The following is a 288358-nucleotide window of genomic DNA, read 5'->3' on the forward strand; positions in this document are numbered from 1 at the left end:
AAACAACATTGATGCAAATAATGACTGATAAAGTGATTAAACTTATTCTAATATCTCCCTGTATATCACATTAAGAGTAAAAACACTTTCAGAGTGCTTGACTAATTTCCCTTGAGATAAAGTATTTACAACTTTAACTTTAATGTAACATGCTCTTTGAACTCAAGAGAAAGCAATAGCTGTAACTGGTTTGGCTCAGTGGATAGAGCGTCACCCTGTGGACTGAAAGGTCCCAGGATCGATTCTGGTCAAGGGCATGTACCTTGGTTGCAGGCACATCCCCAGTAGGAGGTGTTCAGGAGGCAGCTGATCGATGTTTCTCTCTCATCGATGTTTCTAACTCTCTATCCCTCTCCCTTCTTCTCTGTAAAAAATCAATAAAATATTCTTTAAAATACTTTAAAAAAAAAAGAGAGAGAGAGAAAGCAACATATAACTGACCATGTCCAAAAATGGGTTCAGGTAGGAATATTCCTACTCTGTCTAGAGTTTGTCCTTGTGATTTATTAATAGTCATCACAAATGCTGGCATAAGGGGAAACTATCTTCGAATTAATTTAAATGGGTGGCCAGTGTCAGATGGGGACAAATCAATTCTTGGAATCAGAACAATCTCTCCCTCTGTAGATTCTGTTAATATTTCAGCTTTGATAATGTTAGGTCGCAATCTTTTGATAATAAATCTGGTACCATTACAAAGACCCCATTTACTATTAAGATTTCTCAATAGCATGATGATTGCACCCACTTTCAATTTTAATTTATGACATGGCATTCCAGAAGGAGTAATACTATTAAGAAATTCAATAGGAAAATTTTCCTTTTCAGCATCATCTGATGAGTCAATGGAATCATCACTCAAATAGGTGTGAAAATCTCCATCAAATATATCCAAAATTTCTTCATTTAATTTTTGAACGTGCTCATTTTTTGAACAAAAAATTTCAGGTTTAGATATATTTTTAATATTATCTATAGATATACTATTTCCAAAGGTGGCTTTAATAATAGATCCATTAAAAATAATTTCTTTGGGAATTTCAATAATATCCATTCCTAAATGAAAACTGCTATCAAGTTTGCCATCTCCAAGTTTTACTAACCATTCACTATAAGCAGAATCCTCTGATCTCATATTTGTTTTAAGAGACAACTGTCTGAAACATCCCCAAACACTACAGTACTTTAAACTTATTTGTACTATGGCCAATCATATAGCATGGTGGCACAAAAATCCCCTCTGAAAAGAACTTTCCAACCAAATGCAACATTCAAATTAGCGCCAGCGAGAGCTTTATATGTATGGCACATGTGCGAGTCAAAGTTTATTTTTAAATTTCCAGTGTGTGTCATATGTACCGGTTGGTCAGATGGATGGACAAATGTCGGTCACTTAGCCTTTTATCTATACAGATTATGAGTCATGATTTTACCTTTTTAAAAAATTATCCTTTAATACCTCCAAAGCACAATGAGTAAGAATCTGAAGGTTTATGTGGCTTCTATTTGGTTTCTAGGACAAAGTTCTTTCCTTTACCCACCACTCACTTCTCTCCTTTTACTCTTGAATGTTAATTCCAACATAATTTTTGTAACACCTCTTGAAAAGGATCCCACCAAGTTTTTGATAGTCCACATTATAAATCTTACAGAAAAATACAGCATGAGACTTTCATTCTCTCACTAACTTCTTCATATAACTGTAATTCCTCAGTCTCTATAGAATGAAAAAGGAAAATAAAAGTGCCTTCTCTCATTCCAAGGCCTTTCTCAGTCAGGCAACCACAAAAAGAATGAGCCTACAATTCATGCCATGTAATCTCTATCAGGCATAATTCAAGTCAAATCCCATCAGGAAAAGTCTGGGATAATTAAAATGTATAAGAGAACAGTGGTGACCTGGGGGTCACCACTTATGAAACCTTGTCTCCTGCTTTTGCTGAATATTCTTTTTGTTATGCTAGACTCCAAGTCCCTATCGGGGACCTGGGCAGGTGGCTGCAGGCGCTAACCCACGCCGCCTGCCTTGGTCCCTTATCTGGGACCTGGTCAGGCAGCTGCGGCGCTAACACACGCCGCCAGCCCTGGTCTGTGATCCGTGATGACGGACCTGGGCAGGCGGCTGCGGGCGCTAACCCACACCGCCGGCCCTGGTCCGTGATCCGTGATGGCAGACCTGGTCAGGCAGTTGCCGGCACTAACCCACACCGCCTGCCCTGGTCCGTGATCTCTGATAAGGGCTTCGACTCAGCCGCCACTGGCAGCAGCTGACTCAAAGCCCCTATCTGGGACCTGGTCAGGCGGCTGTGGGCACTAACCCACGCTGCCTTCCCTGGTCCATGATCCCTGATAGTGGCTTCGAGTCAGCCGCCGCTGGCGGTAGCTGACTCAAAGCCCCTATCCGGGACCTGGTCAGCCGGCTGCCGGTGCTAACCGCCTGCCCCAGTCCACCATCATGGCTTGGATCCCACCGGCAGTGGGTGCTTCCCCCTCCCCCCACCATCTTTGCTGGTTTAATGTGTATATTTGCTCCATATTGTCTGGTGGGCATGGCTGGTGGGCATGGCTGGTGGGCATGGCTTATGGGTGTAGTGAAGGTACGGTCAATTTGTATATTACTGTTTTATTAGGTAGGAGTAAGTTTGAATAGGTTTTCATTTAAGTAAGACTTTAACTTCAACTATTTTCTTTGAATGGATTAAAATTTAGAAGATAAGAAATGCCATTGTTGGGCCTCCTATTAATGGTAAACTTCTCTGAAGCTAGAAATATGATGTAATCCAGTAATCCCTTTTCGGGGCATATATATGAAAGACATGAACTCAGGGCCTCAAAGAGATACCTGAATTACCATGTTTGTTGCAACATTATTCACAATGGCCAAGATATGGAAACAATCTAAGTGTCTGTCAATGGATGAATTTCTAAAGAAAATGTTACATTGGAATAGTATTTGATCATAAAAAAAGAAGGAAATCCTACCCTTTGTAACAATATGGATGAACCTGTAGGACATTATGCTAAGTGCAATCACTCAGACACAGAAAAATCTCCCTTATATGTGGAATCCCCCCAAAAACTGAAGGCATAGAAGTAAAGAATAGAATGGTGTTTATAGGGGTTAAGAGGTGAAGGAAAAGGGGAGCTCGAAGGGTACAAAGTTATAGTTATGTAAGATGAATAAGTCTACAGTTCATCAACAGCACAATGGCTTTAGTTAATAATACTGTGTTGAATACTGTAAATTTGCTAAGAGAATAGATTTTAGGTGTTATTATTGATAACTGTAAGGATATGATATGTAAATTAGATTGACTGTAGTAATATTTAACTATGTATATGTGTATCAAATCATATTGTATACCTTAAGCATGTAAAATTTTTATGAAAATAGGTTTTAATCTTTCTTCAATTAAATGTCCACGTAAATATACTACATCATAGTGAAATACATAAAAAGTAAATAAGTTAGGTAGAAGCTGTGTTGCCTTTAAGGACTTTTTATGGATATATAGGATGTATTTTCTAGGAATTTGTTAAGGAGTTACAAGATTATTGTGCATAGTATTTACTTTAAAAATAGCTTGAAACTATAGTTAAATTTAATAAATAATTTAGGGAGACAACCAAGATGGCAGCATAGGTAAACACCTGAACTTGCTGCTGCGCACAACCATATCAAAACTACAACTAAAAGACAAAACGAATATCATCCAGAACCATGGGAAGGCTGTCTGAGTGGAAATTCTACAACTGGAAGGAAAGAGAAAATCTCATTGAGTCTGGTAGGAGGTGCGGAGGTGTGGAAGTGTGGCAGTACAGAGGCACGAGTGAAAGGGCTGGAAACTGGGTATGCTGTTGTTTACTTCAATCAGGAGGGAGATACAAGCTCTTGAGTGTTCTGAACTCCAGTTCCAGGTGAGAATCTGGGGACCCAGAATCATATGGGGAGAAACTGGACTTTCTGGCATCGGGCTGGAACACGAGGGCAGCTTTCTCTCAGAGGTGTTTGCAGCGATCATTGTTCCTGCACCGTGCCGTGGGACACATAGACCCGGGGGCCTCTTTGGGGCAGGGCTGACAGGCAGCCATTGCTGTTTTCTCTGCCCTGGTGATTCCCTGAGACCCCACCACACCCAATTTACAACCCCATGCAAGTTGTGCACAGAGGCTTTTGCATATGAATGGACTGGCCTTTTGAAATCTAAAACTTAACAAACTGCAGCTCAGTCAGAGAGCCCAGAGCTTCCAAAAACATGCCCAAAGCTTTCATTGCTTCACAGCTGGGCGTCATCTGGGCACCTCCAAACCCCAAACAAAGAGGATGAATCTGCAGATCTCTCTGTAGCTCCTGCTGGGTAGCCTCAGGTAGTGGCTGACTTTTCACTTCCTTGCAGATTCAAGAGCCAGTGTACCCAGTGGTCAGAGTGAGATCATCCAGATTACAATTTTTCACATCCATAAGAGACGCACTCAGGGGGCAGACTCAGTAAGCGCCAAAGCCCCACTGAAGCAAGTCCTGCCCCATAAGGGTGTCTCGAGCACAGAAGTTCTCCCATTGTAGACACAACAGGTCCTCATAGCCAATTGGCCTGGAGGTCAATTCCTCCCAGTGATACCAACAACAATCAAGGCTTAACTACAACAAGACTGTGCACACAGCCCACAAAGGGGTGCACCAAGAGTGTCCACCTCAGGTAATTAGGGAGGCTGAGCCACTGAGCCCTCTAGGACATCTAGCACACAAAGCCACTCTATCAACACAGGGAAGCAGCCAAAATGCAGAGACAAAGAAACAGGTCACAAATGAAAGAAATGGATGAAAGCAAAATACTGGATAGAGAGTTCAAATCCACGGTTATAAGGTTACTCAAGAATCTTCTAGAAACCTCCGAGAAATATAGTGAGACCCTCAAGGATATGAAAAAAAAATTGGAAATTAAGCATACACTGACTGAAATAAAGAATAATATACAGAGATTCAACAGCAGACTAGAGGATCCCAAAAATCAAGTCAAAGATTTGAAATACAAAGAACCAAAAAACACCCAGCCAGAAAAGCAAAAAGAAAAAAGAATCCAAAAATATGAAGATAGTGCAAGGAGCCTCTGGGACAACTTAAGCGTACCAACATCCAAATTATGGGGGTACCAGAAGAAGACAGAGAGCAAGATATTTGAAACCTATTTGAAGAAATAATGACAGAAAACGTCCCCTACCTGGTGAAAAAAATAGACCTACAAGTCCAGGAAGTTCAGAGAACCCCAAACAAAAGTAATCCAAAGAGGACCACACCAAGACACATCATAATTAAAATTCCAAGGGCAAAATACAAAGAGAGAATATTAAAATCAACAAGAGAAAAACAGTTAGTTACCTACAAGGGTGTACCCATACGACTGTCAGCTGATTTCTCAAGAGAAACTATGCAGGCCAGAAGGGAGTGGCAAGAAATATTCAAAGTGATGAATAGCAAGAACCTACAACCAAGATTACTCTACCCAGCAAAGCTATCATTTAGAATTGAAGGTCAGATAAAGAGCTTCACAGATCAGAAAAAGCTAAAGGAGTTCATCACCGACAAACCAGTATTATATGAAATGCTGAAGGGTATTCTTTAAGAAGAGGAAGAAGAAGAAAAAGGTAAAGATAAAAATTATGAACAACAAAGTGACAACAATTACATATCTATCAACAAGTGAATCTAAAAGCAAGTGAATAAAAAATCTGACAAACAGAATAAACTGGTGAATATTATAGAATCAGCAGCATAGAAAAAGAGTGGACTGACAATTCTCGGGGGGAAGGGGTTGTGGGGGTGCGGGAAGAGATTGGACAAAAATCGTACACCTATGGATGAGGACAGCGGGGGGGGGGCGGGTAAGAACAGGGGATGGGGTGGGAACCTGGTGGAGAGGGGCTATGGGGGGATAAAAGAGGAACAATTGTAATAATCTGAACAATAAAGATTTAATTAAAAATAAAAATAAATAATTTAGTAACTAAACAAACTCTGAATCACTAAGTGCAGAAAATACAATAAAAATAAGTCTCAGTTTTAGGATAGAAAACAGATTATTGGTTTTAAAAGTCTTGTTTTGTCTAAATATGTCAGAATCCTTACATAGGCTTATTTAGGATTATGGATGTCTCTGTTGCTCTAAATTAGGTCAAAATATGTACCACTTTCAATCTGATAGGGTGTCCAAATATTCTTTGGAAAACTAAAATAATTCTTCACCCCCTAGTTCCCAGGTACACAATCTTACATAAATGTTTGGGCTCCTTTAACATTCAGAATTCTGACAAGGATTGGGGCTCTAAATAGAAAAAAATAAGGGTTTATTTAGGTAAGGCCTGGCTTAGATTCAAAGCAGCTACTTTTCCATGGAGCTATCCAAGGTACTACACCACATCATTATCCTGATCCACTGAACAAGAACCCTCTGCCCATACCCATGTCAATATCTACATATCTTCCTATTTTAACCTGCTTATCTCTGGTTTATTGACCACAACTAACCTAGAAGCTCTACCCCTGCCCCTATCCTTTTTTTTGAAATTTTCCCACTTTCCCAGTTGAATTTTTAAAAATGGGGCATGACAAAAAAGACAATTTTATTACATTCAACTATGTACACTAATAAGAAGTTATTATTATGCCAACTGTTTTTATACAATGAGGTCTTAAAGTGGCTCAGTAAAGTTTGCACCTTATATAAAATGTCCTTTATAAAAATTTTCTGCCTTAAATTTTCATTTACTTTCCAAGTTCCTATTAATTGTTGATATGAATTCAAAATATCTAAAGCTTGGATTAATCATCTAGACTTTTTGAACAAAATTACTTAAAAATATTTGTCTATTACTTTAGCTAAATGTGACTTAAGGAAGTGTTTCTCAAAGTGTGGTCACATACTAGCAACATTAGAATCACCTGAATACTGGGTAGAAATGAAAACACTCAGCCTCCAACCCAGATTTACTGAATCAGAAATACTGAAACTCTGTAATCTGTTTTGACAAACCCTGTAGTTGATGTACACTTATCAATGACTTAGTGTATGATGTTAATAAGACCATGATTATAAGTCTAAAATTATATCTTTCAGTTTAACATAAATTCTATTTGAGAACCTTAAATACCAGGGGGTGAGCAGATATGGATGGGTCCTTGGAAATCCTTTATCTTTACTTCAGTCATGGTATTTCTAATAAAATGTTTTATTGTAGGTGACAACAGTTTTGCAAATTATATGCAAAAGACAGTCTGAAACTAGGTAAACTGATAGCTGTGAAAAATCTGTAGTTTTATTGCTTTACAGAGTATGTTGCTATGTTATGTTGGAAGTTTGAATAGAGTAACACAGTTACTCCCATACCTTTAATCAAAGATTGGCCCAACCTTATCTCATAAGGAACTCTCCTCAATAAAGTTCCAAAATTGCAAAGGTCCTAAATGGAAAAGTGTAAGTTAGGGAAGAATAGCTAATTGAATTGGACTATTCAACCTTGGTGAACCTATGAAAGATGTGGACAGCCAGATTACCTTCATATCTTGCATTATTGCTTTGGTTTATAAAAGTGTATCCTTTTTATAAGGTATGGTTGATTATTACCATTATGTATGTCATCCTTAGAATTCATTTCCTGTTTAATAGATCCATCATTCTAACATTTCAGCAAACCCACTAGTAAGATCAACTGTGTTTCTCTCCCCACCCCCAGCCCCCCACAATAACATTATAATCAAATATGTTGACCTGATTTTATTTTTTTTTTATTTTTATTTTTTTCCAATTTTTTTATTAAGGTATTATATGTGTACATATCTTACCATTGCCCCCCTACCCCACTCCCATATATGCCCTCACCCCCCAGAGTTTTGCGTCCATTAGTTATGTTTATATGCATGCATACAAGTCTTTCGTTGATCTCTTATCTTCCCCACCTTTCCCTAACCTTCCTGCTGTAATTTGACAGACTGTTTGATGCTTTACTGCCTCTGTATATATCTTTTTGTTCACGTTTATAATGTTATTATCCATATATGAGTGAGATCATGTGGTATTTTTCTTTCATTGACTGGCTTATTTCACTCAGCATAATGTTCTCCAATTCCATCTAGGTTGCTGCAAATGGTAAGAATTCCTTCTTTTTTATGGCAGCATAATATTCCATTTTGTAGATGTACCATAGTTTTCTGATCCAGTCATCTGCTGATGGGCACCTAGGCTGTTTCCAGATCTTAGCTATTGTAAATTGTGCTGCTATGAACATAGGGGTGCATATATCCTTTCTTATTGGTGTTCCCAGTTTCTTAGGATATGTTCCTAGGAGTGGGGTTATTGGGTCAAATGGGAGTTCCATTTTCAGTTTTTTGAGGAAACTCCATACTGTTCTCCACAGTGGCTGCACCAGTCTGCATTCCCACCAGCAGTGCACGAGGGTTCCTTTTTCTCCGCATCCTCGCCAACACTTGTCGTTTGTTGATTTGTTGATGATAGCCATTCTGACAGGTGTGAGATGGTACCTCATTGTTGTTTTGATTTGCATCTCTCGGATAATTAGTGACTTTGAGCATGTTTTCATGTGTGTCTTGACCTTCCTTCTGTCTGCTTTTGAAAAGATTCTATTTAGGTCCATTGCCCATTTTTTTATTGGATCATTTATCTTCCTTTTATTAAGTTGTATAAGCTGCGTGTAGATGTTGGAGATTAAACCTTTATCAGTGGTTTACAAATATGTTCTCCCATGTAGTGGGCTTTCTTGTTGTTTTGTTGATAGTTTCTTTTGCTGTAAAAACGCTTTTTATTTTGATGTAGTCCCATTTGTTTATTTTCTCTTTAGCTTCCATTTCCCTAGGGGCAGTATCGGTGAAGAAATTATTTTGGCATATGTCTGAGATTTTGCTGCCTGTGGATTCCTCTAGTATTTTTATGGTTTCCCGTCTTATGTTTAAGTCCTGTATCCATTTTTAGTTTATTTTTGTGTATGGCATAAGTTGGTGATCTACCTTCATTTTTTTGCATGTATCTGTCCAATTTTCCCAACACCATTTATTGAAGAGACTGTCTTTATTCCATTGTATGTTCATGCCTCCTTTGTCAAATATTAATTGAGCATAGTGGTTTGAGTCAATATCTGGATTCTCTATTCTGTTCCATTGATCTATATGTTTGTTCTTGTGCCAGTACCAGGCTGTTTTGAGAACAGTGGCTTTGTAATACAGCTTGAAATCTGGTATTGAGATCCCTTCTACTTTATTCTTCTTTCTCAGGATTGCTGTGGCTATTTGGGGTCTTTTTTTATTCCAGATGAATTTTTGGAGAGTTCTTTCAAGGTCTGTGAAATATGCCGTTGGTATTTTAATGGGGAGTGCATTGAATCTATAGATTGCTTTGGGTAGTATGGACATTTTAATGATGTTGATTCTACCAATCCATGAACATGGAATGTTCTTCCATCTGTTTACGTCTTCCTCTATCTCTTTTTTCAGCGTCCTGTAGTTTTCCGTGTATAGGTCTTTTACATCCTTAGTTAAGTTTATTCCTAGGTATCTTAATTTTTTTGGTGCGATGGTAAATGGGATTGCCTGTTTAGTCTCTCTGTAAGTTCACTATTGGTGTATAGAAAGGCCATAGATTTCTTGGCGTTAATTTTGTATCCTACTACATTGCCGAATTCATTTATTAAGTCTATTAGTTTTTTGACGGAGTCTTTCGGATTTTTTATGTACAATATCATGTCGTCTGCAAATAAAGACAGCTTTACTTGTTCTTTTCCAATTTGGATGCCTTTTATTTCTTCTTCTTGTCTAATTGCAATGGCTAATACTTCCAGTACTATGTCAAACAGGAGTGGTGAGAGTGGGCATCCCTGTCTTGTTCCTGTTCTTAGGGGAAATGGTTTTAGTTTTTGTCCATTGAGTATGATGTTTGCTGTGGGTTTATCATATATAGCTTTTATTATGTTGAGGTATGAGCCTTCTATTCCCACCTTGTTGAGAGTTTTTATCAAGAAAGGGTGTTGGATTTTGTCAAATGCAATTTCTGCATCAATTGATATGACTATGTGATTTTTCTCTCTCAATTTGTTTATGTGATGTATCACGTTTATTGATTTGCGGATATTGTACCATCCTTGCATTCCTGGGATAAATCCTACTTGGTCATGGTGTATGATCTTTCTGATGTACTGCTGGAGCCGATTTGCTAGATTTTTGTTGAGGATTTTTGCATCTATGTTCATAAGGGATATTGGTCTGTAATTCTCTTTCATTGTGTTGACTTTATCTGGTTTTGGTATTAGGGTGATGCTGGCTTCATAGAAGGAGCTTGGAAGTGTTCCTTCCTCTTGAATTTTTTGGAATAGTCTGAGGAGGATAGGTTTTAGTTCTTCCTTGAATGTTTGGTAAAACTCTCTTGTGAGGCCGTCAGGTCCCGGGCTTTTGTTTGCCGGAAGCTTTGTGATGACTGCTTAAATTTCGTCCATAGTTACTGGCCTATTGAGCTGTTTAGATTCTTCCTGATTGATTTTTGGAAGGTTATATTTTTCTAGGAATATGTCCATTTCCTCCAGGTTGTCCAGTTTGTTGGAATAGAGTTGTTCGTAGTATTATGTAACAATCCTTTGTATCTCAGCGGGGTCTGTTGTTATTTCACCTCTTTCATTTCTGATTTTGTTTATTTGGGTCCTCTCTCTTTGCTTCTTGGTGAGCCTGGCTAGAGGTCCATCAATCTTGTTTATCCTTTCAAAGAACCAGCTCTTGGTTTTGGTGATCTTTTATATTGTTTCTTTGGTCTCTATGTCATTTATCTCCGCTCTGATTTTTATTATTTCCTTCCTTCTGGTTACACTGGGCTTTTCTTGCTGCTCTTTTTGTAGCTCTTTGAGTTGTAGGATTAGGTAATTTATTACCATTGTTTCTTGTTTTTTTGCAATAGGCTTGTAGAGCTATGAACTTCCCTCTCAAGACTGCTTTCGCTGTGTCCCATAGATTTTGGATTGTTGTGTTTTTATTGTCATTTGTTGGCATGATGTTTTTTATTTCTTCCTTGATCTCTCTGGTGACCCAGTCCTTGTTTAATAGCATGCTGTTTAGTCTCCATGTGTTTGATTTCTTTGGATTGTATTTATTTTAGTTGATTTCCAGTTTTATGCCACTGTGATCTGAGAAGATGCTTGATATAATTTCTATCTTCTTGAATTTGAAGAGACTTTGCCTGTGACCCAGCATATGGTCTATCTTTGAAAATGACCCATGTGCACTTGAGAAGAATGTATATTCTGTGCCTTTGGGGTGAAATGTTCTGAAGATGTCAATAAATTCCATCTGGTCTAGTGAGTCATTTAGGATTGATATTTCTTTGCTGATTTTTTGTTTAGAGGATTTGTCCAATGGTGATAGTGGGGTATTAAAGTCCCCTACTATGATTGTATTGCTATTAATCTCTCCCTTGATAACCTCCAGGAGTTTTTTTATGTATTTGGTTGCTCCTATATTGGGTGCGTATATGTTTACCAGAATAATTTCTTCTTGTTGGATTTCTCCCTTTAGTATTATGAAGTGGCCTTCCTTATCACTTGTTATGGCATTTACTTTGAGGTCTATTTTGTCAGATATAAGTATTGCTACCCCAGCTTTTTTTTCATTTCCATTTTCCTGAAAGATATTTTTCCATCCCTTCACTTTCAATCTGTGTGAGTCTCTTGTTCTGAGGTGGGTCTCTTGTAGACAGCATATATATGGGTCATGTTTTTTTATCCATTCAGCCACTCGATGTCTTTTGATTGGAGCATTTAGTCCATTTACATTTAAAGTTATTACTGAAAGGTATTTGTTTGTAGTCATATCTATTTTTGTGTCTGTATTCCTTCTTACCTGTTTATTTCTTCTTTTTACAGTATTCCCTTTAGCATTTCTTGCATTGCTGGTTTGGTGGTGATAAACTCCCTGAGCCTTTTTTTGTCTGCGAAGCTCCTGATTTCCCCTTCAATTTTGATTGATAGTCTTGCTGGATATAGTATTCTTGGATTCAGTCCTTTGTTTTGCAACACCTTGTATACCTCCTTCCATTCACTTCTAGCTTGTTGTGTTTCTGTTGAGTAATCATTTGACAATCTGATGGGTGTTCCTTTGTAGGTAACTCTCTGTCTCTCTCTTGCCGCCTTTAAGATTCTCTCTTTATCATTTATATTTGCCATTGAAATTATGACGTGTCTTGGTGTGGGTCTTTTTGGGTTGATCCTGCTTGGGACTCTCTGTACTTGCGTAACTTTTATCTTTCCCATATCCGGGAAGTTTTCTGTCATTATTTCTTCAAATAGATTTTCTAATCCCTGCTGCTCTTCTTGTCCTTCTGGCAGCCCTATTATACACATGTTACTTCGTTTCATGTTGTCCCGAAGCTCCCTTAGGCTTTCCTCCTGCTTTTTAATTTTTTTCTCCAATTGCTGTTCAGATTGAGCTTGTTTCTGTACCTGATCTTCTAACTCACTAATTCGGTCCTCTGCTTCTTGTAGTCTACTGTTGAAACTTTCCATGGTGTTTTTGATTGTAGCTATATCATTTTTAATTTCTTCCTCATTCTTGCATAAGTTGTTGATCTTCTCATCCATCCGATGTATAAATTCCACGACCATTACTCTGAACTCCTTTTCGGTCATGTTGCAAGCTTCAGTTTCACTAATTTCCTTTCTTGGTGACTCCATATTTTCTTTCCTCTGTGAGTTATTTCGTTTCCCCATTCTGGCTATCACCATAAAGCTCAAGCTTCCATTTGCGTGGACCTGGGCCGTGTGCTGTGGGGACTTAGCTCCACCCGAGTTTCACTGAAGTGCTCTGACACTAGGACGTGTGGCTGCCTTTGGTTGGTGGGAAACAGACTTGCCCAGGGTCAGTGTCCCCAGTGTTCTGTGTGGTCTCGTGTGCACACTTAGAATCAGGGGCCTTGTCTGCACCACACTGTTGGTATGTGTCGAAAATGAGATCCTTAGCATGCGCCAGGAGTCAGAGTTTCCCTGTGTCTGCACCAAGAATCAAGTGTCAGAGTCTCTGTTGCCTTGTGCGTTTTCTTGTTGAGAATCAGGGTCCCTGTGTGTGCATGCACCAACAATTCGGGTCACTGGCTCTTAGTGTGAATGTGCTGTGAGTCAGTGATCCCAGGCAGCTGTGTCCTGCGTGCCAAATTCCCTGAAGTGGAGCTGCGTCCTGTGTGTGCTCTCTCTACTGAGCCAAACCGGTTAGGGCTTCTCACACTCTCAAATTCCTGAAGGTGAGCTGCCTAGGTGCACTCTCCCAAATTCCCCAAAGGGGAGCCCCTCTGTGCGTGCTCTAAGATTCCCCGAAGGGGACCTGTGACCCTCAAGCCAAATTCCCCGAAATTCCCCGAAGGGGAGCCCTCTGTGCTCACTGTCAGATTTCCCTTAAGGGGAGCTGCTTCTGTCCCGCGCGCCAAATTCCCTAAAGGGGAGCGCGTCCCTGCGCAAAGCTCTGCAGCTTGGGCGAGGGGCGGGTCTATCAGTTACTATGGCGCTGTCCACGCACCTACGGGGAGGGGGATAGGCTCTTTGACTCACGGAAATCTGCCGGGAAGTCTGAATTCTTGTTGTTTGTTGGTCTGAAGCTGTGATAGCAATTCTCTGTCCCCAGTGGCTGCAGGGTCCTGGTTTGTGTCAGAAGCTAGGATCCGAGTCTCAGGCAGCTCTGTTTCTCAAGATGGTGTGGTCTCCATATCCGCACCAGCCGCAGAGAAGTGTCCGCTTTGTGTGCCGGGCTCAACCGTCTAGGACTGCCCGGTTAGGCAGCCCCTTGGAAGACCTGCAGAATCTAACTGACCCTAGCTCATACACACACAAACACCACACACGTCTACACTCTCCTCTATGGGTTCCTCACTCACACACTCTCTCTCTCCCTACCTTCCTGCCAGTCGCCATCTTTTTTCCTATGTTGACCTGATTTTAAAAGATTTAGAAACAAAAATAAAATTTTACTGATTGCTTATACATAATAGAGCAGAACTTCTTTGTAATAGGTGCCACTGTTGAAATTAAATGAATTGGATTTCTAGCTAAATCATGAATTGTGAGTATCTTTCATAAAAATCTTAGGAGTTATACTACAAATAATGATTATTACTCTTCCTGCTCTTTAATATTTTTAAGGGATTCGGCTCTCTAAGTACTATAAACTTTACTGTCCAAAGAGGAAAAATGATTACACTGTGATCTTATTTATTTGTTATTTAATCTCATTCATTTAAACAAAAAAGTAATACTGAGCTTACATTTACCAGTATGTGTCGATTGCTCCCCTTTTAGAAATTGATTTTTAGGGGACCCAATGTTACTTAGTATTTTAGAGAATAAAAGTTCTCTAACCCTCCTAAGGAGTGAAAAATAATAGGTACTTGTTAAAACTTAAACACTTAAAAGTTTAAGTTTGTACACAAATCTTATTTTTATATATTGTTAAATTGGAATACTAGGATCTTAAAAATAAATTTTTTGAATATTTAAAGAGTGTTTTTATGCTCTATGTTGAGTCACCATTTCCCAGCTATTTGGATTATAAACTTTGGCAAATAGGCAGAGATTACTGATAGACTATCTGTCTTTTTCTATCATTATATGCCTAACATGTGTTACTTTGGATATGTCACATTATAGAAATGAGAACCACAGTATAGGATCTGTGGGTAATATGTGAACTGCTGATCAAAAGCCCTTGGTTCATATTTCACACCCCTTTAGTGGGGCAAGGTGAGTTGGTTTTCATCTCCATATGGATCAGTTAACTTTTCTCAGTTAAAGTACATGGCTACCCACTTTCACTCTTAACCCTAGTCATCCAATGTGTCATTTGTCTGAGGTTAAATAAACCAGTGTGGAGATTTAAGTGTACCCTTCCCTAGTCCTAGAAATACTCAGAACTCATGTTCTAATAGTGGTGGAGCCCATCTTGTAATATTTTATTATGAACAATATGTATTATTTAGATATAGTATATTCTAGTCAAAGAACAACCAAAATATTGCCAAAGATTGTGTAATTTTTTAATACAATGCTACAATCATTGGAAATCCAGAGATATATAGGTATGAAAAATACTTTAGGTGAAAAATTTCCTGAAGCCTGAAAAGAACACAACAATCTCTGTTGTGCATACTTTGCAGAAGACTGAAAAACTCAAACATTCCCTAATACACACCTTTGTACTAAAAACAAAGTCATCATGTTTTCCACCAATAACCCAACAATGGCCTTCTCGGCTAGTAGAAATTAGATCCAATATGCCATAGTTACTAGTAACTTAAAATTAAAGCATATGTCTTTGACATCGGGAGTCAATACAGAATAAATACACATTAAACTCTGAAGAGTTAAGTACTGTCAGAAGTTTTTATATCAGCTTTAACATAGTGTCTGACTAGAGTAGAGAAGTGTTGTTTGTCCATCCAATATATTTATTGAGCACTAGCCATATGCTATGAATGCAGAGCTTAATAAGTTAATTCATTCACATAAAAAACCTCACAGTTTGCTGGTAAAGAAAGATAAAGAAATGCTGAAATAAGGATGTGGAAAAGATATTATGAAGTATAAAGGAATGGGTGACTAATTTTCCCCAAAGATGAGTGAAATGAGAATATGGAGTATGTATTTGTGTGTGTGGGGGGGAGGGGGGTAAGATCAGAGAGGCTTCACAGAGTTTCAGAGTTAGATAGGACATTTGACATCCAACCAGACCTACTTTTAATTCTAGATTTCTCATTTAGTATCTGGAGATCTTGGAAAATTACTGAAACTTTTTTAAGCCAAGGTTCCTCATCTGTAAAATGCAGGTAATATAATTTTTTACAAATTTTTGCAAGAGCTAAATGATTTCATGAAGAGCATATATGCCTGGAGCATAGCAGGTTTTCATAAATAATAGTTGTTAGTGTTGATTGCTATTAAGAATAAGTTGTCTAGGGAGACTAGGATAGGAAAGAGACAATAACATGTGCATATATTTGGCTGGAATATGACGTGGTAAGTGAAGCTAGAAAGACAGTCCGAGGCCAGACAGTGAAAGCATTTTCATTCAACGCCAAGGAGTTTGGATATTTTAGTGGAGATGATGGAAAATCATTAAAGAATTTTGATCACTAGGCTGCCAGTGAGGAGGATGGATTGGAAAGAGTGTGTATAAATTTAGGTCAGAATGACCAGTTAAGTGGTATTATTAGTATAATTAGTTCAAGGAAATGTATGAGGTGAACTGAAGCGTTGGCCATGGGGATGGAGCAGACATTTAAAACAAATATCTATCTGTACTAATAAAAGGGTAATCTGCTAGTTAGACCAGAAGTCTTTTGTCAGAAGTCTTCTGGCTTCCTGACAAAGCCAGGGGCATGGCTGGCCTACAAACTGCCCACGGCCCCTCACCCAGGCCAGTCCTGTCCCCCAGTGGAGACCCCCACCCTGATAGGGGCATGGCTGGCCTGGAAACTGCCTGTGGCCCCTCTCCCAGGCTGGCCCAACCTCCCAACGGGGACCCCCACCACATTGGGGGCATGACCTACCGTGCCCATCCCAGCGGGGACCCCCACCCTGATCAGGGGTGGGGCAAGCCTGCAAACCCCACCCCCAATGGGGACCCAACCCAACCCAATCCAGGACCCCCTTCAGGGCAGGCCAGCCAGCCCCCACCCATGCACCAGGCCTCTATCCTAGATAATAAAAAGGTAATATGCAAATTAACCCTAACATCAGAATGACCAGAACGACCACTGGACCAGTCACTATGAGGTACACTGACCATCTCTTGGTCCCTTTCCTTGGCTGGCAGGCTCCGATTGTCTGATGGCCACCTGCTGCTGGGGCAGGGCTGGTGCGTGGGCAGGAACAGCCAACCTCTCAGTCCCTTCCCCCGGCCATCAGGCACTGATCACCTGATGGTGAATGGGGAACTAGGGGTGGATGATGGTGGGGGGTGGAGCCAGCTGTGGGCAGCTGAGGAAGATGGCCCTGATTGCAGGCCAGACCTAGGGACTGTACCTGCTCACAAATTTTGTGTGCCGGGCCTCTAGTATATATATAAAAACCTAAGTGACTGTTACAACAGAATGACCAGAATGACCAGTTGCTATGATGCACACTGACCAGCAGGGGGCAGGCACTCAACACAGGAGCTGACCTCTGGTGGTAAGTACATTCCCACAGACAACCTCCTGTGGCCCTTCCCACCGTCCGGCTGGCCCCCATCGGCCCCTGGTGCTAAACCATTCATAGAGATCTGCTTCTGGATTGGGGTTTCGTATTTAGCAGAGCAGCTCCCTTGCTGCAGTCTATTGAAAGTCGGCCCTCAACACAAGGTTTTGTCTCACTCCCGTCCTCTCCATTCCCCAGGGGCCGCCCACCTGCTATGGTGGTGGCTTGGCAGTGAGGGAAGGAGGAGGGGGAGAGGTGGCAAACTGTGCCGGGCAACAGTTGCCTCCTTTCCCAACCCCACTGGGGCCCTGGGGCCCAGGTTGAGACGGGGAACCAGGGGTAAGTGGCAGCAGACATGGCCTCTTTCCCAGGGCGATTGAGGGATGGCTCCCTCCTTGTAGCCAGTGGCCAACCTCCTGTGGCCCCTCCCCTGGCTGGCTAACCTCTTGTGGTCCCTCCCTCCTGTCCCTCCCCCCTGCCAGCAGGCCCTGATCACTCAATCAGTCCCTCCCCCCGGCCAGCCAACCTCCCTCGGTCTCCCCCCACCCCATGCAGGAATCCATGCACCAGGCCTCTAGTTTGAGATAAAAGTAAAAAGACTTGTTAACTGATTGAAACATTTGAGAAACAGGAGTCTATTAAAACCATTGAATTGAGGAAGGGGTTTTAATGATTACTTTTTAAAAATATGTATTTTTGTTGATTTCAGAGAGGAAGGGAGATGGAGGGAGATATATAGAAACATCAATGATGAGAGAGAATCGTTGATTGGCTGCCTCCTGCATGCACCCTAATGGGGATTGAGCTTGCAACCCAGGCATGTGCCCTTGACTGGAATCAAACCCGGGACCTTTCAGTCCAAAGGCCGATGCTCTGTCCACTGAACCAAACCAGCTAGGGCAATGCTTACTTTTTTTAAATGAGAGAGATGTGTGAATGTTTATATGTTAAGGAGAATGTTGAATGAATGAATTTATACAGTGTATAAAGGTTAAATGTTATATAGAAGCAAAGTAATACATTCACCGTAAGTTTCTTAATACTAGTATAGGTATGTGGTGTATTTATTAAATGAATGTTCTGGGCTTTATGCAAGGTTCTGTGGGGAATAAAAATATATCACAACCACATGTTGATTGATGTTATGAAGAAAAAGCAGGATGAGGCTAGATACTTATGAGGATGGTGTTTTAGAAAGGATGGTTATAGAAGGACTTTGAAGTGAGATTTGGGCAGTAAACTAGGTGGATTGTAGAGGTCATTAATTTCCCTGTACAAGTCTTGGGAACAGGTTTGTTGGGGTCAAATGGAGAATTCAGTTTTGACTAGGTTAAGTTTGAGATACCTATTAATATCCAGGTAGTATAAGCAAGTTGCATGTATAAATATTGATTTCATGAGTTTATAGTTGAAGATAAAATTTGAGAGTCTTCAGCATACACATGGAATTTAAAGCAGTGGAACTGAATGGGATATGGAGAAATCCCTTACGGATGTTGGGGGAGATAGATGTGGAGTATAAAGCCCTGAAGTTAACAACTTTTAGAGATTGGGAAGATAAGGAGTGATCCAATAAAGGACACTAATAAGAAACAGCCAATGACGTAGGAGAAAAATGAACAAGAAAGAGCAATTCATGAACTGTATGAAATGCTAATGTGTGGACCAGCAAGTTGAAGTCAGTAACAGCATAGTTTTTGCTGATGGGAGAAGTCCAGCAGAGGGAGGAAAATAGTTGCTATCAAAGAGATGGGGGTGGAATTGCAGACAAAGCCTTTGAATAAGCAACAACGGATGCAATCCAGCGCTCAAAAAGGTTGGCCTTAGTTAAGAACACTGACTTTTTAGCTAAACACAACTTTATGCATGCGTGCATGGCATGCATGCACACTCACATATTTTCATTGTTTATAGCTTCATGCACCCACTATTTTCAAAGCTTTCACTTTTACAGAATCATATTCATAAAGCTCTCTCCCTGGGATTTTAAGGAGAGTAGTTGGGAGGGCAATATTAATGATCCTTGTTTGCAATTTAGTGAGCCAATCTTTGTGGTCCACTGGAAGCTCTATTATGAAATAAATGGAGGGCATAGTTTATTGTTTTTCTGTAGCACAACACAATAGCCTTAGGTGTAGTAGGGGGTAGGAGATTCTGTGTTGTACAACCAACATTAGAAACCTCTCCAAAGTACTGAGCTAGCTTAGTCACTGTTACAGTTGCTCTTTTAAGTCTCTTTGAAGTGTCAAAGGTAGAATAACTACTTAGGGTTTTGAAGCGTTGATGAGAAGGATCTTGATCATCTACCATGTATGAAAATCTCAGTTTTGTCTTAGTTTTGTCTCTAGCACTTAGTACAGTGTGGTGTGGAGTAGCAAAGCAGTAAAGCTGGGTGGGGGCAAGGTTATCTTTTATACAGGGGTGGTCAAAAGTAGGTTTTATAGTTGTTTATATGAAAAATAGTACAATAATTAATAAATAATAATACAAGAATAAACTCAGTGTTTCATGTACTCACAACCGGAATCCTTTTGCTCACCCCTATATATTCCACCTTCATTGCAACAAGTAGGGTCCAATAAGTGGGGTGTGTGTGTGTGTGTGTGTGTGTATACACTACAGTGTGTCATCAATAGTATGAATGCAACCAGCAGAAACAGCCTGAGAGGGACCAGCAGGAGACGAGGGTGCAGGGGGTAGGAGGGGAGGAGTTAGGGACCACAGATATACTAATTTATTTTAAAAGCATTTTCTTCCTACTTCCCGCTTCTTGGAGGCTAATATATAATGGACTAAAATCGTGGTTCGGTGTAGAGGACACCTATTTTTATGAGCCCTGCAAGTAGATATTCCTTGAGTCCTCCCTGACACTGACTCCTCCAATGTTCAGAAGGGTCACCACGTTTCTGCATCTTTTTGGGGAATTCTCCCAGAGCAAGGCTCCTTCATAGACTTGTGAGAGCCTGCTGAGCATGTGTGAACAGTGCCGCGCATGCTCCGTGAAGTGGGCAGGTTTACCCTGGCGCTAGCAGTGGCTTTTACTACTTCTCTCCGGCCTCCCCACGCCCAGCACGCCACCCTCCCCTCTTTCCCACCCCCCACCACGCGGTCCTCCGAACTCGCTCCCGCCCCTCTTTCCCACACCCCCATCACCCCAGGCTAGGGAATCTCCATTGACGTTCTGGTGACGCTATTGTGCCGCCGTGGGGTGCGGGGGAGGGGGGTTGTCTAGGCACCGCACAGGTAAAGCCGCTGCTGCCGCCATATTGACAGAGCTGGGAGCGGGGAGGGTGCTCAGGGAAGCAGGGTGGGGGCGGGGGTCACCGCCAAGCGACAGTCTAGGCGGAGGCAGTGGTGAGCGGAGCCCAGCGGCAGCTCCAGGAGAAACAGAACGGAGTTGTCTTCTCTATGGGGAGCAGCAGCTTGTGGCGGAGGTGACCTCTTGCTCCCAGCCTCGGAGGGACTCAGTGGCTAGAGTAGAGATCGCTGAAGGCGGGGCTGGAAGGTTTTGGCGGCGGCAGGAAAGCTCTACAGACAGGATGCACAGCGGTGCCCGTGGTCTGCAGCTCCTGTTCCCGTGCTCCTGAAGGGGTGATGCTTCCATTCGCTCCTCAGGAGGAGCCCTGGGATCAAGACATGGAGGTGTTTGGTGGCGGCGCGAACAGCTGCGAGGTTAGTGTGGTGGCCAAGGGGGGCTGGAGCCACCCCCATCCTTCCCTCGGGACCCTGGCGGGGACTCCAGAAAGAAGGGGCGTGGGGCTGGGCAGCAGGGTGCCCAAGTAAGCCCTCTGGAGGCTGCAGGATGGTTAAACAAGCACTGTCCCAAATGTACCTTCCCTCAGAGCAGGCAGGGACTAGCTGGCAGGCTCAGTTGTGGGGAGGGTGCCTGCCTCGCTGGCTACTCTGGAGTTGTGACTAAGTTTCTGCACTTTGAGATCTAGAGTGGGACTAGGGGATGCGCCAGGTGTCGCGTTGGGTTCGCAAGTCTCTCTCCATTCTCTGGGAACACTTTGAAGGACAGCTGCCAACTTCAGCTCTCTGTTGAATCGTGGGTGTTTTAGGAACCCAGGGCAACAAAAACACCAAGTTGACTAAGTAACTGGGGACATTTGCACTTAGGGATGAGTGCACCTTAGTTACCTGGCTTTCTCATTTCTGTGTGGCTTGTGTCTTTTTTGTAACAACCCCGGTGCCCATTAACTGGACGCCAGATTTCTTAATCTACATTCAGGTGATGTTCTACTGCATCCTCTGTGGTCCCTCTTTCTACCGCCCCCTTTCCTCCACCCTTTCTTTCTGCCTTTCACAACTGTTGTCTCTGCAGCCCCATTGTTCCATAAAAGACACATAGTAAACCCCAGCCCTAATATGATGTATCTTTGGTAAGACAGCGAGATTTAACCATAATTAGGTTTTCCTCTCTTCCTGCTCCTCTTCTGAAACTGTTGTGGTTGAACTTTGATCAGCTGTGTCAGTGAGAACTTAGTTGTGCACAGGTACTTCGCTTTATTGTTGTTTGTTGTTGCTATTAAAAGCAGGCAGCATTTAAGCACAATAACTGCACTTTCGGGATAGAAAGTCAGATCCTTTTCTGATAACTTAATCGATGGGCAGCCTAGTACTACAGTAGAGGCCACCATAGACCTTCTAAAAATACTTGAATGCCAAACTGACTACCAATAGTAGTATCTTTTGAGGAAGGGGTTGTCTAGGCATTGCACAGGTAAATCCTCAGTGTCTCAAGGTGCAAATTTGTCTTTAAGTATCACTCCATCCTTAAAAATACACTTTCGACTTTTGTCTGTTTAACTCGTTCTTTTTTCCTTTCAAATTTCCAATTGAACTGGGTTAAAATTACATGCCAGGATAACATTTAACAAGAATGTAGTGGAAACACATTCAGGAGTCTAAAGTTAAGTCCTCTCTACTTATAGGGAATACTAGAGGCTCGGTGCACAAAATTCATACACTGGGGGGGGGGAGGTTGTCCCTCAGCCCAGCCTGCACCCTCTCCAATCTGGGACCGCCTCGGGGGACATCCCTCTCACAATCCAAGACTGCTGGCTACCAAATGCTTGCCTGCCTGCCTGCCTGATTGCCCCTAACTGCTTCTGCCTGCCAGCCTGATTGTCCCCTAACCACTCCCCTGCAGGCCTGATCAATGACTAACTGCTCCCCTGCCAGCCTGATTGCCCCCAACTGCCCTCCCCTGCAGGCCTGATCCCCCCCAACTGCCCTCCCCTGTAGGCCAGGTCCCCTCCAACTGCTCTCCCCTGCAGGCCTGGTCGTCCCCAACTGCCCTCCCTTGTAGGCCAGGTCCCCTCCAACTGCCCTCCCCTGCAGGCATGGTTGCCTCCAACTTCCCTCCCCTGCAGACCTGGTCCCCCACAACTGCCCTCCCCTGCAGGCATGGTTGCCCCTAATTGCCCTCCCCTGCTGGCCCAGTCACCCCCAACTGCCCTCCCCTGCAGGCTTGGTCCCCCCCAAATGCCCTCCCCTATAGGCATGGTCCCCCCCAACTGTCCTCCCTTCCCTGCAGGCCTGGTTGCCCACAACTGCCCTCCCCTGCCAAACATCTTGTGGTGGCCATCTTGTGACCACATGGGGGAGGCCATCTTGTGTGAGGGCGTGATGGTCAATTTGCATATTACCTCTTTATTATATAGGATTTTACTACAGAATTAAGCAATTCCCAAATACATTTAATATTCTACATATATTAAGAAGAGGACAAATGAAGAGGGGTTCATTTCTTTTTGGAATGTAGGGATGCTTTATACTTCCAAGAATTTTCTGGCCAGACTTCAAAAGCAGAGGAATTACTGTTTTATTAATTTATGTAATCTACTGACATAGACTCAGGTGTCTTGTTTATAAAGCCAGTTGAATAGGATGGTGTGGGGGGTGGGTAGCCTTTCACATGCTTACTATTTTATTATTTTTGTTAACTTTTACTATATAAGTTTTTTCTTTATTTATTTTTATTTTAAGTGTTTTCTATTGTAATTACCACACATGGTTTTTTATTGTTTGCAATATGTTTTAGATATAGTAGAGATTTAACAATGGGTCTTTCTACCTCAGCAATTTGGAAAAATACTCCAGTGGAAATTGTTAATCCCTATGAAGTAAAATGAAAGGTAAAAGTAATGTGGTGAAGATAGTATTTCTGCATTCTTTGTTTAAAACAGTTATGATATTTAGATTTAACCCTGCAAGTGATTTAATTCAAATATTCTAGGTGAAGACTAAATGCTACATATAAACAGGCCTGATTAGTATTTAGTAGAAGTTTTTGTTGTTATTTGTTTATAATGGTATTCCTTTGAGAATTTATATTTATTCTAATTACATGTTTGTTGATGTTGACTTTAGACATGTTAACCTTTGAGCATGAGCTTTGCGGCCTTCAATTGTGATAGTTTTGGGGAGTAAGGGTGCTTTCATTGTAAATATATATTTTGAAAATATGTTGGCATTCTTAAATAAAACCTAAGAATCTATTAATTTTCATGTGAAAGGAAATAATTTCTGTGTGTGTTGAATCATGATAAAATTAAAGATTATATACATTATCATATACTATGGAGTCTTTTTCAATATCTTTTATCTGTCTTGTTTCATGGGTCATTGTTAACCTTTGAATTATCATTCAGAAGTGTGAAAATCGGTTGTTTGAGACTTAACATGTTTTCCCACAGGAAAAATTATTAAGGGTAGTTACACTTTCACACCAGTGCACAATAGAGAGGTATAAGGATGAAGAGCTTAAACACTGTAGAATTGCCTTATAGAAAAATGTGTTGGAGGTTTCAAACAAGAACTAACTTGGTTCCAGTGAGAAGTGGATAATGGCCTGAAAAGGAAATATGGCCTCTGTTGGCTACTGGAAAAAAGATTCATAGGTCGATGCTCAACCACTGAGGTACATTGGAACTGGCTGTACCACAGCTTTTTTTATCTACTCATCTACTGATGGACACTTGGGCTGTTTCCAGATCTTAGCTATTGTAAATTGCGTTGCTATGGACGTAGGGGTGCATACAATTTTTCTGATTGGTGTTTCGGATTTTTTAGTATATATTACCAGAAGTGGGATCACTGGGTCAAATGGCAATTCTATATTTAATTTTTTGAGGACACTCCATACTGTTTTCCATAATGGCTGCAGCAGTGTGCATTCCCACCAACAGTGTACTAGGGTTCCTTTTTCTATGCCCTAGGACAGTGGTCAGCAAACCGCGGCTCACGAGCCACATGCGGCTCTTTGGCCCCTTGAGTGTGGCTCAGCGTTAGAAAGACTTCCTCAAAATAGACTCGCCCAGGTCGAAAACCGACTTCTGCGCATGGGCCACGAAGTTTCAATTGCACTGTACGTGTGCGCCCACACGTGGTATTTTGTGGAAGAACCACACTCAAGGGGCCAAAGAGCCGCATGTGGCTTGCGAGCCACGGTTTGCCAACCACTGCCCTAGGAGATGTATTGGTAAACATATTGCTATGACAGATGTCTGAGATTTTGCTGATTATAGTTTCTTCTAAGATTTTTTATGATTTCACAACTTACATTTAAGACTTTTATCCACTTTGAGTTTATTCTTCTGTATGGTGTAAATTGGTGGTCTAGTTTCATTTTTTTTTTTGCATGTATCTGTCCAATTTTCCCAACACCATTTATTGAAGAGATTCTCTTGACTCCATTGTATGTTCTTGCCTTCATTGTCAAATATTAATTGAGCATTATGGCTTAAGTCGGTTTCTGGGGTGTCTGTTCTGTTCCATTGATCTATATGCCTGTTCTTGTGCCAGTACCAGGCTGTTTCGAATACAGTGGCTTTGTAGTATAACTTGATATCTGGTATTGTGATTTCTTGAACTTTGTTTTTCTTTTTCAAGATTGCTGTGGCTATTCAGGGTCTTTTGGGTTCCATAAAAATTTTTGTAGTGTTTGTTCTAGATCTGTGAACTATGTCATTAGTATTTTAATAGGGATTGCATTGAATCTATAGATTGCTTTGGGTAGTATGGACATTTTACTGATGTTGATTCTACCAATCCATGAACACGGTATATTCTTCCACTTTTTGTATCTTCCTCTATCTATTTTTTCAATAGCTTGTAGTTTTCTGAGTACAGGTCTTTTATATCCTTGGTTAAGTTTATTCCTAAGTATCTTATTTTTGTTGCTGTTGTTGTTGCACTGGTAAATGGGATTTTTTTTTTTAGTTTCTCTTTCTGACAGTTCATTATTGGTGTATAAAAATGCCATTGATTTCTGGGTGCTAATTTTGTATCCTGCTATGTTGCCAAATTTATTTGTTAAATCTAGTAGTTTTTTGATGGAGTACTTAGGGTTTTCTATGTACATTATTATGTCATCTGTGAATAATGCCAGTTTTACTTACTCCTTTCCAATTTGGAAGTCTTTTCTTTTTTATTTTTATCTGATCACTGTGGCTAGGACATACATTACTATCCTATCTAATAAAAGAGTAATATGCAAATTGACCGTACCTCTGCTACACCCACAAGCCACGCTCACCAGCCAATCAGGAGTGAGTATACAAATTAACCCAATCAAGATGGCTGCGGCCACAGAGAGAGCAGGAGGCTTGGGTTTCCCCGGCAATGGAGGAAGCCAAGCTTTCTGCCTGCCCTGGCCTGCCTTGGCCTCCACTTAAGGCTACAAAGTTTCAATTATAGAAGATAAATAAATCCCAACAAAAATGGCAGCAGCCACGGAGCTGGAGAGAGCAGGAGGCTTGAGTTGCCCCTGGCGATGGAGGAAGGCAAGTTTCCGCAGCCCTGGCCTGCCTTGGCCTCCACATAAGGCTACAAAGTTTCAATTATAGAAGATAAATAAATCCCAATAAAAATGGCTGTGGCCACAGAGCGAGCAGGAGGCTTGGCTCCGCTGAAGGCATACAAAGTTTCAATTATAGAAGATAAATAAATCCCAGATACCAGGGCCTCCACTTGGGTCGCCGGGAGGTGTGGCCAGCCTGCAAACCACCACAGGCCCCTCTCCCAGGCTGCCCCACGCCCCAAGGGAACCCCCACCCTGATCTGGGACACCCTTCAGGACAAACCAGCTGGCCCCCACCCATGCACCAGGCCTCTATCCTATCTAATAAAAGAATAATATGCAAATTCACCATCACACCAACACACAAGATGGCTGCCCCCATGTGGTCAAAGATGACTGCCCCCATGTGGAAACAAGATGGCTGCCACAAGATGGCCAGCAGGGGAGGGCAGTTGGGAGGGACCAGGTCTGCAAGGGAGGGCAGTTGTGGGCGATCAGGCCAGCAGGGGGGGGGGAGTTGGGAGGGACCAGGCCTGCAAGGGGGGGGGGCAGTTGAGGGTGATCAAGCCTGCAGGGGAGGGCAGTTAGGGGTGATTAGGCTGGCAGAGTAGGGCAGTTGGGGGGGACCCAGGCCTGCAGGGGAGAGCAGTTGGGGGGACCAGCCCTGCAGGGGATGGCAGTTAGGGGTGACCAGGTCTGCAGGGGAGGGCAGTTAGGTGTGACCAGGCCTGCAAGGGAGGATAGTTAGGGGCAAACAGGGTGGCAGGGGGCAGTTAGGCATTAATCAGGCTGGCAACGGAGTGGTTAGGGGGTGTTCAGGCTGGCAGGCAGAAGCAGTTAGGGGCAATCAGGAAGGCAGGCAGGCGATCAATTGGGAGCCAGCAGTCCTGGATTGTGAGAGGGATGTCCGACTGCCCGCTTAGGCCCTACCGGGATCGGGCCTAAACGGGCAGTCGGACATCCCTCGAGGGGTCCCAGATTGGAGAGGGTGCAGGCTGGGCTGAGTGACACACACCCCCATGCACGAATTTCGTGCACCGGGCCTCTAGTGTTAAATAATAGTGGTGAAAGCACACATGTCTGTCTTGTTTCTGTTGTTAAGCAAAATTGTTTTAGTTTTTGCACATTGAGTATGATGTTGGCTGTAGGTGTGTCATATATGACCTTTATTGTGTTGAGGTATGATCCTTCTATTCCCACTTTTTTGAGAGTTTTTATCAAAATGGGTGTTACATTTTGTCGGATACTTTTTCTGCATCAATTGATATGATCATATGATTTTGTCCTTCAATTTATTTATGTGATGTATCACATTTATTGATTTGTGAATATTGTACCAGCCTTGCATTCCCAGAATAAATCCCACTTGGTCATGGTGTATGATTTTTTTAATGCATTGCTGGATCTGATTTGCTAACATATTTTTGAGGATTTTACCATCTATGTTCATCATATGTAATTATCTTTCTATTTATCTGTTTTGGGGATTAAAGTAATGCTGGCTTCATAGAAGGAGCTTGGAAATATTCCTTCCTCTTGAATTTTTTGAAATAGTCTGAGGAGGATAGGTTTTAGTTCTTCTTTGAATGTTTGGTAAAGTTCCCCTGTGAAGTTGTCCAGACTAAGGCTTTTGTTTGCTGGAAGTTTTTTTTTTATTATTACTGCTTCAATTTCCTCATTAGTTATCAGCCTATTCAAGTTTTCAGATTCTTCCTGATTGCATCTTTGAAGATTGTATTTTTATACTAATATGTCCATTTCAGCATGGAGAATACCAGCTAGGAGGCTATTGTATTACTCAGTGGAAGCAGTAGTAGATATTTGAAATAGGGCAGAAGGGGTTGAAAGGAGAGAGCTGATGGTAGAGACCTCGCAAATATAAAAATAGAGCTTGGCAACTAACTAGATGTTGGTGCCTAAAAGTAAAGAATAAAAATCCACAGAGATTAGGAATGTTGTAGTAGTACTTAATCAATTTAACAGATATATAATGCCTTCTTGCCAATAGAAGTGTCTATGCTGACCACTGGAATAATACAAAAATAAATAGGGGATTATAGAAACTAAAATGACTCCCTCATTCATATTGTCTTGAATAAGAGGAAAACACTGAAAATTTCTGGTCATGCTTGGATGCTTAAAATCTTTACTACCAATGGTAGATGCACTTATTATAAGCTAAAACATTTTTCATGCTTTTAAAATGATCCTTGGGCTTGCAATTCTTGCTTTTTAAATTTTAGCAATATTCACCTTAAATAGCATCCTGTGGCAGAGGTTTGTTCTGAAATAATGATTGGTTCTTCTTTATGTAAAGTGGAAAAGAGAACAGGGACATCTTTGTTTCTTATATGCTTTCACCTGTGTTTTTTTTTTTCAATAGAAATGGTCCCTCCCCCTTACTGGTTCCTCCCCAGTTCCTCCAAGACTATCTTCTTTATGAACAAGTTTGGTCTGGAAATATTCAGGTCAGTTCCTTCAGGGCAGGGCCTCTATATTTCCCTACCTTGATTACTTCATCAAGAGAGCTAATCATTACCTCATTACATAATAAGGTCTGACTGGGTGCTGCTGCTTTCTTGGCCCATATTGTTTTAATACCACCCATCTCATAGTTTTTCTCATCTATAGTTTCGAGGAAGATATATAAGATTTTTTTCTCTTCCTATATTTCTATTTTGGTGGATGCTGTCATTTGTATTTAGCAACATTTCTTTTTATTTTTAATTGAATTTATTGGGATAACACTGCTTAACAATATTATATAGGTTTCAGGTGCACAATTCTACAACACATCATCTGTACACTGAATTGTGTGTTCACCACCACTCTGATAAAGGTATTTCATATTAGATACAAAAAGTAATATACAGGCTAACTTAAGGTAAAGATTGACCTTTGTCAAGGTTGTTACAGGCAGACATGACTACTTGCCATGACCCACTTTTAGAAATTTATATGTTCAGACCATCCTATGTAGTTACTTTCTGTCTCTGAGTTTATAAGACCTACCATGCAGGCCTCCCCTGAGCTTGTCATATTTAGTATATCGCCCCTTTTTTATCCATACTGAGTTTATGCCTGACTCATGGCTAAAATTTTAGATGAAAGGTGTTAAGATCTTTATTTGTGTCTATCTAAATGTGTATGTATGTATGTAGGTAGGTATGTAAAGTATATGTGATATTTCCTACCTCCAGAAGGTATTTTTAATAACTTTTTAAAAATACATTTTTATTGATTTCAGAGAAGAAGGGAGAGGGAAAGAGATAGAAACATCAATGATGAGAGAGAATCATTGATCAGCTGCCTCCTGCCCGCCCCATATTGGGGATCTAGAGCACAACATGAGCATGTGCCCTTGACCAGAATCAAATCCGGGACCCTTCAGTCCCCAGGCTGACGCTCTATCCACTGAGCCAAACCGGCTAGGGCTAGCAGCATTTCTGATGATCTGGTGGGTAGTTGGAATCTTGCGGTGAACCTTAGTAATTTAAAAAATGATATATATCAGAGAGGAAAGGAGATGGAGAGATAGTAACATAAATGATGAAAGAGAATCATTGATTGGCTGCCTCCTGCATGCCTCCCAGTGGGGATCAAACCCGTAACCTGGGCATATGCCCTGACTGGGAATCGAACCATGACCTCCTGGTTCATAGGTCAATGCTCAACCGCTGAGCCATGCTGGTTGGTCAGCCTTTTCGCACTTTATCAGAATTTCCTATACAATGTTTACACATTTATGGAATTTCCAAAGACTATCTAATGTTCTTGCTGATATTTTTGTTCTTTGTGTATTTTGTTTAGTTTTAGTTTGTTTGTAGATGTAGAGCTAAGCTTACTTTGGCTTTTGTAGATAATAGAGATGTTTTCTGAATTATGCTGGAGGCATTCTATATAAACTATTTTTCTGCTTGATTTTTATCTGTATGCTTGATGTCATGCTGTGTGACTGTGTGTGTGTGTGTGTGTGTGTGTGTGAGAGAGAGAGAGAGAGAGAGAGAGAGAGAGAGAGAGAGAGAGAGAGAAAGAGAGAACGTGTTTTACACATGATTTCATTTCAGAAAGTATTTGTGATGGTTTATAAGAAATACAATTAAATACAAGCATATCTTGGAGATCTTGCTAGTTTTGTTCCATACCACCATAATAAATATTGCAATAAAGTAAGTCATATGAATTTTTTATTTTTCTAGTGTATATAAGTTATGTTTATACTATACTGTAATCTGTTAAGTGTGTAATAGCATTATATCTAAAAATGTAAATAATCTAATTAAAAATACTTTATTACTAACAAATGCTTACCATCAGTGAATGATAATCTTTTTGCTGATGGAGGGTCTTGCCTGGTGGTTGCTGAATGTTTGAGTGACTGTGGCTATTTCTTAAAATAAGAGAACAATGAAGTTTGCCACATCAGTTGACACTTCCATTTACAAACAATTTATTTGTAGGATGCAATGCTCTTTGATAGCATTTTACACACAGTACAACTTTCAAAAATTGGAGTCAATACTCACAAATCCCGTCACTGCTTTTTCAATTAAGTTTATGTAATATTTTTTGTTATCATTTCAACAATCTTCAAAAAATCTTCAACAGGAGTATATTTCATCTTAAGAAACTACTTTCTTTGCTCATTCATAACAAGCAGCTCCTCATTCATTAAGGTGTTATGAGATTGCAATAATTCAGTCACGTTTTCAGGCTCTACTTATAATTCTGGTTCTCTTGCTATTTCCACCACATCCGTAGTTAGTGCCTCTACTGAAGTCTTGAAGCTCTGAAAGTCATACACGAGGGTTGGAACCAGCTTCTTCCAAACTCCTGTTCATGTTGATATTTTGACATCTTTCCCTGGAACACTAATGTTCTTAATGGATTCTAGAATGGTGAATTCTTTCCAGAAGGTTTTCAGTTTACTTTGCTCACATCCATCAGAGAAATCACTATGGCAGCTATCACATTATGAAATGTATTTCTTAAATTATACAACTTAAAAGTCAAAATTACCCCTTGTTGCATTGTTTGCAGAATGGATGTTGTGTTAGCAGGCATGAAAACAACATTAATCTTTTTTTAATTTTTAATTATTTTTTAAAAGAACATTAATCTTGTTATACATCTCTATCAGAGCTATATATATAGGGTGACCGAGTACATTGTCAATATTTTGAAAGGAATCTTTTTTTTTCCTGAGCTCAATAATGGGCTTAAATTATTCAGTAAACTATGTTGTAAACAGATGTGCTGTCATTCAGGCTTTGTTTCATTTATAAAGCACAGGCAGAGTTGATTTGCATAATTCTTAAAGGCCCTAGGATTTTCACAATGAGCATTGACTTCAAATTAAAGTTATCAGTAGTATTAGACCCTAACAAGAGAGTCAACTAGTTCTTTGAAGCTTTGAAGCCAGGCATGACTTTTTTCTATCTATGAAATTCCTAGATGGCATCTCCTTCCAATATAAAGCTATTTAAACTACATTGAAAATCTGTTGTTTACTGTACCCACCTTTATTAATTATCTTAGATCTTCTGGATAACTTGCTGCAACTTCTACAGTATATCAGCCCTTGCTGCTTCACCTTGTACTTTAATGTTGTAGAGACGGCTTCTTTCCTTAAATCTCATTTACAACTTGGATAACTGTAAGGAACAAGAGATTTAGTTTTTGACTTATCTAGGCTTTGACATACCTTATTCACAAAGATTAATCATTTCTAGGTTTTGATTTAAAGTGAGAGACATGTGACTCTTCTTTTCACTGGTACATTTAGATGACATTGTAGAGTAACTAATTGGCTTAATTTCAATATTGTTGTGTCTCAGGAACAGGAAGGCCTGAGGAGAGGGAGATAGGCTGGGGAATGGGTGGTGAGTGTAGGGGTCAGAAAATACACAGCATTTATCAATTAAGTGTACTATATTCATCTGGGCACAGTTTGTGGCTCCCCCAAATAATTGCAATGGTAACGTAAGAGATCACTGATCACAAATCACCATAACAAATCTATATATATAAAAGGCTAAGTGACTGACCATCTGTCCGACCGACTGGCTGGTACATATGAAGCACACTGGCAATCCTATATAATAAAGAGCTAACATGCAAATGCTCATCATGCCCTCACACCTACACGCTGTAATGGCTCAGACACTCAACACTGGGGAGAGAGGAATGTGGACCAGCCAAGCACAAATGAGCTCATGAGAGAGGAAAGGGGACCAGCCAGGCACAAATGAGCTCACAAGAGAGGAATGGGGACCAACCAGGCTGTGGCCCGGAAGAGGGACAAGCCCCCTGCCCCATGGTCCCAGGCACCCGCGGCTGCGGCCTGGACAAAGCCTCCCAACCACGGTCTCCTGCGGCTGTGGCTGGCCCGGGTGAAGCTGGCACATGTCCTGGGTGCTTGCAGCCTACCAGAGGGAGGGAAGCCTGGGTCCCGGGTGCCTGCGACCAACCGGAGGAGGGAATCCTGGGTCCCAGGTGCAGGTGAGGCAGAGGTGGTTAGGGACAATCAGGCCATCAGGGGAGCAGTTAGGGGTGATCAGACCAGTAGGGGAGCAGTTAGGGGCGATCAGGCAGGCAGGCAGAGGTGGTTAGAGGTGATCAGGCAGGTATAGGTGGTTAGGGGTGATCAGGCAGGCAGGCAGGCGAGTGGTTAGGAGCCAGCTGTCCCGGATTGGGAGAGGCAGTTGGGCATCCCCTGAGGGTTCCCGGATTGGAGAGGGTGCAGGCCGGGCTGAGAGACCCCACCCCCGTGCACAAATTTACTGCACCAGGCCTCTAGTTTAAAAATAAACATTGACTCGCACATGCACAATGCATATGAAGTTCTCACTGGTACCAATAGCATGCGTGTGTTTTGATCTGTCATTGTTGATCGTGAATTTTTGTTGCCATTCTGAAGCTGAAAGAAAGCAGCGTTGTCGACAGAATATGTCTGAAAACCAACTATTTGCACGTTAGAATAAGTTTAATCAATTCATTAGTCATTGTTTTTATCTATGTTGTGTTTATATCATGTTTTTGTTGTTTTTATATCATGTCTTTGTTTTGATATATCATATTGTTATTGTTTATTTATTAATCAATTTATATATTGTTTTTATATACATTTTACTAATTTTCTTTAATCTCTGACACTTCTATTATAGAGAAAGGGCGAATAGCAATATTAAAATATTTCTTCTAATTAATTTCCTGTCAATTTGCATGGTTGTGTGCACTGGGCCACTAGTATAACAATAATAAATATATTTGAAATATTGTGAGAATACCAAAACGTGGCACAGAGACAGAAAATGAGCAAATGCTTTTGGAAAATAGCCTGTGTAGACTTTCTTGATGCATTGTTGCCACAAACCTTCAATCTGTAAAAAAATACACAAAAAACAAACACATTATCTGCTAAGGACAATAAAGGAAAGGATAATAAAATGAGGTATGCCTATAATAAACTATTTTGATATGAAAAGAAGGAAAATATAAATTAGAAAGTGTATTGAAAAAATGGAGGATGGATTTTGAGGATGAAATAGAACACAGGTAAGCAGGCTCTAAGGGTATACTATACATTTGAAATGTATTTGGATTGCAATTTTGGCCTTAAATTTCCTCAGGCTGATTATTTCTCATCACTCTAACTGTATATTAAATATAGCTGCAAGTTAAAAAATTTCTGTGACAGTGCCTTACTCACTAAGGTTCATAATTAACTTATCTGTTGGGGGTCTGGGCATCATTCCCTAGATTATAATGTACAGCCAAGGATTCAGAATCACAGCTCGAGGCCAAAGTAAAAAGAGAAATAGTCATATAGTTCTTATTATCCAACAAGAAATAAAGCAGTATCAGTTCCAAAGCAATTAGCTTTAAAATAAATTTTCTGTGAATTATAATTTTTTCCAGTTTTATCTGTTGTTTTCAGACATGATTGAGGCAAAGGATGTATTTGAGCTATCTTGTATGTTCTTGCTGTGTAGTTTTGAAATTTTGCTTTTTCATAAGAATAAAAGTGAAATATTTGTGTCCTAGCTGATTTGTATATAAGTTAGCCTTATAATTAAGAGGTTATATAACCTGCATACCTTATTGCTAGCTAAGTAAGGAGATAGTGACTCCATTTTTATTAAAATATCTCATCATATATCTAACAAAAATTTTAAAGGTCATGGATAATTATTCTTACTATAAGACCTATCTGTCTCTCCTATAAAGTGGTTGGGGACAGACTTTAAGAGGAAATATAGAATTTTAACACTTCGTGTAAATTTTTTACCTGAAGACTCATTCCATCTTAAATGTGTCTGAACTTAAGGGAAAAAGATATGACATTATTATTGATTACATTATTATCCATTCAGTTTTATTCAGTCTTCAATAGAGCTTGGAAAGAAAATGTTGTTACACTTTAACAGATGATAAAGAGATATATAAATCAGTGGGAGGCACATATAGAATTTGAATCTCCTGTGTACATTGTTGTCTCCCCCAAAATGACAATATTGAGGATAAGGAAAGGATATAGACAATGTTAGAAACCATACCAGATCAGTAAATCGTATGTGTTGATTCAATAGCAATCCTATGTAATAAAAGAGTAATATGCAAATTGACCATCACTCCAACACACAAGATGACTGCCCCCATGTGGTCAAAGATGGCTGCCCCCATGTGGGCACAAGATGGCCGCCACAAGATTGCTAGCAGGAGAGGGCAGTTGTGGGCGATCAGGCCAGCAGGAGAGGGCAGGTGGGGGAGACCAGGCCTGCAGAGGAGGGTAGTTGGGGGGCACCAGGCCTGCAAGGGAGGGCAGTTGGGGGGGGACCAGGCCTGCAGGGGAGGGCAGTTGGGGGAGATCAGGCCTGCAGAAGAGAGCAGTTGGGGGGCACCAGGCCTGCAGGGGAGGGCAGTTGGGAGGGACCAGGCATGCCGGGGAGGGCATTTAGGGGGGACCAGGACTACAGGGGTGGGCAGTTGGGGGTGACTGGGCCTGCAGGGGAGGGAAGTTAGGGGTGACCAGGCCAGCAGGGGCGGGCAGTTGTGGGGGACCAGGCCTGTAGGGGAGGGCAGTTAGGGTGACCAGGCCAGCAGGGGAGGGCAGTTGGGGGGTGACCAGGCCTGCAAGGGAGGGCTATTGGGGGGGACCAGGCCTGCAGGGGAGGGCAGTTGCAGGGGACCGGGCCTGCAGGGGAGGGCAGTTGTGGGGGACCAGGCCTGTAGGGGAGAGAAGTTGGGGGGGACCAGGCCTGCAGGAGAAGGCTGTTGGGGTGGACCAGGCCTGCATGGAAGGGCAGTTGGCGGGGGACCAGGCCAGCAAGGGAGGCAGTTGTGGGTGACCAGGCCTGTAGGGGAGGGCAGTTAGGGGTGACCAGGCCAGCAGGGGAGGGCAGTTGGGGGGGGGGACCAGGCCTGCAAGGGAGGGCCATTGGGAGGGGGACCAGGCCTGCAGGGGAGGGCAGTTGCAGGGGACCGGGCCTGCAAGGGAGGGCAGTTGTGGGGGACCAGGCCTGCAGGGGAGGGCAGTTGGGGATGACCAGGCCTGCAAGGGAGGGCAATTAGGGGTGACCAGGCCTTAGGGGAGAGAAGTTGGGGCGGACCAGGCCTGCAGGAGAAGGCTGTTGGGGGGGACCAGGCCTGCATGAAAGGGCAGTTGGCGGGGGACCAGGCCAGCAGGGGAGGGCAATTAGAGGTGACCAGGCCAGCAGGGGAGGGCAGTTGGGGGGACCAGGCCAGCAGGGGAGGGCAGTTAGGGGCAATCAGGCTGGCCGGGGAGCAGTTTGGCGTCAATCAGACTGGCAGGGGAGTAGTTAGGGGGTGATCAGGCTGGCAGGCAGAAGCGGTTAGGGGCAATCAGGCAGGCAGGTGAGCGGTTGGTAGTCAGCAGTCCCAAATTATGAGAGGAATGTCCAACTGCCTGTTTAGGCCCTATCCCACTAGGATTGGATCTAAATGGGCAGTCGAACATCCCTCGAGGGGTCCCAGATTGGAGAGGGTGCAGGCTGGGCTGAGGGACACACACACCCCCGTGCACGAATTTCGTGCACTGGGCCTCTAGTCTTAAATAAAATTCAACAAGGTTTTTTGTAGGCATAGAAGATTTTGTTCTGAAATTCAAAACCTAGAATATCTGAAACCATTTTTGAAAAAGAAGACTAAAGTACTAGAAATCACTTTCTATACAGGACATTAATATTCACTGTGTTACTACAAGTAATTAAGACAGTATGGTGTTGATGGATCGATAGACACATAGATCAATGGAAGAAAATTGGGAATCCAGAAATATATCCATACAAATATGATCAATTGATTTCTGAGACAAGTGCAGAAGTAAAATAAAGTTCTTTAGTTTCTTCATATATAAAATAGAAATTACTGTGTTTATGATTACTTTGAGAAGTAAATAAGAAAATTTTGCTTTGTATATAATGTTTTAGAATAATAATACAATTTTACGAAATTATTGTCAAATGTAGGTGTCCTTGACTAAGTACTTATTCAATGGACAATTTAAACTTATTTTACATTCCCCAAGATAATATTTTAATGAAATTACATGGACCTGATATCTATAAAAGGCTATTACAGTGAAAAGAAATATATCTAGAGCAGTGGTTGGCAAACTCATTAGTCAACAGAGCCAAATATCAACAGTACAATGATTGAAATTTCTTTTGAGAGCCAAATTTTTTAAACTTAAACTTCTTCTAACGCCACTTCTTCAAAATAGACTCGCCCAGGCCATGGTATTTTGTGGAAGAGCCACACTCTAGGGGCCAAAGAGCCGCATGTGGCTCGTGAGCCAGTTTGCCGACCACGGATCTAGAGAATGCTATCTATGTATACCATATATATATATATGCATTCATCAGTACCATACATAATTCATGTATCCTTTACAAGTAATCTTTTCAAACCATATGTTCACTCATATGAGACTGACCAGATGGCCAGTGCCTTAGCCTTGGCAACACTTTGGGGCTATTGAAAACCAATAAATTCAGCCAAGTAGAGTTAACACATTTCTACCTGAATGATAATGAGAAGCTGATTTTCTGACATTGAATCAAAGTTTAAAAAACCCAAATATTCAATAAATACCGTCTAATCTATACTAATAAGAGTGTAATATGCTAATTCGACTGGATAGACCAGACATCTTCTGGAGGTCCTTCTGGACAAAGCCATGGTGGTAGGAGCTTAGGCAGAGGCGGTTATGGGCGATCAGGCCAGCAGGGGAGAGCGGTTAGGGGCGATCAGGCAGGCAGGCAGAGGTGGTTGGGGGCAATAAGGCAGGCAGGCAGGTGAGCAGTTAGGAGCCAGCAGTCCCGGATTGCAGGATCTGGCCTAAACCAGCAGTCGGATGTCCCCCGAGGGGTCCCGGGTTGGAGAGGATGCAGACCGGGCTGAGAGACCCCTCTTCCCCCCGCCACCCCACCGTGCATGAGTTTTGTGCACCGGACCTCTAGTGTGTATATAATATTGATATGCTTAGTTTATCTCGTGGTAACTGATCATCTATAAAACAAGTTAAGCATGATGATACTTAAATTGGTTTTGAGTCGTTCTAAATATTATTCTGCATGTATGTATCCAGCTAATATTATTAAATGCCTATATGTGGAAGGTATTGTGATAATTACTAGATAGGATTCATTTGCTTACTGTTCCAGGTTTTTGCCTTTTTACCTGAAAACTAACTGGCTGTATAACCATCCATTCTTCCATAATCACAAGGAAATATCTGAAAGGATAGTAGTATATTATGTCACACACACACACACACACACACACACACACACAATATATATATATATATATATATATATATATATATATATATATATACTTATAGAAAATTTATTTTTTAAAATCTTTATTGTTGAGAGTATTACAGATGTCCCTCTTTTTTCCTCCATTTTCCCCCTTCATCCAGTTCCCGCTCTGCCCTGCCCCAAGCCTTCGCCACCCTTATGTCTGTGTCCGTAGGTAAGATCTTTGGTTAATCGCTTCCCACACTCCCTACCCCCTTCCCTCTCAGATTCATCAGTCTGCTCCATGTTTCCATGCCTCTGATTCTATTTTATTCACCAGTTTATTTTGTTTATTAGATTTCTTGTTCATTTATTTTGATTTTTAGATTCAATTGTTGATAGATATGTATTTATTGCCATTTTATTCATATTTTTTTATATTTTTTCTCCTCCTCCTTCTAATTCTTCTTGTCCTTCTTGTTCTTATTTCTCCTCTTCTTAAAAAATACCCTTCAACATTTCACATAATACTGGTTTGGTGGTGATGACATCCTGTAGCTTTTTCTTTCTTTCTTTCTTTCTTTTTTTAAATTTCTTTATTGATTAAGGTATCACATATTTGTCCTCATCCCCCCATTCCCAGCCCACAACCCTCCCCACACATGCCCCCACCCCCCTGTTGTCCTTAACTGCTGGTTAGGCTCATAAGCTTGCACACAAGTCCTTTGGTTGATCTCTCCCCTTTACCCCCACCCTTCCCTACCCTCCCTCTGAGGCCCAACAGTCTGATCCATGCCTCCTTGTTTCTGGGTCTGTTCTTGTTTATCAGTCTATGTTGTTCATTATTTCCCCTAGATGAGTGAGATCATGTGCTATTAGAAATACACTTATAAGAACCGAAAATGAGACAAGCAATAATGGTTATGCTGACAGGCAAATGAATCAGTCTGTAGTGAGTTTCTTTCTGGGCCAACAGTTCTTTTGAGACCCAATTTCAATGTCAAGAAGTTCCTTATGTGTACATGTCAGCCATGACATTTCAGTTCTGGATGGTGGACAAATGGTTGTAATGCAGGTCTGACCCTCTCTGGTTTGGTCTTGGGCATCCTGTAGTGACGCACAGCTGTTAACTGCTAGTATGGCAAGGGGACGTCAGAGTCTTCCATCTGGACTGCTTCTCTTCTCTCTTGATGGCTGGAGTAGTCCTGTTGATTCCTCTCTGTTGCTGGAATCCACATGGTCTCGGAGTTGTTTTCTGAAAATATACAAACATATTCTCGACCAAAAGTTAATAAAGGAATATTTTCTATAAATTTGACTTGGGATCCTATTTCATTTTTTGCCCTCTGGCTTGTTTTGACACCTTGTGTGTTTTTCATGGGTGTCTTGCTTTTAGCCTTACAATTAATTTTCTAAAGTATTAATTTTCTAGATGTAATTACTTACAGGATATTTTTCCTTACATGATATTCTTCTACGACCCCCCCTTTTTGATTTAAATATTAGGATGCTTTTGAAAATTTTATAATGTAGTCTTGATGGCTTTTAAATTTTAATTTTTTGCACTATAATATTACTGTTTTAGGTTCATTACATGGTACGCATTTTTATCATGAGATGAACTACCAATAAAAATTTTAGTTAACACTTTAGGAACACCTTTTTGTCCAGTACAATTAATTTTTCTAGAATATTCACTTGTTTCAACTAGCCAATTTAAATTTGCCTGAAAACTTGACTACTATTTTGCTGTCAAATTTATTACTCTGACAACAATCTTATTTTACCCTGTAAATATTAGTGGAAAGGATTATTTGCCTTCTTGAGTAGTTCTTGAGCATTCCTGGTGGTAGGCTGGATTTAGATATCATAAACCCACTTCCCCACACCATGGGTACAAGACAACTCAAACAATTCTTGTTGGAGTGAGAGGGCATCTGCTGTCGACCGAGTCTCTGTCGGTCACCTGAGTCCTCATCTGCGCTGGGTATGGGAAGCACGAAGCAGCCATGGGGGCAGGAGACCTCCCTCAGAAGGGGCTAGGGTTCAGGCCCCTGCAATGTTGGGGGGGTGAGGGTCTGTGCCCCACCTCTGTTGATCCCCAAATTCTCTCCTGATGGCCCCTCTGCGACTGTGCCTGTCTTAGGTTGTTTCTCCCTTGAGGAATCTTACCCGTCTCTGGCTAACCAGCCATCCTCCGGGGTCAAACAGGGTGATGTGAAATTCAGTTTTGTCTCCTTGGTAACTTATGCCCCCATGGCCTCCATGCCCAGCACCTGCCTTGGGATCCCCTCGCCTGCTTGTGGGGCCCCAGCACTGATCACATATCTTGTGGAACCCGAGTTTCTTCTCCAGGGAGGGCTCAGTTCGCCCCACTGGGTGAGAGACAGATCCATGGCACCAGTCATCACGAGACTTCAACCTCGACATGGACAGAGAGCTCATGCAACAGCTGTGAGCAATTGAGTTGTGAGAAGAGGGTCTCTGTTGGCCTAGGAAGGCACCAATACAGAATGCTCAGGTGCCTTCCTAGGAGGCCCTCTACATAATGAAAAGGATTAAATCCTTACATGTCCTTTTTAAATTGCTGCCATTCAAAGAATTAGTTTGTAATTTTGCTTGAGATAATTGTACATTATGCTGTTGTAATTCTAAAATATCAAGAGATGTGTTAAGTTTGTCTCCAAGCACTAAACAGATGATTTTTTTTTATCCCCAAGGGTGCGAGGAACTATTATAAGTACTGGGGGTGACCCAAATCTGGGAAAAATTTTAATGATAGTGTAGAATAATATCATGTGAGGATATTCTTTGTTCTAGTCCATGGCAATTCCCTTTCAAACTGACTGTCCATTTCTTTTTATATAGACAAGGTCTTAGTTACATTTTCTGCACCTCTACCAGGGGCACGTAGTGATAGTAGTGACACCCTTTCTTTGGTGTCCACACAAGACAGAAAGAAACCTCTCTTTAATTGTACACAAAAAGGGGCATTGTTTTGATTTTGTGTCATACAAAAGGGAAGCTGGGTGGAGACCCCTGTGTATTTATACTTTCTTGCCCCACCCATGGACCTCCTGGATGACCAAGGTGTTTGGTATTATTGGTAACTACATTAGTCAGGGGATCAGCCCACTTAAGGGGTCTTCCCATGAAGGGTCAGAAGCATAAGTCCAAAATACTTACCCTCTTGTCCCAGGTAAAATTACCGTACTTCTGATGATTGCTAGCATGGCTAGAAAGGCGTTCTCAGGCATTCTTGGGTTTCTGGTTACCTCACAATTTCTTCCCTGAGGTTTGACGTTCTGACTGATGTTTCTCTGTTTCTGGATCTATTTTTTCCCCCCATCAGTTTATGTTGTTCATTATATTTCACAAATGAGATCATGTGATATTTATCTTTCTCTGCCTGGCTTATTTCACTAAGCATAATGTTCTCCATCTCCATCCATATTGTTGCAAATGGTGGGAGCTCCTTCTTTTTTACCACAGCGTAGTATTCCATTGTGTAGATGTACCACAGTTTTTTAATCCACTCATCTGCTGATGGGCACTTAGGTTGTTTCCAAGTCTTAGCTATGGTGAATTGTGCTGCTATGAACATAGGGGTGCATATATCCTTTCTGATTGATGTTTCCAGTTTCTTGGGATATATTCCTAGAAGTGGGATTACTGGGTCAAATGGGAGTTCTATTTTTAGTTTTTTAAGGAAACTCCAAACTGTTCTCCACAGTGGCTGCACCAGTCTGCATTCCCACCAGCAGTGCACGAGGGTTCCCTTTTCTCCACATCCTCGCCAGCATTTGTAATTTGTTGATAAAGGTCATTCTGACAGGTGTGAGATGGTACCGCATTGTTGTTTTGATTTGCATCTCTCTAATGATTAGAGATTTAGAGCAGGTTTTCATATGTCTCTTGGCCTTCCTTCTGTCTTCTTTCAAAAAGTGTCTATTTAGATCAGTTGCCCATTTTTTGATTGGGTTGTTTATATTCTTTTTGTTAAGCTGCATGAGTTCCCTGTAAATGTTGGAGATTAAACCCTTATTGTTGACATCATTGGCAAATATGTTCTCCCATGTAGTTGGCTTTCTTTTTGTTTTATTGATGGTTTCCTTTGTTGTGCAAAAGGTTTTTATTTTGATTTAGTCCCATTTGTTTATTTTCTCTTTAGCTTCCATTGCCCTAGGAGCAGTATCAGCGAAGAAGTTCTTTTGGCATATGTCAGATATTTTTCTGCCTGTAGATTCCTCTAGTATTTTTATGGTTTCCTGTCTCATGTTTAAGTCCTTGATCCATTTTGAGTTTATTTTTGTGTATGGTGTAAGTTGGTGGTCTAGTTTCATTTTTTTGCATGTATCTGTCCAATTTTCCCAACACCATTTATTGAAGAGACTGTCTTGACTCCATTGTATGTTCATGCCTCTTTGGCAAATATTAATTGAGCATAGTGATTTGGATTGCTTTCTGGGTTCTCTATTCTATTCCATTGATCTTTATGTCTGTTCTTGTGCCAATACAAGGCAGTTTTGAGAACAGTGGCTTTGTAATACAGCTTGAAATTTGGTATGGAGATCCCACCTACTTTGTTCTTCTTTCTCAGTATTGCTGTGGCTATTCGGGGTCTTTTTTTATTCCAGATGAATTTTTGAAAAGTTCGTTCTAGGTCTGTGAAGTATGCCATTGGTATTTTAATGGGAAGTGCATTGAAATCATAGATTGCTTTGGGTAGTATGGACATTTTGATGATATTGATTCTACCAATCCATGAATATGGTATGTTCTTCCATCTGTTTATGTCTTCCTCTATCTCTTTGTTCAGTGTTGTGTAGTTTTGCACGTATAGGTCTTTTACCTCCTTGGTTAAGTTTATTCCTAGGTATCTTAATTTTTGTGGTGTGATGGTAAATGGGATTGCTTTTTTAGTCTCTCTTTCTGTAAGTTCATTATTGGTATATAGAAATGCCATAGATTTCCTGGTGTTAATTTTGTATCCTGCTACTCTGCCGAATTCATTTATTAAGTCTAGTAATTGTTTGATGGAGTCTTTAGGGTTTTCTATGTTCAGTATTATGTCATCTGCAAATAAGGACAGTTTTACTTCTTCTTTTCCAATTTGGATGCCTCTTATTTCATCTTCTTGTCTGATTGCAATGGCTAGTATTTCCAACACTATGTTGAACAGGAGTGGTGAGAGTGGGCATCCCTGTCTTGTTCCTGTTCTTAGGGGAAATGATTTTAGTTTTTGCCCATTTTGTATGATGTTGGCTGTGGGTTTGTCATATATGGCTTTTATTATGTTGAGGTATGATCCTTCTATTCCCAGCTTGCTGAGAGTTATTATCAAGAAAGGGTGTTGGGAGGCCGCGGGCCCCTGGATCCGGGTGAGCCTGGCCTCGGGTCCGGGTGAGGCCGCGGGCCCCTGGATCCGGGTGAGCCTGGCCCCAGGTCCGGGTGAGGACGCGGGCCCCTGGATCCGGGTGAGCCTGGCCCCGGGTCCGGGTGAGGCCGTGGGCCCCTGGATCCGGGTGAAGCCGTGCCCCTGGGTCCGGCCGAGACCAAACCAGAGGGAGTCGGACCTGCATTACCACCATTTGTCCACCATCCAGAGCTGAGGGGTCAGTGCCGACATGTACTCATAAGGAACTGGTGGACATTGATATTGGGTCTCAAAAGAACTGTTGGTCCAGAAAGAAACTCACTACAGACTGATTCATTTGCCTGTCAGCATAACTATTATTGCTCGTCGCACATTCAATTCTTATAAGTATATCTCCAGTGACACATGATTTCGCTCATCTAGGGGAAATGATGAACAACATGGACTGATGAACAAGAACAGAACCAGAAACAAGGAGGCACCGATCGGACTATCGGGCCTCAGAGGGAGGATAGGGGAGGGTGGGGGGAGAAGGGAGAGATCAACCAAAGGTCTTGTGTGCATGCATAAGAGCCTAACCAATGGTTAAGTTCAACAGGGGGTTGGGGCATCCATGGGGAGGGGTGTGGGATGGGAATGGGGGGATGAGGACAAATATGTGACACCTTAATCAATAAAGAAATTTAAAAAAAAAAAAGAAAGGGTGTTGGATTTTGTCAAATGCTTTTTCTGCATCAATTGATATGACTATATGTTTTTTATCTCTCAATTGGTTTATGTGATGTATTACGTTTATTGATTTGCGAATATTGTACCATCCTTGCATCCCAGGGATGAATCCTACTTGGTCGTGGTGTATGATCTTTCTGATGTACTGCTGGATTCGATTTGCTAGGATTTTGTTGAGGATTTTGGCATCTATGTTCATGAGGGATATTGTCCTGTAATTCTCTTTCATTGTGTTATCTTTATCTGGTTTTGGTATTAGGGTGATGCTGGCTTCATAGAAGGAGTTTGGAAGTGTTCCTTCTTGAATTTTCTGGAATAATCTGAGGAGTATAGGTTTTAGCTCTTCCTTGAATGTTTTATAAAACTGCCCTGTGAAGCCATCTGTCCCCGGGCTTTTGTTTGCTGGAAGCTTTTTGATTACTGCTTCAATTTCTTCCATAGTTATCAGCCTATTGAGATTTTTATTCTCTTCCTGAGTAAGTTTTGGAAGGTTGTGTTTTTCTAGGAATGTCTCCATTTCCTCCAGGTTGTCTAGTTTGTTGGAGTAGAGTTGTCCATAGTATTTTTTGACAATCCATTGTATTTCTGTGGGGTCTGTTGTTATTTCACCTCTTTCATTTCTGATTTTGTTTATTTGGGTCTTCTCTCTTTGCTTCTTGGTGAGCCTGCCTAGAGGTTCATCAATATTGTTTATCTTTTCAAAGAACCAGCTCTTAGTTTTGTTGATCTTGTGTAATGTTTTTTTGGTCTCTATGTCATTCATTTCTGCTCTGATCTTTATTATTTCCTTTCTTCTGCTCACTCCGGGCTTTTCTTGTTGCTCCCTTTCTAATTCTTTGAGTTGTTGAGTTAGATGATCTATTACCATTTTTTCTTGTTTTTTTGAGGTAGGCCTGCAGAGCTATACATTTGCCTCTCAGGACTGCTTTCATTGTGTCCCATAGGATTTGCAATGTTGTGTTTTTATTGTCATTAGTCTGCAGGATGTTTTTAATTCCTTCTTTGATCTCATTGATAACCCAATCATTGTTTAGTAGCATGCTATTTGGTTTCCAAGTGTTTGGAATTTTTTGGAATGTTTTCATTGTATTTCATTTCTAATATTATGGCATTGTGGTCTGAGAAAATGCCTGATATGATTTAAATCTTTTTGAATTTTGGGAGACTTTGCTTGTTACCCAATATGTGGTCTATTTTTGAGAATGTCCCATGTGCACTTGAGAAGAACGTATATTCCATGGCTTTGGCATGAAATACTCTGAAGATGTCAATTAGGTCCATCTGATCTAGTGTGTCATTTAGAATTGCTGTTTCTTTGCTGATTTTTTGTCCAGACGATTTATCCATTGATGCCAGTGGTGTATTAAAGTCCCCTACTATCATTGTATTGATGTCGATCTCTCCCTTGATATCTTCCAGGAGATTTTTTATGTATTTTGGCGCTCCTGTGTTGGGTGCATATACGTTTACCAGAGTTATATCTTCTTGCTGGATTGCTCCCTTTAGTATTATGTAGTGGCCTTCCTTATCTCTTATTATGCCTTTAGTTTGAGGTCTATTTTATCTAATATAAGTATCGCAACCCCAGCTTTTTTCACATTTCCATCTGCCTGAAAAATGTTTTTCCATCCCTTCACTCTCACTCTGTGTGAATCTTTTGCTCTAAGGTGGGTCTCTTGTAGACAGCAAATATATGGGTCATGTTTTCTTATCCATTCAGCTACCCTATATCTTTTGATTGGTGCATTCAATCCATTTACGTTTACTGTTATTATTGATAAGTACCTGTTTGTTGACATATTTTTCCTTAGTGTTTGTGTTTTTTTCTTGCCTTTCTCTTTCTTCTTTTTATAGCAGCCCCTTTAGCATTTCTTGCATTGCTGACTTGGTAGAGATGAACTCTCTTAGCCCTTTTTTGTCTGTGAAGCTTCTGATTCCACCTTCAATTTTGAATGATAGCCTTGCTGGGTATAGTATTCTTGGATTCAGTCCCTTGTTTTGCATCGCTTTGTATATTTCATTCCATTCCGTTCTGGCCTGGTGTGTTTCTGTTGAGAAATCAGTTGATATTCTGATAGGAGATCCCTTGTAGGTAACTTTCTGTTTCTCTCTGGCAGCCTTTAAGATTCTTGCTTTGTCATTGGTGTTTGCCAATTTAATTATGATGTGTCTTGTTGTCGGTCTTTTGGGGTTCAACTTGTTTGGGACTCTGTGTACTTCTTGGACTTGGATAGTTTTTTTTTTTTCTTGACAATATCAGGGAAGTTTTCTGTCATTATTTCTTCTAACAGGTTTTCTATTCCTTGCTTCTCTTCCTCTCCTTCTTTTATCCCTATTATTTGAAGATTGTTTCGTTTTGTGTTGTCCCGGAGCTCCCTCAGGCTCTCCTCTTGCTTTTTAAGTCTTCTTTCCAGTTGTTGCTGTGTTTGTGTGTTTTTTCCTACCTTGTCTTATAATTCGCTGATGTGGTCCTCAGCCTCTTCTACTCTACTTTTTAAGCCTTCCATTGTGTTCTTTATTGCAGCTCTGTCGTTCTTCATCTCCTCTTGGTGTCTTTTCATGTTGATGACATTTTCATTCAGCTCCTTATAGTTCTCATTGAGTTGTGTGTATTTGTCATCCATCCATTTAAACATCCTTATAACGAATACTCTGAATTCTTTCTCTGTTAAGCTGCTAGCCTCAAGTTCATTTAACTCCCTTTCTGGTGATTCCTCTTTTTCCTCCCTTTAGGAATTTCCTTTTTGTCTTCCCATGTTTTCCTGTCATCTTTTAATTGTAGATCCGCTTGCTTTGCTACCCAGGTTATTTTGTGGATGGTGCTACTGGTGTAATCTCTCAGTTCTCCTCAGCTTGGTAATCTAGTGTAGCTCCCTACTTGAGCTACTTGGGTTCTCTTGATGTAGGCCTGCAAGCTTGAGAGGCACAACTGTGGTGTCTAGAAGTCAGCAGCTATGGAGGGGAGTGTCCCAGTTTTTGCTGTCTTGCACCCTTAGTTGAAATTGCGCGTGTCCAGTGGGAACTCACAGTGGCACCCAGGAACCGTCTTTTGGGAGAGCTCCCAGTGGCTCCCACTAGCACCCTGTGTGTAGATGGGCTCAGGGTGCCTTCCTGTTGTAAATTCCCTTCTGTGGAGGTGTGTTTGCAGGTGGACAGCTCTGACACACTTTGAGGGACTCTGGCACTGAAGTTAAACAGCTAGGGTGTATGTGGGAAGTTATTCAGGAGAAAGGAGTTCAGAGTTTCTGCTGTGGGACAGCGCGTCCTTGGCTGTACAGAATCACACCCAGCAGGGGCTCAAAGCAGCTCCACAGAGGACCCTATGGATATATGGGCTCAGGGCGCCTTCCCTTGCTGTGGCTGTGAGTTTTCCCGTTCTGGAGTGTGCGCGAACTGGTGGTGAGCCCACCGGCGCAAAGTTCTGACGCACTCTGAGGGACCCTGGCACTGAAGTTAAACAGATAGGGCAGTGATGGCGAACCTATGACACACATGTCAGCACTGACACGCGTAGCCATTTCTGATGACATGTGGCCGCTGAGGCAGCTGCATGCCGAGGATGAAACATTTGCTGCTCCTGAAAATGAAACATTTGCGAAATAATGTTTTTTCTTCAAAGTGACACACTACCCGAGGTATGCTGAGTTTTTTTGGCGAAGTTTTACACACCAAACTCAAAAGGTTGTCCATCACTGAGCTAGGGTGTATGTGGGAAGTTATTCAGGAGAAAGGAGTTCAGAGTTTCTGCTGTGGGGTAGCGCGCCCTTGGCTGTACAGAATCACACTCAGCAGGGGCTCAAAGCAGCTCCCCAGAGGACCTTGTGGATATATGGGCTCAGGGCGCCTTCCATTGCTGTGGCCATGAGTTTGCCCGCCCTTGAGTGTGTGCAAACTGGTGGCACACCCAGCGGCGCAAAGCTCTGCTGCACTCTGAGGGACCCTGGCACTGAAGTTGCCCCGCAGGGGTGTCCGTGTGCAGTTATTTAGGTAGAGGCAGTTCAGAGATTCTACTGCAGGCCCGCGCACCCTTGACTGTGCAGAATCACCCCCTCAGGGTCTCTCAGTGGTTCCCAAGCACTGCCTGGGTAGTGGAGTGCCTGGGTGCCTATGGTCTGGGGACGTGGCGAATCCTGAGTTCCAGCGCTGGGGAGGGGGAGGTTGTACTTACTGCTTTCAGTGGCGCACTTTTGGAGGTGGAGGTCTCAGGGTTCGCGCGTCTGTAGCTGGGGTGGCAGGTCTTCTACCAGAGTGGCTGTAGTGACCAGGTTTGCTTCCCAGACCAGACTGGGTGGTGGTGAGGTTAGGATTCTAGTCTCTAGCAGTTCTGTTCTTAAAGATGGCGGGGTCTCTGTGCCACTGGTGTCCTCCCCGGAGTGTTTGCAGCGTCCACGGGGTTTTGCCAACCAAGACTGCCTGGATTGGAAGCCCCCTGGAAGAACTGCAGGGTCTAACTGTCCCTATTTCACTTACACACACACCCACACACGTCCACACACACCTCTATCACTCCTTTACTTGATCACACACTCTCCCTCCCTACCTTCCTGCCAGTCGCCATCTTCTCTCCTCCCCATTTTAACTTCTTAGATCTTTGTTCACAGAGTCACAGGCTTCAGGGCACTGGTCGTGAGTACGAGGAGGCCTGGGAGGCAGCTGCCTGCAATGCAGGGTGTGTCTGAGGCTCCTGGAGCCCCAACAGACCGAGATTGGGGTCCCTGTGCCTCCTGGACGCCTCTCTGCTCAGTGTTCCCGCAGCCTGACCCCACTCCCTGTAGCTTTTTTTTTTGTCTGTGAAGCTCTTTATCTGACCCTCTATTCTAAATGAAAGCTTTGCTGGATAGAGTAAGCTTGGTTGTAGGTTCTTGCTCTTCATCACCTTGAATATTTCTTGCCACCCCCTTCTGGCCTGCAAAGTTTCTGTTGAGAAATCATCTGATAGTTGTATGGGTACGCCCTTGTAGGTAACTGCTTTTCTTCTTCTTTTTTTAAAAATATATTTTATTGATTTTTTACAGAGAGGAAGGGAGAGGGATAGAGAGCTAGAAACATCGATGAAAGAAAAACATCGATCAGCTGCCTCTTGCACACCTCCTACTGGGGATGTGCCCGCAACCAAGGTACATGCCCTTTACCAGAATCAAACCTGGGACCTTTCAGTCCCCAGGCCGACGCTCTATCCATTGAGCAAAATCAGTTAGGGAGTAACTGCTTTTCTCTTGTTGTCTTTAACCCTTGGCATTTTAAATATGATGTGTCTTGATGTGGGCCTCTTTGAGTTCCTCTTGTTGGGGATTCCTTGCACTTCCTGGACTTGTAAGTCTATTTTTTCACCAGGTAGGGGAAATTTTCTGTCATTATTTCTTTAAATAGGTTTTCAATATCTTGCTCTCTCTCTTCTCCTTCTGGCACACTCCCGTCCCCAGTGCAAATGTTGGTACATTGGAAGTTGTCCCAGAAGCTCCTTACACTCTCTATATATTTTTGGATTATTTTTCATTTTCTTCTCCTGATTGGGTGTTTTTTGCTTCCTCATATTCCAAATTGTTGATTTGATTCTTGGAATCCTCTACTCTACTGTTGATTCCTTGTAAATTATTCTTTATTTCAGTTAGTGTATGCTTAATTTCTGACTGGTCTTTTTTTAAATCTTTGACATTCTCACTAAGATCCTTGAAAGTCTCACTAAGTCCCTTGAAACTCTCTTTGAGTCCCTTGAAGCTCTAATTAAGATCCTTGAGTAACCTTATAACCATTCTTTTGAACTCTGTATCCAGTAGTTTTCCTGCTTCCATTTCTTTCATTTGTAACATGTTTCTTTGTCTTCACATTTTGGCTGCTTCCCTGTGTTTGTTTCTATGTATTAGGTAGAGCTGCAATGTCTCTTGATATTATTAGAGTGACTTTGTTTAGTAGGTGTCCTATAGGGCCCAGTGTTCCAGCCTCTCCTGTCACCTGAGTTGGGCACTGTAGGTATGTCCTTGTGTGGGCTGTGTGCATAGTCTTGTTGTAGTTGAGTCTTGATTGGTATTGGCATCACTGGGAGGAGTTGACCTCCAAGCCAATTGGCTGTAAGGACCAGCTGATACTATAGCGGAAGAGCTGCTGTGCAGGAGACACTCCTATGGAGCAGGACTTGTTTAAGTGGGGCTTTGGTACTTACTGAGTCTGCCCCTTGAGTATGTTGCTGTGGATGTGTAGCATGGTAATCTGGTATGATCTGAAGATGTACACTGGGTGCACTGGCTCTAGGGCCTCCAGTGAGGTGCAAAGTCAGCCACTGCCTGGGGCCACCCACTAGGAGCTACAGACAGATCTGTAAATGGCTGCTACTTGTGCTGAGCTAAGAAGTGCCCAGGTAAGGCCCAGCTGTGAAGCAAGGCAGGCTGGTGCTAGTGCAGTGTTTTGGGCCTCTTATTGATAGGTTTGGGTCATGCTTATGTGAGCTGCAGCCTATTTGAGAGATTTTAGCAAAGTCTGAAGCCTGAGGCAGGACATGCCATTCATATGCAAAAGCTGCTGCAAAAAGCTTGGGTGGGGCTGAAAATTGGATGGGGCAGGGTCTCAGGGAATCACCAGGGCTGAGTGAACAGTGTGAGTCATGCTGATGGAAACTCAGATATGGCTGCTAGACAGCTCTGCAATGGGGGAGGTCCCAGCAGAGTAACAATGACCCCTGTGAGCAACTCTCTGAGAGACAGCTACCCCTGAGTTCCTGCTCTGATGCCAGACAATGTGTGTCTGGGTCTCCAAAAGCTGCCTGACACTGATGCTTAGAGGGATCAAATAACTTCATGCACTGGCCCTTTAAAAGGATTGCTTGTGTCTCCAGCAGCGTCCCTGTCACACAGCCACAATCCCCATTGGTTTTTACTGCCCAAAGTTATGGGGACTATTCTTCCCAGCTCTGGAACCCTGGGCTGGGGGCTGGTGTGCAGCTGGGACCTGGTGTGCAGCTGGGACCCTCTGCTTCTTACTGGTGGCCTCCACAGAGACAATCTTCTTCCTGATTACAAAAAAAACAAAAACAAAAACAAAAAAAACACATGTGAGCATTGGACCAGCCTGTTCTGCTGCTTCTACCATTCTCAGTGTGCTTTCTTCTTTACTTCCCTAGTTGTAGGACTTCCATTCAGCTTTCAGGCTGTTCTGAATGATGGTTGTAGAAAGCTTTTTTAAAATTACATTTTCTGGGATATTAATGTTTAAATTCCACACTCCTGTGGCATTCATTACTTGCAGATTAAATGATAGCTCCTTTTCCAATCCTTTGCTTTTTAAACATTAACAGTTTTTAAAAATATGAATATGATTCCTCTTATTCAAATCGACATCAAGAGTGGAGCTTCACTGCCCTATCTGGTTTGGCTCAGTGGATAGAACATCAGCCTGCAGACAGAAGTGTCCCGTGTTTGATTCTGGTCAAGGGCACATGCCTGGGTTGCGGGCTTGAACCCCAGTAGGGGGCGTGCAGGAGGCAGCCGATCAATGATTCTCTCTCATCATTGATATTTCTATCTCTATCTCCTTCTCCCTTCTTCTCTGAAATCAATAAAAAATATATTTTTAAAAAAGAGTGGAACTTCAGTATGTACAGCAGTTCAATTTGTACTTCATTCTTGCTTTACATACCTCCCCTTATTCCTGGCATTCATTTATGACAGTCACAGAGGATTATGATGTTTGAGAATATGTTCCTCTTGCTTTTTAAAAAAATCTTCATTGTTAAGAATATTACAGATGTCCCACTCGTTTTACCCTGATTGTCCCCCTCCAAATGGTTTTGGTGGCACCCCCGGCCTTCACCACCCTATTGTTTCTGTCCATAGGTAATGCATCTATGCATATAAGATCTTTAGTTAACATTTCTCGACCCTCCCTCTCCCTTTCCCTCCAGATTTGTCAATCTGTTCCATGTTTTCATTTTATTGATCAGTTTATTTTGTTCATTGGATTCCTTATTAGTTTTATTATTTTAAGATTCAATTGTTGATATATATTCATTGCCATTTTTTATATATCTTAAAATCATTATTGTTGAAAGTATTACATATGTCTCCTTACCCCCCCCCCCCCCCATTGACTTCTTCCAGCCCCTCCGCCCCATATCCCAGACCTTCGGCACTCTATTGTCTGTGTCCCTGGGTTATGCATATATGCATACAAGTTCATTGGTTGATCTCTTCCCACCCACCCTCCCCCAGCCTTCCCTCTGAAGTTTGACAGACTGCTTGATGCTTCTATTATCTCTGGATCTATTTTTGTTCATTAGTTTGTGTTGTTCATTAGATTTCACATATGAGTGAGAACAAGTGATACTTATCTTTCTCTCACTGGCTGATTTTGTTTAACATAATGCTGTCCATGTCCATCAATGCTGTTGCAAATGGTAACATTTCTTTCTTTTTTAACAGCAGCATAGTATTCAATTGTGCAGATGTGCCACAGTGTTTTAATCCACTCATCTGTTGATGGGCACTTAGGTTGTTTCCAAATATTAGCTATTGCAAATGGTGCTGCTATGAACTTAGAGGTGCATATATTCTTTCTTATTGGTGCTTCTGATTTCTTAGGATATATTCCTAGAGATAGAATCACTGGGTCAAATGGGAGTTCCATTTTTAATTTTTTGAGGAAACTCCATACTGTTTTCCATAGTGGCTGCACCAGCCTGTATTCCCACCAGCAGTGCACTAGGGTTCCCTTTTCTACACACCCTCACCAACACTTGTCTTTTGTTGATTTGTTGATGATAGCCATTCTGAAAGGTGTGAGATGGTACCTCATTGTTATTTTGATTTGCATGTCTTGGACGATTAGTAACTTTGAGCATTTTTTCATATGCCCTTGGGCCTTCTGTATATCCACTTCCTATTTAAGTCCTTTGTGCATTTTTTGATTGGGTTATCTTCCTTTTGTTAAGATGTATGAGTTCCCTATAAATTTTGGAGATTAACCCCTTATGGGATGTTCATTGGCAGGTATGTTTTCCCATGCACTAGGCTTTCTTCTTGTTTTGTTGATGGTTTCTTTTGCTGTGCAGAAGCTTTTTATTTTTATTTAGTCCCATTTGTTTATTTTATTTTTTGTTTCCATTTTCCTATGAGATAAGTACATATATTGCTAGGAGAGATGTCTGAGATTTTGCTACCATATGGCTTCTTCTAAGATTATTATGGTTTCAAGTCTTACATTTAAGTCCTTTATCAATTTTGAGTTTATTTTTGTGTATGGTGTAAGTTGGATGTCTAGTTTCATTTTGTTGCATGTACCTGTCCAATTTTGCCAATGCCATTTATTGAAGAGACTGTCTTGGCCCCATTGTATTCTCTTGCTTCCTTTGTCAAATGTTAGTTGAACATAATGACTTGTGTCGATTTCTGCAGTATCTGTACTGTTCCCTTAGTGATGCCTGTGTTTGTTTGTTTTTGTTTTGTGTGTGTTTCTCCCCCCCCCACCCCCAACATCAGGCTGTTTTGAGTACAGTGGCTTTGTAGTATAAATTGATATCTGGTATTGTGATTCCTTGAACTTTGTTTTTCTTTCTCAAGATTGCTGAGGCTTTTTATTCCATATAAATTTTTGGAGAATTTGTGCTAGGTCTAAGAAATATGCCATTGGTATTTTAATAGCGATTGCATTGCATCTATAGATTGCTTTGGATAGTATGGACATTTTACTGATGTTGATTCTACCAATCCATAAACACAGTATATTCTTCCACTTGTTTATATCTTCCTCTATCTCTCTTTTCAATGTCCTATAGTTTTCTGAGTATAGGTCTTTTATCTCCTTGGTTAAGTTTATTCCTAAGTATCTTATTTTGTTGTTGTTGTTGCAGTGGTAAATGGGATTTTTTCCTGTTTTTTTTTTTTTTTTTTTTAGTTTCTTTTTCTGACAGTTCATTATTGGTGTATAAAAATGCCACAGATTTCTGGGTGATAATTTCATATCCTGCTATGTTGCCAAATTCATTTATTACATCTAGTACTTTTTAAATTTTTTTATTTTATTGTTTAATGTATTACAAATAGTAGTACATATGTCTTCTTTTTTTCTCAATTGACCTTCCCCCGGCCTCCCCTACCCCCTGGCACATGCCCTTAGCCCCCCTCCCAGTATCTTGCATCCATTGTTTATGCTTATATGCATGCATACGAGTCCTTTGGTTGATCTCTTACCTCCCTCCAGCCCTCCCCATCCTTCCTGCTGTAGTTTGACAGTCTGTTCGATGCTTCTTTGCCTCTGTATCTATTTTTGTTCATCAGTTTATAATGTTCTTTTTACTCCACAAATGAGTGAGATCATGTGTTATTTTTCTTTCACTGACTGGCTTATTTCACTTAGCATAATGCTTTCCAGTTCCATCCATGCTGTTAGTATAAAAGCTTTTTTTTCCCCAAAATAAAAGAGTAAATTTTTCATGTTAAAAAAATTAAATCTAGTACTTTTTTTATGGAGTCTTTAAGCTTTTCAATGTACAATATTATGCCATCTGTGAACAATGACAATTTTACTTCCTCCTTTCTAATTTGAATGTCTATTATTTCTTCATCTTGTCTGATCGCTATGGCTAGCACTTCCTGAACTATGTCAAACAGCAATGGTGAAAATGGGCATCCCTGTCTTGTTCCTGTTCTTAGGGGGCATGGTTTTAGTGTTTGCCCATTGAGTGTGATGTTGGGTGTAGGTTTGTTATATAAGGCTTTTATTTTGTTGAGATATGATTCCTCTATTCCCACTTTGCTGAGAGTTTTTATAAAAAAATGGGTGTTGGATTTTATTTAATGCTTTTTCTGCATCAATTGATATGATCATGTGATTTTTGTGTTGCAATCTGTTAATGTGCTACATCACATTTATTGATTTTCAGATATTGTACCATTCTTGAATCCCCAGAATAAATCCCACTTGGTCATGGTGTTTGATGTTTTTAATGTATGGCTGGATCTCATTTGCAAACATTCCTTGAGGATGTTAGCATTTATGTTCATCAGGATATTAGCTTGTAATTATCTTTCTTTGTAGTGTTAATCTGGTTTGGGAATTATGGTATTGCTAGCCTCATGAAGAGAACTTGGAAGTGTTCCTTCCTCTTAGATTTTTTGGAGTAGTTTGAGGAGGATAGGTTTTATTTCTTTGAATGTTTGGTAAAACACTCCTTTGAAGCCATCCGGATAAGGGTTTTGGTGTGCTGGAAGTTTTTATTTATTTTTATTTTTTATTACCACTTTAATTTCATCAGTAGTTATCTGCCTATTCAGGTTTTCTGATTCTTCCTGATTAAGTTTTGGAAGATTGTATTTTCCTTGGAATATGTCCGTTTCATCAAGGTTGACCAGTTGGTTGGAATAGAGTTCTTCATAGTATGTTTTTTACAATCCTTTGTATTTCTGAGGGGTCAGTTGTTACTTCACCTCTTTCGTTTCTGACTTTTTTATTTGGGTCCTTTCTCTTTGTTTCTTGGTGCATCTGGATAGATGTTCATCAATCTTGTTTATCCTTTCAAAGAACCAATTCTTTGTTTTATTGATCTAGTATTTTTTTAAATCTCTATGTCATTTATTTATGCTTTGATCTTTATATTTCCTTCCTTCTATTTACTCTGCACTTTTCTTGTTGCTCTCTTTCTAATTCTTTAAGTAGTTAAGTAACTTATTACAAATTTTTTTTTTTTTTTTAGATAGGTTTGTAGTGATATGATTTTCCCTCACAGGATTGCTTTCACTGTGTCCCATAGATTTTGGATTGTTGTGTTTTCATTGTCATTTGTTAGCAAGATGTATTTTTATTTCTTCTTTGATCTCCATCGTAACCCATTCATTGCTTAATAGCATGCTATTAGCCTCCGTGTGTTTGTTTGTTTTTTGTTTTTACTGCAATTGATTTCTAATTTTATGCCATTGTGGTCTGAGAAGATGCTTGATATGACTTCAATCTTCTTGAATTTGTGGAGACTTAGTTTGTGTCCTAACATGGTTTATCTTTCAAAATAATCCATGTGCACTTGAGAAGAATGTATATTTCATAGCTTTGGGGTGAAATGCTCTCAAGATATCAATTAGTTTCATCTGATATAGCGAGTTTTAGAATTGCTCTTTCTTTGTTGAATTTTTTTGTCTAGAACATTTATCCAGTGATGTCAATGGGGTATTAAAATTCCCTACTATGATTGCATTGCTGTTGATCTCTCTAATATTCTTTAGAAGTTTTTTATTGTATTTGAATGCTCCTCTATTGGGTGCATATATGTTTACCAGAGTTATATTCCTATCCCTTTAGTACTAAGGTGGCTTACATTAATTATCACTTGATATGGCCTTCACTTTGAAGTCTATTTTGTCAGATATAAGTATTGCTATCCTAGCTTTTTTTTTTTCATTTCAATTTGCATGAAGAATTTTTCTCATCCCTTTACTTTCACTCTGTGTGAGTCCTTTGGTTCCATGTGATTCTCTTGTAGACAGCATATATATGGGTCATGTTTTCTTATCCAGTTGGCTACCCTATGTCTTTGGATTGGTTATTATTGATAGGTACTTATTTGTTGCCATTTTTATTCTTTATGCCTGTGTTCCTCCCTCTCTTTCTATTTCTTCTTCTTCCAACATCACCTTTAGGATTTACTGCATTGTTGGTTTGATGGTAATAAACTCCTTTAGTCTTTTTTTGTCTGCAAAACTCCTGATTTCAACTACAATTTTGAAAGATTGCCGTGATAGATAGAGTAGTCTTGAATTCAGTCCCTTACTTTTCATTACTTTGTATACTTCATATACTTCATGCCACTCCCTTTCGGCCTGATGTGTTTCTGTTGACAAATCAGATGCTATTCTAATGGGAGATCCATTGTAGATAACTTTCTGTCTCTGTCTTAAACCTTTAAAATTCTTTCTTTGTCTTTAACCTTTACAATTTTAATTATGATGTATCTTAGTGTGGGTCTTTTTGAGTTCATCTTGATTGGGACTCTCTGTGTTTCCTGGACTTGTGTGATTTTTTTCTTCCCCAAGTCAGGGAAGTTTTCTGTCATTATTTGTTCAAATTGGTTTTCTATTACTTGCTCAGCTTTCAGTTTTTCTGGCACCCCTATTATGCAGATGTTGCTTCATTTCATGTTGTCCCGAAGCTCCCTTCAACTGTCCTCCTGCTTTTTAATTATTTTTCCAATTGCTCCTCTGAGTGTTTTTTTTTTAATACCCTGTCTTTCAACTCACAGATTTAGTTCTCAGCTTCTTCTCGTCTAGGTTGAAACCTTCCAGGGTATTCTTTATTGCAGCTATGTCATTCTTCATTTCCTCTCAATTCTTATCCATGCTGGTGTATTTTTTATTCAGCTCCTTAAATTCTCATTGAGTTGTGTGTGATTCTAAGGCAGATGTTTGAGCATCCTTATAACCATTACTTTGAATTCTTTATGTGACAAATTACTTGCCTCCATTTCATTTAATTCCTTTTCTGGCAATTCCCCCTTTTCTTTAATTTGGGGGCTTTTTCTTTGTCTCCCCATTTTTGCTATCTCTTTATATTTGTTTCTATGTCTTAGATCAAACTGCTATGCCACCCAGATTTTTTTTTTTTGTGGTGATCCTGTGTAATAGGTGTTCAGTGGGACCCAGTGGTGCAGTCTCTGAGATCTCCTAACATGGGTGTTCTAAGAAAGTTACGTACTTGAGTTATTTGGCTTCTCCTGATGTAGTTTGGTCTTCAAAGTTATTGTCGCATTCATGGATGGAGTCTCCTTACAGGTTGTCTGGCTATGTGGCTCACCCCCGACCTCATCCTGCAAGGTGTTGTGGATGTGCTCAGGATCCCAGCTCCTATGGCGAGGGTCACCTGTGAGGTCCCATTAGTTTTTGACTCACCCTGTGGTCCTGGAGCCTGTAGCAGAGATGGTGTGTGACTCTGCGATTCACTACGGGATCCTAGAGCCTGTGGCCAGGGTGGCATGTACCTCTGTGATTCACTGAGTGGGGGGGAAGGTCCCAGAACCTACTTACAGGGTCTTGTGTCACTCACTGCAATGGTCCAGGAGCCCATGGGGGTGGTCCCTTGTGAGTTCCTGCTGCCATGGGGCTCACTGAGCGGGTCCGGGGTGGTGTCCAAGGCCAGTCTGGGTGGTGTTGAGTCTAGTACCTCCGTTTCCCCTTTCAAAATGTTGTGTTTCTGTGCTAGAGGCATGCTTGCCTGGCGAGTGCCTGTGGTAGTCACAGGGACTCTTTGTCCAGCACTGCCTGATCTGCCTGCACCTGAGATTCTGTGAGATTTAACTGTCCCTCATCCCCCCCCACACACACACACTATGCATGTCTGCACACTCTTCTTTCACTCCCTTACTCACTTACACTCCCTCCCTCACTCCCATCTTGCCAGCCACCATGTTCTCTTTCTCCTGTTCATATTTTTATACTCCTCCTCCTCTTCCTCTTCATCTTCCTCCTCCTCCTTATTCTTCTTAAAGTATGCCCTTCCATATTTCATGTAATATTGGTTTGGTGGTGATGGCATCCTTTACATTTTCATGTCTGTGAATCTCTTTACATGACCTTTAATTCTGAGTGATAGTTTTGCTGGGTACAGTAATTCTTGCTATTCATCACCTTGAATATTTCTTGCCACTCCCTTCTGGCCTGAAAAGTTTCTGTTGAGAAATTATCTGATAGTCGTATGGGCACTCCTTGTAGGTAACCGACTGTTTCTCTTGCTGCTTTTCAGATTCTCTCTTTGTCTTTAACTGTTGACATTTTAATTATGGTGTGTTTTGGTGTGGGCCTCTTTGAGTTCCTCTTGTTTGGGACTCTCTGTTCTTCCTGGACTTGAGAATCTATTTTTTCACCATATAGGAGAGGTTTTCTATCATTATTTCTTCAAATAGGTTTTCAATATCTTGCTCTCTCTCTTCTCCTTCTGGCACCCCCGTAATGCAAATGTTGGTAGGCTCCTTACACTCTACATATTTTTGTATTATTTTTTCTTTTGTTCTTCTGATTGGGTGCTTTTTGCTTTCTCATATTCCAAATTGTTGATTCATTATCAGAATCCTCTACTCTACTGTTGAATCTCTGTAAATGATTCTTTATTTCAGTTGGTGAATACTTAATTTTTGACTGGTCCTTTTTCACATCTTTGAAATTCTCACTAAGATCCTTGAAAATTTTACTAAGTCCCTTGAAGCTCTCACTAAGATTATTGAGCAACCTTATACCCATTGTTTTGAACTCTGTATCTAGTAGTTTTCTTGCTTCAATTCCATTTAGTTATTTTTTTTTCTGGAGATTTCTTCTGTTCTTTCATTTGTGACATGTTTGTTTGTGTCTACATTTTGGCTGCTTCCCTGTGTTTGTTTCTACATATTAGGTGGAGCTGCTATGTATCCTGGAATTAGTAGAGTGTCCTTTTTTAGGTGGTGTCCTGTAGGGCCCAGTTGTTCAGCCTCCCCATTCACCTGAGCTGGGCACTCTATGTGCACACCTGTGTGGGGTGTGTGCAGTCTTTTTGTAGTTGAGCCTTGATTGCTGTTGGCATCACTGGGAAGAATTTGCCTCTAGGCCAATTGGCTATAAGTACCAGCTGCAACTATTTTAGTTGTAATTTTGATGGGGTTGTGGGACATAGCAATTTCCGGTGTTTATGCCACTATTTTTGTTCCTCTTTGTTTTATTTACTGTTTTTCTACAAGAATTTTTACTACATGGATAAGGAAACTTATTTTTACTAATGAATTGCCTTTAAATTTAAGTCTCTTATGTCTTTGGACTTACTTCACTGATATTACAATAATGAGGTTACTATTGGTTGGTTATCTGAGTTAACAAATCACCTTTTGAGTTGCCTGTGATAGTTCTCAATCCAGTAATGTTTGACTTTTGTATTTCACCTCCAACTTACTGAGGTGTAAGATAATATATGATAGGAAAGATAAATGGCTATTGTAGCAATAGTAGTAACATTTTGAAATTAGCGTTATTCTTATTGTTTTCATCATGAGATTGTCAAGAACCTGGATACCAAGATGAATAATAGCTTATGTGACTCATTTTAACACACACATGTAAGCAGTGCCTGGGAAACATGGGCTTGGCTAGATAACATAGGGCTGACTTAATTTAGTCCTTTTATTTAAACTACTAGAAGCCTGGTGCATGAATTCGTGCACAGGGGGGAGGGACTGCAGGAGGTTGGCCAACTGGGGAAGGCACTGTGGTGGGAGGTAGGCTGGCAGGCCCCAATCAGTCGATCAGGGCCTGCTGGCCACGTGGAGGGACAGGGGGGAAACTGTGGCAGGTTGGCTGGCTGGGGGAGGGACCGCAGGAGGGAGCCCCGAGGAGGGAGCCGGCCCTTGGCCACCTTGGGAAAGGGGCCATGTCTGCTGCCACTCACCCCTGGTTCCTTGTCCCAGCCCAGGCCTGAAGGCCAGAGTGGGGTCGGGAGAGGAGATGACAGGCGTGAAAAGAATGGACGCCGGATGCCGATGCTGCCCTTGGCGTCCTACCACTGTGTGGTTCCCTGCCTCCTCCCCTTCTTTCCTCGCCACCACACTGCCACCACAGTGGGCTGGTGGCCCCCAAGGAAGGGAGAGGAAAGGAGCAAGACAAACCCTTGTGTTAAGGGCTGACTTTCAATAGATGGCAGCAAGGGAGCTGCTCTGCTGCATATGAAACCCTGACCCAGAAGTAGGTCTCTACGAATGGTTTAGTATCAGGGGCCAATGGGGGCGAGCCAGTCAGGGGGAGGGGCCGTGGGAAGTTGGCTGTTGGAGCACACTGACCACCAGGGGGCAGCACCTGCGTTGAGCGTCTACCATCTGGTGGTCAGTGTGCATCATAGCAACTGGTCAAACGGTGGTTCTGGTGGTTTTGTAGTAATGGCCGCTTAGGCATTTATATATATAGATTGGGCTCTATATTGCAGAATGATTATTAAGAGGTATATGATGTGGCTATTTTTATACAAATAACAGCATCTCTGAAAACATAGTGATCTTGAAGTAGGGTATTGATTAGGAGACCCATCCCATTTGAATAAATTTTGTAACTTTAGAGTCATTTCTCTTTAACTTAAGGGAAAGAGAAATGTTATGAAGCCCCAGCAATCTTGAGAAAGAACAAAGTTGGAGGAGTCATGCTTTGCCCTAAACTATAGCACAAAGCCATAGTAATAAAAACAGCATTTTACCAGCACAAAAACAGACATACAGATCAATGTAACAGAATAGACAACCTAGAAATAAACTCATGTCTTTACGGTCAATTTATATTTGAAAAGGAGGAAAACACATACAATGGGATAAAGATGGTCTCTTCAATAAAGGGTGTTGGGAAAATTGGACAGATAAATGCAAAATAATGAAACTAGACCACCAACTTACACTAGACACAAGAATAAACTCAAAATGATTAATTACTTAAATGTTATACTTGAAACCATAAAAATCCTAGAAGAAAACATAGGCAGTAAAGTCTCGGATGTTTCTTGTAGCAATATTTTTTTCTGACATATCTCCTTGAGCAAGGGAAGAAAAGAAAAATATATACAAATTGGACTACATCAAGTTAAAAAGTTTTTGCACAGTAAAGGAAGCCATCAACAAAATGAAAAGACAATCCACTAAATGGGAGAACAATATATCTGATAAGGGGCTCATTTCCAAAACATATAAAGAATTTATATAACTGAACACCGCGAAAAAACATACATTCTAATTAAAAAATGGGCAAAGGTCCTGAATAGACACTTCTCCAAAGAAGACATACAGAAGGCCTATAGACATCTGAAAAGATGTTCAACACCACTAATCATTAGAGAGATGCAATTTAAAACCACAATGCTATATCATCTCATGCCTGTCAGAATGGCTATCATCAATAAATCAACAAACAATAATTGCAAGCGAGGATGTGGAGAAAAAGGAACCCTTGTGTACTGTTGGTGGGACTAAGATTGGTGCAGCCACTGTGGAAACCAGTATGGAGTTATCTTAAAAAATTAAAAATGGAACTACCTTATGATGCAGCTGTTCCACTTCTGAGAATACATCTGAAGAAGCCCAAAACACGAATTTGAAGGGATATATGCACCCCTATGTTCATTGCAGCATTGCTTACAATAGATAAGATTTGGAAGCAGCCCAAGTGCCCATCATTAGATGAGTGGATAAAAAAACTGTGGTACATTTACACAATGGAATACTACCCAGATTTACAAAAGAAGGAAATCTTACCAATTGCAATAGCATGGATGGAACTTGAGAGCACTGTGCTAAGTGAAATAAGCCCATCAGAGAAAGACAAGTACCATATTATTTTACTCATATGTGGATTCTAATGAACAAAATAAATTAACAAACAAAATAGAAACACACACATACAGAACAGACTGACAGCTATCATGGTTGAGGAGCTTTGCAGGTCTGGGTGAAAAAGGTAAAGAAATTAAGCAAAAACAAACAAATAAATAAAAAACCACCACCACCACCACCAACAACAAAAAAAACAGGTGGAGGTTTTCCTAGCCTGTGTGGCTCAGTTGGTTGGAGCATAGTCCTGTATATCAAAAGCTTGAGGGTTTGATCCTTGGTCTGGGCAAGTATGGAAGGCAACCAGTAGGAGTTCTTTCACATCAATGTTTCTCTCTCTTGCTTGCTCTCCAGTCTCTTCTCTCTGAAATCCATGAGCATATCCTATGGTGAGGATTATAAAATAGGGAGGGAGAGGTAGAATAGGGTATAAGGAAGATAATTGATGATGGAAGGAGACTTGATTTGTGAAAACACAATACAATATACAGATGCTGAAACCTATGTAATTTTATTAACCAGTGTCACCTCAATAAATTCAATAAAAGTCATAATTATTTTAGTATTTATATTAGATTCTACAGTTCAAAAAAAGCAATGTGCTTGACTTTCTTTGTATTAAATCCCTGTAACATTATGGCACATTCAAAATATTGTTAGTTATTGAGCTATTATTCCAGTTCTAAAAATTGAACTAAGTATTTTTTTCTTAAAATATATTTTTGTTAATTTCAGAGAGGAAAGAAGGAAGAGGGAGAGAGAGATAGAAACATCAATGATGAGAGAGAATCATAAATCAGCTGCCTCCTGCACACCCCCTATTGGGGATCGAACCCACAACCCTGGCATGTGCCTGGACTGGGAATTGAACCATGTTTCATAGGTGCCTTGACTGGGAATTGAACCTGTTTCATAGGTCAACACTCAACCACTGAGCCATGCTGGCTGGGCTGAACTAACTATTCATACTCATTAGTCTCTTAGGATTAACAGCTTCTAAAATCTAATGCACTGTTCTTCCTGCCTTCAGGTAGGTGCATTTCACAAGTTCTGCCAATAAAGTTATTAACTTCAAAAAGCATGAAAAATTAGACTTTATTATGTTGGCCTGCCTACCTGGTTGCCCCAAACTGCCCCCTCCATCTGCCTGATTGTCCCTCACTGCCTCTGTATGCCGGCCTGATCACCCCTAACTGCCCCCCCTGCCGGCCAGGTCACCCCTTACTGCCCCCCCTGCCGGCCTGGTTGCCCCCAACTGCCCCCCTCTGCTGGCCTGGTCACCCCCACTGCCTCCCCCACCAGCCTAGTCACCTCTCACTGCCCCCCCTTGCCGGCCTAAATGCCCCCAACTGCCCCCCCTGCCAGTCTGGTCGCCCCCAACTGCACCTCCTCCCCCACCATCCTGGTCGCCCCTAACTGCCCCCCCCCCCGCCAACCTGGTCGCCTCTTACTGCTCCCCCTGCCGGCCTGGTCACCCCCAACTTCCCCCCTCTGCCAGTCTGGTTGCCCCCAACTGCCCCCCTGCCTGCCTGGTCACACCTCACAGCCCCCCCACTGGCCTGGTCGCCCCACGCAGCCTGCTGTTCAGTCATTTGGTCATCCCTCACTAACCCCCCTGCCAGCCTGGTTGTAGGCAGCCATCTTGAGAGGGTGTGAGGGTTAATTTTCATATTACCTATTTATTATATAGGATAGTCTAATTCATTTATTTTGACTTTCCTTTCCTTGCCTTTGGGGTCAAATTTATATAATCTTCTCTAAGACCAAGGTCCATAAGTTTAGTACCTATGTTCTCTTCCATGTAATTTATTGTTTTAGATCTTATATTTAAGTCTTTGATCCATCTTGAATTAATTCTTGTATAATTGGGACAGACTATAATCTAGTTTCATTCTTTTGTATGTGGCTTTTCATTCTTCCCTGCATGATTTATTAAAAAGGCTTTCTTTTCTCCATTATATGTCTTTGGCTCTACTGGGCATTCAGTTCTGCTCCATTGGTCTGTGTGTTGTTTTTCTGTCGATACCATACTGTTTTGATTATGGTTGCTCTGTAATATAATTTGAAGTCAGGTAGTATGACACCTCTGGTTTTGTTTTTTTTGTGCAGGATTGCTTTGGCTTTTAGCAGCCTTTTTTGGTTCCATAGAAATCTGATGGTTTTTGGTGTTGTTATTTGTTGTTCTATTTCTTTAGAAACAGTCATTGGAATTTTATTGGGGATTTCATTTAATCATTATCTACTATGTTGATTCTTCCAACCCATGAACACAGATTATCTTTTCATTTCACTGTATCTCTCTCTCTCTCTCTCTCTCTCTCTCTCTCTCTCTCTCTCTCCCTCACCCAAGGATATCTTTCCATTGTTTTTTTGTTTTTTAGAGAGAGTAGAAGAGAGAGGGAGAGACAGCGAGAAACATCGATGTGAGAGAAACACATTGATTAGTTGCCTCCTACATATACCCTGACCAGGGCCTGGCCTGGGGAAGAGCCTGCAACTGAAGTATGTGCCCTTGACCGGAATTGAACCCAGGACCCTTTGGTCTACAGGCTCTATGCACTGAGCCAAACTGTCTAGGACTTTCTATCTCTTTTAATAATACTTTGTAGTTTTCCGTATATAGGTCCTTCACTTACTTTGTTAAGTGTATTATTAAGTATTTTATTATTTATGTTGCAATTGCCAAAATAATTTATTTTTTCATTTCTTTTTCTGAATTTTCGTTGTTAGCATATAGGAAAACAGTGGATTTTTGTACATTGATTTTGTATCTTGAAAGTTTACTACTTGTTATTTGCTTCTAATAGTTTTTATTTTTATTTTTGGTGGAGACTTTAGGGTTTTCTATATATAGTACTATGTCATCTGCAAGGAGTTATAGTTTTACTTCTTCATTTCCAATCCGGATGCCTTTTATGTCTTTTTCTTGCCTGATTTCTCTGGCTAGGACATCCAGAACTATGTTGAATAAGAGTGGTGAAAGTGGGCATACTGTTTTTGGTAGCAGTTGTATGTGACATTTTACATTGCCAACAACAGTGTGTAAAGGTTCCAGTTTCTCCAGTCCTCACATGTGGTAGAATTATTTGAAAAGCAAGTCCCAGGATATGCTGTAGGCTAGTATACATTGAATTTATACTTTATCTTCTGCTGAATTTATAGCAACAAATCTGCATCGTTGATAATTCATGTCCAAAGGGTAGCTCAATATCTCTGATTGTTAAAGGACCATGATATTATGTTCTCTATGCTGTGCTTATTGAGTTAGTAATTGATTTTTTCAGAAAGCAGGATAAAAGATGAAAATATAACAGCTCAATCTTAAGTTAATTAAAACCAAAATTAATTGGGTAGTCCTATTATACTTTATTTAACAGAAAATTTGCTCTATTTGATTATTTTTCCTAGTTCATTTACTGGTATGTAAGTTTAGTTTTATGTCTACCAAATGAGAACAAAGACATGGTTTTAATAAGAAAATATATATTCTAAAAGTATTAAACTATATATATATATTTTTTTTACAAAGTTCATTTTAGAAGATAATTTAAAATCACACTTTTGTTCAGTAGTAATGATTGTATTAATTACCCATTGTTTCATAACAAATTATCAAAAATTTAGCAGCTTACTCCAACACATTTATTATTTCACAGTTATTATGAGTCAGGACTTCAGGCATTGCTCAACTAGATATTCTTCTTAGGGCCCCATAAACTGTAATCAAAGTTTCAGCTCTCCTACATTTATATCTGGAGGCCTGACTGGATAAAAATCTACTTCTAAAATTCCTCAGACTCTTGGAAGAATTCCTTTTCTTGTGGTTGTAGTACTGAGGACCCTGGCTTCTTGCTGGTTATTAACTGGAGGCTGCTCTCAGTGCCTATAGGCTGCCATGCTATGTGGGCTTCTTCAGCCACTTCAATCAAGCTAGTAAAGAGTATCTCTTGAGTCTTATATGACACTAGAGGCCTAGTGCATGAATTCGTGCACCAGTGGGGTCCCTCAGCCTGGCCTGTGGCTCTCCAACATTCTCCAAGGAGTCCTGGATTGTGAGAGGGTGCAGGCCAGGCCAAGGGACCCCACCTGTGCACAGTCGGGGCTGGGGAGGGACACGAGAGGTTGGCCAGCCAGGGAGGGACTGTGGGAGGTCTCCAGGGTGTGTCTGGCCCATCTTTCTCAGTCCCGATTGGCCTGACCCCAGCAGCAAGCTAGCTTACTGGTCAGATCATCTGCCCCCTGGTGGTCAATGCATGTCATTAAGCAAACCGTTGAGCAGCCTTAGCATATCATTAGTATATTACGCTTTGATTGGTTGAACAGACGACTGGATGACTGGACAGTTAGCATATTAGGCTTTTATTATATAGGATAACATAGAAATGAAATCCTATCACCTTTTCAATATTCTGTTTATTGGAAGCAAGACACAGGTGCAGTCCACACTCAAAGATATGAGGACTATGCAAGGGCATAAGCAGCAAGAGATGAGGATTATGCAGGCCCATTATAGAATTTGTCTGTTTTATTGGTAAACTGGCAGGATTCTTTCACTTTGTCATGGGCTTAATTCAATGTATGCACATAAACCTTTATTCTAGGTAGATGTGAACCTACCTGTAAGTTTAGATCTACTGTAATTTGCTGTAGTTATTTAAAGGAAGTGAAAAAATAGAGGAACTCTTCTTTCCATATCGGTCAGTGGCTAACTTGTGAAGCTCATTTGAGAGGAAAATTTTTCTCTAGATGTGAACTTCTTAAACATTTTTAACATTCGGGACTTTATAAATATAGTGCTTTTGTTTACTAAGTGGAATTTGGGAATCCTGGAGACTGCTTGAAAGTTTATAATACTACCATATTTGTTGTGAGGGTTTGTGTCTTATGTGTATGTTTTGTTAATAATTTATGTCACCCATATTTCTCCTCACTGTGTACCTTGTTCTTATTTATCTCTTTACTTCCTTCTTCAGTATATCTTTCAGCACCAAGCTATGAGCTCTGTTAATTGATCTCAAGTTTAATATAGAGGAACAGGTGTATGCTTAATAGCATTACTGTGGCCAGATAACAACCTTTTTATAAAACTGTATGTACTTATATGTTCATTTTTCATACCACCTCCTTTTTTAAGGATATAAGGGGAAAATATATTTTTCTCAGTTCAGTTTTCTGCATTGAGCTGCTTTTGTCATTAATAGTAAGAAAATGACAGGTTTGAGATGACCCATGTGATTTTCTGAGATCAGGTGAGTATAGCCACTCATTTTAGTATTTCTATTTGTCAAGAATCTATTAAAGTGATCTATTTTGTTATTTTCTGAGAGGGTGAAAATAATTTTAAAGAATTCTTCACTAGAAGAGTCTTTTAACTTGGGTTTTGGAGTATCTGAGTCAATTATTGCTACCTTTATAACTGTTCATAAGCTTTCCAGAGTCTTCTATAGGAAATAATTTCCCCTATTTGGCACTTAATTGGGGAAATCAGCATGTCTGTTTTTCTATTCAAATTACAAATGTTACTTTTGAAATAAATGTTTAATGTCCCATAGAATTCTGAAAATATCTTTGTTTTCATACAGGTAAAAATTATTTATATTTTAGTAAATATCAGTGAATACTGAGGTCCTCTATAGGAATGAGTATTATAATGACAACCTGGCACCTTATTAAATGTAGTTGAGGTGGGAATAATGGAATGTCTGTTTTTAAAGGCTATTTCTATAGATTGAAATGATTTTTAGGATACAGTGATCTATTTGGCTCATTTAGAATCATTTTATTTCTAGTTCCTTCAGACCCACAGTTTATGATAAGTTGGTCATAAGATAGTATTAATGGGAAGTGACAAGTAACTAAGGTAACAGGAAAACAATATTATATTTTTCTATGGGTCTTCCTGAGAGTCATTTTGTAGTGACATGTCAATGATCAGAATTCTATGTTAATATTGGTTTGTGGACTGTTTTATTTATTGTACTTTTCCTGTATGTTAATGATAAATCCATCACAGTTTTTTTTATCCCCCAGTCTATCTGTGCTTTTTAGGTAAGTTGGTAGATGGTGCTATCTATGTATTGAAATTGGGAACCCTGGAGGAAAGCATATGCTTGTGTGTGTGTGTGTGTGTGTGTGTGTGTGTGTGTGTATGTGTTTGAGGGGGTAACAAATTCCTTTTTGTATTGGTTACTTTTTGAGAGACATGTGAGATAAGCAAGTGGAAATGTCAATTAGGCAGTTGGATATATGGGTCAAGAGCTCAGAAGCGTAGTCTCAGTAAATGTGAGTCATGTTGGTAAATTAGCTGTCTGGAAAAAGAATGTGGAATGAGATGAGAAGGAGACCAAAATCCATTTCCTGAGGATTTAAAATATTTTAAAGATATTTAAAAAGAGCAAAGAAATTAGAGTAAAAGAAAATGAAAGTATGTTATCACAGAAGCCAAAGACTCAAATAGGAGCGATTGGTCAACTGTGGCTTGATACAGCAAGATCAAGTAAGATAAGGACTGATGGATTAATTAGCAAAATAGACATTATTGGTCACTTTATTTAGTCCTCATTCAGTTTTTTAGAAGAAAGATGCTACTCAAATAATGCTGGGTATCATAATTTACTTCTTAATACGTTTATATTAAAACTTACATATAGTGAAATCTCTATTTTTCATGTTAGACAGATGCCTAGAGTTGTGTAACCACCACCATAATAATCAAGATACAGAATAGTCCCCACCAAATTCCCATTGCTTCATCTTTGTAGTGCACCCATACCCCTAGGCCTAACAACCTCTGGCAACTGCTAATCTCTTCTCCATAATTTATAATTTTACCTTTTCCAAAATGACATATAAGTGGAATCATAGAGTATGTGGTCTTTTCAGACTGTCTTATTTTCATTTATAATAATGTATTTGAGATTCATTTGTTTAATGTATCAATAGATCATTTCTTTTAATTGCTGAATAGTATTCTCTTTCTTCTACCCCTTCCCCTAGAAATCATTGATGTGAAAAATTTTCATATAGTTTTGAATTTTTCAGTGTCATGTACTTGTTTTCTTACAATATTTAGCCTTTTAAGACTAAATTCCTTCAGTTAGCCAAATGCATTTAAGATTTATCCATTTTGTTACAAGCATCAAAAGTCCTTTCCTTTTTATTGATGAATGTTTTTCTATTTATCTACTTATCAGTTGAAGGACATCTGGAATGTTTCCAGTTTTTGATATTTATGAACATAGCTGCTATACACATTCATGTATAGTTTTTTGTGTTAACATAAATTTATATTTATCTCAGGTAAATATTCTTCCATGGTTTTCTAACCTCTATGATTTCTCATGAGAAATCAGTAGTTATTTAATTTGATATTTATGTAATATGTTGTTTCTCTCTCACTGATTTCAAGATTTTTCCTCTTTTTCCTTTTGGTTTAGAGTTTATTAAGCTATGTCTTGGGGTGGCTTTCTTTAATTATATTCTTCTTGGTGTTCATTGAGCTTCTTTAAACTGTAAATTTATACATTTCACCAAATTTTGGAAACTCATTCATTTTTTAAAATCAGCTTTAATGAAACACAATTTATATAACCATACAGTTGTTGGAACTAAGACTCCTATCTCTTCATACATATAATTAGGGGATCTCCTTCTCCCATTTTAACCTCCCCATAATTTCTTCTACGGATCCTCCAGTTACCATGGGTCCTTTATCATTGTTCCTCTGACCAGAAATGTGAGTTTCTCTCAGGGTCTTAGCATCTCATGCTGTCACACAACTCTGAACTTTTGGGGCTACCCTTGGAGTGAAGTGAAAGAGAGGATAAAACAGTAACAGTGATTATCTCCATACTTTTCTCATTATACAGGCCTCTTTTTTTTTGGTTCCTCTGACTAGAGATATGTAGGTCTTCTCTTGATTGAGGCTTGCCTTGTAGCAGGACTGGGAGTCAAAAGAAAAGTGGGGAAAAAAGAAAATTTGGGATTCATATGCTCACCTGCTCAAAAGTGCATCTTTCCTTGGTCTTCTGTTCAGAAAGTGGAATTTCTCTTGGAAATTTTGCTTATTCTCACTGTAGAGTGCCGTGAATCAGTCTCTCTTTGGATCAAAGTCAGGAGATAAAGGTGGAAAATAAACTCAGGTAACTCACTACACTATGGTTATTCTTCAAATTTTGGTCTTCCTCCTTAAACTGCTTGTTATTGCTTAATTTTCAGAGTACTTAGGTTTTTTTTGTCTAAAGGCTTCAGTTTATAATCATAGGAGAGATAGGTTTATTCCATTGTGGCTGTCACCAAAGGTTATTTACTTTCCTATTTTTATTTTTTACTTTTCTGTGGACTCATAAATAGGAATTGGTGAAATTTATTTTTTTCTAGATCATCATCCTATTGCTTAATTTTCAAACATCTTAGATTGGTGGTTGATAGACTTTTTCTGTAAAGTGCCAAGTAGTAAATACTACTATTTCAGACTTTGCATGCATAGGGCTCTGTCAGCTGTTCAACTCTGCTGTTGCATTGAGGAAGCAGCCATAGATAATATGGAAACAAATGGATGTGTCTGCGTTCCAGTAAACATTTTATTTACAAAACAGATAGCGGGCCACATTTGGCCTATGGGCTAGTGTTTGAGGATTCTTGATCTTAGCCCTCTACACTTACTCTTTCTTGAAGTAATGTTTGAAGAGTAAATATTATTATCTACTGAGCTTTGTATGTTAAAATAACTTTTCCCATAGCCACTTACATTTTACTTCTACAGTTTATTCTTCTATAGAGTAACTTAAATGTTAATAGAATTGAATTAAAGGAAAGGGATTCACAGCAGTGTAATTAATTAAACCTCTTTCCATCCTAACTTGCTTTGAATATATTCACACAATAAATTTCTTCTGTAGCATTTTACCCCTGTCTCATAAATATTTGGTTGGGGACTGTCTTAATGAGAGTACATGTCATATGTTTAGTTTATGTTCATTCATCATAGCAAGGCTCTAACCAATATGAAATGAAACATATAGCACTGAAATTTAAGGATTCTCAATGACAATATGGAAACTATATTAATAATGCTTTTTTTTCCTAATTACCTTCTATTTGTCTTTTGTCCTTTTGTGTTTCAGTAAGTGTGGCTCTTGTTTGATTGTGAAGGAAAATGCCTAGGGTTAGATTTTTTTACAATTATTACTCTTGTTCTAGTATGCTTGAACTTAAGTTTTTGAACAATATTTTGCAGGTAAATCATCTTAAAGTGATTGATGATCCAATGGAAGAGGGAGAAGCAGATTCTTGCCAAGTAAGTACTCATGTTAACTTACTAAGCTACATTTCAGAATTAAAGGAAAGAATAATGGGAAACGAGAAAATCTTTTGTCAATTAAAGAAGTTTATTCAGGTACATTAATAATAAACAAATCCAATTATTAACAAAATAATAGCAGGTCAAAATATAAGACACATTTTCCTGTCAGAAACTCTTGTACATGAAATTTGTATTTTTATTTTTTAGAGAGAGGAAAGGAGAGGAAGGGAGATAGAGACATATTGATGTGAGAGAGAAACATTGATCAACTGCCTCTTGCAATCACCTACCGAAGATTGAGACCTCAATCTGGGCATGTGCCCTGATCGGGAATCAAACCCACCACCTTTCGGTGTATGGGATGATGCCCAACTAACAGTGCCATACTGGCCAGGGCTATAAATGAATTTTTAAGACAACTTTACTGAGGTATAATTTACATGCCATGAAATTTTAAGTGTAATGGGTGAAATTTTTACTTGCCAGTATATGAGTAACTACATTACTAAAATACATAATCCTCTGAATTACATTTTAACTCATCTGTGGACTCTAAAGAAATAAAACAAATGAACAAACAAAACAAAAACAGACTCATAGAAACAGATCAAACTGATATTTGCCAGAGGGGAATGGGTAGGAAGATGGGTGAAAAGGGTGAAGGTAATATAGTCAGTAATATTGTAATAAGTTTGCCATGTGACAGATGATTATTAAATTCAGTGAGGTGGTAATCACATTGTAAGGTATATAAATATTGAGTCATTATATTATACACCTGAAACTAATATGATATTGTATACCAACTATACTTACATAGAGGAAATACAACGAAAAGTGTAAAAAAACACAAAATAAGATTGTATTCAACTTTAGGGTAGAAAGGAAATGTAATATGGAAATATTTAACTACAAGGAAAACCTGAGGTCATTTAAAATTTATTGCTAGCTTTCAAAAAGGATAATATCTAAATTATTTTGGAAATTCCTAACTAGTTTTAAAGAATGCATAACTATTAGGTTATTCTATGCAAGGCCTATATACTAGTCTCTCATGTTACAAGATATAGTTTTACAGAAGAGTGATCTTAAGATTTTAGGGAGGGTCTGACTAAAGTAGCTATCTCTGTTTGTGTTGTTATTTTATAATTTTCATTTTTGTGGATACATTTGTAGAATTATAGTTTTTTTTAAGCTGGAAGGAACCTCAGATATAATATTTAAAAATACTTTACTGTTGTAAGTATTACATATGTCTCCTTTTCCCCTTGATGACCTCTTCCTGCCTGCTCCTGCCCCCCAGCATATACCCTCACGCCCCTACTGTCTGTTTCCATTGGTTATGCTTATATGCATGTATACAAGTCATTTGGTTGATCTCTTACCCACCCTCTAATCCTCCCCTGACTTCCCTCTGAAGTTTGACGGTCTGTTCGATGCTTCTCTGTCTCTGGATTTATTTTTTATTCATCAGTTTATGTTATTCATTATATTCCACAAATGAGTGAGATCATGTGGTATTTATCTTTCTAGATAAATATTTATCATCTAGAGTTTTATCTATAAATCACATGGACTAAAAGTCATAGTAATATTTATGTTTCTAGATTATAACAGATTAGAGTGCAAGGAAATACAAAAGGCAGTTGGGAAGGGTGTATGTCAATATTAATAAATTAACAGGGAAATACCATGTCCCATACCACAGTAGGAAAGAAAAACATGTACATGAGTATGTATATATACATGTGTAACCAACATGAACACAGGGTTATTGTTAAATATTTACCTGTGTAGCCGAAGCCGGTTTGGCTCAGTGGATGGAGCGTCGGTCTGCAGACTGAAAGGTCCCAGGTTCGATTCCAGTCAAGGGCATGTACATTGGTTGCGGGCACATCCCCAGTAGGGGGTGTGCAAGAGGCAGCTGATCGATGTTTCTCTCTCATCGATGTTTCTAGCTTTCTATCCCTCTCCCTTCCTTTCTGTAAAAAAATCAATAAAATATATTAAAAAATATTTACCTGTGTAAATACCTTTCTAATTGATACATACATATAATTTTAATAAAAGATGAATCAGGAAGTATGTCTTTTTACAATTTTAATTGTAAAATTAAAATTCATGCTAGATGCTAATATGAGTTACATTAGGCAATCACCTTCAGTTGCTAAAAAGGGGTGTCAAGTTTTGATTTAATTTGTGGCCTGAGTTATTTGAACTTAAAACATCATTCTTTCGCTGTACTTTTGAATTAGTGTTTTGAGTTTTTTCGGGTGTATACCCAGAAGTGGAATCCCTGGGTCATAAGGCAGTTCATTTTTAATTTTCTGAGAAGCATCCATACTGTTTTCCATAAAAGCTGTGGTACATATATACAATGGAATAATACTCAGGCATAAAAAATAATGAAATCTTACCATTTGTGACAGCATGGATGGACCTAGAGAGTATTATACTAAGTGAAATAAGTTAGAAAGAGTAAGAAAAATACCGGAAGAGCAAAATAAATGAACAAACAAGATAGAAACTGAGTTATAGAGACTGAGATTAGACTGATGGTGGCCAAGGTGAGGGTTGGTAGGCTGGGTAAAAAGGTGAAAGGATTAAGAAGTACAAATTGGTAGTTGCAAAATAGTCACAGTCATGAAAAGTACAGCATAGGGAATATAGTCAATAATATTTCAATAACTATGTATATTGAAGGTATACACTTGAAATATTAAGGGGACTTCTTTGTAAAGTATATGATTGTCTAACCACTATCTGTACACCTGAAACTAATAAAAATAATGTTGTCTATAAACTGTATTTGAAAAATTAAAATAAAACAATACTTTCACTGTGTCAGGTACTTGTGACAGTTAAATGATATGGGTTCTAAGAAAAACTAACCATATAATTTTATCATTCTTTTGTCTCATGTTTTCATATATAGGATTGCTTTGATTGTGGTTGCTTATTCAAATGTAATTCTGGCAGCTATGTGTTTTTGTGGTTGTCTTTGTTTTAAATAATAGAGGATTATAGAAACTGCTTTAAACAGTGTTCTTTAAATTTGGACTTTAGTTATTGCATATGAGGCCTAATGTTTTGCAATTGACAACCAGTTCCCTCCATCTCAATTTTTGTAGCTTTAGACTTTCATGGCCATTTGCTTTGTTTTCTTCAGTTAAACAAACAAAATTATATAAAATGCTTCCGAAATTACATGTATATCTATCACACAATGCTGAATTATTATTCAGATAATTTTAATACGTTAAGATTTGTTATGAGAATTTATTCCACTTTTCTAGAAAGCCCTCAATTTGGGAAGTACTAAGTAACAGGTCATTAATGAAAGATATCTGATATCATATTTTACCACCTGGTCCTCTATTGCTCCCAATAATGTCTATGTTAAAAAATATGTTAAGATTTTTCTTTAGTAGATGACTGGTAAGAGTTAATTATTTATGTTGTTAAAACAAGAATAGATGTATTCTATTTTGTTAGTTTATTGTCCATTTATATTTACTTTTAAAGTTTGTATGGAATGGTTGTTATGCCTGTAAATAAAATACATATTTTTAATACTAACAATATTTTAGGAATTTTAAAAGAAGGTTAATTTAACCATTAGATTTTTGGTTGATTCCATTAGCACAAAGACAACAATATGTTAAGTCTCTAAATTGATTTATATCTGTATTACCCAGATATGTAAATGTTACATTTACCTGAAAATGTACCTTAAAAAACTTATTTCCTGTTATTTTAAGTCCTATGCTTATAATTTTAGAAGGCATTCTTGACATGTGTCTCTTATGTCCCCCTGGTGGTCAGTGCACTCCCACAGGGGAAGCCCTGCTCAGCCAGAAGCCTGGCAAGTGCAGCAGTGGTGGCAGTGGCAGGAGCACTAAGGATGTCCTTCAGAGAGCAGGCCTAAGTGGTCAGTCGGACATCCCCTGAGGGCTCCTGGACTGTGAAAGGGTGCAGGCCTGACTGAGGGGACCCCCCCCCCCAGTGCAAGAATTTCATGCACCAGGCCTCTAGTACATCAATAATTACCCTAAATGTAAATGGACTAAGTTCACCAATAAAAAGGCACAGAGTAAAAGATTGGATCAAAAAACAAAACAAAACCATATGCTGCCTTTGGGAAACACATCTAAGCTGAAAAAAACTAAGTTAGTCTTAAAGTCAAAGGGTAGAAAATGATTCTACAAGCAAATGGCATCCACAGAAAAGCATGTGTAGCCATACTCATATCTCATAAAACAGATTTCAAAATAACAAATATAGCAAGAAACAAAGATGGGTATTTTGTAATGATATATTAATACTTCTTAATATATATGCATCCAATCATGGAGCACCTATAGTATAAAGCAACTACTCACAGAACTAAAGGGATAATCAGACAAAAACACAGTCATAATTGGGAATCTACATACCCCATTGACAGCTCTAGATAGACCATCCAAACAGAAAATCAATAAAGAAATATTGGACTTAAATGACACATTGGTCCAAGTGGACATAATTGACATTTACAGAGCCTTTCATCCCAGAACATCAGATGATACATTCTTCTCCAGTGCACATGGAACACTCTCAAGGTTAGACCATATATTGGGTCACTAAACTAGTCTCAACAAACTTAAGAAGTTAGAAATCATAACAAGCATATTCTCAAAACACAATGCTTTTTAAAATATATTTTATTGATTTTTTACAGAGAGGAAGAGAGAGGGATAGAGTGTTAGAAACATCGATGAGAGAGAAACATCGATCAGCTGCCTCCTGCACACCCCCCACTGGGGATGTGCCCGCAACCAAGGTACATGCCCTTGACCGGAATCGAACCCGGGACCCTTCAGTCTGCAGGCCGACGCTCTATCCACTGAGCCAAACCGGTTTTGGCAAAACACAATGCTTTAACATTAGAAATCAATGGCAAAAAGGAAGTAAAAAACCCCAAAATATGTGGAGATTATAGACCATGCTACTAAAAAAGTGGTTGGGTCAAAGAAGAAATAAAAGGTGAGATCAAAATAGATTCTTGACTTAAAAAAAAAAAAAGACCTATTCAAAAGGGGAAAATTACTCTCCTAGCAACTTAAAAGGGCCAGTGAAATGCTATTTTGATATATGAAAAACATCCACAGTCATCATTTTAGAGGTGATTTTTCATTTTTGACTGGTTCCTAATACCTTAAAGCTAAAATTTCTCTGCCTAGATGCCCCTCTTGAGAGAGTGCATGTTTGTCTACCTATGTGATACAAGTAATTTTAGCTGTTTTGAAACATAACTTACTTGAGACTAAGCTCTTGCTCAATTTGACCAGAGCCCCTATTGGTTTGTCCATTAATTAAAGGGTAAATTTATTGATAACATTCTTGCCATCATGGCCACATTAATATAGTACAGATTGATAATATTGGTTCACAAAAAAATACAGGTTTCAAATATACAAGTCAATAAAACATCATCTGCACACTGCATCTGCACCCATTGCCCCTAACTAAGTTTCTTTCTGACCCCATTTGCTCGCCCTTTGCCCAACTCTACCTATTCCCCACCCCATGACTATCACCACACTATTGTCTGTGTCTATGTGTTATATAGACATAGACAATAGTGTCTATTAACTATTGTTATATAGGGTCCTTTTTAATAAAGACGGAATATGCTAATTGACCCTCATGCTGTCGCAAAGATGGCGGCACCCACAGCCAATAAGGGAGGGAATACGCTAATTGACTGCCCTACCCTGAAAGATGGCGGCACCCACAACCAATAAGGAAGAATATGCTAATTGACTGTCCCGCCCTCAAAGATCGCAACACCCACAGCCACAAGATGATGGCACCTAGTCCCCTCAGCCCCTCCGGGGCAGCAGGTGCATGGCAAGGCCAGGCCCGTAGGCAGGCCCTGCCACTCCACGCACCTGCCTCCTGAGTCCCCCAGTCCCCTCAGCTCCCCAGCTGCCCAGGGCCGGCCCGAGGCGCAGGCAAGCCTCGGATGGCGGCTACCCAGCCGCCCAGGGCTGCCCGAGGCTCAGGTAACCATGGCCAGCCGAGGTTTGTGCTGCCAGCAGTGGCAAAAGCAGAGGTGTGATGGGGTGTTGCCTTCCCCTGATCTCTGGGTTGCCTCCTGCCCCTGAGGGCTCCCGGACTGTGATAGGGGGCAGGCCGGGCTGAGGGATGCCCCCCTCCAGTGCATGAATTCATGCACAGGTGGGTTTCCTCTACCTGGCTGGCGATTGGGGCCGATCAGGGCCATCATGCCCAGTCCCAATAGGGCCAGTCTCCAGGGAAGGACCGTGGGGAGGGCTCCAGGGCATGTCTGGCCTTGTCTCACCCAGTCCCGATTGGCCAGACCCCAGCAGCAAGCTAACCTACTGGTCAGAGCATCTTCCCCCTGGTGGTCAGTGAACATCATAGCAACCGGTCAGTTGACCACCCGGTCGGACACTTAGCATATTAGGCATATATATATATATATATATATATATATATATATATATATATGTTTTTTCTTGCCTAATCTCTTCGCTTATTTCACCTAGCTCCCCAACCCCATTCCCTCTGACAGCTGTCTGATCTCTGTATCTATGAGTCTCTTTTTATTTTATTGGTTTATTTTGTTCATTAGATTCCACATATAACTGAAATCATATGGTATTTTTCTTTCTCTTCCTTGCTTATTTTACTTAGCATAGTATCTCCAGGTCTATCCATACTGATATCCCAATAACTTCTATTAAAAACATGGTACAGTGTTGTGCAAAGGTAGTTTTACAGCTGTGAGTATGTGAAACACAGAGTTTATTCTTGTATTATTATTTATTAATTATTGTATTACTTTCCATATGGACAAATGTTAACCTACTTTTGCCCCAACCCTGTAATGGGAAGCTATTGAGACATTGTAGGCATTGTGATAAATTAGTCATGTGACCTTAAACTCTAAATCTCAGTTTTCTCCTTTATACAGTGAGAAGGTTGGATAATATATCTCAGCTCTTATTTTGTGATATGTAATACATCTGAGGATTTATTTTTTCATCCTAGCTACTGTGTCTTTCTATGGACTAACATTGTAGCTCACTTGAGTGTAGTCTTAACAGCTGAGTTGAGTCTTACATCAAAGAGAAGAAACACTCTCTGGGTAGTTTCCTTTCTGCCTTATCTAAGTGTTAGGAAATCTGGCATATAACTTATATATAACATTTAATTTTTTAAATATATTTTATTGATTTCAGAGACGAAAGGAGAGGGAGAGAGAGATAGAAACATCAATGATGAGAGAGAATCATTGATCAGCTGCCTCCTGCATGCCCCCTACTGGGGATGGAGCCCACAACCCAGGCATGTGCCCTTGACCGGAATCAAACCTGGGACCCTTCAGTCCACAGGCTAAAGCTCTATCCACTGAGCCAAACCAGCTAGGGCTATATATAACATTTTAATAAAAGTAGGGTTATGGCCTGGAAACATTTGTTTGGGCTTTGCAGATTGTGTGTCTATGCCAGTTTCTATTTTAATGATGCGACTAGTTATACATTTAAATATTGATATATCACTGACTAATTAAAAGGGTGTAGTGAAATACTATTCAAGAGAAGCTGGAGTTTCACATTTATTTGCCATGCTCTACAGTTTACAAAAACATATTTATCTCTTGACTTTTTTGCATCCACCTCATGAGTCACATTGTGGTGAGAGTCTTAAGACACTTTGTTGTTTATATTTTCCTTGTACTGGGAAAGTTGAAGCATAGATTTTATATGCTTTTTAAAAATTAAATATTTATTGTTGAAAGTATTACATACGACCCCCTTTTCTCCCATTGCCCTCCCCCCTTCCCCGCCCAGGCCTCCACCACCCTATTGTCCCAGAAATCTATGGCAATTTTATACATCAATAATGAACTCTCAGAAAGGAAAACTAAACAAATAACCCAATTTACTATTGCAACAAAAAAATTAAGATACTTAGGAATAAATTTAACCAAGGAGGCAAAACACCTGTATTCGGAAACATACAGGATGTTGAAAAAAGAGATAGAAGAAGATATACGCAAGTGGAAGAATATACTGTGTACATGGATTGGTAGAATCAACAACATTAAAATGGCCATATTACCAAAAAATATATATAGATTCAATACAATCTCTATCAAAATACCAACAGCTTATTTCACAGACCTAGAACAAATATTCCAAAAATTTATATGGAATAAAAAAGAACCTGAATAGCCACAGCAATCTCGAGAAAGAAGAACAAAGTTGGAGGGATCACAATACCACAGATATCAAGTTATACTACAAAACCACTGTACTCAAAGAAGCCTTGTACTGGCACAAGAACAGGTATATGCTTTTATTTACATGAAATTATATAATGGGGCTGGTGGTAGTGGTGAAGCTCTGTTTTAGAAAACAGGGAAATGGGGATACCAGTAGCCCGTAAAACTCTTTGCTAGATTGAAGGAGTTGGGTATTAAATTATTTCTGGTATGTTCCCTGACTCTAAGCTTATCATAACATGTTGCAACTGGATACGAATTATGAATATTATTTGGATTTTCTTTTTACAGGATGAAGGAGTTAAAGAAATTCCTATTATTCATCATGTTAAGGAAGGATATGAGAAAGCAGACCCTGCACAGTTTGAGTTGCTCAAGGTTCTTGGTCAGGGATCCTTTGGAAAGGTAATGAATGCTGTTTTCCACATTTGCTTCTCTTCTAAACATTCAGCAAAAAAGTGTACACATAGCTAGAAATCTGTTAACTGTGCCTTTTCTAGATTTGTCAAAGGATGTAGACAAAGATAACTTCCTAATTTTACTAATTTTATTTCTGTTGTACTTTTAGTTCCATTTATTTATACTTCTCTATATAATCACGGTTGTCAATTGCCCTGGGCTCACTCATTTTTCTAGGGCAAGATATATCGTGGTATTTATTAGCTGCCTAAATCAAGGTACATTGATTTTTCAAAAAAAAAAAAAGTTGACGTTTTCCTATTTACAAGCTAACATGATCACAACTTGCTCTCGACTGCTGATTTAATCTATATTCCTTAGCTCTATCATAGAAGTCAGAATGTATGTATCAATTCATGTATAAATGCATGAATTCATATATCATCTGCTAAAGCAGTATGTGTGTAAAGTATAGCAAGGGTAGGTACTGAGGGATATGTGAATTATGTCAAATTTCTTCCTTTCAAGGATCTTAATTTTAAGAAAGAAAGCAAAATTGAGAAAGATTATCTGTGAAACTCATTACTAAAATTGTTTATTGAATACTCTATGGCATATGATTTTTGGAAAAGAAATATGTAGGTCTGGTTCCTGACTTTTGTGCACCTAGCATCTAATACATGAAAATCATTGCATACATGCAGTAACACCCTTTAGGAAAACAACAACAACAACAATTTAAGGGAGAAAGATAATGAGAAACTACTAATTTCAAAGTGTCTGAGATTTAATTTCAAAGAAGAAAAGTAAAGCCATTGAGCAGTGGTGATTTATCATACTCAGAAACATTTTAAAAGAAAGACACTTATTGAACATCCAGCGTGTGCCCAAGAGTTGCAAAAGCAGTATTAGTGAATATAAAATAGACATTAATTCTTAAAATATCCCAATATTTATGTGGTATTGCTGTAACATTTAAAATATAGAGAAACATTTCCAGGACACAAAAAGGACAAATTAAGCTGGGTTGTAGTTTAGCAGTGAATTGGTACAAGAGATATGTGAAGATAAGCAAATAGGACTTGAATAGTTGTTCTGGCAAGAGTAAAACTAGAAAGAGCTTTTAATAGAATGTGTGTGTGTGTGTCGGGGGGTTGTTTATAGAATTGACCTGTAGAGTAGGTATGTTCATTTTGCACAGCTTTATTTTAAATTTTTTTAAAAATACAATATTCATTTAATTATTTTGCATTATATTTTTATATTAATTTTAGAAAACAGAGATAAAGTTCTTTCATATCCTGATTGTATAAGTGCTTAAATATCAATTTAAATAAAATCATACCAGGCAAACATTTCAAGTCATTATACTATATTGCTTTTTCATTTGATGTATATGTTTATTTATATGTGTATTTATATCCAGCTTTGTTCTAGAAAGCATTTAACAATTTCATAGATGAATGGTAAAAACATAAAATTAAAATAAGTGGAGAAGATGATGGAATCCAAAAAGTAGAGCAGGAGATCTTAGGTGACGCCAGGAATGTGTTCTGTTGTTCATAAACGCATGGCATAAAGGGCCTATGCATCTTCTAGAAGTGGGACAAAAATGAATATTTAAATTTTCTGGCAGCCATTATAAATAAACTGATACATTTAATTATATGATTATTTGACAGTATCTTCAATGTAGAAACAGATCAAACAGACCAGAGAAGTTTTTCTCATGGCCTTTGTAAAAGAAAATGCAGTATAACATAATGAAATGTCTTTAATAGCATCTTCACATTAAATATAGCAGCATGCTGACAAGTACTCAATGTAATCATGAAATTCAGGAAACACTCAGCTCTGTCTGTGCAGAAATTTTGCTTTAACAAGAATATCATAGAAGCCTTTTTAAAATCCCTAATATTAAAAATACAGAATAGTGATATTTATGCAGTTCATCAATCAAAGAAATATTAAGGAAGTAGCTTATTTTTTTCTTCCTAGCATGTGAACATATTTTCTTGTCAGTATTGCATCATTTGTGTAGGCATTATGTGGGTGTGACTTGTTATATGCTGAACCTATTTAGGAATTTGGCCAAGGCTATGAATCAGAAAAGTGTGGGAGCAATTCCAAGAAATTTTGGGATGCAGCCTTATTTAAGGTTTTATGCAAAATGTCATTGTTAAATGCAAGAAAAGGAATTTTAGACTATACAAAGCCTTGAAACATTAAATATCTTTATAGTCCATTTAATAGGGGAAAACCTTAGTATAGTCAGTTGTACAGTTGTACTTTAAAGAAGCACACATTATCATTGTGAAATATGAATATAAAATTCTGTACTAAACACACCAACTATAATGCTATTAGTTAACATTAATGTATGGATTTAAATGTAGTATAACAAATAATTTACATTAATTATTTTAAAACAATCAAATTATGCACATTAATACATGTTTGAAATTTTCAGACTAGCCTTTACTTGCCAGAGCATATATATACAAAGCATACATTTTAATATCTGTGGATTATAATTTTTTTGCTTTTATGGTAATAAAGCTTTTACTATAGGAATCAAAATGAATTTTTGAGAATATTAAACCCTTGTCTTCATAAGTAATTGATTAACTATCCAAAACTAGTTTTAAAAAAATACATATTTACATCTTAAAATTTCTTGCAGTCTTTAATCAATGTTAAATCTGGGTAATTTTTTAATTCTCTGTATCAAACACTAATTAATTCTTAATGGAAAGTATAAAAGTCCCTATCACCAAGAGAAAAAAATATTGGAGTAACTCACTCACTTATTGGTTTTTTGGACAGTCTATAATAATTGGATAAGGATGAATGAAAATAAACCTCTCTGATCAGTATAGATATATATTTTGGATTCAGTAATTTGAAGCTGTACCAACTTCTGTAGTTGATTATTGGGAAGAGAGCTGAGTGACAAGTGTTTTTTTTGCTAGGAACCTCACCATAAGACCTGCAATGAACAAATCAGGTGATGAACAAATAAGAAGTTACTTCTCTAGGCTGTGAATGATGGCTTCTATTATATGCCATATTGGGATACTAGTGAGTGTTAGAAGAGCTAGGGGAAAAAACAGTTGTTTTATACATGTGTCTTCTTGAAAGTCTGAGCTATCTTTTTCATTCTTCCTTCACTGTCTCTTTTTGCCTTCTATACTTCATTCTTTTCAATCCTACTAAAGGATGTGTTCTAGAAAAGTGGTGCTGTGTCATCTGTCTACCACTGGGTATCTGTAATATGCCTTCAGATGTTCTCAGGGCAAAAGTATCTATAATTATAAAAACATAATATGCAAATCGACTGAAAGACCAAACAGCGGAATGACCATCCGGACACCCTTCCTGACGTCCTTCCAGACGACCTTCAGGATGAAGCCAGGGCTGCGAGGGCCAAGGCAGCCGGGCTGCAAAGGCCTACTCTTGCATGAATTTTGTGCATCGGGCCTCTAGTTTTATAATAATACTGAGATATTATTTGTAAAACTTCTTCCACCTTGACACAATAAAGCAGTGACACCAAACTGTCAGTATTCATTGTATTCTTCATACACTTTCAGCTTTAAAAAACATGCAAGTTTTACTTAGGAATGACTTTTGTGAGGTGTTAGCAATCATTAAATTTATTAAATATCAATCATTGAGTACACCTCTTTTTAATATTGTGTGATAAAATGAGAAGTACACATACACCACTTAGCTGCATACCAAAAGATGTTGGTTGTGTCAAGAGAGCACTTGTGTGATTTTTTTTTAAGTTTTGAGCTGAACTAGCTACTTTTTAAAATGAAACAATTTTACTTGAAAGAATGATGAACAAACTATGATTCCTTAAAATTGGGCATCTGCTAGTGATTTATCAAAAATGAAATGTAGTAAGCCTGTATTTCATGGAAAACAACTGACAAAATTTTTTGAGCTTCGAAGCAATAAATTAGAATTGTAGAAAAATTTTATTTGCTATCATAAGCTTGATATCTTCTTAATACTCAAAATATATTTTTCTGATGAGATTACTGCTCTCAACATTTGGAAGATCTGCAAAACTCACATGATATTTTCAAATTAGGCATGAGTACAGACTCCATTTAAAGTGTCAGGTAGACCAGTGCATTATTACATAATAGAATATGGACATTAATTTGATATGGCTTCAGATTCTCCATTGCAACTAATCTTTAAGGAACTGCCACTTGTCAAATTCTTGTTTCATATCAAGGAAAAATAACCAAAGCTCTATGAACAGGCTATTCAAATATTCCCTTTTCTAAATAATAGTACATATCTGTGTGAGGTCTGATTTTTCTTGCTATACTTCAAGCAAAACAACTCAATTGCAACAGATTGAATGTAGAAGCAGATATGATAACCCAACTTGTCTTCTGCTAAGCCTGATATTAGAGACTTGTGAAAATGTAAATCAGAAAAAAAAGAAAATGTAAATCAGTGTCACTTTTTCAGTTTTTTGAAAAATATAGTTATCTTTTATAAAAATATTTATATTCACATGTAACAGATTTATTATCCTTAATGAATCAATCAGTAATTATTTTTCTGTTTTAATTTTCAATATGATAAATATCAATAGACTAGAGGCCCAGTGCATGATTGAATCATGCACGTGTAGGGTCCCCTACACGCTTTTGCTTTCGATCACGGGGGAGCTGGGTGCCTGTCCGCTGGTGCACCAGGCCTTTCAGAAGCCTCCGGCACGGCAGAGGCTTCTGAAAGACCTGGTGCCTGAGCGGACAGGCACCCAGCTCCCAAGCTTTTGCTTTCGATTGCTGGTGCACCGGGCCTTTCAGAAGCCTCCAGCGCGGCGGAGGCTTCTGAAAGGCCTGGTGCCTGAGTGGACAGGCACTCAGCTCCCACGCTTTTGCTTTTGATCGCGGGGGAGCTGGGTTCCTGTCCACTGGTGCACCAGGCCTTTCAGAAGCCTCCGCCCTGCCGGAGGCTTCTGAAAGGCCTGGTGCTTGAGCAGACAGGCACCCAGCTCCCCCGCTTTTGATGGTCCGCGGTGGGACGTAAGCTCGCTGCCCCAGAGGCCCCTTCTGTGCCGCAGCACAGCCATGGCGCAGACGCTGAGTTCCAGCCGCTGCTGGCGACGTGAGCTCAGCATCCCGCCGGCCCAATCGGCCACCCCGGCCACCCCGTGTCCCGCCCCCCCGCGCCTCCTGGCCAATCGCGGGCATAGCGAAGGTATGGTCAATTTGCATATTTGTATATTATTAGGTAGGATATAACTCACAAAAACAAAATCACTTTGACGTCTTCAATAATTTTTAACACTGTTAAGGATTCCAGAGAACAAAAAATTGAGAACTGCTTTCCTGGAAGAATTTGTTAAAGATAGTTCCACTTGTGGTGGAATCATATGTTTTCTTTTTAAAATATATATATTTTATTGATTTTTTACAGAGAGGAAGGGAGAGGGATAGAGAGTTAGGAACATTGATGAGAGAGAAACATCTAATCAGCTGCCTCCTGAACACCTCCTACTGAGGATGTGCCCGCAACCAAGGTACATGCTCTTGACCTGAATCGAACCTGGGACCTTTCAGTCCGCAGTCCGACGTTCTATCCACTGAGCCAAACACGTTAGGGAAGAATCATATGTTTTCATCCTCTTGGTTACATGATATTGATTAGAAAAAAGGGAACTGTTTGGTTATCTTCATTTATTTGCCCCTGTCAGTAAAATTGAGTGAAAACTTTGGGTCTGGTTATTAGGGTTAATACCATTTGCTTAGCTTTGAAGGTGTGTGTGTGTGTGTGTGTGTGTGTGTGTGTGTGTGTGTGTGATGCTAATCCTTTAACCTACTGCTTAAAAATTGATAAAGCCTGCCCCTTTAATCAGGTATACTAATAATATAAAATTCTATTTGTTTCCCAACAACTGCAAACTTGGGGGAAAAAAAACAGATGAGAAAATATGCATCTGGGGTCTGAGCTTCTTGAACTTGATCAATAAGTGTTATATGACATTGAGAACACCATGATAATGTAGTTCATGTGTGCCTTCTGTCTAACCCAGGTTGAATGATATTATTTTGCAATGAAAAAGTGAGACTTAGCACTGTTAATTTATAAGAAATTAATTTTTATTGCTTCTATTTTATAAAAATTACTGAAGGCAGACTATATGTATGCTAAATTTAACACTCTTTGCTCAAATGATTACCATTTTTATCAGTAAAAATTGTGGACTTTTAAGAATATAATTTTCAAGATTAAATCCAGTAAAAATAACTCCATGGAATGAAGCCACCATAATCTTCTATGGCAAGATACACACTTTCTCAGGGTTCTCTGTTGCTTAGGGAAAATTGTGTTGGAGTTCAGACTAGATTTTAGACAAGGAAGTAAGAGATGGTAGCAGTTTTAATTTGTTAGCTCTTTGCATACAAAAAATATTTATGGGGATATGCAAAATTTTTTATTTGGTTAAACTCCTAAACTCTTTAGTACAAAGATAGTTTTATGTTGCAAAAAACTAACCCTTTGTTAGCTTGTGGATTCTCTTGAATAGTCTCCTCCAATGTGGTATGAACTGTTTGTTACTGGTTCACTGTGTGACATGTTAAAAATCTGAGAGTAAGCATTTAGAAACTTTTACAGAAATTTAATAGAGTACTTTTATGTGTGGAATCTATTAGTTTAAAAAGGGATTATATTTTGTATGACATTTAAGTTTTGTATATATTTAATAAAAGTATGATCCACAGTGGGTTAGAAGAAAGGGAAAAAATACTTATTTATCTACACAGAAATTATGAGCAGCATTACCCTACATGACTGTGGGAGTGCTAAACCTTAAATGGTCCTTGAGTTTAGGTCTGAAATAAAGCCTTGCTTTCAGGATAGAAGAAAGCGGAAATTCCATGAAGTAAAAAACCTCCCCTCAACCCTGAGTTGGCTGATATATAATTACAAATAAAAGATCTGCAATAAAAGGTTTTGAGCTGAATCTTGGGAAATAGGCAAGACAAAAATTACTCAACAGTTCTCCCATCTGCAATTTTATGTCTACAAACTAGTGGCCCGGTGCACGAAATTTGTGCACGGGGGTGTGGGTTGTCCCTGAGCCTGGCCTGCACCCTCTCCAATCTGGGACCCCTCGAAGGATGTCCTACTGCCGGTTTGCAGGGATTGGGCCTAAACCAGCAGTCGGACATCCCTCTCACAATCCGGGACTGCTGGCTTCTAACCGCTCACCTGCCTGCCTGCCTGATTGCTCCTAACCACTCTGCCTGCCGGCCTGCTTGCCCACAACTGCCCCCCGCTGCCAGCCTGCTTGCCCCCAAATGCCCCCCCACAAGCCTGATCATCCCCAACTGCCCCCCATGCCAGTGTGCTCACCCCCAACTTCCTCCCCTGATGGCCTGCTCACCCCCATCTTCCCTCCCCACGAGCCTGCTCACTCTTAACTGCCCCTTGCTGGCCTGCTCACTCCAAACTGCCCCCCCCCCGCTGCCCTGATCACCCCCAACTGACCCCCACTGATGGTCTGCTTGCCCCCAACTGGCCCCACTGCTGGTCTGCTTGCCCCTAACTGCCCCCCCCTGCCGGCCTGATCACCCCCAAAGGCCCCCTACTAGCCTGATCAACCACAACTGCCCTCCCCTCGTGGCCTCTAACCGCCTCTACTTTGGCCCCGCCGCCATGGCTTTGTCCAGAAGAACATCCAGAAGGTCTCCTGGAAGTTCTCTTAGTCTAATTAGCATATTACCCTTTTATTAGTATAGATAGAGGCCTGGTGCAAGGGTGGGGGCCGGCTGGTTTGCCCTGAAGGGTATCCTGGATCAGGGTGGGGTTCCCTTGGGGCATGGGGCAGCCTGGGCGAGGGGCATGTGGTGGTTTGTAGGCTGGCCATGCCCCCATGGGGTGAGGGTCCTCGCTGTGGGGGATGTGGCCAGCCTGGGTGAGGGGCTGAGGGCCATTTTCAGGCTGGCCACAGGCCCTTCAGTGTGGGGGTCCCCACTGGGGTGCCTAGAAAGCTTGGGTGAGGGGCTGATGGCTGTTTGCAGGATGACCAGGCCCCCCAGCAGGGACTCTTACTCCATGGGGGCATGGCCATCCTGGATGAGGGGCTGAGGGCTGTTTTCAGGCTGGCCACACCCCCTTCATGGTGGGGATCCCTGTTGGGGTGCCTGGCCAACCTGGGTAAGGGGCTGAGGGCCATTTTCAGGCTGGCCACACCCCCCAGTGACCCAGGCTCCCAGGCCCTCCATTTTTTTTTCTTTTTCTCCAGCCCCTCCTTGAGCGGAGGCCAGGGCTGGCTGGAAGCTTGGCTTCCTCCGTCACTAAGGGCAACCCAAGCCTCCTGCTCACTCTAGCTCCATGGCCGCTGCAATCTTTGTTGGGTTAATTTGCATACTCGCTCCTTATTGGCTGGTGGGCGTAGTGGAAGGATGGTCAATTTGCATTTTTCTCTTTTATTAGTGTAGATTAGTTACTTGATCACATTTTCAATTTAAGCAACACTTAAATAGAACATGCTAGAGTTGGGGATGGCATGTTGAAGCATTGAAAAGGTTTTGCTAATTATTTTTTAAAACTGCATTTTACTAATAACACATAAAACTGAAATCTCTTTACATTTATCTTTATAGCTGGCTTTTAAAATTTAGTTTTTAATAAGTCATAATATTAGTTTAAAAATGTGATATATTATTTAAGCTTGATTGGCAAATTTAAAGAGTTTAACTTTCATTTGTTTATTGAGGTAATTTGCCATCATGATTCTTTTACTGGGCACACAGATAAGAATTGCACCTGATTTCTTATTAAAAATTAAAATTCCTAGTAACTTCTAAAATGGACCAATAAGGAAGTATAAATGAAGGTATCAAATTAATAGTCATCACATAGGTTGCTCTTTATTAAGGTAACAAAAAGGATCTTGGGTCTTAAAAGGACCTCCATTAGCTCAAATTGTTTTGTTATTTTTGCTGTCTTTTACATAAAAAAGTCCATGACCATATCATATATTTTTAAATTTTCTTTTCACAGTAGTGTGTATGAGAGTGTGATTTACTAAATGAATGAAAGTGAGAAAGTATTAAGAGCATATAATTTATAGGAACGTTACCTTTATGAAATAAAAAATGCAAGGACATATGCGTGTGCTAATGTGTATGTATAGCAAAAATTGCTTGAACGTTAATTTTACTATTTTTTATTCCCCTATTAGGTTTTTCTTGTTAGAAAGAAGACTGGCCCTGATGCTGGGCAACTCTATGCAATGAAGGTGTTAAAAAAAGCTTCTTTGAAAGGTAGAAAATTAGAAAGCTTATTTAAATAGAATTTGGGAAATCTCATTTTAAGAAATATTCTGTGTATTGCTTGTATAAGTTGAGTAGATTTAGTTTTCTTTTTCATTTTTTAATTAAACTTAATGGGGTGACATTGGTTAATAAAATTATATAGGTTTCAAGTATACATTTCTATGATACATCATCTTCATATTGCATTGTGTGCCCACCACCCAAAATCAGATTTTCTTCAGTCACCATGTATTTGACCCCATTTCCCTTTACTACTTCCTTACCCCCCTTCCCTCTGGTAGCTAACATACTGTTGTCTATATCTATGCATTTTTGTTTCTTTGTATTTCTAATTTGTTAATGAGTTAATTTCAGTTTTCTATCCCACCTATGATTGAAATCATATGGTTCTTGACTTTTTTGTCTTAGTTTTTTTAAATTTAGTAATGATTCAGTATTTTTTAGCTGTAATTGATATTTCTAAGGTTGATATTTGTATATGTCTTAATTTAGTGAGAGTATACCATGATAAAAATTTAATGGCATAAAAAGTGACACATTTAATAAAAAGAACTTATTGTATTAAGCTATATTCTTTTATTTGTTTTCTGTTCCATCTGTGTTGCTATTACATATTGAGAATGCACAACTGCCTGCATACACTTATGTACACTGTCTTCTAGGCTCTGATCAGAAAGCACCATGCTCAGTTTTAATCAATAAACTCATTTGAAAAATTAAGGACTAATACATAAAAAATGTATATAAGTCAAATACCTGTTTATGTCACTTTAACCCACCTTGAGATGTAAACTGAATTTATTTGCTTTCTGAGTATATGGTAATTACTGTTTAGGCATATATAGACTGCAAATTTAGGAATGTATAAAGTTACATTTTATATTTTTACATTTTGTTTGATGGAATGTCTATGGAAATTATATACAATAGTAATATATTCTAACCTTCTGTAATTTTTAGTTCGAGACAGAGTTCGCACAAAGATGGAGAGGGATATACTGGTGGAAGTAAATCATCCATTTATTGTCAAATTGCATTATGGTATGTAATATGTAGAAAGCCCTAGATGTAATTATTTTAAGTTGTATGCATTATTATATAAAGGAGTTAGATATCTTACATGAATGCTCTCTTCTGTGTTTAGGTATTCTTATTCTATGATGCTCTTACTGTGAAATTGAAGTGCATGTAGAAAAAAAAACTTACTATATGAGACTTTACAACACTTGTGACAATTTAATTTGGTTTATACACAGTGTAATATTTCTCTAGTTATCATTACAAAATTCCCTACAGACAATGCTTTTATCTTTCTTAGGTGTTGGCCTCAGCCCAATAAGCGGGGCTGCTCTATTAAATTGCTGCCAGGTTATTACATCTATTACCTCCAATTTCTAGAACATATTCTCTACTAATGTTGTTGACACCAATTTCTACTTCCTACAGATTTTTTTTGCAATAGCAATTAAAGTTTGTCTTCCATGAGTTAAGTCCTCTTAACAAAGTGATTGCAATGAGCCATTTTGTGTATTACTATTTTAACATTATTGCCTCCTGAGCTTCTATTCCTTTAATTGATTTTGTTCTTCACCATGTTGTCTCCCCCCAATAAAGCAATACACTGTTACACTGGGTTTATACCAATCTTATACCTTAGAGGGGGAAAAGGAGTGGACCATAGACTTAATTTTTTTTTAAGGTGAAGGGAGTTTGGCTTTTTAAGATTTGGCATTGGCTCTTTTAGAAGATAGTGACCAAAATAAATCTGAAGTGTTGATTAGTAAGAAAAACACATAGATTAATATGAGAATATACTGGCAGAACTATATGGGAACTGTATACCATTCTGTACTCTTCAGTAAATAAGATTAACTTTTCATAAGTACCATGTCTTTACTAACTTACTAAGTAGTAGTATAAAAAATTTATCACTAGCTATATTAGCAAGGAGATTTCAGATAAAGGTTGTGCTGGATTCAGTAAGTCAAATCAGATCATTCACCTTATTTTTAACTTTAGTAGCCATTTTCACTAAACTGCATCAATAATATACCATAAACTTTAGTTCAAGTGGCATTAATGTCTTTGTCATCTTGTAACTTGAAGTTCTGTGTCTTTATGATGCATGTGCTGGGTGTTCTGACTTTGTGTTCCTCTTATTGGTGGTGTTTCTTTCACCATGGTTTCCGAGGATCAAGTGAATGACCAGACATAGACAGTGAAAGCTTAATAGAGGAAAGAGGTGGCATTTTGGTTAAGCTTGAAAGAATTAGATTTTCAATAGGTGGGGATGCAGACTTCAGACAATAGTAGTATAACATGATGTTCAAAAATCAGGAAAATGAGGGTAGTAGAAGTTTCTGTGTGAAGCCACATGCAAGATTGATTATGTTCTTGGAAGGGTTTTATAGTTATTTCAACACCAGGTTTAATTTTGAAATAATGTGATCCAATAATGGACCATGTGAGTAAATGCTTAATTGGTATATAGTGTTCAATGATAAAATTCTAAACTTAAAAGTATACTAAGCTTTTTAAGCCTTTAATATTGTTATATTACTATATTCTATTTTTAAATTAGCCTTTCAGACTGAAGGGAAGCTGTATTTAATACTGGATTTTCTCAGAGGAGGAGATGTCTTCACAAGATTATCCAAAGAGGTATCTGTTTGTAAATCTTTACATGTTTTCTTGAAACAAAACTAAGAAAAATCAATTTGTTTCTTTTTCCTATAGAAATATTAAATGTTATCTGTTCTGTTTGTTTCATTGCATAGCATTTAGTGGATATGCCAATTAATCGTATTTTCTATCTGCCTGTGTCATTTAGATTATCTCAATGTGCTACTTATTATTCTCTTAGGCACAAGATCAATTTAAATAACTGGATGAAGCATATAAGGCCACACCTAGGTCTTTGGCTACAGAAGCTACCAAAGTACCTCTGGGAGTAGTGTTTAATTTATTTATGTTTAAAACAGTTTTATGGTGGTATAAATTACATACAACAAACTGCATATATTAAAGCATACACTTTCATAAATTTTGACATTTGTATATATCCCTGAAACCATCATCACAATCAAAATAATTAGCTTCTCCATCACCCCAAGAGTTTTTTTGTACCCCTTTGTCAAGTTTCCATCCTGTCCCACCCCTGCTGAATCTGCTTTCTGTCACTGTTTGGTTTAAATGTTTTAGGATATTATATAAATGGAATTCTATAGTATGTATTTTTTGTCTGACTTATTTATCTCAGCAGAATTATTTTGAAATTCATCCATATTGTTACATGTACCTATACTTTATTCATTTTATTGTTTTGAGTATTCCACTTTATGGATACACCATGATTTGTTTATTCATTCACTTGATGGATGTTTGTGTTTGCAGTTTTTGGATATTACTAATAAAACTGCTAAAACATTAACATACAAATGATTGTATGGACATATATTTTCAGTTTTCATGTTTAAATACCTAGAGTATAATGACTGGATTGTATGTTTTTATTTTAGTTTTCTTTCGTAGTTTACATTAGGGTTTATAGTTGGTGTTGTACATTCTATGGGTTTGGATAAATGTATAATGACACATATCTACCATTGTAGTCTCATACAGAGTAGTTTCACTGTCTTAAAAGTCCTTCATGCTCTGCTTATTCATTCCTCTTTCTCCCCAACCATGATTGGGTTATATAGTAGGTATATGTTTTAACTTATTTTAAAGACACTTAAACTTTTCCAAAGTGGTTATATAATTTTTACATTCCCACCAGCAGCATATGAGAGTTTCAGTTGCTCTACATCTTTGTCAACACTTGGTATGATCAGTCTTGTTTTAATTTTGGACATCTCATAAGTGTGTACTGGTACCTTGTTATCATTTGGAATTTTATTAGCCTGAAGATTAATGATGTCAGTCATCTCTTCATGCACTTATTTGAAATCTATATATTCTCTTTAAAAAATGTCTGTTCAAATCTTTGGCCCATTTTTTGAAATGGGTTGTTTCTTACTGAGTTTTGAGAATCTTTATATATTTTGCGTGGTAAGTCCTTTATCATATAGGTTGTTTGCAAATATTTTCTTCTGGTCTATAGTTTGTCCTTTTATTCTCTTTAACAGTATCTTTCTTTTTTATTTCAAATTTATTTTTTATTCAATAAATATTTATTGAGTTATATCTCATTAAACAAAAGAAATAACGTATACAAACAGATAATAGGGGGGTGAGGGCATATGCTGGGGGTGGGAGAGGCTGGGGAGAGGTCAATGGGTGAAAAAAGAAACTTATGTAATACTTTAAACATTAAATAATTTAAATTTTAAAAAGTATATAAACAAAACTTCATGAAAATTAAGAACTTCTGCTAACAGTATCTTTCTAAAAGCAGTTCTTAATTTTGATGAAGTTTTATTAATATACTTTTTAATTTTTAAATTCTTTATTGTTTAAGGTATTACATAAGTTCCCTTTTTCACCCATTGACCCCTCCCCAGCCTCTCAGATCCCCCAGCACATGCCCTCACCCACCCTACTGTCTGTGTCCATTGTTTCCGCTCATATGCATGCATACAAATCCTTCAGTTGATCTTTTACCCTATCCCCCTCCCCTGCCTTCCTTCTTAGGTTGGACAGTCTTTTCAATGCTTCTATGACTCTGGCTCTATTTTTGTTCATCAGTTTATGTTGTTCATTATATTTCACAAATGAGTGAGATCATATGATATTTCTCTTTCTCTGACTGGCTTATTTCTCTTAGCATAATGTTCTCCAAGTCCATCCATGCTGTTGCAAATGGTAAGAGTTCCTTCTTTTTTACTGCAGCATAGAATTCCATTGTGTAGATGTAACACAGTTTTTAATCCACTCATCTGCTGATGGGGGCACTTAGGCTGTTTCCAAGTCTTAGCTATTGTAAATTGTGCTGCTATGAACATAGGGGTGCATATATCCTTTCTGATTGGTGTTTCTGATTTCTTGGGATATATTCCTAGAAGTGGGATCACTGGGTCAAATGGGAGTTCCATTTTTAATATTTTGAGGAAACTCCATACTGTTTTCCACAGTGGCTGCACCAGTCTGCATTCCCACCAGCAGTGCATGAGGGTTCCTTTTTCTCCACATTCATGCCAGCACTTGTTGTTTGTTGATTTGTTGATGATAGCCATTCTCACAGGTGTGAGATGGTAACTCTTTGTTTTGATTTGCATCTCTTGGATGATTAGTGACTTTGAGCATGTTTTCATATGTCTTTTGGCTTTCTGTATTTCCTCTTTCGAAAAGTATCTATTTAGGTCCTTTGCCCATTTTTTTTAAATGGATTGTTTATCTTCCTTTTGTTATGTTTTATGAGTTCCTATACATTTTGGAGATTAAACCCTTATTGGAGATAACATTGGTAAATATATTCTCCCATGCAGTGGGCTTTCTTGTTATTTTGTTGATGGTTTCTTTTGCTGTGCAGAAGTTTTTTTATTTTGATGTAGTCTCATTTGTTTATTTTCTCCTTAGTTTCCATTTTCCTAGAGCTGTATTGGTAAAGATATTGCTAGGACATATGTCTTATATTTTGTAGCCTATGGATCCTTTTAGGATTTTTATGCTTTCCTGTCTTATGTTTAAGTCCTTTATGCATTTTGAGTTTTTAAATAAATTATGTTTTGCTGTCCTACTTAAGGGATATTTGTCTAATCCCAGGCCATAAATATTTTTCTCCTATGTTTTCTAGAAGTTTTTTAGTTTTAAGTTTTACATTTAAATTTATAATCTATTTTCAGTTCATTTTAGTATGTGGTGATAGATATATTTGTTGTAGTTGCCGTCTCTTATTTATACAGGGTGGGACAAAAGTAGGTTTATAGTTGTTCATATGGAAAATAATACAATAATTAATAAGTAATAATACAAGGATAAACTCTGTATTTCGAATACTCATAACCATAACCTACTTTTGACCCACCCTGTATTGAAATATCTATTGTTGTAGCATCATCATTGGTAAACACTGTTTTCTTCACAAAATTACCTTGAATTTTTTCTTGCAAATCAATTGACCCCAAAAAATGAAGGTAGAAGAAACCTTTGGAGTTCCATGCCGAGCGGCCCTGGGGTCCTGACGGGAGGATAGAAGATTCGGACGAAGACGACGAGGATGATAATGAAGCCGAGAATGGGTTCTCCATGGAGGAAGTATTACGGCTTGGAGGCACCAAGGAAGATGTTGGACCCAGGGTTAATGACATGTTCAAAACAAGCCATGTTTCTTAACCTTGTCTAAAAGTCTCTGAAAGCTGACATCGTGTTGCGAAGGGTGAAGGCTTTTGTGAAGAGGTTACTTCAAGTTACTTGTGAACAGATGCCACCATTCATATGTGGAACTTTATATCTTGTGTCTGAGATCCTAAAAGCAAAACCAGGGTTAAAGAGTCAACTAACTGATCATCCAGAATCTGATGATGAAGAAAATTTTATTGACATAAATGATTATGAAGACATAGAAACATTCACTGATGCAGATAAAGAAACAGGTACAATGAAAAAAAGTTGAGACAGAAGAAACTGTGTCTAAAAATCATATGGAAACCAAAAAATCAGAGTCTGCATCTTGGGTACACTTTGATAATTTGAAAGGTGGCAAACAGTTAAACACATACGATCCATTCAGTAGAAACCCTTTGTTCTGTGGAGCTGAAAACACAAGTTTTTGGGAACTCAAAAAGTTATCTGAACATTTTCATCCTTCTGTGGCTCTATTTGCAAAAACTATCCTTCAGGGAAATTATATTCAGTATTCAGGGGACCCACTGCAGAATTTCACACTAATGAGACTCTTGGATCGATTTGTATACCGAAATCCAAAGCCACATAAAGGCAAAGAAAACACAGATAGTGTTGTGATGCAACCAAAAAGAAAACATTTTATAAAGGATATCCGTAGTCTTGCTGTGAACAGTAAGGAGTTCCTTGCAAAAGAAGAAAGCCAAATACCAGTGGATGAAGTGTTTTTTTTTTATAGGTATTATAAAAAAGCTGCTATTGTTAAAGAGAAACAAAAACTGGATGCAGATGAAGAAAGTATAGAAGATGTGGATGATGTGGAATTTGAAAAGATGATTGATACATTTGAAGATGATAACTGTTTCACCTCTGGGAAGGATGATTTTGATTTTGCTGGCAACATGAAAAAGAAAAGAAAAGGAGCTAAGGGTGAGCCAGAAGATGAAGATTCAGAAGATAGTGATGATGACCTTGATAACTTAGATGATGATGAAGTTTCATTAGGAAGTATGAATGAAGAATTTACTGAAATTGATGAAGATGGAGGAGCATTTATGGATGTGTTGGATGATGAGTGAGGGCATTCAAGACCTTAATGATGAAGTGAGCTCCGAAGTCAATTCTAATAAAAGCAAGAGGAAAAGTGCAAATGATTTTGACTTTGCTGAATCATTTCAAGGACCCAGGAAGAAAAAGAAAAGAAATTTCAGTGACTCCAACCTATTTGTATCTGCTGAAGAGTTTGGACACCTATTGGATGAAAATATGGGATCCAAGTTTGACAACATTGGCATGAATGCCATGGCTAACAAAGATAATGCAAGTCTCAAACAGCTTAGATGGGAGGCTGAACGTGATGACTGGCTACACAACAGAGATGTGAAAAGTATCATCAGGAAAAAGAAAAGTTTCAAAAAGAAGAACCCCTCAAAAAATTAAAAAGCAAATAAAATGAGTGTTTTCTAAATAAATTATAAATTCAGATTGTACTTACTCCTAAATTTTGCTGTTCAACCATTTTTCTTGATCTTGCTCTCTGACTCCATACATTCCAGAATATTCAATGGATTTGTAATAAACTATAAATAAATTAAAAAATAGTTGCCATTTATAAAAATCATGTAAAAATATCAAAATTAAACACTATTGCAAAATAAAAAAATGAAGGTATATATCTAGACATATTATTCTATTCCATTGATCTGTTTGACTATCTTTATGCCATTTATACATTTTAATTGAATTTACTGAGGTGACATTAGTTAATACAATTATATTTTCAGGTGTACACTTGTATAATATATCGTATGTGTATTATATTGTGTGTTCACCACCCCAAATCAAGTCTATTTCCATCACCATTTATCCCCCCTTTACTCCCTTTTAACTCCCCCACATCTTTTCTTTCTGCTTATCACCATACTGTTGTCTGTGTCTATAAGGTTTTTTTTTTCTTGATCCCTTTATCTTTTTCAAAAAGGCCCCCAAACCCCTAATCTCTGACAATTCTTAGTCTGTTCTCTGTGAGTCTGTTTTTTTTTAAAGTTGTCTTTTTTGTTGAAAGTATTACCGATGTTCCCTTTCCCCCCGCATTGACCCTTTCTAGCCCGCTCCCTGCCCTAGTCTTTCACCATGCTATTGTCTGTGTCCATGGGTTATGCACATATGCATACAAGTTCTTTGGTTTATCTCTTCCCACTCACCCATTCACCTTCCCACCCACCACCTTCCCTCTGAGATTAAACAATCTGTTCCATGTTTCTATGTCTCTGCATGTATTTTGTTCAGCAGTTTATTTTGTTAATTCGATTCCACATATGAGTGAAATCATATGGTACTTGTCTTTCTCTGACTGGCTTATTTCACTTAGCTTAATACTCTTTAGGTCCATGCATTCTGTTGCAAAAGATAAGATTTCTTTCTTTTTTATGGCTAAATGGTATTCCATTGTGAAACTATACCATTTTCTTTGATCCACTCATCTACTGGTGGGCACTTGGGCTGTTTTCAGATCTTATCTATTATAAATTCTGCTCAATGAATATATGGGTACAGATATTCTTTCGAGTTAGTGTTTTGTGTTTCTTTGGATATATTCCCAGAAGTGGAATCGCTGGGTCATAAGGTAGTTCCATTTTTAACTTTTTGAGGAAACTCCATACTGTTTTCTACAGTGGCTGCACCAATCTGTATTCTTACTAAGAGTGCACAAGGGTTCCCTTTTCTCATCCTCACAAAAATTTGTTTTTTGTTATATTGATGATAGGCATTCTGACAGGTGTAAGGTGATATCTCATTGTGGTTTTAATTTGCATTTCTATGATGATTAGTGATGTCGAACGACTTTTCAGATGTTTATTGACCATCTCTATGTCCTCTTTGGAGAAGTCTATGTTCAGGTCCTTTGCCCATTTTTAATTGGATTCTTTGTCTTCCTGATGTTGACTTGTATAAGTTCATGATATTTTTTGGAAATTAACCTGTTATCAGATGTATCATTGGCAAATATATTTTCCCATTCAGTGGATTTCCTTTTCATTTTGTTGATGTGTTCTTTTGCTATGCAGAAGCTTTTTAGTTTGATGTAATACCATTATTTTTTTCTTTCCATTGCCTGAGGAGATATACTGGCAAAAATAATGCTATGGGTTATGTCTGAGATTTTACTGCCTGTATTTTTCTAGAATTTTTATGGTTTCAAATCTTACAGTTAAGTCTTTAATCCATTTTAAGTTTATACTTCTGTGTGGTATAAGAAGCTAATTTAGTTTCTTTTTTAAAAAATGTATCTGTCCAATTTTTCCAACACCATTTATTGAATAGACTTTCTTTACCTCATTGTATTTTCTGGCCTCCTTTGTCAAATAGTATTTGACCATAAAGGCATGGTTTTAATCCTGTACTCTCTATTGGGTTTCTTTGATGTACATACCTGTTTTTATGCCAGTGCCATGCTGTTTTGATTACTGTGGCCTCGTAGTATAATTTGATAGTAGGTAGCATGATTCCTCCAACTTTGTTCTTCATTCTCAAGATTGCTGTGCCTCTTCAAGTTCTTTTGAGGTTCCTTATAAAATGTTGGAAGATTTATTCTAGTTTTGTCAAATACATCATTGGTGTCTTGATAGGAATTGAGCTAAATCTATAGATTGCTTTGGGGATTATGGACATTTGATGATATTCATTTTTCCTATCCATGAACATGGATATGCTTCCACTTACTTATATCTTCTTCGATTTTTTTTCCAGTGTCCTATGATTTTATGAGTACAGATCTTTCATATACTTGGTTAAATTTATTCCTAGATATTTTTTTGAAGTAATTGTGAAATGGATTGTTTTCTTAATTTATCTTTCTAATAATTCACTATTGGTGTATAAAGATACAACTGATTTCTGAATGTTTATTTTGTATCTGGCTACTTTACTGAATTCTTTTATTAGTTCTAGTAGTTTCTTGGTGGAACCTTTAGGGTTTTCTATGTACGGTGTCATGTCATCTGAAAATAATGACTGTTTCACGTCCTCATTTCTAATTTTCATGCCTTTTATGTCTTCTGTCTAATTGCTGTGGCTAGGACTTCCAGTACTATGTTGAATAAGAGTGGTGGATGCAGACATACTTGTCTTATTTCTAACCTTAAAGGAAGCACTTTTAGTTTTTGCCCATTGAGTAACATGGTGGCTGTGGGTTTGTCATATATAGCCTTTATTATGTTGAGGTATATTCTTTTTCCCACTTTGTTGAGAGATTTTATGATAAATGGGTACTGGATTTTCTCACAAATTTTATCTGCATCTATTGATATTATCATGTGAGCTTTAGCTTTCATTTCGTTTATGTGGTGTATCACATTGATTTGTGGATATTGTACCAATTTTGCATTCCAGGAATAAATCCCACTTGATCATGTTGTATGATTTTTTTAATGTATTGCTGGATCCAGTTTGCAAATATTTTTGAGGATTTTAGCATCTATGTTCATCAGGAATATCCTATCTAATAATAGAATAATATGCAAATTAGGCATCACTCCACAACAAAAATGGCGACCGCCATACCCACAAGATGGGCGCGCCCAGTCCCCTCACCTCCGCTGCTGGAGTGTCTGGCCTGTCCCACCAGCAAACAGAGCACTGAGAGCAGGGCATGGTTGCTTCCTTAGTGCTGCGGCAGCGGGAAGCCACCAGGCCCTGCACACACGGAGCCGGCGGAGGAGTAGGGTCTGTCGCTGCGGCAGCAGGAAGCCACCAGGCCCTGCGCACACGGAGCCAGCAGAGGAGCAGGGCATGGCGTCTTCCCTATGGTCGTCGCGGTGATCGGGAAGATGCCAGGCCCTGCACACACCGAGCTGGCGGAGAAGCAGGGCCTGTCGCCGCGGCAATTGGGAAGACGCCAGGCCCTGCACACATGGAGCTGGTGGAGGAGCAGGGCATGGCGTCTTCCCGATGGTCACCGCAGTGATCGGGAAGACTCCAGTGCCACCAGAGCAGGACATGGTGGCTTCCTGATCTCGGCAGCTGGGAAGCCGCCAGGCCCTGCAAAGCCGGGCATGGCGGCTTCCTTAGTGGGGCAGTGGCAGGGAAGTCCCCAGACATGGCAGACAGAGCCCAGACAGCAGGGCTTGGGGGCTTCCTTAGTGGGCAGTGGCAGTGAGAACACCCCCAGGCCCCGCAGACAGAGCCTGGACAACAGGACATGGGGGCTTCCTTAGTGTGTCTGTGTCTGGGAAGTCCCCAGGCCCGGCAGACAGAGCACACTGCAGGGCATTGGGGCTTCCTTCACATGGCACATGGTGGCAGCAGGCAGAGAGCGACAGCAGGGCATGGGGGCTTCATCTCCATGGCTGCAGGGAAACCTCCAGGCCCCGCAGAGAGCAGAGAACCATGGGGAGTGGGCCTAAGCCATCAGTAGGATATCCTCTGAGAACTCCTGGATTGTAGAGGGTGCAGGTTGGGCTGAGGGATCCCCGTGCACGAATTTCGTGCACCGGGCCTCTAGTTGTCCTATAATTTTCTTTCTTTGTAGTGTCTTTATCTGGTTTTAGAATTAGGATAATGCTAGCCTGGTAAAATGAGCTTGGGAGTATCCCCTTCTCTTGAATGTTCTGGAATATTTTGAGGAGGATAGGTTTTCATTTTAATTTGAAAGTTTGATAAATTTCTCTTTTGAAGCTATCCAGTATTCTTTTTGTTGGAAGTGTTTTTCATTAGTGCTTTAATTTCACTTGTTGTAATCTATCTATTCAGGTTCTCTGATTTTATCTCATTGATTTTTAGATGGTTGTATGTTTCTAGTATTTTTTTCATTTTGTTTAGATTGTACAGTTTGTTGACATATAGTTATTCTTAATATTTTCTTACAATCCCTTGTATTTCTGTGGAGTCAGTCATTACATTTCCTCTCTTATTTCTCATTTTATTTATTTGGGTCCTTTTTTTTTTTCTTGATGAATCTGGTTAAAGTTTGTCAGTCTGGTTCACCTCCTCAAAGCAACAGCTCTTGGATGGATTCATTGATCTTTTGTACTGCTTTTTTTTTTAGAGTCTTGTTTATTTCTTTTCTGGTATTAATTTATTTTCTTCTATTAACTTTTGGCTTTGTTAGTTTTTCTTTTTCTAGATTATTTAAGTGTAAAATTAGATTCTTTACTTGGGATTATTTTCATTTCTATAAGTAGGCCTACAATCCTACAAATTTCCATTTTATGACTGCCTTCACTATGTTCCATAGCTTTTGGGTTGTTGTGTTCTCCTTTTCATTTGTTTCAAGATATCTTTTGAATTATACTGTGATCTCATTTTTAACCCAATCATTTTTTAGTAATCTGTTATTTAGATTCCATGTGTTTGTGAGTTTTTCAATTTTTTCCTTGTGATTTGATTTCAAGTTTCATGCCAACATGTTCAGAAAGATGCTTGATATGATTTCAATCTTAACTTTTTGAGACTTATTTTGTGTCATAATATATAGTCTCTGCTGGATCATGTTCCATGTACACTTATAAAGAATGTATAGTTTGATGCTTTGGGGTAAAATGCTCTTAATATATCAATTAAATGTATCTGGTCTTTTGTGTCATTTAAGGCTGCTGATTTCTTGTTGATTTTCTGTCCTGAAGATCTATCCATTGATGTCAGTGAGGTGTTAAAATCCCCTATTATGACTGTACTAGTGGCCAGGTGCATGTGAAATTCGTGCACATTAAAAGGGAATTAATTAGAGAAAATATTTTAATACTAGAGGCCTGGTGCACGAAATTCGTGCACGGAGGGGGGTTGTCCCTCAGCCCAGCCTGTACCCTCTCCAATCTGGGACCCCTCAAGGGATGTCCGACTGCCTTGAGGGCAGTCGGACATCCCTCTCACAATCCAGGACTGCTGGCTCCCAACTGCTTGCCTGCCTGCCTTCCTGATTGCCCCTAACCGCTTCTGCCTGCCAGCCTGATCACCCCTAACCACTCTGCTGCCAGCCTGTTTGCCCCCAACTTCCCTCCTCTGCCGGCCTGGTTACCCCTAACTGCCCTCTCCTGCAGGGTTGATCACCTCCAACTGCCCTCCCTTGCAGGCCTGGTCCTTCTCAATTGCCCTCCCTTGCAGGCCGGGTGCCTCCCAACTGCCCTCTCCTGCTGGCCATCTTGTGGTTGCCATCTTGTGTCCACATGGGGGCAGGATCTTTGACCACATGGGGGCAGCTATATTGTGTGTTGCAGTGATGATCAATCTGCATAGTACTCTTTTATTAGATAGGATGACATTTCTTTCTTTTTTTTTTTTATCCGCACCTGAGTATATGTTTCCATTGACTTTTAGAGAATGTGAAAGAGAAAGGGAAAGACAGAGAGAAACATCAAAGTGAGAGGAATACTTAGATTGCTTGCCTCCTTCCTGAGCCCTGACCTGGGCCCCAGCCAGGGAGGAGCCTGCAACTTAGGTACATGCCCTTGATCAGAATCTAACCTGGACTCTGCGGTTGGCAAACCTAGACATTATCCACTGAGCCAAACCGTGTAGGGCAGGTTATGACATTTCTTAGCCCTCCAGCAGCGGACCTTCATTTTTTTCTCCAGGAGTGTGGTGGAAAAGCCCTAGATCACTTTTTTGGATTCTTATACCCAAGTTACTAAGAATATTACCAGTGGCATACAGGGAGCTTAGCCAATGTGTGGTCAGAAAAGGTATTTCCTCTGTAGTTCACACCTATCTCCTGTGATCTCCGGCTCCACCCCTGCCAAGGCCTAAAGCCTCCAGCCCTGGGCAGGGACCCCCAGCTGGCTCTGATCGCCCTGCTCTACCCCCAGCCAAGGCCGCAAGCCTCTGTTTGAGGCTCGGGCCCTGGGCAGGGACCCCCAGCTGGTTCCAATTGCCCACAGACACCCACAGCTGGCTCTATCGCCCGGCTCCACCCACGGCCAAGGCTGCAAGCCTCTAGGCTTGGGCTCTGGGCAGGGACCCCCAGCTGGCTCCGATCGCCCACAGGGGACCCCAGCTTGCTCTGATTGCCAGGCTCCGCCCCAGCGGCCAAGGCCGCAAGCCTCTGGCAGAGGCTTGGGCTCTGGGCAGGGACCCCCAGCTGGCTCGGATCACCTGCAAGGGACCCCAGCTGGCTCCGCTGGAGGGCTCCACCCCAAGCCAAGGCCTAAAGCCTCTGGCTGAGGCTTGGGCCCTGGGCAGGGACCCCCAGCTGGCTCCAATCACCTGCAGGGACCCCCAGCTGGCTCCGCTCGTGGGCTCCACCCCCAGCCAACGCCTAAAGCCTCTGGCAGAGGCTTGGGCTCTGGGCAGGGACCCCCAGCTGGCTCCGATCGCCCTCAGGGGAGCCCAGCTGGCTCTGATCGCCAGGCTCCGATCACCAGGCTCCGCCCCAACGGCCAAGGCTGCAAGCCTCTGGCCAAGGCTTGGGCTCTGGGCAGGACCCCCAGCTGGCTCTGATCTCCCCATTCCGCCCCCATCCAATGCTGCAAGCCTCTGTTTGAGGCTCGGCCCCTGGGCAGGGACCCCCCAGATGGCTCTATCCCCCGCTCCATCCAAGGCCAAGGCCTCAAGCTTCTGTTTGAGGCTTGGGCCCTGGTCAGGGACCCCCAGCTGGCTCCAATCACGGCAGGAGACCCCAGCTGGTTCCAGTGGCCCAGCTCCACCCCCAGCCAATGCTGCAAGCCTCTGGCTGAGGCTCGGGCCCTGGACAGGGACCCCCAGCTGGCTCCGATCGCCTGCAGGGGACCCCAGCTGGCTCTGATCACCTGTGGGGGACCCCTGCTGGCTCTGATCTTCCCCTCTGATCTTCGGCTCCAATATCCCAGTTCCAACAACTGCTCTCCGAGGCTGCAGCCATCTTGGTTAGGTTTATTTGCATATTCCCTTTCTGATTGGCCGGTGGGTGTGGCCGGTGGGCGTGGCTTGTGAGTGTAGCGGAGTGATGATTTGCATATTACTGTTTTATAGATAGGATTGCTATTTGACCTTTATAATAGAAGTGTCAGAGATGAAAGAAAATTAGTAAAATGTATATGAAAATCTTCCTCCTGTCAGAGTCTGGGGCGCGCCGCAGGACCCAGAGTCAGGTCCCCGCCCACCCACGCATGCCTCGAAATTACACCAAGACCCTAACCTGGCCAGCCCCACCCCCACTGGGCGAGATCCAGACCTGGCTGGCCCCACCCCTATCAAGCCCTGCCAGGCGGGGATGCATGGCCTCAGGTTCCTGGCCTGGGGTGAAGGGCATGGCCTGAGGTCCCCCAGCCCAGCACTGGGGTGGGGGGTGCGCCTTGAGGTCCCTCATCAAGCCCTGCCTGGCAGGGGATGTAGCCTGAGGTACCCCATCAAGCCCTATCAGGCAGGGGGCATGGCCTGAGGTCCCCCGTCAAGCCCCACTGGGCAGGGGGTCTAGCCTCAGGTCTTCTGGCCTTGCGCCAGGGCAGGGGGAACAGCCTCAGGTCCCCTGGCCTGGCACCGGGGCGAGGGGCATGGCCTGAGGACCCCTGTCAAGCCCCACTGGGCGGAGGGTGCAGCCTTTGGTCCCCCGCCCCGGCCTCAATCTATGCATCCTCAGGTCCCTGCTGATTGCTTGTTATTGGAACTCCACCTCCGCTGTGGGTGCAGCCACCTTGTGATGGCATGATGGTTAATTTGCATATTACCTCTTTATTATATAGGATTACTGTGGATCTATCCCTTTATGTCTATCTAGATTTGCTTTCTTTATTTGGTGCTCCTATGTTGGGTGTGTGAATGTTTATAAGGGTTATGTCCTCTTGTTAGATTACTCCCTTTATTATTATACAGTGTCTTAAAGTCTCAGATATAAGTATTGCTACTCCAGCTATTTTTAGGTTTCCATTTGCATGAAATATCTATTTCTATCCCTTTACTTGTAGTCCATATTTATCTTTTGTTCTATGTAAGGTTTCATATAGATAGCATATATGAGTCTTATTTTCTTAATTATTCAGCTACCCTATATCTTTTGATTGGCGTATTTAAGCCATTTATATTTACAGTGATTATTGTTAGGTACAAATTTATTGCCATTTTAGTCTTTTAACTGTTCTACTTTTCTCCTTCTCTTTCTCTTTTTCTCTCCTCCTCCTTTCCCTCCTCCTCCTCCCCCTCCTCTCCCTCCTCCTCCTCATCCTCCTCCTCTTCCTCCTTCTCCTCCTCCTCCATCTCTCTTTTCCATTTCTTGTAATACTGCTTTGGTGATAATGGACTCCTTTAATTTTTTCTTGTCTGAGAAATTTTTATTTCTTCAATTTTTAAATGATAGCCTTGATGCTTAACTAGTCTTCATTGTATGTCCTTGCTTTTCATTCCTTTGAAATTTCATGCCAATCCATTCTAGCCTAAATGTTTCTGCTGACAATCTTATGGGAACTCACTTTTAGGTAACTAACTCTTTCTCTTGCTTCTTTTAAGATTCTCTCTTTGCTATTAATCTTTGAAATTTTAATTATGATATGTCTTGATGTGGGCCTCTTTAGAGTCCTCTTGTTTTAGACTCTGCACTTCCTGGGCTTATGTGGCTTTTTCCTTCAACAGGTTAAGAAAGTTTTGGTCATTATTCCTTCAAATAGTTTCTCAATCTCTTGCTTTCTCTCTTCTCCTTCTAGTACCCCTGTGATAAGGATGTTGTTATGCTTCATGTTGTTCCAACGGTAAATTAAATTGTCCTCATTTTTTTAACTAGAGTTCCAGTGCATGAATTTGTGCACAGGTGGAGTCCCTCGGCCTGGACGGTGATCAGGGCCAATCAGAGCTGGCTGGCTGGGGGGAAAGACTGCGGGAGGTTGGCCAGCTGGGGGGAAGGGACTGTGGGAGCTTGGCTGGCCACAGGAGGTTGGCTGTGGGAATGCACTGACCACTTGGCCAGCTGTGGGGTGGGTCCGTGGGTGGTTGGCTGGCTGCAGGAGGTTGGCTGTGGGAGTGCACTGACCACCAAGGGGAAGCTCCTGCATTGAGCATGGTCAGTGTGCGTCATAGCTACTGGCCAGTTGTCTGGTTGTCCAATCGTAACAGTCACTTAGGCCTGGAAGAGGGACAATCCATATGCCCCGCGGTCCTGGGCGCCAGCAGCTGCGCCTGCGCCTGCAGCCTGGTAGAGGGACAAGCCGCCCACCCCACAGTCCCGAGCGCCAGTGGCTGTGCCTGGGGCCCAGGAGAGGGACAAGTCGCCTGCCCCACGGTCCTGGGTGACAGTGGCTAGGGCTGTGGCCTGGGAAAGGAACAAGCCACTCACTCTGCAATCCTGGGCACCTGCGGCTGCAGCCCAGGCAAAGCAGCCCACCCATGGTCCCCTGCAGCTGCGGCCAGCCCAGGTGAAGCTGGCCCAGGTCCTGGGAGCCTGCAGTCAGCTAGAGGGAGGGAAGCCCGGGTCCCGGGTGCCTGTGACCGGCTGGAGGAGGGAATCCTGGGTCCCGAGTGTGGGGTGAGGCAGAGGTGGTTAGGGGCGATCAGGCCAGCAGGGGAGCAGTTAGGAGCAATCAGGCTGGTAGGGGAGCAGTTAAGGGTGATCAGGCAGGCAGGCAAAGCTGGTTAGGGGCAATCATGCAGGCAGAGGTGATTAGGGATGATCAGGCAGACAGGCAGAGGGGTTAGGGGCGATCAGGCAGGCAGGCAAGTGAGTGGTTAGGAGCCAGCTGTCCTGGATTGCGAGAGATAGTCAGACATCCCCCAAGGGGTCCCAGATTGGAGAGGGTGCTTGCGGGGCTGAGGGAACCCCCCCCCCCCCGCATGCATGAATTTCGTGCACCAGGCCTCTAGTACAATTATAAATAGTGCTTCATGAAGTGAACATAAGAGTGTAAAAATCTTTCCAAATTTTTATTTTCATTTTCTTTGGATAAATAGCCAAGTGGAATTGCTGAGTCATAAGGTAGTTCTATTTTTTTTCACATCCTTGCCAACATTTGTTATTCCTTCTTTTTTTTTTATAATAGCCATTCTGACATGTTGAGGTGATATCTCATTATGGTTTTGATGATTAGTAATGTTTACTGCTAATATTTTCTTCTGGGAGTTTTATGCTTTGAAATTTTATAGTTAAGTTTCTAACTATTTTGAGTTTATATCTGTGTATGGTGTAAGGACTATTTCTGGTTTAATTGTTTGCATGTATCTGTCTAGTTTTCCCAATATTATTTACTGAAGAGACTGTCATTTCCCTGTTGTATATTCTCACCTCCTTTGTTGTAGATCAATTGACAATATAAGTGTGGGTTTATTTCTGGGCTCTCTTATCTGTTCCATTTATCTATGTGTCTGTATTTGTGTCAGTACCATACTGTTTTGATTACTACAACTTTGTAATATAGTTTATAGCCATGGTACCTCCAACTTTTCTTCTTGCTCAAGATTGCATTTGCTATTCAAAGTCTTTTGTTGTTTTATAAAAATTTTAGGATTATTTGTTCTACTTATGTGAAAAATGTCATCAATATTTTGTTAGGGATTGCATTGAATCTGTAGATAGTTTTAGGAGCTCTGAACATCTTAATGATAATAATTCTTCCAATCCATGAACATGGTATATCCTTCCATACCTTTGTGTATTCTTCTGTTGCTTTTGTCAGTGTCTTATAGAATTCAGAATACAAGTCTTTATCTCCTTGGTTAAATTTATTTCTAGGTATTTTACTCTTTTTGATGCAATTAGCAATGGGGTTGTTGTTTCAATTTTTTCTTTCTGATCATTTATTATTTATAAATAGTGAACTTTTGGAATAAATCCTACTTGATCATGATATGTTATATTTTCAGTCTATTACTGAATTTTGTTTGCTAATACTTTGTTGTTATTTTTTGCATCAATATTTATTAGGGATATTGGCCTGTAATTTTTTTGTAGTGATTTTGTGTGATTTTGGAATCAGGGTAATGCTGGCCTTGTAGAATGAGTTTCCAAGCATTCCTTCCTCTTTAACTTTTTGGCATAGTTTGAGAAGTATAGGTATTAATTCTTCTTTGAATGCTTCGTAGAATTTACTGTTGAAGCCATCTGGCCTGGACTTTTGTTTTTTTGGGAGGTTTTTTGTTTTTTTAATTACTGCTTCAGTTTTATTTACAGTAATTAGTTTGTTCAGATTTTCTGTCTCTTCATGATTAAATCGTGAAAAATTACGTGTCTATGAATTAATCCATTTGTTCTAGTTCATCAAATTTGTGGTTGTGTAATTGTTTATAGTATTCTCTAACACCTTTTTTTATTTCTGTGATATCAGTTGTCACTCCTCTTTCATTTCTGAGTTTTTAAATTTGAACCCACTCTCTTTTTTTTCATGGGTGTGGCTAAAGATTTATCTGTTTTGTTTTTTTTAACAGGTGTGAGTATGCGAAACAGAGTTTATTCTTGTATTGTTGTGTTTTTTTTCCTTTATTGATTAAGGTATTACAAATGTGTCTTTATCTACCCATTGCCACCCCCCCAACCCTCCAATCGTGCCCTTACCCTCACTCCCTGTTGTCTGCGTCCATTGGTTAGGCTTATATGCATGCATACAAGTCCTTTGGTTGATCTCTCCCCCTTATCCCCACACTCCTCTACCTTCCTTCTGAGGTTTCAGCATCTGATCGATGCTTCTCTGTCTCTGGATCTGTTTTGGTTCTTCAGTTTATGTTGTTCATTATAATCCACAAATGAGTGAGATCATGTGATATTTATCTTTCTCTGACTGGTTTATTTCACATAGCATAATGCTCTCCATCTCCATCCATGCTGTTGGAAATGGTAGGAGTTCCTTCCTTTTTACAGCAGGATAGTATTCCATAGTATAGATGTACCAATGTTTTGTTTTAGCTATTATTGGCATGTAAAAAAGCAGCTAATTGTTGTATGTCAATTATTTTCCTTTATTGATTAAGGTATTACAAATGTGTCCTTATCCCCCCAACACCCATTCCTGCCCTCACTCTCATCCCCTGTTGTCTGCTTCCATTGCTTATGCTTTTATGCATGCATACAAGTACTTTGGTTGATCTCCCCCCTTACCCCCATCCTCACCTACCTTCCCTCTGAGGTTTGAGCATTTGCTAAATGCTTCTCTGTCTCTGGATCTGTTTTTGTTCATTGGTTTATGTTGTTCATTATATTCCACAAATGAGTGAGATCATGTGATATTTATCTTTCTCTGACTGGCTTATTTCACTTAATTTCTCCAGCTCCATTCATGCTGTTGCAAATGGTAGGAGTTCCTTCCTTTTTACAGCAGGATAGTATTCCATTCTGTGGATGTACTATGGTTTTTTTAATCCACTCATCTACTGATGGGCACTTAGGCTGTTTCCAAATCTTAGCAATGGTGAATTGTGCTGCTATGAACATAGGGGTGCATATATCCTTTCTGATTGGTGTTTCTAGTTTCTTGGGATATAATCCTAGAAGTGGGATCACTGGGTCAAATGGGAGTTCCATTTTCAGTATTTTGAGGAAACTCCATACTGTTCTCCACAGTGGCTGCACCAGTCTGCATTCCCACCAGCATTTCAGGAGGGTTCCTTTTTCTGTGCATCATCTCTAGCACTTGTCCTTTGTTGATGGTAGCCATTCTGACAGGTGTGAGATGGTACCGCATTGTCGTTTTCATTTGCATCTCTCAGATAATTAGTGACTTTGAGCATGTTTTCATATGTCTCTTGGCATTCCTTATGCCTTCTTTCAAAAAGTATCCATTTAGGTCCATTGCCCATTTTTTTATTGGGTTGTTTATCTTCCTTTTGTTAAGTTTTATGAGTTCCCTGTAAATGTTGGAGATTAAAACCTTTATCAGAGATAACATTGGCAAATATGTTCTCCCATGCAGTGGGCTTTCTTGTTGTTTTGTTGATGGCTTCTTTTGCTGTGCAAAAGCCTTTTTATTTTGATATAGTCCCATTTGTTCATTTTCTCTTTAATTTCCATTGCCCTAGGAGCTGTATTGGTGAAGATATTGCTTCGGCATATGTTTGAGATTTTGCTGCCTGTGGATTCCTCTAGTATTTTTATGGTTTCCCTTCATATGTTTAAGTCCTTTATCCATTTTGAGTTTATATTTTGTATGGTGTAAGTTGGTGGTCTAGTTTCATTTTTTTGTATGTACTTGTCCAATTTTCCCAACACCATTTATTGAAGAAACTGTCTTGCCTCCTTTGTCAAACATTCATTGAGCATAATGTCATGGGTCGATTTCTGGGTTCTCTGTTCTCTTCCATTGATCTATATGCCTGTTCTTGTGCCAGTACCAGGCTATCTTGTTTATAATGACTTTGTAGGCTAGCTTAATATCTGGTATTGTGGACCCTCCAATTTTGTTCTTTTTCAAGATTGCTACAGGAACTTGGGTTCTTTTTTATTTCCATATAAATTTTTGGAGTATTTTTCTTGATCTGCAATATATGCCATTGGTATTTTAATAGGGGTTACATTGAATCTATAAATTGCTTTGAGTAGTATGGACGCTTGAATTATGTTAATTCTACCAATCCATGAACACAGTATATTCTTTCACTTGGTTATATCTTCTTCTATCTCTCTCTTTTTTTTAACGTTCTGTAGTAAATGGTTTTGTTGTTGTTCTTGTTGTTTTTTGGTTGGCCTCATCTGTTCTTCACCCACCCACCCCCCCCCCTTATTTTCTCACCTTACTCAGCAATTTTTTTTTAAAGACATTTTATTGATTTTTTACAGAGAGGAAGAGAGAGGGATAGAGAGTTAGAAACATCGATGAGAGAGAAACATCGATCAGCTGCCTCTTGCATACCCCCTACTGGGGATGTACCCGCAACCAAGGTACATGCCCTTGACCGGAATCGAACCTGGGACCCTTGAGTCCACAGGCCGACGCTCTATCCACTGAGCCAAACCGGTTTCGGCACTCCGCAATTTTTTTAATGCAGGTACTTTATTGATTTCACCAATGCACTAGTAGATATGATACTAATCAATAGTACTTTTAAATTCTCTTAACCAAAAATATAATAAACTAGAGGCCCAGTGCATGATTGAATCATGCACGTGTAGGGTTCCCTACACGCTTTCACTTTTGATCGTGGGGGAGCTGGCCTTTCGGAAGCCTCCAGCACGGCAGAGGCTTCCGAAAGGCCTGGTGCCCGAGCAGACAGGCATCCAGCTCCCACGCTTTCGCTTTCGATCGTGGGGGAGCTGGGTGCCTGTCCGCTGGTGCACCAGGCATTTCAGAAGCCTCCGGCTCGGCGGAGGCTTCTGAAAGGCCTGGTGCCCGAGCAGACAGGCACCCAGCTCCCCCACTTTTGAATGTCCGCTGCGGGACGTGAGCTCGCTGCCCCAGAGACCCCTTCTGTTCCACAGTACAGCCATGGCACAGACACTGAGCTTGCACCACCGCTGGCGACGCGAGCTCTGCATCCCCCTGGCCCAATCAGCTACCCTGGCCACCCCGAGTCCTGCCCCCTGCGCCTCCCACTGGCCCAATCGTGGGCATAGCAGAGTGATGGTAATTTACATATTACCATTTTATTAGGTAGGATATTTACACTCAGTAAAAATATAAAAAGTATACAGAGGCACCATCTCTCTAAAAGACATAAGTTTAAGAGGTATCAAAATAGGAGACAAACATTGCTCATTACAGGAAACTGTATAATCACTGAATTGTGCAGTATAATTGCTATTAGACTATTATGACTGTATAGTTTTGTTTTTGTCTCTTGCTGAAGTTCATGTTTCAATTTTTAAAGATCAAGAACTTTCATGATTTTATTTACTTTTTCTGTGGTTAGATTTTTATCTACACTACTTGTTTTATTTTAGGAGTTGCTTTAGGGTTTGTAGTATAAATCTTTTTGTAAAAATTGATTTTACATAGAAGGGAGAGAGAAACAGAGACAGAGAGACAACGATGTGAGAAAGAAACATCAGTTGGTTGTTTCTCATATGTTTCCTGACTTGGGATCAAACCCACAACCTTGGTATGTACCCTGATCAAGAATCGAACCCCCCACCTTTTGCTGCACAGTACGAAGCTGCAACCAACTTAGCCACGCAAGCCAGGGCTATTGTATTTAACTCAGGAGTCAGGTATTTATCGTCTCATGCTAAATATGGCCAATTTTTTAAAAATAAAGTTTTACTGCAAAACAGCTATTTATTTAGGTATTGTCTGCTGCTTCTTTTTTGCTTCAATGGCAGTGAAAGTGGATGGTAATTTAATATTAGACGGCAGACATTATGAATTTAGTTTTCTTTTACTCTAAATACTTGTTTTCTTATAAGTAGTATCTGGCTTTGTTCTTGGATGCAATTAACCTTTTAAGTCTTATTTTTATCATTGTATGTGGGACCAGAGTAGAATTTAATCTAGGATTGTTTTTTTCCAATACTGAATCATGACTTCTTAGTACTCTAAATAACACCATGTAATTATGAAGTTTTTCACTCTTACTGGTGGGAACAGGCCCTTTCCTGGTCATTTGTAGGTTCTGCATATTCTTTTACTTAATCCTTTAGGATTGTTTATTTCCTGAGCTCAGGTATTTTCTTCATATTCATAATTGGCAATTTTTTATTGGATGACAGACATTCAGAAATTTACCTTGTTAGGTGATGGATATTTTTGTATTCTTATAAATACTATTGAGCTTTGTTCAAGAATGTGTAGCTAGTTTAATTCTGGTTGTTAAACTGGATCAGAGGTGCATTTAATTACGGGTTAATTTTCCTCTACTCTAATGCAAAACCCACTTGCTTATCTAATACCCTGTGAATTATTAGGTTTTCTGCTCTGGCTGGAGGTAACAGGAATTCTTCCTAGCCTTGTTTGAGCTCCATGGATCAATTCCTCTAATTCTTTCATTGGTTCTTTTCCTGGATCAGGATAGTTTCTTCACTCACATGTGTTGAGCATTTCTCTGCTGAATAGTTGAGGAAGGTTGTATATATAACTCAGTTCTTCTCTTTGTCTGCAATTTTCCCTTCTGTGCTCTATCTTGTGAATTTTACCCTTCTTTTCTTCCCAGACTCTCTGCTTTGTCTCACCACCTCAGTGAGTCTTCCAGACTCTGCCTGACTTAGCAGTACCTACATTGCTGCTTGCAAACTCTTTCCAGATAGTAAGCTAGGACAGTTGTAGGGATTATCTCATTTGTTTCCCATCTCTCAGTATTCACTGTCCTTTTGTTGCCTGATGTTTAATGTCTTGAAAAGTGTCTTTTCATATATTTTGTCCTGTGTTTTACTGGTTTCAGGTGGGAGAGTAAATTCTGTCCTTGTCTACTTCATTTTGTCTTAAAGTGGTAGTCTGAAGGTAGCACTTTAATTGGGTGAATGTGGCTCAACATCTCACTTGCAGAATTAAAATGTTGAGTGTGGAGGAGCTACTGTTGAATCCCAGAGTTTGGAAAGTTGCTATGAAAAAGGAACAGTGTGCTTCTGGGATGCTAGCCAGTTCTTAAGTGGCTAAGGTCTCTGGCTTATATATGTCTCCCTCCAGTGCAGATTATATGGTGCATGAATATAGACTGTGATCTTGGTATGTCGTTTGCTATAGAACAGAATTCAGAATATGGTAGAGTCTGTGTAGAACGCCCTTCCAAGGAGGGTCTTTATAGGACCTTGTTAAAAGCTGATCCCAAGACATAGAGGGACAAACAGTATAACAAGGCTCCAGTATTTATGATTTCATGAGTTAGATTGTAGAAGTGTCAAGAATGTGTATGAGAATTCTTGTAGTCATTTCTAATTTTTTTTTAAACTCTTCAGACCTCCATTCTCGATGTGGGACTATCTAAACCCATACTAGCACAGAGATGCAGTCAGTAAGTTTTGATTCCTAAGTCTGGAATATTAGGTAAGAGCAAGCATTTTAAATGCATTTCCCAAAAACCAATAAATTAGTATATGCATTGAACAGGCTTTGAAAATGATTTAATGGTTATACCTATACACAGCTTATTAATAAGGAGTTTCTTATTGGTTATACTTCACTTGTATGTACAAAAACTGTTATATCATCCAAAATGTAGATTTTTATCTATGCCTTAGAAAAATATTTTAAAACTATATTTCTAGGTTAAGAATTTTATAATGTGCCTCATGCATATTTTAAAAGGATGGTACTTCCTCAAACATCTCTTCTCTAAAATACACATGCACACAAATACACAAAACTCTTAAGTCATGCCCTACTTTGCTAATATAAAGAAAACATATTGGGATGAGTGACTGATAATGGTAAAGTTGCCAATTCTTCCAGAATTAATTTATCAGCTTAAGAAATTCCCAATAAATCCACCAATAGGAATTTTTGTTTGTTTGATATTGACAGAATGATTTTGCCAGCTTATTTGGAGAAGCAAACAGATGAAAAATACCAAGACATTTTTAAAATAAAGAATACTATTTTCTTGCTCTACCTCTTAAAACTTTATAAAGCTGCTGTTATAAGCAAAGCATATTATCAACACAAGACTAGACACATTATGGATAGCCCAGGAATATTCTGGTATATATGACTTAACATATATTAATATGTTAGAAAAATTATCAGAAGTTAAAGACAGATATTTATTGTTCAATAAACAGTATATGAGAAATTGGTTACATATTACAGAAAATAAATAATTTTAAAATGTCATCCTACCCAAAGATAAATTTTACTTATGTTAAAGTGCTAAATCTGGGAAAATAATTATTCTAAATGAAGATGCAGCTGAATGTGTAGTTGACTATTGAATGGACATCTCTTTAATCATTAAAATAATGAAGCAAAATCACACAGAAATGATAATATAAATTTGACTACATAAAATTGTGAATTATTGAACATCAAAAACCAGCACAAAGTGGGGAAAATACTAACAAGTAATATAATGGAGAACTGACATTTTTAATATTTAACAGACTTATACTTATTGGAAAAATCAGTAAGTCCATACTGGAAAATAGGCAAAATCATTACTTATAATTCATTAAAACAATAGGCCACTAGACATGAAGAAAATGTATAGCCTAACAATAAATATTTAAATTAAAGGAATTTATGTCATTTTTATATTAAATTAGAAAATATTTTTAAAGGGGCAATATTCAGTGCTATAATGTATGTGATAAGACAAATGCTTTTATAAACTGCTGATGTGAATTATTGTAACCTTTTTGCAAAATAATTTTTTGAGTATGTCAAGAAAATTGTACTATTTCTTCTCCTTGACCCAATATTTCTTGTTTTATTTCTCAGGAACTCATATTGGAGAAATAATCATGAATATAAAAATATATATGCATGTTGAATAATTATTTAAAATAGTGAAAAACTGGAAATAACCTAAATGAACATTTCGGTAGATTATGGTAAATTAGTATGTTGATATTATAGCACTACTAAAACTTCTTTATAAATAAGTTTTTAAGATATGGGACAATGCTTATGATATAATAAATAGGGGAAAAGGAGGCTACTAAATACTGTGTTTGTGTATTAGTATGATCTCAAATGTGTTAAAACACATATATACATACATACCTGAATGATTTGTATATATATACAAATATATATATTCGTACCTGAATGATTTGATTGAGTATCAAATAGCAAAAGACTAGCAATGGTTATCTCAGGGTACTGGGGTTTTAGATTACTTTCATTTTCTGTGTATTTTTGTTAGGATGATTAGTGAATAGGAAAATATTAATATTAGGGAACCTAAAACTTTAAAAAATGAGTTGTAGCACAGTATATGGCAGAAGCGGCTTATGAAGAAGGGGAAGTTCTTAGGGAGAAGTATTCCTGTGTTCAAATCCTGGGCCTACTGTGTTATTCTGGGCAAGTTCGTTCATCACTGTTTTTTTCTCGAAATGTAAGGTGATGATAATACCTGCCTCATAGTATTGCTTGGAAGATTGTAATAACCTAACGAATGTCAAGTGACTGGAAGTAATTTCTACTTAGTTAAGCTTATTTGCATCCATCCTGAGGCTTTCTACAGAGAAAACTTTGACAAGATAATATGCTTGTCATAAACTGTAACCTCTGCATAGTTCATTTAATTTAGAGTTTGAAAGGTTTTTGTTTAGGGTTTTCTTATATATTAAGTTTCAATTAACATTTTTATTAGCCTTCCTCAGAAGTTAAAGTAACAAGTATTTTTATTCTTAAAATATATTTTATTGATTTTTTTACAGAGAGTAAGGGAGAGGGATAGAGAGTTAGAAACATCGATGAGAGAGAAACATCGATCAGCTGCCTCCTGCACACGCCCTACTGGGGATGTGCCCGCAACCAAGGTACATGCCCTTGACCGGAATCAAACCTGGGACCCTTCAGTCCGCAGGCCAACACTCTATCCACCGAGCCAAACCGGTCAGGGCAGTATTTTTATTCTTAATGAAATATCAAATGGAAATGATGTTCTCATACTTTTGCCATTATGTCAAATGGACTCTTTTGAAACTTAATGAACAGTCTTTTTCTATAAATCATTTTAAAAAGTAGGTGGAGTATCAAAATTTATCTTTAGCTGACCATTCTCTGAAATTTTACCAGTAACTTGAATCTGCATTGTGTAATTCAGTGGTAATAACTCTAAATGGCAAAGCCAGTTATAAAATCGTTATGATACTTCTTTCAAATTTTACCCTTTCCTAATAATCCAAATAACTAATGAAAACGAAAATTTCTAGACAAGTTAGTTGTTTTGCCAATTGGAAGCCCTTGACAAATCTTAAAAATTACATCTAATGATTGAGTAGCACCTAATTCTGTGTGTAAATTAACACTCACTTATGAATGTAGACATAAATCTATAATCATAATACCTCATAGTTACACACATAGCATTTTAGAATTTATGAAGCTTTTTTTTCATCCATGTAAACTAATTTGACACAACAACCTTATTAGATAAACAGATATTATTATCCCTATTTTACAGGTTTAGAAATTGAAGGCCAGAGGACTAAGTAACATTTCAAACATTATACTCTTAATTCTGGTTCCAAGTCCCGTGTTCTTTTCACTCATCCTAGAAGCTCTATTCCCAGGCATAAAATGGTTGAGGAATACAGTGCCATTAAACTGATGTACTTCATTAGCAGAAGAGGCCTGGAACTATCCCTTAGGACAGAGATTTGGTTTAGGATTTTGTTTAATATGAGTTACTAATTTAATACTTTGTGTTGGTATATTAGAGACTTTGAGTTAGTAGAACTGCTCAAAGAGAAAAATCTGAGATGTAATAGATAGTGAAAGATAAAAATAGAAATAGTGGAATTGCCAATGCTAAACCAAAATATCCTGTATACTTTAAAGATCCTTTAGGTATTACTATATTGTAGTAGAGTACTAAAAATGATAATCATATTAAAATAAAGGGTAAATTCTATATAGTGCATTCAGTGTAAGAAGATATGCAAACTACAAAATATCTTTTAGGAATATTTATATTTCAGTAGCTAATATTGAAGAAGATTCTTAAAGTGGTTAATTCCATCTGTTTCTCATATTTCCTTTTTTCTAGATTTGTCTGTTTACTGGTTTTTAAAGAAGTAAATTTAAAAAATATTGAAAAATGGTAAATTATTATTTTATTTTAGGTTCTATTTACAGAGGAAGATGTGAAATTCTACCTTGCAGAACTAGCCCTTGCTTTGGATCATCTGCACCGATTAGGAATTGTATATAGAGACCTGAAGCCAGAAAAGTACAGTTATATTCTCTTTACATATCTCTATTACCAGTGTTCTATAATGACTTTTTTCTCCATTACATCTTTTATTTAAAGATAATATGAAAATATATATGAATTTCACAGCTATATGAAACTTATAGAAAGTAATCTTCATAAGATACCCATTGATTTTCTTTTTTCCAATTATTCACTTTTACTTATTCATATGATAGTGTTTGTACCAATGCAGTATCATTTAGTAGTGAATAAAAAATATGATGCTTTACTGGAATTTGGTATACTTTTTAGCAAAACAAAAACACTGAAATTAAAGTTACAAAGCTCCTACAATGGACTGTTAAACTTGGACAAAATCATTTCAGAAAGCTATGCCATTTAAATTATAAGAACACAAGAGTCAACATTGCAGCTCTCATTATTCTAAGGAGCTACCAAGCAGAGATAAACCTTAATATTGAGTATTACATATGTCAGGTTTCATCCCAGTACAGATTGCTCCATGGCAGAATACCCACATTTAAAATGATAGTGGCACAAAACCACTACTTGACCCTTTAGATATTACAGTGAAATCTGGCTGTGGCACCACTGGCTAAAAACCATTAAGTCTTGCTGCCACAAATGACCAAAAGCCCTTGAATAATCAATAATAAGACACTAGACCATATGGTATAAGCACAATTATAAAAGTGTAAAAGGTGGGTCAGAACTCTGTGTGGCTTGCCTGTGATCTTCAGCTATCAAAGACCCATAACTGCAAACATGAATTTAAATGGAAATAAGATAAAAAGGGAAATTAGTGGAGCAAAAATTCAACCAACATGTTTATAAAAATGGTGATATTAGTCTGGACATTGTTGCTCAGGGTATTCTGAATCCCACTCGTTTCTTGATATAAACTGGATTCCAATGCTTTGACCAAGGATGCTTTCTAAGTAACAGAAGCTTATTACTCTTAATAGTGCAAGAATTTGTATGGCTTTGAACTTCCTGGGCATAGTGATTACAAAGAGATGCAAAATACTGTTTTAATTATTTTAAGGTGTTTCTAAAGATTTTCTATTGAAACTTAAAGTTTATATTTACTGAACTTTTAAAGAAAATGGTAGAAACTCATATAAAGTATTGTTTAGGAAAAGTTGACTTGCTAAACTTAAAAATTGAATAAAAATTAAAGTGCATTGGAACCTCATGGCTTGTGATTTAAAAAAAAAAATGAATGCATTATAAAAAAACGTGTTGGTTAAAGAAATGGATGGAATCTGATTAGAAATGATTTGGCATCCTTATACTGCTCTAACATACAAATCCAGAAATATGTCAAGAATAATTCATTTTAAAATGGGAGTCCAATAGGAGAAATGAATGTGTATACATTTTATGATTAAAATGATGGAGTATTCATTAGGATCTTTAGAACTATAAATGGTCTAGAGGGGTGAGGGCACTTCTTGGTATAAGTAAGTGGTTGAAGTTACTTTGGAAAAAATACATCTAATTTTCTTTCTCTTTTTGTTGTTGGATAACAAGAAAAGCCCATTGATTTTCAATTAATCGTTTATTTCCAGTATTTCAAATAGACACTGACCTATTTTAATTTTGTAAATATTTTTATGAAATGTTTTATCTAAGCTATTTTATTCCACCTTATTGAATGTAAATTTTTATTTACAGCATTTTGCTTGATGAAATAGGACATATCAAGTTAACAGGTATGCAAATTTTCTTATTCTATTATAACCTTGTTTTATATTTTTCATTATTTTCATATTTAACTAAGCCTATTTTTTTCCTTTTTCTTGATTTAATTCGCATTTTATTCTTCTCTTTTGTGTACAAAAATTCATTTAAAGGGTAGATAAGATAGCTCTCAATACGGTCTAATTATAATATCAAAAAATCATACAATAGAGTTGCTGCCCTAATTCAGAAGTGACATTTGATTTTCTAGGTAAAAACACATTATCTTAGTTTTAGTCTAGATTGAAAAGTTATAAGTAGTTATCACATTTGAAAAACAGTGAATTATAAACTTTTAAACCAAGTGTTTACAATCAAAGGTTAATTTTTTTCTTTGCTTGCAAAACATGGTTTATTTTATTTTTAATATTGAGGAATTTATACACTGTGCTTCTTAGGCATAACATATCCTTAATGTACCATTTTAAAAACATTTTATTTTGAAATAATTCTAGATTTATAGTGAGTTGCAAAAATAGTACCAAGAGGTACCCAGCTTCCCTAATGGTGACATCTTACAAAGCTGCATTGCATTATCAAACCCAGGAAATTGGTACATTACAAGTAACTAGACTATATGCTTTACTTGGATTTTACTAGTTTTTGCATACATTTATTTTTTGTTCATCTTTGTGACTTTTTATCACATATACAGAGTTCAATATCACCAGGACAATCAATATTCAAAACTGTCCTACAAACACAAAAAAACTCTCTTGTGCTGTCCATTTATTGTTACACCCTCCCTCCCTTTCCCCTAATTCCTGACAACCAGTTATCTGTTCTACATGTCTAATTTTGTTGTTTTGAAAATATGATATAAATAGAATCATACAGTAGTCACATTTCTGGGCATTTGTCCTAGAGGAATAAAACCGTATGTGCACACAAAAACCTACACATGAATTTTCATAGCAGCTCTATTTGTAATAGTCAAAGACTAAAAATGTCCTAAATGTCCTTTAAACTGTGAATGAGTAAACATACATCCATGCAATGGAATACTACTACCCAGCTATAAAAAGGAAAGGATTTGTGATATATAAAGCAACTTGGATGAACACAGGGCATTTTGCTGAGTGAGCCAATCTCAAAAGGTTACTTATGTTTTAAATGGAGAGTAAATTCTGTATTTAATTATCAGAATGTTAAAACAGATAAAATGAAGATGTGGTCTTTACAGGGACTTTTGGACCAGTACACTTTAAAGGTAAGTTGCTTTAAAATTCCTAAGTATACTCCTTCACTGTAAAGATAAAGTATGAAGCTGTTAACAAGAAAACTCAAGCAAATGTGATAAAGTTCAAATAATGTTTAGTGAATCTTATTGATTCATAGCCTCATTTTCTTATTCATATATAAAATAAGCAAAGTAGATTTAAAAGGATTGAAAGGAAAAGGAAAGAAAAATATGAAGAGGTGAGATTTGAGTTTTATTTTATACTAGTGGCCTGGTGCACGGAATCCGTGCACGGGGGGTGTCCCTCAGCCGGGCCTGCACCCTCTCCAATCTGGAACCCCTCGAAGGATGTCCTACTGCCGGTTTACAGGGATCAGGCCTAAACTGGCAGTCGGACATCCCTCTCGCAATCGGTGACTGCTGGCTCCTAACCACTCACCTGCCTGCCTGCCTGATTGCCCCTAACCACTCTGCCTGCTGGCCTGCTTGCCCCCAACTTCCCCCTGCTGCCAGCCTGCTTATCCCCAAATGCCCCCCCGCCAGCCTGATCACCCCCAACTGCTCCCATGCCAGCATGCTTGCCCCTAACTGCCCCCCCTGCTGGCCTGCTCGCCCCCAACTGCCACCCTGCTGGTCTGCTCACCCCAAACATCCCCCCCGCTGTCCTGATCACCCCCAATGGCCCCCCCCCACCGGCCTGATGACCCACAAATGCCATCCCATCCTGGCCTGATCACCCACAACTGCCCTCCCCTCTTGGCCTCTAACTGCCTCTACCTAGGCCCCGCCATCATGGCTTTGTCCAGAAGGTCTCCTGGAAGGTCTAATTAGCATATTATCCTTTTATTAGTATAGATAGAGGCCTGGTGCATGGGTGAGGGCCGGCTGGTTTGCCCTGAAGGGTGTCCAGGATCAGGGTGGGGGTTCCCTTTGGGTTTGGGGCAGCCTGGGCGAGGGGCCTGTGGTGGTTTGCAGGCCGGCCACACCCCCATGGGGTGAGGGTCCCCACTGGGGGGGCATGGCCAGCCTGGGTGAGGGGCTGAGGGCTGTTTTCAGGCTGACCACACCCCCTTCAGGGTGAGGGTCCCTGCTGGGGTGCCTGGCCAGCCTGGGTGAGGGACTGATGGCTGTTTGCAGGATGGCCACACACCCCAGCGAGGACTCTTACTCTATGGAGGCATGGCCAGCCTGGGTAAGGGGCTGAGGGCCCTTTCAGGCTGGCCACAACCCCTTCAGGGTGGGAGGTCCTGCTGGGGTGCCTGGCCAGCCTGGGTGAGGGGCTGAGGGCTGTTTTCAGGCTGGCTACACCCCCTTCAGGGTTGGGGTCTCCACTGGAGTGCCTGGCCAGTCTGGGTGAGAGGCTGATAGACATTTTCAGGATGGCCACGCTCCCCAGTGACCCAGGCTCCCAGCTACTCCTTCAGCGGCAGCCAGGGCGGGTGGGAAGCTTGGCTTCCTCCGTCGTCGGGGGCAACCCAAGCCTCCTGCTTGCTCCAGCTCCATGGCCACTGCCATCTTTGTTGGGTTAATTTGCATACTCACTCCTGATTGGCTGGTGGGTGTAGCAGAGGGATGGTCAATTTGCATGTTTCTCTTTTGTTAATGTAGATAATATGTAACTTTTATTTTGTGGTACTCAAAATTTACTTGCAAATTTAATTATAATTTAACTAGAGGCCCGGTGCACAGAATTTGTACATGGGTAGGGTGTCTAGACCTGTCCGGCGATCAGGGCCAATCAGCGCCTTCCTTACCACTGCTGCTAGCTGCTGGCTGGGGCCTTCCTTTGTTCCGCACCGTCCCCTGGTGGTCAGTGCTCATCATAGTGAGTGGTCAAACTCCTGGTCGGTCAAACTCCCAAGGAGATAATTTGCATATTAGCCTTTTATTATATAAGATTATTTTCATTTTTTCTTAATAAATTATATCTATTTGTCATGGATGAAAAAGAAAGGTAGGAAAAGAGTAGAATAAATCATACCTATATCTCTCTTCTACATTAAGATTAATTGGGTGAATAATTATTTCAAGTTGTTTTATGTTTAGTCTTATGAACTGTATTTTGCTTTTACACCTTTTGGACTCAAACTAGATGAGGAGGGAAGAGTAGTTAGAATCAATGTTAATTTATAAGTAATGGACACAAGGCTTTTAACGGGAAGAAAATGTGATCTGTATATATACCGTATTTTCTGGCGTATAAGACGACTGGGCGTATAAGATTTTCCTGGGTTAAAAAGTCGTCTTATACGCTGGAAAATACGGTACCTGACACTCTATTCATGAGAGAGACTTGGGCAAAAAGCCTATTTACTATTACCATATTTTCCGGCGTATAACACAACTTTTTAACCCAGGAAAATCTTATACGCCCAGTCATCTTATATGCTGGAAAATACGGTAATATATTGATGTAACATTGGATAAAACCATACAGGTTTCAAGTGTAAACTGAGCAAAACATCATCTGCATACCCATCACCCAAAGTAAATCTCTTTCCATCACTTCTATCCCCCCTTTGCCCTCTTCTACCTCCCCCTACTCCCTTTCCCTTTGACTATCACATACTGTTGAATGAGTCTATGTGTTTTCTTTTTTATATATGTATATGTATAATAAATTTTGTTTATTCCTAGCCAAACTCCTCCTCTCTGACAGCTGACAGTCTATTCTATGTATCTGTTTCTACTTATATTTGTTTGTTAGTTCATGTTTCTATTTATAATTTGTTGTTAGTTCATTAGCTTCCACATATAAATGAAATCATATGGCATTTGTTATTCTCTGACTGGCTTACTTTACTTAGCAGAATTTTCTCCAGGTCCATCCATGCTGTCAGAAAGAATAAAAGTTCCTTCTGTTTTATGGCCGTGTAGTATTCCATTGTATAAATGTACCACAGCTTTGTTATCCACTCATCTACTGATGAGCACTTGGGCTGTTTCCAGAGCTTGGCTATTGTAAATAAAACTTCAATGAACTGGGAGTACAAATATTTTTTTGAATAAGGGTCTCCACTCTCTTCAGATATATACCCAATGGAGTTTCTGGCTTAAAAGGCAGTTCCATTTTTAATTTTTTGAGGTAACTACATATTGTTTTTTACATTGGTTGCACCAGTCTGCATTTCTACCAATCATGCACGAGGGTTTCCTTTTCCCTACATCCTTGCCAGTACTTGCTGTTTGTTGATATATATATGATAGCCATTCTGAATAGCATGAGGTGATATCTCATTGTGGTTTTAATTAGTATATCTGTGATAATTAGTTACCTTTAGCATATTTTTATGTCTATTGGCCATCTCTATGTTCTCTTGGGAGAAAAGTATCTTTAGGATCTTTGCCCATTTTTTAATAGAATTGTTTGGGTTTTTTTTGTTTTGGTATTGATTTTTATAAGTTCTTTATATTTTTTGGATATTAACCACTTATCAGATGTATCATTGGTGAATATGTTCTCCTATTCAGTGGGTTATCTTTTCACTTTTAAAATAAATTATTACAATATATTTTATTTCTAAATGGGATGGAGTATTATTAAATAGCATTATGAGTTGAGAAGTTAGATATTCATTAGCTGGCAGCTCTCTTCCCTAGCCCATCACTCTTTCAAATTATCTTTTCATTCTTTTCCTTTAAATTGAATTTATTGTGGTGACACTAGTTAACAAAATTATACAGGTTTCAGGAGCACAATTCTATGACACTTCATCTGTGCACTGTTTTGCATGTTCACCACCCCAAGTCAAGTCTCTGTCCATCAATGTTTATCCTCACTATATTCTTCTCCACCTTCTTCCATCTCACCTCCCCATGACAATCACTACACTAATGTTGATGGGATATTTTGCTGTAAAAAAACTTTTTAATTTGACATAGTTTCATATTTTTTATTTGTTTCCCTTGCCCTAGGAGATATACCTGCAAAAATACTGCATTGAGAAATATCTGAGATTTAATTGCCTATGTTTCTTTTAGGATTTTTATGATTTCACTATTTAAATTTAAGTCTTTAATGCATTTGGATTTATTCTTGTGTATGGTATATGTTGGTGGTCTAGTTTAATTTTTTGCATATATCCGTCCAGTTTTCCCAACACCATATATGAAAGAGACTGTCTTTATTACCTTATTCATCAAATATTAATTGACCATAAAGGTGTGGGTTTATTTCTGGGCTCTCTATTCTGATCCGTTGCTCTATATGCCTGTTCTTTTTTTATTATTATTCTTTATTGTGTACAGTATTACATATGTCTCCTTTTCCCCCTTTTGACCTATCCCCGATAACTCCCACCACATAGCACATGCCCTCACCCCCTACTACCTATATCCCTTGGTTATGCTCATATGCATGCATACAAGTCCTTTGGTTGACCTCTTACCGCCCCCCCCCCCCCATACACACCCTCTCCTTCCTTCCCTCTGAGATTTGATGGTCTGTTCCATGCTTCTATGTCTCTGGATCTATTTTTGTTCATCAGTTTGTGTTGTTCATCATATTCCTCAAATGAGTGAGCTCATGTGATATTTATCTTTCTGCAGCTGGCTTTTTCACTTAGCATAATGCTCTCTAAGGCCATCCATGCTGTTGTGAATGTTAAAAGTTCTTTCTTTTTTACATCAGTGTAGTATGCCATTATGTATATGTACCACAGTTTTTTATTCCACTCATTTGTTAATGGGCACTTAACATAGGGGTGCATATGTTCTTTCTGATTGGTGTTTCTTATTTCTTGGGATATATTCCTAGAAGTGGGATCACTAGGTCAAATAGGAGTTCCATTTTTAATGTTTTGAGGAAACTCCATACTGTTCTCTACAGTGGCTACACCAGTCTGCATTCCCACCAGCAGTGCACAAGGGTTCCTTTTTCTCCACATCCTCCCCAGCACTTGTCGTTTGTTGATTTGTTGATGACAGCCTTTCTGACAGTGTGAGATGGTACCTCATTGTCGTTTTGATTTGCATCTCTCTGATGATTAGTGACTTTGAGCATGCTCTCATGGTCTTATGTGTGTCCACTTTTAAAAGTGTCTATTTATGTCCTTTGCCCATTTTTTTTGGTCTTATGTGTGTCCACTTTTAAAAGTGTTTATTTATGTCCTTTGCCCATTTTTTGATTGGATTGTTTATCTTCCTTTTGTTAAAATGTATGAGTTCCCTATACACTTTGGAGATTACACCCTCTGGTATAACATTGGCAAATATTTTCTCCCATGCAGTGGGTTTTCTTGTTTTCTTGATGGTTTCTTTTGCTGTGCAGAAGCTTTTTATTTTGATGTAGTCCCATTTGTTTATTTTCTGCTTAATTTCCATTGTCCAAGGAGCTGTGTCTGATATTTTGCTGCCTCTGGATTCTTTTAAGATTTCTATGGTTTACATTTAAGTCCTTTATCCATTTTGAGTTTATTTTTGTGTATGGTGTAAGTTGGTGGTCTAGTTTCATTTCTTTGCATATATCTGTCAAATTTTCCCAACACCATTTATTGAAGAGATTGTCTTGACTTCATTGTATGCTCTTGCCTCCTTTGTCAAATATTTATTGAGCATAATGGCTTGGGTCGATTTCTGGGTTCTCTGTTCTATTCCATTGGTCTATCTGTTATTGTGCCAGTACTAGGCAGTTTTGAGAAATGTGGCTTGGTAATATAGCTTGATATCTGGTATTGTGATCCCTCCAACTTTGTTCTTCTTTCTCAGGATTTCTGAGGTTATTTGGGGTCTTTGTTTATTCCAAATGAATTTTTGGCGAGTTTGTTTTAGGTCTGTGTAATATGCCATTGGTATTTCAATGGGGATTGCATTAAATCTGTAGATTGCTTTGGGTAGTATGGACATTTTAATGATGTTGATTCTACCAATCCATGAACACGTTATATTCTTCCATTTGTTTATGTCTTGTTCTATCTCTTTTTTTAATGTCATGTAGTTTTTTGAGTACAGTCTTTTACCTCCTTAGTTAAGTTTATTTCTAGGTATCTTAATTTTTTTGTTGCAATGGGAAATGGGATTTTTTTTTTTTAGTTTGTCTTTCTGTGAGTTCATTATTGGTGTATAAAAAAGCCATAGATTTCTGGGTATTAATTTTGTATTCTACTACATCGCCATATTAATTTTATTTATTCATTTTTCTTTATTGATTTAGGTAATACATATGTGTCCTTAACCCCCCCTTGCCCCTCACCCCCCGTTTATTCCTTCACCCCGCTGGTGTCTGTGTCCATTGGTTATGCTTATATGCATGCCATATTCATTTATTGAGTCTAGTAGTTTTTTGATGGAGTCTTTAGGGTTTTATATGAACAGTATTATCTCATCTACAAATAATGACAGTTTTACTTCTTTTCTAATATGGATGCCTTTTACTCCTTCTTCTTGTCTGATCGCTATGACTAGAACTTCCAGTACTTACTATGTCGAACAGGATTGGTGAGAGTGGGCAGCCCTATCTTGTTTCTTTTCTTAGGGGAAATGGTTTTAGTTTTTTCCCATTGAGTATGTTGTTGGCTGTAGGCTTGTCATATAAGGCTTTTATTATATTGAGGTATGATCCCTCTATTCCCATTTTGCTGAGAGTTTTTAACAAGAAAAGTTGTTGGATTTGTCAAATGCCTTTTTTGCATCAATTGATATGATTATGTGCTTTTGTCTCTCAATTTGTTTATGTGTTGTATAATGCTTATTGATTTGTAGATATTGTACCAGCCTTGCATCCCTGGAATTAATCCCACTTGGTCATGTTGTATGATCTTTCTTATGTAATGCTGGATCTGATTTGCTAGAACTTTGTTGAGGATTATAGCATCTATGTTCATTGAGGATATTGGCCTGTAGTTTTCTTTCTTTGTAGTTTCTTTATCTGGTTTTTAAATTAGGGTGATGCTGGCTTCATAGAAAGAGCTTGGAAATGTGCCTTCCTCTTGAATTTTTTTGAATAGTCTGAGTAGGATAGGTTTTCCTTTTTATTTGAATGTTTCGTAATACTCCCCTGTGAAGCCTTCCAGACCTGGGCTTTTGTTTGATGAAAGTTTTTTGATTACTGGTTCAATATTATTGGCCTATTTAGGTTTTTTGTTTCTTCCTGATTGAGTTTTGGAATATTGTATTTTTCCAGGAATATGTCCATCTCATCTAGGTTTGTTCAGTTTATTGGAGTACAGTTGTTCATAGTATTTTTTTCACTCCTTTGTCTGTGGGGTCAATTTTTACTTCACCTCTTTCATTTCTACTTTTGTTTATTTGGGTCCTTTCTCTTTGTTTCATGGTGAGCCTGTCTAGAGTTTTATCAATCTTTTTTATCATTTCAAAGAATCCACTCTTGATTCTATTGATCTTTTGAATTTTGTTTTTATTTTTGTCTCTATGTTGCTCATTTGCACTCTGATCTTTATTATTTCCTTCCTTCTGCTAACTCTGGGCTTTTCTTGTTGGTCTCTTTCTAATTCTTTAACTTGTAGGGCTAGATAATGTATTACCATTTTTTCTTGTTTTTATTTTTTTAAGGTAGGCTGTAGAGCTATGAACTTTCCTCTCAAGACTGCTTTCATTTTGTCCCATAGATTTTAGATTGTTGTGTTTTCATTGTCATTTGTTTCCAGGATGCTTTTTATTTCTTCTTTGATGTCTTTGGTAACTCAATCATTGGTTAATAGCATCCTATTTAGCCTCTCGATTTTTTCATTGTTTTTATTGTAGTTGATTTCTAATTTTATGCCATTGCGACTTAAGCAGATGCTTGATAGGATTTCTGTTTTCTTGAATTTGAAGAGGTTTTGTTTGTCCCAATATGTGGGCTATCTTTGAACATTTCCCGTGTACACTTGAGAAGAATATAGCTTTGGGGTGAAATGTTCTGAAGATGTCAATTAGTTCAATCTGATCTAGTGATCCATTTAGGATTGCAGTTTCTTTGCTTATTTTTTTATTTAGAGGATTTATCCCGTGGTTTAAATGGTGTATTAAAGTCCAGTGGTATGATTGTATTCTTTTTGATCTCTCCTTTGATATCTTCCAGAGTGGTTTTTTTTTATGTAGTTGGGTGCTTCTACATTGGTTGCATATATGTTTACCAGAGTTATATCCTCTTGTTGAATTGCTTCCTTTATTATTATGAAGTGGCCCTACTTATCTCCTGTTACGACCTTCACTTTGAAGTGTGTTTTGTCAGAGTAAGTATTGCTACACCAGTTTTTTTTTTTTTTTCATTTCCATTTGCCAGAAATAGGTTTTCCATTCCTTAACTATCAGTCTATTTGAGTCTTTTGTTATGAGGTGGGTCTCTTGTAGAGAGCAAATATATGGTGAAACATAGTAATGATCCCTCCTTTGGGAAAACTGCTGTTTCAAACTGCTGTTTTGAAGTTCTCTTCTATTTCTTGCTAGTCCCTTGTTCCATAAGTCAACTCTGTTATTTTTAGACAGTCGCTTATTCTGTAAAAATAACTTTCTTTTTTAACTTAAATAATAGAAAAGATACACTTAACTGTCTGACCTTGAAAGCTAACCATATAAAGGGGCTGATAGTGATAATAATTCCCATATTCTCATGCCGTTTGTTCATTATGTATCCAAGGTTACAGATATCTGTATAGATATGATATGTACTCAAGGTTACAAGTTGTCTGTATAGATATGACAGATGTTTGTTAGATATTATCTGATACATACTCAATGTTACAAGCTGTCTACAAAAATAACTTACACAAAGGCCTAGAAGGCTATAAAAAGGGAATACTCCTTCCTGTGTTTGTTCAGAATTTGACAAAGATATTCTGCTCTGAACCCGCGCGCAATAAAAATGACTCCTAATTAATTGGCTCATTAAGGCATCTCATATCTAGCTCGTTGATTGACAATACAACATTTGGAGACCCCAGCGAGTTAAGAGACAGGTGCCTATTGGCACCTGATCTCAGACACCTGGGACAGACGTCTTTCCCTGCCTGGTTGCCAGGCCCTGAGGATCTCTAGGGAGAGGTACCACCTGATGAAGTTCCAGGGCCCCAGAGACGCTTCTCGGTGGTTGTGACAGCCAGACGGAGGACACCTGACATGACCCTGCATTCTTTTGGAGTCATCGGAAAAAGCCTCCAGAGATAAGGGAATTCAAATTCGATTAAGGAATTTTGAGTTCATTTTTCTGTTTGTTAGCTTGGGACTAGTCATCTTGCTTCCGAGAAGAGGACTGGATGCAGTCTTAACTTCTCTGGTAGGTTCTCACTGAGACGTTGGTCGAGAACATTGTCTTGGGGTGTGGGTGCCAGGAGTGCCCCCATGTCCATTGGGGGAGGTGGGCAGTGTTTTGGTTATCTGCTTAACTCCCAAGAGTGTTTTCTGCTGAAAAAGTGTGAGTGCAGATGTTTGTCTGTCTGTCTCGGCATAATTATCTGTTCATTAACTGGTCTATAAATGTAAAGTGTGAGAGCCTGCATAAAAGTAAAAGCTACTTTGTGTTATTCTGTACTTCTGTTGACTCGTCTGGCTAAAACGTTTGATTTATTTAAGGCTGAGTGCTTTGACGGACTGCAAAAATCCCCATGCAGCTGCTGGGATTTCTCTTTTTCTCAGGAGTTTTTTGCTCTCTGTCAGAGATGGAATTGGCCTGCTTAGCTAATAAAACTTCTGTCTATGGTTGTATAGTAGGGGCTTTGGTTTGTTCTTCCCTGATTTGTGATTTTACTGTATTAGGTTAAAATTTTGGAATTCTGGGGTTGATTTAAAGGTATAAATTTGTGAATGGTGTAGCCCAGAGAAGGTTAAAACAAAGGCTGACTAGGTCCCAAGATTGCTTGTAAGAAAAAGCAAAAGAAAAGTCTTTCCAATTAACTATTTGCAACAAAGTAGTAAAAAGCTATAAAAATTTCAAGGAACAAAGAACTTGTTATTTACAGTTTTCTTATCTCCTCTGGCTGATAAAGGTTTCCAAGGGCAAAAGGAGAGGCAGGACTTGCTAAACTTGGTAGGTCAGAGAGAGTTACAGGGCCCCGCCCCTGCCTGTGACATCATAGTCCTGCACGGGCCAGCTGAGGTGGAACTAAGGCTTATGGGGTTAAGATTAGTACATTTTCTTATGGCTTGTGTAAGGTGAAAGAGAAAGACTTCCAGATTTTTATGACTTTCCTGGGTGATCTCTGCTAACTTCTCATAATTAACTGCTTTGTGGGCTGCCTTTTTCAGCCCTTCTAGTAAGCAGAAAATCATGTGGTCCTGAGACCTGTGACCCCCCTGCCCTTCCTGATAAGTTTACAGTGGGTCTTTGTCAGGGACAGCACCTGCTCTAACTAGAGGGGGGGGGGCGCCAGTGGAGGGTATCTGCGTGGCCCTGGGCATGAAGCCAGATTTGGTACCAGCAATCTCCTGAAGGGGGCACTTTGGGGCTGGTGTCAAAGTGGGGGAGGAAGAAAGCCAAAAATTGTTCTGAAGTGAGATGGGGTAGTAGCGGTGGGATTTGCTGGGTAGGGTGGTAGGCTCTCAGCCGGCTGAGATAGAGGAGCCCTGGGCTGGGGGACAGGGAGATAGTTGGAGAGATCAAAAATAGTAAAGAAGGAGGAGGACTTGAGATCCTCTGAGGGCTTAGAGTAAAGAAGGAAAAATCTAGAAGGAAGAGCAACTGTTACAGAGAGAAGAATGTGTCCTTAAGTGTAAAAAGCCTGGATATACAGGATCTCAGACCACTTGCCTTGTTTCCCCTACTAAGGACAGAGTAAATGGTTAATGCAGAAAGTCGGGGGGGGGGGGCATTGGTGGGGAGAGCAGGGAGAGATAAGTTTTTGTTGATTTTTGCTGGCTGGTTTCTTCAAGGCCACAAGCATTCTGCAAAGCACTATAAATCTTTCTCTGCCCCATTTTATTCCCTTTAACCCTTCCAATACACATAGAGAAAATCTCATTGTCCAGCCAGATTAAAAGGTTCCCATCTCCGAGCCTGGCTGGGCGGGGTTACTGGGTGGGTGCTTCTTGGGCTGCGTGGGAATGTTCAGCAAATAAACTTTAAAATATAATATTTTATTGGCCTTACTAGAAAATAATTAATTCTATAGTCAAGACAAAATCTCAAGGTTATTAAGGTACATTTTTCTTGAAAGCAAAAATATATTTAAAGTATATTCATGAATATTAATCTAAGAAATGCTGACTGTTTACTTTTTGATAATCATTGAATAATTAAGGTTTCTAAGAATAAGGAATTCTAATACATTTTAAAGGAAAAAGAAAAAATATTAAAATAAAGATACTTAATAGAAGATCTAAGGCATTGTTATGCATTTTTGAAGAACATAGAAAGAAGGTGTGAAGGCTAATTTGAAAGTGTGAAGTTTATAAAGGTTATGTATGTAATAAGAAGGGACAAAATAAGGTTTTAGTAGCAAGAAAAAAAACAACAGTCAGGACAGGGGCAGACGTGACTTGGAGAAAAAAACCACTAAACTCCCAGGAGCCAAGCAGAGGAGAGACAGAGCTGAAGTCCACAGCCGCCCTAGTGATTTAAAGCTGGTTGCTAGGCAGACCAAAGATTCAGCCACTGAGAGCCAGGTGAAAGAAGGCGGAGGGGCTAGATGCCTGAGTCGCCTGCAGCTGCTGGAAGCAGCAGCAGCAGCAGCAGCAGCAGCGAGAAAGTGGGGGATGCCAGGCAGTGACCTGACACCCGAGCTGTTGCCCAATGAATTATGAGTGTTTTACAACACACAATAAAAAACTTAAACATTTGACTTACTGGTTAAAAATAAAAATGACAATGGGCCCTGGAATCTGTGAAAGCAGCCATCAATAGAGCTAGTAAAAATTTCCTGGTTGCAAATGTACTGAAAGTGTTAAGACTTCAGCAGCAGCTTCTGGTACTGAAAGGAGTTGGGAGAAAAGACACTCCTTTGAGCTGGAGGACTCAGGACTTTAAACTCTCCTGGGGAAGTGGAGAAAGTTAACCCCTTAGACCAAGGGGTGGGCAGAACACCTGCTTGGTGGGGGTGCCTAGATGGCATATTCCTACAAGGGACCACAGGAGAGGCCACAGTCACTGCCAGGAAGAAGGACAGATGGCATAGTAGGGCCTGAAGCCCAAGCCACCACTGCAGGAGCACTTTGCAATGTACAAACTTCTCTCCCTACAGCCCAGGCTGTGTTTAGCTTACTGCTTAGAGCCAAAGGAATGGCAAGGCAGGAGAGGGTAAAGGAAAGGCACTCTCCATAGACCAGAGAGCCTTCAGGACTTTCAAGTTCGCTGGGCAGAGTTGCAAGCCCGGTTGTATAGGGGTTAAGCTGCCTGTGTGCGGCAAACAACTTTCTCCCGTGCCATAATACATTTTAGGGAAATTGGACAGACTGTTTACAGCTAGAGAGAAGAACTGACCACCACACACAAGCCCTGACAGTGGCTTACAGAGAACTGTGCAAAGTAACTCCGCTGCTACATTCCCAGGTGCCAGTTGTAGCCAAGTGCATAGATCACCCTAAATGGCATTAGAGCAATGCCCTACATGATGAACTTGGCTGATGCCTTCTTCTCGTGAATATGGCTCCAGAGAAACAAGGACAATTTTGCTTTGTGTAGAAAGGTCAAAAATGGACTTTAGTCACCTCCCTGAAATATTGTATAGCCCTACCATGTGTCATGTTTGGTAACAGAAAATTTAGCTGCCTAAAGTGGCCACAGTGCCAATATTGTACTTCATTATGCCAATATGTTATATTAACCTTTGTTTCTCTTAAAGATCTGAATACAGCTGCCACCAATTACTATAGACCTATGTAGGTCTACAAACTTTAGTAGTCTTTGGGAGTAACTGGCAAATGTCCAGTTTCCCACACTAAGCATCATTGTTATGGCCCTATGTTAGCTGTCCTGGAATAGGGTTATATAGGGTTGAATCCCAAAAGAAGTGAAGGGCACCCCTAGCTGCCCAAAGGGCAGGGGCAGGTCCCCAAATGGGCAAGGAAAATCAGAAGATCTTAAAGCAGGACAGTATATTTTTCTCCTTATATAATTCCTCCAAAATTTGGCAATACTTAATAAATGTATCATGGCAATGCATTTCTTTGCATAAATTCAATAAGACCAGTTTCCAATAGTGGTTTTATTGACCGAAAACTTTGACTGGAATATCATGTTTTAAAGAGCCCTGTCTGACCGCTGAAGACTTGAAGCCAATAAGAGTGCCACAGAAAAGGCCTGGTATCCTGCTTGGTAGCCTTGAAAATAAATGCTGCTGGAGCATCAGTCCCATACCCTACCATCACTGGCAGTTAGAGTAGAAGGGGAGCAATAAGGGTACCTCTGCGTCCCTGCGGGACCCCCATACACTCTAGACCTCAAGGAGTAGGAGGACTACTGAAATGGGCCTTAAAGCCTAGGGCATGGGCCCAGGTAGAGCCACTGCAGGTGAGGAATTCACCTAACTTAGCAGATACTGCAGGCAGGCCAATGACAGCTGGATGGCTTGGCTTCCTGGCCCTATGGGGCACATTAACATTCAATCATGAAATTCCAGCAAAGGTAGCCAGTTACCATTCTTATTGTGTTTATGCAAACAATCAGGCCAAATTAAATACAATAGATAAATTAGTCTTGATTTGGCTCTTTTAATAAACAGATGGATAATTTTAAGGAGAAAAAAATATATTTCAATAAAAGTTATTAGAACTAAAATGTTTTCTTTCCCTTCTACTGGGCTATTTGTTACAGTTTGTCTCTGCCAGGTCACAATCCCACCTCCTTCTCTGCCCAGGCCTCATCGTCCCTCTGACAGACAGCAAAGATCTCTTGGTTCTGAAAGAAAACTTTGCCCCTCTTCAGCATGGAAATAGCCAGAGGAGCCCACCGACATCCATTTTCCCTGAAAGAATTCAGAGCCAGGATCCTTGAGGTAATATATTAGGCAGAACGACAGACATGAGCAGAGCAAGGACGATGGGCCAACTGGTCCTACCAGATGTAACGAAGTCTTTCCACCTCTACGTATATAAGATAAGGGGCTTAGACCAAACCATCTGGTCTCAGGCACTCACCCGCGGGATGTCAGCACAAAAGGCCAAATTAATTGCCCTTATTCAGGCTCTCCAGTGGGCAAAAGACAAATCAATAACAATTTATACTGATAGCAGGTATGCGTTTGCAACAACTCATGTACACAATGCTATTTACAAGGAATGGGGATTTTTGACTTCAGCTGGGAAGGACATTAAAAATAAAGAAGAGATTTTGGCTCTACTAGAAGCCATCTGGCTACCCAAAGTAGTGGCATTGGTCCACTGTAAGGGACACCAGAAAGGGGACTCCCCAGAAGCAAGAGGGAACCAAGCCACGGACGAATCGGCCCAGGAGGCTGCCCTAAAAACCAGTGGGGCCTCTATAGATTCTAGTGACTCTTCCAGACCCTGACCTACGCGACTAAGACAGAAACAACCACCATAGTATCTAAGAAGTTACTCCAGGAAATAGTCCCTAGATTTAGAAAAAAATAATAAAAGCTGAAATCCATAACCAGTCTTTGCTCAAGTCCTTATAGGCTTTACAGTCCACCCAAAGAGCAGTCTAGAAGTACGCCTGAGACGCTCTGCCTGTACCAATTTCTGATCCGATTTATCCCTTCCACCTGGTGACTCTGTTTGGGTAAAGAAATTTACCACCCAAGGACTGACTCCTACCTGGAAGGGTCCACACACCATCATCCTGACCACCCCTATGAGGAGTCTAGGTCGAAGGGATCCCAACGTTGCTTCATCACACCCGGCTCAAGGCAGCACAGGCAAAATGGAGAATCCAGGAGTCTTCGGATCCTCTAAAGATAAAACATTCACGTGTGCCATGTTATTAATTCTCTTTATAGGACTTGTTAAAGGAAACCTCAAAGCTGATGGATTAACAATGTTAACAACTCCCTCCCCAACAATAACCCACAAGAGTTAATGAATTGACTCATTTACAGTGGGGAATGAAGCATAGTAATGATCCCTCCTTTGGGAAAACTGCTGTTTGAAACTGTGGTTTTGAAGTTCTCTGCTATTCCTTGCTAGTCCCTTGTTCCATAAGTCAACTCTGTTATTTTTAGATGGCTTCTTATTCTGTAATAATAACTTTGTTTTTTAACTTAAGTAATAGAAAAGATAAACTTTACTGCCTGACCTTGCAAGCTAGCCATCTACAGGGGCTGATAATGCTGATACTGATAATAATCCCCATATTCTCATGCCAAGTGTTTGTTCATTATGTATCCAAGATTACAGATGTCTGTATAGATATGATATGTACTCAAAGTTACAAGTTGTCTGTATAGATATGACAGATGTTTGTTAGATATGATACATACTCAATGTTACAAGCTGTCTACAAAAATAACTTACACAAAGGCCTAGAAGGCTATAAAAAGGGAAAACTCCTTCCTGTGTTTGTTCAGAATTTGACAGAGATATTCTGCTCTGAACCCACGTGCAATAAAAATGAAACCTAATTAATTGGCTCATTAAGGCATCTCATATCTAGCTGCTGATTGACAATACAACAATGGGTCATTTTTTCTTATCCATTCAGCTATCCTATGTCTTTTGATTGGAGCATTTAATTCATTTACATTTAAGTTTATTATTGATAGGTACTTGTTTGTTGCCATTTTTATTCTCTATGCGGTGTTCCTTCTTCCCTTTTTCTTTTTACATCAGTCCCTTTAGCATTTCTTGCATTGCTGGATTGGTGGTAATATAGTTCCTTAGCACTTTTTTTTATCTGTGAAGCTCCTGATTTCACCTTCAATGTTGAATGATAGCCTTACTGGGTATAGTATTCTTGGAGTCAGTCTCTTCCTTTGCATCACTTTGTATATTTCATTCCATTCCTTTCTGTCCTGATGTGTTTCTGTTGAGAAATCAGTTGATAGTCTAATGGGAGAGCCCTTCTAGGTAACTATCTATTTCTCTCTGGCAGCCTTTAAGATTCTTACTTTGTTGTTGATGTTTGAAATTTTAATTATAACGTGTTTTGGTGTCAGTCTTTTGGGGTTCATCTTGTTTGGCACTCTGTGTGCTTGTTGGACTTGTGTTACTTTTTTCATCCCAAAATCAGGGATGTTTTCTGTCATTTCTTCACACAGGTTTTCTATTCCTTGCTCAGAGTCCTCTCCTTCTGGCACCCCTATTATGAGAATATTGTTTCATTTGGTGTTGTTTCAAAGTTCCCTTAGGGTCTCCTCTTGCTTTTTAAGTTTTCTTTCCACTTGCTGCTCTGTTTGGGTGTTTTTTCCTACCCTTTCTTTAACTCTCTAATGTGTTCCTCAGCTTCTTCTGGTCTACTGTTGAAACTTAGCATTGTGTTCTTTATTGTATCTGTGTCAATCTTCATTTCCTCTTGATTCTTACACATGTTGTTGAATTTGTCTTCCATCCTTTTCAGCGTCCTTATAACCATTGCTCTGAATTCTTTCTCTGACAAATTGCTTGCCTCCATTTTGTTTATTTCCTTTTTTGGTGACTCCTCCCTTTTTTGTGTGGGGGTTCTTTGTCTCCCCATTTTTTCTGTTTCTTTGTGATTGTATCTATGTATTAGATCGAATGCTATGCCACTCAGTTTTGGGTTTTTTTTGAGTTTGTCTTTTATAATAGACTAGTGGCCTGGTGCAAGAAATTCATGCACAGAGGGGGGAATTCCCTAAGCCCAGCCTGCACCCTCTCCAATCAGGGACCCCTTGGAGGATGTCTGACTGCCAATTTAGGCCTGATATGGGACCACTGGCTCCTAACCACTCACCTGCCTGCCTGCCTGATTGCCCCTAACTGCCTCTGCCTGCCTGATTTCCCCTAACTGCCCTCCCCTGCCAGCCTGATCTCGCCCCCAACTGCTCTCCCCTGCCAGCCTGATCTCGCTCCCAACTGCTCTCCCCTACAGGCCTGGTTTATCCCAACTGCCCTCCCCTGCCGGCCTGATCTTGGCACCAACTGCTCTCCCCTGCTGGCCTGATCACCCCTAACTGCCCTCCCCTGCCGGCCTGATCTCGCCCCCAACTTCCTTCCCCTGCAGGCCCGATCTTGCCCCCAACTGCCCTCCTCTGCCCACCAATTTGGTTCTGATTGGTCAGTTTCTATGCCAGTCAGCATCAAAAGCTCCGCCTCCTAGGCAGCCATTGGCTTCTCACAGTTGACCCAGGTTTGGTTCTGTTTGGTCAGTTTCTATGCTAGTCAGCATCAAAAGCTCTGCCTCCTAGGCAGCCATTGGCTCCTCACACTTCACCCAGATTTGTTTCTGATTGGTCAGTTTCTATGCCAGTCAGCATCTCTGGGCCTATCAATGGGGCCTGATCAAAAAGGCAGGGCTGATCAGCAGCCCTGGTGGAGGCCGGGAGAGAAATGGAGGCGTGGCAGCTGGCCTGGCCAGGAGAGAAAGAGAGGCAAGTGCTGATCAACAGCTGCCACACAGGCTATGGGTCAGACCCTGTTTCTCTCTTCAGGCCTCTCTCTGGGCCTGATTCGCAGCCCCCTCAGCAGTCAGTGCTGGGTCACTGTGCCTGCAGCCATAGCAGTCAGTGCTGGGTCATCATGGCAACCCAGCAATGACTGCAGGACTGACTTCTGGTTGGCTGAGCCTCTGTTAATGATGGACCCAGGGTTTTTATATATTAGGATGGTTTGTGGGACCCAGTGATGTAATCTCTTAGCACTTCTAGGCTGGGTATTCTGGGGATGCCCCCTACTTGGGATATTTAGGTTCTCATGGTATATTTTGGTCTTTAGTGTTATTGTCCCATTTGTGGATGGAGTCTCCTCTCAGGTGTCTGTTTATGTGCCTCCCTCTCTATGACATTGACTGAATAGCACATATTACACTCGGCAAGACATGACACAAAGGGAACAAAATATGAATGTACTCACAGCACCAATAATCCCAATAAAAGTGACCACCAGAGAAAAGAGAATTAGAGAGAAAAGAGCAAGAATGATATCGAGAAAAGAAAGAAAGGTAAGATAGAATATAAAAAGAAGAAAAAAATATATGGGGAGAAAACACCACAAAACAAACAAACCAAAAAATGCAAACAAACACCCAGAAAAAAGGGAAGGACAGAATCTGTAGAGGCAGAGCTTATATACAGAAAGTAAGATTAAGGAACTGAATGAATAGGAGGAGGACCCCACTTCAGTATAGAGGAGGCAGAAAGATAATGAGTTGATGAGAAAAGAAAAATAAATAAATGAAATAAATAAGAATAAATAAATATAAAGATAAAACAAAAAAATTAATTTAGTCATTCATTCATTTTTTGGAAAAGGAGAATACAGGAGAGAGCAGGTAAGCTTAGTTTAGTGAGCAAAACTAATTAAACAATTAGGAGAAGAAGAGAGTAAGAGAGGAGAGGATAAACAAGGATAAAAGAAAGAATTGACTAGCGAAGAAAGAGAAAGGAGAAGGGTGCATGGATTTGGAGCAGGGTAGAGGGAATTAGATATATGAGTAAGCCAACAGAGATTACAATAATAATAACATGTCAATAAAAACAGATAAAGAAGATCAATTTTTAACAAGAAAGGAAACAGAAAAACTAAAGCAGGGACAATAAAAGAGAAAACAGAATGAAAGAGGGAGAATTGAGGAAGAGAAGGGTGGAAAAAAGAAAAATAATAAGATAAAATAAAATAACAAAATAAAAAATAGAATGAAGAAAAAATAATACAATAAGAAGAAAAATATTTAAATAAAAGATAAAACATAAAAAAGCGAAATATTGTTCACTTCAGCTGAGTTTTAATGCCCCATGGGGGCTGCTTTAAGACCCCACTCTTCTGTCTGCCACTTCTCAGTTTCCTGTTAGGTAGTCAACACTGTGTTGAAGTTCCAAGCCATCCACCGCTGCTCTATTTGTGTCTATCTCCACAGCCTTGGCCGCAAGCAGGTGGGACCAATCTTCCTGCTTTGCCTGTCTACCTGCTATCAATCTTAATCACTGAAGCAGCTGTTTCTGACAGGGTTTTCTATGGGGGTGGTGCTGTGTTTCTTTCCAGGACTGAAAGGCCCCTCTTCAACCCAGTCCCTGAGGGCTTTCTGGGGCTATTCAGCGTCTTTGTGTCTTTTGTACAGGTCAGAGTGTAGGCTGGGTGTGGCTGTATTAGCTGCCTTGAGGCTGCTGAAAGGGGCTAGCTCTTCAGGAGAAAAATGGATGCTTAGGTTTGGAGGGTCAGGAATGTCTCAGTGCTGTATTCCTGGTCACCTCTCCCTGTCCTGCTCTCCTCCACAGCCTCTCCCGAGACTCCACAAATACACACCTCCACCTGCATAGCAGCCTCGGATGAATGTTTGTGATTGAAAGGTCCTATGAACTGGGTTTAGCAAATAAAAGCAAAGACAAAACAGAGGCAAAACAACCATGTGACTTTGAGTTTCTCTCCCCCTGGCACCACACGACTTGGGCATCTCTTCAGGCCGCCTCTCTGGGCACAGCCTCTTGCAGCTGTGGACTTAGATCTAGATTCCCCAGGTGCCAGCAGCCCTGTAGACTTCTTCTCCACAGTTGGATGTTATGCCTGTATCCATGGGACATGGACTTGGTGCATTGCAGCTTCCTTCTGACCCTCTTGGCCCTTTGGCTGTGCATCTCTCTCCAGTCCAGATCCCTGATTCTCCCATTCTCCAGGCTTCCTCTGCCCTTCCGGCTGTGAATTGTCTCACCACCTGTGTCTACTTCACCAATTCTGGGTGGATGTTATTCCTTTTAGTTGCTCCTTCTGTCTGCTCTGGGAGAAGGGGCAGGACATGTCTGCCAATTCAGTTGCCATTTTTCCTCCCTATAGTGACCTTTTTGTTTCATGTGGCCTTTGTTTTGAAGTCTGTTTTGTCAGATATAGCTAATGCTATCCTGGACTTTGTTTTTGGTTTTAGTTTCCATTTACATGGAGTATTTTTTTCAACCCTTCACTTTCACTCTGTGTATCTTTTGTTTTGAGGTGGGTCTCTTTTAGACAGTATATATTTTGGTCATGTTTTCTTATCCGTTCAGCTACTCTATGTCCTTTTATTGGAGCATTTAATCCCTTCACATTTAAAGTATTAACAGGTACTTGTTTATTGCCATTTTATTTTTTATACTTCTGTTCCTCTATTTCTTTTGTTCTCTTCTTCGTCTTTGTCTTCATCTTTGTCTTCATCTTAGTCTTTGTCTTCTTTTCCTTCTTAAGAAAAACCTTTAACATTCCTTGCAATATTGGTTTGGTGGTAATGAACTCCTTTTTTCTGGGAAGCTATTTCTCTTTTGATTTAAATGTTAGCCTTGCTGGGTAAAGTAGTCTTGGGAATAGGTCTTTGGTTTTCATCACTTTGAATATGTCATGCCAATCCCTTCTGATCTGAAGTGTGTCTGTTGATAAATCAGCTGACAACCTTATGGGAGCTCCCTGTAGGTAATTAACTGTCTCCCTCCTTGCTGCTTTTAAGCTTGTCTCTTTGTCTTTAACCATTTTAATTATGATGTGTCTTGGTGTGGACCTCTTTGGTTTCATCTTTATAGGGACTCTCTGTGCTTCCTAAACTTGTGTGTCTTTTTTCTTCATCAAATTAGGAAAGTTTTCAGCCATTATTTCTTCAAAAAGGTTCATAATCTCGTGCTCACTCTCTTCTCCTTCTGGCACCCCTGTGATGTGCATGTTGTCCCAAAGGTCCCTTAGACTTTCCTAATTTTTTTTAATTCTCTTTTTTTATTGTTGCTCTTCTTATGTTCTTACTGCCATATTGTCCTCTAAATTGCTGATTCAATCTGATCCCCTGCTTTATCTAGTCTATTGTGTATTCTTCTAGTGTTTTCTTCATTTCAGATATTTTATTCTTCATTTCTGACTTTTTAAAAATGTTTTATATTTCCTTTTCAATACTTACTACCTCTTTAAATTCTCACTGAAAACATTCATTCTTTTCCTAAGGTCCTTGAACATCCTTATAACCATTGTTTTCAACTATGCATATGGTATCTTGGCATTTGGGTCATATTTGTCTTTCCATTTTTGTTTTTGACTCTGTGTATTAGGTAGATCTACTGTGACTCCAAAGTCTGTTATGAGGGGTCTCTGATGTAGGTGCCTTGTGAGTCTCAATAGTGCTATCTTCTAGATCACCTGAGGTTGATGCTCCAGAAATATTCCTTGGGTGGCTTATGTAGCCTATCCTGTTGTAGTTGACTCTTTAATACTGTTGGCCTGTTCTTGGTTGGAGTTAACCCTCAGGCTGCCTGCCGATATAAATAGGCCTCATTAACTGTGTCTGAGTTACTGTTCAGGGGTTGCCCCTGAAAGCAGAGTTGTTTCATGCAGGGTCTGGTGCTAGCTGTAGTCCCCTTTGTTTCTGCTGTTGGTGTGGGTTATTGGGTCAAGCTCTGGTGTTGTTTGAAGCCCACCACTGTTTGTGTTAGTTCTTGGCCTTCATAGGTCATGGGTTCAAATACAGGTCATGTCAGACATTGTGCATAAACTGCCTTGAGCTAACATGCTATTCACTGATTATGGTAGCATCTATTCCATCTGGTTTTGCGTGGGAGGGGCCAAGCTGTTTACATGGGTTGGCTTCATGCAGCTGTGAGTTGGAGACAGATCAATAAATAATTCAAGGATTTCTGAAGCTGGCATTCACCTGCTGGCTACTCAATCACCCCCTGAGGTTGCCTGGAGTTAATCTATAGCCTTTTGAAGAAAGACTGTATAGTGGGCCCAAGCTGACCACGCCCCACTGTCCATTCCACAGGGTGCAAGCTCTGTAGGGCTGGGTGACTGAGTATGGAATACAGTGTTAGTAGGGTCCTCTACTTGGGGACAGCATGGTCAGGCCCTCACTGAAGAGAATGTGGTCCTTTCTTCAGAGCCATACCACTTAGTCTCTGATAGAGTCTCTAGCTCCCCCAGGAGGAGTGTACTATCAGTTCAGGTTGGGAGCAGCCAGCTATCCCCATGACAGGAGCAAGCTGAAAGGGTAGGGCCACTGGAACTTGGAAAAACAAATAGAAACTGTCCTCTATTGGAGGTGGCTCTGAGTTATCTTGCAGGAGCAGGGTCAAGCTCCATGCTTCCCTTTAGTTGCATAGCCTGCCCACTTGAACTCCGGATTGGAGCCTGTGAGGGAAACCCACTCCAGAAGTCCCATCTCTTAGCAGCATTCCCTTCCTCCCACTGAGCTGAGCTCAGTAGAGTGGGTCCATTGAGATCTGTGAAAACAAATCAAGGCAGTCTTCTTTTGGGGTGTTGCTGGCTAACCCAGTGGGAGGCAGGGAAACTTCTTGCCTCTCCTTTGCTCTGGAGCTGCTGTTAGAGACCCAGATGAGGGCTCTGAGTGAGACATTCTTCAAAGGTCCCAGTTCTCAGTGGAGTTCACTTCCCCCCATGGAACTGAGCTCAGCAGGATGGAGCCACTGGGACTTGGGAACCAGTTCAAGATATTCTTCCATTAGGGGAGGTGACAGCCAAGCCTGCTGAGCAGGACAAGCTTCACCCACTTGAGCCCCAGACTGGAGCTTCTGAGGGATATGTGCTCCAAATGTCCCAACTCTTGGTGGCCCTTCCTTCCCCAGTGGAATTGAGATCAGCAGGTTGCAGCCACCTGGACTTGGGAAGATAGAGCAAAACTGTATTCCGTTGGGAGTGGTGCTGGCTGAGCCTATAGGTTGGTGGGGAAGACTGGCCACCATTACTAAGCCCCACAGTTCAGTGTCTGTCTGAGTGTCTGCCTGTTGTTTCTCCAGAGGAAGGCCCACCAAATGTCCCTGTTGGTTGCAGCCAACAAGCCCTTCTGCCGGACTCAAGCTTGGTAGGGTGGTATCATCAGTAAGTGGAGAACTGTTAGTGCACTCCCCCAGGCTGTGTAAGAATAAGAGTGCCTAACCCTGGGAAGATGCTACCTGAGAGTGGTGTGGGATGTTGACTCAGGACTGGGACCTTATTAGTGGACCCTTCAGATCTCTCTTTAGGGCTCTGTCACTCAGCTTTTCTCTTTATGATGGCTATATGCCCTGAGTCACCTTCCCTCTACCAGAGCCCCGGATGAGTGTCAGAGAACCAGCTCCTGTGTGTTAGCATTCTAGGAGACCTCCTCTTCCCTGCAGACAGAGTCCCCACTAATTTACTGCTAGATGCTATGTAGGCTTTTTTCAACAGGCCTTGGTGCTCTGGGTTGGGGGTCCCATCATGGAGTTGGGAGCCCATGTTCCTCGTGGTGGACTTTTGCAGCTTTCCCTTCAGCTTCTCAGCTACCACACATGAATGCAGGGGCCAGTCCTCTCCATATCTTTGCCCTTCTTACCAGTCTCTATGTAGTTTCTTCTATTAATCCTTGGATATAATATTACTGTTCAGCTGACCTTCATTTTTGTTATTTGGGTTGATCGCTCTGTAATTTAGCTGTAAATCTCGTTTGGCGTTGGAAGGAGGTGAGTATACCTTCTGAGTATACTCACCTCCTATTCTGCAGCCATCTTGGAAAATTCCTATATATGTATACTTAAATTTATTTTTTATTTCTTTATTGATTAAGGTATTACATATGTGTCTTTATCCCCCCATTACCCCCCATCTCCCCCACTCATGTCCTCATCCCCCTGTTGTCTGTGTCCATTCGTTAGGCTTATATGCATGCATACAAAAAAATTTTTAATTGAGTATCTTTAAAATGTCAGCAGTAAAACACATTAGATAATTTATACTGTTTTATGATTATAACCTAATTCAGAGTTGTGTAATGAGTAATAAACTTACAGATTTAACCTCTCAACATTCCAATAATATTGGTTAAAGTATGACCATTCACAGCAAGTATTTTAAGAATAATTTTTATTCTTCAGACAGTTCAAATCAATTTTCAATTATGGTTTCCTTTCTTTCTCTTTCCTGTCTTCTTTTTCTTCCTTTCCTTTCTTACCTTCTATGGGTGTTTCCTCCTTCATGCCCTCTTTCCTTCCTTCTCTTTATATTTCTTACTTTCTATTTTGAATACTATACTCAAAAATACCAGATTAATAACTATTTATCATTTATAACAGTGAGCTATAGTGATTTAGGAGCATCTCATCTAAGTAGGGCCTTCATCAGCTTTCTGAGTTTCCCCAGAATAATCACAGTAGAGGGCAATACCTTAATTTTTACAAGTACACTTTAAAATTACTCCAGATACAAGAATTAATCTAATGTTTAACAGGTTGCTCTGAATGTCAGTGGACTATAGAAAGGTTGCATGATATGATTGTGCTTTGACCTTGATGTACCTCATACTAAGATTATGCTTGTATAGCAGAAGTACTGGAGTGGAATGAGAGTGGATACCCCCAACATATCTGTATACTTGCTAGTATATTATTTATAATGTCTTAATTTTTTTTATCTAATACCCCCACTACTCTATATAAAAACTGTATAATATGACTTCACTAGTTTATAAAAATGTTTACTTATAATATGCCATTACAAATTATAAGTTGAACACACAATTGATTTGAACTGTCTGTGGTTACAGTTATGTTTTCTGAGGGGCATAATTCAAGAGTAATTTCTATAAAGAGAAGGAAAGAATATATACAGTGTCAGAAATTTAAATCACATTGTGCTTTAGCTGAATATTTAAGAGAAAATGTATATATAAGGAAATAATTTTAAGTATTTTTATTGATATTTTCAAATTAATCACTGAGATTACCTTTGCTAATAGTACATACTCATTAAATTGTTTTGTTCTGGGTGTGATTTTAAAATTTAAAGTCTCAGTAAACAGTCTTTATGGTTGCACAAATATACTGCCCCGTGGCCCCCACCACCAAAAAAAACCTTTATTTAGCTGATTTCTATATTTTATTTTTATTTCAAATTAGTGACTTGGAGAAACCACGGATTAATGTATATTTTTAAAATCTTGTAGCTAACCCTTAATATTGTAAAATAAATGTTCAGTTCATTGCTGAGCAAAAAGTAATAAAGGATAAGAAAATTCCCTTCCCTTTCTTCTCTCTGGAATGTCCAACAATGTCAATGTTCTTCTCTACAGGGTTGTCATATTCAGCTGAACTGAACTTGAAGATGAACTTTTATTACATTTACTTTTGAAATTGGTTGTATAGAGTTTAAAAAGTCTCAAAATGTAGAGAAATAACATAGTAGGACATTGAAAATATTTTTTAAAATACACTGAAAATCAATATATTCAGTTATACAAAAATAGTTATTTTTCTTTTCTTTTTTTTACCTTTTTTTAAAAAATATTTTATTGTTTAAAGTATTACAAATAGTAGTACATATGTCTTATTTTTTTCCCCATTGACTTCTCCCAGGCCTTTCCTAAATCCTCCCCTCCCCCCCACCCAGCACATGCCCTCACCCAGTGTCTTGTGTCCACTGGTTGTGCTTATATGCATGCATACAAGTGCTTTGGTTGATCTGTTACCCCCCTCCCTCCCCAGCCTTCCCACTGTAGTTTGACAGTCTGTTCGATGCTTCTTTGCCTCTGTATCTATTTTTGTTAATCCTACCTAATAATAATAGACAAATATGCAAATTGACCACACCTTCGCTACACCAAAGCCATGCCCACCAGCCAAGCCATGCCCACCAACCAATCAGGACGCGTATGCAAATTACCCCAACAAAGATGGTGGATAATTTGCATATCAAGACAGCTTAGAAAGAAGCCAAGAGCTGCAGAAGGGAGCAAAGCTGCGGAGAAGCAAGCAAGCCAGGGAGGCGGGGGAGGAGAAGGGAGGAGCGGAGGTGGGGCTGGGGGAGAAGGGAGAAAAGCAGGCGGGCTGGCAGAGAAGGCAGGCCGGGGGACAAGGGAAAAGCGGAGGCAGGGCCGGGGGAGAAGGGAAAAGCAGGAAACTCTATTGCAGGATTTTTCCTGCAACGGGAATGCTAGTCTGTTTATAATGTTTTTCATATTCCACAAATGAGTGAGATCATGTGGTATTTATCTTTCACTGACTGGCTTATTTCAATTCAATGAAAATATTGAGCATGATTAGAAAATAAGTTTCTAGGGCTTCGAAAATTAGTATTAATGTTGATATTTTATTTATAAAACAATTTGGGCTTATAGCTTTATTTATAGAATACAGATATAACTTACACAGAGTAAAACTTACTCTTTGGATCCTTATGGTGATGGAATTATTCTGCATCTTGTCAGCATCATCATCAATATTGTGGTTGTGATATTGTAATATAGTTTTTGTAAGATGTCACCGTGGGGGAAACTGGGTGAAGGGTAAACAGGATCTCTGTAGTATTTCATATAACTGCAGTAAATTTGCAGTAGTCTCAAAATATAGAGTTTAAGAAAAATTACTCTTTCACATATAGTTTTGAAAGTTTTGACAAATGCATACAGACTTAAAACCATCACCACCATCAAGATATTAAAAGTTCTATCACTCCCTTCCAAATTTCCCCATTATAAGTTAGTTAATCCTCTCTTTACCCATAGACAACAACCAATCTGCTTTCTAGCACTATGCTTGCCTTTTCCACAATGTAAATAGACTTCAGCATATATAGTCTTTTGAGTTTGGCTTCATTTACTTAATGTAGTAAATTTGAGATTCATCCTTATTGTTGCATGTATCAATAACTTTTTTTTAAATTGCTGAGTAGTGCTCCATTTTATAATGGTGCCATGGTTTGTTTGATCCCCAGTCAAGGGGCATTTGAGTTATTTCCTGTTTAATTCAGCAGTAAGGAATAAAGCCACTATAAATACTAGTATTTATATATAGGTTTTACGTGAACATTAACATTTATTTCACTTGAGTAAATACCAAAGAAGTGGGATTGCTTCATCATGTGGTAAGTTTAAGTTTCCCTTAATGAGAAACCTCCAAAATGTTTTCCAATGTGCCTGTACCATTTTGCATACCCACTAGCAATGTATGAGAGCTCCAGTTGCTTTGTATCCACCCATTATTGTTACTGCCAGCTTTTTTAATTTTAGCTCTACTAATAGGCATGTAGTAGTATCTCATTGTAGTTTTAACTTGCATTTCCCTAATAACTAATGATATTGATCATCTTCTCAAGTATTTATTTCTTTGTAGACATGTCTGTTCAGATCTTTCTTCCATTAAGAAATTGTTTGTTTTCTTATTATTGAATTTTTGAGTGTTTTAATATACTCTGAGGTAAAAGTCATTTATCAGATATGTGATTGCAAATGTTTTCTCCCAATGTATAGCTTCTTTTACATTTTCTGAATGGTAACTTTTGAAAAGCAGTTTTTTTTATTTCCGTAAAGTTCAGTTTTCAACATTTTTCTTTTATAAATTGTACTGTTAATATTGTATCTAAGAAATTCTTTCTGAATCCAAGATCAAAAATATTTTCTCTTATATTACTTTTGGAAATTTTACAACTTTTAAGTTTTACATTTCACATTTAGTTCTGTGATTCATTTTGAGTTAATGTTTATGTATAGTTTGAAGATGTATTTTTATATCAATATCCTATTGTTCTGGCACCATTTGTTGAAAAGACTGACATTTCTTCATGGAATTGCTTTTAAGCCTTTGTCAGAAATCAATTTACAATATATAGCCGGTTCCATTATAATGCAACACCTGTGATCTTAAAAATTATTGCACTATGCATTATTGCATAATAAAAAGAATAGGGCTTATGGCAAAAATGGGGTTAGAGGTTTAGCAGTAATCTAAATAACCAGTGACACATTCGAGAAATATAGGAAATGAATAAAAATGATAGCATTGTTTTACATGTTCTAAATTATTAAGATTATATAAATACTACAATAAACATGCTACCTTAACTTGAAAAATCTTTAAATTTGCTTGTAGAGTTAACATAAGAAAGTTTGTAGTTTGTACGTTATTGTAAAGTAGTGAAGGGTAGATTATCTGGAATTGAGAGGAAAGTGTAGCACTACAGGTCAACAGAATGACTCATACACACATGAGCTGAAATAGTTGGTAGATGTTCGAGGTGTATGTATGTATGTATTTTTACTTGGCTTGGATCAGCTAGGTGCAGTTTTTTAGTGTTTTATCTAGTGCTTCTTGCAAACAAAATTGCACATGAAATTTGAGATTCAAATTTGTGTTATCCTCAAATTGCTTCCTAATGTATCAATTCCATTGGATAAACTTTGCATTTTTAAAACAAGCATTCTAGCAGAACTGACTGTATGTGTCAGTCTATTCTTGGACACTGTCCTGTTCATTTATTTGTATCTATATATCTAGCTTTTCTTCAATACCACACTGTCTTGATTACTGTAGGTTTATAATAAGTATGGAAGTTAGTTAATGTAAGTCCTTTGATTTTATTATTCTTTTTCAAAATTGTTTGGCTATTCTGTTGTCTTTGTCTTTTAATATAAATTTTAAATTCAACTTGTTGATTTCTAGAAAATAAATCTTGCTTGGAATTTTATTAAAGTTTAATTGAATCTTTAGATCAGTTTTGGGGGAATTGACATCTTTAACAGAATTGACTCTTTCAAACCATACAATACACATAGCATATCTCTCCATATACTTAGATCTACTTTGATTTCTTTCATCAGTGTTTCAAGTTTTCATTGTACAGATCTTGCAAATACATTTTATATTGAGACTTTGAATTTCAAGGGTGTGTGTGTGTGTGTGTGTGTGTGTGTGTGTGTGTGTGTGTGTTTGGTGTATATAAATGGTACTTTTAAAATTTCAACTTCTATTTTTTCATTGCTAATACATAGAAATAAGATTAAATTTTTATGTATTGATACCTTTAGTTCTTTGAAGGCCTTAAACAAAAATAGAAAACACCAAAGCCAAAGCAAAATAAACTTTTTTAATATTTTAAAAAGTTTAAGTTATTATCTTTTTGTCTTACATTTTAAAAACTATGACAGCTTTGTGTTAATTATTGTTGTCTCAAAATTGTTGAATGATATTCAAGTATAGACATGAAAATATATTTTGAGATGATATGTAACTGAGAAATCTTTAAATGCTCTTATTATTAAATACAGCCTATTTTCCATTATTTGTATCACAGCTTAAGAGTAATTACAGTCCATCCATGAATAATTTTAAGGTTTAAATACATAATTTTGTTTCTTTTGGTATTTTCTATTTTCTGAAGATCTTCAGATATATTTTTTTGTGTAACAATGTTATTACAGATTTTGGACTCAGCAAAGAATCAGTAGATCAAGAAAAGAAGGCCTACTCATTTTGTGGTACGGTGGAGTATATGGCTCCTGAAGTAGTCAATAGGAGAGGTCATTCCCAGAGTGCTGATTGGTGGTCATATGGTGTACTTATGGTAAGTAGTGCTATTTTAAAATTTTTAGCTAATATAAAATTAATACTGCTTAGAATTTTAATTATCTATCAATTTTTAATACAAATGAAAATATAGAATTTTAATTTAAAATTTGTGAGGTGTCAGGTGAGAATAGTGTTCTAATAATTCATGATTATCATTTAAAAAGTTGTGTTTGGACAGCTGTTATACAATATGAATTAGGATTTTGGTGTTCTGATTTCTTTTTTTTTCAATTTAGTAATATTTATTTAAAAAATGTTAATGTTCACATAATTGCAGGTCCTCTATACTCCCTCACTTTGCCCACCTCCACCTGTCTGTGCCTCCTCCTCCATTGGCCTTCATCACCCTATTGTCTGTGTCCATGGAGTGTGCATATATATTCTTTAGCTAATCCCTTCACATTCTTTATCCAGTCACCATCCCCCCTCCCCCCTCTTCTCGAGCACCAGCCAGTCTGTTCCATGTATCTATGATTCTGGTTCCATTTTGTTTGTCAGTTTATTTTTTTTCGATTCCAGATGATATTTGTCTTTCTCTGACTGGTTTATTTTGTTTAGCATAATACTCTCCAGTTTCCTCCATGCTATTGGAAAGAGTAAGAGTTTCTTCTTTTTTACAGCTATGTAGCATTCCATTGTGTAAATGTACCACAGCTTTATTATCCACTCATCTGCTGATGGCACTTGGGCTGTTTCCAGATCTTGGCTATTGTAAATAATGCTGCAATGATCATAGGGGTGCATATATTATTTCTGCTTGGTGTTTTGATATTCTTAGGATATAGTCCCAGAAGTGGGATTGCTGTGTCAAAAGGCAGTTCCATTTTTAATTTTTTGAGGAAACTCCATACTCTTTTCCACAGTGGCTGCATCAGTCTGCAGTGTGATCAATAACGCACTAGGATTCCCTTTTCTCTATATATCCTTGCCAGTGCTTTTTGTTCATTGGTTTAATGATAGTAGATACAGAAAACAAACTGGAGGTTGCCTGAAGGGAGGTTAGTGGGGGGTGGGTGAAAAAGGTGAAGGGGATTAAGAGCTACAAAAAATAAGTCATGAGTGTGTTATAAAACATACAACATAGGGCATGTCAATAATATCAGAATAACTTTGTACAATGACAGATGTTTACTTTTAAGGTATATAAGTGTTTTATCATTATGTGATATACTTGAAACTAATTTAAGATTGCATTTCAACTATAATAAAAAATATTAAAACATCTACCAGTTTTTAGATTTCAGAATACTGTGTTTAGTAATCATATGGCATTTTAATTAGTTATCACAGAATTTAATACCTTACCATATATTTTCTTATACTCAAATTGTTTCAAGCATGTTCCTAGAAAAATTATAAACCTTTTGGGGAGAGCAACTATGTGCTATACTACTTTTTGTCTTCCTCAATACCTACTACAGTTGGCATCCTGATTAACTAATTTGGTATAAGATTTAGCATATAACTTGCAGTGTTAATTAGGATGCTATATGAATAGCTATTGAATTAAATAGTTTGCTTTTGAAGCTTGATTATACATTTTGCCTATTTATCACTGAATAAAACTCAATATGACACATCAGTATATTAAGTACCCATTTAAAAACTGGCATTTGGGGAAGGCAGTTGTGTGGGAACAGACTATAAGTGCATTATTTGGCATTTTCCATGACCTAAGAAGGCATACAGTCCAATTAGGAAACAATTGGAGTAGCTAAGTAAATTGCCCAGAAGTATCTTAGGAATTCAGGATAAAATTAATATAAGTTGACATAGGAAAAGTGGAGGAGAGAACTTAAACTAAGCCCTGAAATATGGATAAAATGTAAATAGGTGCATGTCAAGGATAATATTGTTATCATATTAGCAAGGAGAACCGGTTGATTAGAGTAGTATTGAAGAATGTGGGTGAGAGTGGAGGAAATGAGGCTATAAACCTTAAGCATTTGCATGCAATTCTCTTTGTAGCAGGAAACTTTTGCAGATTCTTAAACAGGATGGTAATTATAGGAAACATGAATGTTAGGAAGATGAACCTGGACAGAATTATGTAAGTGGATTGTAAATGGAGGAATCTAGAAGTAGGAAAATCAACAAGGTCTCCTTACAAGACAGTGTAAGATTATAGAATACTAGAGGCCTGGTGCATGAAATTCGTGCATGGGTAAGGTCCCTAGGCCTGGCCAGCAATCAGGGCCAATCAGATTCTCTGCCCCCCTGCCTCCCTGCCTCCTCCTTCCCTCATTCTCAACGCCCCACCGCCTCCCCTGGTCGGCTGCCATGTTGTGAGCAACCCCTTGGTGGTCAGCGCACGTCATAGTGAGTGATTGAACTCCTGGTCTCATGGTCGAACTCCTGAGGGGACAGAGACAGGGAGAGAAAAAGGGAGAGAGAACAAGATCTGTTTGCTGTTATACTTATTTATTCATTCATTGGTTGATTCTTCTATATGCCCTGACCAGTGATCTAACCAGCAACCTTGGCATATTGGGACCATGCTCTAATCCACTTAGCTACATGTCCAGCACTTGTTAAAGACATTTCAAAGGTTTGGGGGTGGGGGACCGAAGCTTGAGAGAGATGATCCTCTTATACCACAATTGCTTTCTTTTTTCTCTTTTTTTGACTCCCATTGCTACCTCTTCAGTTTCCACTTGAGAATCTTTACTATCAATATGGGAGGGAAAACTGGGGCTTTAGTGAGATTGAGGCTGAATAAGATTTGAGAGTCTTAAGGGTATAGGAGAGAGTGAATGGATAAGCTAATAATTAAGGTTGTAGTTCATAAAAGAACAGAGGACTGAGGCTAAAGCCATTAGTGAATCTGTTTAAGATTTTAGTATTAGGTATATAAAACATTTTAATGAACTATGATGATCTTCATTTTTAGACATAGTATTTTTATAGCATTAATTAATTTTCTAGTAGTCTGCATTGCAATTAAATCTCTTAGGGAAAATGTTTCCTTATGATATGTGCAACTGTTTCAGTGTTTTTCTTTTTTAAAATTATTCGGCTGTGTGTGCGTGCGTGTTTGTGTAGATTTTTTTTTTTTTTGGTTTCTGTTTTTAGAAAAGTGAGGGGAAAGAGATTAGTTAAAACATTTTTTGTTAATCCTCACCAGATGATTTTTTCCATTGCTTTTTAGAAAGAGTAGAAGGGAGAGAGAGGAAGAGAGAGAGGGAGGGGGCAGAGAGAGAGAGAGAGAGAGAGAGAGAGAGAGAGAGAGAGAGAGAGACATTGATTTGAGAGAGACACATCGATTGGTTATCTTCCAAATGCACCTCAACTGGGGCCAGGGATGGAATCTACAACCTAGGTATGTGCCCTTAACCAAAAATCAAATCCCGGACCCTTTGGTGCATGGGCCAATGCTCTAACCACTAAAAACACCAGCCAGGGTAAGAATGGTTAAATCTTTCTTGATCATTTATGAATTTGAAATGGTTTTATGCTTATTTTTACTTTCCTTTGTCAATTCAGTTGCTTGCTTTAAAAGCATATCTTTTTTTTTTTTTCTACAATGTGTTTATTTCCAAATTTCTTTGGTAACTTAACCAAATCCAAAATCCAACAAGACTGAAAAAAAATTGGTTGGTTTCATTTGCTACAGATCATCTCCCAATTGAGTTATATATAGTAAGGCACCAGAATTATATTTCCTTAAGTGACCTAGTTCTTTTACTCCTATTTTGATGTACTGTCATGCAGATCCTGTATGATTTGATGATCACATATTACAAGTCTCTAAGTTGTGCTAAATTGATTGTTTTTTTGTTTGTTTTGTTTGTTTCAGTTTGAAATGCTTACTGGTACACTGCCATTTCAAGGTAAAGATAGAAATGAGACCATGAATATGATATTAAAGTAAGTGTAAGCACTACATTATTTTCTTATGGGAAAAATTCCTTGCTTTCAGTTTTTTTCTTTATTTTTTTTCTATCACCATTTATCCTCCTTATACGCTCTTCTACCTCAACCCCACCCCACCCACAATCACCACACTGTTGTCAATGTCCATGAGTTTTCCAGTCTTTTTTTATTTTTCACTCAATCCCTTCACCCCCTCCAAGCCCCATCTCAAAGTGTCAGCCTGCTCTCTATGAGTCTGTCCCTATTTTGCTCATTAGTGCACTTTGTTCATTAGGTTCCACATATGAGTGAAATCATATGTACTTGTCTTGGTCTGACTGATTTCACAGCATAATGATCTCTAGGTCCATCCATACTGTCCCAAAAGATAAGATTTCCTTTTTCATTTTTTTTATGACTGAGTAGTGTTCCATAGCTGTTTTATCTACTCATCTACTGATGATGAATACTTGGGCTGCTTCCAAATCCTGGCTATTGTAAATAATGCTGCAGTGAACATAGGGGTGCACATATTTTTTTGAAAATTTGTGTTTTGGGTTTCTTCAGCTAAATTCCCAGAAGTGGAATCAATGGGTCATAAGGCAGTTCCATTTTTAATTTTTTTAGTTAACTCCATAGGGTTTTACAGAGTGGCTGCACCAATCTACATTCACACCAACAGTTCACGAGGGTTTCTTTTTCTCCACATCCTTAGCAACACTTGTTGTTTGTTGATGATAGCCATTCAAACAGGCATGACATGATATCTCTTTGTGGTTTTAATTTTCATTTCTCTGATGATCAGTGACATTGAGTATTTTTCATATGTCTATTGGCCATCTGTATGTCCTCTCTGACAAAGTGTCTATTTAGGGCCTTCACCCATTTTCTAATTGTATTTTTTTTTTTTTGGTTTTGCATTTTGTAAGTTCATTATAAATGTTGGATATTAAGGCTTTAGCAGATGTATCAGCAAATAATGTTCTCCTGTTCAGTGTGTTGCCTTCATTTTGCTGATGATTTCCTTTCCTGTGCAAAAACTTTTTATTTTGATGTACTCCCATTTGTTTATTTTTTCTTTTGTTTCCCTTGCCCAAGGATATAGATCAGAAAAAATATCACTATGAGAAATGTACAAGATTTTACTGCCTGTGTGTTTTTTTTAAATAAATCTTTATTGTTCAGATTATTACAGGTGTTCCTCTTTTTGTTCCCCCCCATAGCTCCCCTCCACCTGATTCCCCACACCACCCCATACACTTACCGCCCCCCCCCCCGCCGCCACTGTCTTCATCCATAGGTGTAAGATTTTTGTCCAATCTCTTCCTGCACCCCTCAGACCCCCTTTCCCCTGAGAATTGTCTGTCGCCTCCCTTTCTATGTCCCTGATTCTATTATATTCACCAGTCCATTCTGTTCTTCAAATTTTTTTATTCACTTGATTTTTAGATTCACTTGTTGGTAGGTATGTATTTGATGTCTTTTTGTTGTTCATAATTTTTACTTTTACCTTTTTTTTTCTTCTTCCTCTTCTTAAAGAATACCCTTCAGCATTTCATGTAATCTTGGTTTGGTGGTGATGAACTCCTTTAGCTTTTTCTTGTCTGTGAAGCTCTTCGTCTGACCTTCAATTCTGAATGATAGCTTTGCTGGGTAGAGTAATCTTGGTTGTAGGTTCTTGCTGTTCATCACTTTGAATATTTCTTGCCACTCCCGTCTGGCCTGCATAGTTTCTGTTGAGAAATCAGCTGACAGTCGTATGGGTACTCCCTGGTAGGTAACTAACTATTTTTCTCTTGCTGCTTTCAAGATTCTCTTTTTGTTGCCTGTGTTTTTTCCTAGGATTTTTAGGGTTTCAAGTCTAACATTTAAGTATTTTTAAAAATAAATAAATTTTATATATATATATATATATATATATATATATATATATATATATATATATATAATTGATTTCAGAGAGGAAGGGAGAAGGAGAGAGAGATAGAAACATCAATGATGAGAGAGAATCACTGATCTGCTGTCTCCTGCACACCCCACACTGGGGATTGAGCCTGCAACCCAGGCATATGCCCTGACCAGGAATCTACTGCAACCTCCTGGTTTCCTGGTTCATAGGTCGACTACTAAGCCATACCGGCCAGGCTAACATTTAAGTCTTTAGTCCATTTTGAGTTTATTCTTGTGTGTGGTGTAAAAAAGTGGTATAGTTTCATTTTTTAACATGTGTCTCTGTAATTTTCCAGGCACCACTTATTTAATAGACTATCTAAAGCCTATTGTATGCTTTGGTCTCATTTGTCAAATATGAATTGATTATAAAGGTGTGGATTTATTTCTGAGTTCTCAATTTTGTTCCATTGTTCTATATGACTGTTTTTTATTTCTTCTTCTTTTTTAAAAATGTATCTTTATTGTTGAAAGTGTTACAGACGTCCCTTTTTCCCCCATTGTTCCTTTCTAGCCTACACCTGCCTCCCACCCCAGGCCTTTACCATACTATTGTATGTGTCCATGGATTATACATATATGCATATAAGTTTTTTGGTTAATCTCTTCCCAACCACCCACCACCACCTTCCCTCTGAGATTCAACACTCTGTTCCATGCATTTATGTCACTGGATCTATTTTGTTCATCAGTTTATTTTGTTCTTTAGATTCCACATATGAGTGAGTTCATGTGATATATTTCTGTTTTTATGCCAGTATCATGCTATTTTGATTACTATGGCCTTGTAATATAGTTGATATCAGGTAGTATATCCGTCCAACTTCGTTCGTCTTTCTCAATATCACTCACTGTTGCTATTCAGGGACTTTTATGATTCCATATAAATTTTTGGAATATTTGTTCTAGTTCTGTTAAATATGCCATTGGTATCTTAATAGGAATTGTGTTCAATCTGTAGATTGCTTTGGGTAGCATGGACATTTTAATGATAGTCATCCTTTCTATCCATTAACACGGTATATGTTCCCACTTACTTGTATCTTCTTCTATTTCTTTCTCCAGTGTCTTATAACTTTCTGAGTACAGGTCTTTTATATCCTTGGTTAAGTTAATTCTTAGGTATTTTATTCTTTTTGAAGCAATTGTAAATGAGATTGTTTTCTTAGTTTCCTTTTCCCATAGTTCATTTTTGGTGTATAAAAATGTAACTCATGTCTCAATATTTATTTTGTGTCCTGCTACTTTACTGAATTCATTTATCAATTCTAGTAGTTTTCTGGTGGTGTCTCTAGGGTTTTCTGTATACAGTATCATCTCATCTGCAAATAAGGACAGTTTTACTTCTTTCTTTCCAATTTGGAAGCCTTTTATTTGTTTTACTTGTCTGATTGCTATGGCTGGGACTTCAAGTGCTATGGTGAATAAGAGTGCTTAAAGCAGAGATCTGTCTAGTCCCCCATCTTAAGGGAAATGCTTGTAGTTTTTGCCCATTGTGTATGATGTTGGCTGTGGGTTCGTCCTATATGGCCTTCATTACATGTGGTACGTTTCCTCTATTCCCACTTTGCTGAGAGTTTTTAGCATTAAATGGGTGCTGGGTTTTATCAAGTGCTCTTGCTTCCAATTTTGAGAAACTTGTGGATTTAAATTGACACAAAATAACATTTTCCACACTGTCTTATTCCCTTCTCCTATGTTATGGGGGGCATTATTTACCACTGTGAAAACATTCTTTAAAATTACTTTTGAGATTTGTAAATTTAGAAGTGTGGCTAGTTTTAAATGAAATTTTCTAAAATCTTCTTTTCCAGAGCAAAACTTGGAATGCCTCAGTTTCTTAGTGCTGAAGCACAAAGTCTTTTAAGGATGTTATTCAAAAGGAATCCAGCAAATAGATTGGGTATTGTTTATTTTTTTAGCTTTTATATCAATATACTGCAGGCTTTGGATGATAATTATAACTATGTTTTCTGGCTTAAGTTATTTTACTGCTACTATATATTTATACCTACAACTTTGCATTTTATATATGCAATGATTCCAGTAAATTTTGTATGTCTATGATTTAAAAATGGAATGGTCTAGTTACTCAATATTTCTGTTTAATATAATTATATATATCGTATGCATTTCATTTTTTGAAATAGTTCACAGAATTGTATAGGCAATCCTTTTTGATATTTGAAGATAATTGTTTTGTCCTTCCAATATTATTAAATGTAAATATTATGTTTCCATAACTTATTACTTGGCCACTTTCAGGTAACCTTACCCTGGACCCAGATGTAATCCTTTCATCTATCCTATTTATGACCTTATGTTAAAATTTCAAAGTCACTTTATTGTGTTGTACTTTTATTTTTGCCTATAGATATGAGGTCATAGGCTCAACTATGAAGAAAATGTACTTAAATTCAAAGTTGTATTAAGTATGATTTTGATTCAATTTGGAAGGCATTTCAATATTTTATTCTATGTGCTTCAATTTGAATATTTTTCATGTTAAATTGAAAGAAGCAATTATAATAAAATATATGAGATGTCTTAAACCTTTCACTACAAGGGATCTATAAAATGTGTGTACTGTTCTTTATAGATCACAGCTTAAAAGCCAGATATAAAGATTTTTAAAAATTACACCAGTAAAAAAGTCTTTCTGTTTTTATAGGTTCAGAAGGAGTTGAGGAAATCAAAAGACATCATTTTTTTGCAAATATTGACTGGAATGTAAGTTCACTAGAAAACTTGTTACTGAGTAACTTTATTACGAGCAAAAGCTGAAGAGTAAATTGTAATATATTGACTTTGCTAGTTAACTAACTTCATTTGTTTTACTAGTATGGGATTATTTTTATTAGGGCAACATTGGTTAATAACATAAGTTTCAGGTATGCAAATTATAGTTTGATTTGGTATACACTATTGCATTCTCACCATCAAAAGTCTATTGTCCATCTGTTACCATATAATTAAACCCCTTTACTCATTACCCCCTCCACCCACTTCCCTTCTGGTAACCACTAATCTGTTGTCTGTATGTATGAACTTGTTGTTTTGTTTGTTCATTTTTTTAATATTTCACTTATGAATGATATCATAAGGTTTTTTCCTTTACCACCTGACTTGTTTCATTTAGTATAACCCTCAAGATCCATCCACACATCTTATAGTTCAAGGTAATTGCTATGATATGCTACTGCTTTAAATAAAATTACCTGGAATCAGTAAATGTGTGGATGATATTTAGTAAGTTTTTGTTTCTCATTTATTTTAACTGTTAAGTATGGGTAACATTCTCCCCTATTCTAGGTTGGAGAATGTAGAGGAGGAAGAGAACGAGGAAAATGGATGAATCATAGAGCAGTTCTTATAAAAAAATAATTCTAAAGAATCTAAGATGTTATTTAATTTCAAGTGGTTCTCTGTCATGTGTTAGGACAGATTACATTTCTTAATGAGTGAATGTTTTTGTACAGATATTTCACTAAATTTTGAGAGAACATGAAAATAGAAACATGCAAATTTCTATTAAGTCTTATAAATAATTTTTAAGTTGCAATTCTTAGAGTAATAAACGTTTCTTAGAAAAACCCATTTTTGTTGTCTGTTTTACACATTGCTTTATGTATTTTATGTACTATGAATAATCATAGGTAAATGTGTTTTTATTTTCTAGTTCTATTATTGGTATTGAAAAATTTTTCAAAAGAAAAAAATCTCTTAAATTCTAGGGCATATGCAGAGAGCCACTATTAAATGATTAAATCATCATTACATATGGCTTATGGAACATGTTTTAGAAGGCTATTTTTATTTTTTGTGGAAGTCATTACTATTAATACCCTAAATCGCCACTCAATTGACATAGTACATGTGAGTTCCCTTTGATATATTTGTTGCATCCCTCTTTTGGTGTCATATAAACCCTTGTAATTTTTTTTTTGTAATGCTCCTCTACTCATCTTTTTCCCCATATCTAGAGTAACTGGACATTTTTATTTTCCATCATTCTTTATTTTTCATTTTTATTGTATTCAGATAGGACGAGAGAGGGAGAGTTAGAAACATCAATGATTAGAGAGAATCATTGATTGACTGCCTCGTGCCCGCCCCTTACTGGACATCGAACCAGCAACCCAGGCATGTGTCCTTAATGGGAATGCAAGGGAGACCTCCTGATCTATAGGTTGATGCTCAACCATTGTGGCCAGGCTCCATCATTTTTATATCTAAACAGTTTATATTCCTTGGTCTTAATTTAAATAAAAAAGACTGGAATGTTTATGTAAATATAAATGAAAATTGTGGACATAAGAGAAATGGAAGTGTGAGAGATCCCCTTGGCCTCTCCCAGTGAAATTATGACAAGTAAACCAATTATAATTCAACAAAGAATTCCCTGCTCAATACAGAGGCACACTTGAGAGACCTGCACATAGAAACATCTAAAGGTGGGCAACCAGGAATAAACTGGGATATGAGAAGGGAGGAAAGCACAGATACAGCCCTGCAGCTGGGAGCTCGCAGCGCATCCGAGAGAGGGGAGGAACCTAGCTGTTGCAGGCGCTGCCTATGGCCTGGAGGAACAGAATTGCGAGGTGCAGTCCAACAGGCAGAGCAGAGAGCAGATGCCTAACAGAGCACAGGGTTCTGTTCTGTAACTCTCTAATGTTGGGCAGGGTAGTGGTGTTCCTGACAAAAAAATAGAACCACAGAACACTGTGGCCATTCGGACTCCCCAAATTCTCCTCCCTTTGCTCTTGGATTTGGGTCAAGGATCACATTATCTGTAAACCAAGATCTATTTCATTAGAACTGTTGTTTCCCTCTGTGATGATCCCCAGGTGGGGTGCTTGGGGCAGGACCCCAGGGTGATCAGGGTTTGCCATTATGTTGAGGAAAACAAACCCCACCCTCCAAGCTGTGCAGCTGTACAGTCTGAAGGAAGCCCTGGGTCAAGACTAGGAGATCACAGAGCTAAAAAAAATCTTGCAGTTCAGCACAATCTACTGGAAAATAGTAGGAAAGCCTCTTCAGAGGAAGCTGTTGTCCACCATTAATATGGACAGATATAAATGTGTAGGCAAAGAGAACAGCAAAGACCATGAATAATCATGGTAACAAGGATGATCAGAAAGAAAATGAAAAATCTCCAGAAAGCAAGCTGAGACACATGGAAATATGTGATATAAATGACAGATTTCAAGATTGCAGTTCAGAAAATACTCAATAGGATGTGAGGAAGTAGACAGGCAGTTCAATGCACTCAGAAAACAAATCAATAAAAAAGCAAGTACTTCACAAATGGGATTGAAACTTTGAAAAAGAACCAATGAAAAATCCTGGAAATGAAGCACTAATTAATGAGTTTAAGAGTGAAAACAGAGCCAACCTAATGGAGGAAATAATTAGTGATATCAAAGAGAAGAATGTAGAAATGATGCATAGAGAAGAAAAGAGAGACCTGAGCATAAAGAAAAATGAAAGAGGTCTACAAGAACTATCTGACACCATCAGAAAAAGCAATATTAGAATAATAAGCATTCTAGTGGAGGAAGAGAGGGAGCTGGCAACAATGGAGAGTCTATTTAAACAAATAGTGGATGATAACTTCCCAAATCTATGGAAAGAACTAGCTCCTTGAATCCAAGAAGCAAACAGAGCACCTAGTTACCTCAATCCAAAGAGGTTCTCTCCAGCGCTCTTCATATTAAAACTGTCAAAAATTAATGACCAATGAAAAATTCTCAAAGCAGCCAGTGAAAAGAAGGCAGGGACTTACAAAGGAAAACCCATCAGAATTTCATCAGACTTCTCAGCAGAAACTATATAAGCCAGAAGAGAGTGGAAGCAAATAGGCACAAGTCAGAAAGAGAGAAATTACTAGCCACAAATAATATATCCAGCAAAATTATCCTTTGAATATGAAGGAGAAATAAAGATGTTCCAGACATACAGAAGTTGAGGAATTTTATCACCAGAAAACATCCATTGCAGGAAATGTTCAATGGCTTTATTCTACCTGAAACAAAGAACATAAGGTCACAGCACTATGAGTAAGATCACCAAAAACTTACAGCATAAACAGGTATAATTTGTGAGAACAAAAACATAAAAGGGGAGGGGGTGAAAGTCTAAGCTGGCATAGGAACATGAAGATGAGATGCACTTAAAAAAACAAACTAAGGTATATATGAAACTTTATTTTTTAGAAACCTAATGGTAACCACACACAAAGTTCCCAAAACAGGACAGAGCTTTAAAAAAATTGGAAACAAAAGAAAGAAGTATGGAATACCACCAAACAAAAACACACAGACAGAAACACAAATTTTAAAAAAATGGAGCCGAAACCGGTTTGGCTCAGTGGATAGAGCGTCGGCCTGCGGACTCAAGGGTCCCAGGTTCGATTCCGGTCAAGGGCATGTACCTTGGTTGCAGGCACATCCCCAGTAGGGGGTGTGCAAGAGGCAGCTGATCGATGTTTCTCTCTCATCGATGTTTCTAACTCTCTATCCCTCTCTCTTCCTCTCTGTAAAAAATCAATAAAATATATTTTTAAAAAAAATGGAAGCACAGAGCTACCAGAAAACAAAAGATAAAATGGCTATTGGACATTCTCATATGTCAGTAATTACCCTAAAGGTAAAATAAATGGTATAAATTCACCAAGAAAGAGGCACAGAATAACAGAGTGGATAAACAAAACAAAACACAACCATATGATTCTTATAAGAGACACATCTAAGCTGCAAAGTAAAAGGGTGGAAAGTGATTCTGCAAGCAAATAAAATCTACAGAAAAGCAGTTATAGCCTTACGTATATATGACAAAATCAATTTTCAAGATAACAAGAGACAAAGGTGGACAATTTATAATGATAAAGGGAACACTACATCAAGAAAAAATAACATTTCTTAACATATATACACTCAACCAAGGACCACCGAAATATATAAAACAACTACTCACAGAACTAAGTGGAGAAACAGGTGAAAACACAATCATAGGTAGCGACCTTAACATTCCATTGTCACCTTTAGACAGATCAACCAAACAGAAAATCAATAAAGAAATATTGGCCTTAAATGAAACACTAGACCAAATGGACATAGTTGAAATTTACTCAACCTTTCATCTCAGGACATCAGATATACATTCCTAAGTGCACATGGAACATTCTCAAGGATAGACCATATATTGGGTCACAAAACTAGAATCAACAAATTCAAGAGGATTGAAATCATACTAAGCATATTCTTTAATCATGATGCCCTGAAATTAGAAATCAACTGCAAAAAGGAAGTAAAGAAACTCCCAAATTTGTGGATATTAAACAACATACTACTAAAAAATGACTGGATGAAAGAAGAAATAAAGGATGAGATAAAAAGATACATAAATAAAAACGAGAATAAGAATACAACGTATCAAAACTTCCGGGATGCAGCGAAAGCAATAAGAAGAAAAAAGATTATATTATTATAGGCCTATCTCAAGGAACAAGAGAAATCCCAAGTAAATAATCTAACATCACAGCTTAAAGAACTAGTAAAAGAAGAACAAAAGCAACCTAAAGTCAGCAGAAGAAAAGGAATAATAAAAAAATGAACAGTATAGAGAAAAGAAAGACTGTACAAAAAATTAATAAACAAAGAACAATCTGGTTCTTTGAAAAGACTAATAAGATTAACAAACCACTGGCTAGCCTTGCCAAGGAAAAAAAAAAGTAAAAGACCCATATAAACAAAATCAGAAGTGAGAGAGAAGTCAACACAGACATTACAGATATAAAAAGGATCATACTAGAATATTATGAAAGAGTATATGCCACTAAATTCAATAATCTAGAAGAAATGGATAAGTTCCTAGAAATATATAACCTCCCTAGACCTAATCATGAAGAATTGGAAAACCTAAATAGACTGATCAGCAGTGAGGAAATTGAAACAACCATAAAAAACCTATCAAAAAACAAAAGTCCAGAACCAAATGGCTTCAGCAGTGAATTCTACCAAACATTCAAAGATTTAAAACCTATCCTCAAATTCTTCCAAAAAATTAAAGAGGAGGCAATACTTCCTAACACATTCTATGAGAACAATAGAACCCTGATACCAAAACCTGGTAAAGATAACACAAAAAAAGAAAACTACAGACCAGTATCTCTGATGAATACAGATGCAAAAATCCTAAACAAAGTACTATTAAATCAAATATAGCAGTACATGAAAAAATAATATGATCAACTAGGGTTCATGCCAAGGGCACAAGAATGGTTCAACATATGCAAATAAATCAATGTACTAAACCACATTAAGAAACGGAAGGATAAAACTCATATGATCTTATCAATAGATTCAAAATAAGCATTTGATAATATACAACATTCATTTATGATTAAAACACTCAATAAAATTGGAATAGAAAGAAAGTACCTCAACATAATAAAGGACATATGTGATAAACCCTCAGCTAATATCATACTCAATGCTGAAAAAGTGAAAGCTTTTTCCCTAAGATCAGGAAAAAGACAAGGATGTCCACTGTCACCACTCTTATTCAACATAGTGTTGAATGTCCTAGCCACAACAATAAGGCAAGAGAAAGAAATAAAAGGCATCCAAATAGGGAAGAAGTAAAACTGTCACTTTTGCAGACATGATGTATATAGAAGTCTCTAAAGACTCTATACCAAAAAATGATTAGAAACAATAAACAAATACAGTCAAGTTGCAGGATACAAAATCAATGTGCAAAAATCCATTGCCTTCCTATATACTAATAACAAAACTTCAGAAAAAGACAATAAAAAATAATTTCTTTTGCAATTCTTAATTTTTCCAAAAAAAATTCTTAAGAATAAACTTAAGAGTGTGAAAGACTTATATACTAAAAATTACAAAGCATGATTAAAAGAGATTGAAAAAAAATACAACAAATGGGAAAATAAGGCTTGTTCATGGATTGGATGAACCAACATAGTTCATCCCATATTTCCCAAAGCAATATACCGATTTAATGCAACCCCCATCAAAATACCAATGTCAGATTTTAAAGACAGGACAAGAAATCATCAGACCACAAAAGATCCTGAATAGACAAAACAATCCTGAGAAAAAACAAAGCTGGAGGTATCATGCTACCTGTCTTCAAATTATACTACAGAGCTACAATAATCAAAATAGCATGGTATTGGCAGAGAAATAGACAAACATATCAATGGAACAGAATAAAGGGCCCAGCTACAAATCCACATGTATATGACAGATAATTTTCAACAAAGGAGCCAGAAACACACAATGGAGTAAATAAATGGTGCTGAGAAAACTGGCAAGCCACATGTAAATGATTGAAACATTTTGTCCCCATGTACAAAAATTAATTAAAAATGGATCAAAGACCTAGATATAAGATCTGAGACAATAAGTTACATCAAAGAAAATTTAGGTACCAAATTTGTGGACCTGGGTTTTAGAGAACATTTTATGAACTTGACCCAAAAGGCAAGGGAAGTAAAGGCAACAATAAATGAATGGGGCTATATCAAACTAAAAAGCTACTGCACAGAAAAAAAAAAGGAAAGAAAGAAAAAATAACTGACAACAACAAAACAAACAGGCAGCCAACCAGATAGGTCCTATCATATCCTATTATAGGATATGATATGATATTTGCAAATAGTAGCTCCAACAAAGGTTTAATTTCTTTTTTTTCCTTTTTAAAAAATATATTTTATTGATTTTTTACAGAGAGGAATAGTTAGAAACATTGATGAGAGAGAAACATCAACCAGCTGTCTCCTGCACACCCCCCACTGGGGATGTGCCCGCAACCAAGGTACATGCCCTTGACTGGAATCGAACCTGGGACCCTTGAGTCCGCAGGCCGACGCACTATCCACTAAGCCAAACCAGTTAGGGCAAGGGTTTAATTTCTAAAACATATAAAGAACTCATAAGACTCAACACCAAACAAACAAACAACCCAATCAAAAAGTGAGCAGAGCAGCTATAAAAACACGTCTCCCAAGAAGACATACAAACAGCCAATAGATATATTAAAAGATGTTCAACCTCACTGGCAATTAGGGAAATACAAATAAAAACTACAATGGGATACCACCTCACAGCTGTTTGAGTGGCCATTATACATAAGACAAGCAATAACAATTGTTGGAGAGGTTGTGGAGAAAAGTGTATTCTCATTCACTTCTGGTAGGAATGTAACCTGGTACATCCACTATGGAAAGCAGTCTGGTGATTCCTCAAAAAAATGAGAATTGAGCTACCATACAACCCAATGATCTCTCTGATGAAATCATAAACTCGAAATCATATTTGTGCAAAGACATATGAACCCCTGTGTTCATTGCAGCATTATTCATGGTTGCCAAGACATTAGAAACAACCAAAGTGTCCTGCAATATGGGGACTGCATAAAGAAGATGTAAATACATATACACAGTGGAATACTACTCAACCATAAGAAAGAACAAAATAGTACCATTTGCAACAACATGGATGGATCTTGAGAATATTGTGTTAAGTGAAATGTCAGTCACAAAAAGCTAAGAACCATATGCTTTCACGCATATGTGGGATATAAAACTGAAACTTGTGAACACAATAGCAGTGTGGTGGTTGCCAGAGGGAAGGTGTTGGGGGGGAGGGTGTCCTAATATCTGGAGACAGGAGAAAATTTAACTTTGCGTAATGGGTACAAGGTGCAATATACAGATCTTGTAACATAGAAATCCACACCTGAAACCTATATGTTCATGTTAACCAATATCATCCCAATAAATTTAATAAAAAATGAAAATAAAATTACTTTATATAATGTTATATTAATTTTCCACTACTGTGGGTCTGTGAGCTTTTTAAAAAATTTAGTTTTGCCCAGAAAGTTAAGATGTTCATATATTGCAAAATTTTATATATCTTTCATTGATATATAAATTTTAGGTACTTAATTGGTATGGCAAGATTAAATTTTGGATTTCTGTAATAAAAACCCTAGATAATACCTTTAATGCATATTTTAAAAAAATTCTTTATTGTTGAAAGTATTACATATGTCTCCTTTTTCCCCCATTAACCTCTCCCTGCCCACTCCCACCACCTAGCACAAGCCCTCATCCCCCTGCTGTCTGGGTCCATTGGTTATACTTATATGCATGCATAAAAGCCCTTTGGTTGATCTCTTACCCCCCCCCTCCTTGCCTTTCCTCTGAGGTTTGACGGTCTGTTCCATGCTTCTCTGTCTCTAGATCTATTTTTGTTCATCAGTTTATGTTGTTCATTATATTCTACAAATGAGTGAGATCATGTGATATTTATCTTCCTCTGACTGGCTTATTTTGCTTAGCATAATGCTCTCCATGTCCATCCATGTTGTTGCAAATGGTAAGAGTTCTTTCTTTTATACAGCAGCGTAGTATTCCATTGTGTAGATGTACCACAGTTATTTAATGCACTCATCTGCTGATGGGCACTTAGGTTGTTTCCAAATCTTAGCTATTGTAAATTGTGCTGATATGAACATAGGCGTGCATATGTCCTTTCTTATTGGGATATATTCCTAGAAGTGGGATCATTGGGTCAAATGGGAGTTTCACTTTTAATTTTTTGAGGAAACTCCATACAGTTTTCCACAGTGGCTGCACCAGTCTGCATTCCCTCCAGCAGTACATGAAGGTTCCTTTTTCTCCGCATCTTTGCCGGCACTTGTTGTTTATTGATTTGTTGATGATAGCCATTCTGACAGGTATGAGATGGTATTTCATTGTCATTTTGATTTTCATCTCTCGGACGATTAGTGACTTTGAGCATGTTTTAATATGTCTTTTGGTTTTCTGTATGTCCTCTTTTGAAAAGTGTCTATTTGGGTTCTTTGCTCATTTTTTGATTGGATTGTTTATCTTCCTCTTTTAAGTTGTATGAGTTCCCTATAAATTTTGGAGATTAAACCCTTATCAGAGATAACATTGGCATATATGTTCTCCCATGCAGTGGGCTCTCCTCTTGTTTCATTAATGGTTTCTTTTGCTCTGCAGAAGCTTTAGTGCATATTTAACATGAAACAAAATATTTAGGTGAAATAAATAGTTTTATTGAAAATGATATAATTATTAATTTGGAAATATTTTAGTATTGTTAGTTATTTCTCCATGATAACATTACAACATATTCTGTATGATTATATTACCAGCAAAAATTGAAGACAATATTTGATATCCAAAACCCAACATCATTATTCTTTGTAAATGCAATATGTGGCATCACTAATGTGTTTCCTGGTGTCACTTGATTCTGTATATTATTACTCAAATATTTTAGAATTTAACAGGTATCTGAAGCTTGTTGAAATTTCATTTATGAAATTGTGATTCTTCTGGTTTATGTTCTGGTTTCCCTTACAAAGTATGATTTTTAATGTGTTACTGTGTTTTTATGTTATTCTGTTGCTTCTAGAAATTATATAAAAGAGAAGTTCAACCTCCTTTCAAACCTGCTTCTGGAAAACCAGATGATACTTTTTGTTTTGATCCTGAATTTACTGCAAAAACACCCAAAGGTAATGCATATTCATGTGTAACATTAGGGCTTTTATTCAATTAGATGCTTAAAAAGTAAACTAGCTTCTCAAGTAAAAACTAAATGAATTAGATGTTTCCAAAGGGTTGGTTTGTCTCATAGAAATGTGGATTCCACATACAGCTTTGCTTGGGCACCTTTCAAGTACATTTTTTAAATGGGAAATATTTATCAGAGAGGAAGGGACTAGAGTGAAGGATAAAAGGTTTCTTTGTTTTGTTTTAAAAGGTTTTTTTTTCCTTTTTTAAAATTTTTCTTTATTGATTAAGGTATCACATATGTGTCCTTATCCCCCCATTACCCCCCAACCCCCCACTCATTCCCTCACCCCCCTGTTGTCTGAGTCCATTGGTTAGGCTTATATGCATGCATACAAGTCTTTTAGTTGACCTCTCCCCCCTACCCCCACCTTCCCCTACCTTTCCTCTGAAGTTTGAAGGTCTGATCGATGTTTCTCTGTCTCAGGATCTGTTTTTGTTCATCAGTTTATGTTGTTCATTATATTCCATAAATGAGTGAGATCATGTGATATTTATCTTTCTCTGACTGGCTTATTTCACTTAGCATAATGCTCTCCAGTTCCATCCATGCTGTTGCAAATGGTAAGAACCCCTTCTTTTTTTACTGCAGCGTAGTATTCCATTGTGTAGATATACCACAGTTTTTTAATCCATGCATCTGCTGATGGGCACTTAGACTGTTTCCAAATCTTAGCTATGGTGAATTGTGCTGCTATGAACATAGGGGTGCATATATCCTTTCTGATTGGTGTTTCTAGTTTCTTGGGATATATTCCTAGAAGTGGGATCACTGGGTCAAATGGGAGTTCCATTTTTAGTTTTTTGAGGAAACTCCATATTGTTGTCCAAAGTGGCTGCACCACTCTGCATTCCCACCAACAGTACACGAGGGTTCCTTTTTCTCCGCAACCTCTCCAGCACTTGTCCTTTGTTGATTTGTTGATGATAGCCATTCTGACAGGTGTGAGATGGTACCTCATTGTCGTTTTCATTTGCATCTCTTGGATGATTAGTGACTTTGTGCATGTTTTCATATGTCTCTTGGCCTTCCTTCTGTCTTCTTTCGGAAAATATCTATTTAGGTCCATTGCCCATTTTTTGATTGGGTTGTTTATCTTCCTTTTGTTAAGTTGTATGAGTTCCTTGTAAATATTGGAGATTAAACCCTTATCAGAGATAACATTGGCAAATATGTTCTCCCATGCAGTGGGCTTTCTTGTTGTTTTGTTGATGGTTTCTTTTGCTGTGCAGAAGCTTTTTATTTTTATGTAGTCCCATTTGTTTATTTTCTCTTTAGTTTCCATTGCTCTAGGAGCAGTATCAGTGAAGAAATTGCTTCAGCATATGTCTGATATTTTGCTGCCTGTGGATTCCTCTAGTATTTTTATGGTTTCACGTCTTATGCTTAAGTCCTGTATCCATTTTGAATTTAATTTTGTGTATGGTGTAAGTTGGTGGTCTGGTTTCATTTTTTGCATGTATCTGTCCAGTTTTCCCAATACCATTTATTGAAGAGACTGTCTTGACTCCATTGTATGTTCTTGCCTCCTTTATCAAATATTAATTGAGCAGAGTGGTCTGGGTCGATTTCTGGGTTCTCTATTCTATTCCATTGGTCTATATGTCTGTTCTTGTGCCAGTACCAGGCTGTTTTGAGAACAATCTTTGTAATACAGTTTGCTATCTGGTATTGAGATCCAACCTACTTTGTTCTTCTTTCTCAGGATTGCTGCAGCTATTTGGAAAATTTTTTTTTTTTTTCATGCTTATGTATTAGCAAGTCAGGGATAGGAGATAAGACATGAGATATATCACTTTGACTCTTACAGTTTAGAATTTAATGAGGTTTACTTTTGGTGAAATCTGTTTTATACACTAACTCAACAAATGTTTGCTACCTACAAATGTCCTCAACAGTGAGGAGGCAGCAGTGAATGAACTGACAAAAATTATAATCTACATGTGGTTTGCATAGTAGTGTGGGGAGACAGATAATATACAATAAATCAAATAAATAATATCGTATGTCTGATGGTAACATTTAATGTTTTTGTGGTTTTATTTATATTCAAAGAAATGCTGACATTTTATATTATAGAAATCTGTATAATTCTAATTAAATATATTTATTTGGATATTAGATTCTCCTGGTTTGCCAGCCAGTGCTAATGCTCATCAACTCTTCAAAGGATTCAGCTTTGTTTCAACTTCTATTGCTGAAGAATATAAAATCACTCCTATCACAAGTGCAGATGTATTACCAATTGTTCAGGTAAATTCCACTTAATCAGTTTACTTAGTTTAGGGATAATTATTTACTTCAGTTATTTGTGATTAATTTATAATAATTTTAACTTCATTTATTTATGTTAAATAAATATAATATAATATAAATTAATATAATAATTAAGTAAAGATGTTTCCATATGTTTTTAAATAAAGTAGACAATAGTAACATTTAATTATATTTATGTAATCTCTTTTGGCAAGAAAATGTAACGGTGGTATGTAAGCTAGTTTATTTATTGTGTTGTCTTTGGGTATCTAGAAAGCCTACAATTTAGAATCAGCTCAGATATGGTTAAGCCATTTATACATACTGATAAAAATTCTATAATAGATTATTCATACATTTTTAAAGATTTGGGATGAATAGAGGTTGGTGCAAAGGTAGGCTTACAGTTGTGAGTATGTAAAACACAGAGTTTATTCTTGTGTTATTATTTATTTATTATTGTACTAGAAGCCTGATGCACAAAATTTGTGCAAAGGTAGCCTTCGCAGCCCCAGCTGTGGGGACCCTCGCAGCCCCAGCTTCCTCATGGCCTCCTGGCCCTGGCTGTCTCTGTCTGGAAGGAGGTCGTCCAGATGATTGTTCTGCTCTTCGGTTGTTTGGTCAATTTGCATATTATGCTTTTATTATTATAGATTATTTTCCATACAAACAATTATAAACCCACTTTTGCCCCAACCTTTATAAATTTTGAAGAGAAGATAAAAATGTGAAAATATTTCATTATTCTCAGTATTTTTTTTAAAAAAAACAGATAAATGGAAATGCTGCACAATTTGGTGAGGTATATGAGTTGAAAGAAGATATTGGCGTTGGCTCCTATTCTGTTTGCAAGCGATGCATACATACAGTTACCAACATGGAATTTGCGGTGAAGGTATTGTCCTTGAGCCTACCTTTTTGGGGATTATATATGTAACTTAACTAACAGACATTTTTCCGTGGGGCTAGTGGAGATTGCAAAGAAAAAATAATGGGAAAAACCTCTTAAGACTTAATATTTTCACTTTGAATCTCTGTCCAAGACTTTATTTTAGAGAAACATTGTATTCCATGAATATTTTGCTTTTGAATATTTTAAGGTAGTATGTTAAGATTTAGTAATTATAACAATTACTGTTACTTTTGGATCACATTATGAGCTAATGTAGTTTTAATTAAATGGAATATAATGTTAAAGAAAATGGTCTTTTTATTATTGTTGCAGCTATAGGACATTTTTAACTGTTAAAGTTTAATATGTGGCAAGCATCATTCTTGAGTTTTAAGCATTTTCTCAAAACTATAACCAAATTGAAAATATACCATTAATGTTTAGACAAATAACATTTTTTTTTCCTCTGAGATTTGTCTTGTTTTATTTCTTAGGTTATTGACAAAAGTAAGAGAGACCCCTCAGAAGAAATTGAAATTTTGATGCGCTATGGACAACACCCAAACATTATCACTTTAAAAGATGTAGGTATTTAAAGTCTAAGCTAATGAAGTTATGACTTGGCACTTTATTTTCTTTTTGAAGCTTTTCATGTCTATGGTAAATTTGCTGTCATGCAACACAATCTCAAGATTCTTACATTTGCTACTTCAATTATTTTTCCCCCCTATTATTCTGTTTTCTTACCCTTTGTATAGAACATCAGAAAGGAACTATGATTTTTGGTAAATGAGAATGTCCTGATTACTTGAATATATTCTGGCTAGTTAAGTAGTTAACATTACAACCAGCAACATTTATTATTCTGTGATACTATAAATACAGACATTGGGAATCTGCCAAATTCTACATTTTATTTTCTTAACTCTATAGAAATGCGTTGTTGCACTGTGGATTGTTTGTTTTTTTTAAGTGAAATTGTATTACTACAGTTTTGTAAAATGAACATATGTCTTATTAATAGATGTTACTGAATTTACGCTCCCTGGCCAGTGCACGAAGCCTTTAGGGTTGTAGCTAACACAACACAAATATACCAGGGCTTGGGTCCCTAATTCACCACAACCTCTAGAGACATGAGTCCTTGCGGCCTCTTAAGTGCCAGAGCTCAGGCTGCAGACAGCTCTGTAGCAGAGAAACAGAATGTCTGGAATATATGAACTCTTTCCAACCAACTTAGATAATTGTCAGCATTTGGGCAATGTTCCTCATTAATATTTGTAAGTGTAATTATCACACCATTTCACTCTGCTGTTAGGGACTCAGCTCTGAAATCTATATAGAAAAAGCACCTGGATCCGAGTCTTTCAATGGTTTTGAGACAATGCCTGGTGGAGGAAGGAGAGGCCAGTGTGTCCTTCCCTACCATGAACCTGCCATTGGCTCTTGGCAGTATGGACTAGGTCCCCATGATGAAGGCTAAAGCCACCTGTGTCTCATGAATTCTTTAATCATAAAACAGACCCAGGAGACCATTCAGCATTTTGAGCAACAGGCATGGTAGAGAGAGATGCTGGCTAGATACCCTATAATCACCTTATCACCTAGGAGACCAAGTACCTTCAAGTGGCAGAAGCACTCCACAAACTAAAACACTACAGAGTGGAGAGATAATGAGAGAAGAGAAGCAGCCAGCCTCAGCCCAGTCCACCCCGAGCAGCAACCCCCACTCTTCCGCTGAGCAATAGCCTGGAGGTTTGCTCTCTTCTGGCTCTTCCACAGTCTTATCTGGCCCAAATCCTATCACCATGTGCCAGGGTTCTTATCCCAGCATTACAAAGTTTCAGCAATCTGGAGAAAGGAGCTGCGTGTAGATTCAATAAAGGAGTCCAAGGACGAAAGATAGTTTTGAAAGGCATTGGGGGTCAGAGGAGCTTCAGCTAAAGGAGCTAAAGACTTCCCTTGACTCAGGACCCATGCTTTTTATTAACACAATTTGTCCTAAGGCAAGGTGGAGATAATACACTTCACAGGGTAGGGTTTCAAAGGGTAGGGTTTACAGAAGCATTGTCAGATTGGGGAATAGCCTACAGCTGTTCAGGTGTTTGGCCAACAGGAGGCAATAACATGTAGATTAAGATGCCCTGAGCTGTCTGGCAGCAAGCAATCCTTTTCAGGTTTCGGGGAGATGCTTTTTAGCCATTCCAACAGGTAATTACATATGTGGCTCAGCCCTTGTTGAGCCCCCCAAGTCTCATCAACCTTTTGATGAAACTCTTGTAATTATGACATGCTGGAATTGGTTCCTGGCAACCATGGATTCTGGAAGTGGGGATAAACACAGAAACCAGACAGATAAATGGATCCTCTTTGGACCAAGATTCCCTCCACAAGTCTAATTTGGAAGGTTTTGGCACCCAGCCCTGCATAAGAGCCAAGAAACCTTCTCCAATGCTACTTATCCATGTGCAGGCCACCCTAATGGTCGAAAATCCAACAGCCTTAAAGCTGCCCAAGATGGATATCCCGCTGATGGAAAGGAAGAAACAACCACAATGGACTGATAATCTTAAATCCCGTGAATAGAATATGCTTACACCCAATAGCTTCTATAGCTTTCTCTTCCAGTGACTCTGGATAGAGGATGTCTTGCCCCCACTTCCTTATTACCCTGGTCTGGCATAGGAAAGATTTCTGTTTTTGTTTTTTGTTTGTTTGTGTGTTTTTAAAAAAACAAAAAAACTTTTAAACTAAGCCTAGAACGGGAAGTATTATTGTTTTTTGAGAAACTTGCCCTTGTGCAAAGCTTGCCCTTGTGTGAGCGAAGCCATTTTATATTGCTTCAATTTAAAGTTAGATTAAATAATCTTAGCAGTGATGTATGGAGGCCTCATCAATTTTTTTTTCATCCTTTAGCTTAGACAAGACCTTGATCATTGCTTACAAGGTAGATAACATATGTGTTGTTCCCAAACCAAGACTTCTTGATGGATAAGTCATGGTGTAGAGGTGCTCACTGACTTGTCTCTGGCCCTCTATACTGCTGGAGCCTTGGGCTCCAGCCTTGTCAGTGAGGGAACCTACATTTGTTTGAGATCTGGGCACAAAGAAAAACCAGACTTGGCAGGGACCCATCTCCTATGTGAAGACTGGTAGAGGCAGTTCTTACTGCTGTGCCTCCGGGGCAGTTCTGGTGGGCAGTGCTTCTCTTTCATGTGTCAACAAACACAAGTCTAGCATATCCTTTGTTGCACTTTACAGTAAGATTAAGTTCATTGCATTTTGGTGGAAGACCATTTAAGGGAAAATATTCAACCTACTGCTTTGATATACAATGAGTGGCCAGATTATTATGATCTCTGAACGCATAATAATCTGGCCACTCAGTGTACTTATGTATAAGGGAAAGCTTGCAAATCTTGATATGTCAAGGGACCAGGAGATAGTGGCCCCCAGCCTCTGGCTAGTAAGTCCTCTGCTTCTTTCTAACTACCCACAATGCAGTTCTTATACATGGAAAAACCTTATTTTAAAATCCCAACTCTGTGGTCAGTCTACACTGAGTGGCCAGATTATTATGATGTCTGAACGCATAATAATCTGGCCACTCAGTGTATATAAATGGATGTTAAGCTTTTTAAAAGTACAGATGGTGGAAACCATATGTAGACTATATTCTGGATGTTCATATGAAACAAGTGTCAGCAGAGCCTGAATTTTTTTTCTTAGAGGTAGAAGCATGAAAATATTTTTCTGGCAATCATTTTTCCCAAAATGAACCTCATACCTTGTATAAAAATAGAGGTTACTGAGGAAGGAACCAGGGAAAGCTGTGGACATGTTTGGTCATTGTCCTGAATACTGTATCAAATCCTTGCTATTTGTACTTTGGAAGGATGGTGTCTGCATAGTCAGCTGAGCTGACTTTTTCATAGAGAGGCCCCAGAGTCTCAAATAATGAGAACAGTTAATTTATTTGTGTTTTTTCTTATGTTCATATATCTTACTTGTTTTGACAATAAAAATCTGTGCTACTTACAAAAAATAGATGTTCTTAAATGCTGACTTTTCACATAAGAAAATAATGCTATTTTCTCTTTAGAGAAGGCAGACAAATCGGCTATCACCTAGATCAGTTTGTTTCAGATAATATGATATGCATTTTGATTAATATTTTTAAATAGTAGTTTGTATCTATCTATCTTTCTATCTATCTATCATCACCAATCTATCTAATCTATCTATGTCACAAGCCCTGAATGAAAGGGTACACTTATTTTTCCAATTTATTTTCCTTGATATAGTATTTGAATTCAACAAACATTTAATACACCATGTCAGATAATGGACCGTGGGGAGGATATTAAAAACTAATAATATATTTACTGCCAAAAGGAAGCTTACTATTAGTAGGGAAAAGAAGTGTCTATAACACAGTAATAAATGAGATAGATGCCATTTGAGAGGTACAGAGTTCTATTTTTTTCATTTATATCCTTTGATGAAGTGTTACATACTACCTGAAAAGTTAATGAAATTATATGTTTAACATGATCTCAGGGGACTGTTTAGCCAATTTAATCTTCATTACTATATTGGCAATAAAGAAATATATATTTTTTAACATTAGAGGTTCACTAGAAAAGCAAAGTAAATGTAATTTAAACATTTAAGAATTAAAATTATATATAATAACATTTTAAAAATGTGTTCTTTTTTAGGTTTATGATGATGGTAGATATGTTTACCTTGTTACGGATTTGATGAAAGGAGGAGAACTACTTGACCGTATTCTCAAACAAAAATGTTTCTCAGAAAGGGAAGCTAGTGATGTACTGTTTGTAATAACTAAAACAGTTGACTACCTTCATTGTCAAGGAGTAAGTTGTAGTTATATTCTTTCCTTCAGTTCTGTGACTTGTATATTCATAAAATTATATGTAGGGTATACTACTTAAAGTGAATTACTTTTTTATAGAGAATATATATTTTATAGAGAACATACTAATCCTATATAATCAAAGAGTAATATGCAAATTGACCATCACACCAACACACAAGATGGCCGCCCCCATGTGGTCAAAGATGGCTGCCCCCATGTGGACACAAGATGACCGGCAGGGGAGGGCAGTTGTGGGCGATTAAGCCAGCAGGAGAGGGTAGTTGGGAGGGACCAGGCTTGCACAGGAGGGCAGTTAACAGGCTGGCAGAGGAGGGCAGTTGGGGGAAACCAGGCCTGCAGGAGAGGACAGTTGGGGGGGAGCCCAGGCCTGCAGGGGAGGACAGTTGGGGGGGGGTAACAGGCCTGCAGGAGAGGACAGTTGGGGGGGACCAAGGCCTGCAGGGGAGGGCAGTTGGGGGAGGAACAGGCCTGCAGGGGAGGGCAGTTGGGGGGGACCAGGCCTGCAGGAGAGGGCAGTTGGGGGTGACCAGGCCTGCAGGGGAGGGCAGTTGGGGGCAACCAGGCCAGCAGGGGAGGGCAGTTAGGGGTGACTAGGCCAGCAGGGAAGGGCAGTTAGGCATCAATCAAGTTGGCAGGGGAGTGGTTAGGGGGTGATCAGGCAGGCAGGCAGACGAGCGGCTGGGAGCCAGCAGTCCTGGATTGTGAGATTGATGTCCCTCGAAGGGTCCCAGATTGGAGAGGGTGCAGGCTGGGCTGAGGGACAGACACCCCACCCATGCACGAATTTCATGCACCGGGCCTCTAGTAATACTCATAAAGTAGTGAAGGTTATAGAATTAGGAAGTTAGAAAATGTTATCATTTTGTTCACTCTGCCTGTTGACCCTGATTTAGTAGCATATTAGTTTTAAAAGTGGTTTGGGTTATGTAATTGAATCTAACCTTGACTTTGAAATTATTAAACCTAGTCAAATTTTTATTTTTTTTATTTTTATTGATTTCAGAGAGGAAGGGAGAGGGAGAGAGATAGAAACATCAATGATGAGAGAGAACCATTGATTGGTTACCTCCTGCCTGCACCATTGGGGATTGAGCTCGCAACCCAGGCCTGTGTCCTGTCTGGGAATTGAACCATTACCTCTTGGTTCATAGTTCGACACTCAACCATTGAGCAACACTGGTCAGGCAAACCTAATCAAATTTGAAAGTGAAACATAGCCGAAACCGGTTTGGCTCAGTGGATAGAGCTACGGCCTGCAGACTGAAAGGTCCCAGGTTCGATTCCGGTCAAGGGCATGTATGTTGGGTGTGGGCACATCCCCAGTGAGGGGTGTGCAGGAGGCAGCTGATCGATGTTTCTCTCTCATCAATGTTTCTGACTCTCTATTCCTCTCTCTTCTTCTCTGTGAAAAATCAATTATATATATATATATATATATATATATATATATATATATATATATATATAAAAGAAAGTGAAACATAAAAGGATTATCCAAGGACATGTGAATATTACTCGTATTATGCTATACCTATCATATAAAGTTCTGGCAATGAAAGGACTGTATATGTTGATTCTTGCCAAACCCTCCTCCAAATACAGTAAGAAATTTAGATTCTAAACATTTGAAATATTAATCTATTAAAGTTTATAGTAATGGAGCAGGTCTGATGTTTTGCTACCTACCTATTCATAAAGAAAGAAAATGTTACCAAAAAAGATCAACTCTTATAATGTACAACTCTGGAAGGAAACATTGTCACAAATAATTTAAAAATTTAGTCTGAATCAATTGTAATAGTAGATATGTATGCACATAAGTATAAACAATAAATTAATGATCAACTCAAAATTGGCACAGTGAAAACTCTACATGGTCCCCTTTTATAAATAAGAAAAATAAGCCAGTACTCAGTTTTGTGTCTGGTTTAATGTACTACATTTTTCAGTATTATAAAATATGAACTATATATGGCTATTATAATTTAATAGCTTGATTGTTTTTATCAACACTCTCTAAAATAAAGGATGACCAGCTATTTTGAGAAGAGGAAAATTATAAACATCTTTTCTTTTTAATTCATTTTTATCAATTTATTTAAATTTATTGTGGTGACATTGGTTAATAAGATCATATAAGTTTCAAGGATACATTTCTGTGAAACATGATGTGTATTTTACAAGGGAGCCAAATATATGGTGACAGAAGATTATTTGACTTTGGGTGGTGGGCATACTAAGCACCTTTACTTTAGTTTATTATTTTAGAAACCTTCAGTTTCTTACATCAATTAAATAAATTAATGACAGATGTATTTAGCATTTCTATATGCCAGGCATTATAAAAAGTATTGCCGATTCAAATATGAGTAAGACTTGGTCCTTGTCTTTAAATATCTTTCAGTGCAGTGAACTGCTGATTAAGATAGAACTAGATTAAATGAAGTGGATAATAATCAGTAAGAAATTTATAATGTAGAGAATTTCAGAATATTTTGCATTTCTAGCATTTTATTTTATTTTATTTTTGCTTCTACATTTATTTTTTTATACATTTTATTGATTTTTTTACAGAGAGGAAGGGAGAGGGATAGAGAGTTAGAAACACCGATGAGAGAGAAACATCGATCAGCTGCCTCCTGCACACCCTCTGCTGGGGATGTGCCCGCAACCAAGATACATGCCCTTGACCGGAATCGAACCTGGGACCCGTTACTCCGCAGGCTGATGCTCTATCCACTGAGCAAAACCGGTTAGGGCTGCTTCTACATTTCTGCTGATAGTTTCATGTATCAAAAGCATGTTTTCTTTTACTTTGTTAAGATAGTTATAATAGCCACTTTATTTTTTAAATGTCTTATATTTAGTCTTGTGAATTTTGAATAATACATTTTTATTGAGATATAATTCACATATAACATTGTTTAAGGTTTACAAAATGTATGCATTTATATGCTGAAATATTATTACCACCCTAGCTTTAGCTGGCACCTCCATCATATTATTTTGAAAATTGTCTGTATATTCACCACCCCAAGTAATACAATATACAGATGATATATTATAGAATTGTACTAGAGGCCCAGTGCATGATTTGTGCACAAGTGGGATCCAGCTGGCCCACCCCGATGGGGACCCATTGGGTCAGGCTGGTGGAGGGGGAGGGCCATGGCTGGGTAGGGGGAGGGGACGCAGGTGGTTGTCTGGCTGGCCCTGCCCCCGATTGAGGTGTTGGGGGCCAATAGGGGGCCGGGCTGGCCCAAGGGGGGTCGATTTGGGCCGGATCAGGCTGGTTGGCTGCCACAATGCATGTCATAGCCATCGGTCGTTCTGGACATTCTGGTCATGCTGCCATTCCAGTCGCTAGGATTTTATATATATAGATACTTAACCTGTATAATTTTATTAGGCAATGTCACCCTAATGCGACAAACTGATGAATCTCAGAGGGAAGGATGGGGTGGAAAGAAATTAACCAAAGAACAAATATGCATATATGCATAACCCATGAACACAGACAATAGTGTGGTGAAGGTCTGGGGGGGGTGGGAATGGAGAGTAGGGCGTCAATGGGGGGAAAAAGAGGATATCTGTATACTTTCAATAATAAAAATAAATTTAAAAAATAAAAAATAAGTTAATTTTTTGTCCTTTAGTTCCAATGTGGTTCATCATGAATTTAGAATTGATTGATTTTTTTTTCTTGAAACTATGTTCTATTTTCTTCTGTGTGTGTGTGTGTGTGTGTGTGTGTGTGTGTGTGTGTGTGTTTGTTTTTTGTTTTTTTTTTTGTATGTCACATAATTTTGGATTGTATACTGCACATTATAATATTAAATTTTGGAGATTTTTTATTCTGTTATTTTTCTCCAATGATTATTATTGATTTTCATTATTGTTTTGTTTTAGTGGATAATTTTCTTGGCATTCTTTGCACAGAAAATTCTGCTTTTGGGGTAGCAACTTTTGTCTCTATCTTTCATATTAATATAAACTACTTTGAGCCTCTTCTACACATTTGAAAATTTTTATTGAATTTATTGGGATGACATTGGTTAATAAAATTATGCAGGTTTCAGGTGCACAGCTCTATAATACATCATCTATATATTGCATTGTGTATTGACCCTCCCCAAAATCAAGTCTTTTTCCATCACCATTCATCCCCCCCTTTACCCTCTTTTACTTCTCCTCACCCCTCTTCTACACATTGTTGATTTAGGAGCAATTTTTTATTTATTGACTAGAGACAGACAGAGAGAGAGAGAGAGAGAGAGAGAGAGAGAGAGAGAGAGAGAGATTATTATATGTGCCCTGACTGGGGATTGAACCCGCAACCTTAGTGTATCAGTATGACATTCTAACCAACTGAGCTATGTGGCCAGAGCTCAGGGGTAGTTTTGACTTAATTTACAGTATCCCTCCACTCAGCATTAAAGGTTTCCCAGCATCTCTTTTCTGGTCTTCCAGGCCAGAAAGACTGTGGGCTTTTCCATGTGTATCTTCACCATCACTGTGTGACACAGGAACTGTACTTTCCCCTTGCCTAAAAGCCATTTATATAGTTCCCTGTATTCCTTCCTTCAGCCAACTGTGTACTTCCCACCAGAGCCTGTATGCTTCTCTTCACTCCCCAGTACCTTCTGGTAGTTCATTTTTTTATTATGTTCAGGTTTTATAGTTGTTTACTGTGGGTAGGGGCATATTAGATAGGGTCTTAGTTCATTATAAACAGAAGTGGAACTGAGAATTGAGTTTTGATAATTTGAGATTGGAAGTTATTAACAAAACTGGTGGTTTGGATAGAAAGCAGAACATCTATCTGATAGAGATTATTTTCTCTGTATACTTTCAAGATTATAAAGGTAGGACAAAGTATCATTTTCGATATTTTATGATTAAAAAGTTATTTTCCTAGAAATATATTAACATAAAATGTTTTATTTCACAGATATTTATTTAGCTGTAGAAATATAGTATTTTTTCTTTTGTGTTCAAGGTTGTTCATCGTGATCTTAAACCTAGTAATATTTTATACATGGATGAATCAGCCAATGCAGACTCCATTCGAATCTGTGATTTTGGGTTTGCAAAGCAACTTCGAGGAGAAAATGGGCTTCTCTTAACTCCATGCTACACTGCAAATTTTGTAGCACCTGAGGTATTCATTAAAACTTCAGTTTTTGTTTTTCACTCTTTCCTTTAGTTGAATGTATATAATGGCACGTATATGTTATGGTTGGTAGGTAAAATCTGAGTTATCTTATCCATTCTCAACAATAAAGCTATTTAAATCAGTGAATTCTGATAGCCCCTTAGTATAAATATTCAGACTAGGAGTTAGCATCTGAAACCAACTTGAATGTAATAATTAGACTATTTTATTTTCCTGGGTGATGTACTAGTTTAAGACTTTACCCTTTTAGAGCTGGAAGGGAAAGTAGAGATAACTCTACCTTCAATATATTAAATGTTATAAATGAGGAAACTGAGGCTTAAAGTACCTAAATAACATTTTCAAGACCCAGAACTCACTTAGTAACAAGTCAAGATAGGTTTTCAGATATTTTGGGTTGTGTTGAACATGAAGTAATTTATACTATTTAGCATTACACATAACATATAAAGGTAGTGCCATGCCTGATTCTTTTTAAGATCTTCGAATTCTTGGAGAAAACAGCTTCACATGGGTTTTATAAGTGGTCAAGTTTTTCTTGGCAAATAACATTCATACCTAGATCTTGGAGTGAGGAGTCAGGGAAGGTGAGGCTGCAGTGGTTCTGACAAAGGAGGCAAAACATAAATGGGGTTAAGAATCTATTCAGTAGTGTTGGGAAAATTGGACAGATATATGTAAAAAGATGAAACTAGACCACCTTCTTACACCATAGTCAAGAATGAACTCAAAATGGATTAAACACTTAAATACAAGTCGAGAAACGATGAAAATTCTAGAAGAAAATGTAAGTATTAAAATCTCAAACATTTCCTGTAGCAATATTTTTTTTCTGATATTTCCCCTCGGGTATGGAAAACAAAAGAAAAAATTAAGAGATGGGACCAAATCAAACGAAAACATTTTTGCACAGCAAAGGAAACCATCAACAAAATTAAAAGACAACTCACTGAATGGGAGAACATATTTGACACTGATAAGGGGTTAATATCCAAAATTTATAAAGAACTTATAAAACTCAATACCAAAAAAATCAAAGAATCGAATTAAATTTGGGCAAAGGATCTGAATAGACACTTCTCCAAAGCGGACATACAGATGGCCAATAGAAATGAAAATATGCTTAATGTCACTAATCACCAGAGAGATGCAAATTAAAACCACAATGAGATATCAGCTCACACTTGTTAGAATGGCTATCATCAATAAATCAAAAAACAAGTGCTGATGAGGATGTGGAGAAAAGGGAACACTCATGGATTGTTGGTGTGAATGCAGATTGACGAAACCCCTGTGTAAAGCCATATGGAGTTAACTCAAAAAATTAAAAATGTAACTGTTTTATGACCCATTGATTCCACTTCTGGGCATTTGTCTGAAGAAACTTAAAACACAAATTTGAAGAAATATATGCACCCCTATGTTCACTGCAGCATCATTAACTATAGCTAAGATTTGGAAGCAGCCCAACTGTCCGTCAGTAGATGAATGGATAAAACAGCTATGGTACATTGACACAATAGAATACTACTCGGTCATAAAAAAAAAATCTTGCCGAAACTGGTTTGGCTCAGGGGATAGAGCGCTGGTCTGCGGACTGAAGGGTCCCAGGTTCAATTCCGGTCAGGGGCATGTATATTGGTTGCGGGCACATCCCCGGTAGGGGGTGTGCAGGAGGCAGCTGGTCGATGTTTCTCTCTCATCGATGTTTCTAGCTCTCTATCCCTCTCCCTTCCTCTCTGTAAAAAAATCAATAAAATATATATTTAAAAAATCTTATTCTTTGTGACAGCATGGATAGACCTGAAGAGTATTATGCTAAGTGAAATAAACCAGTCAGAGCAAGACAAGTACCATATTATTTCACTCACATGTGGAATCTGTTGAACAAAATAAGTTGAATTAGAACCAGACTCATTAATACCAAGAACACATTGACAGCTGTCAGATGGGAGGGTGGTTGAAAGGCTGGGTGAAAACGTTGAAGGTGTTAAGCAGAAAAGAAAAACTCACAGATACAGACAACAGTATAATTACCAGAGGGAAAGGGGTGAGGTGAGGTACAAAAGCATAAAGGGGGATAAATGATGATGGAAGGAGACTTGACTTGGATTGGAGATCTGACTTGTGGTGGTGAAACACAATGCAATATACAGATGATGTACTGTAGAATTATATACCTGAAACCTATATAAACTTATTAACCAATGTCACACCAATAAATTCAATAAAATTTTAAAAATGCTTTGAAAAGTTTTATTATCAAGTGATGAAGCCTCTAGTAGCAATCAATGAATATGTGTAAATTTTTATCAATGAGGTTTTGTGTTAGATTTGTTCCTGAAATTTCAGACTCTTTTTTTTTAAATTTTATTATTTTTTTATTGTCTAAAGTTTTACATATGTCTCCTTTTTCCCCAATTGACCCCCTCCTCATCCCTTCCCAGCCTGGGCAAACCCCCACCGCCCCCGTGTCTGTGTCCACTGTTTATGCTAATATGCATGCATGTAAGTCCTTTGGCTGCTCTCTAAACCCCCCTCCCTACAATTTGTCTCTAGATTGATCTATTCTTGCTCATCAAATTATGATGATCATTATATCCCACATATGAGTGAAATCATGTGATATTTATCTTTCTCCAACTGGCTTATTTCGCTTAGCATAATGCTGTCCAGTTCCATCCATGCTGTTGCAAATGGTAAAAGTTCCTTCTTTTTAATAGAGGTGGTACATCTACACAATGGAATACTATGCAGCTATTAAAAAGAAATTTCAGACTCAAAAAAATTAGTAATGATGTATAGGAAATGAATTATCCTTTAAACTAAAATTAGAAATATTCAAGTACCTGTGCAGATATTTGAATATAGTAGCATTATGGGGGTTATAAATTCATTACTTCATTATAGTGCCCAAAGAGTCATTTTTCTCTAACATAAGATAACTAGAGGCCCGGTGCACAAAATTTGTGCACGGGGGTTGGGGGGTGGGGGAGGTCCCTTAGCCCGCCCTGCACCCTCTCAAATCCAGGACCCCTCGGAGGATGTCCAACTGCCAGTTTAGGCCCCTCTCACAATCTGGAACCACTGGCTCCTAACCACTCACCTGCTTGCCTTCCTGATCGCCCCTAACCATTCTACCTGCCTGCCTGATCACCCCTAATCACTCGCCTGCCTGCCTGATCGCCCCTAACTGCCTCTGCTTGCCAGCCTGATCTCCCCCTAACTGCCCCCCTGCCGGCCTGGTCACCCCATAACTGCCCCCCCCTGCCAGCCTGGTCACCTCCTAACTTCACCCCTGCCAGCCTCGCAGGCCCCTAACTGTGCCCCTGCCAGCCTCGCTAGCCTCTAACTGCTCCCATGTCGGCCTGGCCACCATCTAACTGCTCCCCTGCCAGCCTGGCCACCCCCTAATTGCCCTCCAGCCAGCCTGATTGCCCCTTAACTGGCCCCCTGCTGGCCTGATCACCCCTAACAGCCTCTGCCTCAGCCCCCACCACCATGGCTTCCTCCAGAAGGAAGTCGGATGTCCAGAGATGTCCAGTTGACCCGGTCTAATTAGCATATTACCCTTTTATTAGTATAGATTATAGCCCTGGCTGGGTAGTTCAATTGGTTAGAGCATCATCCCAATACACCAAGATTGCTGGTTAGATCTCTGGTCAGGGTACATACAAGAATCAACCAACAAATGCATAAATAAGTGGCACAACAAATCATTGTTTCTTTCTCTTCCTGTCTCTGCATCTCTCTCCCTCCTTCGCCCCTCTCTCTTTCTTTCTCCCTCCCCCTTCCCTATCTCTCTCTCTCCCTCCATCCCTCTCTCTCTCCCGCCCCACTCACTTTCTCTCTCTTTCTCTCTCAAATCAATACACAAAAATTTAAAAATAAGCTGATTACAATCTCAACTTAACAAGGAGTTAATAATATTTATTCACTTTTTATATGTATTAATTCAATCCACTTCTTAAGATTTATATAGTAGATGTGCTTTTCTACTATACCTATGTCACTAAAGTTAATATCTCTCTAAAACATTTTATTTTATAAATGTAAATCTATAATAGTATTCAACTGATATTTAATGTCTTCTGATATATAAGAATAATCCTGAATTAAAGGAACTTATAATAAATTGGTTGGATGTTGCTCCTGCAGCTGTTTATAAAAAAAATGAGTGTGAATTTACTCTGCATTGTTCTGCTCTGGGCTGGATGTTTTGTTCCAAATATGAATTAAGTTGAACAAAGGGAATGAAAATCTATGGGATATCAAATGAGAAAAAAGGCAATGGCATTAAATACTTTACTTCTGACGTCTATATTCTTGTATTTAACTTGATGCAAGTAGGAAAGTATTAAACACATGTTCTGCATTGTACTCTTTCATTCATCCCACTACCTTGCCTTGTTTTTTATGGCTATACTAGAGGCCCAGTGCACGAAATTCGTGCACAGAGGGGGGTTGTCCCTCAGCCCAGCCTGTACCCTCTCCAATATGGGACCCCTCGAAGGATGTCTGACTGCCCGTTTAGGCCCGATCCCGGTGGGCAGTCGGATCCCTAAACAGGCAGTCGGACATCCCTCTCACAATCCAGGACTGCTGGCTCCCAACTGCTTGCCTGCCTGCCTTAATGATTTCCCCTAACTGCTTCTGCCTGCCAGCCTGATCACCCCCTAACCACTCTGCTGCCAGCCTGTTTGCCCCCAACTTCCCTCCTCTGCCGGCCTGGTCACCCCAAACTGCCCTCTCCTGCAGGGTTGATCACCTCCAACTGCCCTCCCTTGCAGGCCGGGTGCCTCCCAACTTCCCTCTCCTGCTGGCCACCTTGTAGTGGCCATCTTGTGTCCACATGGGGGCAGGATCTTTGACCACATGGGGGCAGCTATATTGTGTGTTGCAGTGATGATCAATCTGCATATTATTCTTTTATTAGATAGGATAGAGGCCTGGTACAGGGGTGGAGGCCAGCTGGGGTGGTTTGCCCTGAAGGTACATCAGGGGTGGTTTGCCCTGAAGAGCGTCCCGGATCAGGTGGGGGTTCCCTTGGGGTGTGGGGCAGCCTGAGCGAGGGGCCTGTGGTGGTTTGCAGGCTGGCCACGCCCACTGGCAACCCAAGCAGAGGCCCTGGTATCTGGAATTTATTTTCCTTCTACAATTGAAACTTTGTAGCCTGGAGCGGAGCCAAGCCTGGGGCTCCCTCCGCGGCCGGCAGCCATTTTTTTGGGTTATAATTGAAACTTTGTTGCCTTAAGCAGGTGGGCCCGGCCAGGGTGTGCGGAAAGCTTTGCTTCCCCTGTTGCCGGCGGCAACCCTGGCCTGCTCTCTCAAGCTCCATTCTGCCGCCATTTGTTTGAATTTGTTTACCTTCTATAATTGAAACTTTGTAGCTTGAGTGGAGGCTTAGGCCTGGCAAGGGCAGGCGGAAAGCTTGGCTTCCTCTGTTACCTAGGAAACCTTGCTCTCTGTGGCTGTAGCCATCTTGGTTTGGGTTAATTTGCATACTCGCTCTGATTGGATGGTGGGTGTGGCTTGTGGGCGTGGCTTGTGGGTGTGTCGGAGGTATGGTCAATTTGCATATTTGTCTATTATTAGATAGGATATTCTTAATATTATAGAGCTTTGAGACCCACTCTAGATCAAAAGTGGACTGCCTCCTCTTTGCCCATACAAAATGGATTTAAGTGTGTGGTAAATGTGTAAAACAAGGTTTTCATGATTGATGTAATTAGATTAAGCACTATCACGCCTCCTGTGCCCTTTTTCTCATTAACTAGGAAGGTTATGGATGTGTGAAATCATTATAGCTGACTCAATGAGTAACCCTCACCTATCCAGCAAGTTCTTGGGCAGTCCTTTGACCTTGGCTGCAAATTGGAACATTTAAAAAATACTCTACCATCCCTGGCTGAGCATTGTCCTGGTACATCAAGGTTATAAGGTTGTGGGTTCAATCCCTGATCAGCACACATACAAGAATCAACCAATAAGTGGAACAACAAATTGATGCCTTTCTCTCTCTCTTTCTTTCTCTCTCTCTCTCTCTCTGTAAATAAATTAAAGTTAAAAAAAAGTTTTAAAAAATACTGTCATAAGGGAACCACAGAAAACATGATAGTGATGTCTGGAACCATAAGAATTTCTGAGAAAAAGAAATGAAATAGGTGATGCGGGGCGGGGCGGGGGGGGGGGGGGAGAAGCAGGAGAGGTTTAAGTTTTACTAAAGGATGCCAACTTGGGTTTACCACGCTATGAGTGGTTTAACTGTACCTCATTATTTATTAAGGGCTTTTGTAGTCCCTACGTGCATTATTTACATAAGCCAGTTATAGAAGTATTTGATAGCTTCTCCAGCTTATCAAGTTTGCACATATGTGTGTTCTTATAAATCCAATTTAACTAGAAAAAAATATATCTTGAACTTTAAGTTAGTTGTTCATTATTCGTGTCTGGCAATTGTCAAAGCCAAACATTAATGTATTGAGCCTCTTAGAAATGAAATGTCTAATCTGGTGCTTACACAGCCTACATTGTTAATGCATTAACAATGTTTCTATTTTGTTCCTATGCCTAAAGGTTGTAGCAGTGGACTTATTTTTCTGAATAAGAAAGCTTCATTTCATCTATTTTCTAACTAACTTTATTAACCTCATGGAGAAAACTCACATTAATACATAATGAATATATCATTGATTTTTGTTAACACTAGTGCTGAGAGCAAAAAACAGCTACCTAAATTATTGTATGAGAAGTTAATGAAACCATTTAGAATTTATCAAATGTGTATTTGTAATCCAGAAATATACTGATCTTTTCAAGACATAAGCCTTGTATATAAAACAAATATTAATCTTTCTTTGATAAGATCATATATTATCTTATCATCTCGTATGTAGCAAGGAGGCAGTTACAGATATAAGCACAAGCTCTAGAGTAATTATACCTCCTCCACTGCTTACCAGTTTTGTGGTATTGGGCAAATTACTGAACATTTGCCTCAGTTTTTTTCATCTTCAAAATAGAAATAATATTTTCTCTATAGAGTCAGTGTCAAGATTAAAAACAGTACTGTGTGTAACATATATTAAGCTTTTTGTACATATTAATCTTAAATTTTGATGTCTCTATTTGGTTTTTCTAAAAGGAGAAGTGAAAATTAATATTTTACAAGGTTGTTTTTGTATGATCCATGTTACTCACTTTTATTAATAGCCATTTATTCCATACTTGCTAATAGCAGAAGTTTTTTGCCTTTAACATTACATGAATCTATTTTTAAAATAATCTAAGTTTTTAAATTGTGAACATTTGTAAGATTATTAAAAGCACAACTTTCATTCAGATGAGATAAAGGAATTTATACTGGGTAATACCAGATAATTATTTCTTTCTCAGGTTCTTATGCAACAGGGCTACGATGCTGCTTGTGATATTTGGAGTCTTGGAGTCCTTTTTTACACAATGTTGGCTGGGTAAGAAACCTTATATATTCAAAATAATTCACATCATTATTTGAATTTCACCTGTATATTTTCATCTAGAAAGAGGACAGATAAAATAACCTTAAGAAAAAGTCTATTAACATTTCAAAATATTCTACACTAATGGCCCGGTGCATGAAATTCGTGCGGGGGGCGGGGGGGAGGGAGGGGTCCCTCAGCCTGGCCTGCACCCTCTCCAATCTGGGATCCCTCTCACAATCCAGAACCACTGGCTCCTAAGCGCTCACCTGCCTGCCTGATGCCCCTACCTGCTCTCCTGTCTGCCTGATGACCCTAACTGCTCCCCTGCCAGCCTAATGGCCCTAACTGCTCTCCCCTCCTGGCCTGATCCCCCTAACTGCCTATCTGCTCTCCCCTCCTGGCCTGATCCCCTAACTGCCTATCTGCTCTCCCCTCCTGGCCTGATCCTCCTAACTGCCTATCTGCACTCTCCACCTGGCCTAAATCCCCTAACTGCCTATGTGCTCTCCCTCTCCGTGCCTTCAGACCCTGGTGCAGGAGTGCTGAGAGCTCTTCGCTGAGGCTGCGGCTGTGGAGCCAAGGCCCATCCTGACACGCCCCTCCAGGCCGAGCAGTGCTGCTGCGGAGGCCGCCACAGCCTGTCCTGATGCCCCCCTCTGGGATGGGTGGTGCCACAGGCCTGTGCATGCCTCCACCAGGGGGGCCGCCCCCTGTGGCAGCCTCATGTCCCGGTGTTGCAAGTCCCCGCCCACCAGCTCCTGTGCACACAAAGCCTGGTCGTGACTGTGACACCATTAGGACCAATTAGCATATTACCTCTTTATTATATAGATTGTTTTCTTATAAAATTGAAAAAAAACATAAAGGTGTTTAATGAGGCAATATTCATATATATATATAATTTTAAAAGTTTTCAACTGATATTGAATTATTACTTAAGATATAATTTTAATTTTATTTTTTTAATCCTCACCTGAAGATATTTTTCCATTGATTTTTAGAGATAGTGGAAGAGAGAGGGAAAGACAGAGAAAAAAATCAATATGAGAGAAACAAATCGATTGGTTGCCTCCTGCACATGCTCCAACCAGGGCTGGGCCGGGGAGGAGCCTGCAACCCAAGTAGGTGCCCTTGACCACAATCCTTATAGAAGGAACCCAAGACCCTTCGGTTTGCAGGCCTATGCTCTATCCACTGAGCCAAACTGCCTAGGGCTTGAATTGATTTTTTTAAAGTACTTGAATTCTGGCTCTCCTGCCACTAGAGATTTGATAGATTGAGCTTTATAACAAATCTAAATAGTAACAGAATGCTAAATTACAGAAACACACAGTTACCTTCTCTTGAAAGGATAAAATCCTACTAAACAAAGTAATAAATGGATTGCGTTGGTAATTTACAAGTCTTGATTTACTCTTAATATTTTTATTTAGGAGTAAAAATTTATGGCTGTAAAAAAAGGTTGGATTTAAAAAAATCAATGCATAGAATGGAATTTGAAGAATTATAATAAAATTATAATGCATTTAGGTTTGACTTTTTAGAGAAGGCATTTAGTATAATTAATATGTGCTTGATATAAAAGAAGAGTTATACATATGAAATCATCACACAATTATTTATTAGCTTGGTGATCATTATGTATGTCAGTGTATTCTACGTACTTTTATTATTTTTTTTAGATACTTTTTTATTGATTTCGGAGAGGAAGAGAGAGGGAGCTAGATAAAAACATCAACGATGAGAGAGAAACATTGATTGATTGCCTCCTGCACATCCAACACTGAGGTTCTAGCCTACAACCTGGGCATGTGCCCTGACCTGAAATTGAACCATGACCTCCTGGCTCATAGGTTGAGGCTCAACCACTGAACCACGCTGGCTAGGCTCCACATACTTTTAGATACATTATAAAATTTTGCAAAATATTTAGTTATAGCCCAAAGTAAATGCTAAAGTCATGAATAGCTAAAGTTTTCACATGAAACAAGGGATACCATTTCTGGATTGATGCTTTCAAATATTTACTTTATGACTAAACAAAAAATGAATGTTAGTGTATATATGTGTGTTTAGTGTTATATCAACTTTAATTATTACATGAGGAATTAAGGCATTAACATGTGAAGACATATTTCTCTTACTTTTTAACAGTAAGACTTTTCATTCCTAAATTTGAATACCATTTTCAGTTCCATCTGTTAAAATGGTACAAAACTGATCACTTTCTGTCATTCTATAATTAAGTTTTAAACTATTTTAACTTTATACAAGGTAGTTGTCTTCCTTTCCATGAATATTGATCCACATAATAATTTTAATTCTCTAGAGAGTTTTTTGTTATACCGATATAAATATTTAACTAACATTTTTATGGACATTAATTGAAATTATTGTTAACCTGTTTTCACTGATAATATTTATAAAATGCTAATAAATAAATTTGAATCAATAAAATAAATGCATTTATATGAATATATAAAATTAAGTTTCCTCATGATTAGGTATATTAGGTTTGCTGACTTATGCCTGGGAGAATACAAAATTTGCGTGTTTTATTACAGTCTGATTTTAAGACTAACTTTACATGAAGAGCCACTTTTATTTTGTTTTACATGGATTAACTGTTCAAAGGCAACAAGACTTTGATATAGACAAGATTCTTAATTTTATTAAATAATTAATTAGGATTAAGTTCATTATTTGAAGTATCAAATTTGATGTGCACAGTGAAGGGAATTATTAAATAATGTTCTAATTTGCTATAGTAAATATTTGCATGTAGTCTTATGCTCATCACTTTCAATTATATTTCATATGTATAGTAGGCCCTATGTTTATTAAAATCTATTTTATTAATAGTTATACTCCGTTTGCTAATGGCCCCAATGATACTCCTGAAGAGATACTGCTGCGTATAGGCAATGGAAAGTTCTCTTTGAGTGGTGGAAACTGGGACAATATTTCAGATGGAGCAAAGGTATAAATTATAAATGTTTGTTATATTAATCTTAAATTGCTGAAATATTTAAGTTATATTTAAGTGTGTATTTGCAGAGTACATGCTGGTGTTCTATGTCAGCATTTGTTTTTAAGTTAATTCACTTGTATGTGTTGATTGAACAAAACAATGGCTGACTTTCTGTTGGTTTTTTTTGGTCATGCTTCTTCTTTGGGCAACATTCCTATTTTTATTAGTTTATATGTGTTCAGGGAACATAAAATAGTTTCAGTTTAACCAAAACTAAAAATGTAAATATACTGAAGAAAAAGGCATACTTAAGCCAATTAAAGTTGCTTTCTGAATGTAGTGTGTGTGTGTGTGTGTGTTTTTTATGTCATTTCTTCTTTAGTACAGATATTGACTAGTGATTATGTAGGCAATTTTTATAATGTTAAATATTCTTAGAGAATATGTAAACTTTTTATCAGTAGCATCTAGATATTTATTATTGATGGCTTAGAGATGTCCAATAAAAATATAATGTAAGCCACATATGGAATTTTAAAATTTCTAGTTAGTATACATATCCTGATTTCCTATGCAAATGCAGAGTGAAAAATCATGAGTCCAAAGATTCACCCCTCAAAAAGTATAGTAATCTTGAAAGGTGCCAGAAAATTTTCATAAGGTAATTCTCATAAATCCACTGAATTAAAAATAAAAAACATGTTATATAGCAAAAAATAAATAAAAAAAAATAAAATTTCTAGTTAGCCACATTAAAAAACAAAAAGAAAATGGTGAAATTAATTTAGTAACACTATATTTAACCTGGTCTAGTTAAAATATTTCACCATTTAATCAACATAAAAATTAATGAAATATTTTACATTCTTTGTTCATTTTAAGTCTCTCAAAATTTTGTGTGCATTTTATTCTTACAGCTTATCTGAGTTTATGGAGTACCCACATTTTAAAGGGGCTTAATGGCCACATGTGTCTAGTGGCTGCTGTATTAGTGCAGTTTCAAAGTAACTGGTCTTATTTTTTTTTTTTTTTTTGGGGGGATGGTCAATTCTTAACTACGGATTGTTACCTTTCTAATTTAAAAATTTTAAGTTTTAATACAAAAGCCCAAAGGTTGTCAGCGTGTGTCTTATAGGGACTTGAGGCTTTTAAGCTGCATTTGCAGTAGAAAACATTTTAAGACAAAAGGAATTGCTTATGTTTAATATCTGCTAATGATAAAACCTAATTGTATCAAGAACACTAGTTAATCTATAGGGTATATTATGGAGTAAATCTCATATCCTTATCATTGTAGAATGTGGTTGCCAACAGAAAAACAGAAGGGATTGTGTTTGGATGTTAGCCATAATAACACAGGTGTGCTGTATGGTGTGGTAGAAGGAGCACCTGATTAGAAGTCAGAACCGAGTGCTACTTTTGATCTACTAATTAGCTGCTTCAGGTTTCTCATCTGCACAATGTGGAGACTAAATTCTCCCTGTGGTTCCTTCTAACTCCAAAATTCCATTTCTGTGCATTTTGGTTTATTTATAATGTGTCTTATTTCCCCTTGTAAAGGGGTTGAAACTAGTAGTATTATTCATGAACCATATGTATTTTCTAACTCAGCCAGTTTGTGCATCACAAAATTACATATTCACAAGGAACAATTCCAATGTGTGTGTGTGTGTGTGTGTGTGTGTGTGTGTGTGTGTGTGTGTGTATACACTGAGTGGCCAAATTATTATGATCTCTGAACTCATAATAATCTGGCCACTCAGTGTATGCAGTATACACACACACACACACACACACACACACACACACACACACACACTAGAGGCCCGGTGCACGAAATTCATGCAAGGGGTGTGTGTCCCTCAGCCCAGCCTGCACCCTCTCCAATATGGGACCCCTCAAGGGATGTTCAACACGATGGAATACTAAGCTGCTATACAAAAGAAGGAACTTTTACCATTTGCAACAGCATGGATGGACATGGAGAGCATTATGCTAAGCGAAATAAGCCAGATAGGATAGAGGCCTGGTGCACAGGTGGGGGCCAGCTGGTTTGCCCTGAAGGGTATCCCAGATCAGGGTGGAGGTACCCTTGGGGCATGTTGCGGCCTGGGCGCGGGGCCTATGGTGGTTTGCAGGCCGGCCACACACCCCGGTGACCCAAGTGGAGGCCCTGGTATCTGGGATTTATTTATCTTCTATAATTTAAACTTTGTAGCCTTGAGCGGAGCCAAGCCTCCTGCTTGCTCCGTGGCCACAGCTGTTTTTGTTGGGATTTATTTATCTTCTATAATTGAAACATTGTAGCCTTGAGTTGAGGCCTAGGCCCGCCAGGGTGTGCGGAAAGCTTGGCTTCCTCCATTGCCGGGGCAACTCAAGCCTCCTGCTCTCTCCAGCTCCATGGCTGCAGCCATCTTGGTTGGGTTAATTTGCATACTCGCTCCTGATTGGCTATTGGGCATGGCTTGTGGATATAGCAGAGTGATGGTTAACTTGCATCTTATCCTTTTATTAGATAGGATATATATATCTCCTATCTAATAAAAGAGTAATATGCAAATTGAACATCACTCCAACACACAAGATGGCTGCCCCCATGTGGTCAAAGATGGCTGCCCCCATGTGGACACAAGATGGCTGCCACAAGATGGCCAGCAGGGGAGGGCAGTTGGGAGGGACCAGGCCTGCAAGGGAGGGCAGTTGTGGGCAATCAGGCCATCAGGGGAGGGCAATTAGGGGTGACCAGGCTGGCAGAGGAGGGAAGTTTGGGGCGACCACGCCTGCAGGGAAGGGCAGTTGTGGGGGACCCAGGCCTGAAGGGGAGAGCAGTTGGGGGTACCAGGCCTGCAGGGGAGGGTAGTTAGGGGTGACCAGGCCTGCAGGGGAGGGCAGTTAGGGGCAAACAGGCTGGCAGAGGAGCAGTTAGGCATCAATCAGGCTGGCAGGGGAGTGGTTAGAGGGTGATCAGGCTGGCAGGACAAAGCAGTTAGGGGCAATCAGGAAGGCAGGCAGGTGAGCAGTTGGGAGCCAGCAGTCCTGGATTGTGAGAGGGATGTCTGACTGCCCGTTTAGGCCCGATCCTACTGGGATCGTGCCTAAATGGGCAGTTGGACATCCCTTGAGGGGTCCCATATTGGACAGGGTGCAGGCTGGGCTGAGGGACAACCCCCCTCCGTGCACGAATTTCGTGCACTGGGCCTCTAGTCCTATCTAATAATAGACAAATATGCAAATTGATCATACCTCCAACACGCCCACAAGCCACGCCCACACACCACGCCCACCATCCAATCAGAGCGAGTATGCAAATTAACCCAAACCAAGATGGCTACAGCCACAGAGAGCAAGGTTTCCTAGGTAACAGAGGAAGCCAAGCTTTCTTCCAGCCGTTGCAGGCCTAAGCCTCCACTCAAGCTACAAAGTTTCAATTATAGAAGGTAAACAAATTCAAACAAATGGCAGCAGAATGGAGCTTGAGAGAGCAGGCCAGGGTTGTCGCCGGCAACAGGGGAAGCAAAGCTTTCCGCACACCCTGGCCGGGCCCACCCGCTTAAGGCAACAAAGTTTCAATTATAACCCCAACACAAATGGCTGTGGGCCTCGGAGGGCGCCCCAGGCTTGGCTCCGCTCCAGGCTACAAAGTTTCAATTGTAGAAGGAAAATAAATTCCAGATACCAGGGCCTTCCCTTGGGTTGCCAGGGGGCGTGGCCAGCCTGCAAACCACCACAGGCCCCTCGCTCAGGCCGCCCCAAGCTCCAAGGGCACCCCACCCTGATCAGGGACGCCCTTCAGGGCAAACCAGCTGGCCTCCACCCCTGTACCAGGCCTCTATCCTATCTAATAAAAGAGTACTATGCAGATTGATCATCACTGCAACACACAATATGGCTGCCCCCATATGGTCAAAGATCCTGCCCCATGTGGACACAAGATGGCCACCACAAGAAGGCCAGCAGGAGAGGGCAGTTGGGAGGCACCCGGCCTGCAAGGGAGGGCAGTTGAGAAGGACCAGGCCTGCAAGGGAGGGCAGTTGGAGGTGATCAAACCTGCAGGAGAGGGCAGTTAGGGATAACCAGGCCGGCAGAGGAGGGAAGTTGGGGGCAAACAGGCTGGCAGCAGAGTGGTTAGGGGGTGATTAGGCTGGCAGGCAGAAGCGGTTAGGGGCAATCAGGAAGGCAGGCAGGCAAGCAGTTGGGAGCCAGCAGTCCTGGATTGTGAGAGGGCTGTCCGACTGCCTGTTTAGGGATCCGACTGCCCACCGGGATCGGGCCTAAACGGGCAGTCGGACATCCCTTGAGGGGTCCCAGATTGGAGAGGGTACAGGCTGGGCTGAGGGACCACCCCCCTCCGTGAACGAATTTCGTGCACCGGGCCTCTAGTATATATATATATATATATTGAGATACACACACACACACACACACACACACACACACACACACACACACACACTAGAGGCTCGGTGCATGAATTCGTGCATGGGTGGGGTCTGGCCAGCCTGGCCAGAGGGAGGGGACATGGGCAGTTGGCTGGCCTGCCTGCTGGTTGAACTTCTGGTCAAGGGGACAATTTGCATATTAGCCTTTTATTATATTGGCTATACACTGAGTGGCCAGATTATTATGCGTTCAGAGATCATAATAATCTGGCCACTCAGTATATATATGCTTCTTGCTTTCCTTTAAAAATATAACTGGCAGCCATGAATAAAATGATGAAAGACACAGTAATTTATATGGCAATTGTGCTTATATTTTTAGTTTTCTGTGGTATATGCTGTCATATAATAACAATTGTTTTTCTTAATTATAGCTCCTTACAATTTTTCCCTTGAATGCTTTCCCTTTGAATGCTTTTATTTCTATTGGTTAGTACCACCACCAAAAGCATACAGAGATGCTTCTCTTTGCCTCCTGTCCATGCAGAGTTTATAAACTTGGTTTTTTCAGTTAAACAGTGGGGCTCATAGTGGAAGCCATGTTAGCTTTTTGTATCTTATTGCTACAATAGTTTCAGCTAATTCCACACATCCAAACCCCAGGCTTAGAGAACATTGTAATTGATCCTTCCCTTTTGAAAACAAGGGGAGACAAGGGGAAGAATCTGGCAAACAAAGTAAAAGTAGAAGAGGCAAGAGAGCAATGAAAATTTCATTACTTCACTCCATATTAAAAATAAACACAATAACACCTGATTAATTAGACAATTCTATCTAAATTTTAGACTATTAAAAATAAGTAATGTATTACTTATTTCAAGCACATATACCCTCAGCCAACAAAGAAATGCCCAGTAGAAATTTTTATGTGATAATTAATTACTGGCTCTTGCCTGGCCTCCTTACAAAAAAAGAACGTTTTCTACTTTTTATCTTACGGTGTACCCATAACAACATTGTATGTGCTTTATTAGAGATATTATTACATTCTACCTTGTCATATATTCATTTGTGTACATTTTTAATCTCCTCACTTGGGTAGTTGTAAATGTCATATTCATTTTTGTATTTTCTTATTTTTTAGCCATGAAAGATTTTAGTTATTTTTAATTACAAAAGCAATACATGGATATGTTCAGGTTGTAAAAAACATTCACATAATACATATAAAATTAAAATATCCCCCAAGGAAACAATGTTTTTAGCAACATTAGAATTTTAATTTTATAATTTTATTGAACATTTTTAATGTTAACATTTTTGCAGGTTTCCCCCATTTTGCCCACCTCCACCCACCTGTGCCTCCCCCTCGGCCTTCACCAAACTATTGTTCATGTCCATAGGGTATGCATATATGTTATTTTTTTATTGTTTAAAGTATTACATATGTCTCCTTTTCCCCTGATTTGCCCACCCCCCCAACCACACCCACCCCCGAGGACAAGTTCCCACCACCCCAGAGTTTGTGTCCATTGCTTATGCTAATATGCATGCATACAAGTCCTTTGGTTATTCTCCAATTCCCCCTCCCCTGCCTTCTCTTTGAGGTTGGACAATCTGTTTACTGTTATCTTGTCTCTGGATCTATTTTTGTTAATCAAATTATGTTGATCATTATATTCCACTTATGAGTGAGATCATGTAACATATATCTTTCTCTGACTGGCTTATTTCGCTTAGCATAATGCTCTACATGTCCATCCATGCTGTTGCAAATGGTAAAAGTTCCTTCTTTTGTATAGCAGCTTAGTATTCCATCATGTAGATGTACCACAGTTTTCTAATCCACTCATCTGCTGCTGGGCACTTAGGGTGTTTCCAAATCATAGCTATTGTAAGTTGTGCTGCTATGAACATAGGGGTACATATATCCTTTCTGATTGGTGTTTCTGTTTTCTTGAGATATAGTCCTAAAAGTGGGATTACCGGGTCAAATGGGAGTTCTATTTTTAATTTTTTGAGGAAACTCCATACTGTCATCCACAGTGGCTGCACCAGTCTGCATTCCCACTAGCAGTGCACAAGGGTTCCTTTTTCTCCACATCCTCTCCAGCACTTGTCCTTTGTTGATTTGTTGATGATATCCATTCTCACAGGTGTGAGATGGTAACTCATTGTTGTTTCGCTTTGCATCTCTTGGATGATTAGTGACTTTGAGCATGTTTTCATATGTCTCTTGGCTTTCTGTATATACTTTTTTGAAAAGTGTCTATTTATGTCCTTTGCCCATTTTTTGATTGGATTGTTTATCTTCTTTTTGTTAATTTCTGTGAGTTCCCAGTAAATTTTGGAGATTAAACCCTTATCTAAAATAGCATTGGCAAATAATACATTCTCCCATGCAGTGGGCTTACTTGCTGTTTTGTTGATGGTTTCTTTTGCTGTGCAGAAGCTTTTTATTTTGATGTACTACTATTTGTTTATTTTCTCCTTAATTTCCATTGCCCTAGGAGCTGTATTGGTAACGACATTGGTACAACATATATCTGATATTTTGTTGTCTGTGGATTCTTCTAAGATTTTTATGGTTTACTGTCTTACATTTAAGTCCTTTAACCATTTTGAGTTTATTTTTGTGCATGTAAGTGGGTGGTCAACTTTAATTTTTTTGCATGTATCTGACCAAATTTCCCAACACCATTTATTGAAGAGACTGTCTTGACTCCATTGTATACTCTTGCCTTCTTTGTCAAATATTAATTGAGCATAATGGCTTGGGTCAATTTCTGGGTTGTCTGTTCTGTTCCATTGGTCTATATGTCTGTTATTGTGCTATTACAGGCAGTTTTGAGAACTGTGACTTTGTAATATAGCTTGATATCTGGTATTATGATCCCTCCAACTTTGTTTTTGTTTCTCAGGAATGATGTGGCTATTCGTGATCTTTTTTTTATTCCAGATGGATTTTTGAAGAGTTTGTTCTAGGTCTTTGATGGGGATTGGTATTTTAGTGTGGATTGCATTGAATCTATAAATTGCTTTGGGTAATATGGACATTTTAATTATGTTGCTTCTACCAATCCATGAGCACAGTATATTCTTCCATTATTCCATTTGTTTATGTCTTCCTCTATCTCTTTTTTCAATGTCCTCTAGTTTTCCTAGTACAGGCCTTTTATCTCCTTAGTTAAGTGTATTCCTAGGTATCTTAATTTTTTTTTTGAGCAATGGTAAATGGAATTTTTTTTTTTTAGTTTCTCTTTCTGTGAGTTCATTATCCTATACAATAAAAGGGTAATATGCAAATCGACCACAAAGCAGAATGACTGTTTCCTATGACGTGCTTTGACCACCAGGGGGCAGACACTCAACACAGGAGCTGCCCCCTGGTGGTCAGTACACTCCCACAGGGGGAGCACTACTCAGCCAAAAGCCCAGAAGCCCGGCTCATGGCTGTCAAGAGCAGCGATGGTGGCATCCATTGGACATCCCCCGAGGGCTCCCGGACTGAGAGAGGGCACAGGCCAGGCTGAGGGACCTCCCACCCCTGAGTGCACAAAATCTCATGCATCGGGCCTCTAGTTTGTGTATAAACAGCCATAGATTTCTGGGTGTTAATATTGTATCCTGTTACATTGCTGAATTCATTTATTAAGTTTAGAAAATTTTTGATAGTCTTTGGGGTTTTCTATGTACAATATCATGTAATCTGTGAATAATGACAGTTTTACTTCTTTTCCAATTTGGATGCCTTTTATTTTTTCTTCCTCTTGTCTGATCGCTATGGCGAGCACTTCCAGTACTATGTCTAACAGGAGTGGTGAAAATGGGCATCCCTGTCTTGTTCCTGTTTTTAGGGGTAATGGTTTTAGTTTTTGTCCATTGAGTATGATGTTGGCTGTAGGTTTGTCATATAAGGCTTTTATTATATTGAGGTATATGATCCCTCTATTCCCACTTTGCTAAGAGTTTTTATCAAGAAAGGTGTTGGATTTTTTCAAATATTATTCTGCATCAATTGATATCATTATCTGATTTTTGTCTCTTAATTTGTTTATGTGATATATCACATTTGTTGATTTGGGGATATTGTACCATCCTTGCATCCCCAGAATAAATCCCACTTGGTCATGGTGTATGATCTTTATAATGTAATCCTGGATCCGATTTTGCTAGAATTTTGTTGAGGATTTTAGCATCTATGTTCATCAAGGTATTGGCCCATAGGTCTCTTTTTTTGTGGTGTCTTTATCTGGTTTTGGAATTTGGGTAATGCTTGCTTCATAGAAACAGCTTGGAAGTGTGCCTTCCTCTTGAATTTTTTGAACTAGTCTAAGGAAGATATGTTTTAGTTCTTCTTTGAATGTTTGGTAAAACACCCCTATAAAACCATCTGGACCAGGACTTTTGTTTGCTGGAAGATTTTTGAATACTACTTTCATTTCTTTGGTAGTTATTGTCCTATTCAGGTGTGTGTTTTTTTATTCTTCCTGATTGAGTTTTAGAAGCTTGCATTTTTTCTAAGTATATGTCTATTTCATCTATGTTTCCAATTTGTTGGAATAGAGTTGTTCATAGTATTTTTTCATAATCCCTTGTATTCCTGTGGGGTCAGTTGTTAAATCACCTCTTTCATTTCTACTTTTGTTTATTTGGGTCCTCTCTCTTTGCTTCTTAGTGAGCCTCGTTAGAGGTTCATCAGTCTTGTTTATCCTTTCAAAGAACCAGTTCATGGCTTAATTGTTTTTTTGTATTGTATGTTTGTTTGTTTTTTGGTCTCTATGTTTATTTCAGCTCTGATCTTTATTTTTTATGTCCTTGTGCTTAAGCTGGGCTTTTCTTGTTGCTCTCTTTCTAACTCTTTGAGTTGTAGGGTTAGATAATTTATTACCTTTTTTTTTTTTTGAGGTAGGCCTGTAGAGCTATGAACTTCCCTCTCAAGACTGCTTTCATTGTGTCCCATATATTTTGGATTGTTGTGTTTTCATTGTCATTTGTTTCCAGGATGCTTTTAATTTCTTCTTTGATCTCTTTGGTAACCCAATCATTGTTTAATAACATGCTAGTTAGCCTCCAAGTGTTTGATTTTTTTCATTGTTTTTATTGTAGTTGATTTCTAGTTTTATACCATTATGGTCTGAGAAGATACTTTTTATGATTTCTATCTTGAATTTGAAGAGACTTTATCTGTGTCCTAATATGTGGTCTATCTTTAAAAATGTTCCATGTGCACTGGAGAAGAATGTATATTCTGTATCTTTGGGGTGAAATCTTCTAAAGATGTCAATTAACTCCATCTGATCTAGTGAGTCATTTAGGATTGCTGTTTCTTAAATGCTGATTTTTTGTTTAGATGATTTATCCAGTGATGTTAGTGGGGCGTTAAAGTCCCCTACTATGACTGTATTGCTATCAATTTCTTCCTTGATATCTTCCAGAAGTTGTTTTATGTATTTGGGTGCTCCTGTATTGGGTGCATATATGTTTACCAGAGTTATATCCTCTTGTTGAATTGCTTCCTTTTGTATTATGAAGTGGCCTTCCTTATATCTTGTTATGGCCTTCACTTTGAAGTCTAATTTGTCTGATATAAGTATTACTACCCCAGCTTTTTCTTTTAAATTTCCATTCACCTGAAAACTTTTTTTCATCCTTTCACTATCAGTACGTTTGAGTCCTTTGTTCTGAAGTGTGTCTCTTTTAGACAGAAAATGTATGGGTCATGTTTTCTTATCCATTCAGCTACCCTATCTCTTTTGATTGGAGCACTTAATCCATTTACATTTAAGGTTATTATTTTATTATTGTTATTATTATTATTATTATTTGAATGCTTACCCAAGGATATTTTCCATTAATTTTTAGGGAGAGTAGAAGAGAGAGGGAAAGACAGAGACAAACATCAATGTGAGAGAAACACATCAATTGGTTGCTTCCTGCACGAGCCCTGAAGAGAGCCCAGGCCAGAGAGGAATCTGCTACCAAGGTGTGTGCCCTTGACTGGAATCAAACCCAGGACCCTTTAGTCCACAGACTGATGCTCTATCTACTGAGCCAAACTGGCTAGGGCTAAAGGTTTTTATTGATAGGTACTTGTTTGTTGCCATTTTTATTCTTTATGCCTGTGTTCCTTCTTCCCTTTCTATTTCTTCTTTTCACAGCAGTCCCTTTAGCATTTGTTGCATTGTTGACTTGGTGGTAACAAACTCCCTTAGCCCTTTTTTGTCTGTGAAGCTCCTAATTACACCTTCAATTTTGAATGATAGCCTTGCTGGGTATAGTATTCTTGGATTCAGTCCCTTGTTTTGCATGACTTTGTATATTTCATTCCATTCCCTTCTGGCCTGATGTGTTTCTGTTGAGAAATCCATTGATAGTCTAATGGGAGATCCATTATAGTTAACTTTCTGTCTCTCCTTGGGAGCCTTTAAGTTTCTTACATTGTTGTTAGTGTTTGGCATTTTAATTATGATGTGTCTTGGTGTCGGTCTTTTTGCGTTCATCTTGTTTGTGACTCTGTGAGCTTCTTGGACTTGTATGAGTTTTTGCTTCCCAATAACAGGGAAGTTTTCTGTCATTATTTCTTCAAACAGGTTTTCTATTCCTTGCTCAGTTTCCTCTCCTTCTGGCAATCCTATTATGTGGATGTTGTTTTGTTTCGTGTTTTCCCAAAGCTCCCTTAGGCTCTCCTCCTGTTTGTTTGTTTTTTTCTAGTTGCTGCTCTGCTTGTTTTGTTTTTTTTTCCTACCTTGTCTTCTAGCTCACTGATGTGGTCCTCTGCTTCTTCTTGTCTACTCTTGATGCTTTCTATTGAGTTCTTTATTGCAATGATGTCATTTTTCATTTCTTCTTGGTTCTTTTTCATTTCCTTTTGATTCTTACACATGTTGTTGAATTTGTCTTCCAGCTTTTCCTTGTCCTGATGACCATTTCTCTGAATTGTTTCTCTGAAAAATTCCTTGCTTCCATTTTATTTACTTCATTTTCTTGTGATTCCTCCTTTTTTTTTTTTTTTTTTGTATGGGGGCTGTTTCTTTGTCTCCCCATTTTTGCTCCTCTCAGGATGTCTGGTTATGTGACTCACTCTCTACCACATTGACCAAAATGCACAAAATACAACTCAAGAAGACACAACACAGAGGGAACAAAATACAAATGTATTCACAACACTGATAATCCCAAATAGAGATAACCACCAGAGAAAAGACAATTAGGGGAGAGAAAAGAGTGCAAAACTGATATTGAAAAAAGTAAAAAAGGTAAGAGAGAAAAGAAAAAAAAGGGGGGGGGATATAGTTATATGGGGAGAAAACTCCACAAAACCAACATAAACAAAAATGCAAACAACAAACACTTAGAAAAAAATGGGGATGAGGGAGCTGAATCTGAAGAGGCAGAGCTTATTTCCAGAAGGTAAGGTAAAGGAATTGAAGGAATAAGGGAATGGCTATGACTCAGTATAGAGGAGAAAGAAAGAGAATGAGTGTATAAGAAGAAAAGTGAAAAGCAAAATTCTCAATAATAAATAAATAATAACTAAAAATAAGAATAATTAAATATATACATAAAGAAATATATATAATAAAAAAGAAAATTTATATATATATATATATATATATATATATATATATATATATAATGTTTTTTCCTTTCTTTAATCTATCTATCTATATATTCATCTATTTTTGGAAATGGAGAATAGAGAGCAGATAGGCCTGAACTTGGTGAGTGAAACTAATTAAGCTATTAGTATTAGAAGAAGAGAGCAAGCAAGGAGAGGAAAAACAAAAGCATAAAATAAAAAATAAATAAAAACAAATAAACAAACAACAAGAAAAAAATTGGCTAGAGAAGGAAGAGGAAAAAGAAGGCTACATGGACTTGGAGCAGGGGAAAGGAAATTAGATATATGAGTAAGCCAACAGAGATTCCTATAATAGTAGTGCATCAATAAAGCAACTAAAGATCAATTTTTAACAAGGAGTAAATAGAAAAGAGAGAGAAAAACTAAAGCAGGAACAGGAGAAGAGAAACAGGATGAAAAAGGGTGAGGAAGAAAGTGTTGGCAAAAAGGAAAAAATAAGATAGAGTAAAATAATGTTTAAAAAAATAGAATATAGAACACTTCCAAAAATATATATGAAAGGTTAACAATAATAATAATTAATAAATTAAAATAACTTTAAATAAAATAAAGAAAAAATTCATTTTTAAGTAAAATATAAAAAAGTTTAAAAAGTGAAGTAGTGAAGTGTCATTCACTTCAGCTGAGTTTTAATGTCCATTGGGCTGGTTTAAGACCCCTCTCTACTGTTTTGTCTGCCATGTTTCAGTTTCCTGTTAGGTAGTCAGCACCGTGTTGAAGTTCCCAGTGATCCACCACTCTTCTGTATCAGACTCCACAGCCTTGGTGTCAGCCACATGGGATCAATCTGCCTGCTTTGTTTGTCTGCTTGCTTTTAGTCATATTTACACAAGCATCTATTTCTCAAAAGGGCTCTAGGTAGCAGTGTTGCTGTATTAGGTTTCGGGACCAAATGCCCCCTCAATTCTGTCCCTGAGGTCTCCCTGGGGGTTTTCAGAATCCTTGTTTCCCTGTGGAGCTCAAGGCTGGGTGCAGCTGCACTGCTAGGAGGAGCCTGGTCTTCAGGAGAAAAAAAGTCTGTTTAGGGTTGGAGGGACCAGACTGTCCCAGAGCTGGATTCCTAGTTGCCTCTCCCTGCTTTTCTCTGAAGTCTCCACAAAATCACCTCCCCCTGCACTGCAGCCTCAGTGAGTGTTTGTAATTGAAAGATCCTATGTACTGGGTTTAGTGAGTAAAAGCAAGGAAAATATAAAGACAGAGTAACCACACTGCTGCACGATTCTCTCCCCCCAGCATTGTGTGGCCCATGCAGAACTTCAGACTGCCTTTCTGGGTGCAGCCTCGCATGGCTGTGGACTTAGATATAGAGTCCCCCACTGCCAACAGCCTTGTGGACCCCCATTCCACAGTCGTGTGTTACAGGTGTCCCCATGGGGCACAGACTTGGTGCATAGCAGTTTCCTTCTGACCCACTAGTCCCAGTTGTGCATGTCTCCCTCTCCAGCCCAGATCCCCGACCCTACCATTCTCCAGGCATCCTCTGACCTTTCTGGCCATGGATTGCCTCACCAGCTGTGTTTAATTCACCAATTCTGGGTGGATGTTATTCAGTTCAGCTGTTTCTTATATCTGCTCTGTGAGAAGGAGCAGGACCCATCTGCCTATTTGGCTGCCATTTTGTCTCCCCTCGGACAAACATTTTAGGAGCCTGTGGTTGGGGAAGCTGGAGTCTCAGTGTTCATGGGTTCGCAGCTGAGGCAGCAGGTCCCTGGCCGGTGTGGCTGTAGGGTCCTGGGTGGTGTCCGAGGTTTCCCCGGATGGAGGTGAAGGTGGACTCTCAGTCACAGCCACTCTACCCTTCAGAATGCCCTGGAAGAGATTGTAGTTGTAGCAGAGGCTGCCCGGCTAGGAGAACCTGGTCCGCCAGTCCCCCAAAGTCCTGCAGAATATAACTGTCCCTCACTCACACACACACACACACACACACACACACACACACACACACACATATGCCCCACATGCCCACACACTCCCCTTTCGCTCCCTCACTTACACACTGTTCCTTACTGCCGTCCTATTGGCTGCCATCTTGGATCTCACATATGTGCTCTTGAGCTAATAATTCCTTAACATTATTTGTCCAGTCACCCACACCCCCTCCCCTGGGGCACCATCCACTCTGTTCCATTTTGTTCATCAGTTTATTTTGTTCATTATATTCTACATATTAGTGAGATCATATGATATTTGTCTTTCTGTGAGTGGCTTATTTCTCTTCGCATAATATTCTCCTGATCCATCCATGCTGTCACAAAGGGTAAAAGTTCCTTCCTTTTTAAAGTCATCTGATATTCCATTGTGTAAATGTACCACATATCTTTTATCCTCTCATTTGCAGATGGGCATTTGGCCCATTCCAGATCTTGGCTGCTGTAAATAATGCTGCAGTGAACACAGGGGTGCATATATTCTTTCTGGTTTGTGTTTTGGGATTCTTAAAATATATTTCCAGAAGTTGGATCTCAGGGTCAAAACGCATTTCCATTTTGAATTTTTTGGAGAAACTCCCTACTGTTTTCCACATCTAGCATAATGAATACTTATTTTAATACTTTTTCATTAGCTACATAATCTTTTTAGATTATTTTTAAATTTATTTTTCAGTTATAGTTAACATACAATATTATATTAGTTTCAGGTATACAATGTAGTGATTAGATATTTATTTAATATTTTATTTATATACTAGTGGCCCAGTGCATGAAATTTGTGCACATTAAAAAGGAATTAATTAGAGGAAATATTTTAATATTGCTATTTGCCCTTTCTCTATAATAGAAGTGTTAGAGATGAAAGAAAAATAGTAAAATGTATATAAAATCTCCCTCCTGTCAGAGTCTGGGGCACACCACGGGACCCAGAGTCAAATCCCTGCCCACCACCTGCACAGACTTCGAAAACGCAGGAGACCCAGACCCAGCCGGCCCCACCCCCATTGGGTGAGACCCAGACCTGGCTGGCCAAACCCCCATCAAGCCCTTCCGGGTGGGGGGCAAAGCCTCAGTTCCCCCAACCCAGTACTGAGTGAGGGGCACAGCCTCAGGTCTCCCGGTCCGGTGCCAGGTGGGGGGGCGCAGCCTCAGGTCCCCTGGCCTAGCATCAGGGCAGGGGGTGCAGCCTGAGGTTCCCTGTCAAGCCCTGCTGAGTGGGGGACGTGGCCTGAGGCCCCCTGGCCCAACGCTGGGATGGGGGACATGACCTGAGGTCTCCTGGTCCCTGTGCCAGGGTGGAGGGTGCGGCCTGAGGTACCCCGGCCCAGCACTGGGCAGGGGGCATGGCCTGAGTGTCCCAGCCCAGCGTTGGGGTGGGGGGTGTAGCCTGAGGTCCCACATCAAGCCTCATGGGGTGGGGGACACGGCCTGAGTCCCCACGGGGCAGAGGGTGCAGCCTGAGGTCTCCTGGCCTGGAGCTGGTGTGGGGGGGGGCACAGCATGAGGTCCCCCGTCAAGCCCCACCGAGTGAGGGGCGTGGCCTGAGGTCCCTCATCAAGCCCAGTCCCCCCCATAGCGTCATGTCAGCGCTGAATGGGGACACATGCAGGCAGTGTCACGTCTCTCTCCGGAGATGCAGGCAGGCAGCTTCACCTCAGCACTGGGTGGGAACGCACACAGGCAGCGTGAGGTTAGCGCTGGGGATGGAAGTCCCTGCCCCCATCCCTGCCCACAGACTGGTCGTGACTGGGACACCATAATGGATAAATTAGCATATTACCTCTTTATATGTTTAGATACCTTGTTCATTTACAAAGTAGTCTTTTGTCCACTATATAAATATAAATATTGTCTTCTTATAAATTACTGTAGATTTGAAATAAGTACTCAAATTTTACATATTTGTTTTCCATTTTTGGCTTGAAGTTGCTTTTAATAAAGAGTAGTTTGTTAATGTATGTATAAGTCATAGACTTCCAGACCTAGAAGGGAACTGGTCCATTATTTTGCAGATAGATAAGCTAAAGTGTGTAGAATTTATCTTGTCCATTGTCACACACTAATAAGTGGCAGAGCTGGAACTAATTATCAGTCCAGTATTCACTTCAGTTTACCACATGTTAGGGAAGATACTGTAGAGGATGTAAGGCTTTATTAGCTTGGATTATGTGGATGGATGGAGGGGGGAAAGGTCTATAAACCAACCCTTTAATGATAGAAAGCTCAAAGGAAAGTTGACATTGTCCACTCACTTCTTTTCTATAATATGAAAATTCAATAAACTTAAGCTTAGTACTGTTCACAAAATCTGTATTGTAGAGAAGTTTTACAGTTAAAACATTATATTGAAATCCTTCTATAACTTCTAGTACCATATCTTTCAAATGTCTTGTGCCAAAATATATTGGAGAAAGACTACAATGTGTAAAGTAAGCTTGTGAAATACACAGGCAAATTCAATAATTAGAATTCTGCTCTTAGTTTTATAATAAGGAATAAATTATTTGTTGTTACCTGTGATCAAGTGTCAGATCCAGCCTGACAGGTTGAACCGGGCTGAGGTAGGGAGGTGGGATTTGAGAAAAGAAAGAAAAGACAGCGGGAATCGGGAGGACTACAGGTCTTCGAGAGTCTGTAGTGCCGTTGATTAACTCTGTAATGCCTTTTATACACAAATACTGAATAGGAGGTCTGTGAAGAGGAATGTACTCTTTGTTCCTCTTAATCTCTATGGGAGAGATAGAGTAGAAGGACAAATTCTCAGTACAGTAAATCTCAGTAAATAATTACAGACTTCTTGGCAAGCCATAAAAGGTTGCTCTCATTCTACTGTTAATCGCCATCCAAACAAGCCTGAGAGAACTGTGTGGGTAAGGGTCCCAGCCTTGCTAGTCCCTTCAGGTGCAAGGACCGTGTCAGCTTACACACTGGCACCAACAGATCCCCCTTTTTTGTTTTTTAGTCTACTAATAATAAAAGTAAAATTTTAAATATTAATAATAAAGCTCTACTATTAAAACAATTGTAAACAATGCCAATGCAAAACTAAATTATATACATGTTATCATTTTCAAAACATGAATGTCAAGAGCAAAACTCTGGCTATTAAATAATAACAAAACAATAAGAGAGAAATCAAAACTTTGGACATATTAACATTTTTAGCTACTAAATGAAAGAAAGTCTCTTGTGCTGCTGGTGTATATTTACTTAGAGTCCTTTGTATTGGCTGTGTAAGACTTTGCAGAAGACTGGCAGTTAACAGATGCTAGCATGAGCAGGAACATGGTTGAAGAAGTAGCTTCAACTTCTTGCTTTTCCACAATCTGCTGTTCTTCAGTCGTTAACTTCTTTAGATGACTCTATGTTGGCACCTCAGTCCCTTGTGTAGCTTTCAGTTTTCTTCTTCCTCCGCTTTGCTGTCTTTAGGGTAGTACTTAGTCCTTTCGAGTCAAGGGACACAGGAGCTTCTCTGAGTCCATTGTGGTGACACACGTAATGCTCCGGCACCTGAATTGGCTGTATTGCTCCTTCTGGAAAGATATAAAACACAACCTCTTCCCCACATTATTACTGAATCTGATAAAACTCTTTTCTGGTTTATGCTTCCTTCCACCTAGCTGACTCGGTGGAGGCTATTGTACAGGAGGCCTGATGCCTTTAACCTGCTGTACGATCCTCTGTATCACAATTCAAAATTGTTAAAGTCTAAAAAGCATGACTGAGCTTCTCTTGAGGTGACACATAACAACTGTCTCCCCCTTTTTGTTTTTTAGTAAATGATTTTAAGAGTATGATTGGTTCTTTCTACAATTGAGTGACATTTATTTTGCTAGATTCGATTAAGTTTAAGCCCTCAGGGATATACCTCTAAAGTTGGTACAGGAAGGTGGATAATATACTGAGAACATTGCTTCTAATAAAATATGGAAATTGTCATTCTTAAATAACATTTTAAAGACTGGAAATAAAATGAAAAGTTCCTTTGAATTAGTGTGCCCTATAGTAGCTGTTTTAATAATTTTCGCTATACTTACCACATAAGTACTATTACTATAGGTTGATGGGCTCCATAGTAAAATCTATTAAGGTATAAGTAAGAGCTTGTATTTCTACTGAAATATAAGGGGATTGAAGGACCTTTGTTTTCTGCTGTAGTAGATCTAGCCTTTCTAGAACTGGATTTATCTGTAAAAATGGTTAATGCTTGAGGTATAATATTTCTTTTAATGTGGTAGTTAATACTATTTCCTGTGTTAGAAATAAAGTAAGTCCTTAAGCCAGGGGTCCCGGTAGAATATAAAACATTAAATATTTTGACTTCTATGTAGAAGGGTGTGTACACATGATTTGGAAGTACACATACCGACCTTCCTTGCCCTAGGTCCTGGGCAACCTGTAGTAATGTATAGCTGCTGACTGCTATTATGGTAAGGTGTCTTTACTATATTTATTTCTGGACTATTTTACCTTTGTTCTTGTGGGCCACTGCCTATTTTGTGGCTGGAACAGTCCTATCAGGTCCTCTTTGGGATCCGTTGTTGTAGGAATCCACATGGGCTTTTCTGAAAATATATAAACATATTCTCAACCAAAGGTTAATAAAGAAATCTTTTCTATAAATTAGACTTGGGATCCTTTTGATTTTTGTCTAAATGATTTTCTTTTGGTTTATTTTGATACTATAAGATTTTATGGGTTATGTTATTAGTATTATAAATGAAAATTAATATTTGAGTAAAAATTTTAAAGCAATTAAGGCTTGATGTAATTTACTTATAGGATATTTCTTTTAAAATATTATTGTATTAATCTCTTTTTTTTGTATTATGAGGATTTTGTAAAAAAAATTTTTAATATAGTCTTGATAATCTTTTATTTTTAATTTTTGTATAGAAATATGATTGCTTTGGATTTATTGTATGTTAAGTAATTTTACTATGATATGAACTATTAATAAAGTTTTGTTAATACTTTAGGAACAGTTTTTTGTCTAGTATAATTAAGTTTTTATGAATACTTACTTATTTTAATTAGCTAATTTAAATTAATCTGAAATAAATTTATTTAATCTGAAGCTTAATTTATTTATTAACTTTACTTTTCCTAGATTATGGACAATAAATGACATTAAGTTTTTGCTATTAATCTTTAATTTTATATAAAACTTATTAGAGAGGAAAAATATAAATTATTTACTTTAGTTTAAAAGGCTAAATATATAGGCTTTTAATTATAATTCCTATAATATTTGAAGGAAACCTCTTTGTTTTTATTTAAGAATCTTTGTCTTTCTTTTTATAATACGTAACTTGTATGGCTATAGTTTGAAGGTTAAGCCTATAGGCGACTAGCTAGCTATATTATCAGTACTTTTATAGTAAGGCTGACTACTAATTTACTTTTAAATTTAATATTTTAATAACAATAATCTTAGTTTACCCTGGAAATATTAATGGAAAGAAATATTTGTATCCCTGAGAAAGCCCTGAGCATTCCTGGTGTTAGGCTGGATTTAGATATAGGGCAGCTACTGCCAGCCAAGTCTCTGTTGCCTGGGTCCTGATCTGAGCTGGGCCAAGTCTCTGTATGTTGCCTGGGTCCCGATCTGAGCCAGGTGTGGGAAGCGCGAAGCAGCCATGGGGCAGGAGACCTCCCTCAGAAAGGGCTAGAGTTCAGGCCCCTGTAATGTTGGGGGGGTGAGGTTCTGTGCCCCACCTCTGTTGACCCCCAAGTTCTCTCCTGATGGCCCCTCTGCGACTGTGCCTGTCTTAGGTTGTTCCTTCCCTGAGGAATCTTACCTGTCTCTGGCTAACCAGCCATCTTCCAGGGCCAAGCAGGGTGATGTGAGGTTCAGTTCTGTCTCCTTGGTAGCCTATGCCCCTATGGCCTCCACGCCCATCACCTGCCTTGGGATCCCCTCGCCTGCTGGCGGGGCCCCGGTATTGATCACATATCTTGGGGAACCCAGGTTTCTTCTCTAGAGAGAGCCCAGCTCACGCTATTGGGCGAGAGACAGATCTATGGTACCAGCCACCATGAGGCTTTAACCTCAGTATGAATAGAGAGTTCAGGCAACAGCTGCGGGCAATTGGATTGTGAGAAGAGGGTCCCTCTTGGCAAAAAGGGCAAGAAGGGCCAATATAGAATGCTCAAGTACATTCCCAGGGGGCCCTCCACACAGTGGAAGGGATTAAATCTTTTTATATCCTTTTAAATTGCTGCTAAATATTCAAAGAATTAGTTTGTAAGTTTGTTTGGGATAAATGTACAATATGCTGTTGTAAAATATTAAAAATGATAATGATATTATAGAATAATATTATGTAAGGATATTCTTTGTTCTAGGTACGGTAATTTAATTTTAAACTGGCTGTTAATTTCATTTTGTATAGACAAGGCCTTAGTAACTTTCTTAGAATACTTAATTAAATTGCTTACAAATTTATTGGCTTTTCTTTAAGCTGAAAACCTTGATTATAATTTAATAAGCTAATTTATTTAAGTAATTAAAGTAGGTATCTTTATTTAAAACAAAGTAAATTTATGTCTGATTTTATAAGCTGTAAATGTTGCCCCGCCTCTAGCTTAATGCAGGCGTCTATATAAAGTTAGACAGTAAATGGTGGCTTCTAATCTGTTTCTAGATTTTATTTGGATTTAATTATTTAAAGATTGGTTTCTTATGTAACTTAATTTATATGAGACCTTGATTATATTTTAAAAGGCTAATTTATAAAGTAACTTAAGTAAGTATCTTTAATTAAAAAGTAAAAAAACTTATTCAGCAAAACTTATAGGTCTGATACTTTATTGGTCTTATTTAAAAGTATAGCTTTTGTCTTCTTAGAAATTCTACTGCTGTTGAAAAATTTGGCTATATTTAAGAAATATATTGTTTTTGCCCTTCTTACAGGAGGAACCCTTTATAATATTTAATATATATGTATATTAGTAAAATGTATTAATTTTTATTTGATAAAGCTTTCCATGTGATCTCAAATATCAATTGGTTTAATTTTTTTAAAAATCTCTTTTAAGAGAGAACAGACTTTTGAACATTTTGGGGCCCAATGAAATGTTTAAAAGTCACTCTCAGTCTTGAAATAACTTGGAAAGATTAAACACATATATATGCATATATTTATATATATGCTTTAAAAATTATATACCTAAATTATCTTAAAGAATATCAATTATATTTAAACTGGATTATAGAATTAATCCTCTTTTTAAAATCAGACCAATGACTAATATATTTTGAATTCCTAATTATTAGAGAAAACATAACATTTTATTTTCTTAAAAATACATTTTTATATTTTAGGTAATATAATTACTATATTTATATAATTTCTCCTAATTTAATCTGTACTTTGAACTTTCAGAGCTTGTAAGTCAAATATTTTTAGTAGTTCTTAGATTAATAACACTTTATATTTCTAAGAGAAATACAAGACATAACCAATTAATAGCTTTAAATCTGTCCTCCAGATTTTTCTCATGAGGCAAATTTAAACTTTACATTTTATTTGCCAGTGGCTCTGGAAAGCTAGGTTTGGTTTATTTGAATGTGAGTTACCACATACCTTAAGATGGCTACTGGCAGGAAATTGACCTGTCTGCTAGGGGAAGGGTGTATACTCCTTCCTCTATTAACAAAGGGCGTAGCCAGTTATCTGGACTACTTAGATCTTTATAATTAATATATTATCTATATTTAACAATTTCTGAGATTCACATCTAATTCTAATTATTTTAAAGCATTTACTTTGGATAAATTCTATAACAGAGACAAATTTACTCATATTCTTGAAGGCTTTAAAAGTTAACTTTTTAACACCCTTTATTAGTATTTTATTTATTTTTATTTTAATTATTTTATTTTATTTTTTGAGTGGGGGGGTTAACAACCAGAAAGAAGGAAATGGATTAAAAGACTTGGTCAGGAAAGGAAAGAGTAGGTGAGAAAAACGGAGACAGAGAAATGGACACAGGAGCCCAATAGGTGCATCTTTATTTATTTATTTATTTATTTTAATTTAAGTCTTTATTATTCAGATTATACAGTTGTTCCTCTTTTCCCCCCCCCATAGCTCCCCTCCACCTGGTTCCCATCCCACCCTCTTCCCTTACCTCCCCCCCCCCACTGTCCTCATCCATAGGTGTACGATTTTTGTCCAGTCTCTTCCTGCACCCCTCACACCCCTTTACCACTGAGAGTTGTCAGTCCATTCCCTTTCTATGCCCCTGATTCTATTATATTCACCAGTTTATTCTGTACATCATATTTTTAATTCACTTGGTTTTTAGGTTCACTTGTTGATAGATATATATTTGTTGTTCATAATTTTTATCTTTACCTTTTTCTTCTTCTTCCTCTTCTTAGAGAATACCTTTCAGAATTTCATATAATACTGGTTTGGCAGTGATGAACTCCTTTAGCTTTTTCTTATCTGTGAAGCTGTTTAGTTGCCCTTCAATTCTGAATGTCAGCTTGGCTGGGTAGAGTACTCTTGGTTGTAGGTTCTTGCTATTCATCACTTTGACTATTTCTTGCCACTCCCGTCTGGCCTTCATAGTTTCTGTTGAGAAATCAGCTGACAATCTTATGGGTGCTCCCTTGTAGGTAATTAACTATTTTTCTCTTGCTGCTTTTAATATTCTCTCTTAGTCTTTTGCTCTTGGCATTTCAATTATGATGTGTCTTGGTGTAGTCCTCTTTGGATTCCTCTTGTTTGGGGTTCTGTGCACTTCCTGGACTTGTAAGTCTATTTCTTTCACCAGGTGGGGGAAGTTTTCAGTCATTATTTCTTCAAATAGGTTTTCAATATCTTGCTCTCTCTCTTCTTCTGGCACCCCCATAATTCTGATGTTGGTATGCTTGAAGTTGTCCCAGAGGCTTCTTACACTATCTTCAAATTTTTGGATTCTTTTTTTTTCTTTTAGCTTTTCCAGTTGAGTGTTTTTTGCTTCTTTGTTTTTCAAATCTTTGACTTGATTCTTGCGTTCCTCTGGTTTGCTGTTGGGTGTCTGTATAATATTTTTTATTTCAGTCAGTGTATATTTAATTTCTAGTTGGTCCTTTTCCATATCCTCGAGGGTCTCGCGAAATTTATTGGCCTTTTTGGGAAATTCTTGAAAAACCTTATAACCGTGGTTTTGAACTCTATGTCCAGTCATTTGTTTGCCTCCATTTCTTTGGTTTGTGATCTGTTTCTTTGTCTCCCCATTTTTGCTGCTTCCCTGAGTTGGTAGGGTAGCTTTGTGTGCTAGTTGTCCTATATGGGCCAGTGGCTTGGCCTCCTCAGTTACCTGAGGTGGACACTCTTGGTGCACACCTTTTTGGACTGTGTGTACAGCCTTGCTGTAGTTAAGTCTTGATTGTTGTTAGTATCAGTGGGAGGAATTGACCTCCTGGCCAATTGGCTGTGAGGATCAGCTGTGTGTACGCTGGGAGACAGCCTTATTCGACTAGCTTAAAACAACTCTTTATTATGGAAATGTGAATCTTGTTGTTGGAACCAGCTTGAATTTATTTCCTTTAGATTAAATTGACCATTTTTTTCTTTCCTTTTTTCTTAGGAAAAAACTAGTCTTGGGTTTTTCATTTCTGTACCCTTGTAAAGAGTTAAGTCTAGTTCAAGACCTATCTAATATCCGAAATCGGACAGTGTGCACATTTTGCCTTATACCAGCTTTCTCTTTACACGTGTACAGATATCCCAGACATATTTCTAAATTTTTAAAACTTTTTCATGGCGAGAAAGGAAACTTTTAATTTAGTACACTGGGAGAGTGGGCTTCTATATTGGATTGCCACGTGTTTCTCCTTTCCCCCATATCCTGCTTACTTTAGGGGAAGCATCAGCAACAGATATGGCCAAATTTCTTTTCATGCTTAAAAGATAGACAGATCTTAAATTCTTTCTTTCTTTTTCGCTTTCTGAAGCAATAACAAACACCCAATTTGGCCAAGATTTGCATTTCCCTTCGAGTTCTCATATAATTTTTAAACAAGGCATTAAGTAATCTTATTGCAAGTAATCTTATTGTGGGAGAGGAGATAGCCCTGCCCTCTTCTGCCACTCCTGAATCTCTCCGCACCGGAGGTGGCTTCAGCAGTGGAGTTTCACTTATTACAGATTTTAAATTCCATAGACACACTAAGATTCTAATTTGAACAAGTAACAACATTATTCTGTGATCACATAGACTTCAACATTTGCCTCTAAAGGGCATTTTCTCTAAACTCTACTTGACCTATGCTTTACTCCCGACTATCAATAAATTGCTCCTCCCTTACCTTATTGAGTGCACTCTTTATCCTGAGGAGATCCTCAACGTCTGCTTCCCAAGTCCTCAGGTCCAGGTTCGGGCGCCAATTTGTCAGGTCCAGCCTGACAGGTTGAACCGGGCTGAGGTAGGGAGGTGGGATTTGAGAAAAGAAAGAAAGACAGGACAGTGGGAATCTGGAGGACTACAGGTCTTCGAGAGTCTGTAGTGCCGTTGATTAACTCTGTAATGCCTTTTATACACAAATACTGAATAGGAGGTCTGTGAAGAAGAATGTACTCTTTGTTCCTCTTAATCTCTATGGGAGAGATAGAGTAGAAGGACAAATTCTCGGTATAGTAAATCTCAGTAAATAATTACAGACTTCTTGGCAAGCCATAAAAGGTTGCTCTCATTCTACTGATAATCGCCATCCAAACAAGCCTGAGAGAACTGTGTGGGTAAGGGTCCCAGCCTTGCTAGTCCCTTCAGGTGCAAGGACCGTGTCAGCTTACACCCCCAACAATCAAGGCACAAAGTGTTAAGTATATACGGAACTTAGTCTTTTATGCTGAGGAAGTATGAATAGTAACACATTTGGCCAAATGAAATGCTTACAGTATAATTAGTAATAAGTATGATAAAAATGGTTTATATCAGTCACATGATTAAATTTAAATTGAACTTGCCACCTGAGTACTGTGAGAATAGGAAATTGTTATTCTGTATTCATGTGTGTTCAACAAATTTGAAGTTTTGCAAGCTTTTACTTTTTACTTAAAATGGGTATAAAAATAAGTCATTGAGGTCTAGATTAAATTACATCACTCATTTTTGTTAATAATGTTTTTTTTCCAATTAGGTTATCTAACTAAATACCAAACTGATTATATATAAGTGACTAGAGGCCCGGTGCACGAAATTCGTGCACTGGGGAGGGTGTCCCTTAGGCCAGCTTGCACCCTCTCTAATATGGGACCCCCTCAGGCGATGTCCAACTGCAGGTTTAAGCCTTATCCCTGTGGAATCGGGCCTAAACCTGCAGTTGGACATCCCTCTCACAATCCGGGACCGCTGGCTCCTAACCGCTCACCTACCTGCCTGATTGCCCCCTAACTGCTCCCTTACTGGCCTGATTGCCCCCTAACTGCTCCTCTGTGGGCCTGATTGCCCCCAAATACCCTCCCCTGCTGGCCTGATCACCCCCAAGGCTTTTATTAGTATAGATATGACCCTTCACAGAAAATTTTACTAACCCTGCTTTACAATAAGGGCTTGACGATTGAATCATTAGGACCAGACACCAAGATTTCCTTTCTTTGAATAGTGGAGGGAAAAATTGTCTTGTCTTTAAGTTGCCAAGAAATTAAAATGAGATAATGACTTAGAAAAGTATAAAAGCACCATATAAAGACAACCATCTTTTTAATGAAGTGGTAAAATGAAAAACACTATTTTTATTCTTCCCTTCCTTCCTTTACAGCTTTTATTTAAACTTTGAAATTTATAAAAATTTCACTCCAATTTTCATTTCTTTACATTCAACATTATTTTGTATTGGTTTCAGGTTTTATATTAGTTACAGAATAGTGGTTAGACAATCATGTACTTTACAAAGTGTTCCCCGATATTTCTAGTACCCACCTGGCATCATACCATCATTACAACACTATTGACTATATTCCCTATTTAAGTGACAATGGGTTTACAGGTTCCTTTCAGTGTTTCTTTTGTGTTGCTCGTCCTTCCTTTTCTTTCTCACTTTTTCTCTCATTTTCTTTATATAGTATCTCAATTGGCCATCAAAGCTCAGTGAAGGCACTGGGACACGCTTCATCCATTTTACAGACCAGGAAACTGAGGCCAGTTCCAGTTGGCTGTGGAACTTGACTCAGCACACAGGAAGCCCTCAGAGCCATGCTCTTTGCGCTTCCTAAGGGGCAGCCGCCCAGCAAACAGAACAAACCTTCCCGTCAGGCTTCCGAGTCTCTTTCTCGAGCACCTCTTCATTGCGGATGCTCCACATTCTTTCCTCTCCCCGTCCCCTGCCCCCCATTCCTTACAGCCCCTGCTTCTCCGGAGCAGGTGGAAGGCTTCGCACTCACTGCCTAGGCATGCTCTGCCATGGGGCAGGGTGTCCCGGGCTTGCTTTTGGGTCAAGGCGGGAGCAGGAGTCGCCGCCTCTGAAGTGTGAAGGCCGCCTGAGCGAGGCCCGTTAGCACTGGGAGCTTCTCTGAATCACATCAGTCAGTCCAGTACCCTGCAGTGCAGCACCCCTCCACTGAGGTGGCACCACCCCTCAACCCCCGTCTCAGGGGTGAGGGTCCTTGCCCCTCTGCCAGGAGTCCTTCCATAGACTTGGGGGCACTGCAGAACCTCTGTCTCTCTGCAGATGAGGCAGATCCCTGCCCTAGGTCTCCCCGAAGCTATGAATCTGTGGCCAGAGGCCTGGTCTGGGTCTCAGCAACCCCATGCCTGCAATGTTCCTAGGGACCCACTGGAGAGGCTGGGCGGGCCTGGCCATGCCCCTCCGGGTTGCGGATCTCCCCAGGGACCCCCGGGAGCCGCTGGGTGGGCCCGGCCACGCCCCCCTGGGTTGCCGATCTCCACAGGGACCCCTGGGAGTGGCTGGGCGGGTCCCGCCTCACCTCCCTGGGTTGCGGATCACCCCAGGGACCCCCAGGAGCTGCTGGGCGGGACCGGCCATGCCCCCCTGGGTTTCGGATCTCCCCAGGGACCCCCGGGAGCCACTGGGCGGCCCAGCCACGTCCCCCCGGGTTGCGGATCTCCCTAGGGACCCCCGGGAGGGGAGGGGCGGGTCCGGCCACGCCCCACTGGGTTGCCGATCTCCCCAGGGACCCCAGGGAGGAGCTGGGCGGGCCCGGCCTCACTCCCCCGGGTTGCCGATATCCACAGGGACCCCCCCCCGAGGGGCTGGATGGCCCGGCCACGCCCCCCTGTGTTGCCGATCTCCCCAGGGACCCCAGGGAGTGGCTGGGCGGGTCTGGCCATGCCCCCCTGGGTTGCCGATCTCCCCAGGGACCCCCGGGAGTGGCTGGGCGGGTCCCGCCTCACCTCCCTGGGTTGCCGATCTCCCCAGGGACCCCCGGGAGCCTCTGGGAGGGCCAGGCCATGCCCCCCCAGTTGCCGATCTCCCCAGGGACCCCTGGGAGTGGCTGGGCAGCCCAGCCTCACCTCCCCGGGGCGATCTTTCCAGGGACCCCCGGAACTAAGAGGACTGGGCGCCGCCATCTTGATCTTCTCAATAGCCGGATAGGCCACCCTGATTCCCGCCTCCCAGCCTCCCGCTGGCCCAATCGTGGGCGTAGCAGAGTGATGGTTATTTGCATATCACCATTTTGTTAGGTAGGATCATCCTTGTCATAGCTCAGTATCTTTTTAAAAACTGGCCGGCACTACTGTATCCATTTTGAAAAAATGGAAACTTCCTCATATTGAAGTGACAGATTTTAGTGAACTGTGGGTAAGCCTATTTTCCTCTTAACTATCAAGAAAATTCAGTGAATATTACTTAAGATAATGACACTGCAGCTCATTCACTTGTCATCCAGCATCTGCTGGTCCATCTGTCAAGGAGATCTTGCTACTTATTTCTGAGGAAGGTTAAAAAGAAATAAGATAAATTAAGTTCCATTAAAATTACTTAAATTTCTTTAAAAGAAAGTAGCATAATATTGATACTTATGCTATGATACCATTCGATAGCGTAAACCAATCAGCATTCTGTTGAAATCTTTCCTAGGAAACAATAAGTATAATGTATTGTAAACATCCTATCTAATAATAGACAAATATGCAAATTGACCATACCTCCAACACACCCACAAGCCACGCCCACAAGCCACGCCCACCATCCAATCAGAGCGAGTATGCAAATTAACCCAAACCAAGATGGCTACAGCCACAGAGAGCAAGGTTTCCTAGGTAACAGAGGAAGCCAAGCTTTCCATAGCCGTTGCAGGCCTAAGCCTCCACTCAAGCTACAAAGTTTCAATTATAGAAGGTAACCAAATTCAAACAAATCGCGGCAGAATGGAGCTTGAGAGAGCAAGCCAGGGTTATCGCCGGCAACAGGGGAAGCAAAGCTTTCTGCACACCCTGGCCGGGCTCACCCGCTTAAGGCAACAAAGTTTCAATTATAACCCCAACACAAATGGCTGCCAGGCCTCAGAGGGAGCCCCAAGCTTGGCTCTGCTCCAGGCTACAAAGTTTCAATTGTAGAAGGAAAATAAATTCCAGATACCAGGGCTTCTGCTTGGGTTGCCAGGGGGCATGGCCGGCCTGCAAATCACCACAGGCCCCTCGCTCAGGCTGCCCCACACCCCAAGGGAACCCCCACCTGATCCAGGATGCCCTTCAGGGAAAACCAGCTGGCCCCCACCCCTGTACCAGGCCTCTATCCTATCTAATAAAAGAGTAATATGCAGATTGATCATCACTGCAGCACACAATATAGCTGCCCCCATGTGGTCAAAGATCCTGCCCCCATGTGGACACAAGATGGCCACCACAGATGGCCAGCAGGAGAGGGCAGTTGGGAGGCACCCGGCCTGCAAGGGAGGGCAGTTGAGAGGGACCAGGCCTGCAAGGGAGGGCAGTTGAGAGGGACCAGGCCTTCAAGGGAGGACAGTTGGAGGTGATCAACCCTGCAGGAGAGGGCAGTTAGGAGTGACCAGGCCAGCAGAGGAGGGAAGTTGGGGGCATACAGGCTGGCAGCGGAGTGGTTAGGGGGCGATCAGGAAGGCAGGCAGGCAAGCAGTTGGAAGCCAGCAGTCCTGGATTGTGAGAGTGATGTCGGACATCTCTCAAGGGGTCCCAGATTGGAGAGGGTACAGGCTGGGCTGAGGGACAACCCCCCTCCGTGCACGAATTTCATGCACCGGGCCTCTAGTTTAGAATATGGCCATATTTTCATTTTCATTTCAGGAGAATCCACTTTGCTTTTGGAAATCAGCCTTTGTTTCCAAATATAAATTGACCATTTTGTATGTTTAAACACCTGTGGAACATTTATAAAAGTACCTTGGTGTTATATAACTTAGCTGAATTTTACCCCTGAGGTAATTTCAGCATTTTGCTTTAACTGGGTTGACCATACCATCCTAGTTTGCCTGGGACAGTCCTGTTTTATACTTTTAATTTTCAAGTGTCCTGGTTTGGATAACAAATGATATGACCATCCTAACTTTAACTGTTTTTAATTTCAGTTAAACTTTTCAATAAATATATAATAAAACTTGATGTTTTTGCACTTCATTATGAAAAACTGATTTATTTAAAATAGAGATTTTGATATTTTCCACAAATGCTTACTTAATGCCATAAACATTGAGCACTTACTGAGTGTATGTGTTAAATATTATTTAAAAAGAAAGCTGTAATCCTATTTAATGCAAGGGTAATATGCAAATAGACCAAATGGTAGAACAACTGAACAACCAATCAAAGTGTAATATGCTAATGATATGCTAAGGCTACTCAACCACTCGCTATGACGTGCACTGACCACCAGGGAGCAGATGCTCTGACTGGTAGGTCAGCTTGCTGCTGGGGTCCGGCCAATCAGGACTGAGCGAGATGGGCCAGACAAGCCCTGGAGCCCTCCCTCAGTCCCGCCCCAGCCCGATTGTGCACCCATGTGGTCCCTCAGCCTGGCCTGTACCCTCTCGCAATCTGAGACCCCTCGAGGGATGTCGGAAAGCTGGTTTCAGCCAGATCCCACAAGCCACTCCCCTTGGGAGGGTGCCAGATACAGGGCTCATGGCTGGCAAGTGCTGCTGCTCAGTGCGAGCCTCTCCGGATTGGGACTGATTGGGCACAAGCTCATGGCAGGCACAGTGGTGCCAGGATGAGCAGGAGAGGCAGGTAGGAGATGCAGGCGGCATTGGACTGTGGGTTTCAGCCTGATCCCTGCAGACCATCCAGAGGGACCCCACCCATGCATGAATTTGTGCACCGGGCCTCTAGTAATTATGTAAAGTTCAAGAATCAATATTGAGTTAAATGGAGAAGAATGAAAAATAGCATTGTTTAGTACTAATGAACCAGACTCTATCTGGATGCATATTCTTACTTACTAGCTATGTGACCTTGTGAATGATGCTTAACCTCTTTATGTCTCAGTTTGCACATCTATAAAGTAAAGATAGTAATAGTATCTACCTCAGGGTTGTTATGTAGATTAAAAAGGTTAATATATGTAGCACATAGTAAGTGTCCAGTAAGTGTAAGTTGTTAAGAATGTATAAAGCAGCCGAGACCGGTTTGGCTCAGTGGATAGAGCGTCGACCTGCGGACTGAAAGGTCCCGGGTTCGATTCCGGTCAAGGGCATGTACCTTGGTTGCGGGCACATCCCCAGTGGGGGTTGTGCAGGAGGCAGCTGATCGATGTTTCTCTATCATCGATGTTTCTGACTCTCTGTCCCTCTCTCTCTCTGTGAAAAATCAATAAAATATATTTTAAAAAAAAGAATGTATAAAGCAGTATGAAAATCAATGTTAATCTTTGAACTTTCCATTAGCAATACAGAACCTCATGCATAAAATTTAAGGCATAGCAGTGTATTTCAATATTTGTAGAGGCATATTCTAAAATTGTTTTGCATTCTCTCACCATCACTACCTTATCTTTCAATATTCCCTCAGAATCCTCAGGAAAGTACAAAGATCAGATAAGTTTTAAGGGTGAGCAAAATAGTGTGGGACTTTTTCTTACTAAATTTGAGTGCATATAGTTGATCATATGCTGAAACTTTGGTTGGTGGGAGTAAAGGGACCTATTGCTTTGTGTTAGACCAGTGGTCGGCAAACCACGGCTCGCGAGCCACATGCGGCTCTTTGGCCCCCTTAGTGTGGCTCTTCCACAAAATACCACCTGCGGGCGCGTACGTACAGTGCGATTGAAACTTCGTGGCCCATTCGCAGAAGTCGGTTTTCGGCCTGGGCGAGTCTATTTTGAAGAAGTGGTTCTAACGCCGAGCCACACTCAAGGGGCCAAAGAGCCGCATGTGGCTCGTGAGCTGCGGTTTGCCGACTACTGTGTTAGACCATTGATTTTTTTTAAGAAAACTTTATTGAGTTATACACTGAGTGGTCAGATTATTATGATCTCTGAACGCATAATAATCTGACCACTCAGTGTGTGTGTGTGTGTGTGTGTGTGTGTGTGTGTGTGTGTGTGTATTAGAGGCCCGGTGCATGAATTCGTGCACGGGTGGGGTCCAGCAAGCCTGGTCAGGGGGAGGGGACATGGGCAGATGACTGGCCTGCCTGCTGGTTGAACTCCTGGTCGAGGGGACAATTTGCACATTAGCCTTTTATTATATAGGATTATATAGGATATACACTGAGTGGCCAGATTATTATGCGTTCAGAGATCATAATAATCTGGCCACTCAGTGTATAATATACTACAAAATGCATATATTTAAAGTATATAATTTAATTTAATGACATTTACACACCAAGAAACAATCACCAAAATCGAGATTATCTCTAAGAGTTTCCTTTTGGTTCCTTATAATTTTTCCTCCTGTCCCACATACCCAACTACAATTCCCCATCACCACATTCTCTGGCAACCTTGTCCATGATAATTTGGGTTAGTTTACATTTTTCTATAAATGTTAATAAATGGAATCATAGGATGTGTACTCTTTTTTTGGTCATCTTTCACTCATCATAATTATTTTGAGATTCCTCAATGTTGTTGGATTTTATTAATAGTGTATTCCTTTACATTGCTGAATAATATTTCATTGTGTGGATACACCACAGTTTGTTTATCCATTCACATTTTATTGACACTTAGATTGTCAGCTGTTTTGTAACATTACTAGTAAAGCACAATGATTATCTTTGTGCTGGTATTTGTATAGATGGATAACTTTTAATTTTTATGTAAATATTCAGAAGCAGAATTATTGAGTCATATATTTGATTTTTTTAAAAATCATGAAACTGTTTTCAAAGTACCATTTTATATTTCCACCAGCAGTGTATGAGAGTTTTAGTTATTCCATACCCTTGCCAAAACTTGATTTGATCATCTATTTTTATATTTTTACTAGAGGCCTGGTGTATGAAATTTGTGCATGAGTAGGGTCCCTAGGCCTAGCCGACGATCAGGGCTGATCTGTGAGGTGACTGACGGGGTGGTCAGGGGGGCACCCGCCTTGGTTGGCCTGGTGCCGCCCACTCACCACCCAATCACCAGCCCTGCCCCCCACCGCTGCCACTAATCGGGGCCTGTGGGCTGGAGACCACTCCTGCATTGAGCATCTGCCCCTTGGTGGTCAGTGCGCATCATAGTGACCAGTTGTTACGCCGGTCATTCGGGTGTTTGGTCCACTGTTCGGTTGATTTATATATTAGGCTTTTTTTATATAGGATTTTATTTTATTACGTAAGCCCATAAGTTTAATATCTTAACTAAAGTCATTAGTTTTTATTTTAGTTTTTCTATTACTATTTACACTCTATATTATTTTGTATTGGTTTCAGGTATACAGCATAGTGATCAGTCATATATTTTACAAAGTGATTCCCAGATATTTCAAGTACCCACCTGGCCTCATACATAGTTATTGCAATTTATTGACTATATTCTTTTTGCTGTACTTTATATCTCCGTGACTATTTTGTAACTACCAACTTGTACTTCTTAATCCCTTCACCTTTTCACCCAGCCTCCCAACCCCCTCCCATATTGTAACCATCATTCTATTCTTTGTATCTATGAGTTTGTTTCTATTTTGTTTCTTCATTTATTTTGTTTTTTAGATTCCACATGTAAGTGAAATAATATAGTATTTGTCTTTCTCTGTATGACTTATTTTACTTAGCATAATTCCATATAGATTCTTCTACCTTGTGTTTTATTTTTTAAGTTAAGGTACACAGCATGTTGTATACATTGTAATATGATTGATGTAGTAGCAATATTTATCACATTATATAATTATGATACAATAGTATTATCTATATTCATTATACTATGCATTAGAAGTCTATGGCTCATTTATTATTTTTTACAAGGTTGTGTGCTTAAATAATATTCATCCTACCCCATAGCCCCTATCTCATGCTAAATATCATTTTTCTCTGTTTTTTAACAAGCTTGATTTTTTTTCATTTTAATGAATATTGGGGTGATACTGCTTAACAAAATTATACATTTCAGTTGCACAATGCTACAATACATAATCTATACACTGTATTGTGTGTTCACCGCTCCAAGTCAAGTCTCTGTCCATCACCATTTATCCCTGCTAAACGCTCCTATACCTCCCCCAAAACTCCCTCCACCTGGCAATTACCACAATGTTGTCCATGTCCATGAGTTTTTTTCTCTTTATTTTTTACTTTTTGCTCAATCCCTCCACTCCCCCCACTCAACCCCCAACCAAATTATGAGTCTGTTTCTATGTTGCCTATTAGTTCATTTTGTTCATTAGATTTCACACATGAGTGTAATCATATGGTATTTGTCTTTCTCTAACTGGCTTATTTCACTTAGCATAATGCTCTCCAGGTCCATCCATGCTGTCACAAAGGGTAAGATTTCCTTTTTCACAGCCAAGTACCAATCAACAAAGTAAATGTACCACAGCTATTTTATCTAATCATCTACTAATTGACACTTGAGCTGCTTCCAAATGTTGGCTATTGTGGACATAGTGGTACATATATTCTTTCAAATTAGTGGTTTGGGTTTCTTTGAATAAATTCCCAGAAGTTGAATTACTGCATCATAAGGCAGTTCCACTTTTCATTTTCTGAGGTATCTCTGTACTGCTTTCCACAGTGTCTGCACCGATGTGTATTTCCACCAACCGTTCATGAGAATTCCCTTTTCTCTACTGCCTTGCCAACACTTGTGTGTTGATTTATCAATGATAGCCATTCTGACAGGTGTGAGGTGATATATCATTGTGGTCTTAATTTACACTTCTCTGATGACTAGTGATGTTGAGTATCTTTTCATATCAATTGTCCATCAGCATATCCTTTTTAGAGAAGTATCTATGCAGGTCCTTTGCCCATTTTTAATTGGATTATTTGAGTTTTTTGGTATTGAATTTTATAAGTTCTTTACAAGTTTTGGATATTAAGGCCTTATCAGATGTCTCAGGGAATATGTTCTCCCATTTAGTGTATTGTATTTTCATTTTGTTGATGGTTTCCTTTGCTTTGCAAAAGCTTTTCATTTTTCAGATGACATAATATTTTATATAGAGAACTCTAAATATTCCACCAAAACACTACTAGAACTGATAAATGAATTCAGTAAAGTAACAGGATACAGAATACATATACAAATCAGTTGCCTTTTTATACATCACTAATGAACAACCAGAAAAAAAAAAACTAAGGAAACAATTCCATTCACAGCCGCTTCAAAAAGAATAAAATACCTGGGGATAAATTTAAACAAGGATATAAAAGAACTGTACTTGGAAAATTATAAAACACTGAAGAAAGAAATTGAATAAGATACAAACAAGTGGAAGAATGTACTGTGTTCATGGGTAGCAAGAATTAACATCATTAAAATGTCCATACTACCCAAAGCAATCTTAGATTCAATGCCATTCCCATCAAGATACCAATGGCAGATATCTGAGAACTAGAACAAATATTCCAAAACTTTATATGGAATGACAAAGACTATGAATAGCCACAGAAATTTTGAGAAAGAAGTACAAAGTTGGAGAGATACCTGATATCAAACTATACCAGAAAGCCATAGTAATCAAAACAGACTGGTACTGGCATAAAAATAAATATATAGATCAATGGAACAGAAGAATGAGTCCATAAATAATCCCACTCTTTATAGATAATTTATATTTGCCAAAGGAAACAAAAACACACAATTGGGTAAAGATATTCTATTCAATAAGTGGTGTTGGGAAAATTGAACAGATATGTGTAAAATAATGAAATTAGACTTTGTTATACAAGAATAAACTTGCCTGGCTGGAGTGGTTCAGTGGTTGAGCATTGATCTATGAACCAGGAAGTCACAGTTTGATTCCCTATCAGGGCACATGCCCGGGTTGTGGGCTTGATCCCCAATAAGGGGCTTGCAGGAGGCAGCTGATCAATGATTCTCTATCACCATTAATGTTTCTATCTCTATATTTCTCTCCCTTCCTCTCTGAAATAAATAAAAATATATTTAAAAAATAATAAAATCAAAATGGATTAAAGACATAAATGTAAGTATTAAAACCATAAATATCCTAGAATAAAACATAGGCAGTAAAATCTCGGACATTTCTCATACCAATATTTTTTCTGATTTTCTCAGGTAAGGGAAACAAAAGACAAAATAAACAAATGGGATTACATGATTTTTTTTTTTAATTCCACATGTAAGTGTTATCATACCTTACTTGTCTTTCTCTGCCTGACTTATCTCACTTAGTATAATGTGCTCAAGGGCCATCCTGTTGTCCCAAATGACAGGATATCCTTCTTTCTCATGGTTAATTATATTGTGTATATATACCACATTATTTTTATCCATTTTTCCATTGATTAGCATTTGTGTTGTCTCCGTATTTTGGTTATTGTGAATAGTGCTGCGATAAACATGGAAGTACCTATATCTCATCGAACTTCTGTTTTCATTTCCTTTGCTTACATATACAGAAGTGGAATGGCTAGATTGAATGGTAGATCTATTTTTAATTTTTTGAGGAGCTTCCCTAATGGTTTGCATTGTAGCTGTACCAACTTACATTCCCACCAACAGTATACAGAGTTCTTGTTTCTCTGTGCCCTCTCTACACTTATCTCTTGACGCTGGGGATTTTTTCTTTCTTTTAATTGAATTTATTGAGGTGACATTGGTTAATAATATTACATAGGTTTCAAGTATATATTTTTATGATATAGGATCTTCATATTGCATTGTGTGCCCACCAGCCAGAGTCAAATCGTCCTATCTAATAAAAGAGTAATATGCAAATTGAACATCACTACAACACACAAGATGGCTGCCCCCATGTGGTCAAAGATGGCTGCCCCCATTTGAACACAAGATGGCCACCACAAGATGGCCGGCAGGGGAGGGCAGTTGGGAGGGACCAGGCCTGCAAGGGAGGGCAGTTGGGGGTGATCAAGCCTGCAGGGGAGGGCAGTTAGGGGTGACCAGGCCAGCAGAGGAGGGAAGTTGGAGGCGACCAGGCCTGCAGGGAAGGACAGTTGTGGGGGACCCAGGCCTGCAGGGGAGAGCAGTTGGGGGGACCAGGCCTGCAGGGGAGGGCAGTTAAGGGCAAACAGGCTGGCAGGGGAGCAGTTAGGCATCAATCAGGCTGGCAGGGGAGTGGTTAGGGGGTGATCAGGCTGGCAGGCAGAAGCGGTTAGGGGCAATCAGGAAGGCAGGCAGGTGTGCAGTTGGGTGCCAGCAGTCCTGGATTGTGAGAGGGATGTCCGACTGCCCTACCGGGATCGGGCCTAAATGGGCAGTTGGACATCCCTTAAGGTGTCCCAGTTTGGAGAGGGTGCAGGCTGGGCTGAGGGACACACACCCCCGTGCACAAATTTCGTGCACTGGGCCTCTAGTCTTCTATAACCATATATTTGACCCTCTTTACCCTTTACTCCCCTACTCCCCTTCACTGTGGTAACCACCATACTGTTGTCTGTGTCTATGATGTTTTTTGTGTGTGTTTTGTTTGTTTGTTCGTTTTTTTTAAATGTTGAAAGTATTACATATGTCCCCTTTCCTTCCCCATTTAACACTTCTAGCCCACCCTTTTCACCCCCTATTGTCTGTGTCCATAGGTTTTGCATATATGCATACAAGTTCACTGATTGATCTCTTCCCACCCATCCACCCTCCCCTGCCTTCCCTCTGAGATTCCACAGTCTGTTCCATGCATCTTTGTCTCTGGATCTATTTTGTTAATCAGATCATTTTCTTCATTAGATTCCACATATGAATGAGATCATGTGATGTGTCTATGAGTTTTTTTTCTTGTATGTTCATTTGCTACTTTCAGTTTTCTATCCCATATATAAGTGAAATCATTTGGTTCTTAACTTTTCTGACTTATTTCACTTAGCATGATATTCTAAAGGTCCACCCATGTTGTTTCAAATGGCAGTATTTTATATTTTCTTATGGCTGAGGCTGAGTAGTATTTCATTGTATATATGTACCACATCTTCTTTATCCAATTATTTATTAAAGGATGATTTGTTTCCATGTCTTGGTCACCACAAATAATGCTGCAATGAACATAGGAGTGCATATATTTTTGAGAATAAATATTTTCTATTTTGGGGGGAATATGCTTATAAGAAGGATTTTGGGGTCACATTGTAGCTCTATTCTTAATTTTTTTAGGAACCTCCATACTGTTTCCATAGTGGCTGTACCAATTTACATTCCCACCAGCAGTGAATGAGGGTTCCCTTTTCTCCACAATGTCTCCAACACTTGTTGTTACTTGTATTGTTGATAATAGCCATTCTAACACGTGTGAGGGAGTTATATAATTGTAGTTTTGATTTGCTTTTCTCTAATAATTAGTGAAGTTGAGCATCATTTCATATATCTGTTCACCATTTGTATGTCTCCCTTTTTAAAAATCTTTATTTTTGAAAGTATTACATAGGTCCTCCTTTTCCCCCCATTAACCTCTTCCAGCTCACTCCCGTTCCCCCACCAACCCCTCACCAACCCATCATCTGTGTCCACAGGTTATGCATATTTGCATACAAGTTCTTTGGTTGATCTCTTTCCATCCACCCTCCTCTGCCTTCCCTCTGAGGTTCAACAGTCTGTTCATGCTTCTGTGTCTCTGGGGCTATTTTTGATCCTCAGTATATTTGGTTCATTAGATTCTACATATGAGTGAGATCATGTGATATTTATCTTTCTCTGACTGGCTTATTTCGCTTAGCATAATACTTTCCAGGTCCATCCATGCTATTGCAAATGGGAAGAGGTCTTTCGTTTTTACAGCTGCATAGTATTCCATTGTGTGGATGAAGTATCTAACAGGTTTTTTATCCACTCATATGCTTATGGGCACTTAGGATGTTCAATTTGTCTTTTTTATCTGCTATGTCTCTACTTAATATTTGAACATATGGAATGGAATTATAAATGTTTTAGTGTCCTTATCTTCTGATTCTAACATGTGTTAGGCATGGGTCAATTTTATTTATTTATTTATTTATTTATTTATTTATTTATTTATTTAAAGACTTGTTGTTTTTTAATGTTTTTCATTTTTAGAGAGAGAAAGGAAGAGAGATGGATAGATAGAGAAACATCAATGAGAAACATCATCCATTGGCTGCCTCCTACTGGGGATCGAGCCTGCAACCCAGAGATGTGCCCCTGACAGGGAATCAAACCAGTGACCTCTTGATTCCTTGGTTGATGTTCAATCCTTGAGCCACACTGGCTGGGCTGGCAATTATTTTTAATCCTCACCTGAGGACATGATTATTGGTTTTAATGAGAGGGGAAGAGAGAGAGAGAGAGACAGGGAGAGACAGAGAGAGACTGACAGGTGAGAGAGAAACATCCATTGGTTGCCACCCACATGCACACTGAATAGAAATATAACCAACAATCCAGGTATGTGCCCTGACTGGGAATCAAACCTGCTACTTTTTGGTATACAGGATGGTGCTCCAACCACCTGAGACAAACTGGCCAGGCCTTGTGGGTCAATTTTGATTGACTTTTTCTTTTTAGAATATATTTTTATTGATTTTAGAGAGGAAAGGAGAGGGAGAGAGAGAAAGAAACATCAATGAAGAGAGAGAATCACTGATCAGCTGCCTCATGCAGGCCCCCACTGGGGATCAAGGCTGCAACCTGGGCATGTGCCCTGACCAGGAATCCAACCTGGACCTCCTGGTTCATAGGTCAGTGCTAAACCACTGAGCCACACCGACTGGGCTTGATTGACTTTTTTTCTCCTTATGAATTTTATTTTTATTTTTCTTTTCTATGAATGATAATCTATATATATAAAAGACTAATATGCAAATTGTCCCCTCGGGAGTTTGACCAGGAGACTGGGAGTTTGATTGCTCGCTATGATGTGTGCTGACCACCAGGGGGCGGCATTGAACAAAGGGAGGTCCAGGCCAGCAGCCAGCAGCCAGGAAAGGAAGGCCCTGGCCAGCAGCTGGAAGGCCCCAATTGGCCCTGATCACCGGCCAGGCCTAGGGACCCTACCTGTGCACAAATATCGTGCACTGGGCCTCTAGTCCTATCTAATAATAGAGTAACATGTAAATTACCATCACTCCGCTACGCCCACGATTGGGCGGTGGGAGGCTGGGGGGCGGGACTCGGGGTGGCCTATCTGGCCATTGAGAGGCACGTATCCGCTGCCACTGAAGGGGGCTACGCTGCTGTTGAGAGGCGCAGGGGGCGGGACTCCCGCCCCCTGCGCCTCTCAATGGCCAGATCGAGGCCAGATCCGCAGCCGCTGAGGGGGCCTGCGTGGACACCCAGCTACGCCTCTCAACAGCAGGGTAGCCAGGTGTCCGTGGCAGCCCCCCTTAGTGGCCGTTGAGAGGCACAGGGGGCGGGAGTCCCGCCCCCTGTGCCTCTCAACAGCAGGGTAGCCCCCCTCAGCGGCCACGGACCATCAAAAGCGTGGGAGCTGGGTGCCTGTCCGCTCAGGCAACAGGCCTTTCAGAAGCCTCCGCCATGCTGGAGGCTTCTGAAAGGCCTGGTGCACCAGCGATCAAAAACGAAAGCGTGGGAGCTGGATGCCTGTCCACTCAGACACCAGGCCTTTGAGAATCCTCCACCGTGCTGGAGGCTTCTGCAAGGCCTGGTGCACTAGCGGACAGGCACCCAGCTCCCCGTGATCAAAAGCAAAAGCGTGTAGGGGACCCTACACGTGCATGATTCAATCATGCACTGGGCCTCTAGTTTTTTATAAGAAGCCAGGCATAGTGAATTTTACCCCAGTGGGTGCTAGACAAGTTTTTATTTATATAAATATTCTTGAGATTTATTCTGGGCCACAGTTAAGTTAGAGGAAACAATGTGATGCTTTTAAATCTTCCTTCTAATACATTTTTTTAAAGTCTAGGGCTCCTCACTACTCAGGGAGGTTACCTGTAAGTACTATAACAAATACTCCATGAATTATGAGATTTTCCAGTCTGGCTGATGGGAACAGGCAATATACTCCAATTTGCATGAGTTCTGATTTCTCTATAATCTTTCAGATAGTTCTTAACATTGCCTTTGGTAGTTTCCCCAAAAAACCATATATGGGTTTATCAGTAATCTGCTGAATAGTTGAGGGAGACCCTCTACAGATCTCTGTAGTTCTTTATCTGATCTTCTCACCTCTCTGGTTGTCTGTCCTGCTAACTCCCTCTCTCCCTTGGTCTATCCTTACTCTGAGGGAAACTGTCAGGCTCTGCCTGGGTTTCTCTTACCTGAACAGCTGCTTGAAAACTCTCTCTTCAAAGTGGTAAACTAGGGCAATCATAGGGTGTACTTGATTTGTTTCCTGTATTTTAAGGATCACTCTTCCTCATCCCTAATCTTTGACCTCTTGAAAGCTATTGTGTCCTATATTTATGGTGTGGGGGGTTTTTTGTGAGGGGGGGGTAAGAGAGTTGTTTCAAACAGGTTGGTGAATCTAGTCCCTGGTATTCCATCTTGGCCAGAGGAAGAAGTCCTTGTACCGTTGGAACATTTATCATTTTATGATTATCACTTAGGTCTGTTTTTTATATTTTTATATTATTTGGCATTTATTTATGCCCATCTGTCCTTTTTCTAATCGATTTTTGTTGATTGTTCTACTTCCTTATATTATTAAACCATTTACATTATTCTTCAAATTATTATGTTACTCCTTAGAATTTTTAGTTTCACTGCTTCTGCTATTGATGAAAAGTTTATAAAATAATGATTTTGTTTCTATTTTAGAAGATGCTATTTAAGGAGAGCTTACTTCTCCTTTCTCTAAAATATGCTTGGCAGAAAGTTTACTTAAAATTATCATATAATTTCATATATTTAAAATTGTTTTTCACTATAAGGTTATATTATTTTTATAACATTTTTATGATCAAAGATAAAATAAGCATATTCACAATTAGTTACTCTGATGAAAAACTTGATACTCTGACCACTATTATGCTAGCAGTCAGTTTCTACACTTTGATTTATGTTTTAGTTTCTTTACTATTTTATTCAGTAAACCATTAGTTATTGGGTGTATTAACAAATGAAATCCTCCCTTCTATTCTGTATCCATATACACATACCCTTATACTTTGGGATCCAAGTTAACAGCAAAGATCAATAGTTCCTTTCTCCTCTTAACCATTTGGCACATTCCAGGATAACTCCTGCTACTTTACATTTTTATTTTCCCTCTCTAACCATATTTCAGTCCCACAGATTTGGTATTCTCTGATTTAAAAATAGTAAGTAAATATATACTGTATATTGAAAAATCTATCTCAAAATTCTCTTTTGACAATCAACTGTTCAGAGTACAGGTTTGTTTACCCTAGGGGTAGGTTAGATCAAACTGATTGAAAATATAATGATGCTGTCATATTTTGAGAAAATGTGAAATTGTATGTATTTACTAAATAAATTACTGATATATAGTTTCATATTTAATTTAGGATTTGCTTTCCCATATGCTACATATGGATCCACATCATCGGTACACTACAGAACAAGTATTAAAACACTCATGGATAACCCACAGAGACCAGTTGCCAAATGATCAGCCAAATAGAAATGGTACATCATATGTCATTAAGGTAAAACATACTTTTATATACCTTCTAAATGTTTGATACTTTATAAAGCCATTGCATGCCATTCACTCATGACCACTTATGTAATTTCTTTAAAGTATCTTTATTTTTTAAAGATTATTTATAGCCCTAACTGGTTTGGCTCAGTGGATAGAGTGTCGGCCTGTGGACTGAAAGGTCCCAGGTTCGATTCCAGTCAAGGGCATATACCTTGGTTGCAGGCACATCCCCAGTAGGAGGTGTGCAGGAGGCAGCTGATCGATGTTTCTCTCTCATCGATGTTTCTAACTCTCTATCCCTCTCCCTTCCTCTCTGTAAAAATAAATAAAATATATTTTTAAAAAGATTATTTATAGATTTGTTTTATTCTATTTATTTTTAAATAACAGCCATGGTCTCTCTCTCTCTCTCTCTCTCTCTTCTTTTTTTTTTGCCTATAGCCTTTCTGATGATAAATACAAGTTTCTTGATTATATTTGCTTAGCTCTTAGAAAACACAAGGGCTAGGACTAGATTAAATGCAAATTTCATATGCAAACAAAATATTGGTATTGATTTCTAAATTAATAACCATCAGTGCATGTTCCTATATTTATAGACATTGAACCTAGATTTTAAATTTTAGTAATTTATGCATTCATCTCTTTTTGGACACAAATTGTTTCTATGTCTTGACTATTGTGAATAATGCTGCAGGGAACAAGGGAGCACAGATAACTCTTTGATGATAAAGATATTGTGATAGACACACATACAATGGAATATTATTCAGCTTTAAAAAAGGAGATCCTGCCATTTGCAACAATATGCATGGTGTACCTGGAAGACATGATATTAAGTGAAATAAGCCAGACATAGAAATGCAAAAGCTACATGATCTCTTGTAAATGTGGAATCTAAAAAAGTCAAATATGTAGAAGCATAAAGTAGAATGGTGATTTCTAGGGTGGAGGGGAAAATGGAGAGATGTTGGTCAAAGTATATAACATTGAAGTTATGCAGGATGAATAACTCCAGAGATCTAATGTACAGCATAATAGTACCATATTGAATACTGGAATTTGCTAAGAGATTTCAGGTACTCTCATCACACACACACACAAAAAAATGATAACTATATGAGGATATGCTGATTAACCTTACTATAGTAATCTTATACTATGTATTTAAGAACATTGTGTTTATATACAATAATATGTACAATTCCTATAAAAAATAAAATTTATTTATTTTTAGTTTATCTTTGTTGTTGAAAGTATTACATATGTCCCCTTTCCCCCCCCTTTTGACCCCTTCCTCCCTGCTCCAGTCCCCTCCCAAGGCCTTCACCACATTATTGTCTATGTCCATGGGCTATGCATATATGTACATAAGTTTTTTGGTTAATCTTCTCCTGCCCACCCTTTCCTCTGAAATTAAAAATATTTAAAAACTTATAAACCAAATTAAATTAGTGATGAAAGACTAATAAAATGATATATTGTAAGTCACATAGTTATTGAAATAAGAAATATACGAGTAATCAGGTATTAATTCATCAAAGGCGCATCTATGTACAAGTCAAGTATTTTCAATTATTTTCCTAGGCAAAAAGAAAGAAAAGAAAAGAAAAGTTGTAGTTAAATCTTTTATGATATACTTGGAAGTTTTTTTTTCACCTTCAGAGATTATGATTCAGTTTGTAATATTTTTCATTATTTTAGGGAGCAGTGGTTGCCACATATTCAGCACTGACTCACAAGACCTTCCAACCAGTCCTAGAGCCTGTTGCTGCCTCAAGCTTAGCTCAGCGACGAAGCATGAAAAAGAGGACTTCAACTGGCTTGTAAGATTTCCAGTGTTCCTCTGACAAAATGGATGAAGAGAAAAGGCAAATGTATAGCTTTTGCCTAATCTTATATCAAAGGCATTGTTTTCTGCTACATTACTTGAATATTCTGTTTAAGTCTTCTTATTTAGGGGCAGTGAAATTAAAAAATAAACATACACGGGTCCACAATACTCACAATATGTTGTTTTGTAGTAGTGTCCAAGATTTATTTAAATATATATGGTATCTACAAGGTCCTAACAGCTTCTCTGCACACTAACTTCTAAAGTTCTTTTTAAATAGTTACTTTTGTAGTTTTTCTGGTTTCATACAATCATGGTTTGGTGAGTCATTACCAATAATCAAGATGCAAATATAACAGTATAATGCAAATCAATTTTAGTATTTTTTGACATAAGATCCTGAAGGATAGGCTTTTTTTAAAAAAGAAAAAAAAAGAAAGAAAAACAAATTGAAAGTGATTTGTAGAAGCTCATTATTGTGTACAACAAAGGGCTCCATTCATTTGGTAGTAACTCCACTCTGTAATTACTAAAATGTAGACATAGTAGTTTGATGCCAGTGCAAAATTTATTTGTGCTAATATGTGAATGCCTGATATGGTTGGTGCCAAGTTTTTACAGAAGAATTAAATCACAGATAATGTGTGCAGTCAGGCCTGTAGATTATCCATAAGTGGCCTCATCTAGAAATAAAGGTTTCCATAAGGCTTCTGTAAAGTTCACTTCTGATGGAATTGTACTACAAAAGAAGAATTTTTAGCCAAGGGCTTTATATTGGTGTTGTGACCTACTAAACAATTAAGCCTTTGAAAGTAAAGTACATGGTTTTCATACTACCTTGGTTTTATGTAAGCTGACTTTCAAGTGAACCAATTGGATTTAGTCATCATCTGCCCGCCCCACACTACCTTATAATGAATTGCACTGTTGTTTTTTTTGGACTTCCATGTGCTTTGAATTATGGTGTATCATAGTAGTATACCTTGAATTCTATGGAATATAGTTGAAATTTTACTATAGTGAACTTGTGAGATTAGCAGAGATGATATAGTATAATGCATATCAGTAAATTTTAGACAATCCTACATAATAGTTATACTTCAAGAAGATAAACTGGCATTTTAAATAGGAAGTAATATGAATGGTCTGCATAAACTTTGAACACATTTTAAAATTATAAAAGAAATATGGCCAAATTGGTCTGGTCTTATTAAATTTTATGATTCAGAATCACTGTGTATTAAGTATTGTTTTCTCTAAATGATACAATTTTAAAGAATCTTTTTGTGTTGTTGAATAAAATACTACTACTACTACTACTGATAGAAAGAACACATGAATGTAAACTGGAGGATATTATAGTTTTGTTTAGTGAATATAAGTGAACTACTTATGTATGCTAGGTGTACTGTTTGCTCTGTATTTTATTTTGCTTAGTTCAGAGAGAGAGTTGATTTATAATTGCTGAAGTATATAACTTAACATAGGAGACATAATTTTGGTATTTAATAAAAGAAACTATACATATTATCTTTACCATGTGATATATATTCCATGCACAAAGATGTTTCTTGGGTGTGACGTATAAAAGTGTGTATCTTTATTTTGAGGTGTCTCTTTCCAATAATTGAAAGACATTAAAGAACATCTAATGTCACATGGAAAACAGTGCTTAGAAATAGACTGGTATCATATCTTGTAGACTTTTGTGCTCCAATTTATTTATTTTCTTCTTTCCTTGTTTTGTTTTATTACTGGAAGCAATTGTATGTGGCAATTTGTGTCCATATATTCAGACTTATTTTCCTCTTGCCATTATGTTCTTTGTGCTTGTATGCCTTCCTATCAAAAGTGATAGGACAAACTCAGAGATATGATTTTCATGGTGAACTTTTGAGATCAGAGATACTATTTCCATGTCTACTTTATAGTATAAAATTAGGATAAGTGAAATTGGAAAATGAAAAATAATAAAAAATAACTTTCCGTCTTTCCATAATCAATCATTTTTTTAAAAAAGTAGATGATCTTAACTAATTTACCAATGAATTTGTACAGAAGGGTCATGCCATACAGTCCTTTTATGAAAGGAACACAATCAGAATGAAGCAGTGAACAGCATGATTCCTCATCATTCATTGAGGATTGACAATGTGTAAAAGATACAGATATGCTAGTGGATTTTTCCTATAATTCTGTAAGAGTTTTCTTCTGGAAAATTCAAACATGGTAGCTTAACAGTAGTAGGGAGCAACCTTATAAGGGAAAGCTTCAAACTATATCCTCATTTTGTAGAAGGAACCCAGTTAGGGATGCCTAATCATGTGTCCATTTGGCTATAACTCTAAAGCAACAAATGCAGATAGGAATGGGACATTTTTAATGGGGCTTCTATAAATGCTTAAGCATTAAAAATATTTTTATAAAACTTTACAGTGCTGTAGTTGCTAATGAACTCATGAACAACGATTTTGCATTGCTTTTCTTTCTAGTTGATGCTTCTTGGTAGTATTTAATGATAGCACAGTTTGGGATTGTTATTGCTACCTGGAAGGGAGAGAACATTTTTTCCTCAAAGGGAAAACACCAATTTTACCAAGATAGACTAACTATATAATGTCCTAAAGCACATAGTATGAATAAACTCAGGAAACCAATTGCAAGAAAATTAAAATAGTAGTGCCAGCGACAGTGATTTTGTGGGGAAATAAAGGTTTCAGTTGTTTCTAACCTATTTTGTTAGACCCAGTAATACCTAAACTGATTTTTATAATTTCTTGCCTTTGGTAATTAAACATAGTAAAACATTTTTATACTACCTTTGGTTAGCCCAAGGAATTTCATATGTGTAGTCAACCCACAAACTTAAGCACAGATGCTTAGTGTTTATTAAAGCATCATGCAGAAATACAGAAAACAAAACAAAACAAAATGCTGAAATAGTGCTGACCACTTATAAACTTATTTATATTGATTGAATAGTATTTTCCTTACAACAAGAGACCCTTCATATCTGAAGAAGAACCACTTATCTTGGCCCTAAGGTTAACTAGAAAACTGAGGCTTTATACTAGGCAAAGTATGTCTTTGGCATTCTCTACATTTTCTTTCTCTAGCCTTCTAGCCCCTGTGTGCTATCCTATTTGATTACCTCACAGAGAACTCCATGATTAAATTATTCCTAAAAGATTTTGTGCCCCAAAATGACCTCATGCCCTTCTCCTTACTCACATCAGAACTTCCATTACCACAGAGCAGCTATTTTCATTGAATTAATTCACATTTTTCTGTCAGTGGTTAGTAGATAATTGGCATTTTTCAAGAAAGATGTCCATTAATCAAATGAGTTTCTACTTGCTGGATTTTTAGGCAATTGAACCAGATGAGACTAATTTAAAATTCAGTTATTATCAGGGAAGATATTTTTGGGCAAGGAATTTACTCAGTATGCCGCAAGGCCAGATTATCATACAATTTCCTTCCTTTCCACTTCTCAATTTACATTTTCTTTTAAAACCACCCATGCTTTTTAATAACAATGAAATTTACAATGAACTTCGGTGACAGAACTGTGTGGAGGGAAGCAGTTGTTGTCAAGCCCATATTGATCTGTAGTCTTGTTTCTCATAGTATGTGATCTATAATATAATGTGTCTCCTGCTGCTCCCAGGCTCCTATGCTTATTGTATTTATAGAGAAAAATAGGGCACAGAAAGGATGAAGGCAAACTGTCAGTGGGGTCAAAATATCTGGATCCTTTGTCTAGATTTCAGCACACAGAGATCCTATTAACGCAATGTTAAATCTGAACAATAATGCAAGGCATATTAAGTATAGATTGGTCAATTGCAATTAAACTTTTAGAACAATTTCTTACATTCATCAGCTTATTCAGATAATTTTGGCATGTATCTCAAAATGAATGATTACTGAAATTAATAGAACAATCCAGTAGTGTGTTTTCTGCATCCCTATGCAAGGCTGCAGTGGCATTGATAGTGATTATTCACAAATACATTTTACTCATGGATGCAATATTCCTGGGTTTAATGAAGTCTATCATATAATTTTTAATAAAATGATAATGCTTGATCACTTAAAATTCAAGTTGGTTGCTAATAGTTAAGGCAGGTGTCCTCAAACTACGGCCCATGGGCCACATGCAGGTATTTTTGCCGTTTTGTTTTTTTACTTCAAAATAAGATCTGTGCAGTGTGCATAGGAATTTGTTCATAGTTTTTTTTAAACTATAGTCTGGCCCTCCAATGGTCTGAGGGACAGTGAACTGGCCCTCTGTTTAAAAAGTTTGAGGACCCCTGAGTTAAGGTATAGTCACTCTTAAATAATAGGTATTAATTTCTTTGAACTATGAATAGAAACACAAAGTAAAAGTATTTTTAGAAGACAAATAGTCAAGCTTGCTTAGTTATATTGTAGTGCACGACGTATGTACCTTTCAGTTTGTTGACCAGAAAGAAATCTTTGCTAAATGCTTAGAAATACGTGTGTGTGTGTGTGTGTGTGTGTGTGTGTGTGTGTGTGTCCGTGTGTGATTGCCAAATTAGCATTTGCTTTATATTCACATTTCTAAACCTTGGACAATAGAGTTTCTGTTTTGCTTCCATTCTAATTGTCTAATTATGTAAATTAATCTACTCTTCAAAAGGTATTTATTAAGCATACTAGAGGCCCGGTGCATGAAAATTCATGCACTGGAGTGGGGGGGGGTCCCTCAGCCTGGCCTGCCCCCTCTCACAGTCCAGGAGCCCTCAGGGGCGGGAGGTGACCTAGCGATCAGGGGAAGGTGACACCCCATCACACCTCTGCTGCTGCCACTGCCTGCAGCGCAAGCCTCGGCTGGCCCTGGTTACCTGAGCCTCGGGCGGCCCTGGGTGCTGGGCAGCCGCCATCCAAGGCTTGCCTGCACCTTGGGCTGGTCCTGGGAGGCTGGGGGGCTCAGGGGACTGGGGTACTGTGGAGGCAGGTGCACGGAGCAGCTGGGCCCACCTGCCACCCTTGTGGGGCTGAGGGGACTGGGCGTCACCATCTTGTGGCTGTGGGCGCCGCCATCTTTGAGGGTGTGGCAGTCAATTAGTATATTCCCTCCTTATTGGCTGTGGGCACTGCCATCTTTGAGAGCATGGCAGTCAATTAGCATATTTCCTCCTTATTGGCTGTGGGCACCGCCATCTTTGCAATGGTGTGAGGGTCAATTAGCATATTCCCTTTTTATTAGATAGGATAATTTTATATGGGACAGTTCTAGAGAATGTACTAAGTGCTTTAGTTTCTTAATAAATTGTCATAATGTAACCAATTAGATTTATTTGCTTTTTTTCTTTTGTATTAACTAATATTGTTCAGGTCACATTTGAGTTTTCAAACTCACTCTCTCTGGAATTGAGACAATGTATAGCAAAAAATAAAGTAAGTTTGTGTTTTAATATGATAACAAGAAATTCAACATCACAAAAGCATTCTAACAAGAAATAGCCATTCTTAAAGTTATATAAGAAATCCTAATTAAATATTGAAATGCCAGCATGGTTTAGAAAGGAGAATTTATCTTGCATTAAATCCTACAGTACAAAAAAAGAAGAATGAGGTGTTTCTGTGTTAATTTTTTTTAAAACCATATGTAGTGTTCGTTAACATTGTGTTTATGCAGAGTGACTATTTTGCTGTAGCCACCACTAAAAAACAAACAAACAAAAAACATGATCTTGCCAACACTTCCCAAGAACTTTGGGATTCCTATACTTATTTTCTGATATATAAAATATGATATTCACTGACATTTCATTGAATTTCTTTTAAAACAGAAATGGCAATAAATAGAAGTTATGTGTAAATTTGATTCACATGTACTTAAAATCTTTAATGTGGATATTGAAAGAGGTGGTCCCCAATGTTCAGACAACTGTATTTTCTTTTTCTGACTACATTATGCAGTTTATACCATTATTGATCTTATAAGTGTTTTTTAAAGGCTTGCTTCTTTTGACTTGAAAGTTGTTATTGTACTACATTTTTCATGTAAAACCCAGTCCAGTAGTGAATTTTATAGTGTTGTTTTCCTCACAGTACTGCTAAAGAAATGGCTATCATCTTGAATTTACAACATGCCAAAGATTACATAGAATTTATATTTATTTTTTTGTTAAAACTCTGTGAGCAACATTTATCAACATATGTTAAATTATTGGAATTTTCTGGATATTAAATAAAAAGGCTGCAACTTTATAACATTTTACAGTTGACCTTGCTTGATCATTTATGGTTATAAAACTGCTTTTATCAACATGTATATCTACTTGCAGATTTAATTGAAAGTACCTGTACATTGTTCAGGAGCCAGTTGCAAAAAATGTCTTTCAAGATATTATTTGTTTACATATATACCTTGATATTTCCAGAATGGTAATATTTTCTCACTTTAGTATTGCTCTCTTCTTTATTTCTTTATTTATTTTTAAAAATAAATGTTTATTTTTCAGATTATTACAATTGTTCCTCTTTTTTCCCCCCATAGCTCCCCTCCACCAGGTTCCCTCCCCACCCTCTGCCCTTACCCTCCCCCCACACTGTCCTCATCCATAGGTGTACTATTTTTGTCCAGTCTCTTCCCACACCCCCCATACCTCCTTCCCCCTGAGAATTGTCAGTCCACTCCCTTTCTATGCCCCTGATTCTATTATATTCACCAGTTTATTCTGTTTATCAGATTTTTTATTCACTTGTTGATAGATATGTATTTGTTGTTCATAATTTTTATCTTTACCTTTTTCTTCTTCTTCTTCCTCTTCTTAAAGAATACCCTTCAGCATTTCATATAATACTGGTTTGGCGGTAATGAACTCCTTTAGCTTTTTCTTGCCTGTGAAGCTCTTTTTCTGACCTTCAATTCTGAATGATAACTTTGCTGGGTAGAGTAATCTTGGTTGTAGGTTCTTGCTATGCATCACTTTGAATATTTCTTGCCACTCCCTTCTGGCCTGTATAGTTTCTATTGAGAAAGCAGCTGACATTCATATGGGTGCTCCCTTGTAGGTAACTAACTGTTTTTTCTCTTGCTGCTTTTAATATTCTCTCTTTGTCTTTTGCTCTTAGCATTTTAATTATGATGTGTCTTGGTGTGGTCCTCTTTGGATTCCTTTTCTTTGGGGTTCTCTGTGCTTCCTGGACTTGTAAGTCTATTTCTTTCACCAGGTAGGGGAAGTTTTCTGTCATTATTTCTTCAAATAGGTTTTCAATATCTTGCTCTCTCTCTTCTTCTGGCATGCCCATAATTCGGATGTTGGTATGCTTGAAGTTGTCCCAGAGGCTTCCTACACTATCTTCATATTTTTGGATTCTTTTTTCTTTTCCAGTTGGGTGTTTTTTGCTTCTTTGTATTTCAAATCGTTGACTTGATTCTTGCGATCTTCTAGTCTGCTGATGGATCTCTGTATATTATTCTTTATTTCAGTCAGTGTATGCTTAATTTCTAATTGGTCCTTTTTCATGTCCTCGAGGGACTCATTAAATTTATTGGCAGTTTCTAGAAAATTCTTGAAAAACCTTATAACTGTGGTTTTGAACTCTATATCCAGTCGTTTGCTTTCCTCCATTTCTGTCATTTGTGACCTGTGTCTTTGTCTCTGCATTTTGGCTGCTTCCCTGTGTTGATAGAGTAGCTTTGTGTGCTAGGTGTCCTATAGGGCCCAGTGGCTCAGCCTCCCCAATTACCTGAGGTGGACACTCTTGGTGCACCCCTTTGTGGGCTGTGTGCACAGTCTTGTTGTAGTTAAGCCTTGATTGTTGTTGGTATCCCTGGATGGAATTGACCTCCAGGCCAATTGGCTGTGAGGATCAGCTGTGTCTATGATGGGAGAACTTCTGTGCTGGAGACACCCTTATGGGGCAGGACTTGCTTCAGTGGGGCTTTGGTGCTCACTGAGTCTGCCCCCTAAGTGTGTCCCTTATGGATCTGAGGAGTTGTAATCTGGATGGTCCCACTATGACCATTGGGTACACTGGCTCTTGGATCTCCAAGGAGGTGCAAATTTAGCTCTGCCTTAGGCCACCCAGCAGGAGCTATACAGAGATTTGCAGATTCCTCTTCTTTGTTTGGGTTTTGGAGGTGCCCAGATGAGGCCCAGCTGTGAAGCAATGCAAGCTGCTGTGGAGCTTTGGGGCATTCTTTTGGAAGTTCTGGGGCTCTCTGACCCAGCTGCAGTTTGTTAGGTAATTTTAGATTGCAAAGGGCTAAGCCATTCATATGCAAAAGCCCCTATGCACAGCTGGGGTGGGGTTGAAAATTGAGTGGGGTGGGGTCTCGGGAAATCAACAGGGTGGAGCAAACAGCAATGGCTGACCTTCAGCCCTGCCCTAAGAGGACCCCGGGTCTCAGTGTCCCGTGGTAATCACTGCAAGCACCTCTGAGAAAAAGCTGCCCTCGTGTTCCCGCCAGATGCCAGATAATCCAGTTTCCCCCGTATGAGTCTAGGTCCCGAGTCTCACCTGGAACTGGAGTTCAGAGCAGTTGGGAGCTTGTGTCTCCCTACTGATTGAAAAAGACAACCGCGTACTCAAGTTGCCAGCCCTTTCCATGTGCGCACCTCCTTACCTCTGCACTTTACTTCTGCATCTCCTCTGAGTCTCAGTGTGCTTTTCTCTTCCCTTCTAGTTGTAGAATTTCCACTCAGCCAGCCTTTCTGTGGTTCTGGATGATGTCCATTTTGTCTTTTAGTTGTAGTTTTGAAGTGGTTGTGCGAGGCAGCAAGTTCAGGTGTTTACCTATGCCATTATCTTGGTTTCTCTAGTATTATTCTCTTCTAAATTGCTTATAAGGGAAGATGATTCAAGAAAATGAAGATGAAGTTACAACATTTTAGGACGTATCGGGAAAAAGAATTTGTCTGCAAGTTAGTTAAAGTGACAACTTAACCTTTAATGCATGAAGGACAAGTTAAAATCTTAGTCTCTAAGTATTGAAAACTTATTTTAAGATTGGAATTAAGTAGAATAACAAATTATGCCCTGCCAAAATAAGTCATACATTTATAGGCCATGATAGGTTATAGCAGTTATTTGTACACCAAAAACTTGATTTCATTTAAGGTTCAGAAATGCATTTGGAGCCTAGCAATCAAAATCTCCATGCACCTCTTCTATTTTTCTCAACTTCTTAAAGGTAAAGGGGATAGACTAGAGGGCAACTTTGGAAAGTCAGTAAAAATTGCTTTCACATTGGCCACTTCTTTTTCATTTCTCTTTTGCATTTGCTCCTTTTATGTTTTCCATGCCCCCAAACATTTAGTAAAACATCTGATCATCATTTCTAATTATAATAATTTAAGCAGCTTATCCCACTAAAGTATTACTTCAATCTGCATTTGTCTCTTTAGCATTAGCTACCAAGATAATACATTTTTGGTCATTGGGGCCCTAAAATAATTTAGGTCTACAGGCTATACCTGGATTAATCTTAGGTTGACATGTAGGGTAGGATTAGGGGATAGAAGTAGAGCACAGATTGTTTCTCCCATTATTTCTTCAGTGCCCTCCTCTTTACTTGGAGATAGATTAACTTAAATTGTTGGAGACATATTTTTGAAGATAGAATTTATGTCTTTTTACTACTGACTTCTTCTAGAATTAGAACCTGCTCTATTGAAGCCTATGACCGCCTCTCTTTCTATACCTCACCTTCCCTTTTCCCTGTGCCCCAACTCCCTGCCTAAATACAGGTTAGGACCAGGCCTTGCCTTTCTCTCTCCTGCTTCAAGACTCTCAGATACATTTGTTATATTTTATGAAATTCATTATTTTATTTAAAAAATATTTTAAACTAAGCCATGTATTTAACCTCTGATAATTATTCAGATTCTGACAAAAACACATTCTCTTTGTTAACAAATATATTTTTAACTTAGATGTATATTTATTTTTTTGTGACAGGCACTATCACTGATTTATTCGTCCCTCTAAAAGAGATTCAAGGATGTTTATAGTAACAGACATATATAAAATATGGTTCTAAAAATTGAAATACAAGACAAAATCATAAAATTGAGAAGAAAAGACTAATGACAGCAAGGACTATAAGATAATTTAATTGAACATTAAATTTAGCTCTGAGCTTCCTGATTTGCTACCATGCATCAATTTGCTCTTCTTTTGGTTACATCAATTGCTTTAACCATGGTTTTGTAGCAAATCCATTAGTATTTTTTTTAGTTACAAGTGCTAATACCCAACTCAAATTGGCTTAAACAAGGAAAGGGAAGTCATTGACTGTATTCATGTCTTTGGCAATATCATGGGGAGATTTTTTTTCTCCATCTTTCTGATCTGTTTTCAATTCTGACCCTTTCTAAGGCTCTACATGATGGCAAGATGGTAGCAGCAGGTCCAAACCTTACCTCATTACATGTTTATCTCATGGGGGTAGAGTAACTCAATAAGAAATATGGGGAAAGGAGACTGGATGAAAAAAGGTGAAGGGGTTAGCCAAAGAACATACATGTATAACCCATAGACACAGACAGTATGGTGTTGGCCAGAGGGAAGCGGTGTTGGGGACTGGGTGGAGGTGTTCAAAGGGGGGAATGGGCACATCTGTAATAGTGTCAATAATAAAAATTAAATGAAGAAAAATAAAACAAGAAAGAAATTTTTGAATGGAAAAATGGGAACAGAAGTGATTTTTCTTGTAGAAATTGGTGTAGCCATAAGAAGAGCACATTGATGGAGGGTAGCAAATCATGTTCCCCATGCTCCAACTTTTGGCTACCCAATATCCTCCCCATAATAAGGTTTATAAAATGCCTAAACCTGCATAAAATTCACATACCACTCTTTCCCAAGCAGACTATCTCGTTTTATTCTTTTAAGTAATATTCTTTCAGGACCAGGAACTCCAAGTGATGGGCAGTTCACTTAATCAGGTAGGGATGCTGGATAACTTGTTTCTCATCAGTATGACTATGTTTTTCAATTGAAATTCAGTTGGGTTTATTTTTTTTTCAATTTAATTTTAATATTAGTCCTCTCTTCCCATTCTTATTAATTCAATTTATTTTGTAAATTTATCTCTATTGTTCAAATTATTACATATGTCCACCTTTCCCCTCTTTTGACCCCATCCACCCAGCAATCTCACCAGGCCTATCACACTGTTGTCTGTGTCCAGGGTTATGCATATAGGCATATAAATTCTTTGGTTAATCTCTTCCTTCCCCCCTCCCTTCTTCCCTTTGAGCTTCTTCAGTCTGTACTATATTCCATGTCTCTGGATCTATTTTATTCTTCAGTTTATTTTGTTCATTAGATTCCACATATGAGTGAGATCATGTGATACTTGTCTTTCTCTGACTGGCTTATTTCACTTAGCATAATACTCTCCAGGTCCATGCTGACTCAAAGGGTAAGAGATCCTTCTTTTTTACTGCTGCATAGTATTCCATGGTATAAATGTACCACATCTTTTTATCCACTGCTCTATTGATGGGCACTTGGGCTGTTTTCAGATCTTAGCTATGGTAAATTGCACTGTTATTAACATAGGGGTATATACATTTTTTCTGATTGGTGTTTTGGGTTTCTTATGATATAGTCCTAGAAGTGGGATCACTGGGTCAAGTGGAAGTCCATTTTTAACTTTTTGAGAAAACTCCATACTATTTTCCATAGTGGCTACACCAGTCTTCATTCCCACTAACAGTATACTAGAGTTCCCTTTTCTCTATATCCTCACTAGCACTTGTCATTTGTTGATAGTAGCCATTCTGACAGGTGTGAAGTGTTACTTCATTGTTTTAATTTGCATCTCTCTGATGATCAGTGACTGAGCATTTTTTAACTTCTTATTGTAGACTAGAGGCCCGGTGCACAAAATTCGTGCATGGGTGGGGGTGTCCCTCAGCCTGGCCTGCACCGTCTCTCAATCCAGGACCTCTCAGGTAGGGTCCCTAGGCTTGGCCAGTGATCATGCCCTATTGGGGCTTTTCTTTCCCTGGATGCCAGCAGCCAGCCCCACCCCCACCACTGCCACTGCTTGCCATCTGTGCGGCACTACCCACATCCCACCCACCCTCACCTCCCTCTGCAGACAACAGGCATGGGGTGTGATCACATGGCTGGCCTGGGCCTCCCTCTGTGGGGCAATAAATCATGGAGCCTCCATATTGATCGCCCTGCAGAGGGAGGTCCCACGCACCCACTGCAGTGCCACCAGCCAGGTGGCCTGGGCCTCCTGCTTTGGGGTGATCGATCATGGAGTCCCCCCATAGATTGCTTCGCAGAGGGTGGCCTGGGCCTCCCTCTGCAGGGTGATCATGGGGCAATGGCAGGGCCCCCTGACCAATTGCATCACACCTGTCTTGGCTGGCCTGGCACCAATGCGTGTCATAGCGTGGTCATCCAGAAGGTCGTCTTGACAGTATTTCTGCTGTTCAGTCATTCAGTTGATTTGCATATTATGCTTTTATTATTATAGATAATTTTACTATTTTTTTCTTTTAACCTTAATTCTAGCTTTACAAGTGGTTTATCCACTATCTTTATTATATCTTTGCCTTTACCAGTGATGTTTTTCTTTCCTATATTTTCTCATTTCTAGTATTGGCCTTTTCTTTTTCACTTATAAAAGTTCCTTTCGCATTTCTTATAAAGACAGTTTAGTGGTGATGAACTCTTTTAGCTTTTGCTTGTTTGGAAAACTGTTTCTCTTTCAATTCTGGATAATAACCTTGGTGGGTAGAGTACACTTGTACATAGTTCATCACTTTGAATATGTCTTTCATTACTTTTAATGTCATGTCACTCTCTTCTGGCTTACCAAATATCTGCTGAAATAATTGGCTGGTTGGCTAGGTGTTCTTCTCTTGCTACTTTTAAGATTCTTTCTTTGTCTTTAACTGTGTCTTGTGTGAGTCTCTTTCCCATCATCTTGTTTGGGACTTGTGATGCTTTCTAGACTTGGATGTCTGTTTCCATTACCATGTAAGGGAAGTTTTTAGCCATTTATACTTTGAATGGATTTTCCGGGTATAGGAGGGTGGGGCACCACTTTGGAAGCCCACAGGGCTGCATGTGAGGTGCTGGAAGGTGGAGCACTGCTTTAGAAACCTACTGGGAAAGCCTAATTGTTGCTGAAAGATGGAGTATTTGTGGGATGCCACTATGGAAGATGTGCCCAAGTCTGTACAGGGAGATTGGCCATGGAAGGTTTTCAACAAGACACTGAGAATGGTGAACATTTATCAGGTAAATGGAGAATATCAGACCTGGTGCTTGCCCGTGTTGGCAGCTAGGTGGAGGTAGGGAAAACAAAAAGGGAATGACACCTACTAGTGCCTCCATTTCCAGGGAGAGCTCCAGCAGATCCCTCTAGCACATGCCCTAAAATTAGTCTATACATCTCCTTCACACATGACCCAAGTGCCTTTCAAACTGCTACCTCTGTGTTGAACACAGAGTGAGTGAGTTTATGCATGGTCCCTTTAAGAGTGAAGCATAGTTTTGTGTGTGTGAGTGCGTGTGTGTGTGTGTGTGTGTGTGTGTGTGTGTGTGTGTTCCCAAGCTACCTTCTCTCCCAGTTTTAGGGCTCAGGGCAAGTGACATTGTGCACAAGGTTTTACAGGGAGATTTCTCAGTTCTCAGCGATCCTCAGCTGTCCAGGATATAACCCAAAATAGCCACAGCTATCCTGAGAAAGAAGAACAAAGTTGGAGGGATCACAATACCAGACATCAAACTATATTACCAAGCCACGGTTCTCAAAACTGCCTGGTACTGGCATAAGAACAGACATATAGACCAATGGAACAGAATAGAGGATCCAGAAATGGACCCAAGACATTATACTCAATATTTGACAAAGGAAGCAAGAGCATATAATGGGGTCAAAACAGCATATTTAATAAATGGTGTTGGGAAATCTGGTCAGATACCAGCAAAAAAATTAAACTAGATCACCAACTTGCACCATAAAAAGCACACCTCAAAATCGCTAAAGGACTTGAACGTAAGACAGGAAACCATAAAAATCCTACAAGACTACATAGGCAGCAAAATTGCAGACATATGTTGTAGCAATATGTTTACAGATACAGATCCTAGGGCAAGAGAGACTAAGAAGAAAATAAACAAATGGGACTACATCAAAATAAAAAGCTTCTGCACAGCAAAAGAAACCATCAACAAAACAACAAGAAAGCCCACTGCATGGGAGAACATATTTGCCAATGTTGTCTTTGATAAGGGTTTAATCTCCAAAATTTACAGGGAACTCATACAACTTAACAAAAGAAAGATAAACAACCCACTCAAAAAATGGGCAAAGGACATAAATAGACACTTTTCAAAAGAGGACATTCAGAAAGCCAAGAGACACATGAAAACATGTTCAAAGTCACTAATCATCTGAGAGATGCAAATCAAAACAACAATGAGGTACCACCGCACACCTGGCAGAATGGCTATCATCAACAAATCAAAAAATGACAAGTGCTGGTGAGGATGCGGAGAAAAAGAAACCCTCCTGCACTGCTGGTGGGAATGCAGACTGGTGCAGCCACTGTGGAAAACAGTATGGCGTTTCCTCAAAAATTTAAAAACGGAACTGCCATTTGACCCAGTAATACCACTTCTAGGAATATATCCTAAGAAAACAGAAACACCAATAAGAAAGGATATATGCACCCCTATGTTCATAGCAGCACAATTTACAATAGCTAAGATTTGGAAACAGCTTAAATGCTAATCAGCAGATGAGTGGATTAGAAAACTATGGTACATCTACACAGTGGAATACTATGCTGCTATAAAAAGAAGGAATTCTTACCATTTGCAGCAGCATGGATGGAACTGGAGAGCATTATGCTAAGTGAAATAAGCCAGTCAGTGAAAGAAAAATACCACATGATCTCACTCATTCATGGACAATAAAGAACATTATCACCTGATGAACAAAGAGATAGATACAGAGGCAGAGAAGCATCAAATAGACTGTCAAATCACAGAGAGAAGGCTGAGGAGTGTTGTGGGGGGGGAGGTAAGATATCAACCGAAGGACTTGTATGCATGCATATAAGCAAAACCAATGGACACAAGACACTGGGGGCTGGGGGGGTTGAGGGCATGTGCCAGGCGTTAGGGGAAGCAGGGATAAGGTCAATGGGGGAAGAAAAGGAGACATATGTACTACTATTTGTAACACTTTAAACAATGAAAAAATACTTTACAATAAATGAAAATGAAAGCACAATTTTTTAAATTTCTTTATTGATTAAGGTATCACATATTTGTCCTCATCCCCCCATTCCCATCCCACACCCCTCCCCACGCATGCCCCGACCCCCCTGTTGTCCTTAACCACTTATTAGGCTCATCACAATTTATTATTAAATCACTAGAGGCTTGGTGCATGAAAATTCATGCACTGGAGGGAGGTTCCTCAACCCAGCCTGCCCCCTCTCACAGTCTGGGAGCTCTCAGGGGCAGGAGGTGACCCGACAATCAGGGGAAGGCGACGCCCCATCACATCTCTGCTGCTGCCACTGCTGGCAGTGCAAGCCTCAGCTGGCTCTGGTTACCTGAGCCTCGGGCCAGTCCTGGGCAACTGGGGGGCTGAGGGGACTGAGGGACTCCAGAGGCAAGCGTGCATCTGCCACCCCAGCAGGGCTGAGGGGACTGGGTGCTGCCATCTTGTGGCTGTGGGCACCACCATCTTTGTGGGCGTGGCAGTCAATTAGCACATTCCCTCCTTATTGGCTCTGGGTGCCGCCATCTTTGAGGGTGGGGAAGTCAACTAGCATATTCCCTCCTTATTGGCTGTGGGCCACAGCCAACTTTGAGGGCAGGGCATCAATTAGCATATTCCCTCCTTATTGGCTGTGGGTGCCACCATCTTTGTGATGGTGTGAAGGTCAATTAGCATATTCCCTCTTTTTTTACTTGTCGATCTTTTTTTTTATTGATTAAGGTGTTACATATGTGTCCTTATTCCCTCCCTCAGCCCCCCACTCATACTCTTACCCCCTTGTTGTCTGTGTCCATTGGTTAGGCTTATATGCATGCATACAAGTCATTTGGTTGATGTCTCCCCCTTAACCCAACCTCCCCTACCTTCCCTCTGAGGTTTGATGGTCTGATTGATGTTCCTCTGTCTCTGGATCTGTTTTTGTTCATCAGTTTATGTTGTTCATTATATTCCATAAATGAGTGAGATCATGTGATACATATGAGAACAGGCTCAAAGTCACTAATTATCTGAGAGATGCAAATCAAAACGATAATGAGATAGCATCTCACACCTGTCAGAATGGCTATCATCAACAAATCAACAAATGACAAGTGTTGGCGAGGATGCAGAGAAAAAGGAACTCTCATGCACTGCTGGTGGGAATGCAGACTGGTGCAGCCACTGTGGAGAACAGTATGGAGTTTCCTCAAAACACTAAAAATGGAACTCCCATTTGACCCAGTGATCCCACTTCTAGGAATATATCCCAAGAAACTAAAAACACCAATTAGAAAGCATATATGCATCCCTATGTTCGTAGCAGCACAATTTCCAATAGCTAAGATTTGGAAACAGCCTAAGTGCCCATCAGCAGATGAGTGGATTAAAAAATGTGGTACATCTCATAGGGAAAAAAGATGGCGACCGGCAGGAAGGTAGGGAGAGAGAGAGTGTGAGTGAGGAACCCATAGAGGAGAGTGTAGACGTGTGTGGTGTGTGTGTCTGTATGAACTAGGGTAAGTTAGATTCTGCAGGTCTTCCAAGGGGCTGCCTAACCAGGCTGTCCTAGACGGCGGAGCCCCGCGCACAAAGCAGACACTTCTCGGCGGCTGGTGCGGACACGGAGATCATGCCATCTTGAGAAACAGAGCTGCCTGAGACTCGGATCCTGGCTTCTGACACAAACCAGCACCCTGCAGCCACTGGGGACAGAGAACTGCTATCACAGCTTCAGACCAACAAACAACAAGAATCCAGACTTCCTGGCAGATTTCTGTGAGTCAAAGAGCCTATCCCCCTCCCCGCAGGCGTGCGGATAGCGCCATAGTAACTGATAGACCCGCCCCTCCCCCAAGCTGCAGAGCGCTCACAGGTGCACACGGACAGCGCCATAGTAACTGATAGACCCGCCCCTTGCCCAAGCTGCAGAGTGCCCTCAGCCTCGCAATAGCGCCAAAGTAACTGATAGACCCGCCCCTCGCCCAAGCTGCAGAGCTTTGCGCAGGGACGTGCTCCCCATTAGGGAATTTGGCGCGCGGGACAGAAGCAGCTCCCATTCAGGGAAATCTGTCAGCGTCCACAGAGGACTCCCCTTTGGGGAATTTGGGGGAATTTGGCTTGCGGGTCACAGCTCCCCTTCGGGGAATCTTAGAGAGTGCACAGAGGGGCTTCCCTTTGGGGAATTTGGCACGCAGGACGGACTCCGCCCCCCTTCGGGGAATCTGGGAGAGTGCACGGAGCCAGCTCACCTTCAGGAAATTGAGAGTGTGCGCCCTAGCCGGTTTGGATCAGTAGAGAAAGCACACACAGGATGCAGCTACACTTCAGGGAATTTGGCACGCCGGACACAGCTGCCTGGGATCTCTGACTCACAGCGCATTCACACTAAGAGCCAGCGACCCCAATTGTTGGTGCATGCACACACAGGGACCCTGATTCTCAATGAGAAACTGCACAAGGCAACAGAGACTCTGACACTCGATTCTTGGTGCAGACACAGGGAAACTCTGACTCCTGGCACATGCTAAGGATCTCATTTTACGCACATACCAACAGTGTGGTGCAGACAGGGCCCCTGACTCTAAGTGTGCACACGAGACCACATGGAACACAGGGGTCACTGACCCTGGGCAAGTCTGGTTCCCACCAACCAAAGGCAGCCACACGTCCTAGTGTCAGAGCACTTCAGTGAAACTCGGGTGGAGCGAAGTCCCCACAGCACACGGCCCAGGTCCACACAAACGGAAGCTTGAGCTTTCTGGTGATAGCCAGAATGGGGAAACGAAATAACTCACAGAGGAAAGAAAATGTGGAGTCGCCATGAAAGGAAATTAGTGAAACTGAAGCTTGCAACATGACCAAAAAGGAGTTCAGAGTAATGGTCGTGGAATTTATACATCGGATGGATGAGAAAATCAACAACTTATGCAAGAATCAGGAAGAAATGAAAAGTGATATAGCTACAATCAAAAACACCATGAAAAGTTTCAACAGTAGACTACAAGAAGCAGAGGACCGAATTAGTGAGTTAGAAGATCAGGTACAGAAACAAGCTCAAGCTGAACAGCAATTGGAGAAAAAAAATTAAAAAGCAGGAGGAAAGCCTAAGGGAGCTTCGGGACAACATGAAACGAAGTAACATGCGTATAATAGGGCTGCCAGAAGGACAAGAAGAGCAGCAGGGATTAGAAAATCTATTTGAAGAAATAATGACAGAAAACTTCCCGGATATGGGAAAGATAAAAGTTACGCAAGTACAGAAAGTCCCAAGCAGGATAAACCCCCAAAGACCCAAACCAAGACATGTCATAATTTCAATGGCAAATATAAATGATAAAGAGAGAATCTTAAAGGCAGCAAGAGAGAGACAGAGAGTTACCTACAAAGGAACACCCATAAGATTGTCAAATGATTACTCAACAGAAACACAACAAGCTAGAAGTGAATGGAAGGAGGTATACAAAGTGTTGCAAAGCAAAGGACTGAATCCAAGAATACTATATCCAGCAAGACTATCAAAATTGAAGGGGAAATCAGGAGCTTCGCAGACAAAAAAAAAACTCAGGGAGTTTATCACCACCAAACCAGCAATGCAAGAATTGCTACAGGGAATAATGTAAAAAGAAGAAATAAACAGGTAAGAAGGAATACAGACACAAAAATAGATATGACTACAAACAAATACCTTTCAGTAATAACTTTAAATATAAACGGACTAAATGCTCCAATCAAAAGACATCGAGTGGCTGAATGGATAAAAAAAAACATGACCCATATATATGCTGTCTATAAGAGACCCACCTCAGAACAAGAGACTCACACAGATTGAAAGTGAAGGGATGGAAAAATATCTTTCAGGCAAATGGAAATGAAAAAAAAGCTGGGGTAGCAATACTTATATTTGAGAAAATAGACCTCAAAGTAAATGCCATAACAAGAGATAAGGAAGGCCACTTCATAATACTAAAGGGAGAAATCCAACAAGAAGAAATAATTCTGGTAAACATATATGCTCCCAATATAGGAGCACCCAAAAACATAAAAAAAACTCCTGGAGGATATCAAGGGAGAGATTAATAGCAATACAATCATAGTAGGAGACTTTAATACCCCACTATCACCATTGCACAAATCCTCTAAACAAAAAATCAGCAAAGCAATAGCAATCCTAAATGACTCACTAGACCAGATGGAATTAATTGACATCTTCAGAACATTTCACCCCAAAGCCACAGAATATACATTCTTCTCAAATGCACATGGGTCATTTTCAAAGATAGACCATATGCTGGGTCACAGGCAAAGTCTCTTCAAATTCAAGAAGATAGAAATTATATCAAGTATCTTCTCAGATCACAGTAGCATAAAACTGGAAATCAACTACAATAAATACAATCCAAAGAAATCAAACACATGGAGACTAAACAGCATGCTATTAAACAAGGACTGGGTCACCAGAGAGATCAAGGAAGAAATAAAAAACATCATGGCAACAAATGACAATGAAAACACAACAATTCAAAATCTATGGGACACAGCAAAAGCAGTCTTGAGAGGGAAGTCCATAGCTTTACAAGCCTATTGCAAAAAAAACAAGAAACAATGGTAATAAATTACTTAACCCTACAACTCAAAGAGCTAGAAAAAGAGCAGCAAGAAAAGCCCAGTGTAACCAGAAGGAAGGAAATAACAAAGATCAGAGCAGAGATAAATGACATAGAGACCAAAGAAACAATACAAAAAATCAACAAAACCAAGAGCTGGTTCTTTGAAAGGATAAACAAGATTGATGGACCTCTAGCCAGGCTCACCAAGAAGTAAAGAGAGAGGACCCAAATAAATAAAATCAGAAATGAAAGAGGTGAAAAAACAACAGACCCCCGTGAGATACAAAGGATTGTTACAAAATACTACGAACAACTCTACTGCAACAAACTGGACAACCTGGAGGAAATGGACATATTCCTAGAAATATATAACCTTCCAAAAATCAATCAAGAAGAATCTAAACAGCTCAATAGGCCAATAACTATGGAAGAAATTGAAGCAGTCATCAAAAAGCTTCTGGCAAACAAAAGCCCGGGGCCTGACGGCTTTACAGGAGAGTTTTACCAAACATTCAAGGAAGAACTAAAACCTATCCTCCTCAGACTACTCCAAAAAATTTAAGAGGAAGGAACACTTCCAAGCTCCTTCTATGAAGCCAGCATCACCCTAATACCAAAACCAGATAAAGACAACACAATGAAAGAGAATTACAGACCAATATCCCTCATGAACATAGATGCCAAAATCCTCAACAAAATTCTAGCAAATCAGCTCCAGCAGTACATCAGAAAGATCATTCACCATGACCAAGTAGGATTTATCCCAGGAATGCAAGGATGGTACAATATCCGCAAATCAATAAACGTGATACATCACATAAACAAATTGAGAGAGAAAAATCACATAGTCATATCAATTGATGCAGAAAAAGCATTTGACAAAATCCAACACCCTTTCTTGATAAAAACTCTCAACAAGGTGGGAATAGAAGGCTCATACCTCAACATAATAAAAGCTATATATGATAAACCCACAGCAAACATCATACTCAATGGACAAAAACTAAAAACATTTCCCCTAAGAACAGGAACAAGACAGGGATGCCTACTCTCACCACTCCTGTTTGACATAGTACTGGAAGTATTAGCCATTGCAATTAGACAAGAAGAAGAAATAAAAGGCATCCAAATTGGAAAAGAACAAGTAAAGCTGTCTTTATTTGCAGACGACATGATAGTGTACATAAAAAATCCGAAACACTCCGTCAAAAAACTAATAGACTTAATAAATGAATTCGGCAATGTAGCAGGATACAAAATTAACACCATGAAATCTATGGCCTTTCTATACACCAATAGTGAACTTACAGACAGAGAGACTAAAAAGGCAATCCCATTTACCATTGCACCAAAAAAATTAAGATACCTAGGAATAAACTTAACTAAGAAGGTAAAAGACCTATACACGGAAAACTACAGGACACTGAAAAAAGAGATAGAGGAAGACGTAAACAGATGGGAGAACATACCATGTTCATGGATTGGTAGAATCAACATCATTAAAATGTCCATACTACCCAAAGCAATCTATAGATTCAATGCACTCCCCATTAAAATACCAATGGCATATTTCACAGACCTTGAAAGAACTCTCCAAAAATTCATCTGGAATAAAAAAAGACCCCAAATAGCCACAGCAATCCTGAGAAAGAAGAATAAAGTAGTAGGGATCTCAATACCAGATTTCAAGCTGTATTACAAAGCCACTATTCTCAAAACAGCCTGGTACTGGCACAAGAACAGACATAGATCAATGGAACAGAATAGAGAATCCAGATATTGACCCAAACCACTATGCTCAATTAATATTTGACAAAGGAGGCATGAACATACAATGGAATCAAGACAGTCTCTTCAATAAATGGTGTTGGGAAAATTGGACAGATACATGCAAAAAAATGAAGCTAGATCACCAACTTACGCCATACACAAAAATAAACTCAAAATGGATACAGGACTTAAACATAAGACGGGAAACCATAAAAATACTAGAGGAGTCCACAGGCAGCAAAATCTCAGACATATGCCAAAAGAACTTCTTCACTGATACTGCCCCTAGGGCAATGGCAGCTAAAGAGAAAATAAACAAATGGGACTACATCAAAATAAAAAGCTTTTTTACAGCAAAAGAAGCTATCAACAAAAAGACAAGAAAGCCCACTGCATGGGAGAACATATTTGCAAATGGCATCACTGATAAAGGTTTAATCTCCAACATCTACAGGCAGCTTATACAACTTAATAAAAGGAGGATAAATGATCCAATAAAAAAATGGGCAACGGACCTAAATAGAATCTTTTCCAAAGAAGACAGAAGGAAGGCCAAGAGACACATGAAAACATGCTCAACATCACTAATTATCCGAGAGATGCAAATCAAAACAACAATGTGGTACCATCTCACACCTGTCAGAATGGCTATCATCAACAAATCAACAAACGACAAGTGTTGGCGAGGATGCGGAGAAAAAGGAACCCTCGTGCACTGCTGGTGGGAATGCAGACTGGTTTAGCCACTGTGGAGAACAGTATGGAGTTTCCTCAAAAAACTGAAAATGGAACTCCCATTTGACCTAGAAATCCCACTCCTAGGAATATATCCTAAGAAACTGGGAACACCAATAAGAAAGGATATATGCACCCCTATGTTCATAGCAGCACAATTTACAATAGCTAAGATCTGGAAACAGCCTAGGTGCCCATCAGCAGATGACTGGATCAGAAAACTATGGTACATCTACACAATGTAATATTATGCTGCCATAAAAAAGAAAGAATTATTACCATTTGCAGCAACCTGGATGGAATTGGAGAACATTATGTTAAGTGAAATAAGCCAGTCAATGAAAGAAAAATATCACATGATCTCACTCATTTATGGATAATAAAGAACATTAAAAACTTGAACAAAAAGATAGATACAGAGGCAGTAAAGCATCAAACAGTCTGTCAAATTACAGCAGGAAGGTTAGGGAGAGGTGGGGAAGATAAGAGATCAATCAAAGGACTTGTATGCATGCATATAAGCATAAGCAATGGACGCCAAACTCTGGGGGGTGAGGGCATATATGGGAGTGGCGTGGGGGGCCAGTGGTAAGATATGTACAGATATAATACCTTAATAAAAAAAATTGAAAAAAAAATGTGGTACATCTGCACAATAGAATATTACACTGCAGTAAAAAAGAAGGAGTTCTTACCATTTGTAACAGCATGGATGGAACTGAAGAGCATTATGCTAAGTGAAATAAGCCAGTCAGAGAAAGCATATTCCCTCTTTTTTAGATAGGATATGTGATGCAGTGAAAGCAGTGCTTAGATAGAAATTTATCACTTTAAAACACCTATATTAAATAGAAGAAAGATGGCCAATTATCTCTTCTTTCCTCTCTTCAATCTCCCCCTACCCCATTTCCTCAGGTAATTATCATACTATTGTCTATGTCTATGAAGTTTTTTATTTGCTTAATCTCTTCACCTTTTCACTCAAGCCCACAACCCCTGTCCCCTCTGACAGTTCTCAGCCTCCTCTCTATGAGTCTGTCACTATTTTGTTTGTTCATTTTGTTCATTACATTCCACACATGAGTGGAATAATATGGTAATTATCTTTCTGACTGGTTTATTTCACTTAGCATCATACCCTCCAAGTCCATCCATGTTATCACAAAAGGAAAGATTTTCCTCGTTTATTTTATGGCTTTGTAGCATTCTATTGTGTAAATGTACCACAGTTTTTTTTATCCTCTCATCTACTCATGGTCACTTGGGCTGCTTCTAAATCTTGGCTATTGTAAATAATATTGCAATCAGCATAGGAGTACATATATTCTTTTGAATTAGTGTTTATACCTATGACTATTAAAAATTGTCTCAAAAGTAAAAATAAAAAGAAGAAAGATCACAAATTAATAACCTAATCTTCCATCTTAAGACACTAGTAAAAGAGAGCAAACAACTTACCCAATAGCAAGCAGAAAGAACAAAATGATAAATATGAGAACAAAAATAAGTTAAATAGAAAAAATTTAAAGCAATAAAAACATCAATGAAACAAAAAAAAATTAGTTCTTAGTATCGTTCAACAAAATTGACAAAACTAGTTATAATGACCAAGAAAAAAATGAGAAAATTTAAGTTATCATAAATAAAAAAGAAGATATTATTTCTTACCTTACCAAAATAAAAAAGGAAAATAAGAAAATAATATGAACATCTATATCCGATAAAATAGATGACATGTAAAAATGAACACATTCCTTGAAAACCATAAACTACTGAAAATAACTCAAAAATAGAAAATCTGAATAGAACCATAACACATTTATAGATTAAATTAGTAATAATAACAACTATTCATAAAGAAAATTCCAGGCCCAGATGCCTTCACTGTTGAATTTTGACAAACATTATGAGAAAAATTATTACCAGCGTGACATCACCAACCGGGCCATATAAATCACATCTAATTTCACTCCCCTTCACAAGAAAGGTAAGTAACAATTATTCATATACAAGACACCACTGAGAGAATCATAAAACAAGAAAGTGAAACTAAAGCACTCCCATACACTGCAGAGACTAAGACAGAATGCATTATAAGTGTAAGAGGAATGGCTACATGCTGATTGCATTGCCTCTCCCACAGGCCCATGCATCACTGATCCAAGAAGTCTCTCCTGTTTACAGGAGGAGCAATGACGGGGGGGGGGGGGCGGGGGGGACATTTGTAACACTCTCAACAATAAAGATAAAACAAAAGAAGGCTCTCCTGAGTATATGGTTCCTCCAGTGGGTAAAAAGAGCCCAAGGTGGACATCCTGATCCAATAACATTGTGGGTCACTTCTTGGGAGCTCCCACTCTTGGTTCGTCCATGGGAATTGTGGAAGAACCTGTGGAATTTGACCCTGGTAATCTGAAAAAGGAAGAGGGCTTACAGTAACCAGTACTCAGAAATTGACAGACTGAGTTCCTATCTGCAGTACCCAAATAGTAGTCTAAATCAGCAGCTTTGCAAATCTGCAGAGCCAAGATGGTGGTGCAGTCTGAACAGGAAACTCAGTGTGGGGCAGGTATGCATGATTTCAGTTCTCAAAAAAGAGTCTTATCAACTCTGAAACCTTGTCTACGCCTGTCCAGGTAGGGTAAATAAGGCTAAAGGCTAACTGTAAGGCCCATTGCTAACTGTAGCTCTTGCCTTGCCTGACCAGAAAGGCTTGCCAAAAATCCTTGAAGCTGCATATCCCAGCAATGCTTGAGCAAAGAGTATGGCAGGCCGAGCTGACTGTCTGCAGAGCAAAGCTAGTAGTCTTATTGAGCCAGGGAACATGGGAAGTGGGTTGGCTTCAGTTAAGACTATAAACAAAGAGTCTTGCTGGAATTGGAGTCAGTTAGCCTGCTTTGGCTAGGAAGGGGAGCTAAGTCATAGCACTACCCACTGCTGAGTCTAGCTCCCTCCCAAACAACAATCCTAATCAGGAATACTGGGTAGCTTCTTGGAGCTAGCCTTCTCATCCCCTTCCAGGCAGGGGAATTGAGTCATAGCCTGGTCCAAAGCTGATTATAGCTTTTGGCCCTGCTAGATTAGAAAGGCTGGTTAGAACACTAGGAAGCTACATAGTCCAACAATACTATTTGCAGAGAGGTTAGCAGGGAAAGCCAATTATCAGCAGACAAATACAGGGGACCTGTTTTGCCATGTTGGGACACAGGTTGACTTGAATTAAGATCACAAACAGTTTTGCTAGCCTTGGAGATGGTTCTCCCCACTCCCTCAGGCAAGAAAACTAATTTATAGCCCCTCCCATTGTTGAATACAATTTTTAGCCAGCCCAACCAGGGAACCTGATCAAAACACAGAATAAGCTTCATAGATCATCTAACAGCCCTGCTTACAGTGGCACTGGAACAGAGAGTATGGCCTGTGGCTTTCTCTGTCTGCAGAGCAAAACTGGTGACCTCATCTAGCCAGGAAATTCAGTGTAGAATCCTGCCAAATTTTGGTCTCTAAATAATGAAGTATGCATGCTCTCAGATTCAACCTGCTACCTCACTGGGATAGGGAATGTAATTCATAGCCCCATCTACCTCTGAATATAGTACCCAGTCCCAGCATTCTAGGGAGCCTAACCAGAGAACTCAAGCAATCACATAGCCCATCCTAGACCATTGCTTAATCAGAGAACAAGTCAACAATCTTATCCAAATATTCTCATCCAGCAGCAACCCCTAAGACCTCAGAGTTAGGGCTGTGGCCTCATCCAAATATAAGCCCTGATAGCAAGCCTCACTTACCCAAGAATGTTACCAGCAGACACATATAGAATCCCAAGCTCAGCTGACTGTTGAAAAACTATCTCTGACAAACCAAACCTGCAAATTCTGAAAAAATAAATCACTTATTCAAATGTGCGTATACTAACATAAGAAATCAAGCAAGGATAATGAAAATAAGATAAACCTGACACCACCAAAGGAAATTAATAACGTTCCAGTGAGTGACCTTAATGAAATGAAGATCTATGAACTGTCAAAGAAAAAATTCAGGATAATCCTCTTTATAAATTTTAGAGAAGTACAAGAACATACAGAAAGACAATTAAATAAAATTAGGAAAACAATGCTCAAATTAAATGAAATAGAACCAAAAAATAGAAAGCATTAAAACAAAAGCAGAAATTATAGAGCTGAAAGATATGATGATTGAAATGAAGAATTCAATAGAGAGTTTCAAAATTTTATGTGACTTGCCTGGCCAGCATGGCTCAGTGGTTGAGCATCGAACTATGAACCAGGAGGCCACGGTTCAATTTCTGGTCAGGGCACATGCCCGGGTTGCGGACTTGATCCCCAGTGTGGGGCATGCAGGAGGCAGCCTATCAATTATTCCCTTTCATCACTGATGTTTCTATCTCTCTCTCCCTCTTTCTTCCTCTCTGAAAAAAATTAAAATATATTTTTTTAAATCAGACTTGACTTTTCAAAGAAATAATCAATGACCCAGAAGACAGGACATTTCAAACTATCCAGTGAGAGAAACAAACAAAGAAAACAACAACAAAATAGTGAAGAAAGCCTAAAGATTTATGGGAAACAATAAAAAGAAACAATATTCAATTTTTCACAATCCCAGGAGACAAGAAAGAGAAAGGGATAGAAATAGTATATGTTAAGTAATATTGGTAAAGCGCTACAAACCTGAGGACAGAAATAGACATCCAGACCCATGGGGCTCAAAGGACCCCAAATAGGTTGAACCTGAATAGAGGTACACTGAGACACATTATAATTAAACTAGAGGCCCGGTGCACAAAATTCATGTATGGGGGCAGGGGGGTGTCCCTCAGCCCAGCCTGTACCCTCTCCAATCTGGGACCCCTCGAGGGATGTCCAACTGCCTTCTCACAAGCCAGGACTGCTGGCTCCCAACTGCTCGCCTGCCTGCCTTAATGATTGCCCCGAACCGCTTCTGCCTGCCAACCTGATCACCCCTAACCACTCCCCTGCTAGCCTGATTGATGTCTAACTGCTCCCCTGCCAGTCTGTTTTCCCCCAACTTCCCTCCTCTGCTGGCCTGGTCACCCCTAACTGCCCTCCCCTGAAGGGTTGTTCACCTCCAACTGCCCTCCCTTGCAGGCCTGGTCCCTCTCAACTGCCCTCCCTTGCAGGCCTGGTGCCTCCCAACTGCCCTCCAATGCTTGCCATCTTGTGGTGGCCATCTTGTGTCCACATAGGGGCAGGATCTTTGACCACATGGGGGCAGCCATATTGTGTGTTGGAGTGATGGTCAATCTGCATATTACTCTTTTATTAAATAGGATAGAAGCCTGGTACACAGGTGGGGGCCAGATGGTTTGCCCTGAAGGGTGTCCTGGATCAGGGTGGGGGTTCCCTGGGGTTGTGGGGTGGCCTGAGCTAGGGGCCTGTGGTGGTTTTCAAGCAGTGATAGTTATTTTCATTTCAGACAAAATAGATTTTAAAATAAAAGTTGTAAAATGAAACAAAAATGTCATATATAATGATAAAGTGTTCAATCCATAATTATTGTGAATATTAATGAACCCAATATCAAGGTACCTAAATATATAAATCACAAACTAACAGTGCTAAGAGCAGAAATAAATAGCTATACAATAATAGCTGAGGACTTAGCTACCTGACTCTCAACAATGGAAAAATTGGCCAGATATAGAATCAATAAGGAAACACCAGATTTGAACACTTTATACCAAATGGACCTAACAAAACATTACATTTGACAACAGCAGAATACACATTCTTCTCAAGTACACATGGAACATTTTCTAGGATAGAACATATGTTAGACCAGAAAACAAGTCTTGGCAAATTTCAAGTGATTGAAATCATACCAAGCATCTCTCTAACAACAATCTTGTTAAACTACAAATAAATAATAGAAGAATTAAAACTAATTTTTCATACAAATTTTTTAAATTACAAGAAGAGGAAGCACTACTCAACTCATTCTACTAGGCCAATGTTATCCCAATATCAAAACCAGACAAGAAAAAAACTACAGACCAATATTTCTTATGATATAGATACAGAAATCATCAACAAAATACTAATAAACCATACCCAGCAACATGCAAAAAAGATTATACACTATGACCAAGTGAGATTTATCCCTATATGACATGGTTGGTTCAACCTGTAAAAAGCAAGTAATTTAACATACTATCCTACCTAATAATAGACAAATATGCAAATTGACCATAACCCTGACACGCCCACAAGCTACGCCCACCATCCAATCAGAGCGAGTATGCAAATTAACCCAACCAAGATGGCTACAGCCACAGAGAGCAAGGTTTCCTAGGTAACAGAGGAAGCCAAGCTTTCCGCCTGCCCTTGCCAGGCCTAAGCCTCCACTCAAGCTACAAAGTTTCAATTATAGAAGGTAAACAAATTCAAACAGAAATGGCAGAAGAACGGAGCTTGAGAGAGCAGGCCAGGGTTGCCGCTGGCAACAGGGGAAACAAAGCTTTCCGCACACCCTGGCCGGGCCCACCCAATTAAGCTACAAAGTTTCAATTATAACCCCAACAGAAATGGTTGCCAGCTGTGGAGGGAGCTCCAAGCTTGGCTCCGCTCCAGGCTACAAAGTTTCAGTTGTAGAAGGAAAATAAATTCCAGATACCAGGGCCTCAGCTTGGGTTGCCAGGGGGCATGGCCGGCCTGCAAACCACCACAGGCCCCTCGATCAGGCTGCCCCACGCCCCATGGGAACCCCACCCTGATCAGGGACACCCTTCAGGGCAAACCATCTGGCCCCCACCCCTGTACCAGGCCTCTATCCTATCTAATAAAAGAGTAATATGCAGATTGATCATCACTGCAACACACAATATAGCTGCCCCCATGTGGTCAAAGATCCTGCCCCCATGTGGACACAAGATGGCCACCACAAGATGGCCAGCAGGAGAGGGCAGTTGGGAGGCACCCGGCCTGCAAGGGAGGGCAGTTGAGAAGGACCAGGCCTGCAAGGGAGGGCAGTTGAGAAGGACCAGGCCTGCAAGGGAGGGCAGTTGGAGGTGATCAACCCTGCAGGGGAGGGCAGTTAGGGGTGACCAGACCGGCAGAGGAAGGAAGTTGGGGGCAAACAGGCTGGCAGGGGAGTGGTTAGGGGTGATCAGGCTGGCAGGCAGAAGCGGTGAGGGGCAATCATTAAGGCAGGCAGGCAAACGGTTGGGAGCCAGAAGTCCTGGATTGTGAGAGGGATGTCCGACTGCCCGTTAGGATCAGGCCTAAATGGGCAGTCGGACATCCCTCGAGGGGTCCCAGATTGGAGAGGGTACAGGCTGGGCTGAGGGACAACCCCCCTCCATGCACGAATTTCGTGCACGGGGCCTCTAGTATTACTATAATCTATCTCTATTATAAAAACCCCTTGGTCGTGATGCTGTCATGCTGTAATGACCAAAGACTGGTCACCAGGAGGCTGCGTGCATGGCGAGGTGCACCCAGGTGGGCAGGGACTTGACTCTGGGGCTTGTGGCACTGATGGGACTTGATCCTGCATCCCCGTGGGCACTGGCAGGACTTGACACTGTGTCCCTGCTGGTGCCAGCGAACTTGACTCTGGGTCCTGTAGTGTGCCAGGTCTGGGTCTTACACGATTTTGTACCCTGGGTCACCAACCGAACAGTCACTATGATGAGCGCTGACCACCAGGGAGTGTGCGTGGAACATGGGAGGTGTTGGCATCAGGCGGCAGAGTGAGGAACATGGTGGACGTCAGCTGTGGTGGGATGGTGGAGCAGGTGAGTGGGTGCGCCAGACCAAGGTGGGGTGCCAGTCGCTGTATCAGGGCGAGCCTCTGGTGGTTACTGAAAACTCTTTGTTCCCACATGCTGCAGTCCCGCCAGGTGATTGCACCTGCTGCCGGCACCTGGTGCCAGCCCCGATCACTCAGCGCCTTCAGCAGGTGCGAGAAGAGGCTGTTGGCTCCAATCGCCCCTCAGGGCTTCTCCACCTCGCCTTGCTCCTGAGGGGCAATTGGGGCCTGCAGCCGCCTCTCACACCCACTGCAGGCACTGAGTGATCGGGGCTGGCACCGGGTGCTGGCAGCAGGTGCAAGCACCTGGCGGGACTGCGGCATGTGGTAGCAAAGAATTTTCAGTAACCACCAGAGGCTCGCCCCAATGACAGCAACTGGCGCCCCACCTTGGTCTGGTGCCCCCACTCGCCTGCTCCACCATCCCACCACAGCCGATGCCCACCATGTTCCACACTCTGCCGCCTGCTGCCAGAATAGCCAATACAATCTTGAAAAAAATAAGAATAATTGAAGGACACACACTTCCTGGATTCAAAACTTACTACAAAGCTGCAGTAATAAATACAGTGTAGTATTGGCATAACAATAGATATACTAGTATAAATCAATGGAATAGAATTAAGAGTCCAGAAATAAATCCATGTATTTGTGTGAAATTGATATTCAACCAGGATGCCAAAATAATTCAATGAGGCAAAGAATAGTCTTTCAACAAACAGTACTGGAGCAAGTGGGTATAAAGTGCTAGTATAAGGTATAATGAGGCTGAAACTTGAAAACATTCTAGGTGAACACAGTCAGATATATATGGCCACATATTATATACTGTCATTTACATAAAATGTTCAGAATATACAATTTTCATAGAAACAAAAAGTAGACTGGTGGTTGCCAAGAGCTGTAGTAAAGTTAGAATAGAGGTAAATGCTACTGGGTATGGACTTTCTTTTGGGGGGTAATGAAAATCTTCTTAAATTATATAATGGTGGTCATTGCACAACATTGTAAATATACTAAAACTTATTGAATTATACATTTTAAATATATCAATTATATGATATCAGAATTATATCTCAATGAAAAGGAAAATATTTGGAGCAGCTACTCCATGTGCCTTGTCTAACTGTAGTGTGTATCACAATTACCTAGCAAGTTTATTGACATGAAGATTGTCAAGCCCCACCCCAAGAACTTCTGATTCATTATGGCTGAGTGAGAATCAAATTGGCGTATTTGTATTTTTAAAATAAATATATCATTAATTCTCATGTAGTTGGTTTGAGAAAATTTGAGGAAATCTTTCTTCTGTGCTCTGGTGTTCTGGGTAAGAGCAGGATAGAGCCAAGAATATATGGAAGATTTATTTGTCATTGTGTATACTATTTTGAAGTGCTTGATTTTTTTTTTACTATTCTTGTGTATTTTTTAAATGTTTTCTACTACATTCATTTTAGCATTCATCATTGTTACTATGTATAAAAATGGCTTGGAAGCATATTAAAAATGCAGTTTTGATAGCATCACTGCTAGAGGTTCTGATTCAGTAAGTCTGGAGTGCAGCATGTGTCACTGCATTTTTAACATGCTTTTAGGTAATTTTGATGCAGGTGGTCTTAAGATCACACTTTCAGAATAACTTTAATAAGGAATGCCCAGAGTGTAACAGAGTCTGTCCAGTGAGCATGGGGCAGAATGATAAGACACAAAAAGAATCATTAATGCTGTCAGTTTCAGGGAACTCTAATTTTATTGATATATCTATTAAGTTTTCCTTTGGATTTTATGTACACACACACACACACACACACACACACACACACAGAGGACAGCTGATAATATTCATCCTATATAATAAAAGTCCAGCTACCATAATGACATAATGACTGGAACAACCACTTGACCAGTCGCTATGAGATGCATTGGTGCATTGAACACGTCTCGGTTCCTCCCCCTGGCCCGCAGGCTCCAATCACAGCATGGAAAATGGGGAACCATGGGGAACTGAGTGGGTGGTGGCGAGGCGGGACTGGAGACTGGCGAGCGGGCAGAAGATGGCCCTGATCGCAGGCTAGGCCTAGGGACCCTACCCATGCACGATTTCATGTGCTGGGCCTCTAGTTAATCTATAAAGCATTTAATTAGCAACAGCAGCAAGTTTGACTCATTTTATTAGGAAATAAATTTAAAAGGAGGTAAGGCTGAATGATGGCAGTTTCAAAATGGCAATAACCAGATTTCTTCAGTATGATTCTAGAAATGCTGCTGAACATACTAATAAGAACACCTTACAGTGCCATTGCACATTGTAGTTTTGTAAGTACTTTTATATTCTCACCTACTTTTCTCTGGAGCACTCCAACAACTGTGTAAGTGAAGTGAGAAAACTGAGACCTGGAGAGGCTGGATGACTTGCCCAGAGTCACATAACCAGCTGATATGTTCTGACTCCTAGAGGGTAATCACATCTGCTTCATAGGATTATTTTGAAAATTCAATGACATTATAAATACAACAAAGTGCATGGAAGACAGTGTGAACCCAACAAATACAAGGTATTTGCCTTCTGTCCCTTCCCGTGAGATGCAAAGAATACCGAATGTAGTAAACTAAAGAAAAACTAATGAAAAGAACACTGGTTATAGCTGTGCTTTGCAGTTTGTGTACAGAGGCTGCATGTGCCATTTCAAAAGTTCCTCAACGCACCTGTCACATTGTTAGTCACCTTGTAGCTATATCATAAATGCTGTTGATTGGCTCATCTATATATATAAAAGCCTAAGCAACCAAATGACCGAACAACTGGTTGGCTGGTCGCTATGACATGCACTGACCACCAGGGGGCAGACACTCAATGCAGGAGCTTCCCCTTGGTGGTCAGTGCACTCCCACAGCCAACCTCCCATGGCAGGCCAGCCTCCCGTGGTCCCTCCCCCCGGGACAGCCAGCCAGCCCCAATGGCCCCTATGGCCCCGATTGGGGCGGGCCAGCCAACCCATCTCCTGCGGTCCCTCCCCCTTTCCACCAGTTGGCCCAGATTGATCTGTGCCAATTGGGGTGGGCCAGCAGCCAACCTCCCACGGCCCCTCCCCCCGGCCGGCCTGATCAGCCCCAACTGCCTGCCAGGCCGAGAGACCCCACCCGTGCATGAATTCATGCACTGGGCCTCTAGTAAGATATAAAATTCCTTGGAATGAAACACCTTCTTTAGAGACTATTTGTATAAAAATTTATTTGGCAATTGATTGTGATGAATCAAACTATCAGATATATAGGAAACTAGTCAATTAGGGTTTTATAATAAGGCATCTGTGACTATGTTAGAAACACTGGCCATAAAGAAAAAGCTTGGCAGTATATGGTACTATAATTTTCCTACTGATTCCATATTCAAAATTTGGGAAACCATATTCAGAGTAAGAAGAGAAACATGGACAACAAATAGAATAACTTAAAAATTAATAATGAAAACTATAACAAAAAGAAGTAAAATGTCCAAATGCTACTCCCAACACCTTTTGTGCCAGTTTGGAGAAAAACTGACAAGAAAATATGTAGTCCAAAGGATCACAAATGCAAGAAATTCCACAAATTCCAATCCTAGATGCTCCTCATGGATTCTTGAGCTGCCACAGTGAGCTTTGTGGTAACAGGAAGGAACTTTATGATTAACTTCACTCTGTGAGTTAGCTGTAGCCCAGTGGTCCTTGCTATTTTTGACCTCCCAGAACACACACTCTTTATGCTGTCTGGCTAGTAAATGATTGTTATTTTATGGCTACCTCCATACCCAGAATGTGAGCTTCCCTGTCTCCCCTATAGGCCAACCACAGTTCTCCACATAATAGTCACTTAGTAAAGGTTTGTTGAATAGAACAAATGAATGAATAAAAGACAAATGAATGATTCAGACTGGGCTACTAGGGTGGGACCAAGGGGAGAATTCTGTAGTTTTCTCTGTATCTGGCCTTCTCAATAAAGTTTTTATTTTGTGTTTGTTCTACTCCCTCTAGCTCTATTGCATCTGTATAAAACTTCACAAGTTTTTTTTTTTTTATATAAAACACATTCTTGCTTGCTCACTTGCTCTCCTTCCCTTTCTCTCTTGTCTGCCAGGTAATTTAAAACATATTAGTCTAAGAAACTTTAAGTTTTCAAGATGAAAGACTAAGCTGATAACAAAACAACCTTATTAGATCATCCATAAAACTTATTTGATCAAATATGTATATTTAATAATATTTTCAGCCCTGGCTAGTTTGGCTTAGTGTATAGAGCATCGGCCTGAGGACTGAAGGGTCCTAGGTTCGATTCCAGTCAAGGGCACATGCCCAGATTGCAGGCTCAATCCCAGTAGGAGGTGTGCAGAAGGCAGCTGATCAGTGATCCTCTCTCATCATTGATGTTTCTATCTCTCTCTCCCTCTCCTTACTCCTTGAAATCAATAAAAATATATTTTTAAAAATAAAAATAAATAATATTTTCAGTAATCTATCTTTTTCTTCCTAAAATATACACTCCATCTTTCTAGCATTTTATTGGTAAACTAGAGGCCTGGTGCAAGAAATTTGTTCAGGGTGGGAGGGGGGTGTCCCTCAGCCCAGCCTGCACCCTCTCCAATCTGGGACCCCTTGAGGGATGTCCGACTGCCCGTTTAGGCCCGATCCTGGTAGGATCGGGCCTAAACGGGCAGTCGGACATCACTCTCACAATCCAGGACTGCTGGATCCCAACTGCTCACCTGCCTGCCTGCCTGATTGCCCCTAACCGCTTCTGCCTGCCAGCCTGATCACACCCTAACCACTCCCCTGTCAGCCTGATTGATGCCTAACTGCTCCCCTGACAGCCTGTTTGCCCCTAAATGCCTCCCCTGCAGGCCTGGTCACCCCAAACTGCCCTTCCCTGCAGGCCAGGTCCCCCCAAATGCTCTCCCCTCCAGGCATGGGTCACCCCCTCACTGCACTTTCCTGCAGGTATGGTCGGCCCCAACTTCCTTCCTCTGCCAGCCTGGTCACCCCTAACTGCCCTCCCCTGCAGGCTTGATCGCCCCCAACTTCCCTCCCTTGCAAGCCTGGTCCCTCCCAACTGCCCTCCCCTGCTGGCCTGGTCCCTCCCAACTGCCCTCCAATGCTGGCCGTTTTGTGGTGGCTATCTTGTGTCCACATGGGGGCAGGATCTTTGACCACATGGGGGCAACCATCTTGTGTGTTGGAGTGATGGTCAATCTGCATATTACTCTTTTATTAGATAGGATAGAGGCCTGGTGCATGGGTGAGGGCCAGCTGGTTTGCCCTGAAGGGTGTCCCAGATCAGGGTGGGGGTTCCCTTGGGGCGTGGGGCAGCCTGGGCGAGGGTCCTGTGGTGGTTTGCAGGCTGGCCATGCCCCCCGGTGATCCAAGTGGGGAGACCCTGGTATCTGGGGTTTATTTATCTTCTATAATTGAAACTTTGTAGCCTGGAGCGGAGCCAAGCCTCCTGCTCACTCTGTGGCTGCTGCCATTTCTGTTGGAATTTATTTACTTTCTATAATTGAAACTTTGTAGCCTTAAGCAGAGTCCTGGGCCAGCCAGGCTGCAGAAACTTGGCTACCTCTATTGCCGGGGGCAACCCTAGCCTCCTGCTCTCTGCAGCTCCGTGGCTGCTGCCATTTCTGTTGGAATTTATTTATCTTCTATAATTGAAACTTTGTAGCCTTGAGTGGAGGCCTGGGCCCGCCAGGGTGTGTGGAAAGCTTGGCTTTTTCCATTGCCAGGGAAACCCAATCCTCCCTCCTGCTCTCTCAGTGGCTGCAGCCATCTTGGTTGGGGTTAATTTGCATACTCGCTCTGATTGGCTGGTGGGTGTGGCTGGTGGGTGTAGCAGAGTGATGGTTAATTTGCATATTACTCTTTTATTAGATAGGATACCAAGGTTTCAATTGAACACATTGTTATAGAGCACCTATTTGCTATTTGGCACTAAGGAATAAAGGAGGCACAATTCCTGTCTCAAGCAGCATATTGTCCCATGAACGGTAGCACAAGTATACAAAGGGCTGAAATTTGACTTTATGGGAGGCACTAAACACATATATTCATTACGGGGACAAGAAATCTTATTTAAAACAGATTGCATTTGAGTCAGACTTGCATTAACTTTGTTACATAAAGATTAAATGAAATGCATTCCAAGCATAAAGAATAGCATGAGTAAGTGTCTCAGTCAGCTTTTGTTACTATAACAAAATATCATAGATTGGGTGGCTTAAACAGACATTTAATTCTCATATTTCTGGAGGTTCAAAAGTTCAAGATGAAGGTTCCAGTCAGTTTGGTCTCCTCATTAGAGCCATTTGTCCTGACTTGCTGATGGCTGTATCTTCATATGACAGAGAGAATAAGCTCTATTCTCTCATTCTTAACCCTTTGCACTTGCTTTTTTCTCGATTCCTTTATTCTAATGCTAACCGTGTCGAGTCACACTCAACATCCGAGTGCAAAAGGTTAAAAGTCTACTAATACTGTCATGGGGATTCTATTCTCATTACCTCATTTAAATTTGATTACCATTTAAGGCCCCACATCCAAATACCATTGCACTGAGAGTTATGCTTTCATATGAATTTTGGGGGAACAAAAATGTTCATTCCATAACAGTGATGTATGTAGGAGTAAAAGTGATGATAAAACTTACCAAAGAGCAATGGTTCCATGCTGGGGAAGAGGTATTGATTTAAAGAAGGCTGGAAAGATAATTTGGAATCAGAGAGTGGAAGATATAAAATGCTAGGCTAATTTTTGACCTAATTTAGTAAGTGATGGGAAATAAATGTTTTTGAGTAGAGATGAAGAAATATCATGAGAATGGCTGTCCTTTGGAAGACTGGTCTAGAAGTAGTATGGAAGTTGGAATACAGATAAAAAGGGATTTGGAGGACATTTCATATTGGACAGCTGTGCAGTCAGCCTTTAGCCATGTTGATTTTCCTCCAAGACACCTTCCCCACAATTCCCTTTCACCTTTCCTTTATCTCCACTCCCACCTCCTTCCTTTGCTTTGGTCCACTCCTCTCCTCCATTCCCATCATCTTCCAGGTGGATGGTTAGTTTAGATGGGAAGAGAATGGGCATGTAGGGAGGAAGTAGCACACACAGAAGGCCTTGAAAAAACACTTGAAACTGCAATTGATCAGGAATTAGCAAGCTACAATCTGCCGCCTTTTTTTGTAAATAAAGTCTTACTAAAACAGCCAAAAAAGGGGTGGGGGATTTGGAAATAAGAGGAGGGTCACAGTCTTGGTGAGAAATGGGGATTGCTAACATTGATTGAGCCATTACTATATATTTGTCACTTTGAAAAGTAATTTTTAAGACTAAGCCATTTAATAATTACTAAAACCTTATGAGGAAGACATTCTTATTATCTTCATGATATAGGTGACACAGTGGAGGCACAAATAATTTAATTAACTCACTCAAGTTTCCAAAGTTTGTGGTCGAGTCAGAATTCTAACTAGAACTATTTGACTCAAGAGTCCAAGGTTTGTTTCTTGTTTTATATTTTTATTTTATTTTTAAAATATTTTTGTTGATTTTAGAGAGGAAGAGAAAATGAGAGAAAGATAGAAACTTCAGTGATGAGAGAGAATTATTGATTGGCTGTCTTCTGCAATCCCCGCACTGGGGATTGAGCCCACAACCTGGGCATGTGCCCTGACCACTGGGAATAGAATTATGACCTCCTGGTTCATAGGTTGACCCTCAACTGAGCCACACCAGCCTGGGTGTTTTATATTTTTTAAAAATAAAATTCACATATCCCAAGAAACTAGAAACACCAATCAGAAAGGATATATGCATGCCTATGTTCATAGCAGCACAATTTACCATACCTAAGATTTGGACACAGCCTAAGTGCCCATCAGCAGATGAGTGGATTAAAAACCTATGGTACATCTACACAGCAGAATACTATGCTTTTGTAAAAAAGAAAGAACTTTTACCATTCACAACAGCATGGATGAACCTGGAGAGCATTATGCTAAGTGAAATAAGCCAGTCAGAGAAAGATAAATATCACATGATCTCACTCATTTATGGATTATAATGAACCACATAAACTGATGAACAAAAACAGAACCACAGACATAGAAGCATCGATCAGACTGTCAAACCTCAGAGGGAAGGTAGGGGAGGGTGAGGGTAAGGGGGAGAGATCAACCAAAGGACTTGTATGCGTGAATATAAGCCTAACCAATGGACACAGACACCAGGGGGTGAGGGCATGAGTTGGGGGGTGGAAATGGGGGATGAGGACACATATGTAATACCTTAATCAATAAAGAAAAAAAGAATTCATACACATAAAAAATAGAAACTATAAGACTTAGGATATATATATATATATATATATCCTAAGTCTTATAGTTTCTATTTTTGTATATATATATATACAAAACTCAAAATACACATATAAAATGTGTGGCAAAAGTAGGTTTACAGTTGTTCATATGGAAAATAATATAATAATTAATAAATAATAATACAAAAAAACTGTGTTTTGCATACTCACAACAGTAAACCTACTTTTGCCACACCCTGTATATTTATATATAATATACGTTTGAAAATTTATAATCACAATCAAGTGAATGCAACTTATAACAATGAAATACTATAGTAGTAAATTTAGTCTTTTAATAGACATTTTAAAACTATAATAATAGCTATAGACAATAGCTATTGACTGCTAACTACTAGTATATGTTAGACAAAGTTTAAGAATCAATGTATTTAAACTTTACAACAACCATATGAGGTCATATTACTATTAGTTCCATTTTACAGTTTAAAATATTAAAACATAGAGTGATCACGTAACTTGTCCAAGGTCACTTAGCTACTAAGTGAAAGAAGAGAAATGGACACCCATGTAGCTGGCTCTAAAGTAACTTTTAGCCATTAAATGACATTATGGCAAAGATAGGTGAAATTTCTGTCTAATAGACTGTTGATGAGATTTTACTCATTTATTTATTTATTTTTAAGTGTATTAACTACATAATAGGTGTCAGGCACTATTAGGTGTAGAGAGCTCCTGGGAAGGCACATTGAGCATTTCTTTAATTATTGTCAGCTGAATCCAGTGGCATTGGCAGAGCCACATCCTGGAGACGTACTGTGCCAGAGGCAGGTATGTTGTCAGCCTGTCCCTTAGCTCAGGTGCCAGGGGGTGGGTTTCATTATCTAAGTTCAGCCAGGTGCAAGGAACAGATACAATTATCTGGGCTTAGCCAGGAGTGATGTTTACAAAGAAGCCACAAAGAATGAAAAATTACACCTTGATCTTTGACCATGATTTTACACAATTTCCTTTGTTTTAAACTCTAGTAAAACTTCCTGGAATTATACTGTATATAATAAATGTGCTTCACCGACTCTGGGTCACTGTCTCTCCATCAGAGGGCCAGCTGTCCCACCCAGTCCCAGCTTTTTCCCTCTGTCTCTGAGTCTGTCTCTTTCTTTCATTTACTCAATCCCCAGCTGCCCCTACTCAGGATTCGTGGACCACTCTCTAGCCTCACTGGTCATGGTTTGAGAGAGAAATACTTAATATTTGGTGCCTGGATCCAGGGACTTGAGTACAAGGGAATTTTCAAAAGTCAGGCGAGGGGGTCACTCCGAGAAGTGCGCCGTGCAACAAATCAAAGAAGTAAGGTAAGGAGCGGATTGTTGTAAGAACTGGGTGTAAAACATGGGGTATTCAGGATCTCAGGAAAGAGATCTTTACTCTCAAATGCTTAAAAATATACTTAAAGCTAGAGGATGCTCTGTTAAGCGTAGTCAAATTCTTGATTTCTTAAGTTTTGTTAATGAAACTTTCCCTTGGTTTCCTGAAGAGGGAACCGTCAACTTTCAAACCTGGGAAAATGTTGGAAAGCAGTTGCGTGACCAATACACAGCAGAAGGTCCAGAGAAAATTCCTATTCCTACATTCACATTATTGTCTGTAATTCGTGATTGCTTTTATCCAGTGCAGGAGAGTTTAAGAATGTGTAAGCAGGGTGTGGCCACAGCTTTACAGCCTACAGTGGAGGGGTTCAAATCTCTAAAAACACCACTTCCCACCTCTGTTCCACCTCCTCATCTGCCCGCTGCTCCTACCACCGCAATCAAAAGCCCGCCTGATAAAGTTTTACCTCCTAATTATGAGCTGGAGCTAGAGTTTGAGGAGGAGCAGGACAAGCGTCACCATGATCGGGATAACTCAGATGATAAGAAAGGTTTTGCTCGAGCAGCTCAGCCTTTACAGCTGGATGCAGGTGGTAGGCCAAAAGTGAGCAACTTCATATTTCATTTTGCTAGAGTCTTGAGCTATTTTTAGTGGGCTGAACCAAGTAGAAAAGATTAAAGGAATTTCTCAGCAACTGCCAAGAATTCTTAAAGACCTTTTCTTTCCCTACCAGGCCATTAGAAATTCTTAGATAATTAGATTTCTGTCTATGTGTCTATATTATAACTTTAATTTACTTTACTCTGATTTATAATTTTATTGTGCTGTGTTAAAATTTTAAGATTCTAAGATTAATTTAAAAGTGTAAAATCTATAAAAATTACAATCCAGGGAAGTTTAACAAAGTCCAGCTAATTCCAAGCCTGCCTATGACACATAAACCCTTGCAGGCCAGCCCTGGGGAAGCGAAGCATGGGAATAGACAGGCGGTAAGTGTGTCCTCCCAGTGTTTTCTCTACAATTCAAAATATATTGTAGAATTATTAAAATAAATATAAAAATAAAAAAGCCTAAAAGGGAACAAGGACAGACAAAATAATAATAATAATAATAATAATAATAATAATAATAATAATCCTATCTAATAAAAAGAGTAATACGCAAATTAACCATCACTCCATTACACCCAGAAGCCAAGCCCACCAGCCATGCCCACCAGCCAATCAGGAGCGAGTATGCAAATTAACCCAACCAAGATGGCTACGGCCACAGAGAGAACAAGAGGGAGGCTTGGGTTTCCCCGGCAATGGAGGAAGCCAAGCTTTCTGCACACCCTGGCCAGCCCAGGCCTCCACTTAAGGCTACAAAGTTTCAATTATAGAAGATAAATAAATCCCAACAAAAATGGCAGCAGCCACAGAGTTGGAGAGAGCAGGAGGCTAGGGTTGCCCCCGGCGATGGAAGAAGCCAAGCTTTCCGCACACCCTGGCCGGCCCAGGCCTCTGCTAAAGGCTACAAACTTTCAATTATGGAAGACAAATAAATCCCAACAGAAATGGCTGCAGCCACGGAGCGAGCAGAAGGCTTGTCTCCGCTCCAGGCTACAAAGTTTCAATTGTAGAAGATAAATAAATCCCAGATACCAGGAACTCCGCTTGGGTCACCGGGGGGTGTTGCCAGCCTGCAAACCACCACAGGACCCTCGCCCAGGCTGCCCCACGCCCCAAGGAAACCCCCACCCTGATCTGGGACACCCTTCAGGGCAAACCAGCTGGCCCCCACCCATGCACCCCTCTGTCTCTGAGTCTGTCTCTTTCTTTCATTTTCTCAATCCCCAGCTGCCCCTACTCAGGATTTGTGGACCACTATCTAGCCGTGCTGGTCGTGGTTCAAGAGAGAAATACTTAATAATTAGGGGCAAGCTCTTCAGCCAGGGACTGGACCCTTCTCAATATTTATTAAGAAATGGTAGACACAGAATTTAAAAAACACATAGGTAACAACATGTAGGTGGGACATGCTTTATTACAAACAAAGCAGCCAACAACTGGCTGTTCAGTGGCAACTTATATACACGCTCAAACAAAAGAGGCCTCATGCCAATTCATGACACTTAGGCTACATTAACATAAACAGGTTACAGAAGGTTGTGATGGGACTATAGTGGTATGATTAGCAAGAAAGACATGATTTCTGCCTGTATAATTTTTACAAGCATATAAAATGATACAATATTTCTATTGAGATATGTGGTAATTTATATTAACATCCTTATATTGTTCACATCCTCCAATTTAGTAATTTCATTCTTAAAAACCTATGCAAATGAGTTATTGAGAAATGGTAGACACAGATTTATTCCCCGAGTTTTTTGTTGCAGCATCATGAATTTAAGCATCATAAAGGCTACACACCTATTCACATGTGGATATATGATCACACACAGGTATATCTGCTATATTTCCAGTGGCATTACAGTGCCTGGCTTATGGTACACACTTATTAAATATTTGTTCAATGAATGAATCAAGAACAAATATTAAGAAAAAAATGGATGTTCAACAAGAAGGCATAATTAAGTGTGTTGCATTATATTCACATAATGAGACCACTGTTAAAATAATATTCACATTTTAAAGGAGTAGCTTCAGGTGAAGATGGCAGAGTAGGTAAATGCTATACTCGCCTCCTCCCATGACCACATCAAAATTAAAACTAAACCACAGAACAATCATTAGTGAGAATAGACTGAAATCTCACTGAACAGAAGTCCTATAACTAAGGATGCACAGAATAACATGTGTCAAGACTGGAAGGAGGGGCAGAGATGTGGAACGGTTTGGACTTTCACACATGTGTGGTTAAGAATCAGGAGGGATATAGAGGCCTGCTCTGATAAGCAAGCAGTTCTATCCCATACCAGGCTCCCCAGCTTAGGTTCCAGTGCTGAGAAGTCCCTATAACTTTATGAAAAACAGCAGATATAGTGGCTGAGTGAGATTAAGCAGCCTCATTTGTTCCACTTAAAAAGGCCCATGTGTAGAATTACTCAGAGTCACTTGCTCTGAGTTCCAATGCTGGGGCAACAGATCTAAGGATTACAGGGACAAACTGGAAGGAACTAAATTGTCCAGCTTTAGGGAAAGGGCTGGAGCAGCAGCTTTCTCCCAGAAAGAAGTGCTGGCAGACACCATTATTCTTTTGATGAAATTTCACCCTGCATGTGCAGGCAGGTGTTATATGTGAGTCTCCATCAACCTGGCTAACACTGTTTGCACTGCCTTGGTGATTTCCTGATAAACGCACCCCCCATTCAACTTATGGGCCCACCCAAACTATTTCCATGGCCTTTCCATGAAAATGGTCCATGTTGGATTATGCTGTGGACATTTCTAAAATCTTTTAAAGGTTCACAAACACCCCAGAAGCAGCATTTGGCCTCGGTGTGCCCCATACCTCTTGCTAAGCAGCCCCAAGTCCAGCACTAGTGACAGTAGGCCTCAGTTTTCAGTTTAGCTTCTCCCAAGCCTCCAAGCGCAGCACAAGTGGCAACCATATGCAGATCACTTTGTAGCTCATATCAGGTGGCCAAGCAGAGGAAACAGTCAACAACTGACCTTGGCCTATAACTTCTAGGAGGGCCCAGAACTAAAACACTCAGTAGCCAGCTTCAGACCACACCAGAGAACCACCCAACCATATCAATGAATGATAATCAGGATCCCGGGTCCGGGTGAGGCCGTGTGCCCCTGGATCTGGGTGAGGCTGGGTCCCGGGCCCGGGTGAGGCCATGCGCCCCTGGGTCTGGGAGAGGCAACGCGCCCCTGGGTCCGGGTGAAGCTGGATCCCGGGTCTGGGTGAGGCCGTGTGCCCCTGGATCCGGGTGAGGCTGGGTCCCGGGTCCGGGTGAAACCGCGCGCACCTGGGTCCAGGTGAGGCCACGCACCCCTGGGTCCGGGTGAGGCCACGCACCCCTGGGTCCGGGTGAAGCTGTGCCTCTGGGTCCAGCCGAGACCAAACCAGAGGGAGTCGGACCTGCATTACCACCATTTGTCCACCATCCAGAGCTGAAAAGTCAGTGCCGACATGTACACATAAGGAACTGGTGGACATTGAAATTGGGTCTCAAAAGAACTGTTGGTCCAGAAAGAAACTCACTACAGACTGATTCATTTGCCTGTCAACATAACTATTATTGCTCGTCTCACATTCAGTTCTTATAAATATATTTCTAGTGACACATGATCTCGCTCATCTAGGGGAAATGATGAACAACATAGACTGATGAACAAGAACAGAACCAGAAACAAAGAGGCATTGATCGGACTATCGGGCCTCAGAGGAAGGGTAGGGGAGGGTGGGGAGAGGGGGGAGAGATCAACCAAAGGACTTGTGTGCATGCATACGAGCCTAACAAATGGTTAAGGTCAACAGGGGGTTGGGGCATCCATGGGGAGGGGTGGGGGATGAGAATGGGGGGATGAGGACAAATATGTGACACCTTAATCAATAAAGAAATTTAAAAATAAATAAATAAATAAATAAATAAATAAAAATGAACGATAATCAATGGGTGACTTGGCAGGCACCAGATCCCTTCTAAAGTGAATTTGACTCAGTAAGGTCAAATCCTGCACAACAGCTCCTCCACTGTAGTCATAGCCAGTCCTCATAACCAATCAGCTTGAAGGTCTGATTAATGTGCCAACAGTAATCAAAGCTCAACTACAACAGGAGGGCTTACACAACACTTAAAAGCTCAAATGACTAGGGAGATTGTGCCACTGTGCTCTACAGGACACTTACTACATAAGACCACTCTACCAGGATTGGGAGCTGTAGTAGCTCTAACTAATACAGAGAAACAAAAAATACACACAAAAAATCAGCCAAATGAGGAGACAAAAACAAAAACCTGTATCAAATGAAAGAACACAACAAAACTCAAAAAAAAAAAAGAACTAAACAAAGTGGAGGCTAGCAAATCAATAGATATGGAGTTCAAAATGCTGGCTATCAGAGGTAGGGCAGAATGGACTAAAGCTGTGTGAGCAGAAGAAGGGTTGGGAGCTAATGGGGATGGACTTCAGACAGTAGCCAACCAGTTTTCCTGTGCTGAGTCATTCCTTCATGCTGTAGAGGACATCTTTCTCTTTGGACCTTTGGTATGCAAGCAGTTGTTGCCTGGAGGGAAGGTAGTTGCTCCATCCTGTTGGAAGACCTCTTGTCCCCAACCCCCCACCCATGGTTGATAGCTTGAGGCAAATTAAGACTTTACGAATAATAATCAGACTGCAGGCAGAGGCAGATCTCTGGAGCCTTTGAGTATTTTCCTGATCTCATTCTGGGACCAGGGCTAAGAAAAGCAGAGCTTGGAGCCAAACTTGGTCTGATCCAAAGGCACCCAGCCCCAGCAGAGAGAGCCACAAGATGTGGATACCCTATAGCTCCAAACAGGGGACTCGAAGCCAGTTTGACATTGTTTTGCACCAGAGATTGGGAGTCGTAGCAGATATACCTAATACCTAGACACAAATACAAACAGGCAGCCAAATAGGGAGAAAATAAACAACCCACAAATTAATGAACAAGAGTATTCTCCAGAAAAAGAGCTAAATATAATGGAGATAAGAAATTTATCAGATATAGAGTTTAGTAAAATGATGGCAAAGCTGCTCAACAGCATGAGAAAAGTTATAGTAACTCTGAAAAAAGACTAGTAGGAAATAAAGAATAACATAGCACTAATAAAGAATATTGAAAGGAATACACAGCAGATTAGGGGAAGGTAAGGATCAGATCAGAGATTTTTAAGACAGGATTGGAAAAAAAATCACACAATCAGAAAAAAACAATAAAAAAACAAGAGGACTGCTTAAAAGATCTGTGGGAAAACTGAAATGTAACAATATTCTTATCACAAGGGTAACAGAAGGTGAAGAAAGTGAACAAGGATTAGAGAATGTGTTTGAAGAAATATTAGCAGAAAACACCCCTAACCTGGTGAAGGAGAAAGGTAAACAAGTTCAGAATGCACAGAGAGACCCAAGTAAGAAGAACTCAAAGAGGTCCACACCCAGACACATTATAATTGAAATGCCAAAAGTTAAGACAAAGAGAGAATCTTTTTATTTCAATTTTTTATTAATTAAGGTATTACATGTGTCCATATCTCCCCATTGCCCCCCCACCCCACACCTATACATGCCCTCACCCCCAGTGTCTTGCATCCATTGGTTATTTTTATATGCATGCATACAAGTCCTTCAGTTGATCTCTTACCCACCGCCCCAGATTTCCCACAGTAATTTAAGTCTGTTCAGTGCTTCTCTGCCTCTGTATCTATCTTTGTGTACATCAGGTGAAAATGTTCTTTATTATCCATAAATGAGTGAGATCATGGGGTATTTTTCTTTCACTAACTGGCTTATTTCACTTAGCATAATGCTCTCCAGTTCCATCCATGCTGCTGCAAATGGTAAGAATTCCTTCTTTTTTAAAGCAGCATACTATTCCATTGTGTTGATGTACCAAAGTTTTCTAATCCGGTCATCTGCTGATGGGCACGTAAGCTGTTTCCAAATATTAACTATGGTGATTTGTGCAGCTATGGATATAGGGGTGCATATATCCTTTCTAATTGGTGTTTTTAGTTTCTTGGGATATATTCCTAGAAATGGGATCACTTGATCAAATGGGAGTTCCATTTTTAGTTTTTTTGAAGAAACTCCATACTGTTCTTCACAGTGGCTGCACCAGTCTGCATTCCCACCAGCAGTGCATGAGGGTTCCTTTTTCTCCGCATCCTCACCAGCACTTGTCCTTTGTTGATTTGTTGATGATAGCCATTCTGACAGGTGTTAGATGGTACCTCATTGTCATTTTGATTTGCATCTCTCAGATGATTAGTGACTTTGAGCATGTTTTCATATGTCTCTTGGCCTGCCTTATGTCTTCTTTCGAAAAGTATCTATTTAGGTCCATTGCCCATTTCTTGATTGGATTGTTTATCTTCCTTTTGTTACATTGTATGAGTTCCCTGTAAATGTTGGAGATTAAACCCTTATCAGAGATAACATTGGCAAATATGTTCTTCCATGCAATGGGCTTTCTTATTGTTTTGTTAATGGTTTCTTTTGCTGTACAGAAGCTTTTTATTTTGATGTAGTCCCATTTGTTTATTTTCTCTTTAGTTTCTATTGCCCTAGGAGCTGTATCAGTGAACATATTGCTTCAGCATATGTCTGAGATTTTGCTCTCTGTAGTATTTTTATGGTTTCCCATCTTACATTTAAGTCCTTTATCCATTTTGAGTTTATTTTTGTGTATGGTGTAAGTTGGTGGGCCAGTTTCATTTTTTTGCATATATCTGTCCAATTTTCCCAACACCATTTATTGAAGAGACTGTCTTGACTCCATTGTATTCTCTTGCCTCCTTTGTCAAATATTAATTGAGCATAGTGGGTTGTGTCGATTTCTGGGTTCTCTATTCTATTCCATTTGTCTATATGTCTGTTCTTATGCCAGTACCAGGGAGTTTTAAGAACAGTGGTTTTGTAATACAGCTTGATATCTGATATTGAGATTCTCTCCTACATTACTTTTCTTTCTTAGAATTGCTGCAGCTATTCAAAGTCTTTTTTTATTCCAGATGAATTTTTGGAGAGTTTTTTCTAGATCTGTGAAATATGCCATTGGTATTTTAATGGGAGTGCGTTGAATCTATAGATTGCTTTGGGTAGTATGGACATTTTAATAATGTTGATTCTAGAGGAGGGACCAAGATGGCAGCATAGGGCGGATGCCTGATTGTTGCCTACCACAACAATTTTGAAACTACAACTGGAAAACAGAGCAGACCACCGGAGGGCTGGCTGAGTGAATGCTCTACAACTAGAATAAAAGAGAGGGGGACGCAGGATGATGCTGATGCCAGTGAGCCAAAGATCTACGGCTCTGGCGACACAATGGCGGCCTGGAACGTGCTCAGCACGGTTCCCCCGGTGGTCTCCGGTTGAGGGGACGGCTCCGCTCGCTGACGAGCATGGACAGATGAGCCCCTGGGGGACATGGGATGGGATACTCTGCGCTTGCTGACCTCCGAGTCCTTCGAGAATCTCTGTGCCCCGGAAGCGGCCAGGGGTGCACGCCCGGCGACCGGCCACCGCTTCAGACCCGAGCGCCGTCGCAGCGACCTCGGACCAGCCCGCCGCCACGCACCAGAGCTTCGCCGAGCCCGCTGCCCAGTGAGTTCCGTGGCAGCCGCCCCGAAGCTTTGAGAAAATGGCCGGAGGAATTGCTGAGAAGGAATTGACCGATGGGAGTTGGGATCGGGAAGATGAGGCCCCGCTGGGTCCCGGATCCAGGTGCGCTCGCCTGGCGACTGGTTGCCACTGCAGACCCAAGTACCACCACAGCGACCTCGGACCAGGCCGCCGCCGCACAACGAGCGCACTGGAGCTTTGCTGAGCCCGCTGCCCAGCGAGTTCCATGGTAGCCACCCCAGAGCTTTGGGAAAATGGCCGAAGGAATTGCTGAGAGGGAATTGACCAACAGGAATTGGGATCGAGAAGACGAAGCCCCACTGGGTCCCGGGTCCGGGTGAAGCCATGCGCCCCTGGGTCCGGGCGAGGCTGGGACCCGGGTCAGGTTGAGGCTGAGTCCCGGGTCCGGGTGAGGCCACGTGTCCCTGGGTCCAGGCGAGGCCATGCGACCCTGGATCCAGGTGAGGCCGCACACCCCTTGGTCCGGGTGAGGCTGGGTCCCGAGTCTGGGCGAGGCTGTGCGCACCTGGGTCCGGGTGAGGCTGGATCCCAGGTCCGGGTAAGGCCACGTGCCCCTGGGTCCAGGTGAGGCTGGATCCTCGGTCTGGGTGAGGCCGTGCGCACCTGGGTCCAGGTGAGGCCATGAGCCCCGGGGCATGGGTGATGTTGGGTCCTGGGGTCAGGTGAGGCCGCGCACCCCTGAGTCCGGGTGAGGCCGCGCCCCTGGGTCTGGGCGAGACCAAACCTGAGGGAGTCGGACCTGCATTACCACCATTTGTCCACCATCCAGAACTGAAAAGTCAGTGCTGACATGGACACATAAGGAACTGGTGGACATTGAAATTGGGTCTCAAAAGAACTGTTGGTCCAGAAAGAAACTTAATACAGACTGATTCATTTGCCTGTCAGCATAACTATTACTGCTGGTCTCACATGCGGTTCTTATAAGTATATTTTTAGTAATACATGATCTCACTCATCTAAGGGAAATGATGAACAACATAGACTGATGAACAAGAACAGACCCAGAAACAAGGAGGCATCGATCTGACTGTTGGGACTCAGAGGGAGGGTAGGGGAGGGTGGGGAGAGGGGGGAGAGAACAACAAAAGGACTTGTGTGCATACATATGAGCCTATCAAATGGTTAAGTACAACAGGGGGGTGGGGGCATCCGTGGGGAGGGGTGTGGGATGGGAAGGGGGGGATGCGGACAAATATGTGACACCTTAATCAATAAAAAATTTTTAAATAAATAAATAAATAATGTTTATTCTACCAATCCATGAACATGGTATGCTCTTCCATCTATTTATGTCTTCCTCTATCTCTTTTTTCAATGTCCTGTAGTTTTCTGAGTAGAGGTCTTTTACCTCCTTAGTTAAGTTTATTTCTAGGTATCTTAATTTTTTTGGTGCCATGGTAAATGGGATTGTTTTCTTAGTCTCTCTTTCTGTAAGTTCACTGTTGGTGTATAGAAATGCCATAGATTTCTTGGCATTAAGTATATATCCTATTAGATTGCTAAATTCATTTATTAAGTCTAATAATTTTTTGATGGAGTCATTAGGGTTTTCTATGTACAGTATTATGTCATCTGCGAATAATGACAATTTTACTTCTTTTCCAATTTGGATGCCCTTTATTTCTTCTTCTTGTCTGATTGCTGTGGAGAGCACTTACAGTACTATGTTGAACAGGATTGGTGAAAGCGGGCATCCCTGTCTTGTTCCTGTTCTTAGTGGAAATGGTTTTAGTTTTTGCCCATTGAGTATGATGTTGGATGTAGGTTTGTCATATAAGACTTTTATTATTTTGAGGTATGATCCCTCTATTCCCACTTTGCTGAGAGTTTTTATCAGAAAAGGGTGTTGGATTTTGTCAAATGCCTTTTCTGCATCAATTGATATAATTATGTGATTTTTGTCTCTCAGTTTGTTTATGTGATGTATCACATTTATTGATTTGTGGATATTTTACCAGCCTTGCATTCCTGGAATAAATCCCACTTGGTCATGGTGCATGATCTTTCTAATGTAATGCTGTATTCGGTTTGCTAGAATTTTTTTGAGGATTTTAACATCTATGTTCATCAGGGATATTGGCCTGTAATTATCTTTCTTTGTGGTGTCTTTATCTGGGTCTGGGATTGGGGTAATGCTGGCTTCATAGAAAGAGTTTGGAAGTGTGCCTTCCTCTTGAATTTTTTGGAATAATCTGAGAAGGATTGTTTTTAGTTCTTCTTTGAATGTTCGGTAAAACTCCCCTGTGAAGCCATCTTGTCCAGGGCTTTTGTTTGCTGGAAGCTTTTTGATTACTGTTTCAATTTCACTAGTACTTATTGGCCTATTCAGGGTTTTTGAATCTTCCTGGTTGAGTTTTGGAAGCTTGTATTTTTTTAGGAATGTGTCCACTCCGTCGAGGTTGTCCAGTTTGTTGGAGTAGAGTTGTTCATAGTATTTTTTTACAATCCTTTGTATATCTGTGGGATCAGTTGTTACATCACCTCTTTCATTTCTAATTTTGTTTATTTGGGCCCTCTCTCTTTGTTTCTTGGTGAGTCTGGCTAGAGTTTCATCAATCTTGTTTATCCTGTCAAAGAACCAGCTCTTGGTTTCATTGATCTTATGTATTGATTTTTGGTCTCTATGTAATTTATTTATGCTCTGATCTCTATTATCTCCTTCCTTCTGGTTACTGTGGGCTTTTCTTGTTGCTCTCTTTCTTGTTCTTTAAGTTTCAAGGTTAGATAATTTATTACCATTTTTTCTTGTTTTTTGAGGTAGGCCTGTAGAGCTATGAACTTCCCTCTCAGGACTGCTTTCATTGTGTCCCATAGATTTTGTATTTTTGTGTCTTCATTGTCATTTGTTTCCAGGACACTTTTAATTTCTTCTTTGATAATTTTGGTAACCCAATCATTGTTTAATAGCATGCTACTTAGCCTCCAAGTGTTTGATTTTTTTTCATTGTTTTTATTGTAGTTGATTTCTAGTTTTATGCCATATGGTCTGAGAAGATACTTATGATTTCTCTCTTCTTGAATCTGAAACGACTTTGCCAGTGTCCTAATATGTGGTCTATCTTTGAAAATGTTCCATGTGCACTTGAGAAGAATGTATATTCTGTATCTTTGGGGTGAAATCTTCTAAAGATGTCAATTAAGTCCATCTGATCTAGTGAGTCTTTTAGGATTGCTGCTTCTTTGCTGATTTTTTGTTTAGATGATTTAACCAGTGGTGTCAGTGGGGTATTAAAGTCCCCTACTATGACTGTATTGCTATCAATCTCTCCCTTGATATCTTCCAGAAGTTGTTTTATGTATTTGGGTGCTCCTGTATTGGGTGCATATATGTTTACCAGAGTTATATCTTTCTGTTGAATTGCTCCCCTTAGTATTATATAGTGGCCTTCCTTATCTCTTGTTATGGCCTTTACTTTGAGGTCTATTTTATCAGAAATAAGTATCACAACCCCAGCTTTTTTCTCATTTCCATTTGCCTGAACAATATTTTTCCATCCCTTCCCTCTCAGTCTGTGTGAATCCTTTGTTCTGAGGTGGGTCTCTTGTAGACAGCAAATATATGGGTCATGTTTTCTAATCCATTCAGCTACCCTATGACTTTTGATTGGTGCATTTAATCCATTTACGTTTAATGTTATTATTGGTAAGTACTTGTTTGTTGTCATATTTATCC

General features: G+C 39.5%; 1 protein-coding gene and 1 pseudogene across 4 annotated transcripts; both read left to right on the forward strand.

Moving 5' to 3' along the window:
- Positions 1-20763: 20763 nt before the first annotated feature.
- RPS6KA6 (ribosomal protein S6 kinase A6) lies at positions 20764-236716 on the forward strand (the record flags this gene model as incomplete). Of its 3 annotated transcripts, none has more annotated exons than XM_079765685.1 (22): positions 20764-20871; positions 71410-71469; positions 80063-80176; positions 89397-89478; positions 90451-90531; positions 92072-92151; positions 118307-118413; positions 120076-120113; positions 150429-150571; positions 154373-154443; positions 158193-158281; positions 159050-159108; positions 168858-168960; positions 171142-171272; positions 172048-172170; positions 172662-172751; positions 176889-177047; positions 182070-182231; positions 189642-189718; positions 192572-192689; positions 234581-234721; positions 236422-236716. In XM_079765685.1, 22 exons carry the CDS (start codon positions 20794-20796, stop codon positions 236545-236547), a joined length of 2232 nt encoding a protein of 743 aa, XP_079621811.1. In that variant the 3' UTR covers positions 236548-236716. The 3 variants fall into 3 exon arrangements, with proteins under 3 accessions (XP_079621811.1, XP_079621812.1, XP_079621813.1); XM_079765686.1 differs by having other exon boundaries at positions 20794-20880; XM_079765687.1 differs by having other exon boundaries at positions 20794-20877.
- On the forward strand, positions 95666-97212 carry LOC307095991 (CCAAT/enhancer-binding protein zeta-like; annotated as a pseudogene). The gene has a single exon. The product of its transcript is annotated as a CCAAT/enhancer-binding protein zeta-like (transcript).
- Positions 236717-288358: the final 51642 nt, after the last annotated feature.

The sequence above is a fragment of the Cnephaeus nilssonii genome (genome assembly GCF_951640355.1).
Source record: "Cnephaeus nilssonii genome assembly, chromosome: X".
Lineage (NCBI taxonomy): Eukaryota > Metazoa > Chordata > Mammalia > Chiroptera > Vespertilionidae > Cnephaeus > Cnephaeus nilssonii.